Here is a 288,358-nt window from a genome sequence, read left to right as displayed (position 1 = left end):
CAACCTACACATTCATACTCAAAGTCAGAAGGTGAGTGTGTGTAAATGTTTTGCCGTTATGTTCTACAAATAATGTCTTCCAAATAATTCCCCAGACCAAGATGCACCAAGCACTTTTTGCTTAGAAGAGCAGTTGACACGTGAAAGAAGAAGATGACCCACAGGACACACAAATGCAGGGAAAACAGTTTCCTCAGGCCTTTGGTTACATCCTTCAAGGGAATTCTTGCTTACAACCCCACAAAGTGACCTGAAGAGACAAAAAAAAAAAAAAAGAAAAAAAATTCTAATACCCTTTCTTCTCCAAAATTATGATTCTAATGTTCAGATCATTCACTAACATATAGATTTAAAAGGACTTATCATGCTGATAAAATGTTTACTTTGTATGACTCCCACTGGACAACAAACTTATTCAAGAAGGGATTTTTATCTTGCATCCCAAATACCCTACACAGAATAGGTACTCAATAAACATTTGTTAAATGAATAAATAATTGCTTTCATCTGTCCTACCCCAAGGCAAAGACATCTTCCCCAGTGAAACAAGTAGTCTTACACAAGCTTTTGAAGACTACCGTTCTGGCAACTGAGGCTCTCCCACAGCAATTTTATCCATTTAAAACACCTAAATCACTGACCCTGTGCATACATGTGCCCATAAGTCTGAAAATGCTTAGGAGAAAACATTAAAGCAAGGGGGAGCAAGATTTCCTCGACTTACATGTGTGGATAACAATAAAACTTACCTCAAAGTGTAAGTGTGAGGATTAAATTAGGTAAGTACACACAAATCTCTCAGCACATGAACTACATAGTAAGTACTCAGTTGTCTCCTAACTAGTCATTTCCTGAAACAAGTTATTTTGTCTTATTATATCTTGTTAAAAAACACCTGGCTCATACCCCACCTCTAAACCTTTCCTCTATTTTACATTCAAGCCCTCTTGGCCAGGGCTTGTGAATCAAGGAGGGCTATGGCGTGATTTTTTCCTTATATCCAATTTCAGAACAGTATTTCAAATACTGGAAGCTTCTGGAAGATTGACTTTTTAATAAATAAACGTTATTGAAAATTAATTTGGGATATCAGTGTTAATTTATAATTGGAGGGGTGGTGGAGGGAGGTATAACTATTGTTAATTCCAGTATGCACAAAAGATTATAATGCATGCTATAAAAGAGGTGCAACTGAAGTACTAGGGGACCCAAAGGAGGTAGTGATATTTTATGGCTGGGGAGATCAGCAAAGACTACTTGAATGCTTAAAATAGCAACAAAAGAAGATATTCAGAGGGTGGCAGAGTAGTGAGGTCTTTTCAAAGAGCTCAAGGAAAGACCTAGAGAGTGAATTGTTATAGGATATGTGACAAACTAGTCAGGAGTTTGTGACAAAAGCAAAGAGTTCATTGTGATAAGGAACAGGGGGTATAGCTTGTGGTGTAGAACAAAGTTAGTAAAAAACCTCAAAGTTGAGAACTGATATTTCATCCACTGTTGGCAGAAGTAACTGATATTCCAATTCCCCTAACAGTGTAGTGTTGGCATTACCAAGTAGAGAGCTGATCTTCCATGATTCATCTGACAGAAATAGGCAGTGTTTTTATTCCCCTGAAAGATAAATACTGGTGATGTTGAACAGAGAGCTGATCTATTACCTCCCTGGCAGAAGCAAATAGTACTCTGATTCTCCTGCCAGGATAGTGTCATCTAGGTCAAATGGTAAATTACTCCACCACATTCATCTGATAGTGTGAGGTAGTGCTAGTAATCGTTATGATACACTCACACCCCATATAAACCTGACAGCAATGAGACTGAATACAGTAGAGAAAGTCAGGGCTAGCCAGCACTCTGGTTCCCTATACACCTAATGTCAGTGAAAACCAGTGAGTAGCTGAGCTTCCATCCTCATCCACAGTCAGTGAGACAGAACAAAGGGAAACATGATGGAACTAGATGGTACTCAACTTTCCCTAAACCCTTTGTGTCAATGGGGCCCAGAGTTCAGATAAGCCCCCACTCCCACTTTGAGCTCATAAGATGGTATGAGCCTGTAACTGATTTTCACCGTGAAGGTGTCAGCAAATTTGGGATGGGAGCTAAACTTCTGTACTGCCCATGTGCAATGAGGCAGTGTGAGTTAGTGCTGCATTTGTCCAAAGGTTGTGTCAGGGGAACCTAACAGAAGAAACTGGACATATATACAAAAGCAGCCCTTCAGCCACAAAACAATAAAAGGGTTCTCTAACAAATGAAAAGGTTACAGAGAACACACAGTCTCATGATATAAAATTAAAAAGTGACTAGGATGCAATGAAAAAAATCATACAAGGAACAAGGGAAATCACAACTTAAAAGAGAGTGCCCAAAACTGAGATAAAAAATTGATGTTGGAAATATTTGAAATAAATTTTAAAGCAACCATCATTAAAAAAAGATTCAATAAACCCAGGCATTGATGAATGTCTTTAAGTATCAAGAGTATTCTGGGAAATATGACCTCACTAACTAAAGAAGATGCCAGTAACCAACCCTGGAAAGATGGATTTGTGTGACCTCTCAGAGAATTCAAAATAGCTGTTTTAAAGAAGCTGAGTGAACTTCACTGAGAAGCAATTAAGAAATTTATAAGAGAAATATAACAAAGAGATTGAAATAATAAAAAATCAAACAAATCATAGAGGTGAAAAATATAATGGATGGAATTACAAATGCATTATGGTATTACAACAGTAGATTTGATCAAGAAGAAGAAATAATCAGTGAGCTCAAATACAAACAATTTAAAAATATGCAATCGGAGGTGACAAAAGAAGAATTAAAAGCAATGAAAAATACTTATTAAACCTATGGGATAGCCTCATGAGAACAAATGTAAGAGCCGTTGGCCTTAAAGAAGGCATAGAGAAATTGAAAGGGGTAGAAAGACTATTCCAGAAAATAATAATAAAAACATTCCAAATGTAGGAAAAGACACAAATATCCAGGTACAGGAAGATAAAAGGTCACCAAACAGATTCAACCTCCTACTGCTACTGTAAGGCATATTATAAACAAATACGAAAAAGATAAGGACAAAGATAACATTATAGAAACAGGGGGAGAAAAGCAAATAACATATAAAGGACCTCTGATACATCTAGCTGCAGGTTTCTCAACAAAACCTTTCAGGCCAGGAGGGAGTAGGATGACATATTCAAAGTGCTAAAGGAAAAAAACCTGCCAGCTAATACTACTGTACTCAGCAAAGCAATCCCTTAAAAAGCAAGGCGAGATAAAGACTTTCTCACACTAACAAAAGCTGAAGAAATTCATCGTCACCTGACCCATCCTACAAGATGTGCTGTAGTTCTTTAATCTTTAAAAAGGACACTGATATGCAGCAACAACAATAAAAAACATTTGAAGGTTAAAAAAACTCATTTGTAAATGTAAGTACACAAACAAATTCAGCATACTCTAATACTGTAATTGCAGTGTATAAACCACTCATACCTGTAGAATGAAGAAAAAAAAGACAAATCTATTAAAAATAATAGCAACTACAATTTGATTAAAAATAGGCAATATAAGATGTAAGGTGACATGAAAAAAGTAAAAATGGGGGTGGTTGGATTTAAAGTTTAGAGTTTTTTAGTTTATTTTTTTTTTCTTCTTTGTGATCAAAATTAAGTTGTCATCAGTTTAAAATAATTTGTTATAAGATTTTTTGTAAGCCTAATGGTTACCACAAATCAAAAACCTATAGTAGATACACAAAAAATAGAAAGCAAGGAATTAAAACATACTACCAAAGCAAGTCAACCACAAAGGACAACAAGAAAGGAAGCAAGGAATTACAAAACAACCAGAAAATAAGTAACAAAATGGAAGTAGTAAGCCCACTAATAGCTTGGAATATAAATAGACTAAATTATCTAATTAAAAGACACAGAGTGGTTGAATAAATATAAAAAAACTTAACTATATGCTGCCTACAGGAAACTCCCTTCACCTATAATGACACACATAGACTGAAAGGGAAAGTATGGGAAAAGATATTTCATGCAGATGGAAACCAAAAATGATAGATGTTAAATCAAAAACAGTTAAGAAAAGATAAAAAGGGCCACTATATAATGATAAATTGGTCAATAGAGCAGGAGAATATGAAAACTGTAAACATATATGGCCCAACAATGGAACGCCTGGATACATAAAGCAAGCATTAGCGGTCCTAGAAGGAGAGAAAGAATGCAATGCGATAATATTAGGGTGCCTCAATATACACTTTCAGCAATCAACAGATTTTACAGATAGAGAATCAACAAAGACATGCTGAAGTCAAAGTACACTCTAGACAAAATGGTCCTAACAGATTTTTTTTTTAAATTTCACCCAGCAGCTGCAGAATACATATTCTTCTCAACAGCACAATAGAACATTCTCTGTGAGGAACTATATGTTGGACCACAAAACAAGTGTAAATATTTTTTTATTGAAATCATTTCAAGTATTTTTTTCTGACCATAATAAAATAAAACTATAAATAAATAGCAGGAGAAACATTGAAAACCTTATAAATACACAGAATTAAACAAAATGTTTATAAACAACCAATGAGCCAATGAAGAAGTTTAAAGGGAAATTTAAAACTTCATTTCAAATGAAAATAGAAGCACAACATAGTGAATCATATGGGATACAACAAAAGTGGCTCTAAAAGGGAAGTATATAATGCAGGGTCCAACGTGAAGACCCTGACCCAGCAACGGATGAGAGATGTACACTGACACAGATATTTTGCCTTTCAGTGTGGCTAAGGGGCTTCTGCTCCTGAATCTGCAGCATCATCCCAATAAGCCCAGGAAGTTCACATTTATTTAGTACAGATTAAATGGCAAAGGTCTCAAGTAAACACCATTAGAGGGTAATTAACATTGCCAACCCCCTGAGTAGATAGCAATCATGTACCCATGTATAATCAAAGGTTGGTCTTAGGACTACATAAGTAAACAAGCTATTTGGATAAACTCCCCCACATTCCCTTGTTATTTGCTCTTTTGCTATCAACTCAAGGTAGAGGATTAGGCTGCTTTCAGCTACATCTTTTACTGAAGCTATGCAAATCTCCGGCCTTTCAAGAAAGTTTGTTTCTCTTTTCTACAATTTCCTCTTACAATGTTTCCCACCACCCTGATTAAACTCCTACATCTACCCCTTTTCTGTTTTTTGCCTTAGGCTCTATTGATTGAAGAGTGCAGATGTGTGCAGCAACAGGTCTCTCAGGCATGGCGGTTACTGCTCTTATTCTGGCTTTGCATCCTAGAATTAGTGAATAACATAAGACAAACATGAGTATAATCAGCAACATTTTTTTCCAATCAAGAGGTGACCCCCCCAGGACAGGGGTCTATCCAGGAGATGTTATCTTGCACACCCTTCCATATGGCTGTTTGTTGTATGGTGTGAAGGGATTCTAAAATTTTAGTTTTAAGTTGCTTTATGTCTGCTGTTAAATTGTTATGAAAGGTTCCCCAGAGGTGTTGTTTCACCTCATCCCAACTATTTGTTGATTGATTCCATAGAAGAGAAGTGACACAGATATGTTTATGCTCCCAGTTGCAGTTTAATTGCTGTAGGAATGCTAGCACAACTTTTCGCTCCCCCACATATTCCAAGGCAGTCTTGAGGGCTTACAGACGTGCTGCAAGAGAGGTTCATTAGACACATTTCTGGCCAAATTTTCTGCAAAAGCAGCTAGTTGTACTGATTCAGTAATAGGTGCTACAGCCACACTAGCAGTTGCTAGGATGACTATGGCTGAGACTATAAAGGCTAGAAGTATCCTATGCATCTTTTGGGTCTGACCTGGGACAGGTCTAAGGTGGCAAGGGCAGAGGAACCTTGCCAATCACATGTCAAATTGACTGGTAGGAATACCTCAGATTGTCTCCTCAATACCATGACACTAGTAATATTTAAATTAGATATATTGTAATTGGTAATACATGAGGCAAACCAAGCCTGTCTCTGCACCTGGGTCACAAATGTGGAACTTGGAGGTGTAATAGAAATATTGGTTGCCATAAGGAAATCATATGGATGGGTAGTGCAAATCAGGCACAGATCAGTGTTATTATGAATAAAGGTTATAGTATAGTTGTTATTGGAATTATGATATGTCCCATGCCAGGTGTCAAGGGAGGTGCTAAGATGTCCCAGGTGCCATAAAGTGTCTTGGGGTGGCATGGACTTTACCTGAGATCTGGAATGTCCTATCCCCTAATCAGCCCAAATCATAGGGGAATGGGAGAAGGCTGATACTGTTATTGATGCCATGATGGATGAGGATATCAGTAAGGCTGCCCTGCAAATGGCCATGGGGGCTCCAGTCCAAGATGTTATAATTGCCTAACTGGAGGCTACGGGCCTGTTCCCCATGACAGACCTCCCAGCTAAAGTGGAATCCATTACTTTCCCAGCTTTGTTCTTTAGCATGGGAAGGAATGTTTGGGAAAGTGGCATTGATTGCATTGCTCGGTTTGAGGTTACCTGCAGCTAAGGCTGTTAATGCATTTCTTTTGCCATGATGTAGCCATAATTGTGTTTGGGCAGGTACACAGTAAGGGTTAGAACTTTTATAACTTACACACAGTGGGAAGATAGCAGAGTGATATATAGTGTTACCTGGCACCTTAGTCCAACGTGTGCCATTAATGAGGGACCCTATTGGGGGTAAATCTGTCCCTCCTAGCCAAGCAGTTACATTATTAAAGGCTGGGAAGGGGGTGTCTGCCCAGGTGAAAATGTGAAAGAAAGGCAGATCTAAGATATCGTCCCAATAGAGTGTAGCAGGTACAGGTTGCAGACAAAGAGAGAGCACAAAAAGGATCAATACCCTATGTGAGTTTCTATGTACAACAGAGAGCATAGCAAGGAACAAATTATCTGGAGTAAATGTTGTCTTCGTCCAGAGCAGGATTCATTCAGCCTCCTGAGTTGTCTTCTTCAGCATCCCCCAGGTAACATCCAGGGCTTATGTGGCCTGAGGAAGCCACATCATCCAGGGTTGTGGGTCCTGTAGGGTTAGTTCCTTCATTTCTGGTATCGGGTTGGGTCCTAGCCAAGCAATGGTATGGCTTGATGTGTCATGCTGGAATCCAAAGAGGACCTGAGGGGGTGTGAACATGAGCATAGCCTCTTCCCCATGGTAACAATTCATTTGGAACACACCATACATTACTGTTTACATATTTACATAAAAGTGCAGGGTTTATGTCTTGAGAGGTTTTAGCAAAGTGCTTTTCTACAACTGGTTGAAATTTGTTATCTAAATTTTAAAAATTAAGGGTAATAAGCCTTGTGGTAGTAGTGTTGCAGGGTCCTTATTCATACTCCTCCCTTTTTTTTTTTTTTTTTTTTTGAGCATATTTTTAAGAGTGGAATGGGCACATTTTACTATGGCCTGTCCTTGGGGTTATATGGGATGCCTGTAGAGTGTTGGATGTTCCACGTGTGACAAAATTGTTGAAATTGTGAGCTGGCATCAGCTGGACCATTATTAGTTTTAATTTTTGTAGGCCACCCCATAAATGCAAAAGTTAAAAGAAGATATTTAATGGCATATCGAGTGAACCCTCCAGAACAGCGTGTGCTGTTCAGTAAGTTTTGGTATCAACAGATACATGTACATATCTTAGTTTTCCAAATCAGGGATGTGTGTAACATCTGTTTGCCATAACTGATTAAGTTCCAGTCCTCTAGCATTAACACCTATTGAAGGAGGGAACGTGACTGTGAGCTGGCAATCTGGGCATTGTAGAATAATTTGTTTAGCTAGTCTCTGGGTGAGTTGAAATTGTTTAGATAAGTTTCTCCAATTTTGGTGGGAAAATTCATGCAATTGGGTGACTTGGTCAAGCAGTGATGTCATAACCTGAAGCTCTGCTTGTTCATTGCCATAAGCCAATGGGCCAGGCAGTGAGCTGTGGACTCGAATGTGTGTAATAAAAATAGGATGTATACATTGATCTAGCAATTGCTGAAGTCGGAGAAAAAGAGCACACAGGGTGGGATCCAGTGTGGACTTAATTATGGCTGTTTCAAGGTTCTGCACTAAATAAACAGAGTAAGCCGAGTCACTAACACTATCGAGGGGCTGAGCGAAAAAAGTTTCCAAAGCGAATATTAAGGCCCCAACCTCAGCTCTCTGAGTGCTAGTGCCCTGTGGTCATCTGTCCTATTAACCCTGTAGTGAAGTGTTTGCTGGAAAGACAAATAATTGGATTGAATAGTCTGGGTTTATGCAATGTAGCTGCCTCTGACAGATGGCTTGTTCTATTTCTTCAATCTCTCTTTTGGCTATAGGAGTTAAATACCTGGGAGAATCCAGGGCTGAATTGTCCTTTAAGATATAAAACAGATTTTGCAATTTATCCATAGTAATGCCCAAGGTGCAGTGAAGCCAGTTAATATTGCTTAGTAATTTCTGATAATCATTTAAGGTATGTAAGTTGCTAGTATTTAGTTTAACCTTTTGAGGTTTTACTGACTGAGAAGTCAGCATGTACCCAAGATATTTCCAAGGAGAGGACATTTGTACTTTTTTAGATTCTATGATTAAACCTCTTAACTGTGTATTCTTTACGACAGAGGTATATATATTTAAAAGCTTTGGCTCCATTGGGGCAGCTAGTAAAATATTATCCATAAAGTGAATAACCTGGTAATCAGGAAACTTTTTTCTACTAGGGAGCAAAGTTTGATTTACATGATACTGACACACGGTAGGACTGTGTAGCATCCCTTGAGGAAGCACTTTCCAATGAAATCAGCAATTACAAAAGCTGACCTTTTATTATTGATAGTTGCTATTGTAAACACAAATTTTTCTCTGTCCTTCTCTGCTAGAGGAATGGTATAAAAACAGTCTTTTAAGTCAATAACTACTATAGGCCAATCTTGAGGAATTGCTGCAGGGGAGGGGAGGCCCTGTTGAAGGGGCCCCATAGGTTGCAAATTAGCATTAATAGCAGGTAAGTCATGCAAATGTCTCCATTTTCCAGACTTTTTGGGAATGATGAAAATGGGCGAATTCCAAAGGCTCTGTGATGGTTCTATATGGCCAGTTTTTACTTGCTCCTCAATTAGTTCATGGGCTCTCTGTAATTTCTCTCCCTTCAGAGGTTACTGTTTTACTTAATTTGGATTTGGAGAGAGTCACGTTAGGGGTAAGGTTGGAATAACAACAGTGGCCATTATCAGAAAGAGGTCTTTCAAATTCTTAAATTTTACTTAAATCTTAGCAGAGAATCATAATCTGGGATGTTGCTTGTGTACAAGGAACACATGAAATTTTGCCATGGGCTGCCCCCGGAGCCAGAGGGCAGTGATCCCGGGGTGGCAGCCGCATTGCATCATTGCATCACCTTTGTTTGTGCTGCTCCCTCCCTTCCCACCCACCACACTCCCTTTCCCCTCTGCTAATGGCCCCTCCTTAGCAGGCTAGCTCCCTCCCTCCTGGGCATACCTCCTCCCCTGCCTTAGCAGGCTAGCGGGGCCTGGCTCCCCAGTATGCTGCAGATCAAATTCTCAGGAGTACTTGCAGCTCCGGGTCTGGAGCTTCCCTGCTGCCAAGCCTTTCTATCTACCACCTGCTTGGCCACATAGCTCCAACCTCTAATGCCTTTTCTTATTTTTTTATAAACATTAAAAGAAATGTATTTATATACCTGATTGCCTTGTTGGTCTTGCATTACCAGGCAGGCTAAGGTCTCCCCTTCTAATACAGCTTGCTTAAGACAGGTTCCCATAGTTGTAGCGCATCTCTTGTCTTTTTTCCTAGTCATTGGAGGACGGGGCTCAGGCAACTCCATTTTCTCTTTGTTGTTTTTACCCCAGTGATAGCAGGGCTGAGGGACAGGGAGGTAGATGGTAAGGTAGGTGACAGTTCTTCCTCCTTTCCTTTTTTTTCACTCTTCTGTGTATAATGGGACCAAAGTCACACTTACTAGAGCCCATAGCGTTAGAGATGATACTGGGCTCCATTGCCCTTGCACATGATGTTAAGATTTCTCCCTACTTGTTCCCAGAGCTCTACTTCTAGCGTACCTTCTTCTGGGAATCATGGGTTATGGGATACCACAGCTTGCAGGGGTCCCTTAATTGAGCCTGTGAAACCAAGGCTCCACTAGCTTTAAGCAGCCGTGTCAATACTTTTATATACTGTTTCTATTGAGCTGATAACTGTTGACTCGTGATGAAACCTTAGCCTGAACAATTCCCCCTGGAACTTGGAAATCCCGAATGAGCACCAATGACTTACTGACTCACTAACTGCTCAGTCCTTTTCACCTTTGTTTTCAAGGGGCCTGTCACAATCCTTGGCAGCATTCCTCATGCGGGGCACCACCTGTGGTGGTCTGATCTGCAGACCCTGACCCAGCAATGGATGAGAGACATACAGTGACACAGATATTTTCGCTGTCAGTAAAGCTAAGGGGCTTCTGCTCCAGAATCTGCAGCATTGGCCAGATAAGCCAGCAAAGTTTGCATTTATTTAGTATAGATTAAATGACAAAGGTCTCAAGTAAACACCACTAGAGGGTAATTAACATTGTTGAGACCCCAAGTAGAGAGCAATCATGAACTCCTGGATAATCAAAGGTTGGTCTTAGGACCGCATGAGTAAACAAGCTATTTAGATAAAAACTCCCCCACATTCCCTTATTATTTGCTCTTTTGCTATTAACTCATGGTAAAGAGGATTAGGCTGCTTTCAGCCAAATCTTTTACTGAAGCTATGCAACCTCCCAGCCTTCCAAGAAGGTTTGCTTCACTTTTCTATAATTTCCTTTTACAATTTTTCCCACCACTCTGACTGAACTCCTACAATATACAAATAAATGCCTACAGAAAATGAGCAAAAAGATGTCAACAATCCAATGTTATACCTCAAGGAAATATAAAAACAAGAACAATCTAAACCAAAAACAAGTAGAACAAAATAAACAACAAATATCAGAGCATAAATAAATAAAATAGAAACTTAAAAATATACAAAAGATGAACAAAACAAAGAGCTGACTTTTTAAGACAGAATCAATAAACCTTTCCATAGATTAAGAAAGAAAGAGAAATCTCAGTCAGAAAGGTAAAAGAAGACATTATAACTGACAGCACAGAAATAGGATAAGTCACAACTATGAACTATGCCACAAAATTGAAAAATGTAGAAGAAATAGATAAATTCCAGGACACAGGCATCTTACTAAGATTGAATCTTGAAGAAATAGTAATCCTGAGCAGAACAATAATGAATAAGACAATAGCAGCAGTAACAAAAAGTTTCCCATCAAGGAAAAGCCCAGAACCTGATGGCTTCGTTGCTGAATTCTACCAAGCATTTAAAGAAGAACTACCGGCACTCCTACTCAAAGAATTTTCTTTTAAGGAAGAGAAGGGAATACTTCTAAATTAATTCTATGAGGTCAGCATTACCCTGATTCCTAAACCATAAAAGTACAATAATGAAAGGAAACTCTAGGCCAATATTCCTGATGAAGATAGATGCAAAAATCTTCAACAAAACACTAGAAACCAAATGCGACTACACATTAAAAAACTATTCAACATGATCAAACGGAATTTCACCTAAGGCATGCAAGGATGGATCGACATATGCAAATCATTAAGCATAATATATATTAACAGAATAGAGGACAAAACCATATGCTCTTTCAGTAAATGCTGAAAAAGCATTTGGTAAAAAAGCATTTTATCTACTTCCATTTATGATAAAAACTCAAGAAATTGGGTATAGAAGGAATGTACTTCAACAAAATAAAGAGCACATACAAAAAACCTACAGTTAACATTACACTGAATGAGAACAAGTTGAATGGGAAAAAGTTTCTCTGAGAACTGGAACAAGGATGTCTACTTTCACTAATTTTATTCAACATAGTACTAGAAGTTCTAGCTAAAGCATATATATATATGTATATAACATATATATGTCAAATGTTTTATATATATAATACCTTCTAAATGCCATCAAAAATTGTTAGAATAAATGAATTTAGTAAACTTGCAGGATACAAGGTCAACATTTAAAAATCAGTAGTGTCTCTATATGCCTATAGCAAACTGTCTGAAAAAGGAATCAAAAAAAGCAATTCTCTTGACAAAAGTTACAAAAAATATACCTAGGAATAAATTTAACCAAGGAGATAAAAGTTATCTACAATGAAAAATACAAAATATTGATGGAAAATTTTGAAGAGAATGTAAATAAATGGAAAGATATTTCTTGTTTATGAATTGGAAAAATTCGTGTTAAAGTCTTTGTATTACCCATAAGAATCTACAGGTTTGATGCAATCCTGATCAAAATACCAATGGCATTTTTTATAGAAATAGACAAAACAGACACAGATACTTCAAAATAGATATAGATAAAATAAAAATAGATACTTCAGATAGTTTGGCTATCAAGGGTCTTTTGGAAATGCCAAAAAAAAAAAAAAAAAAAAAAAAAAACCCTAGATAGCTGAAGCTATATTGATCAAAAAATAGCTAACCTAGAGGCAACACACTATTAGACTTTAAAATATATCACGAAGCACCAGGCGTGGTGGCCCACGCCTGTAATCCACTGGTGAAACCCCGTCTCTACTACAAATACAAAAATTAGCCGGGCGCAGTCGCAGGCGCCTGTAATCCCAGCTATTCGGGAGTCTGAGGCAGGAGAATTGCTTGAACCTGAGGGGTGGACGTTGCAGTGAGCCGAGTTCATTCCACTGCACTCCAGCCTGGGCGACAGAGTGAGATTCTCTCTCTAAATAAATAAATAAATAAATAAATAAATAAAATAAGATAAGATAAAATATACCACAAAGCCATAGTAACCACAAAAATATGTAACTGGCATAAAAATGCATAGACCAATTGAACAGAATGTAGAACCCAGAAATACATTGATGCATTTACAACCAATTTTCAACCAAGGCACCAAGAAAGCACATTGAGGAAAATAAACTTTGTAATAAGTGGTGCTGGAACAACTATATATCCACATGCAAAAGGATGAGACTATACACTGTTTCTCACGACATCAAACTATCAACTCTAAATAAATTAAAGACTTAAATATAAGTCCTTCAACTATGAAACTACTGGAAGAAAGCGCAGGGGAAGTACTTCATGAAACTGCACTGGGCAAAGAGTTTTTGAATAAGACGTAAAAAGTATAGGTAAGAAAAATAAAAACTAGGGAAATGGTATTTCAGTAAACCAGAAAGCTTCTGAACTGCAAAAGAAACAGGGTAAAGAGACAACCTACAGAATGGTAGAAGATATTTGTAAACTATGCATATGACAAGGGGTTAATATCCAGAATATATAAGAAACTAAAACAATTCAATAGCAGTTTAAAAAAGAAAACACACACACACATGCACACACACAGAGACACAACAAAACAATCCAATTAATAAATATGCAAAAGACCTGAATAGATATTTCTCAAAAGAAGACACACGGCCAGGCACAGTGGCTCACGCCTGTAATCCAGCACTTTGGGAGACCAAGCTGGGCGGTTCACAAAGTCAGGAGATCGAAACCATCCTGGCCAACATAGTGAAACCCTATCTCTACTAAAAATACAAAAAAAAAAAAAAAAAAGAATTAGCTGGGCGTGGTGTCATGAACTTGTAGTCCCAGGTACTCAGAAGGCTGAGGCAGGAGAATCACTTGAACCCGGGAGGCAGAGGTTGCAGTGGGCTGAGATCGCACCACTGCACTTCAGCCTGGGGGACAGAGAGAGATTCCATCTCAAAAAAAAAAGAAGACACACAAATGGCCAACAGATATATGGATAAATGCTCAACACCACTAATCATCAGGGAAATGCAAATCAAAACCAAAATGATATAATCTTCACTCGCTAATTAGAACAGCTATTATAAAAAAGACCAAAAGATATAATAAATGCTGGTGAGGATGTGGAGAAAGGGGAACTCTTATGCACTGTTGGAGGAATGTTAATTATTACAACCATTATGGAAAACAGCATGACATTTCCTCAAATAATTAAAAATACAGTTACTATATTCTCCACCAATTCCACTACTGGATATATATCTACAAAAAATAAAATTAGTATGTCAATTTGGAATCTAAAAATGTTGATTTCATAGAAGTAGAGAATACAATAATGGTTACTAGAGCCTGGGATGTAGAGAGCAGGCAGTCAGGTGTGAGACAAGAAGAATATCTATTACATGGTAGGGTGAGTATAGCAAATAAGAATGTCATGTATATTTCAAGATAGCTAGAAATGAATAATAGTTGAAGTGATGGATATGGTAGTTATCAAGATTTGATCATTATACAATGCATACCTACACTGGAAAATCACACTGTATCCCATAAATATGTACAATTATTTTGTTCCAATTATACATTTTAAAATTACTTCATGGAAAAGAAAAAAGCTTCAATACGTAATAATTATTTTGAAACAAATGGAAAAAATAGAAAATATTTGTAAAGAAATAGAATGAATAAAGAAAAGAACCATATGGAAATTCTTAGAACTGAAAAATCAAATAAAAATAAAAATCACCTGTGAAAATAGTCAATGTAAGACTAGACATGACAGAAGACAGAATCATCAAATTTAAGGACAGGAAAATAGAATTTATGTCGTATGAACAACAGAGAGAAAATAAACTGATAAAAATAATGAATATCTCAGAAACCTGTGAAACAATAATAAAAGAGTTAACATTTATAATTGCTTCAAATAAAGTAATATTCTTAAGTAAAATCTGTCAAAACATGTAAGGATCTCTGTCCTAACGATTTCAAATATTAATGGCAGAAATTAAAGAAGAGTTAAATAAAAGTAAATATATACCGTATGCATAGGTTGGAAGATCCAACATAGTAAATATGTCAACTCTCCTATTTGATCTATAGGTTTAATGTAACATTTATAAAAGTTTGAGTAAAGTTTTATAGACATACACAGTGTTCATCTTATATATATTTTTTCTTTTTTTGAGATGGAGTCTCGCACTGTTGCCCAGGCTGGGGTGCAGTGGTGGGATCTCGACTCACTGCAACCTCTGTCTCCCAGGTTCAAGCTATTCTCCTGCCTCAGCCTCCCGAGTAGCTGGGATTACAGGCGCCTGCCACCACCCCCGTCTGATTTTTTGTATTTTTAGTAGAGACGGGATTTCACTATGTTGGCCAGGCTGGTCTCAAACGCCTGACCTTATGATCCACCCACCTAGGCCTCCCAAAGTGCTGCATTTTAGATTTCTATGCAAATGCACAATATCTAGAATAGCTACAATAATTTTAAAAGGGGAGTATATGGCTGAAAAAATTGTTCTACCCAATGTTAAACCTTATTGCATAGCTACAGTAATCAAGAAAGTACATTGTTTGGAGAACAAAAGAGATAACCCAGAAATACACTCACACAAATATGTCCATCTGATTTTGACAGAGGTGCAAAAGCAATTCAAAGGAGAAAAGACAGTTTATTCAACAAATCGCAACAAATGGAGGAACTGGACATACGTAGGAAAAAATGAAAGTCCCACAAACTATCACAGTGTACCCCATAAATATGTACAATTATTATGTTTCAATTTGAAAATAAAACATTAAAAATATTAGATGTAAACTTCTTATAAAAATATTAACTCAAAATGGAAAACTGGCTAAAATGTGTATATATATTTATATATATGTATTTATATATGTATATATGTGTATATGTGTATATATGTATATATGGGTATATGTTATGTATATATGTATATAACGGAGTTTCACTCTTGTTACCCAGGCTGGAGTGCAGTGGTACGACTTTGTCTCACCACAACCTCCACCTTCCAGGTTCAAGCAATTTTTCTGTCTCAGCCTCCCAAGTAGCTGGGAATGAAGGCATGTGCCACCATGCCTGGCTTATTTTGTATTTTTAGTAGAGACAGGGTTTCTCCATGTTGGTCAGGCTGGTCTTGAACTCCCTACCCCAGGTTATCTGCCTGCCTAGGTCTCCCAAGGCTACAAAATTTTTACAAAAATTTTAAGAGAAAACATTACAGATTTTGTTCTAGATGAAGGGTTCTTATAATGAACACCAAAAGCAGAATTTTAAAAGAAATAATTAATAAATTCGGCAAATTTAACCTCATCAAAATAAAAACAAATTGCTCTGTGAGACACTCTTACGAGGATTAATAGCAAGCTTCAGAGAGGAAAGAATATTTGGAAAATATATACCCAATAGAAGCTTTGTTTTTTGGTTTGTTTTATTTTTGTTGTTGTTGTTGTTGCTTTTTTTGAGACAGTGTTTCACTCTGTCGCCCATGCTGGAGTGCTGTGCAGTGGGTAATCTCAGCTTACTGAAACCTCTGCCTCCTAGGTTCAAGAGATTCTCCTGCCTCAGCCTCCCGAGTAGCTGAGATTACAGGAGCCTGCCACCACACCCAGATACTTTTTGTATTATTAGTGGAGAAAAGGTTTCACTATGTTGGCCAGCCTGGTATCGAACTCCTGACCTTAGGTGATCCACTCAGTTCAGCCTCCCAAAGTTCTGGGATTACAGGCGTGAGCCACCATGCCCTGCCCCACAAAAGCTTTGTATCTCAAAAATACAAAGAACTTTAAAAATTCAATTGTAAAATAGTTAACAACACAATCAGAAAATGACAAAAGACATGATCAAACTGCCCACTAAGGAGGATATACAGATAGCAAATGAGTACACCAAGAGATCATAGTCATTAAATAATTGTAAATTAGGATCACAATGAGATATCACTATACATCTATTAAAATAGCTAAAATTTAAAAATAGTGGCAATATAAAACACCAGCCAGGATACCATAAAACTATTTCAATTGCTCCAACCAGGGTTTTATGGGCAAAACTCTGATCTCCCTGGGATGGATCCCTTGTGGAAAGGGGCAGCTGCAGTCCCTGCTGTTCAACTGACTTAGCCTTTCCTGCCTGTTCATTCTGGAGAGTCCCGGCAGTCTAGACAAGGGAGTTCCCTCTAGCATAGCACACCTGCTCCACCAAGGGGCAGCCAGACTGCTTCTTTAAGTGAGTTTCTGATCCTGTTCTTTGTGACTAGGTGAGAGCTACCAACAGTGGTCTCCAGACATCTCCTATAGGAACGTTTGAGCCGGCATCAGGTCAGTGCTTCTCTGGGATGGAGCTTCTAGAGGAATTAAAAGACTGTCATCTCTGCTATTTTGCAAACTTCACCGGTGATACCTCCAGGTGTGGGAGGAACCCAGGGGATTGTTGTTGGAGTGGACCCCCAGCAAACCACAGGAGCCTTATGAAAGAGGGGCCTGACTGTTAAAGAAAAACAAAGAGCAACAACAGCATCAACAAAAAATACCCCCAAAAAATCCCATTAAATGTCAGCAACCTGAAAGATCAAAGTAGATAACCACACAAAGATGAGAAAGAATCAATGCAAAAATGCTGAAAACTAAAAAAGCCAGAGGGCTTTTTCCCCTCCACATGATTGCAACACATCTTTATCAAGGGCACAGAACTGGGCTGAGACTGCGATGGCTGAACTGATAGAAGAAGGCTTCAGAAGGTGGGTAATAGCAAACTTTGCTGAGATAAAAGAGCGTGTTCTAACACAATGCAAAGAAGCTAAGAATCATGACAAAATATTACAGTAGCTTGATAACCAGAATAGCTACATTAAAGAGGAACTTAAATGACCTGATAGAGCTGAAAAACACAACACAAGAATTTCACATTGCAATCACAAGTATCAATAGCCAAATAGACCAAGCAGAGGAAAGAATCTCAGTGCTTGAAGACTATCTTTCAGAAAAAAGATAGACAAAAATAGAGAAAAAAGGATGAAAAGGAAAAAACAAAACCTTCTAAGAAATCTGGGATTATGTGAAAAGACTGAACCTATGACTGATTGTTCTACTTGAAGAGATGGGGGAAATGGAACCAAGTTGGAAAACATACTTCATGATATCCTCCAGGAGAACTTCCCCAACCTAACAGACAGGCTAACATTCAAATTCAGGAAATCCAGAGAACCCCAGTGAGATACTCCACAAAAAGATCAACCCAAGACATATAATCATCAGATTATTGAAGGTTAAAGTGAAAACAGAATGTTAATGGCAGTTAGACAGAAAGGCTAGGTCACCTACAAAGGGAAGCCCATCAGACTAACAGAAGACCTCTCAGCAAAAACCTTACAAGCCAGAAGAGATTGGAGTCCAATATTCGACATTCTTAAAGAAAAGAATTTCCAAAAGAGAATTTTATATCCGGCCAAACTAAATTTCATAAGCAAAGGAGAAGTGAGATCCTTTTCAGAAAAGCAAATGCTGAGGGAATTCATCACCACTAGGCCTGCCTTGCAAGAGCTCCTGAAGGAAGCACTAAATGTGGGGGGGTGGGGGGAACATTACCAGCCACTACAAAAAGACACTAAAGTACACAGACCAGTGACATATGAAGCAACTTCATAAACAAGTCTGCAAAACAAGAAGTTAGCATCATGATGACAGGATCAACGTCACACAACAATATTAACCTTAAATGTAAATGGACTAAATGTCCCAATTAAAGTCACAGAATAGCAAGCTGGATAAAGAGTCAAGACCCATCAGTATAGTATATTCAAGAGATCCATCTCACGTGCAAGTACACACATAGACTCAAAGTAAGAAATGGAGGAAAATTCATCAAGCAAATGGAAAACAGGGGGAAAAAAGCACGAATTGCAATCTTAGTTTCTGACAAAGCAGATTTTAAACCTACAAAGATCAAAAAGGACAGAGAAGGCAAGGGCATTACATAATAGTAAAGGGATCAATTCAACAAGAGGAGCTAACTATCCTAAATATATATGCACCCAGTACAGGGGCACCCACATCCATAAAGCAGGTTCTTAGAGAGCTATAAAGAGACTTAAACTCCCACACAATAACAGTGGGAGACTTAAACACCCCATTGCCAATATTAGGCAGATCATCAAAACAGAAAATTGACAAAGACAATCAGGACTCGAATTCAGGTCTGGATCAAGCAGACCTGATAGACATCTACAGAACTCTCCATTCATAGACAACAGAATATACCTTCTTCTCATCACAACATGGCATTTACTCTAAAATTGATCACAATTTTTAGAGTAAATGCAAAAGTAAAACACTCCTCGGCAAATGCAAAAGAACTGAAATCATAACAAAGAGTCCTTCAGACCACAACACAAACAAATTAGAAATCAAGATTAAGAAACTCACTCAAAACCACACAACTACATGGAAATTGACCAATCTGCTCCTTGATGACTTCTGGGTAAAAAATGAAATTAAGGCAGAAATCAAGAAGTTATTTGAAACTAATGAGAAAAAACAAAATGTACCAGAATTTCTGGGATGCAGCTACAGCAGCTAGAGCAGTGCAAGAGGGAAATTTATAGCACCAAATTCCCACATCGAAAAGCTAGAAAGATCTCAAATCAACAATCTAACATCACAACTAAAAGAACTAGAGAACTAGGAGGAAACAAACCCCAAAGCTATCAGAAAACAATAACCAAACTCAGAGAAGAACTGAATGAGATAGAGACATGAAACTTTTTTAAGGGATTTTTTAAAAATCAATAAATCCATGAGCTGTTTTTTTTTTTTTTTTTTTAATTCACAAAATAGACCACTGGCTAGATTAATAAAGAAGAAAAGAAAGAAGAATCAAATGGACACTATCAGAAACGATTAGGCTAATATCACCACTGACCCCACAGAAATAAAAGCAACCATCAGAGAATACTATAAACACCTCTATGCACATAAACTAGAAAATTTAGAAGAAATGGATAAATTCCTGGATGCATACACCCTCCAAAGGCTGAATCAGGAAGAAACTGAATCCCTGAATAGACGAGTAACGAGTTCCGAAATTGAGGCAGTAATAAATAGCATATTAACCAAAACAAAACAAAACACAGGACCAGATGGAATTACAGATGAATTGTACAAGAGGTACAAAGAGGAGCTGGTACCATTTTTTCTGAACCTATTCCAAACAACTGAAAAGGAGGGAGTCTTCCCTAACTCATTTTATGAGGCCAGTATCATCCTGATACCAAAACCTGGCAGAGATACAACAAAAAAAGGAAACTTCAGTCCAATGTTCCTGATAAACATCAATGCAAAAATTCTCAATAAAATACTGGCAAACCAAACCCAGCAGCATATCAAATAGCTGATACACCATCATCTATTTGGCTTCACCCCATAGACGCAAGGTTGGTTCAACATATGCAAATCAATAAACGTAATTCACCACATCGACAGAACTAAAGGCAAAATCTACATGATTATATCAATAGATTCAGAAAAAGCATTCCATAAAATTCAACATCCTTTCATGTTAAAAACTCTCAATAAACTGGTATTGAAGAAACATATTTCAAAATAATAAGAGCCATATATTACAAACCCACAACCAATATCATACTAAATGGGCAAAAGCTGGTAGCATTCCCCTTGAAAACTGACGTGAGACAAGGATGCCCTCTGTCACCACTCTTATTGAACATAGTATTGGAGTTTCTGGCCAGGGCAATTAGGCAAGAGAAAGAAATAAAGCATATTCAAATAGGAAGCGAGGAAGTCAAATTATCTTTGTTTACTGATGACATTACCCTATACCTAGAAAACCCCACAATTTCAGCCCCAAATCTTCTTAAACTGGTAAACAATGTCAGCAATGTCTCAGGATAGAAAATCAATGTGCAAAAAACACTAGCATTCCTATACACCAACAACAGGCAAGCGAGAGCCAAATCATGAATGAATCCCCATTAACAATTGCTACAAAAAGAATAAAATACCTAGGAATACAGCAAACAAGGGAAGTAAAGGACCTCTTCAAGGAAAGAGGTCCTTCAAGGAAAACTACAAAACATTGCTCAAGGAAATCAGAGAGGACACAAACAAATGGAAAACATTCTACAGTCTTGGATAGGAAGAATCAACATCTTAAAAATGGCCATACTGCTCTTCCACAGGAGGCCTACACACCTCCACTTGTGCTGCCGCCATGTCTCTAGTGATCCCTGAAAAGTTCCAGCATATTTTGCGAGTACTCAACACCAACATCGATGGGCGGTGGAAAATAGCCTTTGCCATCACTGCCATTAAGGGTGTAGACCGAAGACATGCTCATGTGGTGTTGTGGAAAGCAGACATTGACCTCACCAAGAGGGCGGGAGAACTCACTGAGGATGAGGTGGAATGTGTGATCACCATTACACAGAATCCAGACAGTACAAGATCCCAGACTGGTTCTTGAACAGACAGAAGGTTGTAAAGGATGGAAAATATAGCCAGGTCCTAGCCAATGGTCTGGACAACAAGCTCCGTGAAGACCTGGAGCGACTGAAGAAGATTCAGGCCCGTAGAGGGCTGTGCCACTTCTGGGGCCTTCGTGTCTGAAGTTAGCACACCAAGACCACGGCCACCGTGACTGCACCATGGGTGTGTCCAAGAAGAAATAAGTCTATAGGCCTTGTCTGTTAATAAACAGTTTATATACCAAAATAAAAAAAGCTATACTTCCCAAAGTAATTTATAGATTCAATGCTATTCTCATTAAACTACCAATGACATTCTTTACCGTATTAGAAAAAAACTATTTTAAAATTCATATATAACCACAAACAACCCACATAGCCAAGACAATCCTAAACAAAAAGAACAAAACTGGAGGCATCACACCACCTGACTTCGAACTATACTGCAAGGCTATAGTAAAAAAACAGCACAGTACTGGTACAAAAACAGACACATAAATCAATGGAACAGAATAGAGAATTCAGAAATAACGCTGCACACCTACAACCATCTGATCTTCAACAACCCTAGCAAAAACAAGCAATAGAGACAGGATTCCCTATTTATGTATTTATTTACTTTTCCACTTCATTGATAAAAATTTACTGCAGATTAGCACCTAAGAGTAATAACAACAGCAATAAAAAGTAATTTCAAAGAGTTACAATTTCTTCAGCGAAATAGATGGTTCACATCTTCCAGTCCTTTTGAAATAAGTTATTAATATTATTCCTTCCCCATTTCCATCTGAATGACTGCAGCAATACAGTTTTTAATTACTCAACATTTTAAAGCCTATAACAGTTAGGCTATGCATACCTCCATGTCCTAATCAGGCATTCATCGCTCACAGCAGGTCTCAATGTATTAGTACCAGCCTCTTCTTTTCTCCCAGTGTCAAGGTTACTTTTAAATACTAGTAAATGCGAAAAGAATTTTTAAGTGGCAAGGCATGGCCCATCAAAAGTCAACCCAAGGGCAGTTTTCAGCCCTGCCTCACCAGGGCATAGTTCAACTGGTGGATGAGTCAATTGATGCATTCACCCCGATAGCCAGGTGAGCCCATCTCCTTGTGGAAGCTCACTCTATGTTTAGTAGCATGATGTGCCACTGAGAGGTGGACAGGATGCAAGAACCATGAGATCTGGAAATGCCTCCTCGGGAAGGCAATTTCATGAAAGAGGTCTTCCAAGCAAATAACACCAAACTTCCCCAGGTGCCCCTCAATCACTGTGTTGTCTGTCAGAGGGATGAACTTAACCTTGACCTTGTCTTGTCCACATTTCAAAATGGGTTCCTGGACAGACTTCAGTTTTGGAAATCCCTAGATCACATAAGGTTCCACTATATGCAGAGATGGAGGTGACTGTAGCTGTAATGGGTAGCATAGGGAATCTTTGGGATGAAATTCTTTATATCAACCATGGTAGTTGTCACACTCATCTACACATATAATAAAATTGTAGAGTACTAAATACACATGCACATAAATGAGTTCATGTATAACTGGTGAAATGTGAATGTTTGATAGATTTTATCAATGTCAATTTTATATTTCAATACTGTGCTATAGTAATGCCTGATGTTACCATTGGGGAAAATTGTGTAAAAACTACACAGGATCTTTCTGTAACATTTCTTATAACTGCATGTGAATTCACAATTATCTCAAAATACAGTACAACTGTAATATGTAACAAAGTATGCATATATTTCTGAATAACAAATAAGGTGCTGAAAATTATATATAATTTGATAATATTTCTTGCTAAAGCAAATAATAAATGTTTTATGTACAGGAAAATTAATTATTCAACTTTTGGCAAGTAATTGAATCTCTCTGTGCTTCCATTTCATCAGACAAAAAATATACAGAATAATTAATCTGTAAAGTGACCTCTTTCTCTAAATTTCTATGAGTCAATGAAAATACACAGCTGGGAAAGAAAGGTAGAAAAAAATGGGTGTGAGATGTAATTAATCAATTAACTCATAAGTGGAAAATGTATATAGGGAGGAAACACAATTAGTTAAGTTGAGGGCAAAGTGACAGTGCATCTTAAAACCTGCAGATTGAAATTTTTGTTTTCACTGTTGGGTAATTCAGAACTGCAGAGATTTATGGAACTGTTTAATTGCTTGTAAAAATGTAATTTTCTTGTAGCCTTTGGGTAAAGTTGAATGTGAGAGCTCATGAGAAAAGTAAAATTGGGTGAATTGGTCATTTTTAATAATGTATTACACATCTAGGGAGACCTGTTCACCTAAATATTAAGTATTTATTTGGCCGGGTATGGTGTCTCATGCCTGTAATCATCTCAGCACTTTGGGAGGCCAAGGCGGGTGGATCACCTGAGGTCAGGAGTTCAAGATCAGCCTGGCCAACATGGTGAAGCCCCATCTCTGCTAAAAAACAAAAATTAGCTGGGTGTGGTGGTGCACACCTGTAATCCTAGCTACTCGGGAGGCTGAGGCATGAGAATCGTTTGAACCCAGGGGGCAGAGGCCACTGCACTCCAGCCTGGTAGACAGAGCAAGACTGTCTCAGAAAAAAAAAAAAAAAAAGATTTATTCTAACAGTGGATTGAAAATAGAGACCAGTAATTAAAAAACAACCAATTTTTTGTTAATTTATTGCTTTATATATTTAATTATCCATTTCTTTTCTTCTTTTGCAAAATAGATTTTAAGGCTACAAAGGGTTGCCTGAAATCAATGTGTAGAGAGAAAAACCTCATATATCATGGGGGTTAATCAACCAACACTAAAAGCCCTGGGATTTATTATTTGGTTCTTTTACTAAACTGTTGTATTACTCATACTTTCTGTGCCATAGTTTAGAATATATAAAAAAGGATAATGCTATGTACCTACTATTTTGCAGAAAATAATATGAAATTTCACTATGTTAAAAGTGATGTTTAACGGTTTAAGTGATATTTTACTTAAGGGAAAATATGATGTAAATATAGGATCACCTAAATTTTTAAAAATATGGAGGAACAGCAGATGAATTTTTAAAAATGACCTTGCAAACTAGAATTTCAAAGCTTATTCTACTGAATCACTAAGAGTAATGAATTTCACTGCTGCTTTTTTTTTTTAAAAAAAAAGTCTTTATTTATTGCAAAATTAGGTTCAACCACTATGAAACCATGAATATTCTATTTTCTATGTAATATATTGACAAAGCTATTACCATTCTAAAGTTTAATTTAACGTAAATTATAAAATGAAACTTTTATTTGTAATATAGTTTTTCTGAGGAAAAATATTTTGATAGCAACAGGTACTGTGGCAAATGAAAATTACCTTAGGGACTAGCCCTTGGAATTTTTTTCTTTCCTTGATACATACATTTTCTTTCATAAAAAAGAACAATAACACAATAGATCCACACCATAACTCTGCAAGCAGGTTAAAAAATCTTTTAAAATGAAGGCTTAGATTACTATGAGGTTAATAAAAAATAATTTCCTATTGATCTGTCAGTGAACGTTATTCTGGGCACAACTGAACTGACAACTTTCAAAATCATCACTGGGGAATTGTTTCCCAGTCCCATAGCTGAGATAAAAACTTTAGACCATGCACCCTTCTGGATGCTAGGTGTAGAAAGGGAGATACAAGCTTATTATTAGAAGCTTGAGCTATACATAAAAGTGTAAAGATGAACAAAATAACTAAATAAATAAATAAGAAATCACCCAGAATCTCATCACCCATACATGTTTTCCAGGATAAATGGCAATCACTTTATATTCCCATGTCATTTAGAGCTCTGTGTTAGAATTCCTCATATAGAAGCAAAATTATAACATCTGTATGTGCTTGGGAAAGGAACAGACTTAAAAAAAAAAAAAAAAGCAGTGGAAACTCATTATGTTTATTCAGTGGAATGCCACATTCAGTTTTCTCCAACAAATCTAAGACATACAAATAAAGTAAAATAAACAGGTATTTGCAGCTGTTTAAAGAGATTCAGAGTACTGGAATTCACACCTGCCCACAAAGACACACCCTTTATTCTCAAGAACTTTTGCAAATTTCTTGGGATACAGGCTGAAAATAAGGTCTGGTTTAGGGCCATACTGGAGTGGAACCAAAGATCACTCTTTGAGGCAGTAGGTCTCTAACTTTCAGTGGGCATTGGACATTTCTAGGAAGCTTGTAAAATAAGGAGATTTCTGGTGCCATCCCCAAAGACTCTGATTCAGGAGGTCTGTGGTAGGCTCTGTAAATATGCTTGTTTTACAAGCTCCTCAGACCTTACTCTGAGAATCACTGCTATAAAGCAAGTCACTTGAATCCATTTCCTTGTGCTTCTGATCCCAAGGGCTTTGTGTATATATGCTTTCCATGAGCTAGAAGACTAATATTCAACATGTGTCAATAATTTAATTTAACCATGTTTTAGTTGTTCTATGTACTTAGAAGGTCATTATCATTTCATAAGTCTTATGTGTAGTAATGCCAGGTAAAGAAAATTGCAACTTCAGCATTATCCTTTTGTGTGGGAAAATAATGTTCTCAACTCTCAATCAATTAGAATAATTCTCTTTATTACATGTAAAAATGTCATATCACATTATAAAGAATGTTTAAAATTATATTTTTGAAAAATTTATTACGATTTAACATATCATAAAGCATGTTGAAAATTACATTTTTAAACCAAAAGAGTTTAGGAACATCTAAATACGATGAAACTTAACAGGAAACATAATTTCTAATTCATCCTCCCTTTTAGAGCTGCCAAACCCATTATTACCACTTTACTGTGTCAGCATTTATTTATGTAAACTCCATATTTGCTCAATGAATCAAGCCTAAGATAGTAATCAGGCTTTTTCTGTCTGTGTCTGTACCAATGACAGCTACTGTATATTTTACATAGAGTGCTCATCTACCTTTATATCCCATGTCCTTACTTAAACAAGAGATTAGTCACATCAACTCTAACCCATACCCTCCACAATCTCAGTTTCTTCATCAATAGTATTAGCGGCAGAAAAAAAAAAAAAGAAATAAAGAAAGTCCAGACAGTGACAATGATATAGGATTTTGCTTAAAGAAGTTACTGTTGACCTTTATGAAAGCAGAAAACATATAAATCCATCTTTAAAATAGCTTAAAATTAGGAAATACATGCAATTTTATATATAAACATTTCATAATATGCATTTTAACACACAGATGGGATCAGTTACAATAAAATCTTCCTCTCGCCGGACTTGACAAAACATAAGAGAATTGTGTCAGTGTTCTGGACTGTGTTATAATTGCACATATATGACTCAGAAAGACAGTTTGGAGAAAACCGGACAAGTTGGGACAAAGCTAGATACGTCCCAAAGTTAAGAAGAATTGAGTTAACACTCAAACACCCATTCCACAATTCAAGCCTTGACAGCTTTTCCTGTCTTGCTGAAAAGTTAGATACCATCAACCCAATAAGAAATGTTAGCAGGGGGAGGTTGTAGATTAGGAAGAAAAAACTCTCATTCTCTCAACTCATTTCTTATATCACCTTTCCATCCATGCAAAATATGCCTTGTAAAGGTGCAGGTCAGCTACCTTGGCTACCTTTAGTTGCCTACATTGCCTTGTTCTAGAAATGTAGATCCCCAAGTGTTTGCTAGAATCACCTAATAGACCAGTCACAAATTCTGGCCTTGTCTCCAATAGGGAGCTGAACCTCTGAATGCAAATGAGAGCTCGCAACTAGGTGCAACGATTCAGCGCTGCCAATTTTATCTCTTTAGAATTAATTCTTTCAATGTAACAGTTAACAAGATCATATTACTTTCTTTTAAAATTATTTAACAAGTAGCATTTGTTATGGGGAACTCTCTTTCTTTGATTATTATTACCAGCCTAAAGTAATACAGATGTCCTCATTTATTTGCCCTTAAAACACAAGTCAAGACATTTTCTAAAATAAAGGGAGTAATAGGAAACTCTCTTCTTGCACCATATCAGAATGGTTACTTACTTATTCTGTTTTATTTTAAAAAGTAAAGTGGACAACTAAGAAAAATATGTTATAAGTATTGAGAAAGGAAGTTATTAATGCTTTTGTGAGGCATAATATCAATTTGAAGTTTAACATAGACAAGCATTCTTTTGAGTTTCTTGAATGCTCAGATTATGAACATGAAATGGCCAAATTTTATGAAACTCAATATTTCAGTGATCTGATATAGGTTCAGAGTGATTAGTAGATGATTAATAACAAAATGACTGTGTTTGTTTGCAAAAAGACCATATACTTCAATATTATAGAGGAAAGCCTATCATAGGAGAGTAGGTGGGAGATGTTACCCAGATATCTAAGAAGACAAAATGGGAAATCATTGTCATGTTTACAGTTGGCTCTCTAACAATGCCATGTAAGCCAAGACTTTTGTTTATACCAGAAGTCTAAAGAATGTATGATTTAAAAATCTAACAATGTCAAGAATATGGAAGAAATGTCAGAGGAAGAAAATCAGGAGGATTTTGTCCTTCAAGCATTAGCAGTAAATATCATAGGTGTAAAAATTTATAACATCATAATCATTTTCTTTTTAAAATCTATCTTGATTGTGTACTAATATGACAAATTGGGAAAATGCACTGTAGCTATACTTCATGATGAAATACGTGTGGAATTTCCAAGATTCTCTTTTATCATTGTTTAAAACAATGTACAGAGACAGTAAAGGTCCCTGTTCACACACCTTGAGTAATGTGGAGAGATTTTTAAAAGGTAAAGGCATTATAGCTGTGTCCTTAATATATTGTATAGGTTGCCCTTGATTTCTATTATTGGCTTTAAATAGCATGCTGCACTGTTTATCCTGTCATCCGTCTGCATCCTTTTGATGAACGCTAAAGGCTAAAATAATATGAGGAGGAAAAAAACAAACAAAATCAAACAAATAAATCCCTCTGCTTATATTTAAACCTTTCACAATGCTATACAAAGCCTGAAAGGAATTCAAAACTATTAAAAATAATTTTGGGGCCAGGCGTGGTGGTTCATGCCTGTAATCCTAGCACTTTGGGAGGCCCAGGTGGGCAGATCACGAGGTCAAGAGATCAAGACCATCCTGGCCAACATGGTGAAACCTTATGTGTACTAAAAATACAAAAATTAGCTGGGCATGGAGGCACAAACCTGTAGTCCCAGCTACTAAGGAGGCTGAGGCAGGAAAATCGCTTGAACCCGGGAGACGGAGGTTGCAGTGAGCTGAGATAGCACCACTGCACTCCAGGCTGACAACAGAGCAAGACTCCATCTCAAAATAAATAAATAAATAAAATAATAATAATAATTTTGACCCCAAAACAACCTCTTCAAAAATCAAGATGTGAAGGACATTTTCAGTATTTGAATTAAGAAATAATTCAGGCTAACAGAGTATGTGGGGAAATATTTTTTCCTTCTTGAAAATTCACTATTTTTTTTTCTTAAGAATATGTTCCAATAGTAGCCTAGATGTAATAGTTCTTACATTAACCCAAATTAAAACAGAATAAATTTATTTGAAAAGCTGTTTCTCCCACTATAGAATGAAAATCTAGAAAATTTTCATATCACATTTTGTATTATTTTGTCAAAAACATTGATATAAAAGCCAGTGTTCTATAATTTGCCTTTGCCAACAGTAGTGGGAATAAAGTTTTCTAAAATACACATGATTTGGTCTTTAAAAGATGCCAAAGATAAACAAAGCTGAAGTAGAACGGACATATTTTAATCAGTAATATACCATTGAAATAGGTAAAAAAGAGTCTAACATGAACCAAATTCAATATGATTTGTACACAGGTGACCTTGCATTTTTACAGAAAGCTGGACACTAAAGTGGTTTAAAAAAAAAAAAAAGATTTTAATCAGTGGTTGACTATTGCAATAGGGAACACTGCTCATCATGAACTGAAGTCAATTTCAGTTTACACAAAGGTAACTAGATATTTCAAACAGAGAATGAAGTAACAAAGAGGAAGGTGATTGGAGTTTCAGTAGAGCCAGGGAAGTAAAAAATTTACAAAAATCAGGGAGGTAGGGGTGGGGGGAGAGTTAATTTGAAAGCCACCTGGGTTTTCTAACCAGCACTTGTGGAAGTTAGGCTCCTACCCTTCCTTCCACAGAGACTGGGAGACAGGGATATCTTCAGGTATTGACTGAAACAAACAGTAAATTCTTCTTGCATCCTTGAGTTTTATTGGGTAAGCACTTTAAGAGAGGCTAGCGTCTTCCTAAGGATGTGGTTTTGAGCTGTTAGAAGCTACATTAGTGTTTGTTAAAGTCTTTATAAGTCAAGGTTGAGGCCTAGCAAGAAGAGGGCTCAGAGGAGCCTGGCTAGAGTTTAGTCAAGGAAAAAAATCCCTGTCAGAGTGCTTGTAGGTAAATATATATTTCAATTGAATAGCCTCAGCATCAGCAAGTATTTCAATTTGGTAAACTACTTCAAACAATTGGTATTCCTTTATTCCACAGCTCTTCTGGGAATTAAGCAGTGAACCAAATAGACAGAATCCGTACTCTCAAAAATTCATATTCTGATGAAAGGATAAACTAATGAACAAATTAATATAATATGATAAAATAAAATCAGGTTATAATAAGGACTAGAAAAAAATAAAGGAGATAACAGAATAAAGAAAGACATGACATGGGGTGGTCAGTATTACAAAAAATACTCATATGACGTTTAAAGTGATAGAGCCTGTCATGGGAAATTCTGGTAGAAATGTATCCCAGGCAATTGACACAGCGCATACAAAAGCTCTGAGGCATGTTTGAGTTTGACATTTTAAAGAACAGAAATACCTAAATAGCTAGAATAGATTGAGCAAAAGGGGGAACATTATGACATAGAGTCAACAGGCATTGAAGGGTCAGATGATAGAGAGCCTTGTAGGTTTGTTCCATGTGTATAAAATGAAACCAATCCTGCTCCTTAGTCAACACTGATAACAAGGAATTGTTATCTGAGTTGATGGACATGAGGAAGTCCCTCATTCCACATGGTGGCTTGATGTGAAACTTTGTCCAGCATTAAATCACAAAGAATCAATCCTCTTAGATTCTCTTTCTTAGGGAGGTGAACCCAGGTACCAGAGTACCAGTCACTGAGCTATATATGTATTACGAATCATAATGAGCTATTGTTGTGACCCTCATCCTCCAGGAAACTTAGTCTTAGAACTGCTGAAACCCAGGGTGACTAGATGGTTCCTCCTTGCTGCCTCAATTTTTTTTGTAACTTAACGATAAATTTTCCTCCCTGAAGGTAACCCTGGCATCCAAGTGTATTATTTGCAGTTTTAAATGATCTAATGCAGGCTACCATCTATGGTCTGTTAGTAGTCTATCCGTTGTTTGGTGTATATGCACTTTTCAGTTATTGAATTAGAATAAAAATTACTGGCTCAAAGATTATAGTTTCTTTAGGTTTGCATAACAATCATAGCACTTTGATTAGCCAGCTATGTAAGTCAGGCAGAACAGAGGCCTAGGGCAGACAGTCTATTTAAAGGCCCTTTATGTAACCAAGTAGACTATAAACAAATGCATAGGTAGTTAATTACCTTAGAAGTCTCTCTAGATGATGAACATCAAATGGCTCAAGTAACTGAAGTTATAATTGATGTGAAAGGATTTTGATATAGGCTAGGATAGCATTCTGAAAGTATTTAAAGGAAGATGTTAGCCACTAATATAGCCTTGTGTCTTTTAAATTTTTTTTGTTTGTTTTCAGAAATGTCTTTCTCAAAATGGTTTAACCATACGTAACATTTTTCCTCTATTAAGTGATGTTCATAGAAAAAAGAATATGTGTACCTGCAAGCTTTGCATTAGAGTTTGGCCCTTAATATTTCAAAGCGAATAACTCAACAGTAAAATAATTTTCTCTCCCTTATGACTCCAATTTTTGTCATCAGTTTTCCATGATTTCTCTCTGCAGGGAGGACTGTGCCTCATGTTTATAATGAAGTGCTTTTAAATCCCTTCTAACACAATGCACAGAAAAACAGTCGTATTACAAAGTGATAATCACTATTATGAGAAACAGTAAACAAACAACACATCCTTAATATACAATAGGATAATTTTGAAGTAAATCCTGGTATGTATATTCACTCAATATAAATACCATATAGCCATTAATATAACGTTGGAGAAGAGTTAATATTAACTTTGGAAACTGAAAACCAAGACAAGTTTGTGTGTATATTATAATCATAATTATGCAAAGAGGAAAATCTATTGGATATTTAAAATAAGGGAAGTCAGTACAATGGAGTTAAATTTAATAATGTCAGTCTGTGAGGAGAGCTATAGTTTCTCATTCTTCTATATTTACTTTTCTGATTTTACATAACTATTGCATATTACTTTTATAATGGAAAAAACAAAAACTTTAATCAAAACATAATATATCCAAGGTCACTTTTCTTCTTAAGCACAATAACTTTATGATCCCAGCCTCCAGGTCATATATTAGAGCAAGCTTGTCCAACCAGTGCCTGTGGGCACGGGCAGCATGCAGGCCAGGATGGCTCTGAAGGTGGCCCAACACAAATTTGTAAACTTTCTTAAAACATTATGCAATTGTTTTTGCAATTTGTTTTGGCTCACCAGTTATCGTTAGTGTTGGTGTATTTTATGTGTGGCCCAAGACAATCCTTAATCTTACAATGTAGCCCAGGGAAGCTAAAAGATTGGACATCCGTGTATAAGAGCATCCTAGTCATCATTTCTTGATTCCCTGGGATTATATATGAAGCTGTAGGAACCAGAAATCAGACAATATCCATGATACACACAAACACACACACAGCCCTTGGGAGTAATTATAACTTATTATGAGATTTTCTAAAAATTGAACAACAAAAAAAGAAACCTTATTAATTGAAAGTTCTTGTAGTTTTGTGCTTATATAATATAGGGTTTTATCAGACTGTATTTTGTTTCAGTTAAGTATAGGAATATATAGAGCTATGATAACAGATATAAGTAACCAATTTTTATCTCTTCCAGTCTAGCATATCTAGTAATTAAAAAGGTTATTCCCAGCTCATGCCTATAATCCCAGTACTTTGGAAGGCTGAGGCAGGCATATCACCTGAGGTCAGGAGTTTGACACCAGCCTGGCCAACATGGTGAAACCCCATCTCTACTAAAAATAGAAAACTTAGTCAGGCATGGTGGTGCACACTCAGGAGGCTGAGGCAGGAGTATTGCTTGAACCCAGGAGACAGAGGTTGCAGTGAGCCAAGATTGCACCACTGCACTCCAACCTGAGTGACAGAGTAAGAGTCCACCTCAAAAAAGAAAAAAGCCCCACAAAAAAGGTTATTCCCCATATACTCAGGAAGGGATCGGGTGTTTAAGCTTTCTCCATTTGTTTGAGTTAATTGATGGTCTAGGCAAATCACTCTTCATTCTTTGTGTAAATAAAATTTTTTATTACAACGTAATCACACATATATTTAGGTATTGTCTATGACTGCTTGCATGCTACAAGGGCAGGCAGAGTTGAGCAGTTGTTACAGAAACTGTATGGCTCAGAAAGTCTGAAATATTTACCAGATGAACTTTTGCAGAAAAAGTTCACCAATCCTTTCAGCCAATTGATCAGCAATATAGTAGGCACAAGTTACAAGTGAATATTGAGCACTTAAAATGTGGCTAGTTTGATAGGGAAATTGAGTTCTTATTTTTATTTAGGTTTAATTAATTTAAATTTAAATAGCCACATGTGACTAGGGCCTAGCTAGAAAATGCAGAGCTAGAGCGAGAAAGTGCAAAGCTAATAAATGAAAACATCGTTTTTTTGTAAAATAAGGAAGAAATGAATTAAGGGGCATGGAATAAAACTAAGGAAATATAGACATGATCTGTAATCTAGAAAATCAATGGGAAATAAAAACTTACTAGTGATAGCATAATATTTTATGAAGTGTATCCTTATCTTTATAGTTTGCTTTAATGTCTTTCTGAATTGAGAAAATAGGTTCCTGAAACTTATGAATGGTTTTGTGTTGCTGATAGCTCTTGCTAGTGAGTTTTTTGAAACTCAAAAATGTGTTAAGCAGATCCCTGTTTAAGATCATGCTAAATATAGAAAACAATAGAAAGCTTGAAAAGTTCTCAAGAACTACTAATGCTGACTGAATAAAGGAGGAGAGAGGAAGAGCGAGAGCAGGATCATTGGGAGGACAACATATCTTTAGGCTATACTTACCTTCTGGTCCTCTTTAAAAAGTGGCCAAGAAGCCCAAAAATTAAAGAAAGAAAATAAAGAAAAATGAAAGATCAGCCCTAGAAAATTATTTTTATACAACTACAGAGACCTCTTAAATAGATCGTTGCTTACATCCAGTGGTGTGCTGGTAAACTTGCTCTTTGGAGGGGGCAAAAACCTTAATTTGCAGTGTTTGCCAGTTTCCATGGTGTAAATACTCCCACCTTAGCCAATTTCAAGATACAGACAGTTTAACAGCCAAATTTCTGAATATTTAACTATCAGTTCTTGGCATGCTGCCAATCATTAGAATAGTTCAGATCTCAAGAGATACAGGGGTGTGTGTGTGTGTGTGTGTGAGAGAGAGAGAGCGAGAGACAGAGAGAGAGAGAAGGTACTTGCCTTCCATAACTAAAGTGCTTCATTGCTTCATTTCCCTAGGTCTCTGTTTATGCTCATGCTTGTATATTTGAACTCAGAAAGCAAGAAAATATAAGAAACAAAATTATAGTAAGGCATATTTAACATGTAGTGAATTTTCTCCCCTTTTAGCTTCGGAAGCCTAAAATCAAAAATTAGGATGACCTTTTGTCTCCTTAAAGTATTGACAAAATTGAGGCAAAGATTGTCTCCTTGACTAAACTTTAGACAGGTTCCTCTTCATCATGTCTTTTACTAAGCCTCATCCTTGGTCCTTGTCTTCAGCCTATTTGTCCAGTTTAACAATAATCCTACTAATTTTGTTTACTGAGAATTCCCCACCCTTGATATTTGATCACCCTCATTTCTGATCAAATTCCTCATTCCTCGCCTTGATATCTGATCACCTTGGCCTACAATCAGCAAGAATCCTGTTAAATTGGTTTAGCAAGAATTGCCTCCAATGTGAAGTCTCCTCTTGGTAATTCCATCTACTGAACCTGTCATTCTGCTCATTGATTACGTATTCCCTTTGCTTTATTCAGGTTCTTTGCTGTATTCAGAGTTGAACCCAATCTCTCACCTCTATTGTGATAGTCCTGATACTTACTTTAATAATCCTGAATCAAGTCTTCCTTACCGTTTTAACAAGTGTCAGAATAATTTTCAATAGTTATGGGGCTACAACTTAGCATCAAATGTGTCATTGGACCCCCAGACCTCTCACCCAAGACCCTAAGTGTACGCCATTGAAGCCTTTGTCTTCACTCCTTAGTTACTGATCAGAGATCCATTGGTGAGTCCAACTCTTGAGCCAGTGCTCTGGGTGACAGTCCACTGAAGCATGTTAAGGACAGATTTTGATTCCTAGCATTCTGAGTACATTCTCTAAAGCTCAATTAGATATCTTGAAAGGTACTTCCTAAGCTAGAAGTTCCTCCTGGCATTTAATTTTGAGTGGATATTCACTTACTTACCCGTGGCTCAGAATTTTTTTTTTCTTGGCTGCTTGTGAGGCCTCTTTGTTCTATTTGATCCTGCTTCTTCCTTAGGAAATTTTCTGTCAACTGAACCTCCCTTTGTTGAACCATGGGTAACTATATGCTCTACCACTATTGTGCTAACTACCCACTTTCCACCTTGCTGGCATGATTTTACTGAGAAAATTCGAACTCCATTGGCTTCTTAAGAAAACTTAAATCTATCCAAACTTGCTCATCTGTGACCTCTCCCTTCCGATAACTTCTGCTCCTTCCTCCTTCTTTTACCATCTTCCATCTTCCCTTCAGTTTCCTTGGATTCCTTGAAATGTCTTCCTTCACAACAGTCTACCTCCTCCACACCTCCATCCATCCCTGCCAGACTTTTCCCTTCCCATTCCAACTCCTAAATTCTCTATAGTCACTTGAACTGTGGGCCCCTCTTCCCCCATTAGGGGCTCTCAAGATATTTGGGGAACTTAAAACCAAATACATATCGGAACAAAAGAAAATCTTAAAAGTCTCCTCCATGAATATTGCTGAAAAGAAATATTGAGAAGGTAACTTTTTTTTTAATCACCAGCAATACAATTCAGATAAAAATATGAAGCAGAGAGAAGATGAGAACCAGCTATTTTAAATAAACCAATGAGTTTTATATTACTGTATTTATCAGACTCATGACCGAAATTTCAGAATAAAAGCTGCAGCATCTATTTGGACCTGTCTGTGTATGTTTGGATATGTATGTATGTTATGTACATGCAACACTTTTTATTTCCAAATAACATTACTAAATTATTTCCTAAAATCATATAAAGCTAGTCTTTTCTGATTGGCTTAGAGATAATCACATACGTAAATTAAACATTCCTTAAACTCCCAGAAATATAGAAACTAATCAAAATGTTTTTCAGGTATATGCAATTACATAAATATTGGTAAATAAGACTAGTTTGATATTATTGGTTTAACTAATATGGGTATGCCTTCTGAGTTATCAGCATCAACATAGGGGAAAAAATATCTTAGCTTTCTACCCTTTGAAGTTCTCAGGTAGGGCTCTAACAAGAGAAATATTGATAGATAAAAGCATACAAATGCATTTATTATTAGTTTTTTGTGACACGAAAGCCTTCGTGATGAAATGAAGACCTGAAGTAACAATTAAACCTGAGTGTTCTTGTGATAGGTTTGATGAAGAGTGGAAAGTTTTGGAAGAATGAGTTAAGACAAAGGGTATGAGCTAAGTGTAGTAAACTGAAAGGATCTTAACAAAGCTCATTCATTCAAATTCCTCTCACTGTCCCTCCATCTTCAGAGATAAGGATGCTCCTTTCCTCTGGGTATTGGGAGGGAACCTGTTATATAAATAGGTTATTATCTACATTAGTGGAGAAGGACCGAGGACTGTCAGAGATTCCTTCCTGACATTTCTCAGGTTCTTCTAGCTTAAAATAGTTAACATGCCAGTGTGCCATATTTTGTGGTAATGTCTTCTAAACCTACCAAGTATAATATGAACATATGTTTTGACTCTACTTTTTTTACTAGTGAAATAAGGTAATATTGTAACAGTGAAAAGGAAGTTTAGAACAACTAACCGCATTTCACTCCTAGCCTCTGCATGGTGATATCTTTTAAATTAATTAATTTTTCTTATGTCTGCATGCAGGGCAAACTAACTATGGAAGGAATTTAGTTTATAGTTCACCTTTAAATCAAGGACAATAATAATACCTTTTCCAATGATAACCTCCCAAGGAAATAAGAAAGTATGCATATACTAATAATGTTATGCTAAAGATTTATAGGAACATTTGTGACCTGAATTATTATGCCACTCAAAGTCAACACAAAAATAATAAAGAAGTTTCACAATCCTCTTAGACCCTTGCTGCTGCCCAGATGTCTGTGGTCATTGGTCAACTCTTGACCTCACCCCCCACTTTCTCCTCCCTCCTCAGAAGAGGAGCCTAACATTTATATTACCTTAAGATAGTTCTTTAGGATACAAATTCTGCCATCTTTTCAGTTTGCTGGCTCTGAATAAAGTTGTTTTCCTTGTGCAAATACCTTCTACCAACTTACTGGCTATCATGCAGTGAGTGTTACAAGAAGTGGACTTGGTTACTAGATGTTCAGGATTATAAAAATTATAGATTCAACCTAAGAACAGAAGTCCAAGTAAACAGCAGTAAAAAAAAATTAAAAAAAATAGCTGGGCACGGTGGCTTATGCCTGTAATTCCAGCACTTTGGGAGGCCAAGGCAGGCAGATCACCTGAGGTCAAGAGTTCGAGATCAGCCTGACCAACACGGAGAAACCCCATCTCTACTAAAAATACAGAATTAGCGGGGTGTGGTGGCACATGCCTGTAATCCCAGCTACTCAGGAGGCTGAGGCAGGAGAATCACTTGAACTGGGGAGGAGGAGGTTGTGGTGAGCCGAGACCTCATCTCAAAAAAAAAAAAAAAGTAAGATTTTTGGTTTTTACTTTTGATACATTTCTAACATGCATGTGCTGTAAAAGTAGTTAACAGGAAAATAATTTGAGATGATGACTAGTTTGTTTAATGTAATAATACATTTGCTTAAAAATAGTTTTCAAAAACTTTTTGGTAACTTGCAAACTTAAAGTTATGCTAAGTAACATTAATTAAATATTTAGATCAATTCTAAGTAAGATAAAATACAAAAGTATTTATAAGTTTAAGTTTGTATACTCTTGGCCTCTTATATTTATATAATACAAAAAAATTAAATATATTCAAGTCTGCTATTAAAATGTTCTTATTGTTGGCCAGGCGCAGTGGCTCATGCCTGTAATCCCAGCACTTCGGGAGACTGAGGTGGGCAGATCACAAGGTCAGGAGTTTGAGACCATCCTGGCCAACATAGTGAAACCCTGACTTTACTAAAATACAAGAAAAAAAAATTAGCTGGGCGTGGTGGTGCACACCTGCAGTCCCAGCTACTCGGAAGGCTGAGGCAGGGAGATTGCTTTAACCAGGGAGACGGAGGTTGCAGTGAGCCGAGATCACACCACTGCACTCCAGCCTGGTGACAGAGTGAGACCCTGTCTAAAGAAAAAAAAACAAGGATGGAAAGGACTTCAACAAAGAGGGAGTATCCAAGAGACTCATAGAAAGGACTATGACTAGTATTACAGGGTACAGGCTTCTGAAGGCATTGCTTAAATAACTTGGAAACCATATCACTTGACTGCATGAGGATTTCCAGAATTTTAGTAGAGAAGATGATGGGTTCATCAAACTGCTAACCGAAGATTTAGAAGAATAGGAAGTAATTACACCAGATTGGATGAATTTATAAAGAATGCTTATAATTTACTATGGCTTTTTGATTGGAAACTGGCTAGTTCTTTAATATAGATGTTCTGGATATAAGGAAACGGTTTCGCTTTTCTCTTGAATTATTTCTAATAATTAACAATTAGTAAATTATATATCTGTAAACAGAAATGCAACTTTTAATTTTCTCCCTGTCTGTTCTCTCCAGAATCTGGAAATTCTTACTGAGTGATCTCATTTTTATTGTAATATAATTATTTACATAAAGTAAATAAGAATATCTTTCACTTTTGAAGAGACTTAATTGGAATCATTCATTACATAACCAAGACTTTGATTAAAATGTCATATTTGATAAAGATTTACATAGAGTCAGATACGACGAGACAGTTTTAACAGACTAAGGTTGATTGCATGGAGACAGTCCTTACTAAGCTTTCTTGGGGAAACCAGCCTGGTATCTGGCTTACAGAGTTTCCAGCCTTACAATGAGTGAGAAAGGTCTTCTTGGCAGGCCTTTGAACCTTGAAATATTTGAGGGATCTCAAAAGGAGAGGACTCCACCTAGATCTAAAGGTTAAATCTGGCAGGTAAAATCTGGTGGTGTGTTCTCGGCTTGGCTTTCTAGCCTGGAGAGGATTTTCAAAGTCTAATCTGAGATTTCTTGTGAGAAGTTCCAGTAAAGGAGACTCAAAAAGACTTATGTCCTCAATTACCATTCTTGCCACCGTTATGTAAATAATCAAGCCAAATCTAATAATTTGAGACTTATTAACTAAAGAAGAATAAAAAAGACTGGGGGAAACATAAAGAGGGAAACTTCATGATTCAATGGAAAACTGTAACAAATCCTTGTAGGCTATTAGATTTGAGTCCTATTAATTGTCTTTGAGGTTTTTTTTTACTTACCTATAAACTGTACTGGATCTTTCAATCTTCCATATTTAATCAGTCCTTATCAACTTGTCAGTTCTTCTAATTTTCTCTAATACCTGGCTACAACCTTCAAAACTAATGTTTTCAATTTTTCTTCCGCTTTCCTGACTTGGAGTCAGTAAGAACCAAAATCTTACTGCTCAGATTGAGACTATCTAAAAAAGCCCTACTAGAAAAAGCTGGATGTTTCTATGCTCTGCTCTAGGGAAATAACCATGACTGTGACACTGATGTTTTTACCATCACCAGAGACATCAAAACTGCAGACCAGGAAATCCATCAGATGGTTCCTGCTGTACTCACTTTATCATCTAAAGGTCTAAAGATGCTTTAATCCCAATATCTAGAAATGTTTAACCAATATCAAGAAATCTTCTCAACTGACTGCTCTCTGGACTCAGAAACTGGGTTTATAGTCTGCTCCAACTATTAATCATTGTTATTTTATTTTTTTTCATATAAACTTTTCTCATTAAATACCAGGGGTGGGAAATTCTCAGAACTGAGGGTTCCTCCCAATTTTATACCATATAGGGTAACTTTCTAGCATTGCCATGGCATCTGTAAACTGTTGTGGGAGCACTAATGGGAGTGCCTTTTAGCATGCTAATGCATTATAATTAGCATATAATGAACAGTGAGAATGACCAGAGGTCACTTTCATCGTCATCTTGGTTTTGGTGGGTTTTGGCTGGCTTCTTTACCATAACCTGTTTTATCAGCAAGGTCTTTGTGACCTATACCTTGTGCCAACCTCCTATCCCATCCTGTGACTTAGAATGCCTAACCCCTGAGAATGCAGCCCAGTAGGTCTCAGCCTTATTATACCCAGCTCCTATTCAAGATGGAGTTACTCTGGTTCAAATACCTCTGACATAATATTATGTCTGAATATACATTAACAAGAATCGTTTTTGAGAATATGTACCTATATCAATACAGTTCTCTCTATATAGTAAACAAGTCATTAAACATGATTGCTGGCTTACCCTTTGCCTGTCATATGTGCTGTAAATATTTTGTGACTTTATTATTTGTTTTTTGACTCTTCTATGTTGCCAAAAGTATTAAATTTCTCAATTTAAAAGAAAACAAAAAACACTTATCTGAGGAAGAGAAGGAGAACAACAAACCTGGTCTCAAGGCCAGCAACTGTGATGTGGAAGGAAAAGATAACAGAAAAATAAAAATTACCCAAACCTTATAAAATATAAGATTGTGGGGGTCAGATAAATACTAGGGGAAAAAAAAAAGGAGAGAGGTAAGGGAGTAAAACTCCAAAGCAAACCCATGATAATACTACCTAATTTTCAAAACAATATAGCATTCACTATGTTCTACTATTTTTCTCATCATAATTTTATAATGGAGAATAGAAGAAACTTTAAATTGGCTGTATCAAGTTCTCTGATTGCTTACCAGGTTAAAACAATTATTTTCTTTTAGCCTGATCTCTTTTGATATATATGCAGTTCTATTGAAAACTTCAAATCCCACTCTGAATCTTTGCACTGTATGATGTCAGCCACCTAATCTTTCAGACTCTGCTCTTTCTCTTAAGTGATGCTATAAGTTCTATAAGTATTTGGTGCATTTCAACCAAAAACATGTTCAAAATCAGACCCTACTAATGTTGGAATTTTCATTCTCACAACTCCCTCTCCTAACTCAAATCAATCCCTTTCATATTCCAATTCCTGTTTTGTGTCAGGAAGGAGCTATTGATATTAACTCCTATCTGTACTTTCCTATACACAGAGGGAGAAGAAAAAAGAAAAAAAGCAAGTGAGGCGACAACTCCAATAACAAACATTCCCATGTCAACAACATTTTTTTTCACCTTTCCACTAATTGTACTTCTTTGGCTACAGGGTCCACTCTATGTATTAATTCTGGAAGTGTATCTGATAATATAAAGAACACTTACATTCCCCTTCAGAAATCCTCCAAAGAAAAGACTCTAATAACTTCTGAACTTAATGTGAAAACTTATATTTTAAAATGATACATTATAACAACTTTTGAATAAATATACTTCCTCTACATTTTTTGCCAACCTAGTATAACAAATAAAAAATTTAGTCTTACACATAGACCATTTAAAAATGTTCTTTAGTAACTAAAATAGCTGACATTTGTCTGGGACCAAGATAACTTTCTACCAGTTTACTCTCACCCTTTGGGATACTAGTATAAAAGGTCTTCCTATCTATCATGGTGGCTCATCCAGGCTGTTTCATCTCAGGAAACACCCCAGTGGCTGCTCTACTTAACAGTCTGCAGTTGCTGAGGAATTTTGCATTAATTACTTCAAAGGAGAGTTTCCATTGTTTCTACAGAGAAGGCACCAGAACAAGGAAGAGAAGAAAAAAACCTTAAAGCTTTACCCTGACATTTAGCAAATATCACCTCTCCCCTCACCCTTCATCTCTATTTGGAAATAATTCACTTTTTAGTTTATCTTTGCCAGTATCCTCAAAATACAAGCTATTTAGAAAATTTTGAATATAAGGCTTAACTGATTTGTTAGCTATCAGGTAAAACTTTGGTTGTCCTAATAACAGTTACCAATTTGCACCCGTAACAACTCAATTAGATTGCCAAGAAAGCCCTTATGAACAAATAAATTGTTTCTCTGAGGAAACATAAATTAGCCAGGCAGAAATTTTAGAGCTGAAGTTTCATTGAGTCCTAATTCTAAACTTCATGGAAGATATATGATGGTATTTGAAATGTTGACAAATGTTAATATTTCACATATATTGATATTAAAATATAATTTTAAAAAATTATTCAAACTCCAAATTGATTTTACTTTTCAATTATTCAAATTATTCACTCCTTTACTTTTGTTTAATGTGAATCCTCTTCTACTAACGTGAAAAGTTGAGAGGCACCTAGATATCTCACGACTGGCTTTTCCATATCATCCTTATTATGGAATTTTGGTTTTTCGCAAGAGATTATTTTTCTAAAGATCTTTTCAAAAATTATTGTGTGTAGAGTTATTTGAGATGTATTTAAAATATTTCATATGTACAGTTTCAAAGATTTTTACAATTTGAGAAATCATCACTACTGTCCGAAGAGTGGGCATACACACCAGCTCCAAAACTTTCCCCATAGCCCTTTGTAATCCCTTTCTGCAGCCTTGCACACAAACACTCCCCAAGAAACAATGAATGTAATTTATGTTATTATAGATTACTTTGAGTTTTCTAGATGTTTATATTAATGGAATTACATAATAGGTACTCCTTATTTTCAGGCTGCATTCATTCAGGATAGTTATTTTTATATTCATCCACATTATTGGCAATTAATTTCTCTTTTTCTTTCCTTTTTTTATTATACTTTTTATTTATTTATTTATTTATTTATTTATTTATTTTTTATTATTATTATACTTTAGGTTCTAGGGTACATGTGCATAACATGCAGGTTTGTTACATATGTATACTTGTGCCATGTTGCTGTGCTGCACCCATCAACTCGTCAGCACCCATCAACTCATCATTTACATGAGGTATAACCCCTAATGCAATCCCCCCCCCCTTCCCCCTCCCCATGATAGGCCCCGGTGTGTGATGTCCCCCTTCCCGAGTCCAAGTGATCTCATTGTTCACTTCCCCACCTATGAATGAGAACATGCTGTGTTTGGCTTTCTGTTCTTGTGGATAGTTTGCTAAGAATGATAGTTTCCCAGCTGCATCCATGTCCCTACAAAGGACACAAACTCTCCTTTTATGGCTGCATAGTATTCCATGGTGTATATGTGCCACATTTTCTTAATCCAGTCTGTCACTGATGGACATTTAAGTTGATTCCAAGTCTTTGCTATTAGAATAGTGCCGCATACGTGCATGTGTTCTTTATAGCAGCATAATTTATAATCCTTTGGGTATATACCCAGTAATGGGATGGCTGGGTCATATGGTACATCTAGTTCTAGGATCCTTGAGGAATCGCCATACTGTTTTCCATAATGGTTGAACTAGTTTACAATCCCCACCTCAACAGTGTAAAAGTGTTCCTATTTCTCCACATCCTCCCAGCACCTGTTGTTTTCGACTTTGAATGATCGCCATTCTAACTGGTGAGATGGTATCTCGTGGTTTTGATTTGTACTTGATGGCCAGTGATGATGAGCATTTTTCTTGTGTCTGTTGGCTGTATGAATGTATTCTTTTGAGAAGTTCGTTCATATCCTTTGCCCACTTTTTGATGGGGTTGTTTTATTTTTTCTGTAAATTTGTTTGAGTTCTTTGTAGGTTCTGGATATTAGCTCCTTTGTCAGATGAGTAGATTGCAAAAATTTCTTTTCTCCCATTCTGTAGGCTGCCTGTTCACTCTCATGGTAGTTTCTTTTCGCTGTGCAGAACCTCTTTAGTCTAATCAATTATATCCCATTTGTCAATTTTGGCTTTTTGCTGCCGTTGTTTTTGGTGTTTTAGACATGAAGTCTTTGCCCATACCTATGTCCTGAATGGTACTACCTAGGTTTTCCTTTAGGTATTTATGGTATTAGGGTCTAACATTTAAGTCTCTAATCCATCTTGAATTAATTTTCTTTGCATAAGGAGGAAGGAAAGCGATCCAGTTTCAGCTTTCTACTTATGGCTAGCCAATTTTCCAGCACCATTTATTAAATAGGAATCCTTTTCCCCATTTCTTGTTTCTCTCAGGTTTGTCAAAGATCAGATGGCTGTAGATGTGTGGTATTACTTTGAGGAATCTGTCTTGTTCCATTGGTCTATATCTCTGTTTTAAGTACCAGTACCATGCTGTTTGGTTACTGGAGCCTTGTAGTAGAGTTTGAAGTCAGGTAGCGTGATGCCTCCAGCTTTGATCTTTGACTTAGGATTGTCTTGAGATGGGCTCTTTTTGGTTCCATATGAACTTTAGAGCAGTTTTTTCCAATTCTGTGAGGAAACTCATTGGTAGCTTGATGGGGGATGGCACTGAATTCCATAAATAAATCTTTGGGCAGTATGGTCATTTTCACAATATTGATTCTTCTTCCTATCCATGAGCATGGTATGTTCTTCCATTTTACTTGTGTCCTCTTTTATTTCACTGAGCAGTGGTTTGTAGTTCTCCTTTTGAAGAGGTCCTTACATCCCTTGTAAGTTGGATCTCCTAGGTATTTTATCTTCTTGAAGCAATTGTGAATGGGAGTTCGTCCACATTTGCTCTCTGTTTGTCTGTTACTGGCGATATGGATGCTTGTGATTTTTTGCACATTAATTTTGTATCCTGAGATTTGCTGAAGTTGCTTATCAGCTTAAGGAGATTTTGGGCCAGAGACAATGGGTTTTCTAAATATACAATCATGTCATCTGCAAACAGGGACAATTTTGACTTTCTTTCTTTTCCTAACTGAATACTCTTACTTTTCTCCTGCCTGATTGCCCTGGCCAGAACTTCCAACACCATGTTGAATAGGAATGGTGAGAGGGCATCCCTGTCTTGTGCCAGTTTTCGAAGGAATTTTCCAGATTTCTTGGCCCATTCAGTATGATACGCTGTGGCTCTGTTGGGTAAATTTCAGCTCTTATTATTTTGAGGTACGCTCCATCAATACCTCAAATTTATTGAGTTGCTTTAGCATGAAGGGCTGCTGAATTTCTATCAAAGGCCTTTTCTTGCATCTATTGAGATAATCATGTGGTTCTTGTCTTTGGTTCTGCTTTATATGCTGGATTATGTTTATTGATTTTATGAATGAACCAGCCTTTGCATCCCAGGATGAAGCCCACTTGATCATGGTGGATAAGCTTTGATGTGCCGCTGAATCCGGTTTGCCAGCATTTTATTGAGGATTTTTGCATCGATAAATCATCAGGGATATTGGTCTAAAATTCCTCTTGCTTGTGTCTCTACCAGGCTTCTGTATCAGGATGATGTTGGCCTCATAAAATGAAAGTTAGGGAGGATTCCTCTTTTCTATTGATTGGAATAGTTTCAGAAGGAATGGTAGCAGCTCCTCCTTGTACCTCTGGTAGAATTCAGCTGTGAATCCATCTAGTCCTGGACTTTTTTTGGTTGGTAGGCTATTAATTATTGCCTCAATTTCAGAGCCTGCTATTGGTCTATTCAGGGATTCAACTTCTTCCTGGTTTAGTCTTGGAAGAGTGTAAGTGTCCAGGAAAATATCCATTTCTTCTAGATTTTCTAGTTTATTTGCGTAGAGGTGTTTATAGTATTCTCTGATGGTAGTTTGTATTTCTGTGGGGTCGGTGGTGGTTGGGGAAGTTCTCCTGGATGATATCCTGCAGAGTGTTTTCCAACTTACTTCCATTTTCCCCGTCACTTTCAGGCACACCAATCAGACCTAGATTTGGTCTTTTCACATAATCCCATACTTCTTGGAGGCTTTGTTCATTTCTTTTTACTCTTTTTTTCTCTACACTTCTCTTCTCATCTCATTTCATTCATTTGATCTTCAATTGCCAATACTCTTTCTTCCAGTTGATCGAGTCATTACTGATGCTTGTCCATTTGTCACGTAGTTCTTGTGTTATGGTTTTCATCTCTATCAATTCTTTTAAGATCTTTGCTGCATTGATTATTCTCGTTACCCATTCTTCCATTCTTTTTTCAAGGTTTTTAGTTTCTTTGCACTGGTTACATAGTTCCTCCTTTAACTCTGAGAAGTTTGATCGACTGAAGACTTCTTCTCCCAACTCATCAAAGTCATTCTCTGTCCACCTTTCTTCCATTGCTGACAATGAGCTGCGTTCCTTTGGAGGAGGAGATGCACTCTAATTTTTTGAATTTCCAGCTTTTCTGCCCTGCTGTTCCCCCATCTTTGTGGTTTTATCTGCCTTTGGTCTTTGATGATGGTGACATACTGATGGGGTTTTGGTGTGGGTGTCCTTTCTGTTTGTTAGTTTTCCTTCTAACAGTCAGGACCCTCAGCTGCAGGTCTGTTGGAGTTTGCTTGAAGTCCACTCCAGACGCTATTTGCCTGGGTATCAGCAGCAGAGGCTGCAGAAGATAGAATATTGCTGAACAGCGAGGGTTGCTATCTGATTCTTGCTCTGGAAGCTTCATCTCAGAGGTGTACCCTGCCGTGTCAGGTGTGAAGTGTCAGTCTGCACTTAGTGGGGGATGTCTTCCAGTTAGGCTACTCAGGGGTCAGGGACCCACTTGAGCAGGCAGTCTGTCCATTCTCAGATCTCAACCTCCATGCTGGGAGATCCACTCCTCTATTCAAAGCTGTCAGACAGGGGCATTTACCTCTGCCGAGGTTTCTGCTGCTTTTTGTTTAGCTATGCCCTGTCCCCAGAGGAGGAGTCTACAGAGGCAGGCCGGCCTCCTTGAGCTGTGGTGGGCTCCACCCAATTTGAGCTTCCTGGTGGCTTTGTTTACCTATTTAAGCCTCAGCAATAGCAGGCGCCCCTCCCCCAGCCTTGCTGTCACCTTGCAGGTAGATCTCAGACTGCTGTACTAGCAATGAGAGAGGCTCTGTGGGCATGGGATCCTCTTCGCCAAGTGTGGGATATAATCTGGTGTGCTGTTTTTAAGACCCTTGGTAAAGCACAGTATTAGGGTAGGAGTTACCCAATTTTCCACGTGTTGTGTGTCTCAATTTCCTTTGGCTAGGAAAACGAATTCTTTTCCCCCTTGTGCTTCCTAGGTGAGGCGATGCCTCGCCCTGCTTCAGCTCTTGCTGGTTGGGCTGCACCCACTGACCAGCACTGACTGTCCAACAAGCCCCAGTGAGATGAACCCGGTACCTCAGTTGAAAATGCAGAAATCACCCATCTTCTGTGTGGCTCATGCTGGGAGCTGGAAGCTGGAGCTGTTCCTTTTTGGCCATCTTTGGTGTGCCCCAATTTATTTCTCTTCATGTCTGAGTATTATTCCATCCTATGAATACACCACAATTTGTTCATCTATTCATCTCTTGATAGACAAATTAGTTTCCGTTTTTGGCTTTTATATACAAAAGTGCTATGAATATTCATGTACATGTCTTTGTATGGATAATATTTCACTTTTCTTTAGATCTATATCTAGGAGTAGAATAGCTGGATCAGATGTTAGCTATGTGTTTAAATTTATGAGAAATTGTGAAACTGTCAGAGGTGTTTGAACCAGAATGACTCCATCTTGATTAGGGGCTGGGTGAAATAAGGCTGAGACCTGCTGGGCTGCATTCCCAAGAGGTTAGGCATTCTAATCACAGAATGACATAGGAGGTCAGCACAAGATACAGGTCACTAAGACCCTGCTGATAAAACAATTTGCCATAAAGAAGCTGGCCAAAACCCATGAATATTTAGAAGGGGATGAATGTCTGGTCATCCTCAGTGCTCATTATATGCTAATTATCATGCATTAGCATGCTAAAAGACTTCCACTAGCACACAACAGTTCACAGATGTCATGGGAACACCAGGAAGTATCCCTATGTGGTGTAAAAGGGGGAGGAACCTTCAGTTCCGAGAATCATTCACACCTTTCTTGCATAACTCATGAATAATCCACCCCTTATTTAGTATATAATCAAGAAATAACTATAAGTATACTCAGTTGAGCAGCCCATGCTGCTGCTCTGCCTGTGTAGTAACCATTCTTTCATTTCTTTGCTTTCTTAATAAACTTGCTTTTATTTACTCTATAGATTCACCCCAAATTCTTTCTTGTGCAAGGTCCAAGAGCCTTCTCTTGAGATCAGGATCAGGACCTGTTTCTGGTAACAAAACTATTTTCCAAGAGGGTTGTACCATTTTGCATTCTGACTAGCAGTAAGAGTTCCAGTTTCTGCACACATCTTTAACAACACTTGGTATGGTCAGTCTTTTTCAATGTTAGCTATTGTAGTAAGTTTTCAGTGTTGTCATTGCAGTTGAATTTGCATTTTCACTATGCCTAATGATGTTGAACACCTTTTTAGGTGCTTGTTTGCCATTTATGTACTTTTCTTGGTTCAAATATTTACTGATTTTTATTAGGTTGTTTGTTTCCTTATTGTTAAGTTTTTTACTTTTCTTTGTATATTCTGGATACAAGTCCTTCATCAATTATATAATTTTCAAAGATCTTTTCTTAGTCTGTGACTTTTGTTTTAATTATCTTAATTGTGTCTTTCAAAAAGCAACAATTTTAAATTCTGATGAAGTCAAATATATTAATTTTTATTTTATATATTATATTTTTTTCTGTCAAATCAAAAATCTTTTTCTAACTCAATGTTGCAAAGATTATTTTTTCTTCTAAATTTTCTAGTTTTAGGATTTACATTTAGGTCTGTAATCTGTTTTAGAAGAATTTTTGTATATGGTATGAGGGTGGATCAAAGTTTATAGTATTTGCCAATGACAGGATCTCATCCTTTCTTATGGCTGAATAGTACTCTATAAGACCTAATATCTATAAGACCTACTATATGATAGCACAACAGGGTGACTATAGTCAATGATAATTTAATTGTACATTTTTAAACAACTAAAATAATATAATTGGATTGTTTGTAACACCAAGAATGAATGCTTGAGGGGATTGATACCTCATTTTCCATGATGTGAATACTATACATTGCATGCATGTATCAAAATATCTCATGTACACCATAAATACATATACCTACTATGTATCCACAAAAACTAAAATTTTTTAAAAGTTTATAATATTTACATAGAGATATCCAATTACTCCATCCTTATGTCTTTACAAAACTATGTTTCCTCCATTTAATGGTTAAATGCCTTTAATCCTGTGTAAAAATCAGTTGTCTCTATAGGTGTGGGTTCATTTCTAGACTTTTTGTTCCATGGATCTATTTCTCTGTAATTTGGCTAATCCCATACTGTTTTGATAACTGTAGCTTTATAATAATTATTGAAATTAAATAGGTTTAGCCTTCCAACTTTGTTCTTTTTCAAAATTTATTTAATTACTGTAGGGGCTTTACGTTTCCATGTAAATTGTATAATCAGTTTGTTGATTTCTATAAAAACACTTTAGAAATTTAACTTGGATTGCATTGAAGTTATACATAAGTTTAAAAACAAATTATACCTTAACAGTGTTAAAACATCTGATTCGCTTACAAAGTATATTTCTCAGTTTATTTCGGTCTTATTTCATTTATTTATCATGGTTTGGTAGTTTTTGGTTTTTTTGTTTGATTGATTGTTTGTTTGGTTTTTGAGATGGAGTCTTGCTCTTTTGCCCAGGCTGGAGTGCAGTGGCTTGATCTCGGCTCACTGCAAGCTCTGCCTCCCAGGTTCATGCCATTCTCCTGCCTCGGCCTCCCAAGTAGCTGGGACTACAGGCACCCGCCACCACGCCCGGCTAATTTTTTTTGTATTTTTAGTAGAGACGGGGTTTCACCATGTTAGCCAAGATTATCTTGATCTCCTGACCTCATGATCCACCTGCCTCAGCCTCCCAAAGTTCTGGGATTACAAGCTTGAGCCACCGGACCTGGCCCATGGTTTAGTAGTTTTAAATGTGTATGTCTCTCACATATTTTACCAGATTTACTTTTAAGTATTTTTATTTTTGATTCCATTATGAATAGTAATTTTTAAAATTTCAATATCCCATTTTCATTGTTAGTATACTCAAATACCAATGTATACAATGTATACCAATCTTGCACTCTGCAACCTTGCTAAACACACAAATTATTATATTCCTTTAGATTTTTAAAATATGTGATCATGTTGTCTGAGAAAAAAAGAGTTTTACTTCTTCCTTCCAAATATAAGTGCCTTTTATTTCCGTGTCTTGTTATATGCCACTGGCCAAATCTCTAATTTAATGCTGAATTGAAGTGCAAAGAGCAAATCTTTCTGTGTTTTTTCTAATCTTAAGGAGAACAATTGAGTCTTTCATGGTCAAGTATGATATTACTTGCATGTTTTTCTTAGATGCCCATCATTAGGTTAAGGAAGTTCCCATCAGGTTCAAGAACTTTCCTTCTGTTCCTAGTTTGCTGAGAATTTTCATGAAGAATGGATGATAAATTTTGCCATAATTTATTCAGGAACTATTCAGATGGTTATGTGTTTGTCTTTGTGTTATTAATATGCAGAATTACTTTAATCGGTTTTAAATGTGAATATAAACGTGCATGACTAGGATAAATACCAACTGATTGTGTTTTTTTATACTTTTAAAATATTGTTGCATACAATTTACTAATTTTTTATAATTTTACATTGGTGTTCTTATGGGATACTTATCTATAGTTTTTCTTTTTATTTTCCTTTCTTATAATGCCTTTGACTGATTTTGGTATCAGGGTTAAGGAAAGAAAATAACTTCTATCTGAGGAATGCAAATTATTTTAGTTAGCAGGTCCAGAGAGACATTAAATGCAACAGAAATCATGTTTCACTTTCCCCTTGAAGCTACGTATTTATTTCTTGAAAGTGCATGCTACTGTTACAAGTAGCTATAAAATTCACCTAATTCATGCAAGACATTGTAATCCACACCTTATAGTTTAGTAATACATAGCCAATCATTAATCAATGTTATTTCTGTAAACCACTAAGAATTCCTGAAAAACAATACTATATTAGCCCATTCCCTGTCACCCATTTTTTGTCTTTAAAAAGCCAAGTGTAACTGCTGTTAATCAGAGTGCACATTCGGCAACTTTAATATATGTTCTAGGGTTGCAATGCTCAAGTTTGGCCCAAATAGACTCTCTCCTTATATTAATTTTGCTTTGGTTTCTTCTTTTTAGGTTGACAGGGTGGTGCTTTTCTCATAAAATGGTTGGAGAAGTACTTCCTCTGATTCATTATTGGACAAGTTAAAGTAGAATTGGTATTAAATATTTGGTAAAATCCATCAGTGAGGAATTTGACTCAGTGTTTTCTTGGTAAGATTTTTCACTACAATTTTAATTAATTAAATAGCTGTAAGTTTATTCATATTATGTATTTTTTGAGCGAGTTTACTAGTTTCTGTATTTCAAATAATTTATCCATTTCATCTAAGTTGTCAAATTAATTGGCATAAGGTTGTTCATAGAATTGCCTTAATATCCTTAAAAAGTTACCATAGAGTATACATAACTTCTACTATTTTAACTGTCTCTAAATGAACAGTATAGTGGCACTAAGTACTTGCACGTCATCGTGCAACCATCACAACCATTCTTCTCAAGAAGAGTTTTATATTCCCAAACTGCAACCCTGCACCATTAATCAAAAACTTCCCATTTATCCCTCCCTTTAGACCTTGGGAACCACCTTTACACATTTTTATTCTGTGAATTTGACTACACTAGAAACCACATATGTGTAAAATAAAACACAAATTATCTTTTTGTGTCTGGTTTTTTTCACTTAGCATAACGTTTTCAAGTTTAATCCATATTGTAACATGTATCAAAACTCCATTTTCTTTTGAAGCCTGAATAATATTCATTGTATGTATATAGCACATTTTGTTTATCCATTTATCTGTCCATGGGTATTTGGATTTCTTCCACTTTTGGGCTATTATGAGTAATGCCGCTATGAACGCTGCTGTACAAATATCTATTTGAGTCTCTGTTTTTAATTATTAGAGACATGTATATACCTGGAAGTGGAATTTCTGGGCCATATGGTAATTCTATGTTTTTTTTTTTAAGAACCACCATATGGCTTTCTATAGTGGAGGTACATGCGTAGGTTTGTTCCATGGATATATTGTGCGATGTCAAGTTTTGGAGTATGATTGATCCCATCAATTTAGAATAAACTTGATTTAACAATTCCCCCCCTTTGGTCATTCTCTAAATTGTGGGAGATTGACAAAAACTTTAGTCATTGATTTCACTGTCACCACTGCAAAAGTATTTATTTCGTCTTGAAACCCACTAGGAAATAGCAGAGTAGTGTGTTTTGTAAGGTGAAAACAAGGATGTTATTATTATTATTATTATTTGTAAGTGTTAGAGTAGAGGGTACCTCCTTATGTTGGAAGGTACTGTTTACAGGAGAAAAAAATACAAAAACCTGGTCTTTTCTAGGATTTGCTTGTTTCCTTAAAGTCTTAGTTTGATTATGTTACATTTAGCAAGAGTGACTCTATTTTAGTTTGGTCTAGGTGTACAGTTCCAAGAAGTGTGGAGGGACTCTTCTCAGTTGTGAAATTATGAACCCAGCATTCAAGGTCCTGAAGTTTTGCTGCAATGTGGATGGCAAGGGAATCCTTCTTCTGATGTTTTCAGAAGATCCAATATTCAGGTTCTCAATTAAGAAGAGGTTTACTGTTCTCAGTGAGTGAACCATGAAAAGCTTTATTTATCTGGTGAAAATACACTGTGGCATAACACAATACTTTTGTAAAATTAGCCCTCTTGCATGAGAAAGCTCTTATAAAACCAGAAAACATGCATTGGAAATGATAATTGAATGAAATCCCTCTATAAATGTTTCCATGGGCCATCAGGTAACAGAATGTACCTGAAGCATTGTCTTCCCAGCAATATGGGTTTGACAAACCAAACATTGGTCAGAAACTATTTTAGCAATTGAGAAGTCACCAAACGAATATATATTTAATTTGGATCATTTTATTTTTTCCATGATTAGTCATGGAATGCATAACTTTTAATAACTAAAAGTTTAAGAACTCAAGAAGTACAAGGTGGCTGTCCCGGTTTTCCAAGAGTCCGTGCTTAACATTGGACTTATGTCCTCTTGAATACCAGTTGTTTCTTCAATTTAGGTGCATAGCACTGATAACTGATGGGTTATCACAGGTAATTTGAATTACACCATGGTGTTCAGTTTCAATATTGGCTGATTTAGCATGAAAATCTGGCAAAGTATTTTCTTGGTGTTCAATTAATTTTTGTACTACTTGGGTTGGCAGTTTTATAAATCAGTCTTTTCACCCAAGTTCCAGGAATTCTTACCCAGTCCAAATGATATGATTCTGAAGTTATCAGAAACATGTATTCAAGAGTGCTTTTCAGGGTCCTTTCCATCCTTTCATAAACCTCCTAAAAGACGCCATATTCTAGGATTCTGTATGCTTGTGAAGTTTTCAGAAACTGCATCAGCATTAAGCAATGAACTGTGAAAATGACTTTAAATAATTATAGTTAAAGACACAAATGACAAGGAAATTTGGTTATTTCTGTGGCCTACAATTACAACATAATAACCATAATCATGATTGATAGCATATACTCAAACATATTAGAATTGGATAAATCTCATATAATTTTACAACATATATTAATAACATTTACTGAAATACAGCCTGAAAAAGGTTAAACATTATTTCTTATTTTGACAATGCTTCTCTTGTAATTTAACATGTCAAATAATTCTGTTTACCTCTCTTTTGGATGCTTCATGGGCCCGCTGGAGCATCCCACAGTTAGAGGTCAAAAACTACTTAATTTTGAAGCTGAAATTTGATTTTGGGAAGCCTGTCAATTAGGTTAAAGATTTAAAACACTTAATATTATAGAATAGGATTCCACATCACCATAAGTTATTTATTTAGCCAAAATGATAATTTGAAAATTTTGAAAAGGCAAAAACCTTTACTCATTAATAGAGGGAAGACTTAGCTTTCCAAACAATATTTTGTCCTGTCTTTCCTTTTTTTCTGTAGTTTATTCAAAGGTGAACAAAATTCATTCATTATTCTTTAAAGTTACATGAAAATCTTGTTCAAGAGAGAAAGCCGAATTTTATCCTCACATTATTGCCATTTACTACTGGTTTTCTTCTGACCCAGTCAGATGTAAGGGGCCTCTAACCGGATCCAAGCCACTTAATTACCAGATCTAATTTGATTCTGGACCCAGTTCAGTTTCTGTCATGACTTCCAAATGCAGTTTGGATTAGAAATGGGCTCATAGAAACTTGGAGAGCTCAAACCACAAATCTGTGGAGCTTCTGAATCTGAGAGAGAACTTACCATGATAACCAACTGCTCCAAGAGAGCAATGGACATAATGGGCCTGGCAGGTACCTTGCTTGGTCACTCAGCACTCCTGGGTGTCATTGGAAGCTCTACTTTGGATCCCACTTCTGATGCCATCTGTTAAAACAAAAACAAACAAACAAACAAAAACTTCAGCTGAATTAAATGTAAAAGAGTTTAATTGAGCAATGAATGATTTGTGAATCAGGCAGCCTCCTGAGCCAGAGTAGGCTAAGAGACTGCAGCGCAGCTCCATGGTAAAAGAAGATTTATGGACAATAAAGAATCGTGATGTATAGAAAATGAAAGTGAGGTACAGAAACTGCTGGATTGGTTATAGCTAGGCTTTTGCCTTATTTGAATAAATTTCAAATATCTGGCCACATTTGACTGACCAAAACTTGACGATTGACGCAAAAGTAGGCTACGGTTTGTTTACACTTACATTAGGCTATAGGTCATGATATACAGAGAAACATTTAGCCCAAACTTAAAATATGTAAGGAGGCAGCTTTCGGCAAAACATAATCTAACAGGCCTCACATTTTTGCTTGGTATTGTCCTAGTAGAACCTCTCTGTTGGGGCTTTACACCTGTGAAAAGTGTCTCCCTGGGCCCACTTTTTTTTATACATTCTTTTTAATCTCAGTGGAGAACACCAAGCCTCTGATAGATGCAGGAGGCATATAAGGGGAGGGTCCCCAGAGAATCTCTGACCTCCCTGCGTACTGGGAGAATGGGGTGGAGCTACGGGAAGTTTGTGCTGTGTGTAGTGTGGGGAGGATCCTAGACTCTTCAGTTCCTGTGTGTTGCCTAGAATTAATCTGTGAGGTAGAGGGCCTGTTAGCAGGAGTCCCTCTTGCTTTGCTGGGAGTTTTGGTTTTTTTCCCTTCTTTTCCTTTTTTGCCCAATAAATTCTGTCCCCCTCACCCTTCAATGTGTCTGCATTCCTAATTCTTCCTGGTGATGTGACAAGAACCCACTTTTAGCTGAACTAAAGAGCAAAGTTCTACATCACCTCTACACCCTCATAGCTCTTGTATTCTTCTATCCAGCAGAATTAACACCACATATACACGAATGCTGCCAAGACTTAGACCTTGCATCCTTTGAAGAAATGACCCAAGTTGTTCCCGGAGTCATGTAAGTGAGGACTAAACTCTGATTTTTTTTTTTTTTTTTTTTAAATCTTGCCCAAACTCCTTTCTAAGTGGTCTGGGGAGTCATGCCCTACAAACCATAAATTCTCATCAGATGGGTTTTATTTAACCCTGTATATCATGATTTACTTTCCAATCTAACTCTGGCATACAAGAGAAAAAAATCAATATGTTTTATCCCCAAATATATTTTCTTGCCATACCCTGGAATTTCCCTGCAAAGTCTCTTGTGGGAAAAATTTACATTCTATAGAGAATCCCCTTCCCCTTTATTTTCCTTCCTTCCTTTCCCGATCCAGAAGATAATCAACTAAGAGCCAGGCACCCTTTTAAGTCCGATAAGAAACATTTTACAACCTGCTCTCTCTGAAGTCTGCTATCTGAGAGTTTCATCTGCACGATAAAACTTGGTCTCCACAATTCTTTATCTTAACCTGAACATTTTCTTTCATCCCAGGTCTTCAGATAAACTCAACCAATTGTCAACCAGAAAATGTTTAAATTTACCTATACCCTGGAAGCCCCTGCTTTGAGTTGTCCCACCTTTCTGAACCAAACCAATGTACTTCTTAAATGTACTTGATTGGTGTCTCATGCCTCCCTACAATATATAAAACCAAGCTGTATCCCAAACACCATGGACATTGTTCTCAGGACCTCCTGAGGGCTGTGTCATGGGCCATGGTCACTCATATTTGGCTCATAATAGATTTCTTCAAATATTTTACAGAGTTTGACTCTTTTTGTCAACATAAACCACAGCTGTTCCAGTTAGTGTGGCCAAAATGTGGGGAGCAGAGTTTCAAGGCAGCACAGGGCACTAGCATCTCAATTTGTTCCTTGAAACAGTTTGGTCCTACTAGACCTCTGGGTCTTTGATGGGAGATCCAGCATCAAAGATTTCTGAAATGACTCCTGGGCCTTTCCTTCATTGTTTTGAGCATTAACACTTGGGTTCCTTTTATCTTTGTTAATCTCTTTAGCAAGTGGTTGCAATGTCACAACCTTGGATTACTCTCTTGAAAATTCTTTTTCATTTTCTACCACATGTCCAGGCTTGGAATATGCCAAATCCTTGTAAATTATAACTTTAGGTTATGCCTTTGCTCCTAAATCTTTTTTTTTTTTTTTTTTTTTTTTTGAGACAGAGTCTCGCTCTGTGGCCCAGGCTGGAGTGCAGTGGCCGGATCTCAGCTCACTGCAAGCTCCGCCTCCCGGGTTCACGCCATTCTCCTGCCTCAGCCTCCCGAGTAGCTGGGACTACAGGCTCCCGCAACCTCGCCCGGCTAGTTTTTTGTATTTTTTAGTGGAGACGGGGTTTCACCGTGTCAGCCAGGATGGTCTCGATCTCCTGACCTCGTGATCCGCCTGTCTCGGCCTCCCAAAGTGCTGGGATTACAGGCTTGAGCCACCGCGCCCGGCCGCTCCTAAATCTTAACTATTTGAAGTTAAAAGTAAAAAAGCAGCTGTCTGAATGATTTTCTGCTTAGAAATTTGTTCTGCCAAATATTCATCACTCTTAAATTGGCCTTCCACCAAGTCCTAGGCCATGGATAATGCAGCCAAGTTCTTTGGTAAGGTATAAAAAGTGTGACTTTTGCTCTAGCATCCAATAATTTTTTCTTTATTTCCATTTGAGTCCTTGTCAAAATGGCTTTCACTGTCTATACTCCTAACAGCATTTTGGTCACAATCCCTCAATAATTATCTAAGAAGTCCCAGTTCATCTTCTAAGCCCCTAACAGAACCTCCATTACTGCTCTATTCACTGCAATATAGGATTTTTCCACCCTGCTCTTCCAAATTCATTCAGCTACTACATGTCACACAATCCAAAGCCACTTCCACATTTTCAGATATCTGTGTAGGTATACTCCGCTCCTCAGTACTCACTTTCGTAGTCCACTTTGTGTTGCTGTCACAGACTAGTTAGTTAGGGTGGGATATTTTATAAGAAAAAAAGGTTTATTTGGCTCACAATTCTGGTAGCTGAAAAGTCCAAGATTGTGCAGCTGCATCTTGGTCAGGGCCTCAGACTGCTTTCCTTCATGACAGAAAACAGAACAGGAGCAGATGTATGCAAAGGGATCACATGGTGAAAGAGCAAAGAATAGAATTAGGGAGCCATATTCTTTTAATTCCCATTCTTTTGGGAATTAAACCATTTCTGTGAGAGGAAGAACTTAACCCCACAGAAGGATATTGATCTATTCATGTGGAATCTGCCCCCATGACCCAAACTTCTCTCACTAGGTATCACTTCCCAACACTGCCATATTGGAGATCGAAATCCAGAATAATTGTTGGTGAGGGGAAACCATATGTAAACCATATCAATTCCTATGTACGTTTTTTTTTTTTCTTTTCCAATTGAGAATGGAATTGCTCTGGTAGCCTTTTTTTTGGATTCTTTATTGTTAATGTAAAGAAATTCCACTGACATTTGTTTAATGATTTTATAGCCTGCAACTCTGCTGATTTGGTAAACGAATTCTGACAGATATTATGTGTGTTCACAACCTTTAGAGTGTTCTAAAAATAAGATTTGTTATTCATTAAAAGAGATCATGTTACCTCTTTTTTTATATATAAGATGATTTGTTATGTCTAATTGCTCTTACTAGAATTTTCAAAGCTTTGTTAGAAGTGGCAAAAGCAAGCATCCTTGTCTTATTTCTGATCTTAAAGAAGAAACTTTTTTTATTTTACCATTAAGTATAATGTTACCTGTGGGGTTTTCCTATTTGAATTTTATTATTTGAGGTAGTTTTCTTCTATTCTTAGTTTGTTGAGTGCTTTTATCATGAAATGGTTTTGAATTTTGCCAAATGTTTTTCTACACTGATTGAGGTAATCACGTGTTTCTTTTCTCTTAACACTATCCATGTGGTATTGCCTTGAGTAATTTTTTATTGTTTAACAATTTTTGCATCCCAGAAATAAATCCCAATTAATCATGCTGCATGTATTTTCCGTATGCTGCTGAAATAGGTTTGTTAGTATTTTGTTGAGGATTTCTGTATCAACATTTATTAGGACTATTAGTCTGGAGTTTTTTTTATCTTGTAGTATTTTTATCTTACTTTGTTGTGAGAGCAATCCTGGCTTCCTAGAATGAGTTAGAAAATGTTCCCTTCTCTTCACGTTGTTGAAAGAGTTTGAGAAAGATTGATGTTATTTGTTTAAACATCAAATAGAATTGACCAGTAAAGACATCTGCCTCAAGAATTTCCTTGGTGGAACTTTTTTTTTTTTTTTTTTTTTTTTGAAACAGAGTCTCGCTCTGTCGCCCAGGCTGGAATGCAGTGGCACAATCTCAGCTCACTGCAATTTCTGGCTCCCGGGTTCATGCCATTCTCCTGTCTCAGCCTCCTGAATAGTTGGGACTACAGGCACCCGCCACCACGCCCAGCTACTTTTTTTGTATTTTTAATAGAGACGGGGTTTCACTGTGTTAGACAGGATGGTCTCGATCTCATGACCTCGTGATCTGTCCACCTCGGCCTCCCAAAGTGCTGGGATTACAGGCATGAGCCACTGCACCTGGCCCCTTGGTGGAGTTTTAAATAAATAATTCAATCTCTATTGGTTATAGGTCTATTAAGATTTCCGATTTTTTCTAAGTTAGCTAACATAATTTGTGTGCTTCTAGGAATTTGTCCATTTCATTTAGATTATCCAGTTTATTGCTGGACAATTCTTCATAGTAATACCTTATAATCCTTTATATTCCTGTAAAATTGGTTATAAAGTCTCCCCCTTCATCTATGATTCTAGTACTTTTATTCCTCTCCACATTTTCTTAATCTAGCTAAAGATCTGTCAATTTTGTTATCTTTTGGAAGAATGAACTTTTGGTTTCATTGATTTTTCTTTATTGATTTTTCATTCTTGATTTTAATTTCCTCTGCTTTAGTATTTATTATTTCCATCCTACTAGCTTTCAATTTAGTTTGTTTTATTTCTTATTTTCTTAACATTTACATTTGGGTTATAGATTGGAGATCTTTTTAATTTTTAAATGTGTTCACAGCTAAAAATTTTCTTTTTTTTTTTTAATTTATTTATTATTATTATACTTTAAGTTGTAGGGTACATGTGCATAGCGTGCAGGTTTTGTTACATGTATACTTGTGCCATGTTCGGTCTGCTGCCCATCAACTCGTCATTTTACATCAGGTATAACTCCAATGCAATCCCTCCCCTCACCTCCCATGATAGGCCCAGTTATTGTGATGTTCCCCTTCCTGAATCCAAGTGATCTCATTGTTCAGTTCCACCTATGAGTGAGAACATGCGGTGTTTTAGTTTCTGTTCTTGTGATAGTTTGCTAGAATGATGGTTTCAGCTGCATCCATGTCCCTACAAGGACACCAAACTCATCCTTTTATGGCTGCATGGCTGTATTCCATGGTGTATATGTGCCACATTTCTTAATCAATCTGTCACTGATGGACATTTGAATTTGATTCAAGTCGCCTATTGTGAATAGTGCTGCAATAGCTTATGCGTTGAGCATGTGTCAATGGCTTTATAGCAGCGCAATTTATAATCACTGGGTATATCCCCAGTAATGGGATGGCTGGGTCATATGGTACATCGGTTTCTAGATCCTTAGGAATGTATACTGTTTTCCATAATGGTTGAACTGGTTTACGTCCACCAACAGTGTAAAAGTGTTCCCCATTTCTCCACATCCTCTCCAGCACCTGTTGTTTCCTGACTTTTGAATTGATAAGCCATTCTAACTGGTGTGAGATGGTATCGTGTGGTTTTCTGATTTGCATTTCTCTGATGGCCAGTGATGATGAGCATTTTTCATGTCTGTTGGCTGTATGAATGTCTTCTTTTTGAGAAATGTCTGTTCACTTCTTGCCCACTTTTGATGGGGTTGTTTGTTTCTTCTGTAAATTTGTTTGAGTTCTTTGTAGGTTCTGGATATTAGCCCTTTGTCAGATGGAGTAGATTGCAAAATTTTCTCCCCATTCATGGAGTTGCCTGTTCACTCTCATGGTAGTTTCTTTTTGCTGTGCAGAAGCTCTTTAGTTTAATTAGATCCCATTTGTCAATTTTAGCTTTTGCTGCCGTTGCTTTTGGTGTTTTAGACATGAAGTCTTTGCCAATACCTATGTCCTGAATGGTACTACCTAGGTTTTCCTCTAGGATTTTTATGGTGATAGGTCTAGCATTTAAGTCTCTAATCATCTTGAATTAATTTCATTATGGGGAGTAAGGAAAGGATCAGTTTCAGCTTTCTACTTATGGCTATTGTTTTAACATTTATTAAATGGGAATCCTTTCCCCATTTCTTGTTTTCTGGGTTTGTCAAAGATCCAGATGGCTGTAGATGTGTGGTATTATTTCTGAGGGACTCTGTTCTGTTCCATTGGTCTATATCTGTTTTGGTACCAGTACCATGCTGTTTTGGATTACTGTAGCCTTGTAGTAGGTTTGAAGTCAGGTAGGCGTGATGCCTCCAGCTTTGTTCTTTGACTTAGAGTTGTCTTGGAGATCACGGGCTCTTTTTGGTTCCATATGAACTTTAAAGCAGTTTTCCAATTCTGTGCTCATTGGTAGCTTGATGGGGATGGCATTGAATCTATAAATTACCTTGGGCAGTATGGTCATTTTTCACGATGATTCTTCCTATCCATGAGCATGGTATGTTGCTGTTTGTTTGTGTCTCTTTTCACTGAGCAGTGGTTTGTAGTTCTCCTTGAAGAGGTCCTTTACATCCCAGTTGGATTCCTAGGTATTTGATTCTCTTTGAAGCAATTGTGTGAATGAGTTCATTTCATGATTTGGCTCTGTGTTTGTCTGTTATTGGTGTATAGAATGGCTGATTTTTGCACATTAATTTTGTATCCTGAGACTTTGCTGAAGTTGCTTATCAGCAAGGAGATTTGCAGGCTGAGACAATGGGTTTCTAAATATACAATCATGTCATCTGCAAACAGGGACAATTTGACTTCTTCTTTTCTAAATGAATACCCACAGTTTCTTTCTCTTGCTAATTGCCTAAGCCAAGACTTCCAACTTTATGTTGAATAGGAATGGTGAGAGAGGGCATCCTGTCTTATTAGCAGTTTTCAAGGGAATTTTTCAGTTTTTGCCCATTCAGTGATATTGGCTGTGGGTTTGTCATAAATGTCTTATTATTTTGAGGTGCGTTCCATCAATGCCAATTTATTGGCGTTTTAGCATGAAGAGCTGTTGAATTTTGTCAAAGGCCTTTTCTGCATCTATTGAGATAATCATGTGGTTCTTGTCTTTGGTTCTGTTTATATGCTGGATTATGTTTATTGATTTCTTGAATGTTAGACCAGCCTTGCATCCCAAGGATGAAGCCCACTTGATCATAATTGGATAAGCTTTTGATGTGTTGTTGAATCGGTGCCAGTATTTTATTGAGTTTTTTGCATCGATGTTCATCAGGGATATTGGTCTAAATTCTCTTTTTGTTTATTGTCTCTGCAGGCTTTGGTATCAGGATGATGTTGGCCTCAGAAAATGAGTTGGGAGGATTCCCTCTTTTCTATTGATTGGAATAGTTTCAGAAGGAATGGTACCAACTCCTCCTTATACCTCTGGTAGAGTCAGCTGTGATCCATCTGTGGTCCTGGACTTTTCATTGGTAGGCTATTAATTATTGCCTCAATTTCAGAGCCTACTATTGGTCTATTCAGGGTTCAACTTCTTCCTGGTTTAGTCTTGGAAGTGTAGTATCCAGGAAATTATCCATTTCTTCTAGATTTTCCAGTTTATTTGTGTAGGGTGTTTATAATTATTCTCTGATGGTAGTTTGTATTTCTGTGGGGTCGGTGGTGATAACCCCTTTATCATTTTAATAAGCGTCGATTTGATTCTTCTCTCTTTCTTTATTAGTCTTTAGTGGTCTGTCAATTTTGTTGATCTTTTCAAAAATAGCTCTAGTTCATTGATTTTTTGGGGTTTTGTGTCTCCTTCAGTTTACCTCTGATCTTAGTTATTTCTTGCCTTCTGCTAGCTTTGGAATGTGTTTGCTCTTACTTCTAGTTTCTTTTAATTCTTGATGTTAGAGTGTCAATTTTGATCTTTCCTGCTTCCCTTGTGGGCATTTGGTTGCTATAATTTCCCTCACACTACTTTAAATGTGTCCCAGAGATTCTGGTATGTTGTATCTTGTTCTCATTGGTTCAAGAACATCTTTATTTCTGCCTTCATTTCGTTATGTACCCAGTGGTCATTCAGAACAGGTTGTTCAGTTCCATGTGGTTGGCGGTTTTGATTGAGTTTCTTAGTCCTGAGTTCTAGTTTGATTGCATGGTGCAGAGGCAGTTTGTTATAATTTCTGTTCTTGTACATTTGCTGAGGAGTCTTTACTTCCAATTATATGGTCAATTTTGGAGTAAGTACGATGTGGTGCTGAGAAGAATGTATATTCTGTTGATTTGGGGTGGAGAGTTCTATAGATGTCTAATAGGTCTGCTTGCTTACTTGAGGGTGAGATCAATTCCTGGATAATCCTTGTTAGCTTTCTGTCTTGTTGAGTCACAATGTGAAGGTGACAGTGGAGTGTTGAAGTCTCCATTATTATTGTATGGAGTCTAAGTCTCTTTGTAAGTCCTCTAAGGACTTGCTATGAATCTGGGTGCTCCTGTGTGGGTGCATATATATTTAGGATAGTTAGCTTTTCTGTTGAATTGATCCTTTACCATTATGTAATGGAATGCTCTTTTTGATCTTTGATGGTTTAAAAGTCCTGTTTATCAGAGACTAGGATTACAGCCTACTTTTTTTGTTCTCCATTTGCTTGAGTAAATCTTCTCCATCCCTTTATTTTGAGCCCTATGTAGCCAATACCGTGTGAGATGGGTCTCCTGAATGCAGCAGACTGATGGGTCTTGACTCTTATCCAGTTTGCCAGTCTGTGTCTTTTAATTGGAGCATTTTAGTCCATTTACATTTCAGGTTAAGATTGTTATGTGAACTTGATCCTGCCATTATGATATTAACTGAATTTATTTTTGCTCGTTAGTTGATGCAGTTTCTTCTAACCTCGATGGTCTTTACATTTTGGCATGTTTTTGCAATGGCTGGTACCGGTTGTTCCTTTCCTGTTGAGTGCTTTGCTGGGGTCTCTTGTAAGGCAGGCCTGGTGGTGACAAAATCTCTAAGCTTTGCTTATCTGTAAAGGATTTTGCTTTCTCCCTTCACTTATGGAAACTTAGTTTGGCTGGATATGAAATTCTGGGTTGAAAATTCTTTTCTTTAAGAATGTTGAATATTGGCCCCACTCTCTTCTGGCTTGGAGGACTCTGCCGAGAGATCTGTAACGAGTCTGATGGCACCCCTTTGTGGGCAACCGACCTTCTCTCTATTACCCTTAAGATTTTTCCTTCATTTCAACTTTGGTGAATCTGGCAATTATGTTGATGTTGGGTTGGCTCTTCCTGGGAGATGCTTTGTAGGCGTTCTCTGTATTTCCTGGTTTGAATGTTGGCCTGCCCTACTGGGTTGGGAAGTTCTCTGGATGATGTCCTGAAGAGTGTTTTCCAACTTGGTTCATTTTCCCCTCACTTTCAGGCACCCCGATGGACGTAGATTTGGGTCTTTTTACATAATCCCAGCGCTTCTTGCAGGCTTTGTTCATTTCTTTTTCTTCTTTTTTCTTTTGGTTTCCTCTTCTGCTTCCTTTCCTTCATTTGATCTGTCAGCTGATACTCTTTCTTCCAGTTAGTTAATTCGGTTACTGAAGCATGCCTTTGTCGTATTTCGTGTCATGGTTTTCATCTCTTTCATTTAGTTTGGCGGCCTTCTCTGCATTACTCTACCCATCAATTCTTCCACTTTTTTTTCAAGATTTTAGTTTCTTTCGCGCTGGGTACATAATTCCTCCTTTAGCTCTGAAATTTGATGGACTGAAGCCTTCTTCTCTCATCTCGTCAAAGTGTTCTCCGTCCAGCTTTGATCCGTTGCTGGCGATGAGCTGCATTCCTTTGCGGGAGATGTGCTCTTATTTTTTGAATTTTCCAGCTTTTCTGCCCTGCTTTCCCCATCTTTGTGGTTTTATCTGCCTCTGGTCTTTGATGATGGTGATATTACTGATGGGGTTTTGGTGGCAAATTCTTCCTGTTTGATAGTTCTAACAGTCAGGACCCTCAGCTGTGGAGTCTGTTAGGTGAGGTCCTCCAGACCCCTGTTTGCCAGGTATCAGCAGGCAGAGGCTGCAGAAGATAGAGTATTTCTGTGAACCCAGCGAGTGTAGCTGTCTGATTCTTGCTTTGGAGGCTTCCTCTCAGGGGTGTACTCCACCCCTGTGAAAGTGTGGTCAGACTGCCCCTGGTGGGGGATGTCTCCCAGTAGGCTACTCGGGGATCAGGGGACCCTTGGCCAGTCTGTCCCTTCTCAGATCTCAACCTCCGTGTTGGGAGATCCACTGCTCTCTTCAAAGCTGTCAGACAGAGTCGTTTGCATCTGCAGAGGTTTCTGCTGCTTTTGTTGTTGTTGTTGTTGTGTAGCTGTGCCCTGTCCCCAGAGGTGGAGTCTGCAGAGACAGGCAGGTTTCCTTGAGCTGCTGAGCTCCCGCAGTTGGAGCTTCCCAGCAGCTACTTAAGCCTCAGCAATGGTGGGGCTCCCTCCCCCCAACCTAGCTGCTGCCTTGCGGTGGATCACAGACTGCTGTGCTAGCAATGAGGGAGGCTCCGTGGGCCGATGGGACCCCTCCCGACCAGGTGAGATATGATCTCCTGGTGTGCCTGTTTGCTTAAAGTGCAATATTGGGGTGGGAGTTACCCGATTTTCCAGGTGTTGTGTCTCAGTTCCCCTGGCTAGGAAAAGGATTCCCTTCCCCTTAGCTTCCCAGGTGGTGATCTCATGCCCCTGCTTCAGCTCTAGCTGGTGGGCTGCAGCAGCTGACCAGTACGTCGTCGGCACTCCCCAGTGGATGAACCCAGTACCTCAGTTGAGAAAATGCAGAAATCACTGGTCTTCTGTTTAGCTCGCTGGGAGTTGGGGCACAAGGGCTGTTCCTATTGGGCCGACCTAAAATTTTCTTCTGATACAGACTCACCCAATGCACCACAATGTAGCAGTGTCTTGTTCTGAGATATCACCTGAAGTTTTTTGTCTCAGGACCAAGAGAGTTAAGGATTGTGGACACAAAGTGTAAGGTTGGAGCAAAAGTTTAATAAGCTAAAGAAAAAAGCTCTCTGCTGCAGAGAGGACCCAGAAGAGGGTTGTCATTCTTACAGTTGAATGCAAAGACTTTTATAAGAAACCAATGAGGGTTGGGCATCTCATTTGCATAAGGTGCAAATTTCTGGTAGCTCCACCCCATCCTCCTAGTGCATATATAGGCCCTTAGCTTGAGTTACTCCATATTGCTTTTTTCCCATTACTGAGTATGTGTTAGGGGACAAAATTTTCCATTGTGGGCATGTCTGACCAAGTCACCTGTGTAGCCTTTCTTATCTGTGCAGCTGTGGACATGTCTTAGACAAGACTCCCTGTGCAAGTTATCTCATCTGTGCCTTCAGGCTGTTCTTTTGTTTGAAAGAATTCAACCAAAGACCCACCCTAACTGCCTTCCTAACTGGTTTCTTCCTTTCTCCTCTTTCATTAACACTTTTGCCTCTTTATCTTATATTTGTGGTGTCTTTTTAATTTTATCCATTTCAAGGTATTTTAAAATTTCCCTTGAAATTTCTTCTTTGGCACATTGCTAGTTTCAAAGTGTATTGCTTGATACCCTCATATTTGTGACTTTTCCACTTTTTCTTCTGCTATTGATTTCTAGTTTCATTACATTGTCATCAGGAAAGATAATTTGCATTATTTCAACATTTTAAAATATATTAAGACTTTTCATGTGGCCTAACATAATTTATCCTGAAGAATGTTTTATGTGCACTTGAGAAAAATATGTTTTCTGTAGTAAAGTGAAGCATTTTCTGTATGTTCTTTAGGTTTAATTGGTTCATAATGTTATTTAAGTCCTGCATTTTTTCATGGTTCTTCTTTCAGGTTTTTCTATCCATTATTGCAAGTGAGATGTTGGAGAGTCTTACTACTGTTGTAGAGCTCTCTACTTTGTCCTTTGAGTCTGTCTCTTTTTGCTTCATATATTTTTGGAGCTTTGATGTTTTGTGCATGTATATGTGTAATTGTTTTTTTTTTTTTTTCCCGAGACGGAGTCTCACTCTGTCACCCAGGCTGGAGTGCAGTGGCGTGATCTCGGCTCACTGCAAGCTCCGCCTCCCGAGTTCATGCCATTCTTCTGTCTCAGCCTCCTGAGTAGCTGGGACTACAGGCGCCCGCCACCACGCCCGGCTAATTTTTTGTGTGTTTTTAGTAGAGACGGGGTTTCACCGTGTTAGCCAGGATGGTCTCGATCTCCTGACCTCGTGATCCACCCGCCTCGGCCTCCCAAAGTGCTGGGATTACAGGCTTGAGCCACCGCGCCCGGCCATATGTCTAATAGTTTTACCACCAATATATAATGCTCTTATTAGTGTCCTATAACATATGCTGACTAAGTTTCTATTTGGTCAGACATTAGTGTAACCAATCCTGCTCTCCTTAGGTAACTATTTGCATGAAATATTCTTGTTCATTCTTTCACTTTTAACCTATGTATGCCCTTAGTACTAAAGTGAGTCTCATGTAGACAACAGATAGCTAGATCAAGTGTTTTTAAAAGCCCATTTATAATCTCTGAAACTTTTAAATATTTAATTGTTATATATTTGTACATATTTATGGGACACATGTAATATTCTGGTACACACATAAAGTGAGCAATGATCAAGTCAGGGTATTTAGAATATTATTTCACCTCAACTGTTTATCATTTCTATGTTTTGGAAACATTTCAAGTTTTTTTCTTACAACTATTTTAAGAGATACAATACGTTGCTGTTAATTATAGTTGTGCTAAGCTGCTATTGAACATTAAGATTTATTCCATCTATTTAGATTTATTCCATCTAAATAGATATCTAATGGGTATCTATTTACCCATTAACCAAACTCTTTACATATCCCCCTCAAACACAGCAATCCCAGCCTCTGGTAATAATCATTTCCTCTAACTCCCTGAGGTCAATTTTTGTAGCTCCCACATACGAGTGAGTATGTGTGATTTTTTTTTTCCTCTGCCTGGCTTATTTCACTTCACATAATGACTTCCAATTCAATCCATGTTGCTGCAAATGACAGAGTTTTATTCTTTGTTATGCACAAATAGTATTCCATAGTGTATATGTAGTATATTTTCTTTATCCATTTATCTGTGAATGGACACAGATTGATTTCTTATCTTTGTTGTTGTAAATAGTGCTACAATAATCATAGAAGTGATAATATCTCTTGATATACTGATTTATTTTCCTTTGGAAAACTACCCAGTAGTAGGATTGCTAGATCATATGGTAGCTCAATTTGTACTTGTTTGAGAAACATTCAAACTCTTTACCATATTGGCTGTACTAATTTACTTACCTACCAACAGTGCATAAGGATTCCCCTTTCTTGGGTCCGGCGCAGTGGCTCAAGCCTGTAATCCCAGCGCTTTGGGAGACTGAGGCGGGTGGATCACGAGGTCAAGAGATCCAGACCATCCTGGCTAACACGGTGAAATCCCATCTCTACTAAAAATACAAAATATTAACCAGGCTTTGTGGCGTGCACCTGTGGTACCAGCTCAGGAGGCTGAGGCAGCAGAATCGCTTGAACCCAGGAGGCGGAGGTTGCAGTGAGCCGAGATTGAGCCACTGCATTCTAGCCTGGGTGACAGAGTGAGACTCCATCAAAAAAAAAAAAAAAAAAAAAAAAAAAAAGAATTCCTCTTTCTCTGCATCTTTAGCAGCGTCTATTATTTTATTTTATTTTATTTTTATTTTTGAGACGGAGTCTCGCTCTATCACCCAGGCTGGAGTGCAGTGGTGCGATCTTGGCTCACTGCAAGCTCCGCCTCCCGGGTTCACGCCATTCTCCTGCCTCAGCCTCCCGAGTAGCCGGGACTACAGGCACCCACCACCATGCCCGGCTAATTTTTTTTTTTTTTTTGCATTTTTAGTAGAGACAGGGTTTCGCCATTCTAGCCAGGATTGTCGTGATCTCCTGACCTCGTGATTCACCCGCCTCAGCCTCCCAAAGTGCTGGGATTACAGGCATGAGCCACTGCGCCTGGCCTCGCAGCATCTGTTATTTTTGTTTTTATAGTAGCCATTATAATTGGGATAAGATGATATCTCATTCTGGTTTTGCTATGCATTTTTCTGTTGATTAGTGATGTTGAGAATTTTTCCAGTATCTGACAGATATTTGCATATCTTCTTTTGAGAATTGTCTATTTATTTTTTTGGCCACTTTCTAATGAGTTTATTTGATTTCTTGCTGTTGAGTTGTTTAAGTTCCTTGTGTATTCTGGATATTAGTCCCTTGTCAGATAAATAAATTGCAAACATTTTCTTCCACTTATCGGGTTATCTGTTAACTCTCTTGTTTTATTAGTTGTACAAAGTTTTTCAGTTTAGTTCAATTTTCTATTTGTATGTGTTGTTGCTGGTGCTTTTGCAGTCTAAGCTATAAAATCTTTGTGTGGATTCATGTTCTAGTGTGTTTTCCCAATGTTCTTTTTAGTAGTTTTATAATCATAAGTTTTATGTTTAAGTCTTTAATGCATTTTGAATAGTTTTATTTAACATAATGACAGATGGGGTCTGTCAGGCCTCTGAGCCCAAGCCAAGCCATCGCATCCCCGGTGACTTGCACGCATACACCCAGATGCCCTGAAGTAACTGAAGAATCACAAAAGAAGTGCAAATGCCCTGCCTTGCCTTAACTGATGACATTCCACCACAAAAGAAGTGAAAATGGCCGGTCCTTGCCTTAAGCGATGATATTATCTTGTGAAATTCCTTTTCCTGGCTCATCCTGGCTCAAAAAGTTCCCCCACTGAGCACCTTGTGACCCTCACTCCTGCCCGCCAGAGAACAACAAACCCCCTTTGACTGTAATTTTCCTTTACCTACCCAAATCCTATAAAATGGCCCCACCCTTATCTCCCTTCACTGACTTTCTTTTTGGACTCAGCCCGCCTGCACCTAGGTGAAATAAACAGCCATGTTGCTCACACAAAGCCTGTTTGGTAGTCTCTTCACACGGACACGCATGACGGGGTCTAGTTTCATTCTTCTGCATATGGACATCCAGTTTCTTCAGTACAGTTTATTGAAAAGGTTGTTCTTTCCTTAGTTTTGGTTCTTGGCACCTTCTTCAAAAGTTAGTTGGCTGTATATACATAGATGCATTTCTGGGTCATCTATTCTGATCCACTGGTCAGTGTGTCTGTTTTTATACCAATACCATGATGTTTAAGTATTATAACTGTTTTAGGTTGTGCTGCTATAAAGGAGTATCTGAGGCTGGATAGTTTCTAAAGCAAATAGGTTTATTTAGCAGAGTTCTGTGGGTTACACACTAAACATTGAGTCAGCATTTGCTTCTGTTAAGAGCCTCAGGCTGCTTCCACTCGAGGTGGAAAGCAAAAAAGAGCCAGTGTGTGGAAATCAAATGATGAGAAAGAAGGAAAGAGAGAGTGGGGGGAGGTGCCATGCTCTTTTTAACAAACAATTCTTGGGAGAACTCTTAATAAAGCAAGAACATTCTCATTACTGTGAGTATAAAACCAAATCCTTCATGAGGCATATACCCTCATTATCCAAACACCTTCAATTAGGCACCATCTCCAACATTTGGGATTAATTTTCAACCTGATATATGGATGGATCAAATATCCAAACCATAGAAATAGCCTTGTCATATATTTGAAGTCAGGCAGTGTGACATCTTCAGCTTTGCTCCTTTTGCTCAAGATTGCTTTGGCTATTCTAGCTCTTTTTTTATTACATATACATTTAAAAATTTTAAAATAAATTAAAAATTTTTTTTCTGTGACAAACGTCATTGGTATTTTGATGAGAATTGCATTGAATCTGAAGACTGCTTTAAGAAATATGGCTATTTAACAATATGACTTATTCTGATCCATGAGGATGGGATGGCTTTCTAATTGTTTGTGTTCTCTTTCATTTTTAAAATCACTGTTCCATAGTTTTTGCTGTAGAGGCATTTTACCTCCTTGAATAAATTTATTCCCGAGTACTATAAACAAACAAAAAAATTATTCAAAGCTCCCCATCCAACTGAATGGACCCCTTCTCTAAGCCAAAGTCTTTCTCAGGTAAACCTGAAACACTAGCCATAATGGGAATGGGTGGTCAGACATGCCTTATACTTTCCTCCCTTTTTGAATTTAGGCACAGCTGACCAGCATTAACATTAAAACAGAGATCTTAAGACCACCATAACAGACTCTGTAAGTCTGACAAGAAATATTTACAATCTATTGTCTCTGAAGCCTGCTACCTGGAGGCTTCATTTGCATAATAAGCTCTTTGGACTCCACCACTTCTTATCTTAACCAAGACATTACCTTCTACTGATTCTATGTTTTTAGATAAACTCTTTTAACCTATTGCCAATCAGAAAATCTTTGAATCCACCTATGACTTGGAAACCCCAACTTTGAGTAGTTCCACATTTGGGGACCAAACCAATGTATATCTTTATGTATTGATTGATGTCTTACGTCTCCATAAAATGTATAAAACCAAGCTGTAGCTTGACCACCTTGGGCACATATTTTCCTGAGGCTGTGTTATAAGCATGTCCTTAACCTTGGCAAAATAATTGTCTAAATTGATTGAGACTGGTCTTGGATGCTTTTTATTTTACAGTATGTATTTTGTAGCTATTGAAAATGGTATCATCTTCTTGATTTCCTTTTTATAGCTAGTTCATTATTGGTGTATAAAAACACTACTGTTTTTTATATGATGATTTTTATTCTGAAACTTTACTAAATTTATTAATCAGATCAAAGTGTTTTTTATGAAGTCTTTAGGTTTTTCTAAATATAACATTTTGTCATCTACAGAGAGGGACAGTTTAACCTCATCTTTTACAATTGGGAAGGCTTTTATTTCTCTTGCCTGACTGCTTGGGTATAATTGTAGTACTGTGTTGAATAGAATTGGTAAAGTGGGCCTTCTATACCGAGTTTGTTGGGAGTTTTTATCATGAAGGGATGGTTAATTCATTTAAATATTTTTTGTACCTATTGAGATGATTAAATGTTATTTGTCATTCATTCTGTTGAGGTAATTTACCATTTATTAATTTGTATCATAAACCATCCTTGCCCACCTGAAATAAATTTTATTTGATCATGATGTGTTATCTTTCTAATGTGCTGTTGAATTCCCTTTGCTTGTATTTTGTTGAGGATTTTTTTTCTATATTTATCAGAGATATTGGCCTATACTTTTTTTGTTTATATCTAGTTTTAGTATAAAAGTAATTCTGGCTTCATAGAATCAGTTATGGAGAAACTGCTAATATTTAACTTTTTTTTTTTTTTTTGAGACAGTCTCAGTCTGTCCCCAGGCTGGAGTGCAGTGGCGTGATCTCTGCTCACTGCAAACTCTGACTCCCCGGTTTATGCCATTCTCCTGCCTCAGCCTCCTGAATAGCTGGGACTACAGGCGTCTGCCACCATGCCCAGCTAATTTTCTGTATTTTTAGTAGAGATGGGGTTTCACCATGTTAGCCAGGATGGTCTCGATCTCCTGACCTCATGAACCACCTGCCTTGGCCTCCCAAAATGCTGGGATTACAGTTGTGAGCCACTGAGCCTGGCCAATATTTAACATTTTTTAATAATTTGAGGAAAATTGGTGAAATTGGTGTTAGTTTTTTTTTTTTTTTTTTTTTTTTTTGATGGAGTCTCCCTCTTGTGCTCTTGTCACCCAGGCTGGAGTGCAGTGGCATGATCTTGGCCCACTGCAACTTCTGCCTCCCGGGCTCAAGTGAGCGTCCTGAGTAGCTGGGATTGCAGGTGCCCACCACCACGCCTGGCTAATTTTTGTACTTTTTTTCTTTTCTTTTCTTTTTTTTAGTAGAGACTGGGTTTCGACATGTTGGCCAGGCTGATCTCGAACTCCTGACCTCAAGTGATCCACTCGCCTCAGCCTCTCAAAGTGTTAGTATTACAGGCATGAGTCACCATGCCTGACCATTTATTTTTTATGAGTGTGGTAGAATTTGGCATCAAAGCCATACAGTCCAGGGCTTTTCTTTGTTGAAAGTCTTTCTAATACTGATTCAAACTTGTGACTCACCATTTGTCTGTTCACATTTTCTATTTTTTCCTCATTCAGTCTTGTGGATTATATCACTCCAGGAATTTACACATTTTCTGTTTTTCTGTTTGTTATTATGTAGTTGTTCATAACAGTCTCCAGTGCTGACGAAAAGAGCCAAATTCTGTAAAACATTTAAACAGATTTATTCTGTTTCAAATGGCCCATGATATAGTCTTTAGGAGATCCTGAGAACGTGTGCCTAAGGCAGTTGGGGTGCAGTTTGATTTTATACATTTTAGGGAGACATGAAACTTTAATCAAATACATTTAAGAATGTATTTATTGGTATGTATTTATTGGTTAGGTCCAGAAAGGCAGGACAACTAAAAGTGGGGACTTCCATGTTATAGGTGGATTTAAACTTTTTCTCATTAGCCATTGGTTGAAAGAATTATCAATAGAAAGGAAAGTCTGGATTGCAATAAGATATTGTAGAGACCAAAATTTTAGCCTGCAGATAAAGCCTCCAGCTAGCAGGCTTCAGAGAGAATAGATTGTAAATGTTACTTATCAGACTTAAGATCTGTGTTGATATTAATGATGGAGAGGTATAATGAGGCAGGTCTGATCCCCACTTCCTGTCATGGCCTGAACCAGTGTTTCATGGTAGAGTGCCCTAGCCAAGGACGAAGACCATTTAGATGGTTGGGAGGGGGAGTTCAGAATTTTATTTTTGTTTACACTGATGATATTTCATATGTTGTGACATCAATTGTGATTTCTGGTTTTATTTGGGGATTTTCTCTTTCTTGGTTGGTGTAGGTAGTGATTTGTCAATTTGATTTATTATTTTTTTTTCCCAAAAAAGCAGCTATTCATTTCATTGAATCTTTATATTGTATTTTTAGTTTCTACCTTCAATTAGTCTGCTCTGATTTTTTCTTTCCTTCTACTAATGTGGGGTTGGGTCTGTTCTTTCTTTTCTAGCTCCTTGAGTTACATGATTAAATTGTTTATTTGAAATTATTCAATTTTTATGAAGTAGGCATTTCTTGCTATAAGCTTTTCTCTTAGCACTGGTTTTTCTGTATCCCTTAGGTTTGGTATGTTGTATTTGCATTGTTATTTGTTTCAAACATCTTTTTGATTTCTCTCTTAGTTTGTTCATTGACACAATAGTCATTCAGGAGTATAGTGTTTAATTTCCAAAGTTCTTGTTGTAATTGATTTCTAGTTTTAATTCATTGTCATCTGTAAAGATACCTTTTATGACTGAATTTAAAAATTTGTTGAGACATGTTTTTTGGCCTAATATATGTTCTATCTTGGAGAATGTTCCATGTGTCAAAATAAACAGCAACAGGTGCTGTCATTGAATAAAATATTCTCTAAATGTCAGTTAGGTCTACTTGGCCTAAAGTGTACTTTGAATGCAAAGCATTTTGTTAATTTTCTGTCTAATATGTCTAATGCTGAGAGTAGGGTGGTGAAGTCTCTGACTACTATTTGAGTCTCTATCTCTGCTTAGATATAGTAATATCTGCTTTATGGATCTTGCTGCTCTAGTGTTAGGTACATATATATATATAATTGTTATATACTCTTGTAAAATTGTATAAAGACTTTCTTTGTCTCTTTTTACTATTTTGACTTAAAGTCTGCTTTATTTAACATGAAGATAGCTACTACTGCATCCTTTTGGCTTCCATTTGTGTGGAATTTATTTTTCAATTCCTGTACTTTCAGTCTATATGTGTTTTTACAGGTGAAGTGCCTTTCCTATAAGTATCATATAGTTGGGATATATATATATATATATATATATTCAGCCAATATATATCTTTTAATTAAAATTAAATCAATTTAAATTCAAGGTTATTATTGATATAGGGGGACTTATTCCTGTCATTTTGTTAATTGTTTTGTTCTTTTGAATGTCTTTTTCTCTTAGTTTCTCTCTTGTTGTTTATGATTTTGGTTTGGTGGTTTTTGGTAAGTGCTAACATTTGAGTCCTTCCTTTTCTTTATTTGCATGTGCTCTACCAGTGTGTTTTATACTTCAGTGTGTTTTCATGATGATAGATATCCTTTTGCTGTCAGGTGTGGGATTTCATTAAGCATTTCATGTAGGGCCAGTGTAGTGGTAATGAATTCCCTTAATTTTTGCTTGTCTTGGAAGTAATTTATTTCTTCTGAATTTATGAAGGTTTATGAGCCTACTATTCTTGACTAGAAGATTTTATTTTTTCTTTTTCTTTCAGCACTTTAAATATGCCATCTCATTTGCTCTTGACCTGCATGGGTTTCTCCTGAAAAATTTACAGTGTATCTGATGAGGATTCCTTTATATGTGAGTAGATGCATTTATGTTGCTGTTTTTAGAAATCTCTATCTTTGACTTTTGACAGTTTGACTATAATGTGACTTGGAAAAAAACTTTTTGAGGTATATCTATTTGGGGATCTCTGAGCTTCCTATATATGGATGTATAAATCTCTTTCTAGACTTAAGAAGTTTTGAGGTATTATTTTGTTAAACAGACTTTCTATGCCTTTGCCTTTCTCGTCACCTGTGGAACACTCAAAATTTGAATATTTGATTACTTGATGGTGCTCCATATGTCAAATATGCTTTTTTAAAATTATTTTTATTTGTTTTTTTGTGTGTGTGCGTGTAATTTCAAAAGATCTGTCTTCAGGTTCTATAATTCATTCTTCTGGTTGATTTAGTCTAATTTTGAAGCCATCAAATGTATATTTTGCATTTACTGAATTCTTTAATTCCAGGGTTTCTGTTTACTTATTTTTAAATTTATAATATTTATCCCTTTGTTGAATTTTGCATTCATATCCTGAATTGATTTTCAATTTTTTGTATTGTTAATACGTCTTCTCTTGTATCTCACTGAGCTTTTAAATATCATTTTGAATTATTTTGACATTTCATAAATTTCTTTTTTTACTGAAACTTGTTATTCCAGAATTAATTCTCTCAAAAGTGTCAGGAGTTTAAATTTTTATTAGAGAGTTGAATCATTTGACATTTAAAGAAGTGTTAATTTGCTATTTGTTTCTTGTATGTCTTATGCTTTTTGCTTAATTTTCTATTGCAGCCTTCTTTTGTGTTAATAAAATTTTGTAGTGATGTCTTTTGATTCCTTTTTAATTTTTTAATAAATATTCTGTGTATATATTTATGTTTGTCATAGGGATTACATATAATATCTTAATGTTATAACAATCCTCTTAAATTAATATAAACTAATTACATACAAAAACTCTTCTCTTTTACAGCTCCTTACTCTTCCTGGTTTATGTTTTAGATGTCAACAAATTACATCCTTATTTATAGTGTACCTATCAATGCATTAATAATTTTCTGCATGTTTCTTTTAAATTTATACCAAAAAAGTGGGGTCCAACCCAAAATTACAATACTACATAGATAAATGGATATTAGTTATATATCCTATATATAGAGAGAGTTTATGAATATAATGTATATGTTATATATGTGTTTGTACATGCACATTTGCCCACGTATTTGCCTTTACAAAAGCTATATCCTCATATATATTTTAGTTACTGTCTAGCATCTTTTAATTAGAACCTGAAGAACTCTGTTTAGTATTTCTTGTAGGGCACCTCTAGTGGCTCTTTCTTGGTTTTGTTTGTTTGAAAATGTCTCATGTCATTCTCATTTTATATAGATTTCCTTCTCCAATTTTATTCATCAGTGTTTTATAGTTTTGAGTATACAAATATTTCACAGCTTTTGTAAAATTTATTCCTAATTATTTTATTTTTATGTTAATGTAAATGGTATTGTATTCTTTTTTTTCCCCCCTTGAGATGGAGTTTCGCTCTTGTTGCCCAGGCTGGAGTTCAATGGTGTGATCTTGGCTCACCATAACCTCTGCCTCTGGAGTAGCTGGGATTACAGGCATGCACCACCATGCCTGCTAATTTTGTATTTTTGGTAGAGACGGGGTTTCTCCATGATGACTAGGCTGGTCTTGAGCTCCTGACCTCAGATGACCGGCCCACCTTGGCCTGCCAAAGTGCTGGAATTACAGGTGTGAGCCACCGCACCTGGCTTAGAATTGTATTCTTAACTTCCTTTTCAGATTCTTAATCATCACTGTACGAAAATGCTACAGGCCAGGTGTGGTGGCTCACACCTGTAATCTGAGCACTTTGGGAGGCAGACGCAGGCAGTTCATGAGGTCAAGAGATCGAGACCATCTTGGCTAACATGGTGAAACCCCATCTCTACTAAAAATACAAAAATTAGCTGGGTGTGGTGGTGTGTGCCTATAGTCCCAGCTACTCGGGAGGCTAAGGCAGTAGAATCCCTTGAACCTGGGAGGTGGAGGTTGCAGTGAGCTGAGATCCTGCCACTGCATTCCAGCCTGGCAACAGAGTGAGACTCCAGTCTCAAAAAATAAAAAAAAAGCTACAGATTTTGCATGCTGATTTTGTATCCTGTAAATTTACTCAATCTGTTTATTATTTCCAATAGATTTTTGATGGAGCCTTTAGGATTTTCTCTCTATATAATCATGTCATCAGCAAACAAGGAAAATTTACCTTTGTCCTTACCAATTTTGATGCCTTTTATTCATTTATTTTGCCTAACTGCTCTGGCTAGTACTTCAAGTACTATTGTAAATAGAAGTACTGTAGAAGTGCTGATTAGACTTCCTTGTCCTGTTCCTGATTTTAAGAAAAACTCAACTTTTCATTATTGGGTATGATGTTAGCTGTGGGTTGTCATATATGGCTTTTATTGTGTTGAGTTACATTCATTCTGTACCTAATTTGTTGAGAAGTCTTATTACGAAAAGATGTAAAATTTTGTCAACATTCTGTACATGACTGCTAAGTCCATTTGGTCTAAAACAGTTCAAGTACAGTGGCTCCTTTTTCGTTTTGTGTTTCAGTAATCTACCTATTGTTACAAGTGTGATATTCAACTATCCTAAGATTATTGCGTTGCAATTTCTCTCTCCCTTCAGATCTACTAATATTTGCTTTTCATATTTATGTGCTGTGAAATCAGTTGCATCTATATTAAAAGTTGTTACATCACCTTGATTGACTTTTTATTTATATTGACCTTTTTACATTTTTACAGTTTTTTACTTAAAGCATATTTTGTCTGATATAAGTAGCTATCACTACTCTCTTTGGTTTCAAAGTCCATGGATTTTTTCATCACTTAACTTGCAGTCTATGTGTGCCCTTAAACCTCTTGTAAGCAACATATAATTGAGTGTTTTATTGTTTAATCCATTCAGGCCATGGGAAAATTTATTTATATTCAAGGTAATTATTGATAGTAAGAACTTACTGCTGCCATTCTATTCTTTTCTGGCTGTTTTGTAGATCCTTTGTTTCCTATTTCCTCTCTTAATGTCTTCCTTTGTGATTTGATGGTTTTCTATAATATTATGCTTTAATTCCTTTATCTTTTTCTTTTGTATGTCTAATATACGTTTTTGCTTTGTAGCTACCACAAAGGTGATGTAAAACATCTTATAACAGGATTAGCTATACTTATATCAGACCTTAGTATTGTCACTTGAATGATCCTTGTTGGCAAGACCTGTGGGAGATCTTCAGTGTCTGTGAGGGGTGTCAGTAAACTCATCTGTGGCTCTCTGCCCAATAACCAGGCTCTAGGGCTGGCCATCATGAAGGCTGTAGCCAATGATGTGTTTCAGGGCAGAAGTTAGTTGTAATCATGAGTGCTCCAGCACAGGCCACCTAGTGGTGAGGGCTGGGTTCAGAGGTATGAGTTGAGGCTGAGTAAGAGTGCACATGTGGCAGTGCTTGCTGTCAGTTTACACATGAATGATTGTACGGCCATCTGAGGTTCAGCAGTAAGATGAAGTCATCTGTGTATGCATGGGCAGCTTCAGGAATAAGCTGTAAGTGTGCGCAAATGTGCAGCTGCAGGAGCCAGCTGTGTGTGTAGGCAGTATTTTGGAGGCAGGAGACAAGAGGCATGGCAAGGTGCTTGTTCAAGCCCAACTGTGGGGCTGGGCTGGCAGTGTGCAACAGCCCAGCTTCAGTGGCCAGTCTTGGGTGTGCAAGATGGTGGGGCTAGAGCCTTCAGCAGGGGCCCTGGGACTATTTGTGGGCACAAGCACAGTAGCTGCACTGGGTCTCTGGGACAAAGCACCTGCAGAGGCAGCAGCTGGGGTGACTCCACAAAGGAAGTCATGGTTTAGTCTCCTGGAAAATGCCAATGGATACTGTAGTGAGTCACCTAGTTGGGTTAACTATTGTGAGAGCAGCTCAGGTGGTTCTACAGAGGGGAGAAGAGGGAAGAGAAAGAAAGAGAGAGAGAGAGCGAGAGAACATCATCTGGTCAGGTATCTGGTGACTGTCAGTGTTGCTTGATGAGTCCCTGGGCCCAGGTGTCTGCAGCAGCAGCAGCTGTGACTCTGGGTGACTCCAGGAATAGGGAGTGTCTAAGGTACATGGAGATTGTGAAGAAAAAATACTGCAGGGCCTTTGGTGGCAAAAACTACAGAGGGTTTTCTGCTTTCTTGTTGGCAGTTTTCCTCAGTGGTGAAAGCCACTAGGCTCCTCTGTAGAGCGAGTCAATGATGTTAGTAATCAAGAACATGCAGTAGTTCTGGGCAATGGAGTAGTTCTGCAGGGGCTACACGTCCACCAGGAGGGTTGTTGAGGTCCTCAGTGGAGATGTCTGCTAGAATCCTGTGCTGAGCAGACCACTAGGGTTTGCTCTGAGACTATTCACATGGCTGATACTGATTGAACCTGTCCCTTTTTCTCTGCCATCTCCAGGTGTCTCAGCCATACCAGTTCTCCCGCTGATCTGTGTAGAGTGAAACTAAAGCTGGTCATTTGGGCAACATTCCAAAAGCCTGAGGAAGCTGGTTGTATATCCTCCTCTTATTTTCCGTGCAAGGTGGGCAGGCATGCCAGAGAGGTCCCACTCCATGCTGAGAAGTGCCAGCTTGAGGAATGGGTTAATGCAGGTGAAATGATTCTTTTTATACTTTCTGTGTGATTCTTTTTCTGTGTGTGTGTGTGTGTGTATGTGTGTTTTCGTCACTGTATTTCAGAGGCTCCTAAGTGGACCCCTAAGCTCTTTCATTTAGTTTTATTCACAACAAATTGTTGCTCTTTGTGGGAACAGGAAGGCTTGATTGCAGACTCCACCATATGATGATGTAATTATTTTCATAAATTTTTAATTACAAAAAAGATATAATTTTTTGAACATAAACTCTGATATGCCATCTGCAATGGGAATATTTAGTCTTTGCCTTTAAGAGGCTTTCATGTATTCAATGATTGACATAAGTCAATAGGCAATTACAATACAAATGTGAGTATACAGTGCTATGCAAACACATGAAAGGGACATTTATCATATTCCAATGGATAAGAAAAGGCTTACCTTAAGAAATGACATCTAACCTGTGAGTAAATGGGAAATGAAGGAAAATCGTTCAGGCAGAAAGAGCACCATGTTTCAAGATCCCTAAGACCAAATGTGGTAAGACCATGGGGATTTCCAGGAATTGAAGTAGTTAAGGATTGTTTTGAGAAGTAAGACTAGATAAGTACCTCTTAATCAGATAATGAAAGGCCTTGGCTAGAATTTTAGAATTCGGAATTTATTCTGACAGTGATGGGAGCTCATTGATAGGTTTTAAACAATTAGACACAAATATTTATTGAGTGCATACAATATGTAAGTATTATAATAATTGCTGTGTGAGAATGCAAAGGAACTCTATTATCAAGTAAGTTAAAGACAAAAGAGAAACATAGAAAATAACAAGTAGGTGCTAAAATGTGTGTCTTCTTGCTAACCGTAAGTGCAAAAGAAGCTAAAAAAAAAAGAAAAAAACGTCATCACTGGGGCCAGTATCAGTCAAAATTTTATTTTTATTTTTATTTTGAGAGACGGAGTCTGGCTTTGTCACCCAGGCTGGAGTGCAGTGACGCGATCTCGGCTCACTGCAACCTCCCCCTCCCAGGGTCACACCATTCTCCTGCCTTAGCCTCTCGAGTAGCTGGGACTACAGGTGCCCACCAGCACGCCTGGCTAATTTTTTTTTTTTGTATTTTTAGTAGAAACAGGGTTTCACCGTGTTTGCCAGGATGGTCTCGATCTCCTGACCTTGTGATCTGCCCGCCTTGGCCTCCCAAAGTGCTGGGATTACAGGTGTGAGCGACCGCGCCTGGCCTAGTCAAAATTTTATAACTGTCTTTTTTTTTCTAGCCTAGTGTGTTGGGGTCCGCGTGTTTCCTAAACAAAGGAATGAACACACAAGACAACACAAGACAAGACAAACATGCCGGCCACCTCGAATGGCACTCTGCTTTATTTTATACAGTTGTTTGTGGAATGTTGCCAAGTCACAAGACACATTGTTGTTTTTCTGACCTTTCCCTTTCTGGATTTTCAAGATGTTTACACATAAACAAGCCCCCAGGGTCTGCTGTTTGCAGCTGGCTCCTTTGTCCTTCCTGTTTACAGGGAAGGAACGCCCTGCTTCGTTTGCAAGAGCAGGACTTATCAGAACGTCTCGTTTGCGAGCATGTAGTCCTCTACATTTCCCCTTTCCTTATTTACAAGTTTGAATTTCTTTTAAAACCATCATTACATGTTGGGCTCGCTGGGATTCGGTGTTCACCCTTTGGCACCATCTACAGCAGACTGTGAAAATGACAAAGGCAAGAACAACAATCAATACATTACTAGAAACAGAGGTCAGCAAAGTTTTTACAGGGCTCATAGGGTTCAAAGACGTCAAACTTCGTGCAATACCAGTCATCAAATCTGCACCAGTCAGGAACGGTAACTGATTGCGAAATGTTTCAGAAATGTTCTGTGTTAATTCGTGTATTTCTAGGGAAAGATTATTATGACCAATTAAAAGTCTCTTTATCTCAGTCCAATTATGTACAGTGCTGTTAAAAGGAACAGGAGTAATACAAAATTGGGTAGTATTCCAATCACATTTCAACAAAGCTCAAGTATTCAACACTGTTAGCTGATCTCCTATCCAAGAAACCACTTGTTCCAAGTTATCTACTCATTCAGTCAGATGAGCATCTATGTCTCGTTGTTGTTGCCACAACAAATGAGATTGTTCATGCCATTTTTTTGTATGAATTCTGCATTTTGTACACTCTGGGGTAGAGCTAGTCCAGCAACAGCGGCGTTGGAAGCAATCGCTACAAGTCCTATCACCATGGTCATGAGGATTCCAACCATCCTCCGACTGTGGTGGACAAGATCTTGCATAACCTTGTAAATTTGAGTAACCCCAGCAGATTCACTACAAGTACGTGTTAAGTTTACAGGTAGCCAGGTTTCTTTTCTGGCTCTTAGTATATATAAATCGGAATGAGACTCATTCCAATTATTATTCCACCAAGTAGTATTTATACAACTTAAGAATATACAATTGTTTGTACAGTTAACTACCCCTGTATAATTATCCCATTTAAAAATTCCTGTTAACAACAAATAAGGTTTTCTTACACATGCAATAACATATCTAGAACTATTTTGATGCAAAGATATATGGAAAGGGTTAGCAATATTAGTAGTAAGATTTAAGGACCTGTTTCCTGTGAAAGTGAACATTGGTTTACCAGCAGCTAGCAACTTCCAAATATGACTTTGTATTTGTGAGGTATTAGCCAAATGCAGCATTGGGGGTGATAAACCACCATCATGCCAAATAATAGTTTAATTGCCATCTGCAGCGATGCTGTGATTACCTTTATGCCAACGCAGGTTGACATGGCTGAATTTAGTCTGAAAATCTCCATGTACACTCCAATCTGCAACAAGGTATTTACGACTCTTCCCTTTTACTTCTAACAACAATCGTGGCCCACTACCTCTACATCTAGTCCACTCTAGTTGGGAAACACCTCCGGACACATCAGGCATGGGGCATAAAGATAATGTACTTGGCAGAGTTTCATTAAGTACTGCAGTATGATTATACTTAAAACTTTGAGCCACAATAATCATTGTAAAGGCAGAGATATGACTATGGTTATAGCGAACAGCCCAAGCCTCATGAGAAAGATGCAGACAATGTGGACTACCCCCAAGACATATAGGTAACCCTTCACCCCCAAATTGATATGAACTATTTACTGTGCTAGTGTTTAATTCAGGATCCTGGTTTAAAAAAGGCAATGGCATCCAAGCAGTATCATTAGTAAATACTGGGACTTCTCTGTCTCCCCAGGCCACACTTTGATATAAGGTTGGAAAAGGAATATAAGCCCAGTATGTAAATTCTCCAGCCGTTACCTGACAATTTACTACGGCCAGCATAGCCAGGAATAAAGTCAGTGGGGTTTTGGGCTGCCCAGCTTGTTGAACAACCCCTTCAGCTTCTTAACTTTTTCAGTTGTCCCATGTCAGGGGCTCCACACATCGAGTTCCGAAGGTGAATGTTCTCTGAGCGCTCAGATTTAGCTCCTGGAATTCCTTCAGGAACTCTTCGGATTGGCTCCTCTTCGCCATGGCACTGTTTCAACCGTCGAGATGGAAACCACTCGTCTCGGGCACCTGTACGGACAAGAGCATAGCCTCGGCCCCATTGTAAAACTTTTTCTTTTAAATATTTCCCTTGTAATGAAGGATAATACACCCACAGATTACTGTTTTGTGTCTTTTCTAAAGGCTGTTGAAAATGTTTCACCGCTGCAGACTGCTGTAATTGGCGCCAATGGTTGAGAAAATTTAAAGTAAAAAGGGCTTTCAGAATTTGATGTTTTGGGGGAATTGTGTCCGTCTCCTCCTTTTAGTTTTAAAAGTTGTAATTTTAAGGTAGCATTGGCTCTTTCAATAATTGCTTGACCTTGACTGTTAAATGGAATACCAGTGGAATGATGAATATGGTATAAAGAGAGGAAGGCAGCCAATTTGTGAGAGCAATAAGCAGGGGCATTATCAGTTTTTAATTCAGCAGGGACTCCCATAACTGCAAAGCAAGTAAGTAAATGAGTAATAACAGAGTCAGCCTTTTCAGAGGGTAATGGCGTAGCCCACTGGAAATGTGACCACATATCAATAGTATGATGAACATATTTTAAACGACCAAAGGAAGGAACATAGTTACATCCATTTGCCAAATGTGATTTTGTTGAATGCCTTGAGGATTAATACTTGGACTTAAAAAAGGTGCAATAATAGGAGCACAAGGTGGGCAGGCTCTGACAATAGCTCGGGCTTGTTGGCGTGTTATAGAAAATCGCCGTTGTAAAACTATTAGCATGATGTAGTTGGTGCTCATCCTGAGCCCGTTGGACACTGCCAATAAGTAAAGAATCAATCTCACTGTTGCCAAAAGATAAAGGTCCTGGCAAAGCTGAATGAGAATGAATATGAGTGATTAAAAAGGGGGGCAGTGTGGGAAGTAAGAGTTACAAATAATAAAGAAAATAATTTTTGTAAAGGAGTTTGAGGAAATAATGGTAAAGAAGTCTGAGAAATATATTTAGTTACATATACAGCATATTGGGAATCACTAACTATATTTACAAGGGGTTTGAGGCCAGTCTTGTAGAACAATAAGAATGGCAAAAAGTTCTCCTTGTTGTACTGATTTAAATGGATAGTGAGAAATTTTTGAATTGTCTGAAGTCCAGTATCCAGCCTTTCCATTGCTTGAAGCATCAGTAAAAAAGGTGGGACCTTTAACTGGAGTGTAACAGATAGGATTATATGGCAGTAAAGAATATTGTTGCAGAAAAGCAAATAATTTATTACTAGGATAATGCTGAGAAAAAGAACCAGTATACTCAGTGCAAGCCACTTGCCAACCCTCATGAATTTCCAACAGAGATTTAATGTATTGATTAGATAATCGGGTAATAATTTTTATAGGGTCAGCACCAAGCAACTGACGAGCTCGATGTCATCCTTTAATAATTAATGTAGCCAGTTTATCAATATATGGGTGAATTTTCTTAATGGCTTTATTAGCCAAAAATAGCCACTCCAGAATATTATTATTTTGGTGTAAAACGGCCGTTGGCGAATGGGGAGTATGAAAAAGACACAACGAAAGTGGAAGATTGGGTGCAATATAATCAAGGTGAGCTTCACTAATTCTATTTTCTACAAATGACAATTCTTCTTCTGCTACAGGGGATAAAGTCCCCATAGGTTGAATACAAGTATTTACAGCTCTAAGATCAGTTAATAAGTGCCTTTTTTTTTTTTTTTTTTTTCCGAGACAAACACAGGGGAATTCCATGCAGAAGTACTTGGTTCAATATGCTCCTCGGCCAATTGTTCCTTAACTAAATTCTTTAAAGCCTTAAGTTTTTCTTTAGATAATGGCCACTGTTCCACCCAAACAGGAGTTGTAGTTTTCCACTTTAATTGTAAAGCTTGAGGCTTGTGGACAGTGGCTAAGAGTTTAAAGGATTGTAGCCCATTTTGAACATCATATTTTTGGCAGCTGAAGAAATATGAGGAATGCTTAAAAAGGCACCAAATTATTGTAAAAGATTACAGCCCCAAAGGTTAATATTAATGGGAACAATATAAAAGAACACTTTTCCTTGTTGTCCTTCAAGGTCCTACACAGCTCAGGGGCTTGACACTTTGGTAGACTATAGAAGCAGTACCTAGGCCGGATAGAGTAACCGATACTTGTTTCTTTTTCCAATGATCAGACCATTGAGCCAAACATATAATAGATACATCCGCTCCTGTGTCAACTAATCCCTCAAAAAGTATCCCATTAATTTGCAATGAACATAAAGGTTTTTGATCAGAAACTAAAGTTTCCCAGAAAACAGTTTTCCCAGTACTACCGAAACCTCCTTGACGAGACACATCTCTAGGTAAGAAAGGAAAAAAAGGCAATAAAAGTAATTGTGCAATACATTCCCCTGCCTCTAGGCGCATAAATTGTGAGACTTGTACCATAATAAGGATTTTATCAGTAAAATCAGGATCAATAATTCCTGGGACCACCATTAACCCCCGCTTAGCGCTGCTGCTTCAACCTAGTAAAAGTCCTACATGTCCCTTTGGCAAAGGATCACACACTCCGGTAGCCAACTTATATATTCCTCCATTAGGAGATAAAGTATAAGGTTGGACAATAGCTAGGTCAGCAGTGGCACTCTGCTTAGTGGCAGCATAAAGCTGAGAAACTGGGGTAGGGTAAGATGTCTTTAAGGAGGACTCGAGGTCATTCCTTGATGTTGTAAGCCACTGCTCACTGGGTACTGGGGTAGGCCTGCATTGTAGTTGTTGGGGCCCCAAGCCTGCGGGCCCCAGCTCCTGTTTCCCGAGAGGCGTGACAATACGTTCCCACTTTTATCAGTTTCTGAATGGCATTCATTGGTCCAATGTTGACCCTTGCCCCATCGTTTACACATATCAGATGGTAACCTTTTTTCTTTTAGAGCAGAAGAGCCTAATTTTTTTGGCATTCCTTTTTAAAATGACCGGGTTTCCCACATAGATAGCATATACCTTGTTTAGAATCGCCTTTTAAAGCCTTAGAAAGTGCCCCAGCAAACAATTGAGCATCATAAATAGCTCCTCCAACACCTGCACAAGCCCAAATGTATTCATCTAAATCAGCTCCACTAGCTTTTAGAGGATGCAGCAATTTTTGGCACTCGGGATTAGCACTCTCAAAAGCCAGAGTATCCAAAAGAATTTAAGCAGCAGGGCCTGAACCTACAGTCTTTAATACAGCATCTTGAAGACGGGCTACAAAATCTAGATACGGCTCAGTGGCTCCTAGTAGGATCTTTACAAAAGATAAGGAAGTTTTACCTGCTATTTCAACCGTAGTCTACGCTTTTATAAACAAGGCTTTAATCTGAGTGAGAGCAATATCATCTAGGCCTGCCTGAGCATTAAGAGTGGCGTATTGTCCCGAACCCATAAGCTGCTCTTCAGTAGGTCCTGGGGGATTTCGGGTAGCATTTTTTTCTAGCTTGTACTCTTGCTTCCTCCCAGCACCAACTTTTTAATTGAAGCCATTGTGAACGATCAAGGACAGCCTGTCCCAACGTTCCCCAGTCAAAAGGAATCATCATATGTTCTAAAGAGAAGGAATCAAGAAGGCCAAGAACAAACAGCGACTGAGGTCCATAATTAGAAATTGCAGCTTTCATTTCTTTCAAAAATTTAAATTGTAGGTCTGTAAAAGTCACATTCTGGCCACCGTTTGGGAACTGAGCATTGGGGCCGAAAGCAGCCCGTGTTATTGGGAATAAATCTAATTCCTCAAAATCATCCTTTTCCTTAGATTCCTTCTGTTCTCCTACAGGAGGAAGAGGCACAGAGAAAACCTGACCTGACATAGGCAAAGAGGTTGGAGGTGGAGGCAAAGGGAAATCCTTTTCCAAAGGAGCAGAAGGGAAGGTAACAGGGAAGGCTCATGGCAGAGAGATAGGAGAAACAGGAGCAGAGGTACCTTGCAATTTTAACAACAGTTGTAACATCTCTAAAATGCGCTGCAAATCAGAATTTCCTTCAGATGAAGGAGGCATTAGCTCTTTTTCCAATTCCTTGTCCTCAACAACCGGGGCATAAATATGTTCCTCTCTAGGATCAGTCCTCTCTAAAGCTTCAGATGCCTCACCTCCTGTGGCAGTATCGCCATGCTCTGAGTCAGTTTCAAGTAACTCTAATGCCTGAGTAATGGAACTACAGAAAGTCCACAAAGTCAGAGGCATCGTTTGCCCTCGCTGATGAGCTCGATGCAGGACTTTAACCACTTGTAACCATTCCTTTCGATTTAACTGCACTTTCATTTGATGTTGAAACCAATAACAATGTTGTTCAACATGGGCAAACAATCGCTTCAAAGTCTTATGCTCCTTAACTAACTTCTACTCCTATAGACATCAACAGTCCCTGGAGTAACCACAAATATCCAGAGGCCAGAGAGGTGGAATTCCCCATAATTTTCCCGTGGGTCCCCCTTTCTTTATTTACCTGCCTGGGGTGTCCCCCCCCCCAGTTCCTTGCTCTCGTGGAGCCACGGACCCTGCTTGCTGCACCAGATGTTGGGGTCCGCATGTTTCCTAAACAAAGGAATGAACACACAAGACAACACAAGACAAGACAAACATGCCGGCCACCTCGAATGGTGCACTCTGCTTTATTTTATACAGTCGTTTGTGGAATGTTGCCAAGTCACAAGACACATTGTTGTTTTTCTGACCTTTCCCTGACTTTCTGGATTTTCAAGATGTTTACACATAAACAAGCCCCCAGGGTCTGCTGTTTGCAGCTGGCTCCTTTGTCCTTCCTGTTTACAGGGAAGGAACGCCCTGCTTCGTTTGCAAGAGCAGGACTTACTGGGAACACCTTGCTTCGTTTGCAAGAGCAGGACTTATCTGAACGTCTCGTTTGTGAGCACGTAGTCCTCTACACTAGTGAACTTTTTGGGAAACATTATTTTCATAGATTTTTAGGCTTACGGTCTGACAATCAGTCATCCACAGAGTCTTTCATGATTAGGTACTTCACCACAAGGTGGGAATCTCAAAGGCTTCTTTTATACAGCCAGAGGCTTGGCCTTGGGGCTCTCTTGGAAAAACAGTCATAATAATCTCTCATCATTTATGACTACTATGTGTATTTTTTACGCAGACTTTGGTATTTCATCCTTGTACTAGGTAGAAAATCTTAAATTTTTCCACTTGCCTTTATGTTTATTGGTAACAATCAGTATGATCTACTATACTAGTGTACTAAACTCACATTCCTGGGAGTCCATATTTTGAAGATCTTTTTTTCCTGTTCAAGTTCCACGGGATAAAACACAAATGTATGTCCTTCAATAAAATAATTTTACTTTAAGATATTTATATTGAAGTAAAACTTTTGCACAGGTGCAAAAAGAAATATATTCTAAAATGCTTATTGAATACTGTTTGTGGCAGCAAAAAATGACAAAAACTAAAGTAAAATGGATTAAATAATTATTTTCATAAAATGGAATATTTATACCTCAGTCAGAATTGAATAAAGTAGTTTGATCTGTTAGAATGAAAGGGAGAAAAGAACAGAACAGAAGCAGCTTAATGGCAACACAGATTTATTGAGAGAAAGACCTGTGGAGAGGGGGTACCAGCTAGTGCCAGAGCCCCCTTCCCACTTACAGGCTGGACCAGTTATAGGTCCGGGCAGGAGAGGTCTGGGATTTTTGTGAAAATGGGGTGGGGGCGGCGTGTTTGGCTGCTGATAATGAAGGAATTTAGTGCAGCCAGGGGTTAGGCCTGGGACCTCTCTGACAGGATGTTTCTCACAGCTCAGGCCCTGGTGGAATTTTCCACTCTGACCAGTTTGTAAAATGGTGGGGGTCTGCAAAATAGTGCAGCTTGGGCTAACATTCTTATTTCTTACTTTAGTATAAAAAGGAAAAAGGGCGTCGTTGATCATCTGGCTGCTTCCTGCTGGATAGGGGCGCCGTGATTAGGGCCTGGGTTTTGGAGCTTCCGAATGGCTTCCTTGTAGGCTCTGGTATTAGACGTAGCAAAGGTGAAGGATATTATCAATGTGTTTTTGCATGCTTGCCTGAATAAAACAATTCAGCCTTTGGGAAATGAAGCGGGATACAAGGTTAAATATGCATGACCCAATCATTAGTAACAGGAAGAGGAAGATCAGGGGTTCTAGGAAGGGGGCAACCCAGGGTATCCATCTTAGAAGGGATGATCCTTGCCACCAGGAGTAAGCGACGACGTCAAAGCTCTGCAGCCCTGTCACGAAACCTGTGAACTGCGATATGAACAATGCCAGATTCATTAACACAGAAACAGCGTTCTTCCTGGAGGTATATGCAGGTACCCCCTTTCTCAGCGGTTAGTAGGTCCAGGGCTCTCCAGTTTTGAAAGATGACTCCCACGAGGAAGTCTAATTGTTGTTGGAGACTGATAATGGAAGTGTGCATATCTTCTAGGGTGTTAGAAAGGGTTGTGAATAGCATTTGGTATGAGGTGATTGAGGTGGTTATGCCTGCTATTCCAGTGCCGAGTGCAGCAGTGATGCCTAATCCTGTTAGCAGGGTGATGAGGTGTAGAGCCCATTTATTTCTTATGGGTGAAAAGGAGATAGAGGCTTCTAAAGAAATTAGAATACTTTCGTTTGGGGGTAGGATGTTGATGGTTGGAGCTTGAAAGACCAGGGTGCAAGTTCCTTTTTCCTGGTAGGCAAAGATATCAGTTTGTATCATACAAAAAGAAGAGACGGGGTGGAGAGGCAGAAGTTGTAGGTGAAGGTAGGTAGCCATGAAAAGGTTTCGTTCTGCCAAATTGAGTAACTGCCAGTCAGAGTGGCACCTGTAAGGGCCTGATAGGGAACCTTGGCTGGGGAGTTGATGAAGGCTGTTTGGTTTTGGAGAGAGAAATTGTCTTTGTAACTGTTAGCCATTGCTGCCCTGGTGTGGTGGCTGTAAGGTACCAGTTGCAGGTGACGGAATTGTTAAATTTTTTTTCCGGGGGCACCTTTAAACTGGAGACATAGAGAGCAGAGTTGACGCGGGGAAGCCGGGAATTGGATGGTAGGAAAGAAGAGAGGATCCGGTGGTGAGGTGCAGGGATGTGTGCATGGTAAGTGAGCCAGAAAAGCATAACACCTTCTGCCAGGCAGGGGTGGACCTGATTTTGTAATTAGGGTGTAGAATTGATAGTCTACAGGGAGTGCAATGGTAAGAATAAGACCACATAGGGACTGAGGAACCTGTCCCACCATTGTGGCGTGGGCTGGATTAGGGTAGGTTCGGCTGAGACATAAGGTGGGTGGGGATATGAAGGAAGTTTGAGTAGAAATGGTATCCCCATATTGGTGGTTTAGATGACGTTGTGTTGGTTTGTATGGATGTAAGTCCAGAAACTATTAGGTGAAGGAGGGCAACAGCCCTACCTGAAACCATGCTGAGAGAGCTGAGTTTGGAGGAAAGGTGTTCAGTTGAGTTTCCAGGTTATGAACTGGCTTCAGGGATGAATCAGTCAAGAATGGTATGGCCGAGTAAAAAATGTGTAAGCTTATGTTGGTCTGTGTCCATGTAAGTAGGTTGGCTGGAAGAGCCGTGAATCACTGGGTGTGCGTAGAAAGACAAATCCAACAGTTAGAGGAGAGGGGAGATTATGACTGACTTAACAGGTGGTGTGTGAGGCTGACGAAGGGGGCCCAGCTGTCAGTGATTGGGGGTGGGGACTCAGAATATCCCATAAGCAGAGAAGGCAAAAGGAGAAAAAGGAGATTTGTGTAGGTGTGAAATCCTGGAAAGTGCCTTGCAGCCATAGCTCCTCGATTAGCATGAGGAATTGAGATGGATTATCTAAGGGAGTGGGGAAGGGGTACCAGGAGAGATCTGAGACAAGGTATGAAGTAAAAGATTTAAGATTGGAAGTGGAGAGTGTCATGGGCCAGTGCCTTTCAGATGGGTGACTTCTGGAATTCTTGTTAGGCACGGCGAGGTTGGTCCTGTGGGAAAGGAAGAATATTTCTGGGGTGAGGAGACTTCGGAGTGGGTCGGGTGCCTTTTTAAATTTGGAATGGTGTATACAATAGGGAAAGGATGTTAACTTTGCAGCAGCAGGGATGGTGAATATAACCTGACAGAGACCCTTCCATTTTGTTGGAGACGGGAGGAGAGGTCTGCTACCCAGACGCAGTCTCCTGGCTGTAAGGGTAAGAAAGTGAGTTGGGAAGAATCCTCAGGTTTGGGGAGGTGAGTGTCAGCATACTGTCGGACAAAGTGTTGAGTGAGGTGCAGTGCTGGCCAGGTGTCCTATAAGGGAGGGGATGGAGCAAAGTTCTGTAGGATGAAAGAATGTCCATATGTAAGTTCAAAAGGACTTAGATTTAGAGGTTTTTGGGGGAGGGTCCTGAGGCACATGAGGGCCAAGAGAAGAAGTGATATTCAGTTTTCATTTTGATCTCTAGGGAAAGTTTTGTTAACTGTTGTTTTAAGAGGGCATTTGCCTGTTCAAATTTACCCAATGATTAGGGGTGATGGAGACTATGAAAAACCTATATGATGTTTAAAGCCTTAGAAACCTGTTGAGTGACTTGGGAGATAAATGCTGGTCAATCATCCAATTGTATAGATGAGGGGAGGCTGAATCAAGGGATGATGTGTGTGATGAAGGTATAGGCCTTTTCAGAGGTAGTAAGAAAGGCTTCTATCCAGCTGAAGAGGTATCTACCATCGTGAGGAGATATCAGACTTTCTTTATGGGGTAGCATATGAGTGAAGTCAATTTGCTAATCCTGTCCTGGCAACTGGCCTTTGGGCCTGAAGGGAGGGAAAAGGAGGTGGTCTAAGGGTCCCTGAGGAGTAGTCTGACTGCAGGCAGAGCAACGTTTAGTGAGGCGGTCCAAGCTGACGGCCATTGTAAGGAAATGTACACAGGTTTTTAGAAATTGGGCAAGGGGCGATAAACCACATGGAATTGGTTATGGATGTGGGTGAGAACAGAAAGTTTTTGGGTCTTGGGTAGGATGAGTTTGTAGTCTAAGTAAAATCAGCTTTCCTTATGAATAGCCCTGGAGCCAGCAAGGCACCTTTTTCTTCTTGGGTTTATGCTAGGGAAAATGGGCAATAACAATGGTGTTCTAAGGGCTGCCTGCCAGGCTGCCGAATCTGCTAAAAAGTTTCCCTTAGTTATGGCATCTGTAGCCTTTTGGTGTCCCTTGCAATGGATAATGGCAGCCTCTAGTGGCAGTTTAGCTGCCTCCATCAGCTTGTGTATGAGTTTGCCATTTATTATGGCAGTTCTTTTGGTAGTTAGAAAATCCCTTTTCCGGCCAGATTACAGCGTGAGACTGTAGGATGTGGTATGCATATTTGGAATTAGTGTAAATGTTGACCCTCTTTCCCTTTGCTAGAGTGAGGGTCCTGGTTAGGGCAAGTAGTTGCGTTTGTTGTGAGGTGATATGGGGTGAGAAAGCATTGGATTCTAGCAGTTTGTTTTCGGCAATGATGGCATAGCCGGCTGCCAGATATGGTTCCTTAAAAGAGCTTCTGTCCATGAACCATGTGGGTTCCTTCCACAAAGGGGCTTCTGAAATGTGCTGGAAAGGGGAGAAGAGGGAGGCTAAGAGGTCCAGGCAAGAGTGGGAGATTCAGAATTGGAAGTACTTATAGGGAGGAGGGTGGTTGGGTTTAGAATTTTACATCTCTGGAAGGTGTTAGAGGGTTGTTGTAAGCTGGATGGCGGGAGGAAAAGAAGAGATCGATGGCTCATGAGGTCCCATAAGTTATGGGAAGATGCAATAGTAATGTGCTAGTAGAGGGTGAGTTTTTGTGCCTCTGAGGACAGCAATGTAACTGCACCCAGAACTTTCAAGCATGGAGGCCAGCCTTGGATGACAGAGTCCAGTTGTTTTCAGAAGTATGCAATGGCTTGTGGAGTATTGCCATAGGTTTGGCAGAGAAGTCCACGGGCAAGGCCTTGATTACAATGAACATACAGGGTAAAGAGTTTAGTGGGGTTGGGTAGTCCTAGTGCTGGGACATTAAAAGGACATCTTTCAGTTTTTACAAGTGGGAGTTAATGGGCAAGCTGAGTCCAAATGTTCTAGGATGGACCCACATGATGCCATGCAGAGTGGTTTGGTCAACAGGCCAAAGTTAATGATCCATAGTTGGAAGTACCCCACAAGGCCCAAAAAGGAAGGGTCCTTCTTGGTGTGGCGAAGGGGCATATCCTGTATTAGTTCCTTCCATTGGGATAGCATGGCTCAAGAATTAGGGGTTAGGGTGAGTCCAAGGTAAGTGACTTGGGTTTGGGCTACACAAACCTTTGTAGATAAAATCTGATATCCCTGGCCATGGAGGAAATTTAGAAGTTGGGTGATGTGTTGATGGATAGATCAAAGGAGGGACTACATAGAAAGAGGTCATCGATGTATTGAAGGAGGTTGCTAGGAGCAAGGGGAAGCTCAGTCAGATCCTCGGTGAGAGCCTGCTCAAATAGGAGGGGGCTATCCCAGAAACCCTGTGGGAGTACGAACTGTTAGGTAGAAGTGTGAGTATCTGGGTCTGACCAGGTGAAAGCAAGAAGACTTTGGGAAGCCAGATCCAAGGGAATAGTTAAAAAAAAAAAAAAAAAAAGTCCCTTAGATCCAATACAGAGAAGTGTGTGGTAGATGGGGGCATATGGGAGAGTAGAGTATAGGGGTTGTGGACCACTGGATAGGTTGGTACATCCACTTGGTAAATGACATGGAGATCCTGGACCAAGTGGCAAAATCTGTCTGTTTTTTTGACAGCCAAAACAAGGGTGTTGTGGGGAGAGCTAACAGGTTTGAGAATCTGAGCTTGTAAAAGCTTACAGATAACAGGATTGAGGCCCCTGAGGCTGGCTGGGCAAAGGGGATACTGAGGCTGATGAAGGAAAATGGAGGAGTCTTGGTAGGTTATTTTGACTGGGATGTGATGTGTGGCTATTGTGGGTTTAGAAACGTTCCACACTTCAGGATTGACAGAAGGTAACAGATGGATAGTGAAGATGAGGGGGAGGAGAGGGAAGCATCTGGGCAGCAGAGTAAAGTAAAAGGGGTAGAATTGGAGGAGGCTAGTTGTATGGAGGCCTGGAATTTACTCAGTATGTTCCACCCCAAGATAAGGGTAGGACACTAAGGGATAACTAGGAAGGAGTGGATGAAGGGGGTATTGAATAGGTTGCATAATAGAGGACCAATCTGTGCCTAGAGGGGATTCCATTGAGTCTCACAATAGAGATAGAAGAACTGAGGAGGGGTCGAGAATATTCTGATAAAACTGAGTAACTAGTTCCCAGATCTAAAAGGAAGAGTATGGGCTTACCAGAGACCGACAGCGTTACCCTGGGTTCTGAGGTGGTGAAGGCGGTGGGGGCAGCAGACCCTGGACCCCGTCAGTCTTCAGCAGCCAGGTCTAGAATGCTTGCCAGACTGGAACCTGGGTTGCAGGACCTGTTTGAGCAAGCAGGGTGAAGAGTCTTGTTGAGCGCAATCTGACTTCCACTGTCCTTTGATATCACAGAAGGGGCAAGGTTTTGAGGGCAGTATGAGATTGGGGCAGACTCTTGCCCAGGGACCCTGTTGGCTACACTTAAAACAGGCTCCTGATGGGGACTGTCATGAGGTTGAGGATTTTTGTATGCATTGGGGAATCCTGTTGTATGGCAGCTGCCAGTGTCTGGTATTTAGCCTGGTCTCTTTTAAACTTTGGGGTTTTATTTCTTCCTCTCTATTGTTAAAGACCTTGAAGACTACTGTGATTAAGTCTCTTTGGGAGGTTTGAGGGCCATCCTCCAGTCTTTGGAGTTTCTTTTGGATGTCGGGGGCTGACTGGGAAATGAAGCGTAAGTGGAGGTAGATTCTGTCCTCGACAGTGTCAGGGCTTAAGGTGGTATATTTAATCATGGCCTCTGAAAGGTGGAAGAAAAAAGAGCAGGGTTTTTGTCAGGGGCCTTGAGTGATTTCTTTATCTTTTCATACTTGATAGCCTTAAGGGCGGTTTTATTCTTGCCAGTTAGGAGGCATGTTATCATATGGCCTAGTTTCTGTCTGTCTGCAGAAGCCACCTGATAATCCCAATTGGGGTCAGCTCTGGGAATAGCTAGGGTTGCGATTGGGTTATAGGCAGCATCTTGTCAGTGGAGGGTGTCTGCGTGGGCCTGATCCAGATATGTTCCCTGTTCTCCAGGGTGAGGGAGGAGGAGAGGATGACATAAATGTCATGCTAGGTAAGGTTGTAAGATTGAGTGATATACAGAAATTCCTTGCGGAAGGATGTGGGATCTGTGGAAAAGGAGCAAAGTTTCTTTTCAATCTGAGAGACATCAGCTACGGAGAAGGGAACATGAACTCAGACTATGCCTTCAGTCTCCATAACTTCCCACAAGGGGAAGATGTTAGAGGGCCTCTGGGCCTGTGCCTGGTTTTCAGCAGCAGAAGGGGGCTGGGAATGAGATCAGTTATGGTGGGGAAAGGATAGAGATGAGAGATAGGAATAAGGGGGTGGTAGAGCCAAAGGGGAAGGAGGAGATGGTGGTGGGAGTGGGGCTGGGGGGCAGGTAGGGATTCGTCAGCTGGATAAAAATCGGAGGAGGAGGAGGAGGACTTGTCTGGAAGGGGAGGCATTTTGGCAGATTTCTTGTTTAAGAGCAGCAGCTGGTAAGATGAACAGGACTGACAGACGGAACTGGCAAAAGCCTGGATATAGGGCATCTCGGACCACTTGCCATTGTGCTGGAGGAAATTTTCTAAATCATGTTGAATTTGAAAGTCAAAAGTCCCATTTGGGCCAGCAGCCATCATTGTCCAACTTATACTGGGGTCAGGCCACATTACAAAGGAAAATAAGGCATTTAGTTTTAATGGAGTCTGCCAATCCCAGTGTTCAGAGGTTCCAGATGAGACATCTGACAGGGGTGTCTTGAGGGGATTTCGAGGAGCCCTGTCCCATGTGAGTGGCTGGGAGGGTGAAAAATGTGAAGTAGGGGAGTGGGTATCCCAATTACAACCATGAGAAGGGATCGAGAAGAGCCAGGGTGCCCCTCGCAGCTCTCCACGGTCCCCCAGAAACCAGAGTGGTCAGACTGTGAGCATTCTGAGGGTATCCCCTGACAAGGCAGGCCAGAGTCACCCAGTGGTGACCGGGGAATCCTCTTACCTGGCACTGGGGTTTTCTAGCTAACAGGTAGAAATATGAGAGGAATCCAGAGGGTGGAAAAGGAAACTCACCCACAATTGGAGGCCAGTGTTAGATGCAATGGGAGTGGTCCTTGCCAGAGCCACAGAGAGGAAAGAGGGGGAAGGAGAAAGTGGTAGGAGGATGGGGCCAAGAGAAAGGATTCCTCCATAGAAAGATAAAAATGGACAGGGCTTGGAACCAGAGGCCAATCAGGATTTGGGAATTAGCCCGACGCCAGCTGCCGCTGCCTCTTCCTTCCCAGGTTGCAAGGAAGTACCTCTCTGTTGTGGGATCCAGACCCCATCCCAGGTTTTGGCACCAAATGTTAGAACGAAAGGGAGAAAGGAATGGAGCAGAGGCGGCTCAAGGGCAACACAGGTTTATTGGGAGAAAGGCCTGCAGCTAGCATCAGAGCCCCAGTCCTTCTTACAGGTTGGGGCAGTTCTAGGCCTGGGCAGGAGAGGTTGGGGATGGTTGAGAAAATGGGGCGGGGGCGGTGTATTCGGCTGTTGATAAAGGAAGGAATTTACTGCAGTCAGGGTTAGACGTGGAACCTGACAGGATGAATTTACTGCCGTCAGGGTTTAGGCCTGGGACCTTTCCAACAGGATGTTTCTCACAGCTCAGGCCCCGGTGGAATTTTCCACTCTGATCGGAGTTGTAAAATGGTGGCGGTCTGCAAAATGGTGTGATGGGCTAACACGATCAACATGCATCAATTTCACAGACAAAATATTGGGTGGAACACCCCAGGATAATATACAAAATGAAACTGTTTTGGTAAATACTGTAAACTTCAAAACAACATAAATGTTATTTTTATATACTAAAATATGTACTAGGATCTTAATAATATACATGGAAAGATAAACATAAGAAGGAGAGGGAAATGGGATCACATTATAGCACAAAAAATGTTTTAATTTCATTTGTAATGAATTATTTGTTTAAAGAGAAGCTAAAGCAAGTATAAAAATGTTAGAATTTAATAGTTGGATGGTATGCATTTAGGAATTTATGTTAATCCCTTTACTATTGTGCCTGTTTGAAATATTTCATTATTGTTAAATATTATTTTGCAAAGATAAAAAGGTGTATTAATAAATTAATAGTGATATAAATACATAAATATAAATAATCAATTATAGTAAAATGTTAATCTTAGAAGGTTGGTTGTGAATATTTGGATGTTCAAAACCTAATTCTTTCAATATTTCTGAACGTTTAAATATTTTATAATAAAATGTTTGAGTAAAATAATAACGGATCAATTTCTGAAATGAAATGAGCAAATGATACAACAAAGTGAATATTTATTTCTAACAACCCAGCAGTTGTCTGTGTTATCTATAAATCAATGATAGGGTGAAATAAAACCTCTCGGATTGGAACAACAAATATGTGTGGTAAAATTTTGATACTAGCTTGCAATTCATTTAAATGAAAAAGAAACAAGGAAAATATTTATCCCAATGTTGCCAATACAAAGAAATAAAAATGAAAAATAATTAAAAGTTGGACAAGCACTAAAAGCAGTATTTCAAAAAGTCTATTTTAAATACAATATAGAAGATGAGTCTAAGAAATATACACATACTTTATTTTCCTCAAGATTAATGACTAGAGGTCTTTCCAACATGCCTAATCCATTTAGACGAGCAAAAATAGCGGTTCTTCTCTGAAAATTATACAACAAGGAACACAGCAGTTAAGCAGAAAAATGAAAAAAAAATTCTGAATCTGGGAAACAGAAGGAGGGCATGAAGTTCTCTTGGCTGGGACCAGCTAAATACTGGGTACAAATCCCCAGTATGGGAGAGCATGAGTGAATGCTTCTCTGCAGTCCACTTTTCCACTGGGGAATGGTGAAATCCAGGCCACAGGAGAGCACCTTAACTCCCTGAATCCCTAGCTCTATCTTGGGTAATGGCTGGGAGACTAAAACAAGGAACTGCTCTGGAAAGTGTTTCATGTACTTCCCCAGACTTGGGTACCTAAAGAAAAATGACTGTCTAGATTTTAGCTCTTAGTAAGCTCTGTGGGGTCAAGGGAGCTTGCAGCAGTGGCAGTCTTTGGCATTACAGAGATTTTCACTGGGGCATGGACAACTAGGGCTGAAACGGGAGGAGCTCCCACAGTCAGAACAGAGATAGGAGTGTAGTGTGGACTCCAGCTACTGGTACCAGAACTGAGTTTCTCTTCTAGGACCAGAGCAGGAGGAGAATTGCCTGGGAGGCATGGTATTGACCAAGTCAGTGACTTCTAATACTAGGGACTTTGTTGGAAAGTAGAAGCAAATTGCAGTGACTAGCCAAATATCCAAACTGCCTACCACAATTGGTACAGGAGAGTGAATGATGTCAGGTCTGGGGTGTGAGGGGGGAGCACATTTCACTTCTACTGGCTAAGAATGTGGCACTGGGACCACCCCTCCCTCTCTGGGCTGAGACCTTGATGAAGAAGCAGTTGCCCCTCACCCATGCATTTTTCCAGAGGCCTGAGTATCATCATGCCACCCCCAACAGGGCTGGTGCTTTAATCTACCATTGAGGAAAATAAGTGTAGGCTTCCCATGCCTGGTTCCACTTAGTTTCAATTCCAAACCAAGGCAGAACATGAGACTCATGCCCCTGAACATTCCATGGTATAATGCACCACTTGGGCCACTTGAGCAATTTTCTCAGATAAAGAGGTTGGGCATAAACACTTCTGCTACCACTTTAGCTGGCTCTAACCTGCAGGCACCAACTACTGGCATGCAGGTGAACCTGCACAGCCCATTACAATAACAGCCGACATAAGAACACAACACTCAGGAATGACAAAATGTTTTTATGACCACTGCTACCTGCATAAGCCATGCCACCCCAGCTGTTCAGTTCAGGAAATCATGAGCGCATTCACCCATTTAGTATACCTGGCATTTGAGAAAGATTACTGGCATTTGAGAAAGATCATATTAAGGGTATTTATAAGCAAGGAAATCATACGATCTTTGCCACTGCACACAGCCAAACAGCCTTACACAACATACACCAGAGTCACATCAAGAATAGCCTTCTCCATGAAAGTAAATTCGAAAATAATAAAAGACTGATACCCCAGATATGCAGAGATCAATGTAAAGATACAAGGATCATGAAAAATCAAGGTATTATGACACTTTCAAAGGATCACAATAATTCTCTAGCAATAGATTCTAACAAAAAATCCTCAAAATGCCAAATAAGTCAGAATATTGATTTTTAAAAAGCTCAATGAAATGCAAGAAAAAATCTGAAACCAATACAAAGAAATACAAAATCAATTCATAATATAAACAATCAACTTATCAAGAATATAAATATCTTTAAGAAATCATGCCAAATTGGGGGGCGGAGCAAGATGGCCGAATAGGAACAGCTCCAGTCTCCAACTCCCAGCGCGAGCGACACAGAAGACCGGTGATTTCTGCATTTTCAACTGAGGTACTGGGTTCATCTCACTGGGGAGTGCCCGACGATCGGTGCTGGTCAGCTGCTGCAGCCCGACCAGCGAGAGCTGAAGCAGGGCGAGGCATCGCCTCACCTGGGAAGCGCAAGGGGGAAGGGAATCCCTTTTCCTAGCCAGGGGAACTGAGACACACAACACCTGGAAAATCGGGTAACTCCCACCCCAATATTGCGCTTTAAGCAAACAGGCACACCAGGAGATCATATCCCACACCTGGCCGGGAGGGTCCCACGCCCACGGAGCCTCCCTCATTGCTAGCACAGCAGTCTGTGATCTACCGGCAAGGCAGCAGCGAGGCTGGGGGAGGGGCGCCCACCATTGCTGAGGCTTAAGTAGGTAAACAAAGCTGCTGGGAAGCTCCAACTGGGTGGAGCTCACAGCAGCTCAAGGAAACCTGCCTGTCTCTGTAGACTCCACCTCTGGGGACAGGGCACAGCTACACAACAACAACAACAACAAAAAAGCAGCAGAAACCTCTGCAGATGCAAACGACTCTGTCTGACAGCTTTGAAGAGAGCAGTGGATCTCCCAACACGGAGGTTGAGATCTGAGAAGGGACAGACTGCCTGCTCAAGTGGGTCCCTGACCCCTGAGTAGCCTAACTGGGAGACATCCCCCACTAGGGGCAGTCTGACACCCCACACCTCACAGGGTGGAGTACACCCTTGAGAGGAAGCTTCCAAAGCAAGAATCAGACAGCTACACTCGCTGTTCAGAAATATTCTATCTTCTGCAGCCTCTGCTGCTGATACCCAGGCAAACGGAGTCTGGAGTGGACCTCAAGCAATCTCCAACAGACCTACAGCTGAGGGTCCTGACTGTTAGAAGGAAAACTATCAAACAGGAAGGACACCTACACCAAAACCCCATCAGTACATCACCATCATCAAAGACCAGAGGCAGATAAAACCACAAAGATGGGGAAAAAGCAGGGTAGAAAAGCTGGAAATTCAAAAAATAAGAGCACATCTCCCCCGGCAAAGGAGCGCAGCTCATCGCCAGCAACGGATCAAAGCTGGACGGAGAATGACTTTGACGAGATGAGAGAAGAAGGCTTCAGTCCATCAAATTTCTCAGAGCTAAAGGAGGAATTACGTACCCAGCGCAAAGAAACTAAAAATCTTGAAAAAAAAGTGGAAGAATTGATGGGTAGAGTAATTAATGCAGAGAAGGTCATAAACGAAATGAAAGAGATGAAAACCATGACACGAGAAATACGTGACAAAGGCACAAGCTTCAGTAACCGACTCAATCAACTGGAAGAAAGAGTATCAGCGATTGAGGATCAAATGAAGGAAAGGAAGCGAGAAGAGAAACCAAAAGAAAAAAGAAGAAAAAGAAATGAACAAAGCCTGCAAGAAGTATGGGATTATGTAAAAAGACCAAATCTACGTCTGATTGGGGTGCCTGAAAGTGAGGGGGAAAATGGAACCAAGTTGGAAAACACTCTTCAGGATATCATCCAGGAGAACTTCCCCAACCTAGTAGGGCAGGCCAACATTCAAATCCAGGAAATACAGAGAACGCCACAAAGATACTCCTCGAGAAGAGCAACTCCAAGACACATAATTGCCAGATTCACCAAAGTTGAAATGAAGGAAAAAATCTTAAGGGCAGCCAGAGAGAAAGGTCGGGTTACCCACAAAGGGAAGCCCATCAGACTCACAGCAGATCTCTCGGCAGAAACTCTACAAGCCAGAAGAGAGTGGGGGCCAATATTCAACATTCTTAAAGAAAAGAATTTTCAACCCAGAATTTCATATCCAGCCAAACTAAGTTTCATAAGTGAAGGAGAAATAAAATCCTTTACAGATAAGCAAATGCTTAGAGATTTTGTCACCACCAGGCCTGCCTTACAAGAGACCCTGAAGGAAGCACTCAACATGGAAAGGAACAACCGGTACCAGCCATTGCAAAAACATGCCAAAATGTAAAGACCATCGAGGCTAGGAAGAAACTGCATCAACTAACGAGCAAAATAACCAGTTAATATCATAATGGCAGGATCAAGTTCACACATAACAATCTTAACCTGAAATGTAAATGGACTAAATGCTCCAATGAAAAGACACAGACTGGCAAACTGGATAAAGAGTCAAGACCCATCAGTCTGCTGTATTCAGGAGACCCATCTCACACGCAGAGACATACATAGGCTCAAAATAAAGGGATGGAGGAAGATTTACCAAGCAAATGGAGAACAAAAAAAAGCAGGGGTTGCAATCCTAGTCTCTGATAAAACAGACTTTAAACCATCAAAGATCAAAAGAGACAAAGAAGCCCATTACATAATGGTAAAGGGATCAATTCAACAGGAAAAGCTAACTATCCTAAATATATATGCACCCAATACAGGAGCACCCAGATTCATAAAGCAAGTCCTTAGAGACTTACAAAGAGACTTAGACTCCCATACAATAATAATGGGAGACTTCAACACTCCACTGTCAACATTAGACAGATCAACAAGACAGAAAGTTAACAAGGATATCCAGGAATTGATCTCATCTCTGCAGCAAGCAGACCTAATAGACATCTATAGAACTCTCCACCCCAAATCAACAGAATATACATTCTTCTCAGCACCACATCGTACTTACTCCAAAATTGACCATATAATTGGAAGTAAAGCACTCCTCAGCAAATGTACAAGAACAGAAATTATAACAAACTGTCTCTCAGACCACAGTGCAATCAAACTAGAACTCAGGACTAAGAAACTCAATCAAAACCGCTCAACTACATGGAAACTGAACAACCTGCTCCTGAATGACTACTGGGTACATAACGAAATGAAGGCAGAAATAAAGATGTTCTTTGAAACCAATGAGAACGAAGATACAACATACCAGAATCTCTGGGACACATTTAAAGCAGTGTGTAGAGGGAAATTTACAGCACTAAGTGCCCACAAGAGAAAGCAGGAAAGATCAAAAATTGACACTCTAACATCGCAATTAAAAGAACTAGAGAAGCAAGAGCAAACACATTCCAAAGCTAGCAGAAGGCAAGAAATAACTAAGATCAGAGCAGAACTGAAGGAGATAGAGACACAAAAAGCCCTCCAAAAAATCAATGAATCCAGGAGTTGGTTTTTTGAAAAGATCAACAAAATTGACAGACCACTAGCAAGACTAATAAAGAAGAAAAGAGAGAAGAATCAAATCGATGCAATTAAAAATGATAAAGGGGATATCACCACCGACCCCACAGAAATACAAACTACCATCAGAGAATACTATAAACACCTCTACACAAATAAACTGGAAAACCTAGAAGAAATGGATAATTTCCTGGACACTTACACTCTTCCAAGACTAAACCAGGAAGAAGTTGAATCCCTGAATAGACCAATAGTAGGCTCTGAAATTGAGGCAATAATTAATAGCCTACCAACCAAAAAAAGTCCAGGACCAGATGGATTCACAGCTGAATTCTACCAGAGGTATAAGGAGGAGTTGGTACCATTCCTTCTGAAACTATTCCAATCAATAGAAAAAGAGGGAATCCTCCCTAACTCATTTTATGAGGCCAACATCATCCTGATACCAAAGCCTGGCAGAGACACAACAAAAGAAGAGAATTTTAGACCAATATCCCTGATGAACATCGATGCAAAAATCCTCAATAAAATACTAGCAAACCGGATTCAACAACACATCAAAAAGCTTATCCATCATGATCAAGTGGGCTTCATCCCTGGGATGCAAGGCTGGTTCAACATTCGCAAATCAATAAACATAATCCAGCATATAAACAGAACCAAAGACAAGAACCACATGATTATCTCAATAGATGCAGAAAAGGCTTTTGACAAAATTCAACAGCCCTTCATGCTAAAAACGCTCAATAAATTCGGTAATGATGGAACGTACCTCAAAATAATAAGAGCTATTTATAACAATCCCACAGCCAATATCATACTGAATGGGCAAAAACTGGAAAAATTCCCTTTGAAAACTGGCACAAGACAGGGATGCCCTCTCTCACCACTCCTATTCAACATAGTGTTGGAAGTTCTGGCTAGGGCAATTAGGCAAGAGAAAGAAATCAGGGGTATTCATTTAGGAAAAGAAGAAGTCAAATTGTCCCTGTTTGCAGATGACATGATTGTATATTTAGAAAACCCCATTGTCTCAGCCCAAAATCTCCTTAAGCTGATAAGCAACTTCAGCAAAGTCTCAGGATACAAAATTAATGTGCAAAAATCAGAAGCATTCTTATACACCAATAACAGACAAACACAGAGCCAAATCATGAATGAACTTCCATTCACAATTGCTTCAAAGAGAATCAAATACCTAGGAATCCAACTTACAAGGGATGTAAAGGACCTCTTCAAGGAGAACTACAAACCACTGCTCAGTGAAATAAAAGAGGACACAAACAAATGGAAGAACATACCATGCTCATGGATAGGAAGAATCAATATCGTGAAAATGGCCATACTGCCCAAGGTAATTTATAGATTCAATGCCATCCCCATCAAGCTACCAATGAGTTTCTTCACAGAATTGGAAAAAACTGCTTTAAAGTTCATATGGAACCAAAAAAGAGCCCGCATCTCCAAGACAATCCTAAGTCAAAAGAACAAAGCTGGAGGCATCACGCTACCTGACTTCAAACTATACTACAAGGCTACAGTAACCAAAACAGCATGGTACTGGTACCAAAACAGAGATATAGACCAATGGAACAGAACAGAGTCCTCAGAAATAATACCACACATCTACAGCCATCTGATCTTTGACAAACCTGAGAAAAACAAGAAATGGGGAAAGGATTCCCTATTTAATAAATGGTGCTGGGAAAATTGGCTAGCCATAAGTAGAAAGCTGAAACTGGATCCTTTCCTTACTCCTTATACGAAAATTAATTCAAGATGGATTAGAGACTTAAATGTTAGACCTAATACCATAAAAATCCTAGAGGAAAACCTAGGTAGTACCATTCAGGACATAGGCATGGGCAAAGACTTCATGTCTAAAACACCAAAAGCAACGGCAGCAAAAGCTAAAATTGACAAATGGGATCTAATTAAACTAAAGAGCTTCTGCACAGCAAAAGAAACTACCATGAGAGTGAACAGGCAACCTACAGAATGGGAGAAAATTTTTGCAATCTACTCATCTGACAAAGGGCTAATATCCAGAACCTACAAAGAACTCCAACAAATTTACAAGAAAAAAACAAACAACCCCATCAAAAAGTGGGCAAAGGATATGAACAGACATTTCTCAAAAGAAGACATTCATACAGCCAACAGACATATGAAAAAATGCTCATCATCACTGGCCATCAGAGAAATGCAAATCAAAACCACAATGAGATACCATCTCACACCAGTTAGAATGGCGATCATTCAAAAGTCAGGAAACAACAGGTGCTGGAGAGGATGTGGAGAAATAGGAACACTTTTACACTGTTGGTGGGATTGTAAACTAGTTCAACCATTATGGAAAACAGTATGGCGATTCCTCAAGGATCTAGAACTAGATGTACCATATGACCCAGCCATCCCATTACTGGGGATATACCCAAAGGATTATAAATTATGCTGCTATAAAGACACATGCTCACGTATGTTTATTGCAGCACTATTCACAATAGGAAAGACTTGGAATCAACCCAAATGTCCATCAGTGACAGATTGGATTAAGAAAATGTGGCACATATACACCATGGAATACTATGCAGCCATAAAAAAGGATGAGTTTGCGTCCTTTGTAGGGACATGGATGCAGCTGGAAACCATCATTCTTAGCAAACTATCACAAGAACAGAAAACCAAACACCGCATGTTCTCACTCATAGGTGGGAACTGAACAATGAGATCACTTGGACTCAGGAAGGGGAACATCACACACCGGGGCCTATCATGGGGATGGGGGAGGGGGGAGGGATTGCATTGGGAGTTATACCTGATGTAAATGACGAGTTGATGTGTGCAGCAGACCAACATGGCACAAGTATACATATGTAACAAACCTGCACGTTATGCACATGTACCCTACAACTTAAAGTATAATAAGAATAAATAAATTAAAAAAAAAAAAAAAAGAAATCATGCCAAATTTTTCAACAATATACCAGAACAAGCAAAATAAAGAATCTCAGAACTTGAAGACTTGTGTGTTGAAATAGTCCATGAAGACAAAAACTTTTAAAAAGAATAAAACACAATGAGAAAGGCCTTCAAGACTCATAGGACTAAGAGCTACCAAACTTTCAAATTGTATTCCCAAAAAGGAATAAAATTTTTTTAAATGATAGAAAACCTATTTGAAGAAATAATTGATGAAAGCTTCCAGATTATGCAAAGAAATGTAGACATACACACACGGGGGGACCAACAATCTCTTGGAAAATACATTATAAAAAGGCATTCACTATAGCATACTCTCATCAGACTGTCTAAAAAAATGTGAAAAAAGAATTGTAAAATTATCAAGAGAAAAGTGTCTACTGACCCACAAGGAAACCCTATCAGACTAAGTGAAGACATACTAGCAGAAAACTTAAAAGTCAGAACAGAATGGGATAGTATTATCAAATGTTTAAGAGAAAGCTGCAATCAACAATTTTATATCCAGTTAGATTAAGCTTCAAAGAAGGAGAAATAATTTCCAGAGAAGCAAACGCTGAAGAAATTCATCACTACTGCACTAACTTACGAGAAATGTCCAAAGGAATCCTAAACATGGAAATTAAAAGTCAATATTCACCATCACGAAAACACCCAGAAAAACATACCTCACAGGTATTATAAAACCATGACACAAAAGATGAAGAGAAATAAATCAAATGGTGATTCAATAGAATATCACCAAAGACTAATAGAGAAAAATAATTTATAAAACAGCTGGATAATACTTTTATACATTTTTATTTTTTAACAATATGACAGTAACTAAATGTAACATATCATTATTAACCCTAAATATAAATGGGTTCAATGCTCCACTTAAAAGACACAGATTAACAAAATGGATTTAGAAAATCATGATCCAACCATATCAAGCTTACAAGAAACTCAGTTTACCTGTAAAGATACATTTAGACTGAAAGTAAGGTATGAAAAAATATTATGTGCAAATAGAAACAGAAAGCAGGAGTCACTATATTTATATCAGATAAAACAGTCTTTAAATCAGAAACAGTAAAAAAAGACAATCATATTACAAAAGATATGACCAAGTAATCAATTCAGTAAGAGGATATAACAATTCTAAATTTATATGCACCCAATACCAAAGCTCCCACATTCATAAATAAATATTAGTAGACCTAAAGAAAAGATATACAGCAATTCATTAATAATGGGGGACTTCAGTGTCCCACTTACCGCACTAGACCGATCAATGAGACAAAAACTATCAACAAGGAAACTTTGGATTTATGTTGAATTTTAGACCAAATGGACCTAACAAGCATTTATACAACATTCTACCCAACAACTGCAGAATATACATTCATTCTTCTCACTGCACATGGAACTTTCTCCAAGACAGGTTGTATGTTAGGCCACAAAACAAGTCTTAACACATTTTTAAAAACTGTAATCATATCAAGTATCTCCTCAGACTACAATGGAAAAAACAGAAATACTAAGAGGAAACACTGAAAATATACAAATGCACGGGAATTAAACAACACACTCCTGAATATTTAGGTCAATAAAGTTAAGACAGAAATTTAAGAAAATCTTTGAAATGAATAAAAATGGAAATATATACCAGAACTTCTGGGATATAGCAAAGCCAGTGCTATGAAGAAAGTTTATAGCAGTAAATGCCTACATCAACAAAGTAGAGCAATCAAAAAATAACAACCTAATGTCACACCTCAAGGAACCACCAAACCAAGAACAAACCCAAAATTAGCAGAAGAAAACAAACAAACAAACAAACAAATAAATAAATCAGGGCAGAACTAAATAAACTACATCAAAACCAAACCAATACAAAGGAATCAATAAAACAAAAAACTGGTTCTTCAAAACAAAACAAAAAGAAGTGATGAACATAACTGATAAACCACTAGCTAGATTAACTACTACAATTCATACCACACACATAAAAATGATCATCAGATACTATTTTGAACAACAAATGCTCACAAACTTAACAACCCAAAGACAATAGATACATTTTGGGACACAACTAACCTCACAAAAACTGTAAAAGAAATAAATAGAAATCCAGAACAGACCAACAATGAAGAAGGAGATTGTAACAGTAATTAAAAAAAAAAAAAAAAAAAAAAAAAAACCAAAGCAAAAAAATCCATACCCATACAGATTCACAACTGAATTCTACCAAACCTACAAAGAACAATTAATACCAATACTCCTGAAATTGTTCCAAAAATGTGAGGAGGAGAGAAGTTCCCTTACTTCAATCTATGAAGCCAGTATCATCCTGATATAAAAACCAAACAAGGACATAGAAAATAGAAATCAGAAAAAGTACAGACCAATGACACTGATGAACACTGAAGCAAAAATCCTCAACAAAATACTAGTGAACCAAATCCAACAGCACAGCTCAGAGATACTACACAATGATCAAGTGGGTTTTATAACATAGATGAAAGGATGGTTCAATATACACACATCAATATATGTGATACATTATATAAAAATAATTGAGAATAAAAATATGATCATCTCAATATACTCAAAGAAAAATTTTCATAAAATTTAGCATCCCTTCATGATAAAACGCTCAATAAACTATAAAAAGAACATAACTCAAAATGACAAAGACCATATACAAGAAATGCAAAACCAACATCATAGTCAATAGAGAAAAGTTGAAAGCTTTTCCTCTAAGAACTTAAATAAGTCAAGAATGCAACTTTCACCACTCATACTAAATATAGAACTAAAAGTCCTAGCCAGAGCATTCAGGAAAGAGAAAGAAATAACAGCCATCTAAGTTGGACAAGAGGAAGTAATATTATTGCTATTTGCAGATGTTATGCTTATATATCTATAAAATCCTAAAGATTCAAACAAAAATCTCCTAGACTTGACATATGAGTTCAATACAGATTTAGGATACAAAAGAAAGGTATAAAAATCAGTATCCTATTTATACAACAATAATCTTAGCTGAGAACCAACTCAAGAAGGAAATTCCATTCACAATATCTACAATAATACTCAGGAATATATTTAACCAAGAAGGTGAAAGAAAAACTGCAAAACACTGACAAAATAAATTATAGATAATACAAATGGAAAAACATCTCATGCTCATGAATTGGAAAAGTTAATATAGTTAAAATGACCATACTGACCCAAACAATCTAGAGATTAAATCCAATCATGTCAAAATATAAATGTTATTCTTTCACAGAATTAGTAAAACAATAGTGAAATTCACACAAAACCAGAAAAGTGTGTAAATGGCCAAAGCAATCCTAAGAAGTGAAAAGAACAAAGGTGGAGGCATCACATTACCTGACTTCAAATTATACTACAAGGCTATAGTAACCAAACAGCATGAAACTGGTATGAAAATGGACACATATGTTAATGGATCAGAATAGAGGACCCAGAAATAAAGCCACATGTCTACAGCCAACTGATCTCTGACAAAGTTGACAAGAACATACATTGAAGAATGACACTCTTTTCAATCAATGGTGGTGGAAGAATTAGATTGTCATATTTAGATGAATGAAATTGGAGTCCAATCTCTCACTATGTACAAAAATCAACTCAGGGTGGATTAAATACTTAAATATAACTGGGTGCACTGGTTCATGCCTGTAATCCTAGCACTTTGGGAGGCTGAGGCGGGAAGATTGCTTGAGTCCAGGAGTTTGAGACCAGCCTGGGCAACATGGCAAAACTCCATTTCTACAAAAAAGATACAAACATTAGCCAGGCATGTTGGTGCACACCTGTAGTCCCAGTTACTTGGGAGGCTGGGGTGGGAGGATTACATAAGCCCACGAGGTCAAGGTTGTAGTGAGCCAAAATTGCTGCACTCCAGCATGGGCAACAGACAAACTCTGTCTCAAAAAAAAAAAAAAAAAAAAAAAAAAGACTTTAATATGAGACATGAATGACACTATTAAATACTAGAAGGGAATCCAGGAAAACCTCTTCTGGATATTAGTTTAGGCAAATGATTAATGATTAAGAAATCAATAGGATGGGCAACAAAATCAGAAAGAGACAAATGGCACTTAAACTAAGAAGCTTCTGCACAGCTTTCCTTGCCCTGCCAGTGTGCAGGAATGCAGTATGACCCCCTCCACTCACCAAACACCATTGTAAATAGAGCCTTGGCAGACACAGAGCCAGCCAGTCCCACCCCTGCCAGTACCTTACTCTTGCACTAACACTCAACAGAAAACAGTGGATACTTCCCTGCCCTGAGCAGCCACTCCTGATTGTGGAGCACTAAGAAGGCACCCAGACTTGTGCCTGCCAGAAGCCCACCCTTGAGCCAGCACCATCTCCAGCATGACCACGTGCCCCATGAGCTAACATCTGAGCCAACAACATTGCCAGCATGACCACGGCCACCATCAGGGGCTGCCTGTACCTCCCTCCCACCCTGCATTGCCTTTACCACTGTGGTAAATATTTGCAGGGAGGCAGGCACCCTGGGACCAACTTACCACACTGCTGCAGCTGCTGCTACTGCTGCTGCTGGCATGTGTGAATGAGGAAGGATCTGGCTGTAAACATACTATAAAACGCTTTGGCTGACACTACCCATTGGAGTGTAGTGAAAAGCAGTCCAGGAGCACCTTGACCCTCATTATGCAGTAAATTCCTAAATTCAAGGAGGCAGGGAACAAAGTTGAGACCCAATACAAGTTCCCCACAGTTAGAGAATGTAGTCCAAAAGTTGGGAGGTAAGCGCTGGCCACCTAAAATCTTTCAGAAATGAAGCCAGTTGGCTGTAAGGACTAAGATCTGATTTTTTTCTTAATCTTATCCAAATTCCTATGTAAGGGATCTGAGGAATCATGCCCTACAAACTATAAATTATCATCTGATGGGTTTTATTTAACCCTACATATCGTGACTTACTTTCCAATCTGACTCTCGCATAACCTTATGTGACAAAGAAGAAAATCGCAATATTTTATCCCAAAATGCTTCTTTGTCATATTTTGAAATGGCCCTTCAAAGTCATCCTTTATGGGGGAAATTTGCATATGCAAAACCTCTCTAATAATACAGCTAGATCTTTTTCTTCCAGGCCCTCCCAATCCTGAAGATATTAACTGAGATTCTAGCACCTTTTAAAGATCTGAATAGGGAATATTTGTCATCTATTGTCTCTAAGGGCAGCCACTATGAGACTTCAGAAACCTTGGTCTCCATAATCTTTTATCTTAACCTGAACATTTCCTTTCTATTAATCCCAGATCTTCACACAAACTCGACCAATAGTAAACAAGAAAATGTTTAAATTTACCTATAGCCTGGAAGCCCCTTCTTCGAATTTTCCTGCCTTCCTCTACCAAACCAAAGTATTTCTCAAATGTATTTGACTGATGTTTCATGCCTCCCTAAAATGTATAAAACCAAGCTGCACCCCAACCACCTTGGACACATGCTCTCAGGACCTCCTGAGAGCTGTATCACAGGCCATGGTCACTCATATTAGGCTCAGGACAAATCTCTTCAAATATTTTATGGAGTTTGACTCTTTTAATCAACAGCTGCATCCAACTTATACCACAATCAAGCCTTCAAAGTAATTAGATAGGATAAAATAAAGAAAGCAACAGCAAAGATTGTAGGAAGATAAGCACAGAAAGAAGAGAAAGAATCAACCCAAGAATCCTGACAACTCAAAAAGCCCGAGTACCTTCTGTCCTCCAAATGACCACATCACCTCTCCTGCAAGAGTCCTGAACCAGGTTGAGATGGCTGAAAGGACAAAAATATAATTCAGAATATGAATAGGAATGAAGATCATTGAGCTACAGGAGTACACTGAAACCCAATCCAAGGAAGCTAAAGATCATGATAAAACAATTCAGAAGTTGACAGACAAAATAGCCAGTATAGGAAATAACATTACTGTCCTGATAGAGATGAAAAACACACTATGAGAACTTCACAATGCAATCATAAGTATCAGTGGCAGAATAGACCAACTGGAAAGAAAGAATCTCAGAGCATGAAGCCTATCCTTTTGGAATAAGACAGGCAAACAAGAACATACAAATATAGAATGCAAAGGAATGAGCAAAACCTTTGGGAAGTATGGGATTATGTAAAGAGACCAAATCTACGATGCAATGAAAGAGATAGTGAGAATGGAATCACTTGGAAAACATATTTCAGGATATCATCCATAAGAACTTCCTCAACCTAGATAGAAAGGTGACCATTGAAATTCAGGAAATGCAGAGAACCAGTTAGATACTTTACAAGGAGATCATCCCCAAGAAACATAATCATCGAATTCTCCAAGGTCAAAAAAAAAAAAAAATGTTAATGGCAGCTAGAGAGAAAGATCAGGTCACCTACAAAAAGAAGTCCATTAGACTAACAGCAGACCTCTCAGCAGAAACCCTACAAACTAGAAGAGATTGAGGACCAATATTCAACATTCTTAAAAAAAATTCCAAACCCAGAATTTCATATCCATCCAAACTATGCTTCATAAGCGATGGAGAAATAAAATCCTTTTCAGACAAGAAAATGCAGAGGGAGTTTGTTATCAGCAGACCTGCCTTATAAGAGCTCCTGAAGGAAGCACTAAATGTGGAAAAGAAAAACAGTTACCAGTCACTAAAAAAATGACACTGATGTAAAAACACACCAGTGACACTATAAGCAACAACATAAATAAGTCTGCAAAATAACCAGCTAATATTATGATGACAGAATCAAATCCACACATCAATACTAACTTTGAATGTAAATATGCTAAATGCCCCAATTAAAAGTCACAGAGTGGCAAGGTAAATAAAGAAACAAGACCTAAGACTATGCTGTCTTCAAGAGGCCCAGGAAGTAAGACACAGGAAGACAGATACCTCATGTTCTCACTTATAAGTAGGAGATAAATGACATGTAAACACGGACTTAGAGTGTAGAATAATACACAATGTAGACTCAAGGATGGGGATTTGGAAGATGAAACATTAATTAATGGATAAAATGTACATTATTCTGGTGATGGATATACTAAAAGCCCTGACTTCACCACTATACAGTATATCCATGTAACATTATTACACTGGTACCCCATAAGTTTATACAAATAAAATAAAATGAATACAGTCATACAGCCTACTGGTATGCATGTACAATGTGAAATATATTAGAGTATATTTTTCTATTTTCTATTATTGATATGTAACATAAATTTTACTATTTTAAAATGTGAACTTTAGCAGTTTTCAGTATATTCACAATGTTGTGCAACTATTACCACAATCTAATTAGAGAATATTTCCATACTCCCATGTTCATTAACGTATACTCTCAATAATCTTCATCTCTAAGTCATTGGCAAACATTTATCTACTTTCTGGCTCCATGAAATTGCCTACTCTTGACATCCTTTTTCTTCCAAGGAGCATCTTTTCAACATTCATCCATTTTGGAGCACATATCAGTAATTAATTTAATTTTATGGCCCAATATATTATTGTTCTGCTATACCACATTTTGTTTGACCATTGATAGACATTTTTTTTGTGTACAAGATTTTGTTTGAACATATGGTTTCAATTCTTATGGTTATAGAGTTAGGATTAGAATTGATAGGTCACATTGGCATCCTACAGATAATTATTTTATAAACTGTGAAAGTATTTTCCATAGCGGCTGCACTATTTTACATTCCCTCTTTCAATATATGAGGATTCAAATTTTGCCAAATCACCAATGCCATTTATTTCCTTATTAAAATATTTCTAGCCATCCCAGTGGATATAAGAGCATCTTATTTGTTTGCATTTCCCTATATGATTAATGATGTTGAACATATTTTTGTGTATTAATTTGTCATATATATATGTGTCTTCTTTGGAGAAGTATCTATTCAAATAATTTGGTTGTTCTTTAATTGACCAAATTATTTTTATTTTTCTCTTTTTATTGTTATCTTAAGTGTTCATTATATGTTATGTTCACTAGACTCTAATCAGATATATTGATGGTTTGAAAATATTTTCTCTAATTCTGTAGATTGTCTCTTCATGATAGTGTCCTTCAATGTACAAAATAAATTTTGAAGTCAAAGTTATCTATTTTGTCATTTCTTGCTTGATCTTTGTGTCATACTTTAAAAAGGTGCCTAGGGTACATGGGCACAACGTGAAGGTTTGTTACATATGTATCCATGTGTCATGTTGGTGTGCTGCAACCATTAACTCATCATTTACATTAGGTATATCTTCTAATGCTATTCCTCCCCCCTCCCCCCACCCCACAACAGGCCCCGGTGTGTGGTATTCCCCTTCCTGTATCCAAGTGTTCTCATTGTTTAATTCCCACCTATGAGTGACATAAAGTATAATTTAAAAAAACAGAAAAAAAATATATTTTTTTCCATACTACCTCCACCTTAAAAAAAAAAGTTAATGTAAGTTATTTTGCTTTTGGGAATCTTTTATAAATTTTTATAAATGGAAATACAAACAGTTTGATGTGTATCATTGTTCATCAAAACACTATGATAGGAAAATTTTCAAAAATTTATAAATGCCCAATAATAGGGAAATGATTAAATAAGTTATATTAAGAGGAACGACTAGTATACTGTCATTAAAATAATATTTTAAAATAATATTTAATGGTAGGACAAAATGATTACTGCATAATTGAAAGTAACATAGAGAGTTTAGAAAAAAAGGTGCCTAATCAAATGTCATTAAAATTTTCATTTTTTATCTAAAAATTTTATACTTTTATCTCTCCCATTCAAGTCTTTGATCTACTTTTAGTTAATTTCTATACATTTGAAATATGAGTGCAACTCCATTATTTTTTATGTGCATATCCATTTGATCCAGGACCATTTGTTGAAAAGGCTATTCCTTCCCCATTAAATGGTCCTGGCACTCCTTTCTAAGATCAATTGAACATTAATGCATGGGTTAATTTCTGGACTCCGAATTCTATTATATTACCTTATATAGGTCTACCCTTATGACAGTAGCACTTTGTATTAACTACTATAGCTTTGTAGTAATTTGTGAAAACAGGAAGTGTGGTTCTCCAAATTTCCTCTGCTCTGTCTAGATTGTTTTGGCAATACTGAGCCCCAATTTTCCAATTTTATGATCAGCTTCCATGTTTCTGCAAAGAAAAGACTGTTGTGGTTTTGAAAGGGATTTCAGAGAAACTTAGAGGAAAATACAAACTTTTTTTCCCTCTATGCTCATCTGACACAGCACAGAACACTGCACATCTACTAATATGCGAGGATTATTTCCCTACACACCAAGCAATTCTTCAGTGGACACCTACTGGGTATTCTATTATTCAATTCAATTCTGAGAGTATTGAGTTGGGCTAGATAGTGTCAGATCTTGTGAGATAGCACAAGATCATATCTCACAAGATCTAGTGTGCTAAATCTTGTGAGATGGAGCCCTCACAGGTTGAGGCCTCCATCTCACAGGAATCTCCCTGCTTCAACCTGTACTTCTGAGTGTCCAGCTATGTATCAGAATTCCCATAGCTCCCAACTTAGCTTTAATTGGGCAGGACAGCTTGTGGAACTCAGGAAACATGTACATTTACTAATATAGTATTTTTTTTTAATGGAATGGATTTTTACTTTTTGGAATTTTTTAAAATTATACTTTAAATTCTAGGGTACATGTGCACAATGTGCAGGTTTGTTACATATGTATACATGTGCCATGTTGGTGTGCTGCACCCATTAACTCGTCATTTACATTAGGTATATCTCCTAATGCTATCCCTCCCCCCGCCCCCACCCTATGACAGGCCACAGTGTGTGATGTTCCCTTTCCTGTGTCCAAGTATTCTCATTATTCAATTCCACCTATGAGTGAGAACATGTGGTGTTTGGTTTTTTGTCCTTGCGATAGTTTGCTGAGAATGATGGTTTCCAGCTTCATCCATGTCCCCACAAAGGAAATGAACTCATCTCTTTTTATGGCTGCATAGTATTCCATGGTGTATATGTGTCACATTTTCTTAAACCAGTCTATCATTGATGGACATTTGGGCTGGTTCCAAGTCTTTGCTATTGTGAATAGTGACACAATAAACATACATGTGCATGTGGGTTTATAGCAGCATGATTTATAATCCTTTGGGTATATACCCAGTAATGCGATGGCTGGGTCAAATGGTATTTCTAGTTCTAGATCCTTGAGGAATCGCCACACTGTCTTCCACAATGGTTGAACTAGTTTACGGTCCCATCAACAGTGTAAAAGTGTTCCTATTTCTCCACATCCTCTGCAGCACTGGTTACTTCCTGACTTTTTAATGATTGCCATTCTAACTGGTGTGAGATGGTATCTCATTGTGGTTTTGATTTGCATTTCTCTGATGTCTAGTGATGATGACCATTTTTTCATGTGCCTGTTGGCTGCATAAATGTCTTCTTTTGAGAAGTGTCTGTTCAAATCCTTCACCCACATTTTGATGGGGTTGTTTTATTCTTGTAAATTTGTTTGAGTTCTTTGTAGAATCTGGATATTAGCCCTTTGTCAGATGAGTAGATTACAAAACTTTTCTCCCATTCTGTAGGTTGCCTGTTCACTCTGATGGTAGTTTTTTTTGCCATGCAGAAGCTCTTTAGTTTAATTAGATCCTACTTGTCAATTTTGGCTTTTGTTGCCATTGCTTTTGGTGTTTTAGACATGAAGTCCTTGCCCATGCCTATGTCCTGAATGGTATTGCCTAGTTTTCTTCTAGGGTTTCTATGGTTTTAGGTCTAACATTTAAGTCTCTAATACACCTTGAATTAATTTTTGTATAAGGTGTAAGGAAGGGATCCAGATTCAGTTTTCTACACATGGCTAGCCAGTTGTCCCAGCACCATTTATTAAATAGGAAATCCTTTCTCCATTTCTGGTTTTTGTCAGGTTTGTCACAGATCAGATGGCTGTAGATGTGTGGTATTATTTCTGAGGACTCTGTTCTGTTCCATTGGTCTGTATCTCTGTTTTGCTACCAGTACCATGCTGTTTTGGTTACTGTAGACTTGTAGTACAGTTCGAAGTCAGGTAGCATGATGCCTCCAGCTTTCTTCTTTTGGCTTAGGATTGTCTTCGCAATGTGGGCTCTTTTTTGGTTCCATATGAACTTTAAAATAGTTTTTTCCAATTCTGTGAAGAAAGTCATTGGTAGCTTGATAGGGATGGTATTGAATCTATAAATTACTTTGGGCAGTATTGCCATTTTCACGATTTTGATTCTTCCTATCCATGAGCATGGAATGTTCTTCCATTGAGCAGTGGTTTGTAGTTCTTGTTGAAGAGGTCCTTCACATCCCTTGTAAGTTGGATTCCTAGGTGTTTTATTCTCTTTGTAGCCATTGTGAATGAGAGTTCACTCATGATTTGGCTCCCTGTTTGTCTGTTATTGGTGTATACGAATGCTTGTGAATTTTGCACATTGATTTTGTATCCTGAGAGTTTGCTAAAGTTGCCTATCAGCTTAACGGGATTTTGAGCTGAGACGATGGGGTTTTCTAAATATACAATCATGTCATCTGCAAACAGGGACAATTTGACTTCTTCTTTTCCTAATTGAATACCCTTTATTTCTTTCTCCTGCCTAACTGCCTGGCCAGATCTTCCAACACTATGTTGAATAGAAGTGGTGAGAGGGGTCATCCCTGTCCTGTGCCAGTTTTCAAAGTGAATGTTTCCAGTTTTTGCCCATTCAGTATGATACTGGCTGTGGGTTTGTCATAAATAGCTCTTATTATTTTGAGATATGTCCCATAAATACTTAGTTTACTGAGAGTTTTTAGCATGAAGGGCTGTTGAATTTTGTGAAAGGCCTTTTTTGCATCTATTGAGATAATCATGTGTTTTTTGTCTTTGGTTCTGTTTATACGATGGATTATGTTTATTGATTTGTGTATGTTGAACCAGCCTTGCATCCCAGGGATGAAGCCAACTTGATCGTAGTGAATAAGCTTTTTGATGTGCTGCTGGATCGGGTTTGCCAGTATTTTATTGAGGATTTTTGCATCGATATTCATCAGGGTTATTAGTCTAAAATTCTCTTTTTTGTGTGTGTCTCTGCCAGGCTTTGGTATCAGGATGATACTGCCATCATAAAATGAGTTAGGGAGGATTCTCTCTTTTTCTATTGATTGGAATATTTTCAGAAGGAATGGTATCAGTTCCTCTTTGTACCTCTGGTATAATTTGCCTATGAATCCATCTGGTCCTGGACTTTTTCTGTTGGTAGGCTATTAATTATTGCCTCAATTTCAGGGCCTGTTATTGGTCTATTCAGGGATTCAACTTCTTCCTGGCTTAGTCTTGGGACGCTGTATGTGTCCAGGAATTTATCCATTTCTTCTAGATTTTCTAGTTTATTTGCATAGAGGTGTTTATAGTATTCTCTGATGGTAGTTTGTATTTCTGTGGGATGGGCTGTGATATCCCCTTTTTCAATTTTTATCGCATCTATTTGATTCTTCTCTTTTCTTCTTTATTAGTCGTGCTAGTGGTCTATTAATTTTGGTGATTTTTCAAAAAACCAGCTCCTGGATTCATTGATTTTTTGAAGGGGTTTTTGTGTCTCTATCTCCTTCAGTTCTGCTCTGATCTTAGTTATTTCTTGTTTTCTGCTAGCTTTTGAATTTGTTTGCTCTTGCTTCTCTAGTTCTTTTAATTGTGATGTTAGGGTGTCAATTTTAGATCTTTCCTGCTTTCTCTTGTGGGCATTTAGTGCTGTAAGCTTCCCTCTACATACTGTTTTAAATGTGTCCCAGAGATTCTGGTAGGTTGTGTCCTCGTTCTCATTGGTTTCAAAGAACGTCCTTATTTCTGCCTTCATTTCATTATGTACCCAGTAGTCATTCAGGAGCAGGTTGTTCGGTTTCCATGTAGTTGAGTGGTTTTGAGTGAGTTTCTTAATGCTGAGTTCTAGTTTGATTGCACTGTGGTCTGAGAGACAGGTTGTTATAATTTCTGTTCTTTTGCATTTGCTGAGGAGTTCTTTACTTCCAATTATGTGGTCAATTTTGGAATAAGTGTGATGTGGTACCAAGAAGAATGTATACTCTGTTGATTTGGGGTGGAGAGTTCTGTAGATGTCTATTAGGTCTGCTTGGTGCAGAGCTGAGTTCAATTCCTGCACATCCTTGTTAACTTTCTGTCTTAGTGATCTCTCTAATGTTGACAGTGGAGTTTTAAAGTCTCCCATTGTTACTGTGTGGGAGTCTTGGTCTCTTTGCAGGTCTCTAAGGACTTGCTTTATGAACTTGAGAGCCCTGTATTGGGTGCATATATATTTATGATAGCTCTTCTTGTTGAATTGATTCCTTTACCATTTTGTAATGGCCTTCTTTGTCTCTTTTGATCTTGGTTGGTTTAGAGTCTGTTTCATTAGAGACTAGGATTGCAACCCCTTCCTTTTTTGTTTTCTATTTGCTTGGTAGATCTTCCTCCATCCCTTTATTTTAAGCCTATGTGCGTCTCTGCACGTGAGATGGGTCTCGTGAATACAGCACACTGATTGGTCTTGACTCTTTATCCAATTTGCCAGTCTGTGTCTTTTAATTGGAGCATTTAGCCCATTTACATTTAAGTTTAATATTGTTATATGTGAATTTGATTCTGTCATTATGATGTTAGCTGGTTATTTTGCTCATTAGTTAATGCAGTTTCTTCCTAGCATCAACAGTCTTTACAATTTGGCATGTTTTTGCAGTGGCTGGTACCGGTTGTTCCTTTCCATGTTTAGTGCTTCTTTTAGGAGCTCTTGCAGGGCAGGCCTGGTGGTGACAAAATCTCTCAGCATTTGCTTGTCTGTAAAGGATTTTATTTCTTCTTCTCTTACGAAGTGTAGTTTGGCTGGATATGAAATTCTAGACAGAAAATTGTTTTATTTAGGAATGTTGAATAGTAGCCCCCATTCTCTTCTGTCTTGTAGAGTTTCTGCTGAGAGATCAGCTGTTATTCTGATGGGCTTCCCTTTGTGGGTAACCCGACCTTTCTCTATGGCTGCCCTCCACACTTTTTCCTTCATTTCAACTTTGGTGAATCTGACAATTATGTGTTTTGGAGTTGCTCTTCTCAAGAAGTATCTTTGTGGCGTTCTCTGTTTTTCTTGAATTTGAATGTTGGCCTGTCTTTCTACATTGGGGAAGTTTTCCTGCATAATATCTTGCAGAGTGTTTTCCAACTTGGTTCCATTCTCCCTGTCACTTTCAGGTACACCAATCAGACGTAGATTTGGTCTTTTCACATAGTACCATATTTCTTGGAGGTTTGTTCATTTCTTTTTACTCTTTTTTCTCTAAACTTCTCTTCTTGCTTCATTTCATTCATTTGATCTTCCATCACTGATACCATTTCTTCCAGTTGATTGTATCAGCTAGTGAACCTTGTGCATGCATCATGTAATTCTTTTGCCATGGTTTTCAGCTCCATCAGATCATTTAAGGTCTCCTGTATGCTGTTCATTCTAGTTAGACATTTGTCTAATATTTTTTCAAGGTTTTTACCTTCTTTTCGATGGGTTTGAACATCCTCCTTTAGCTCAGAGAAGTTTGTTATTACCGATTGTCTGAAGCCTTCCTCTTGTCAAATCATTCTCCGTCCAGCTTTGTTCCATTGCTGGTGAGGAGCTGCATTCCTTTGGAGGAGAAGAGGCACTCTGATATTTAGAATTTTCAGCTTTTCTGCTCTGGTTTCTCCCCATCTTTGTGGTTTTATCTACCTTTGGTCTTTGATAATGGTGACTCACAGATGGTTGGTGTGGATGTCCTTTCTGCTTGTTAATTGTCCTTCTAACAGTCAGGACCCTCAGCTGCAGGTCTGTCAGGGTTTGCTGGAGGTTCACTCAGACCCTGTTTGCCTGAGTATCACCAGCAGAGGCTGCAGAACAGCAAATATTGCAGAATGGCAAATGTTGCTGCCTGATCCTTCCTCTGGAAGCTTCATCTAAGTGGGGCACCCAGCTGTACGAGTTGTCAGCCCCTACTGGGAAGTGTCTCCCAGTTAGGCTACTCGGGGGTCAGGGACCACTTGAGGAAGCATTCTCTCCATTCTCGGATCTCAAACTCCATGCTGGGAGAACCACTACTCTCTTCAAAGGTGTCAGACAGGGATGTTTAAGTCTGCAGAAGTTTCTGCTGCCTTTTGTTCAGCTATGCCCTACCCCCAGAGGTAAAGTCTATAGAGGTAGGCAGGCCTCCTTGAGCTGTGGTGGGCTCCACCCAGTTTGAGCTTCCAGGCTGCTTTGTTTACCTACTCAAGCCTCAGCAATGGTGGACGCCCCTCCCCCAGCCTTGCTGCCACCTTGCAGTTCAATTTCAGACTGCCATGCTAGCAGTGAGCGAGGCTCCATGGGCATGGGACCCTCCAAGCTAGGTGCAGGAAATAATCTCCTGGTGTGCTGTTTGCTAAGACCATTGGAAAAGTGCAGTATTAGGGTGGGAGTGTCCCAATTTTCCAGGTACCGTCTGTCACGGCTTCCCTTGGCTAGGAAAGGGAATTCTTCGACCCTTTGTGCTTCCCGGGTAAGGCAATGCCCTTCCCTGCTTTGGCTCATACTCCATGGGCTGCATCCATTGTCTGAAAAGCCCCAGTGAGATGAACCTGGTACCTAAGTTTGAAATGCAGAAATCACCCATCATCTGCGTCACTTATGCTGGGAGCTGTAGACTGGAGCTGTTCCTATTTGGCCATCTTTAGAATTGTGTCCACCAATTTAGTATTAAGAGAACCAAGAAGATCCAAGATAGCCAAAAAATGCAGCCAGAAAGAGCATTTCTCACCAAGAGACCAGACCATTAAGAAGACCAGCACACTCTGAACAGATCTTCAGAAGGAATGCACTGAGTGTGTACAGAGGCAGGATGCAGATCATGAGCTGAGGGAAAAGGAAGCTGGAAACCCTGCACAGGGCTGGCAAGCAACAGGACTCATTCATGATCCCATTGGCTCCTAGGGAACTGGTATGTTAAGTAGCCAAGAAGTGGCCCAATCTCACCAAAGACATCCAGAATCCAAACTGCCAGAGACCTCATGACTCCCATGGACACTTGAGCTGGCAAGGAGAGCTGCTTGGAGAGGTGGCAGGGACAGGACTCCAGTCTGTGTGAAGCTCAGAGAATTTGACACAGGAAGGGCTGCACAGCCAGTGATGCCCATCTCCCAAGGTTTGGCATGCTCCTCTAGGAGGCAAGACACATGAATGTCTTGCCTGTGGCATTGGGCAAATTTGATCTGAGAATCCCCCTGTCTGCCAACCTCTTCCAAGATCACTTCTTGGCTGTCTTCAATGGCAGAACAGTCTTGGACACCCGACTTGGGTTCATCCCAGTCACTGCTGCCATAGCTTCTTCACTGGCAGACTCTACCTGTAGACAGCTTCAGCAGAAGGGTTTCTGCCAACATATACCCACCCAAAGCATCCCCCCACCACTTTGCAAGCACACTCACCTGCAGCTTCCCTCTACTACTTTGTTGGTGTACACTCACCTGCAGACACCAACCCCTACTTTGCATTGCTGGTGTGCACACAAGTCTGAAACTTACAACCTTTCTGCCATGGGTGCATGTACATGTGCACTTCACAGCCACAACCCTGACACCACCAGAGCATGTGCATGGACCCCATTGCACTGCTGCTGCCACAAATACAAACACATATGAGGAGTCTGCCACATCACCACCATGACAAGCATGCATGCATTGACTCTACTGCACTCCTGCTGGTGAATGCACGTTCATGGATCCCAATGCATTGCTATCTCCAGTACAAGTATGCACACACAAACCCTAACATCCCACCACCGTTGGCAAGTGCATGTGAATGCAGACACCAGTGCCACTGCTACAATGAAGTGCTTTTGCTGGCACTCCCTATGAGAATGCTGTTGCCAGCAGATTGAGAGAAACTTAGATGCAGTTGGTTCTTACCTTCAAAGGGCCAGAGAACAATGCCTTGTGCCTAGATCCAGGCCTCCAGAGTTACAGCACATTGCCCAGGAGTGCTGAGCTGATCCTTGGCCCCCTACAGTCATCTAGCGAAACAAAGCCAGTCATCTAGCGAAACAAAGCCAGTCAACTGAGCTCAACTTACAACATAGTCAAATCCACAAGGGCATCAAAGAAAGTAAAATGCCTATCCAAAGGACAGAAACTTCAAAGATTAAAAAGAAGATTAGCCCACCCACATGAGAAAAACAAACAAACAAACAAAAAAAACCCCCCAAAAACAGCACAGTAACTCAGGTATCTCAAAAACTAGCAGGTCTTCTTATCTCCAAATGACTGTACTATCTTTCCAGCAATTGTTCTTAATGCTGAAACTGCTGGAATGATAAACATATTATTCAGTATCTGAATAGCAATGAAGATTAATGAGATTCTGGAATAGCTGAAACACAATCCAAAACATCTAGTGAATCCAATAAAGCAACACAAGAGCAGAAATATAAAATAGTCACTTTAGTAAAACCAAACTATCTAATAGAGATGAAAAACTCACTATGGGAATTTCATAATACAATTGGGATTATTAAAAAATAGACCAAGCTGAGAAGAGTATCAGAGCTCAAAGACGTGCTTTGAATCAATTCAATGAGGTAAAACTAAAAAAGAAAAAATAATGAAGAATGAACAAAACCTAGAAGAAATATGGGATTATGTAAAGAGACCAAACTGACAACTCATTGGCATCCCTGAGAGAGAGGAAGAGATCAAGCAACTTCAAAAACATATTAGAGGATACTGTGCACAAAAATACCTGAACCTCACTAGAGAGGTCAACATTAAATTCAGAAAATGAAGAGAACCCCTGCAAGACACTATGAAAGATGACAATCCCTAAGATACACAGTCATCACATTCTCCAAAATCAATGTTAAAAAATATTCAAGGCAGGTAGAGAGATGGGCAGGTCACCAAAAAGGGAATCCCATTGTATAAGTCTATTTTCACACTGTTACAAAGAACTGCCCGAGACTGGGTAATTTATTTAAAAAAAGAAGTTTAATTGGCTCTCAGTTCAGTATGGCTGAAGAAGCCTCAGAAAGCTTAAAATCATGGCAGGAGGTGAAGGCAAAGCAAGGTACCATCTTCACAAGGCGACAGCAAGGAGAAGTGCCGAGAAAAGAGGAAGAGCCCCTTTTAAAAGCATCAGATCGGGCCGGGCGCGGTGGCTCAAGCCTGTAATCCCAGCACTTTGGGAGGCCGAGACGGGCGGATCACGAGTTCAGGAGATCGAGACCATCCTGGCTAACACAGTGAAACCCCGTCTCTACTAAAAAATACAAAAAAAACTAGCCGGGCGAGGTGGCGGGCGCCTGTAGTCCCAGCTACTCAGGAGGCTGAGGCAGGAGAATGGCGTAAATCCGGGAGGCGGAGCTTGCAGTGAGCCGAGATCCGGCCACTGCACTCCAACCTGGGCGACAGAGCGAGACTCCGCCTCAAAAAAAAAAACAAAACAAAACAAAAAAAAAACAAACAAACAAACAAAAAAAAAACAAAAGCATCAGATCTCATGAGAACTCACTATCATGAGAACAGCATGGGGGAAACTGCCCCCATGATTCAATTACCTCCACCTGGTCTATTCCTTAACACTTGGGGTTTTGGGTATTATGGGGATTACAATTCAAGATGAGATTTGGGTGGAGACACAAAGCCTAACTGTATCACCCATCAAGCTAATAGCAGACTTTTCAACAGAAATGCTACAAGCCAGAAAATATTGGGGACCTATATTCAGAATTCTTAAAGAAAAGAAATTCCAACCAAGAATTTCATATCCAGCCAAACAATGCTTCATAAGTTAAGGAGAAATAATACCCTTTTCAGACAAGCACGTACTAAGGAAATTCAGACAAGCATGTGCTAAGGAAATTCACTATCATCAGATCTGCTGGGTAAGGGATCTTTAAGAGAGTTCTAAACATGGTCATAAAAAATCACACCTGCTAAAACAAAAGCACACTTAAGCATATAGCCCACAAACACTATAAAGCAACTACACAATCAAGTCTGCATAAGAACCAGCTAAAATCATGACAGAATCCAATCAGTATATATCAATGTTGATCTTTAATATAAACAGGTTAAACATCCCACATAAAAGACACAGAGTGGCAAGTTGGCAAAGAAGCAAAACTCAACTATATGCTGTCTTCAAGAGACACATCTCACATACAATGATATTCATAGGCTCAAAGTAAATGGATAGAAAGAAATATACCAAGCAAATGAAAAACAAAACCCAGCAGAGGCTGCTATTCTAATTGCAAACAAACAGACTTGAAACCAATAATGATCAAAAAAGATAATAAATCAACAGAAACAAAAATTGGTTCTTTGACAGAATAAAGAAGATTGATAGATCACTAACTAGATGAATAAAGAAAAGAGATACAAATAAGCACAGTCAGAAATGACAAAGGGGCCACTATGAGAGGTGAAAAACTCACTCATTCTAAAAATACTCCGTAAGCTAATAAAAAAAGCAAATGAAAAATGCAAATGTTTCACACTTAAGCAATTGTAGTATTGTCAAAGCTTATTGAATGGAGATTCAAAAATTTATTGGGGAGCTTGTTCCAGGATTTATTCTTTCTGACCCAAGGTTCTCCATTCTAACAAACATTTAAACACTATAAACTCATTTTCTCTATTTCTGTCTTCTGGAGAAAAGAAAAATGCCAGTCAGTTACCAGAAGACAATTTAACTGTCTATAGACAGCTGAGCCTTATTTTCCTTTATAACAACACTCCATGGTAGATAATAATCAAATGCATTATTCAATCTTTTTCTGTCTTGGAGTCTCAATCTCATCTACAGCCTTCCATGGTCTGAAATATAAGTAAATGACTTCTGGGGTAAATATCTTTGAGAAATGCTATTTAAAAATCTTGCAAATTTACAGGTTAGCAGTAGTCAAAATTGGGTACTTAGGATTTATCATCACTCAAGCTATTTAGTTGGTATTACATTTAAAAGTTATTGATTCTGCCTACAACCAGAATCAGCAGAGCCTGCCATTCCATTTGCATTGCTTCTATGGCCAATTACTGCAACCACAGGCCAATCCCATTGCAATTTTTCCCTTTTCTAAGCAAGAAAAGAAATCCCAACAAATTGAGTTGCTTTTACATGGTTAAAAAGTCTGGCTCCAGTTAAATACATTATTATGGAACTTATTGAATAAAGGCAAGTTATCTCCCAGCTCACAGATTTGACCTTGACCTGCCTCACCTCTCACAATATAAAATGATTTAAGCTTTTTCACATAAAGGCAGCCATACAATTTTCTATTTATGCCAACTATTTATGCCAACTATTATGTTAAAAACATTTAATTTCATTTAATATATTTTTAACTTGTCTAAATTTTCTAAACATTTTTAGATCTTTCCTACCTCATGAAGAACAAAAGTAGGCACACGAGTATGATAATCCTTTGATCCTTGTATGGAATGGTCACATATAAAGGAGACTATTATTGTAGTGGAACATCTATATCAATGCTGTTACTATTAAAGCATTTTAGCAGTAAAAAAAAAAAAAAAGAAAGAAAGAAAATGGAAATTAAAATCTCTCAATAAATGTTCAAATGGCCTGAAGTTTTGATTATGCTCCCGGGGTTATGGATTTAAAAACCAAACTTTGGTCAGAAACCATATTAACCTTTTAGAACAGTCACTATACCAATAATTTTAAGATATAATTTGGATCATTTCATTTCTTCTATGATTGAGTCACGGACTGCAGAACTTTTAAAGGAAGCTTTACAGATTCTGAAAGGACCAGGCAGCTGTTTAGGCTCTGCATGATTAGATGCTTAAAACTGGATTTAAATCCTCTAAAATATCAGTTTTGCTTCTCCAGTTCAAGATAATAGCACTGTACATTAAATGGGTTATCATTGGTAATTTGACGTGGACCACTGAGTTTATTGAAATTGCAGATCTCAACAATCTCAGTACTGTCTGATTTAGCATGAACATCTGGAAAACTATTTTCTTGGAATTCAATTAATTTTTGTCCTTTTGTGGTTAGCAGTTTTATATACCAGTTAATCTCTTTATTAGAGTTCTCGTAATTATTACTCAGCTCAATCGATACTAAAGTTATTAGAATCCCATAATCAAGAGTGCCTGTCAGGGTCCTTTCCATCCTTTTCAGGAGCTTCATTGAAGACACAGCACTTTAGGATTTTACTTGCTTGTAAAGAGCTTTCAGAAAACATATCAGAATTAAGCAATTATCTGTAAACAATACTTAATATGGTCATGGTTAAACGCAGAATTGACGAGAACATCGTGTTATTTCTGTGGTCCACAATAATTTAACATAATAACCATCATTATGACTGATAACCTATACTGAGACATATCAGAATTTTAGGAATATCATAAAATTTTGTAATGCATATAATAGCATATCTATAAAGCTATAACTTGGAGATTAAACATTATGTCTTTTTTTGGCAATGCTTCCCATATATTTTAACATATCAAAAAAGGTCATTTGTTATTTCTCTTTTGGAAGCTGCAGTGGCTTTTGGTAACATCCCAAAGTTAAAGATAAAAAATACTTAATTTTAGAATTTATTATTTTATTTTGGAAAGTTTGTCAAATACCAGGTATTTAGGACACCTAATATTAAATTAACAGTTTAAAACACAAATCAAGATGATATCACAGATTACTGTAAAATAATATTCATTTAGTGAAAGCAATAATAAAATGGTTTATAAGAAGCAAAATCCTTTATTCTTTGATAGAGAAGACACTCAGTTTTCCAATAAAAATTCTATAAAAGCATGAAACAGAATCTGCCTCTCCTCTCCTTTTTTTCTTTACTGCAGTTTACTTTAAAAGTGAAAAAAAAGTCTTTTACTATCTCATAAATATTACATGAATGTCTTGTTTAAATGAGAAAACAAAATTTTACGTTTATATTAGTGTATTATCAATACTAAAGATAGTTTTGACAAATTGTCATAAACAGATCCATCTATTTTCAGTTAGGTTTTGACAACAGAAGATAAGATTTCCATAAACATTTTACAACCTCTTACAAATTAATTTTTTTTATTCTTCAACTTTTTAGATTCCTTTAGTTTCATCTATATTATTTTTCTCCATTTTGAAACATTTAAATAACCTTTAAACTAGACAATATTACTTTTCTTTTAGGAAAAGCCATATCCTCAAACCTTTTTTGTAAACTTCCTCATGAAAAACACATCTTACTTTTCTAAAACTCTCTGCATATAGAATTATTTCTTATATTGAGTAATTTTAATTACATATGGTAATCAAAATTTTGACTCTATACCCAATCTCCAGTGAAAAACTTAGGAAGGAAGTAATTTTGAACTATTTTATATCAGTATTTATAGATGAAAACAATTTCATAAATTTTTAGAAAGATATGTTTCTTCAATTTTTTAATTAACAGGTATAAATATATTTACCTTTTCTATACCATCTAAAAATTAGATGCCAAAGTATATGAACTGCAACTGAAACATATGTTTAATAATTAATATTTCAGTATTTTTACTTACCCAAAATTGACTCAGTTTATGATTACGTATTATTTAATTTAACATGAGTTTAAGATTTTTGAAGTGATTTGAAATTACTAAAAAGAATTTTGAAATGATGACACACATACACTTCCTAACATCTTCCCCAGTTGTCCTGGTTCCCAAGAAATTACTTGGCACTCAAGAACAGGGATGAAGTACAGGGCCTGTCTTGGCTCTAAATTTACATATCAATATATCAAAATACAGAGCTGAGGACAGAGGACAGGTCTGTGAAGAGGATGCCTGGATAATCCAATCCCTCCAAGTATGGGCAGGGAGAAATCTGGGCCATATAGCATGGGGCCATACTGTTCTTGGCTCTGCCTTGCAGTTGATAGCCCAGGTGCGCTTCACCATGGACACCTGTGCAGATCCCAAATTCAGAGGCTCAAACCAAAGACATACACTCATAGTAAGATGTGTGCAAGGCTTTGGGGGAACTCAGGAGCCAGGCTTTACAGCTTTAGCTCACAGACAAATCAAGCAATCATAAAAAATTTACAAAAGCAAAAATTTTACAACCTTAAAACATGTAGCAAAGACAGCATAAATCTGTCCAACCCAGTAGACGCAGGCAAAAAAAGTCTGAAATATGTTTATTAATGACAATCCTGGAAATATTCCTATTTTATTTTACCAGCAATTTAAAAACTAGCATTAGGGCCGGGTGCAGTGGCTCATGCCTGTAATCTCAGCACTTTGGGAGGCCGAGGCGGGTGGATCATGAGGTCAGGAGATTGAGACCATCCTGGCTAACATGGTGAAACCGTGTCTCTACTAAAAATACAAAAAAAAAATTAGCTGGGTGTGGTGGCAGGCACCTGTAGTCCCAGCTACTCGGGAGGCTGAGGCAGGTGAATGGCAGGAACCCGGGAGGCAGAGCTTGCAGTGAGCCGAGATCGCACCACTGCACTCCAGCATGGGTGACAGAGTGAGACTCTCTGTCAAAAAATAAAAATAATAAAAATAAACAAATAAATAAATAAATTAAAACGAGCTTTATTTACCAAATATTTTATCACATAACACATAGAGACATACAGAAATGCAGACATACAAGAAACTATTTTGTAGCTTTCACTATGATTTTTCATTTGTGAGCTTCCAAATAGTTTTTATTTTCCCTATTCAGAGTATAGATCTTCCAATCAACTGCTGCATTGCCCTAAGCAACTGTTACTATGCAATCCTAAATCTGCACTTTAAAAGGGATGACTCTTAGGTTAAATGATGTAGATAATTTATACCTCAAAAGCGCAGAGCTAAGACTTAAAACTTAAATACTGTACCATCATTTGCTCAGCACCTCCTCCCCTAAAAAAGAGGTTTTAGGTATAGGTCCTCTCAAGAAAAAAATAGCCAGTAAAAGAACCTTAAACAAAATTAAGACCTATTATGTAAATTTAAACCAATGACAAGAAGTTTTAGTGACTCAATCTTTCCTCCAAGTGAACAGAGTCAGATACTCCTGCAAATAGAAATTACAAAATAGCTAGCTAAATGCCAGACAGGTGTATTTGGGAGGGGAACTTAGTTCAACAGATGCTCTTTTAAATTTATCTGCTGTTTCTTAGATAAATTTACTGAGTTTGGGGTGAAGTCCATTAAGGAATAGGGCAAAGAAAGCATTGTCTATGCCTGGATTCACCATGGATAGCTCTGAAAAAGAAACAAGTCTATTTTACCTGAAGACCTGCTTTTTATAAACACCTCATTGGGCTTTATTTTCACATTCAAGGCAGAAAAGTCACTAAGCCAAAAGGTTAAGGGATTTGGTTTTTTCTTATCCACTGGGCACTTAAGCTTTTTTATTTCTTTTTGTAAAGAGCCTTTTAAAAGACAGTAAAAATATTGAAATCTCTTTAGAACCTTACGCACATCAATAAGCATTCCTGAGTTAGTCTAATTGAAGTACTTCATTTTTAAACATGCTTCTTAAAGTGCAGTGCTGTTTTCTTGGAAAGTTCCACTGTAGTTTTAAATTATCTTAAGTAAGCTTTTGTCATTTTTGTAAGCATTTGCTGCTTCCAGGGCCTAATATTTATATAAATAAATGTAGGCATAGCCAGAAGGTGGAGTACTAATTTCTTCAAAAATTAAAAATGCCATTTTTTGTGTGGACTCTTGGCTTTGATTCTCAGATATTTTTCATCAATTTAGCCAATGATTTTTCCCTACCTAAGCTCACAAGGAAAAGAAGCAAAAGGAATAGAACACAAAAATCCCAGTTAATTTCTGAAAGCCAGAGTTTGCAACCCCTGCAGTATTGCCATTTACTGCCAGTTTCTCTCTGATCCAGTCAGATATCCAAGGCCTCTAACTGGATCCTATCCAGTTAATTTTCAAATCCAATCTGACCTTGAACCCAGGCCATTAGTATCTTTCTCAACTTTTGAACCCAGTCCAGATAAAAAAATGTGCCAAACAATCTTGTATAGCTCAAACACAAATGCATGGAGCTTCATAATCTAAGAGAAAACTTATCCATGATCCCTAGCAGCTGTGAGAGAGTAAAGGACACAATGGGCCTAGTGGGTACCTCACTTACTTGGTCACTTAATGCTCCTAAGGATCACTGGAAGCTTTAATTTTGATCCCACATCTAATACCATCTGTTAAAAGAGAGAGAGAGAGAAATTAGATTTAACAGAGTTTAATTGATCAAAAATCAGTTAATGAATCAGGCAGTTCTCCTAAACCAGAAGAGATTTAGTGTGACTCTGGGGATGCTGTATGGTCAGAAAAAAAGAAAGTGACATACAGAAAATGGTAGTGAGATACAATAATAGCTGAATTGGTTACAGCTCAGGGTTTGCCTTATTGAACATGGTTTGAACATTTGGACAACTGTGACTAAAACTTTGTGATTGGCACAAGAGGTTATGATCTATTTATAACTCCAGTTAGGTTACAGTTCACTATGTACAAAGAAACCCTTAGGCCAAAGTTAAAATATGTAAGGTGACAGCTTTAGTCTAAATCTAATTTAACAAAATGTTGAATCAACTTTGCATTCCATAGATTAATAGAATGATAGATTATTAGATTAATCCCACTTGATAACGGGGCATAATATTTTTATATGTGACTTGATTTTGTCTGATAGTATTTTGTTGAGTATTTTTGCATATATATTCATAATGGATACTGAAGATTTCTTTTCTTCTTACTTCATTGTCCGGCATTGGCATTGTGACAATACTGGCCCCATAGTATACGCTAAGAATTATTCCCTTTAATTCTATCTTTTAGAATAGTTTGAGGGGTAGTGCCATTCATCGTTTAAACATTAGGTAACATTTTTGAGTGATTACATCTAATTTGGGCTTTTCTTTGTTGGAAGATTTTAAGATACCGAAAAACGTCTTTACGCCTTACAGATATATTCATAATTTCTATTTCTTCTTGAGTAATTTACAGCAGTTTCTGTCATTCTAGGAATTTTTCCATTTCATCTATGTTTTTCAATTTGTTATACAATTGTTCACAGTATTTTTAATAACACATTTTATTCCTTTATCGTTAATAGTAAAATCCCCTTTTGCCAAGGGTCTCAGTGTGCATGCTGGGGCATTGAATTCAACCCTCAGTCAGATGATCTGCACCTGTTTCTTAGTCTTCACTTTCTGTTTACCTAGATCCTCAAAGTCAGCCAGAAGTCATACATTTGTGCCTGTTCAGATCTCTCTTTAGCATGCACACATTTCTATGCATGCATTTGTCTTTTTAGTATCCCCGAAATTGGTTGAACCATTTCAAAGCCCATATGCATTTTTCACTCCTCATCTTTTCCTCTTAAGTTTGCTAGACAATCTATTGTTGGCCTAATATCCATCATCTCAGGCAGGAGCAACTAAAACAATTGTATTTAAATGTTTTTGAGTCATGTCCACAGAAAAACCACAGAAAGTGGTTTTTAATACCGAGTCTTACATCAGGCAAAATAATGACTAGATTTTCAAGTTGGGTGTTCCAGGGACAACAAAAGATGTTAAATAGTGACTATTCTTCGGGAATGTGACTTTGAAAGATGTATACCACTGGCATGCTCTCTTTAGTATCAATAAGGTGAACTGTTATATTTTCCACGGGTTCAGACAAGCTGGAATATAGGGAATAGTATCACTTCTAGCTAAAATGGATAAAGCTCCCTATTCTTAATAATATTCAGCCATTTTTCTCCATTTTATTCCCTAGGTTTCTATACACATTTGATTAATTTGCATAGTTCCAACAGTGTTGATTTTGAGTTTTTCTTTTTTTTTTCCTTGTTTTTTTCCCTGAAAGTCCCTAGTCTACCATTTTACTGACAAAAATTGTATTCGATTTTTAAAAATCTTTAGCTGCAGGCAGGGTGCAGTGGCTCATTCCTGTAATCCCAGCACTGTGGGAGGCCGAGGTGAGGGGATCACCTGAGGTTGTGAGTTTGAGACCAGCCTGACCAACATGGAGAAACCTTGTCTTTACTAAAAATACAAAATTAGCCAGGTGTGGTGGCTCATGCCTGTAATCGCAGCTACTCGGGATGCTGAGGCGGGAGAATCACTTGAACCCAGGAGGCGGAGGTGGTGGTGAGCTGAGATCACGCCATTGCACTCCAGCCTGGGCAATAAGGGCAACACTCCGTCTCAAAAAAAAAAAAAAAAAAAAAAAAAAAAAAAAATCTTTAGTTGCATAAATGACTATACTTCTGCTGTTTTACTGACTTTTCATAAATGTTTTTGTGGTAACTGTTTTTTACCTTGCACCAAAAAAAAAAAAAAAAAAAAGGAAAAGAGTGATGCACCTCCGTGCACTTTCCTCCCAGTGTGCAGGCCAGTCAGATGTTCTCTGAGAACCCCTTTATACTCAGCTGTGTCACTCCCCCCTGTAAGGAAGTACATCTAACAGACATTAGAATAAAGATAAGGGTAAGAATGAAGACCAATCTTAACTTCTTCCTGCTGACAGAGGGCGTTGTTTTGGGGAAAACTGCAGTCAGAGCTCCCTTAAAGGCCTATCTAAGGGTTCCTAGCAAAACGGACTATTCTCTGAGGCTCCAGTTGCATGACCATTTGTAGTTTGATGGCCTAAAGCCAAGAAAAGACAAACCGGGTTATTAAAAAACACATATCGAAATGAAACAAGGGGAGGGGCAAGGACAGCTTAAAAATCCCAAGGCCTTTTACCAGTGGGCATAGGGAGAGGAAGACTGAAATCATGATTGGTAAAACAAACAAACAAACAAACAAACAAAACCTTTACTCTTTTGCTGGCATGTTGGCCTTCTGGGTTCCCTTCCCTTGAGCCCAACCCTAAGCCAACCAGTTTAAGGTTTGGGAAATTAACTCTTTCCAGTTTGGAGGATGCATCTGAGGGTAGCATTCCATAGTATGGAGACACAGTTACCTATCAGTGAAGAGAGGACAGAGGAGGAGAATAGAAAAAATGAGGAGCTTTTCAAAGGAGTCCCAGATATCAGGATGCATTTGGAAGGGGTACAGACTCAAGATGAATGGCTACCCATCAAGAAAGAGGGGAGCAGGCATTCCTGGTTCCCTTTTCTTCCTAGCAGATACCCAGAATACATTAGGGAGAGAAGGAAGAGCATCCTCTTTCCCTTTTCTGTCCTTGCATCCCCAAGTTCTGGGAATCTTGGCAGGTGCCACCCATTGGTGCCAAAATGACTTGCACCCATGAAACAGGGAGGGCCTAGAGAATAGAAATTATCTCCTCTCATCTATGTTTCTAAGCCAACTACTGATAGTAGCTTTGATGTTCCCTGGACCTCATTTATGCCATGGATACTAGCATGACTTTTATCCATGAAACAAGAAGCTTGGCTTGATTGGCAGGAATTAGCAATGTTTGCCTGTGCTGCATATATTAGCTTCTGTTGTCACCTGTCTCTGGATCCCTTAGGTCGTTTTCTTCTTAAGGCTTTGACCTGAAGCTTGAAATTGAGTTTGGGAGAAAAATGTGTCTTGGGGGCGTTGCATGGACTCCTATCATAAACTGAATACTAAGGTGAGGCTGTAGAAATGAGTCCTCCTTCAACAAGGGAGACAAAAAGATGTCTTGTGACATGACCAGATAACCGGTGGCTATAGCTATGCTTGGTAAATTTTGGGTGCAGGGTGCTTGTATTGGGTTAGCTCCCTTCGTCTTACTTTCCCAAAAAGGAAACCTCTAATTGGTGGGCATCCTATTTATTCCCATCACCTGGCAGGATTTGCAGGATAATTGCTCAGAACTTGAGTACTGATCCAGATTTTTACATTACCCATCCCTCTTGTTATTTCTGAGATGCAGCCAGAGATTGCTGATTGGTTCACAGGAACAAGCAGAGTTAGTCTAAAATGTAGGCGAAAACGTAAAAACAACTAGTGAGTTTAGAATTTAATGACAAAAGTATGGTAAGTTTTGAAACATAATTTCTTTACATCTAGTTCTAATTTTTGTTAAAAAAATCAAATCATGATAGGGCTAAGTGGTTTGCAAAATAGACTTTAGTCTTACATTTGGCCTGATTACTTGCATAAAGGGAAGCAAGAATAACTATTTCTACATAGGACCTTTAGATTGGCTTTGAAGAAACTGTTCCACAAGAAGTCTCAGATAAGACATATACATATATGTATATATACACACACACATATATATATATATGCTTTTAGTTTTTATTATACTTTAAGTTCTAGGGTACATGTGCACAATGTACAGGTTTGTTACATATGTATACATGTGCCATGTTGGTGTGCTGCACCCATTCACTTGTCATTTACAGTAGGTATATCTCCTAATGCTATCCCTCCCCCCACCCCCCACTCCATGACAGGCCCTGGTGTGTGAAGTTCCCCTTCCTGTGTCCAAGTGTTCTCATTGTTCAATTCCCACCTATGAGTGAGAACATGAAGTGTTTGGCTTTCTGTTCTTGCAATAGTTCGCTGAGAATGATGGTTTCCAGCTGCCTCCATGTCCCTACAAAGGACATGAACTCATTCTTTTTTATGGATGCGTAGTATTCTATGGTGTATATGCGCCACATTTTCTTAATCCAGTCTGTCATTGATGGACATTTGGGTTGGTTCCAAGTCTTTGCTATTGTGAATAGTGCCACAATAAACATATGTGTGCATGTGTCTTTATACCAGCATGATTTAAAATCCTTTGGGTATATACCCAGTAATGGGATGGCTGGGTCAAATGGTATTTCTAGTTCTAGATCCTTGAGGAATTGCCACACTGTCTTCCACAATGGTTGAACTAGTTTATAATCCCACCAACAGTGTAAAAGTGTTCCTATTTCTCCACATCCTCTCCAGCATCTGTTGTTTCCTCGATATTTAATGATTGCCAATCTAACTGGTGTGAGATGGTATCTCATTGTGGTTTTGATTTGCATTTCTCTGATGGTTAGTGATGATGAGCATTTTTTCGTGTATCTGTTGGCTGCATAAATGTCTTCTTTTGAGAAGTGTCTGTTCAAATCCTTAACCCACATTTTGATGGGGTTTTTTTCTTGTAAATTTGTTTGAGTTCTTTCTAGGTTCTGGATATTAGCCCTTTGTCACCTGAGTAGATTGCAAAACTTTTCTCCCATTCTGTAGGTTGCCTGTTCACTCTGATGGTAGTTTCTTTGGCTATGCAGAAGCTGTGTAGTTTAATTAGATCCCATTTGTCTATTTTGGCTTTTGTTGCCATTGCTTTTGGTGTTTTAGACATGAAGTCCTTGCCCATGCGTAAGTCCTGAATGGTACTGCCTATTTTTCTTCTAGGGTTTTTATGGTTTTAGGTCTAACATTTAAGTCCCTAATCCATCTTGAATTAATTTTTGTATAAGGTGTAAGGAAGGGATCCAGTTTCAGCTCTCTACATATGGCTAGCCAGTTGTCCCAGCACCATCTATTAAATAGGGAAACCTTTCCCCATTTCTTTTGTCAGGTTTGTCAAAGATCAGATGGTTGCAGATGTGTGGTATTATTTCTGAGGACTCTGTTCTATTCCATTGGTCTGTATCACTGTTTTGCTACCAGTACCATGCTGTTTTGGTTACTGTAGAGTTTGAAGGTAGCATGATGTCTCCAGCTTTGTTCTTTTCGCTTAGGATTGTCTTGGCAATGTGGGCTCTTTTTTGGTTCCATATGAACTTTAAAGTAGTTTTTTCCAATTCTGTGAAGAAAGTCATTGGTAGCTTAATGGGGATGTCATTGATCTATAAATTACCTTGGGCAGTATGGCCATTTTCATGATTTTGATTCTTCCTATCCATGAGCATGGAATGTTCTTCCAGTGAGCAATGGTTTGTAGTTCTCCTTGAAGAGGTCCTTCACATCCCTTGTAAGTTGGATTCCTAGGTATTTTATTCTCTTTGAAGCAATTGTGAATGGGAGTTCATTCATGATTTGGTTCCCTGTTTGTCTCTTTTTTGGTATATAGGAATGCTTGTGAATTTTTCACATTGATTTTGTATCCTGAGAGTTTGCTAAAGTTGTTTATCAGCTTAAAGAGATTTTGAGCTGAGACGATGGGGTTTTTAAAATATACAATCATGTCATCTGCAAACAGGGACAATTTGACTTCCTCTTTTCCTAATTGAATACCCTTTATTTCTTTACCCTGCCTAATTGACCTGGCCAGAACATCCAATGCTATGTTGAATAGGAGTGGTGAGAGAGGGCACCCCTGTCCTGTGCCAGTTTTCAAAGTGAATGCTTCCAGTTTTTGCCCATTCAGTATGATACTGGCTGTGGGTTTGTCATAAATAGATCTTATTATTTTGAGATATGTCCCATTAATACCTAGTTTATTGAGAGTTTTTAGCATAAAGGGCTGTTGAACTTTGTCAAAGACCATTTTTGCATTTATTGAGATAATCATGTGTTTTTTGTCTTTGGTTCTGTTTATATGATGGATTACGTTTATTGATTTGCATATGTTGAACCAGCCTTGCATCCCAGGGATGAAGCCCACTGGATCAAGGCGGATAAGCTTTTTGATGTGCTGCTGGATCGGGTTTGCCAGTATTTTATTGAGGATTTTTGCATCGATGTTCATCAGGGATATTGGTCTAAAATTCTGTCCTTTTTTTTTTTTTTTTTTTTTTGTATCTCTGTCAGGCTTTGGTATCAGGATGATATTGGCCTCATAAAATGAGTTAGGGAGGATTCCTTCTTTTTCTATTGATTGGAATAGTTTCAGAAGGAATGGTACCAGCTCCTCTTTGTACCTCTGTTAGAATTTGACTATGAATCCATGCGGTCCTGGACTTTTTTGGCTGGTAGGCTATTAATTATTGCCTCAATGTCAGGACCTGTTATTGGTCTATTCAGGGATTCAACTTCTTCCTGGTTTAGTCCTGGGAGGGTGTATGTGTCCAGGAATTTATCCATTTCTTCTAGATTTTCTAGTTTATTTACATAGAGGTGTTTATAGTATTCTCTGATGGCAGTATTTCTGTGGGATGGGTGGTGATATCCCATTTCATTTTTTATGGCGTCTATTTGATTCTTCTCTCTTTTCTTCTTTGTTAATTGTGCTAGTGGTTTATCAATTTTGTTGGTCTTTCCAAAAAATCAGCTCCTGTATTCATTGATTTTTTGAAGGATTTTTTGTGTCTCTATCTCCTTCAGTTCTGCTCTGATCTTAGCCATTTCTTGCCTTCTGTTAGCTTTTGAATATGTTTGCTCTTGCTTCTCCAGTTCATTTAATTGTGATGTTAGGGTGTCAATTTTAGATCTTTTCTGCTTTCTCTTGTGGGCATTTAGTGCTGTAAATTTCCCTCTGCACACTGCTTTAAATGTGTCCCAGAGATTCTGATAGGTTGTGTCTTTGTTCTCATTGGTTTCAAAGAACATCTTTATTTCTGCCTTAATTTTGTTATGTACTCAGTAGTCATTCAGGAGCAGGTTGTTCAGTTTTCATGTAGTTGAACGGTTTTGAGTAGTTTCTTTTTTTTTTTTAATTTATTTATTTATTTATTTATTTATTTATTTATTTATTTATTTTTTTTTGTGAGACGGAGTCTCGCTCTGTCGCCCAGGCTGGAGTGCAGTGGCCGGATCTCAGCTCACTGCAAGCTCCGCCTCCCGGGTTCCCGCCATTCTCCTGCCTCAGCCTCCCAAGTAGCTGGGACTACAGGCGCCCACAACCGCGCCCGGCTAATTTTTTTTTTGTATTTTTAGTAGAGACGAGGTTTCACCGTGGTCTCGATCTCCTAACCTTGTGATCCGCCCGCCTCGGCCTCCCAAAGTGCTGGGATTACAGGCGTGAGCCACCGCGCCCGGCATTTTTTATTATTATTATACTTTAAGTTCTAGGGTACATGTGCATAACGTGCAGGTTTGTTACATATGTATACTTGTGCCATGTTGCTGTGCTGCACCCATCAACTCGTCAGCACCCATCAACTCGTCATTTACATCAGGTATAACTCCCAATGCAATCCCTCCCCCCTCCCCCCTCCCCATGATAGGCCCCGGTGTGTGATGTTCCCCTTCCTGAGTCCAAGTGATCTCATTGTTCAGTTCCCACCTATGAGTGAGAACATGCGGTGTTTGGTTTTCTGTTCTTGTGATAGTTTGCTAAGAATGATGGTTTCCAGCTGCATCCATGTCCCTACAAAGGACACAAACTCTTCCTTTTTTATGGCTGCATAGTATTCCATGGTGTATATGTGCCACATTTTCTTAATCCAGTCTGTCACTGATGGACATTTGGGTTGATTCCAAGTCTTTGCTATTGTGAATAGTGCTGCAATAGACATACGTGTGCATGTGTCTTTATAGCAGCATGATTTATAATCTTTTGGGTATATCCCCAGTAATGGGATGGCTGGGTCATATGGTACATCTAGTTCTAGACCCTTGAGGAATCACCATACTGTCTAAAACACCAAAAGCAACGGCAGCAAAAGCCAAAATTGACAAATGGGATCTCATTAAACTAAAGAGCTTCTGCACAGCAAAAGAAACTACCATCAGAGTGAACAGGCAACCTACAGAATGGGAGAACATTTTTGCAATCTACTCATCTGACAAAGGGCTAATATCCAGAACCTACAAAGAACTCAAACAAATTTACAAGAAAAAAACAAACAACCCCATGAAAAAGTGGGCAAAGGATATGAAAAGACATTTCTCAAAAGAAGATATTCATACAGCCAACAGACACATGAAAAAATGCTCATCATCACTGGCCATCAGATAAATGCAAATCAAAACCACAATGAGATACCATCTCACACCAGTTAGAATGGCAATCATTAAAAAGTCAGGAAACAACAGGTGCTGGAGAGGATGTGCAGAAATAGGAACACTTACACTGTTGGTGGGATTGTAAACTAGTTCAACCATTATGAGTAGTTTCTTAAACCTGAGTTCTAGTTTCATTGCATTGTGGTCTGAGAGACAGTTTGTTATAGTTTCTGTTCTTTTACATTTGGTGAGGAGTGCTTTACTTCCAACTATGTAGTCAATTTTGGAAAAAGTGTGATGTGGTGCTGAGATGAATGTATATTCTGTTGATTTGGGGTGCAGAGTTCTGTAGATGTCTATTAGGTCTGCTTGGTGCAGAGATGAGTTCAATTCCTGAGATATCCTTGTTAACTTTCTGTCTCGTTGATGTGTCTAATGCTGACAGTGGAGTGTTAAAGTCTCCCATTATTATTGCATGGGAGTCTAAGACTCCTTGTAAGTCTCTAAGGACTTGCTTTATGACTCTGGGTGCTCCTGTATTGGGTGTATATATGTTTAGGAGAGTTAGCTCTTCTTGTTGTATGGATTCCTTTACCATTATGTAATGGTCTTGTCCCTTTTGATCTTGGTTGGTTTAGAGTCTGTTTTATCAGAGACTAGGATTGCAACCCCTGTCTTTTTTTGTTTTCCATTTGCTTGGTAGATGTTCCTCCATCCCTTTATTTTGAGCCTATGTGTGTCTCTGCATGTGAGATGGGTCTCCTGAATACAGCACACTGATGGGTCTTGACTCTTTATCCAATTTGCCCGTCTGTGTCTTTTAATTGGAGCATTTAGTACATTTACATTTAAGGTTAATATTGTCATGTGTGAATTTGATCCTGTCATTACGACGTTAGCTGGTTATTTTGCTCATCAGTTGATGCAGTTTCTTCCTAGCATCAATGGACTTTATAATTTGGCATGTTTTTGCAGTGGCTGGTACCAGTTGTTCCTTTCCATGTTTAGTGCTTCCTTCAGGAGCTCTTGTAGGGCAGGTCTGGTGGTGACAAAATCTCTAAGCATTTGCTTTTCTGTAAAGGATTTTATTTCTCCTTCACTTATGAAACTTAGTTTGGCTGGATATGAAGTTCTGGGTTGAAAATTCATTTCTTTAAGAATGTTGAATATTGTCCCCCACCCTCTTCTGGCTTGTAGAGTTTGTACTGAGACATCAGCTGTTAGTTTGATGAGCTTCCCATTGTGGGTAACCCGACCTTTCTCTCTCTGGCTGCTCTTTACATTTTTTCCTTCATTTCAACTTTGGTGAATCTGACAATTATGTGTCTTGGAGTTGTTCTTCTTGAGGATTATCTTTGTGGCATTCTCTGTTTTTCCTGAATTTGAATGTTGGCCTGCCTTGCCAGGTTGGGGGATTTCCCCTGGATAATATCCTGCAGATTGTTTTCCCCATCACTTTCAGGTACACCAATCAGACTTAGATTTGGTCTTTTCACATAGTCCCATATTTCTTGGAGGCTTTGTTGATTTCTTTTCACTCTTTTTTCTCTAAACTTCTCTTCTTGCTTCATTTCATTCATTTGATCTTTAATCACTGATACCCTTTCTTCCAGGCAATCGACTCTGTTACTGAAGCTGTGCATTCGTCACGTAGTTCTCGTGCCATCATTTTCAGCTCTATCAGTTCATTTAAGGACTTGTCTACATTGGTTATTCAATTAGCCATTCATCTAATCTTTTTTCAAGGTTTTTAGCTTCTTTGTGATGGGTTTGAACATCCTCCTTTAGCTCGGAGAAGTTTGATCGTCTGAAGCCTTCTTCTCTCAATGCATTAAAGTCATTCCCCATCCAGCTTTTTTCCATTGCTGGCAAGGAGCTGCGTTCCTTTGGACGGAGAGAGGCACTCTGATTTTTAGAATTTTCGTCTTTTCTGCTCTGTTTTTTCCCCCATCTTTGTGGCTTTATCTACCTTTGGTCTTTGATGATGGTGATGTACAGATGGGGTTTTGGTGTAGATGTCCTTTCTGTTTGTTAGTTTTCCTTCTAACAGTCAGGACCCTCAGCTGCAGATCTGTTGGCATTTGCTGGAGGTCCACTCCAGAGGTTGTTTTCCTGGGTATCAGCAGCAGAGGCTGCAGAAGAGTGAATACTACTGAACAGCAAATGTTGCTGCCTGATCATTCCTCCAGAAGCTTCATCTCAGAGGGTTATCCATCTGTGTGAGTTGTCAGTCTACCCCCAGTGGGGGCTGCCAACTAGTTAGGCTACTCAGGGGTCAGGGACCCACTTGAGAAGGCAGTCTGTGTGTTCTCAGATCTTAAACTCCATGCTGGGAGAACCACTACTCTCTTCAAAGCTGTCAGACAGGGACACTTAAATCTGCAGAAGTTTCTGTTGCCTTTTGTTTGGCTATGCCCTACCCTCAGAGGTGTAGTCTACAGAGGCAGGCAGGCCTCCTTGTGCTGCGATGGGCTCCACCCAGTTCAAGCTTCCTAGCCACTTTGTTTACCTACTCAAGCCTCAGCAATGGAGGGCACCCCTCCCTCAGCCTCACTGCCACCTTGCAAGTAGATCTCAGACTGCTGTGCTAGCAATGAGGGAGGCTCCGTGTGTGTGGGACACTCTGAGCCAGGCGCAGGATACAATCTCCTGGTGTGCCATTTGCTAAGACCCTTGGAAAAGTGCAGTATTAGGGTGGGAGTGACCCGATTTTCCAGGTGCTGTGTGTCAGGGTTTCCCTTGGCTAGGAAAGGGAATTTCCTTACCCCTTGTGCTTCCTGGGTGAGGTGATGCCTCGCCCTGCTTCAGCTCTCACTCAGTGGGCTGCACCCACTGTCCTGCACCCACTATCCGACACGCCCCAGTGAGATGAATCTGGTACCTCAGTTGGAAATGCAGAAATCACCTGTCTTCTGCATCACTCATGCTGGGAGCTGTAGCCTAGAGCTGTTCCTATTCAGCCATCTTGGATCCGCCCCAATAAGACCTTTTAAAGCCAAGCCCAACCATATGTTTGTATCCTCAAGTACCTGTGAGTGGATAATCCTCACCTCCTAATTTCCCAAGATAAACTTGGAGCTGCTAGGCCTGTTAGAAAGTGACATTTGTTACTGACCACAGGTCAGGAAGCCTGTACAGGGAATGTGTAGGCAAGGGCATGAGGCCAGTTTCTCCCACAGGGCTTTTACCCACTCTGCAAGTCGAGATTGACTCCTTAAAGGGAAGCATATGATTCCAATTAAAGCCTTGGTAAAATAACCAGTTTCTTCAATTGTGTGCTGTTGCAAAAGAAAAATGGATTCTTACTGCACTGATGCAAACAACTCTATTACCATAAGTTAAGAATACTCACAGATAATTTCCAAATTATAGAAGAATCAGGCAGAGAAAAACAAACATGCTCTAAATTTTGTTCACAGGAGTATACCTTATTCTATTATTAAAGGTCATATATAGTTCAAAATAATTTTCCCCAACTCTTAAAAACTAAACAAGGATCAGCAATATTCAAAGCAAAAGTTAAAAATGTTTGGTTCAGCTTCCTGAGTTCAGTCTACTTAGTTAAATCTTATTTTGCTTGATATCCGTGAACATTTCAGGTCTTAACGAGTGCTCTACATTTTCCTTTATTCCAATGTCACAATCTCCAAAGATATCAGAAACCAGTATTTGAGAGCACCTGTCAATCTTGTCACTTATTATAAACCATCTTTTGAAAAGGATTAAAACAAGACAATTGTCTGTGTATAACAAAATATCCAGGGTAATTACAGTTAGAAACACAATTGACAAAGTAGTTTGGTTGTATCAGTGGTTTACAATAACTTAACAACGTTAATTATGGTTGATAGCAGATACTTAGACATTAGAATTTTAGAAATTCCATACAATTTTGGAACATATATTAGTATTATTCACCAAAATATAACAGAAAGGAGATTGAACGCCATTTTGCCATTCCTATGTACCTAAACATGTTAAATAATCCTGTTTACCCCTCTTTTCTGAACACTCCAGTGGCCTTTCTGGAGCCTCCAAAAAGCCAAGTGTCAGGAAAGACAGTTTTGAAACTGAAGTTTGATTTTGGGAAGCCTGTTAAATATGTTAGAGGATTAAAACACTTGATGTTATGAAATAAAATTACAAATTACAATAAATAATTTATTTTGCAAAAATGACTTGGAAATTTTAAATAAGCAAATAACCTTTTGTTTTAATGCTCAATTTACATAAAATCCATATAATACTGTTTTGAATTTATTCAATATGCTCACACAGAATTTTGCAACATTAATTTTTATAATCCTTCCATCACTTGTTTGAACTTTTAGCTTTTTTCTTTCTAATTCAAAACAATTCTTCGACCCTAGGCAAAAAATTTACATTTGTATGCCTTCTTATAATCTTTAACTAAAGAATACATCTTACTGTTCTTACAAACCTTGCATATAAATCTATTTCCAGTACTCTTAATTACATGTCATAATGGTAAGTCCTAGCAATTTTTATCTGTAATCTAAAACCTGGTAAGTTGTTTTAATTGTCTGCTAGGTGCAGTCAAGGTTTTACTCCTTCCAGCATAATTAAGAGCATAGTTAGTTCCATATGTACCCAGGCCTTACCAACTGTGAAGCAGGCAAATTAAATAGTTCTTAAAACCCAAAGGGAAGTTTATAACCTGAAAATATTTAGGAAGTCTAGTACCTAACCTGCATAATTTAGTCCATCTATTTATATTTGGATGGCATCTGCTTTTTACCAATAATATTTAAGGTTGTTTTTATTTCTCAAAGACTAAAGTCACGTGAACTGAAAGGTACTACAGCTTTTACCTTCCCTTTAAGAAATATTTGATATAAGTGCTTGCCTTCCTTTAGGCCTAATTAGAGCTCTTTTATAGAAATTACACACACAACACATCTATAACTACATAAACAGGCATGAGAAAACCCAACCCTCCACAAGATCCTTTTACACAACCAAAACTTTACAGAGAATATAAGCAGTGATTCTTATCATTCCTAGCCTAGTAAAACATCTTCCAGGAGGAAAAAAAAAAACAACACTTATTTAAAAGTTAACTGCTGACAATGTGGAGAAGAAAAAAGGATGCCTGTGGGAAGAACCTCCTATTCTTATGCAACCGGTTCCTCCACCAGGAAGAAAAGCTTAACTGTTGTGGGATGGAGTTAGATTCCCTGGCTAGGAGATGGGGAGACTTTATAGGCATGTCGCAGGGAATGCCAGCAGCCACCTGGAGTGCTTTGGGCCATGTGTCCCAGCCCCGTCAAGGAGGGGATGGTGGTGAAGAGACACTGCTTGACTGTCTGTCGTGAAAAAGGAAGGAAATATCCATGGAAAGGCCCCTGACCCCTTGGAGCAACGGGGTGGGTGGCAGTTTGCCTTACCCTCAGACGTCTGAGGATGAAAAGGCTTAGAAATGAGAGGGAAAGAGATTTCTTGGTTTGCATCTCCCCTTCTCAAGCCCCACATTGGGCACCAAAGCTGTCCTAGAGCTTTCTCTTTGGTTCAGCTAAAAGCTGGGTCCTTGTCACATGACCATGAGAGATTAGGCTGGAAGACACTTTGAAAAGTGAGAAAAATGAAATTTATTGGGCAAAAAGAGAAACAGGAACTTTCAGCAGAGTGAGATTCCTGCTAGTATATGCTTCCCTCTTTGCAGATTGAATCCCAGGTTCCCCCCAGGAAGAGGAGGGGCCAGGCTCCTCCCTGCTGCAAATGGTGCAAACTTCCTGAGGCTCCAACCCAGTGTGCATTCCTTCCAGTGCACAGGGCGGTCAAAGGTTCTCTGGGGACCCTTTTATACTTGCCTGTCTCAATTTAACATAAGAAAAATATTATAATTTAAATTCTTTGCATTTCCTAAGTTTTTAGATTGTTTTCCTCAGTGATTCTTATTTTCAGGTTCAAGAAATTAAATATACTTTAAAATTGTTTGAGTCTTTGTTGCAGACAAGATTGCATGGACTCCTTTCTTGCCACTTCTCTCCCAAATGTATAGTGAGAAACTTTTGCATTAACATGAGCAACAACAGCAAAAACAAAAACAAAACAAAAACAAAAACCAAAAACCTCTGAGAGGTGTAAAGAGGAAGGTGAACTGGTTAGGGACCCAAGTACTGAAATTGCAACACAATTGGGTGTTTTAGAACCTCCAACCAAAAGAAGGTGACTGAAGACTAGCATTTTCTGACATCTCAATAAGCAATAGAAGGGTGCAATCTGAGGAGGCTCAACTCTCCACCCGATAAAGCAAATTACCAGCTGACAACAATAGTAATAGCAATAGGAATGGCAAAAAAAAAAAAAAAAAAAAAAAAATAATTAAAAAAAAAAAGCCATGAAAACCACCACTGAGAACAAGTAGTCAGTGGAAGTGTTCTCTCCACCTGGGACTGAAACTCCCTCCCTCTCTAATATGCACCTGGTAGACAGGTGTTATCAGCAAAAAGGACCCTGCCACAACAAGTAACCTGGACTGAAAAGCCTCTTGTTGTCACAGGCAAGAGATTCCCTTTTCACATCAAGAGAAAGTTGGCAACAAGGCTGATTTGGAAAAGGGAATACTGGGCCTATAAGTGGCCTAGTGTAGAAAATCTCTTCGTCCCCCCAAACCAGAGACTCTTTTCCTCCACCTAGAGATACCTGACAGCCTGAACTGTAGTAGCAAACCAATTTTTATAGAAGTATGCCAGAATCTGTATGATACACCTTAACAGAATCATATACTGGTAAAATTAAAGATCTAAATGAAATTAGATGACCAGGTGTTTCCTATCACAATATCCCAAATGTCTATAATAAAATTGAATATTACCCATCACACCAAATAGCAGAAAAATAACAACTTGAATGACAAAAAACAATCAACACACTCCAACACTGAGAGAAATTGGATGCTAGAATTAATTGACAAGGACTTTAAATCAGCCTTTATAAAAATGTCTTAAAAAGCAATTACAAGTTATTTTGCGAGAACAAAAAATTAAAATACTTCAGCAAATAAATAGATGTTAAAAAGAATCAAATGTAAACTATGGAACTGAAAAATACAATAAGAGAAATAAAAATAAACTTTATTGGACAGACAAAAAGGAAGAGGGAGAATGATAAAAGATAGAAACAGTGATCTTGAAGAAAGATCAACAAAGTAGATTTTTTTTTTTTTTTTGAGACAGGGTATTACTCTGTTGCCCAGGCTGAAATGTCATGGTGCAATCTCAGCTCACTGCCAACCTTTGCCTCTCAGCTTCAAGTGATCCTCTCACCTTTGCCCCCCAAGATGCTAGTACTACAGGCATGAGCCACCATGTCTGGCTATTTTTTGTAGAGGCAGAATTTCACAATGTTGCCCAGGCTGGTCTTGAATTCCTGAGGTTAAGTGACCCACCCACCTCAGACTTCCAACATACTAGGGTTACAGGCATGAGCCACCACACCTGGCCACATATGTAAAATCTTAAAAACAGAGGCCAAGGTGGGTGGATCACTTGAGGTCAGCAGTTCGAGACCAGCCTGGCCAACATGGTGAAACCCCGTCTCTACTAAAAATACAAAAATTAGCCAGGAGTGGTTGCGGGCATCTGTGATCCCAGCTACTTGGCAGGCTGAGGCAGGAGAATTGCTTGAACCTGGGAGGCAGCGGTTGCAGTGAGCCAAAATCACGCCACTGCACTTCAGCTGGGTGATAAGAGTGAAACTCTGTCTCAAAAAACACAAAAGGAAAAACAAAACAAAACACACACACACACATGCACGCACACATGTGCGCATGCATGCACACACACACACACACACACACACACACCCAGAAACAAATATAATAAAAAGAGAAACTCAAGGACCTCTGGGGAATTAACAAAGACACAACATTTAAACCATCAGTGGCCCAAAAAGAGAGGAAAAACATTGGGGTTGAAAAAGTATTGAAAGAAATAATGGTTGAAAACTCCACAACTTAGAGAAGACACAAACTTACAGATACAAGAAAGCAAGAGAACCCTACAGAAGTTAAAGTAAGCTGAAGGAAATCCTCACAAAAACATACCATAATTAAACTCCTAAAAAGTAAAGGCAAAAAAAAAAAATCTTCAAAATAATTCAAAAAAGTGATAGAACTATGAAATGGTAAACCTGTAAAAATGTAGAAAATCTGAACAAAGCATTTTTTTCTACACTAATTTTTAAAAGGTTTTCTATCATCAAGCTGAGTAAGTCCACATGAACATTAAGTAAGAAACAGCATACAAGAAAAAATCTAAGCATAAAAGTGCTTTCCAAACTTTCAAAATCCTTGGATTCTCTACCTTAAAATTTTATTCAGATTTTGTTCCAAAACAATAAAAATGGCTTGAATGTTGACTCTATAAATGTTTACAACCTCTGAAAACTGTTTTAAAAGCCTGAAATAACAATGACTTAACCCTTACAGAATAGCCATGGATTTTGAACAGACATTCAATGTTTACTATGTAACAGTTCCTTTCCCCGTCACCCTTTTATTGCAACAAATAAACAGTTTCCTTCTGGTTTTAGCAGAATGCATGCATTATCTCTTTCCACAATGAAACTAACATAGTTACATAAAGATTACAGATGCACATAAATCAACAACTCATGCATAATCTTAAAAACTCTAAATTTCAACACAACAATCAAGATATGAAATATCATGTAAGGTCCTGTCTTATCTCTCTAGCCAAGTAGTGTTACTTTAATAAATTTTGAATTTATTTATGGGCACATTTTTAGTTATTTTCCAGGAAAACATTCTTAACATGGACAAACTTGAATACTGCAATATGCTTCGATGCTAATTTTTAAATAATCAGTATACTCTTCTAAAATTGAAAGGTCTTACAAATAGGTCCCTTTATCCTTCATCAATACTGAGTTTTTAAATATCAGATTAGAGGTAGAGGTAATTAGCCAAACTGCCGTTTTTTTCAGTACCTTAGAGATATGATGGGCTTAGTTTCAGACCATTACAATAAAGGGAATATCACAATAAAGTGAGTTACACAAGGTTTCCCAGTGCATATAAACATTATGTTTACATTATACCATAGTATATTAAGAGTGCAAAAGCATTATATCTAAAAAACAATGTATACACTGTAATTTAAAAATACTTTGTTGCTAATGATTAAGCCTTCTTTTTGCTGGTGGAGAGTCTTACACTGATGTTGATGGCTGTTGACTGATCAGCATGGTGGCTATTGAAAATTAGAGTGTCTGTGAGGAGGAAATTAAAGAAAGAAAAATAAAATTAAAAAGAAAAATAAATAAGCTTTCCTGCATTAGGCTAACTTATCCCAGGGGTGGCAACAGGCACAGTCCAGACCTGAGAAAAGCCTCAATAAACACTATCTGAGAAGCTAAGACACAACAGAATGTGCTCTAGAGACTCCCAGCATTCCCTCAACATAAGGAAGAAAAAAAACCAAATTTTCCTTTCTCTTATAGTATGAGTTTATAGATTCCTGATATCTGTCACTATTAACTTTAAGTATTCTGTTTTATCTAAGCAGTACAATGAATGTCATGAGCCGTCCGAGCAGGCCTGAGCTACAGCCATCTGGGCATCATAATGAAGGTTATAAGATAAGCCAGTGCAAGGCTCTTTTGAGCAATCCTAGATAACAGCTATCTAGGCTGCATAGCAATAGTCATGTGTAATCCTGAGTTATGCAGTTATCACAATTTAATTAACTGCCTTTGTTCTGCCTCTGTATCCTTGCTTTTGTGCCAGTAAACTTTGAGCCACTGTAAGCTTATTTCAGTCTAGCCCACCCCCTTTTTGAAGTGTGTGTAAAGATCATGTGCTGTCTTTGTTCTAAGGCCCAGTCCCAAGATGTTAATCCCGTAGGTCTGAGTGCACTCCATAAATCCTCCTGCTTTACCCTGAGGTCTCTCTAGTCCTTCTGATTCCCACAATATCTGTGGCAATTTCTCAAAATAAGACACCAATAAAATTTGCCACATCAACTGACTCTTCCTTTCATGAAATGTATCTCCATAGAAAGCGATGTTTGATAGCATTGTACCCACAGCAGAACTTTTTTCAAAATTGGAGTCAGTCCTCTCAAAACCTGCCCCTGCTTTATCGACCAAGTTTATGTAATATTCTAAATCATTTGTTGTCACCTCAACAATGTCTGCAGAATCTCCGCCAGAAGTAAATTCCGAATCAAGAAACCACTTTATGTGCTCATCCATAAGAAACAATTTCTCATTCATCAAAGTTTTATCATGAGATTGCAGTAATTCAGTCACATCTTCAGGCTCCACTTCTAATTACAGTAACCTTGCTATTGCTACTACATCTTCAGTTACTTCTTGCACTGAAGTCTGGAACTCCTCAAAATCATCTATGAGGGTTGAAATCAGCATCTTCCAAACTCCTCTTAATGTTGATATTTTGATCTCCTCCCTTGAATCAAGAATGTCCTTAATGGGCTGGGTGTGGTGGCTCACATCTGTAATCCTAGCAGTTTGGGAGGCCGAGGAAGGTGGATCACCTGAGGTCGGGGGTTCATATGTTCTTCTCGACATATGAAAAGGCTCAGGCAACCACACAATAATAGTGGAAGACTTAAATAGCCCACTGGCAATATTAGACAGATCATTGAGGCAGAAAATTTACAAAGAAATACTGGACTTTTACTCAATATATGACCTATTGAACCCAACAGACATCAACAAATACTGCAGCCACTAAATGCAAATTACACATTTTTCTCAACTGCACACAGAAGATATTCTATAATCAGCCACAGAGCACATCTCAATAAATTAAAAAAGTGAAATCATACCAAATACTTTCAGACTACAGTGAAAAAAAATAAAAAGAAAGCAATACCAAGATCCTGCAAAACTACATAAGTACATAGAAATTTAAAAAATTCTAAATTAAGGTAAAAATTAAAAATTATTTGAAATGACTGAAAATGGAGACACAGTATACCAAAATGGTTGGAATGTAGCTAAAGCAGAGTGAAGAGGAAAGTTAATAGTGCTAAATACAAACATCAAGAAGTTAGAAAGGTCTCATGAACAATCTAGTATCACACCTAGAGGAACTTAAAAGGAAAAAACAAACAAAACTACCCCAAAGCTAACATAAAGAAGAAATAACTATAATCTGACAAGAACAGAATGAAATCAAGGTGTAAAAAGCTATACAAAAAATCAATAAAAACAATATTTGGTTCTTTGAAAGAGTAAGTAAGATTGATAGACTGCTAGCTAGATTAACAAAAAATAAATTAATAAATAAAACATCCAAATAAGCACAATCAGGAATGACAAAGATGACACTCTAATCCCACAGAAATGTAAAAGATCCTTAGAGACTATTATGAACACCTAAATGCACACAAACTAAAATATCTTGAGGAAATGGATAAAAATTCCTCAAAACAAACAACCTCCCAAAAATGAACCAGGAAGAAAGTGAAAACCTGAAGAGACCAATAATGGGTTCCAAAATTGAATCAGAAAAACAATCAAACAAACAAACAAAACAATGAGAACAACAAAAGAAACAGGTGCCAATGAAAGAAAGGTCTGGAACAGATGGATTCACAGCAGAGTTCTAGCAGACATACAAAGAACTGTTATCAGTTTTTCTGAAACGATTCCAAAAAATTGAGGAGGAGGAACTCCTCCTTAGCTCTTTCTATGAATCTAGCATCATCCTGATACCAAAATTTTGTGAAGACACAGAGAAAAATAAAAACTATAAGCCAACATTCTCGATGAACATAGATGCAAAAATTCTCAATAAAATGCTAACAAAATGTTAACCAAATCCTTCAGCACATCAAAAAGTTAATTCACTGTGATCAAGTAGGCTTTATTCCTGGGATGCAATGTTGGTTCAACATATGCCAATCAATAAATGTGATTCAACACATAAATGGAATTAAATACAAAAACCATATGATCATCTCAATAGATGTAGAAAAAGCATTCAATAAACTCCAACATTCTTTGTGATAAAAGCCCTTAATAAATAAAGAAACACATCTGAAAATTATAAGAGCCATATAGGACAAACCCACAGCCAATATTATACTAAATGGGCAAAAGCTGAATTCATATCCCTTGAGAGCTGGAACAAGATAAAACTGGGATAAGATGCTTACTCCCACCACTCCTATTCAACATAGTACTGGAAGTCCTTGACAGAGCAATCAAGCGAGAGAAAGAAATAAAAGGCATCGAAATAGGAAAATAAGTTAAACTCTCTCTCTTTGCTGACAATATGTTTATATACCTAGAAAACCCTAAAGACTCTGAACTACAAAATGACTTCAGTGGAGTATCAGGACACAAAATTAAAGCATAAAAATCAGTACCATTACTATGCACTAACAGTACTCTAGCTGAAAGTCAATTCAAGAATGTCAATTCAATCACATTTACAACAGCCACAAAGAAAATGAAATACCTGGAGGGCGGGGGGGTGTTCCAAGATGGCCGAATAGGAATAGCTCTGGTCTGCAGCCCCCAGTGTGACCAACGCAGAAGATGGGTGATTTCTGCATTTCCAGTTGAGGTACCAGGTTCATCACACTGGGACTGGTTGGACTGTGGGTGTATCACACGGAGGGCAAGCTATAGCAGGGAGGGGCATCGCCTCAACTGGGAAGCACAAGAGGTGATGGGATTTCCCTTTCCTAGCCAAGGGGAGCCATGACAGACTATTTGGAAAAACGGGACACTCCCCACCCAAATACTACACTTTTCCCAAGGTATTAGCAATCAGCAGACAAGGTGATTCTCTCCCATGCCTGGCTCAGCAGGTCCCATGCCCATGGAACCTTGCTCACTGCTAGCACAGCAGTCTGAGATCGATCTGCAAGATGGCAGCCTGGCTGGGGGAGGGGCGTCCGCCATTGCTGAGGCTTGAGTAGGTACAGAGCAGCTGGGAAGATCACACTGGGTGGAGCCTACCAAAGCTCAACAAGGCCTACTGCCTCTAGACTCCACCTCTGTGGGCAGGGCATAGCTGAAGAAAAGGCAGCAGACAACTTCAGCGACTTAAATGTCCCTGTCTGACAGCTCTGAAGAGAGCAATGTTCTCCCAGCATGGTGTTTGAGCTCTGAGAATGGACAGATTGCCTCCAAGAGTGGGTTCCTGACCCTCGTGTAGCCTAACTGGGAGACACATCCCAGTAGGGGCTGATGGACACCTCACATAGGCAGCTGCCCCTCTGGGACAAAGCTTCCAGAGGAAGGATCTGGCAGCCATATTTGCTGTTCTGCAGCCTCTGCTGGTGGGTGATACCCAGACAAACAGAGTCTGGAGTGGAACTCCAGCAAATTCCAACAGACCTGCAGCTGAGGGAACTGATTGTTAGAAGGAAAGCTAAGAAACAGAAAGGAATAGCATCAACATCAACAAAAAGGTCATTTATACAAAAACCCCATCTGTAGGTCACCAACATCAAAGACCAAAGGTAGATAAAACCACAAAGATAGGGAGAAACCAGAGCAGAAAAGCTGAAAACTCTAAAAATCAGAGTGCCTCTTCTCCTCTAAAGGATCACAGCTCCTTGTCAGCAACGGAACAAAGCTGGATGGAGAATGACTTTGATGAGTTGACAGAATTAGGATTCAGAAAGTCGGTAATAACAAAATTCTCCAAGCTAAAGGAGGATGTTCCAACCCATCGCAAGGAAGCTAAAAACCTTGAAAAAAGATTAGACAAATGTCTAACTAGAATAAACAGTGTAGAGAAGACCTTAAATAACCTGATGGAGCTGGAAACCATGGCATGAGTATTTCGTGATGCATGCACAAGCTTCAACAGCCAATTCGATCAAGTGGAAGAAAGGGTATCAATGATTGAAGATCAAATTAATAAAATAAAGTGAGAAGACAAGGTTAGAGAAAAAAGAGTAAAAAGCAATGAACAAAGTCACCAAGAAATATGAGACTATGTGAAAAGAACAAATCTACGTTTGATTGGTGTACCTGAAAGTAATGGGGAGAATAGAACCAAGTTGGAAAACACTGTGTAGGATACTATCCAGGAGAACTTCCCCAACCTAGCAAGACGGGCTAACATTCAAATTCAGGAAATACAGAGAACAACACAAAGATACTCCTCGAGAAGAGCAACCCCAAGACACATAATTGTCAGATTCGCCAAGGTTGAAATGAAGGAAAAAGTGTTAAGGGCAGCCAGAGAGAAAGGTCAGGTTATCCACAAAGGGAAGCCCATCAGACTGACAGGAGATCTCTCAGCAGAAACCCTACAAGCCAGAAGAGAGTGGGGGCCAATATTCAACATTCTTAAAGAAAAGAATTTTCTATCTAGAATTTCATATCCAGCCAAAGTAAGCTTCAAAAGTGAAGGAGAAATAAAACAATTTACAGAGAAGCAAATGCTGAGGGATTTTGTCACAACCAGGCCTGCCTTACAAGAGCTCTTGAAGGAAGCACTAAACATGGAAAGAAACAACCAGTACCAGTCACTGCAAAAACATGCCAAATTGTAAAGACCATCGATGCTGTGAAGAATCTGCACCAATTAACAGGCAAAATAACCAGTGAAAATCATAATGACAGGATCAAATTCACACATAACAATACTAACCTTAAATATTAATAAGGTAAATGCCCCAATTAAAAGACACAGACTGGCAAGTTGGATAAAGAGTCAAGACCCATCAGGGTGCTGTATTAAGGAGACGTATCTCACATTGAAAGATGCACATAGGCTCAAAATAAAGGGATGGAGGAAGATCTACCAAGCAAATGGAAAACAAACAAGCAAAAAACAAACAAACAAACAAACAAAAAAAAAACCGGGGTTGTAATCCTAGTCTCTGATTAAACAGACTCTAAACGAACAACGATCAAAGGAGACAAAGAAGGCCATTACATAATGGTAAAGGAATCAATTCAACAAGAAGAGCTAACTATCCTAAATATATATGCATCCAATACAGGAGCACCCCGATTCATAAAGCAAGTACTTAGAGACCTACAAAGTGACTTAGACTCCCACACAATAATAATGGGAGACTTTAACACCCCACAGTTAATATTAGACAGATCAAGGCAGAAGGTTAATAAGGATATGCAGAACCTGTACTCACCTCTGCAACAAGCAGACCTAATAGACATCTACAAAACCCTCCACACCAAATCAACAGAATATACATTCTTTTCAGCACCACATTGCACTTATTCCAAAATTGACCACATAGTTCGAAGTAAAGCACTCCTCAGAACATACCAGAATCTCTGGGACACATTTAAAGCGGTGTGTAGAGGGAAATTTACAGCACTAAATGCCCACAAGAGAAAGCAGGAAAGATCTAAAATCGACAACCCTAACATCACAATTAAAAGAACTAGAGAAGCAAGAGCAAACAAATTCAAAAGCTAGCAGAAGGCAAGAAATAAGTAAGATCAGAGCAGAACTGAAGAGACAGAGACACAAAAACTCCTTAAAAAAATCAATGAATCCAGGAGTTGGTTTTTTGAAAAGGCCAACAAAATTGATATACAGTAGGAAGACTAATAAAGAAGAAATGACAGAAGAATCAAATAGATGCAATAAAAAATTATAAAGGGGATATCACCACTGATCCCACAGAAACATGAACTACCATCAGGGAATACCATAAACACCTCTATGCAAATAAACTAGAAAATCTAGAAGAAATGGATAAATTCCTGGACACATACACTCTCCCAAGACTAAACCAGGAAGAAGTTGAATCTCTAAATAGACCAATAACAGGCTCTAAAATTGAGGCAGTAAATAATAGTCTACCAACCAAAAAAAGTCCAGGACCCCATGGGTTCACAGCAGAATTCTACAAGATGTGCAAAGAGGAGTTGGTACCATTCCTTCTAAAACTCTTCCAATCAATAGAAAAAGAGGCAGTCCTCCCTAACTCATTTTATGAGGCTGTTTTCATCCTGATAACAAAATCTGGCAGAGACACAACAAAAAAGAGATTTTTATACCAATATCCCTGATGAACATCGATGTGAAAATCCTCAATAAAATACTGGCAAACTGAATCCAGCAGCACATCAAAAAGCTTATCTACCATGATCAAGTCAGCTTCATCCCTGGGATGCAAGGCTGGTTCAACAAATGCAAATAAATAAATGTAATCCATCACATAAACATAACCAATGGAAAAAAAAAACCACATGATTATCTCAATAGATGCAGAAAAGACCTTTGACAAAATTCAACAGCTGTTTATGCCAAAAACTCTCAATAAACTAGGTATTGATGGAACATATCTCAAAATAATAAGAGCTATTTATGACAAACCCACAGCCAATATCATACTGAAAGGGAAAAAATTAGAAGCATTGCTTTTGAAAACCGGCACAAGACAAGAATGCCCTCTCTCACCACTCCTATTCAACATAATGTTGGAAGCCCTGGCCAGGGCAATCAGGCAAGGGAAGAAATAGACGGTATTCAATTAGGAAATAAAGAAGTCAATTTGTCCCTGTTTGCATATGACATGATTGTATATTTAGAAAACCTCATCGTTGCAGCCCAAAATCTCCTTAAGCTGATAAGCAACTTCAGCAAAGTGTCAGGATACAAAACCAATGTGCAAAAATCACAAGCATTCCTATACACCATTAACAGACAGAGAGCCAAATCATGTGTGAACTCCCATTTACAATTGCTACAAAGAGAATAAAATACCTAGGAATCCAACTTACAAGGATGTGAAGAACCTCTTCAAGGAGAACTACAAACCACTGCTCAATGAAATAAAAGAGGACACAAACGAATGGAAGAATATTCCATGCCCATGGATAGGAAGAATCAATTATCATGAGAATGGCCATACTGCCCAAAGCAATTTATAGATGCAATGTCATCCCCATCAAGCTACCAATGACTTTCTTTACAGAATTGGAAAAAACTACTTTAAATTAAATATGGATCCAAAAAAGAGCTCCATTGCCAAGACCATCCTAAGGAAAAAGAACAAAGCTGGAGTCATTATGCTACTGGACTTCAAACTATACTATAAGGCTACAGTAACTAAAACAGCATGGTATTGGTACCAAAACAGATATATAGACCCATGGAACAGAACAGAGGCCTCAGAAATAATGCCACACATATACAACCATCTGATCTTTGACAAACCTAACAAAAATAAGAGATGGGGAGAGGATTCCCTATTTAATAAATGATGCTGGGAAAACTGGCTACCCATATGCAGAAAGCTAAAACTGAATCCCTTCCTTACAGCTTATACAAAAATTAATTCAAGATGGATTAAAGACTTAAATGTTAGACTTAAAACCATAAAAACCCTAGAAGAAAACCTAGGCAATACCATTCAGGACATAAATATGGACAAGGACTTCATGACTAAAACACCAAAAGCAATGGCAACAAAAGCCAAAATAGACAAATGGGATCTAGTTAAACTAAAGAGCTTCTGCACAGGAAAAGAAACTACCATCGGAGTGAACAGGCAACCTACACAATGGGAGAAAACTTTTGCAATCTACTCATCTGACAAAGGGCTAATATCCAGAATCTACAAAGAACTCAGACAAACTTACAAGAAAAAAACAAACAACCCATCAAAAATTGGGCAAAGGATATGAACAGACACTTTTCAAAAGAAGGCATTTATACAGCCAACAGACACATGAAAAAATGCTCATCATTACTCACCATCAGAGAAATGCAAATCAAAACCACAATGAGATACCATCTCACGCCAGTTAGAATGATAATCATTAAAATGTCAGGAAACAACAGAGGCTGGAGAGGATGTGGAGAAATAGTAATGCTTTTACACTGTTGGTGGGAATGTAAATTGGTTCAACCATTGTAGAGGACAGTGTGGAGATTCCTCAAGGATCTAGATCTAGAAATACCATTTGACCCAGCCATCCCATTACTGAGTGTATACCCAACGGATTATAAATTATGCTACTATAAAGACACAAGCACTCATATGTTTATTGTGGCATTACTCACAATAGCAAAGACTTGGAAGCAACCCAAATGTCCATCGATGATAGACAGGATTAAGAAAATGTGGCACATATACACTATGGAATACTATGCAGCCATAAAAAAGGATGAGTTCATATCCTTTGTAGGGACATGGATGAAGCTGGAAACCATCATTCTCAGCAAACTATCACAAGGACAGAAAACCAAACACTGCATGTTCTCACTCATAGGTTGGAATTGAAAAATGAGATCACTTGGACACAGGGCAGGAAACATCACACACTGGGGCCTGTCGGGGGTGGGAGGTGGTGCGGGGGGAGGGATAGCATTAGGAAAAATACCTAATGTAAATGACGAGTTGATGGGTGCAGCAAAGCAACATGGCACATATATACCTATGTATCAAAAATGTACATTGTGCTCATGTACCCTAGAATGGAAAGTATAATAGAAAAAATAAAAAGAATTATTTCTAAAAATCCAAACAAATAACAAAACAAGAAATACCTAGGAATACAGCTAACCAAGGAGGTGAACAATTGCTACAAAAAGAATTACAAAACACTGCTGAAAGAAATTAGAGATGATATAAATAAATAAACATTCCATGCTCATGTTCAGAAGATTTAATATTGTTAAAATGGCCATAGCACCTAAAGCAATTGACAGATTCAATGCTATTCCTATTAAACTACCAATATCATTTTTCACAGAATTAGAACAAAAGACTTCTAAAGTTCATATGGAACCAAAAAAAGAATCTGGATAACCAAAGCAACTGTAAGCAAAAAAAAAAAAAAAAGCTGGAGGCAGCACTTTCTCTGACTTCAAACTGTACTACAAGGCTACAGTAATGAAAACAGCATTGTACAAGTACAAAAAAACAAAAACAAAAAAGACACATATACCAAGGGAAGAGAAAATGGAACCCAGAAGTAAAGGTGCACACCTACCACCATCTAATCTTCAATAAACTTAAGGAAAACAAGCAATAGGAAAAAGACTCCCTATTCAATAAATTGTGCTGTGAGAACTGGGTATCCATATGCAGAAGAATGAGACTGGACCATTACCTGCCACCATATACAAAAATTAGCTTGAGAAGGATTAAGGACTTAAATGTAAGACCTCAATCTATGAAAATTCTGAAAGAAAACCTAGAAAATGCCCTTCTTGATATTGGCCTTGGCAACAAATTTATGGCTAAGTCTTCAAAATAAATTGCAACAAAAATAAAAATTGATTAAATAAGACAATTAATCTAAAGAGCTTCCACATAGCAAAAGAAACTATCAAGGAAGTAAACAGACAACTTATAGAAGGGGAGAAAATATTCACAAACTATGCAGCCAACAAAGGTCTAATATGCAGAATCTATAAGGAATTTAAACAAATCAATAAGCAAAAAACCACTCCATTTAAAATTGGGCAAAGGACATGAACAGACACTTCTGAAAAGAAGACATGCAAGTGGCCAACAAACATATGAAAATATGTCATCATTAATCATAAGAGAATTGCAAATCAAACCATAATTATATGCCATCTCAAACCAGTCAGAATTTCTTTTGTGGAAAACTAAAAACATAATATGTTGGCAAGGCTGTGGAGAAAGGGGGACACATACCTTTTTGGTGTGAATGTAAATTAATTTTGCCATTGAGTAAAGCATTTTGGAGATTTCTCAAACAACCAAGATTTGAACTACCATTCCACTCAGCAATTGCATTACTGGGTATATAACCAAAGGAAAATAAATCATTTTACCCAAAGGATGCATGCACCTGTATGTTCATCACAGCTCTGTCCACAATAGCAGAAATACTATTCAACCCAGGTGCTCATCAATGGTGGATTGTATAAGGAAAACCTAATACTACACCACGAAATACTACACAGTCATAAAAAAGAATGAAATCATTTCCTTTGCAGCAACATGGATGCAACTGGAGGCCACTATCCTAAGCAAACTAATGCAGAAACAGAAAACTAGGTACCACGTGTTATTACTTACAAGTGAGAGTTAAACACTGGGTACACATGAACATAAAGATGGGAACAATAAACACTGGGGACTACTAGGGTGTGAGAGAAGGGGGAGGGGGAGGGCTGAACAACTGACTTTTGGGTAGTATGCTCTACCTTGGTGACGGGTTCAGTCATATCCCAAACCTCAGCATCACACAATAAACCTTTGTAATAAACCTGCACATGTTCCCACTGGTTCTAAAATAAAAGTTGAAAAAAATGATAATTATCCTCCTTTTTGTATTAAGATTATGTTGATTTCAAATGACAGGAAACCCAATCACAAGTGAGCTAAGTAAAAAGATTTTTTTTTTTTTTTTAGACAGAGTCTTGCTCTGTTGCCCAGGCTGGAGTGCAGTGGCACAATCTGAGCTCACTGCAACCTCTACCTCCCAAGGTCAAGTAGTTCTCATGCCTCAACCTCCCAAGTTGTTGGGAGTACAGGCACATGCTACCATGTCTGGCTAATTTTTGTATTTTTAGTTGAGACAGGGTTTCACCACGTTGGCCAGGCTGGCCTTGAACTCCTGACCTCAAGTGATCCACCTGCCTCAGCCTCCCAAAGTGCTGGGATTGCAGGCATGAGCCCCCTTGCCCGGCCAAAAAGATCGAATTTTGTCTCCCCTAACTGCAAAGTCCCAGGGAAGACTTGCCTCTGGCATGGCTTGATCAAAGAGATAAAGTGATTACACTTAAACCAAATTGAGAATAAGATTAGTAGTTACAGTACAAGTTTGAAATTTTGTCTCACGTATATGAGGTCTTGGGTCTCCAATGATTTGCCCTTTACTCACATAGGGAACTCTGGACATTCTTATTGTTCCGTGGAATCTTATCTGCAGGCCGAAGTCAGTTAATTATTACCTTCTATGGTTCACATCTTGTTTACTGCAAATATCTCACAAATCTATCTTATCATGCCCTCTTTACAAATTGGGATTGGCAGAAATGTGGATAAATATCCTCATTCTGAGAGAACACACTATGGCTGTCCAGTTGAACAAATGATCCTTGTAGCCAATTTGAACAAGGTGCCATCTCTCTGAGGTATGCTAACGTTCTGATATAATAATATTTTTGGATAAGAAAGTTTTCAAATCAAGCTGACATTTTTTTTTTTTTTTTTTTTTTTTGGAGACAGAGTTTCACTCTTGTTGCCCAGGCTGGAGTGCAATGGCATGACCTCAGCTCACCATAACCTCTGCCTAAGGGGTTCAAGTGATTCTCCTGCCTCGGCCTCCCGAGTAGCTGGGATTACTGGCAAGTGCCACCACGCCTAGCTAATTTTTATATTTTTAGTAGAGACGGGGTTTCTCCATGGTGGTCAGGCTGGTTTCGAACTCTCCACCTCAGGTGAATCGCCTGCCTTGGCCTCCCAAAGTGCTGGGATTACAGGTGTGAGCCACCACGCCCAGCCTGGATTTGCTTTTTTGTTTGTTTGTTTGTTTTTTTTTTTGAGAATAAAATTTTGACAATTGGAAAAAGAATTTCCAATATATGCTAAAACTTGCAGAGGAAACAGATATGGTTGTGGTGCAAGCAGTATCCATGGATCCAGACTCCTGTATCATCCTTATCAAACTTCCCCAGTCACTCAGATTCTTTTCTGAATTCTATGATGAGCACTGCACTCAAGAGGAGCACTGTGTTAATTAGCAATGGATCTTAATTGTAGGAGCAGTCAGAAAGCACCTTATTTGTGGCTATGAGACAGACAAACAGACTGTCCACTAACTGATGAAAGTGGTGAGGAGAAAAATGAAATCAGATATATAGTTTATCACTTTATAATGTATGATTTAGTTACAGTGGCATAACTTCAGCTAACAGCGTAAAAATAAATGTTTTTCTCCAGTTTGCCCTAGATTCAATAATTAGAATACATTTAACAATTGTACCTTTAATGAAAAACATTGCATTTTTTGCCTTTATATTTAGCCAAACTAGAGATATTTCATTTCCAGTTGACACTGACAGAACAAGGTTAATAAATTACATTAATAGGACAAAGATATAAAATTCTTAGAGGATTATGAAATACCACAGAAAATTGAATATTAATTTGAAATGTTATTTGATATGGTGTTTTGATGTCATCACAGCAGTTGCGTGGCATTTAGAATCTGTGCATCTGGGGGAGGGAGACTGCACTGATTGTGGAACTTCCCATTGGAACTCAGTGCTGCCCTGTCCCAGCAGAAAGCAACACCAGGCAGAACTCACATTGTGTCCACAGAGAAAGCAATTAGAGCAGCTCTAGAAATCATGAATCCCAGCAGTAGGAAACTGAGTTCCAGCAAGCCTCTCACCATGGGATAAAATCCTCTTGAACCCTAAATAAACTGGAAAGGCAGTTTAGGCAATAATAATTGCGATTCTTGGGCAAGTCCTGGTTCTGTGCTTGGCTCAGAGCCAGTGGACTTGAGGGGAATATGACCTAGTGAGACACCACTTGAGTTGCCAAGGGAGTGCTTGTTCCACCCCTTCCCTAATCCCAGGAAGCACAAATAGCAACTCCAGGAGAAACTCCTTCCCTCTGCTTGAGGGGAGAGTAAAGATGACTTTGTTTTGCAACTTGGATACCACCTCAGCCACAGTAGGACAGGGCACCAAGTAGAGTCCTGAAGCACCTGTCTCAGGCCAAAGGGGAGTCCGCTGCCCTGAATGGAGAATTATAGGCCTGGCAGCATTCATCACAAGCTGAAGGCAGAGCCTTTGGGCCTTTTTGGTGCCAGTTCAGCTGCAGTAGAAAGAGCACTGGCTAAATTCCTAAGATTTCTGACTGTAGAACCTGGCTCCTCAATGGCATCTCTGGACCCGACTGGGGCTGCGGGAAACTTGCCATCCTAAATGGAAAGACACAAACCTGGCTGGCTTTGCCACCTTCTGATTGCAGAGGCCTAGGACCTTGTGCGAACAAGGCAGTGGTTACCCGAGGCCTTGAACGAGACCAAGTACCATGCTGGCTTCAGGTCTGACCCATCACAGTCCCAGTGGAAGAGAACACAAGTCCATGCTTAGTAATCCAGAGAATTATTCCGAATCTTATCTAAGACTACGGAGGCAATACCTCTTCAAGTCTATAAGAGCCACAGCTTAACTGGGCTTGTGGTGTCTCCTAATGTAGATACGGCTGCAGAAAACAAAAACTTAGATAACAACACCCAAGTCCCTTTGAATACCTGAAAAGCCTTCCCAAGAAGGATGGGTACGAACAAGCCCAGACTGTAAAGACTACAATAAATACTTAACTCTTTAATGTCCAGACACGGATGAACATCCAAAAAAACCATCCAGGAAAACACGACCTCACCAAATGAACTAAATAAAAGACCAGGAACTAATCCTGGAGAGACAGAGATAGGTTACCTTTCAGACGGAGATTTCAAAATAGCTGTTTTGAAGATTCTCTACTAAATCCAAAATAACATAGAGAAGAAATTAAGAATCCTAATAGATAAATTTAAGAGAGATTAAAATAATTAAAAAGAATTAAGAATTTTGAGTTGAAAAAATGCAATTGACATACTGAAGAATACATCAGAGTCTCTCACCAGCAGAACTGATCAAGGAGAAAGAAAAATTTAGTGAGCTTCAAGATAGGCTACTTGAAAATATAGTCAGGGGAGACAAAAAAAGAATGAAGCACACCTATAAGATCTATAAAATAGCCTCAAAAAAGCATTTCTAAGAGTTACTGGCCTTAAAGAGGTCATAGAGAAAGAGATAGGGGGTAGAAAGTTTACAGAAATAGATAATAAGAGATAACTTCCCCAAACTAGAGAAAGATATCAATATACAAGTGCAAAAAGGTTATAGGACACCAAGCAGATTTAATGCAAAGAAGACTACATCAAGACATTTAATAATCAAACTCCCAAAAGTCAAGGATAAAAAAAATGATTCTAAAAGCAGCAAGATAAAAGAAACAAGTAATATACAAAAACAAGTAATGTACAATGCAGCTCCAATAAGTCTGGCAGTAGACTTTTCAGTGGAAACCTTATAGGCCAAAAGAGAGTGGCATGCCATATATAATGTGCCGAAGAAAAACAAACAAACAAAAAACTCTTTTTATCCAAAAGTATTTTATCCACCAAGAATATCCATGAAATATGAAGGAGAAATACTGTCCCAGCCATAGAAAGTAGAAGGATTTCATTAACACCAAGCTTGTCCTACAAGAAATGCTAAAGAGTTTTTCATTCTGAAAGAGAACAAAATTATGAGCAATCAGAAATCACCTGACAGTGTAAAAAAATCACTGGCAATAGTAAGTACACAGGAAAATAAAGAATATTGTAATACTGTAATTATGGTATGTAAGCTACTTACATCTTAGTAGAAAGACTAAAAATTCAAAAGTAATAAACAACAACTTTTCAAGAGAGGCAGTACAGCAAAATATAAATGGAAACAACAGAAAGTTAACAAGTGAAAGAAAAAGGTTAAAGGGTAGAGTTTTTATTAATTTTATTTTTGCTTGTTTGCTTGTTTGTTTATGCAATCAGTGTTGAGTTGTCATCAGTTTAAAGTAACAGTTTATAAGACACTATTACCACGAGGTAACCTCAAATTTAAAAACATATGATACATTAAAAAATAGAGCAAGAAATTAAAATAAATCACAAAAGAAAATCACCTTCACTAAAGAAAGACAGGAAGGAAGGAAAGAAGGTAAAGAAGACCACAAAACAACCAGAAAACAAATAACAAAATGGCAAGGGTAAGTCCTTACTTGTCAACAACAATGTTGAATGTTAATGTGCTCACCTCTCCAATCAAAATACATAAAGTGGCTAAATGGATAAATAAACAAGACCCAACAATTCCTTGCCTACAAGAAACACACTTTACATATAAACAACACACAGAGACTGAAAATAAAGGGATGAAAAAATATTCCACGGCAATGGAAACCGAAAAAGAGCACAAATCGCCATACTTATATCAGACCAAAAAAAAAAAAAAAAAAACTATAAGAGACAAAGAAGGTCACTTTACAATGAGAAAAGGGTCAATTAATTCAGTAAGAGGATATAAGAAGTATAAATATACATGCACCCAACACAGGAGCACCTGCTTATATAAAGAAAATGTTATTACGCCTAGAGATAGACTCTAATACAATAGCTGGAGATTTCAACAGCTTATTTTCAGCATTCTGTCATAAAGACAGAAAATCAAAAAACATTGGGCTTAATCTGCACTACAGACTAAATAGACATAATAGATATTTATAGAACATTGGATTCATGGGTACAGAAAGCACATTCTTCTCCTTAGCACATGTATCATTCTCACGGAGAGAACACACGTTAGGTTGCAAAACAATTCTTAAAGTATTAAAAAAAATTGAAATTATATCAAGTATCTTCTCTGACCAACATGAAATAAAACCAGAAATCAATACCAAGAGGAATTTTGGAAACTATAAAAACACATGGAAATTAAACAATATGTTCCTGAAAGACTGGTGGGTCAATGAAGAAATCAAGAAGAAAAATGAACAATGTCTTGAAACCAGTGATAATGATAACACAAGACATCAAAACTTATGGGATACAGTGAAAACAGTACAAAGAAGAAAATATATAGATATAAGTGCCTATACCAAAAAAGTAGAAAAATTGTAAATAACCTAATGAGGTGTCTTAAGGAACTAGGAAAGCAAGAACAATGAAAACTCAAAATTAGTAGAAGAAAAAAAAGGAAATAATAAGGATCAAAGCAGAAACATAATTGAAATTAATAAAAGATCAATCAAATGAAAATTTGGTTTCTAGAAAAGATAAACAAAATTGACAAACCTTTACCCAGACCCAGAAAAAAGAGAGAGAAGGTCCAAATAAATAAAATCAGTGATGAAAAAAAGACATTAAAATTGATACTGCAGAAATCAAAGAATTATTAGAGGTCCCTCTGAGCAACTATATACCAATAAATTGGAAAACCCAGAAGAAATGGATAAATTCCAAAATGCTTATAACCTACCAATACTGAACCATGAAGAAATCCAAAATGTGAGCCGATCACTAAGAAGTAACAAGATAGAAGCCAAAATAAATAGTCTCTCAGCAAAGAAAAGACCAGGACCTGATGGCTTCACTGCTCAATTTTACCAAGCACTTAAAGAGTTAATACCAATCTTACTCAAACTGTTCTGAAACAATGAGAGTGAATACTTCCAAACTTTCTATGAGACCAGTATTACCCTGCTATCAAAAACAGAAAAAGACACATCAAAGAAAGAAAACCACAGGCCAATATATGATAAACATTAATGCAAAAATCCTCGACAAAATACTAGCACATCAAATTCAGCAACATATTAAAAACAATATTCATCATGACCAAGTGAGATTCATCCCAGGGCTGGAAGGATAGATCCACATATGTTAGTCAATCATTGTGTTACATCATATGAACAGAATAAAGGAAAACTATGATCATTTCAACTGATGCACAAAAAACATTTGACAACATTCAACACGCCTTCATGCTAAAAACTCTCAAAAAATAGGCATAGAAGGAACATACCTCAAGACAATAAAAGCCTTAAATGACAGACTGATAGCTATTATCATGCTGCATGGGGAAAAACTGAAAGCCTTTCCTCTAAAATCTCGAACATGAGGATGCCAAATTTTACCACTCTTATTCAACATAATATTGAAAGTCCTAACTAGAACAATCAGAAAAAAGAAAGAGCTAAAGGGTATCCAAGTTGAAAAGAAATAAATCAAATCATCCTCCTTTGCAAATAATATGATCTTGCATTTGGCAAAACCTAAAGACTAGACAGAAAATTGTTGGAACTAATAAACAAATTCAGTAAAGTTCCAGAATACAACATCAACATACAAAAATCAGTAACATCTCCTATTGCAAACAGTGAACAATGTGAAAAAGAAACCAAGAAAGTAATCCCATGTGCAACAGCAACAAATAAAATTTAAAACATTGAAATAAACTTAACTGAAGAAGCGAAAGATCTCTACAATGTAAACTATAAAACTTTGATGAAAGAAGTGAAGAGTATACAGAAAAGGAAATACATTCAATGTTCATGGATTGAAAGAATCAATATTGTTAAAAAGTCTACACTACCAGAAGCCATTTATATATTCAATGTAATCTCTATCAAAATACCAATGACATTATTCACAGAAATAGAAAAACAACCCTAAAATTTATATGTAACCACCAAAAACCCAGAATATTAAAAACTGTTTTGAGCAAAAAGAACAAAACTGAAGGAATCACATTACCTGACTTCAAATTATACTACGGAGCCATAGTAACCAAAACAGCGTGGTAATGACATAAGAACAGACGCATAAATTAATGGAAGAGAACACAGGACCTGGAAACAAATCCAGACATCTGCAGTGAACTCATTTTCAACAAAGGTGCCAAGAACACATGTTATGGAAAGAACAGTCTGTTCAGTAAACGTCACTGGCAAAACCGTGCACCCATATGCAGAAGAATGAAACTTGATTCCTATCTCTCACCATATGCAAAATTCAAATGAATATGTATTAAATACTTAAATCTAAGACCTCATACTATGAAACTACTGAAAGAAAACCTTGGAGAAACTATCCAGTATATTGGAATAGGCAAAGATTTCTTGAGTAATACCCTATAAGCACAGGCAACCAAACCAAAAATGGACAAATGGGATCATGTTAAAATTAAAAAGCTTGGCCGGGCGCGGTGACTCAAGCCTGTAATCCCAGCATTTTGGGAGGCTGAGGCGGGCGGATCTGGAGATGGAGACCATCCTGGCTAACACTGTGAAACCCCGTCTCTACTAAAAATACGAAAAAATTAGCCTGGCGTGGTGGCGGGCGCCTGTAGTCCCAGCTACTGGGGAGGCTGAGGCAGGAGAACGGTGTGAACCTGGGAGGTGGAGATTGCAGCGAGCCAAGATTGCGCCACTGCACTCCAGCCTGGGAGACAGAGTGAGACTCCGTCTCAAAAAAAAAAAAAAAAACAAAAAACAAAAAATTAAAAAGCTTCTGCAGAGCAAAGGAAACAATGAGGAAAGTGAAGAGATAATCCAGGTTGGGGAAAAAAAATATATTTGTGATCTCTCCCCCTGACAAGGGATTAATAATTAAAATATCTAAGGTGCTCAAACAGCTCTATTGGGAAAAATCTAATAATCTCATTAAAAAATGGGCAAAAGATCTGAATTTTTCAAAAGAAGTCATAGAAATGGTAAGGAGGTATATGAAAAGTTACTCATCATAAATGCTTATCAGAGAAATGCAAATCAAAACTACAATGAGATATTATCTTACACCAGTTAAAATATGGCTTGTAGCCAAAAGACAGGTAATAACAAATGCTGGTGAGGATGTGGAGAAGAGGAAACCCTCGTACATTGCTGGTGGGAATATAAATTGGTACAGTACTGTGGAGAACAATTTGGAGTTTTCTCAAAATACTAAAAATAAAGCTACCATATGATTCATCAATCCTGTTGTAAGGTATATACCCAAAAGAATGGGAATCAGTATATTGAAAAAAATACCTGCACTCTCATGCTTATTGTACCATTATTCACAATAGCCAAGATTTAAAAGCAATCTACATGTCCATCAACAGATGAATATATAAAGAAAATGTGGTAAATATACACAATGGAGCACTACTGAGCCATAAAAAGATTGAGATTCTGTCCTTTGCAATAACTTAGGTGGAACTGGACATCATTATGTTAAGTGAAATAAGCCAGGCAGAGAAAGACAAACTTCTTATGTTCTCACTTACTGTAGGAGCTAAAAATTAAACAATTGAACTCACGGAGATAGAGAGTAAAATAATGGTTACCACAGAATAGTGCAGTGGGAAAGTTAATGGCTACAAAAATAAAGCTAGATAAAACGAGTAAGAACTAGTATTGGATGTCACAACATGGTAACTACGGTCTACAATAATTTCTTATACAATGACTTGCTTCACAGAATTGGAAAAAACTACTTAAAAGTTCGTATGGAACCAAAAAAGAGCCCACATTGCCAAGACAGTCCTAAGCCAAAAGAACAAAGCTGGATGCATCATGCTACCTGACTTCAAACTATACTACAAGGCTACAGTAAACAAAACAGCATGGTACTGGTACCAAAACAGAGATATAGACCATTGGAACAGAACAGAGCCCTCAGAAATAATACCACACATCTACAGACATCTGATCTTTGACAAACCTGACAGAAACAAGAAATGGGGAAAGGATTCCCTATTTAATAAATGGTGCTGGGAAAATTGGCTAGCCATAAGTAGAAAGCTGAAACTGGATCCCTTCTTTACACCTTATACAAAAATTAATTCAAGATGGATGAGAGACTTAAATGTTAGACCTAATACCATAAAAACCCTAGAAGAAAACCTAGGCAATACCATTCAGGACATAGGTATGGGCAAGGACTTCATGTCTAAAACACCAAAAGCAACAGCAACAAAAGCCAAAATTGACAAATGGGATCTAATTAAACTAAAGAGCTTCTGCACAGCAAAAGAAACTACCATCAGAGTGAACAGGCAACCTACAGAATGGGAGAAAATTTTTGCAATCTGCTCATCTGACAAAGGGCTAATATCCAGAACCTACAAAGAACTCACACAAATTTACAAGAAAAAAACAAACAACCCCATCAAAAAGTGGGCAAGGGATATGAACAGACACTTCTCAAAAGAAGACATTTATGCAGCCAACAGACACATGAAAAAATCCTCATCATCACTCTCCATCAGAGAAATGCAAATCAAAACCACAATGAGATACCATCTCACACCAGTTAGAATGGCAATCATTAAAAAGTCAGGAAACAACAGGTATTGGAGAGGATGTGGAGAAACAGGAACACTTTTACACTGCTGGTGGGACTGTAAACTAGTTCAACTGTTGTGGAAGACAGTGTGGTAATTCCTCAAGGATCTAGAACTAGAAATACCATTTGACCCAGCCATCCCATTACTGGGTATATACCCAAAGGATTATAAATCATGCTGCTATAAAGACACATGCACATGTATGTTTATTGTGGCACTATTCACAATAGCAAAGAGTAGGAACCAACCCAAATGTCCATTAATGACACACTAGATTAAGAAAATGTGGCACATATACACCATGGAATACTATGCAGCCATAAAAAAGGATGAGTTCATGTCCTTTGCAGGGACATGGATGCAGCTTGAAACCATCATTCTCAGCAAACTATCGCAAGAACAGAAAACCAAACACCACATGTTCTCACTTATAGGTGGGAATTGAACAATGAGAATACTTGGACACAGGAAGTGGAACATCACACACCGGGGCCTGTCATGGAGTAGGGGGAGTGGGGAGGGATAGTATTAGGAGATATACCTAATGTAAATGACGAGTTAATGGGTGCAGCACACCAACATGGCACATGTATACATATGTAACAAACCTGCCACGTGGAACTATAAGTCCAATTAAACTTCTTTCTTTTGTAAAAAATAAAAATAAAAATAAAAGATTATAATTGGATTGTTTGTAACACAAAGAAAATATAAATGCTTAAATGATTCATATCCCATTTACCCTACTGTGATTATTAGGCAGTGTTTGCTTGTATCAAAATATCTCATGTTCTGCAGAAATACATTCTCCTACTAAGTACACACAAACATAAAAGAATTAAAAAATATAAAAGAAAAATAACAGTAAATAAAAAAACGGGACAAGGACCTGAAGAGACATTTCTCAAATGAAGAAGTATAAATGGCCAAGTTGCATATGGAAAAAATGTTCTAAATCACTAGTCCTCAGAGAAGTGCAAATTAAAACCACAATGACATATGACCTCACATTTTTTTAGAATGTCTTTTATCAAAAAGGTAAAAGAATTGTTGACAAGGATGTGGAGAAAAAAGAACCCCTGCACACTGTTGGTGGAGATGTAAATTAGTACAGCTGTTATGGAAATCAATATGGAGGTTTCTCAATAAATTTAAAATAAAACTACTTTATGATCCAGAAGTCTCGCTTCTAGGTATATCCAAAGGAAATGAAATAAATATTTCAAAAGGATGCCTGTACTCCCATGATCATTGCAGTATTATTCATAATAGCCAAGAGATGGAATCAATCTAAGTATCTATTGATGAATGAAGAATATATTATATATATTAGAATGTATTTTATATTTATACACACACACACAGAGTGAAATACTATTCAGTCTTAAAAAGAGGGAAATTTTGTCTTTTGCGATAACATGAATCAACCTAGATAACATTAGGTAAAGTGAAATAAGGTAGGCACAGAAAGACAAATACTGCATTATCTTATTTGTATCCAAAAGAGTTGAGTGCATATAGGTAGTGAGTAGAATGATGGTTACCTGAGACTTGGAGTGGTTACTGGGACTGGGTGTTGGGGGAATTTTTTTCAAAGGATACAAGATTTCAACTAGATAGGGAGAATAAGTTTAAGAGATCTATTATATAAAGTGGTTAATATAGCTTTAATGTTTTGAAAATTGTTAAAACAGTAGATTTACAGTGTTCTCACAAAAAAAGTAGGATATATATATATATGCATGGTCAATTGAGCCATTCCACTATGTACACATATTTCAAGAATTCATGTTGTATACTATAAATATATTCAATTTTTACTTGTCAGTGAAAAAATAAAAACTTCATAAATTTATCTGCTGTTATGGAGGTAACGGTCTTAGAAAATTTTAAAAGAAGAAATTGGGTAAAATTTTTTTGCTGTAGCTGAAAGAGCATGGCTTGAGATATAAAGAGTTGGGAGAAGTACTCTCAATTAGTGAAGAGAAAATGTGAGGTAACTAATGTTTATTTCCATCTTTTACCGAATACTTTAAACAAGGATGCACTTCCAATTACATAATAACTAAATTTGTTATTTACATAATAACAAAATTTAAAAATTTGTAAAAATTTACATTATTACATAAAAGCTAAATAGATAATAGCTAAATTTGTTGTACCAAAATGTGTTTTATAATTCACCTTTTGAGGAACTTTATTCTTATCTATATCCAGGATATACTGTGAGGTATCCTCAAAAATAAGTTTTTAAAAATTATTATTATTATTACTATTTGAGACAGAGTCTCGCTCTGTGGCTCAGGTTGGAGTGCCGTGGTGGGATCTCAGCTCACTGCAACCTCTGTCTCCCAGGTTCAAGCAATTATCCTGCCTCAGCGTCCCGAGTAGCTGAGACTACAGGTGCCCGCCACCTCGCCCGGCTAATTTTTGTATTTTTAGTAGAGACGGGGTTTCTCCATATTGGCCAGGCTGGTCTTGAGCTCCTGACTTTGTGATCCACCCGCCTCAGCCTCCCAAAGTGCTGGGATTACAGGCATGAGTCTGGCCTAAAAATTACGCCCGGCCTAAAAATTATTTTTTTTAAAAAATGCAGCTACTTTAACATCCTTACTCTTTATTCTCATATTTTCCTCTTTCTCTATCACAATTTATTACATATATTGACACAATGTTAAAGTTTTTTTATTCTCCTTTCTTTCTTAACTTAGTGCCTTTTTGTAAAGACAAATTGAAGTTGGAGAGAGAGTAAGACTCTTCAGATTAGATAACAGTATTACAGTATTCACACAACTTAGGTTTAGATACATTTTATTACACATAAACTGTTATGCTTGTATTTTTGATTAATTTTAAAATGTAGTAAAAAGTAATAAAAATCACTGATAATCTTTACATATTCAAGATATTTAAGATTGAAAATATTTAGAAGAATAAATTTTGTTTTCAAAGTGATTAAATAAGCCTAAAAATAAAATATTTTCCAGAAGTTTTGAAGAATTATATTTATATTTGTAAAATATTTTAATAGTAAGCTATAGTTAGATAATATATTTCTACAGTAAAGCCACTTTCAAAGAATATCTCAGAGACTCTGGGATAATTTAAATAGTAACTAAAAGGGCTATGTATTACTTTTCTATGGCTGCTCTAACAATTTATCACAAACTCAGTGACTTAAACAATGCATATTTATTCTCCTACAGTTTTGAAGGTTAGAAGTCTGAAATCAGCTTCACTAGAGGGAAATCAAAATGTAGGCAGAACCACACTTTCCCTAGAGGCTTTAGGGGATAAAAGACATTGCCTTTGCAGCTTCTAGAGCTACATTCCTTGCATTCCTTAGCTAGTCACCCCTTCCTTTGTCTTCAAAGCAAGTAAAATAACATCTTGCCTCACTGGTAAGACGCTGTCTTCTGTCTCAAATCTGCCTCTGCCTTCTTCTTATAAGGATACTTATAATTTCATTCAAGGCCCACCCAGATAATTCAGAATAATCTCACGAAATCAAGATCCTTTAATTAATCACATCTGTAAGGTCTCAGTTACCTTATAGGGTAACATGCACGGGATTCCAGGGATTAGGTCCTGGATATCTTTGGAAGCCATTATTTGTCCTACCACAAGATAAAATCAATTTCTGAAACTCATGTAAAATCTGTTGTAAAATATGTTGAAGGCAGATGTAAGTGATTATTTTAGTAGTCTTATAAAATTTTACTTTTTATTTATTTTTATTTTTTTATTTTCTGAAAGAATTTAATAGCTTTAATGAATTATACATTGAAAATACTGTGGTTTAGGATGAGTGTAGATCTTCAATTATTTAACAGGTCAAGTAAAGTGACAGACATTTTAATTTCTATATAACTCTGAGAAAGTCCTCCAGCTTCCTGATTACAATACAGAAAAATTATAGAACTTGATATAAGCAGCCATATTATTGAGAAGCTTCAAATCTTAAAGGATGTTTTCAGAAATCTTCAACTAAGAATTGATTATGGAAATTGGTGGTTTAAAGAAAGTCTATGGTGAAATTTTAGTTGGATGAATCATTATTTTTTGTTAATAATTGCCTTATTTATTGTAGTTTACTTTTATCATGAATTATTCTGAGGGGAAATAATTGAGTTTACCTTGTTGATATAGGTGTGCATCTACATATAATTACTGACTTTAAAAATACATTTCTGAATCAAATCTGAATAGAGCAGTAAGATAAATAATGTATAATAGAGAGAAGCAGAGAAAGATGAGAAAGACTTGACATGTCACCAATATTGGTGTTATTTTGGGACATGTAATATTTACTATAAATACACTGTTTCTAGTCTACACTAAAACCAATGATCAAAAGGCATATTTCCAAATCAAAATCAATTAAGAGCTTGGTTTCAAAATAAGGCTTCCGGCCCAGCAAAGTACAAAGAAGCAACACTTAAGGCAAATATGTGCAACAATTCACTCATCAAATTTGCAATGCTCTTTTATGCTCCCAAGATGAAAGGATTTCAAAAAACACTCTTCACTCATCCTCTCCTCCATCCTCAATGACATTTCCTCTGGTCAGAACCAATACACATGTTAATATTTGTGGTAGTGAATGCATCCACATTTATAGTAACTTTCTTCTGTCAGAGAGGCATTAAATAATTTCCAATTGACATCACTAAACTGATATATGAAGGGGTTTCTCTAGAAGTGACAACATTGGTAAAATTTCTAGATATATCTTATAAAATATAAAAACTTGAGCTCAATTTTTGCTTATTGCTTCTAAGAAATTATTTAAGTCATTATCAGTTAAATAATCCCGGACACATCAGTAACTTAAACATGTCTTGTGTAACACTTCACAGTTTGCGAGTTATTTCTTTATATTCTTTATCTTAATAATCTATTATTTGTTAACTGTCCATACAAATACTATACAAATAAGAAAGTTAAAACTGTAAGGAAAAGAGATGAAAAAATACCAAGACAGAAAAATACCAAGAAATACCAGTCACTTGGGGACAAAATGTTTGCTATAAATCATCTAAGTTAACTGGAACTCAGCTAGCTTGTTCATTCATTCATCCAACAAATATTTACTGAGGTAGTTGCCAAACAGCCAGCTCATTTATTTTTGTATCCACAGAACCTAACATAGGCCTGGGTCATATTAGGTGCTAAATAAATATTTCTGGAGAGGCTTCTAGCATGTACTGAAGTAAATGATGAAAAGTCACAACTGTATTATTTTTCTTTTCTTTTCTCATTTTCATTTTTTTTTTTTAGACAGTGTCGCTCTGTCGCCAGGCTGGAGTGCAGTGGCATGATCTCGGCTTACTGCAACCTCCACCTCCCGGGTTGAAGCAATTCTCCTGCCTCAGCCTCCCAAGTAGCTGGGAACACAGGCGTGCACCACCACGCCCAGCTAGTTTTTGTATTTTTGGTAGAGATGGGGTTTCATCATGTTGGCCAGGATGGTCTCCACCTCTTGACCTTGTGATCCGCCAGCCTCAGTCTCCCAAAGTGCTGGGATTACAGGCGTGAGCCACTATGCCCAGCTATTTTTCTTATTAATCATCACCATTATTATAAATCATGTTCTCTGCCATCAGAAAATTTATTTCTATTTGTAAATAATGGACAAATATAAAATAAAATTTTATTTTAAACACTAATAATTGCAATCTGCCTATTTTTTTGTGTATAAAAATATTCTTTTCTCCTGAAATTTGCATTTGAAAGATACCTTTTTTGTTTTAGAGGGAGGGGCGAGTCTTACTCCATCACCCAAGCTGGAGATCAGTGGCACCATCTCGGCTCCTTGCAACTTCCGCCTACCGGGTTCAAGTGATTCTCCTGCCTCAGACTCCCACATAGCTGGGGTTACAGGCACATGCCACCACACCTGGCTAATTTTTGTATTTTTAGTAGAGATGGGGTTTCACTCCGTTGGCCAGACTGGTCTTGAAGTCCTGACCTCAGGTAATTCACCAGCCTCAGCCTCCCAAAGTGCTGAGATTACAGGTGTGAGCCACCACACCCAGCCTGAAAGATACTTTTATATATGTTAAAATACACAGCTAATTATTCTGTGAATATTTAAAATTAAATTGTGACTACCAGTTTTAAAAACAAGATGGAAAAAGCTGAAATTATGCATCACATACAAGAAATGAATCCTTACTCTCACAGACCTTCCATAACTGATGTCAGGCTCTTACTTTAGTTTTTTTTTTCTTCCCCTTGATAATTTTCTCTAATCTCCTTTACTATTTAAATTTTCTCAAAACCTGCTTCACTCTAATGCCATTATTCCTGTAGATGTTTGTCCTCTGACTACCTCTCCATTATTACTTCCTTTCCTAATTTTTTCATACCTTGCTTTATCCTCATGGAAAACATGTAAATCATTTCAACAAACAATGATTGGGCTGTAACTTTATGCAACTGCCTATCCTAGGAACTTCTTAGGCATAGTAAGGAATAAGAAATAGCCCTTAAAGAGCTCATGCTGTCTCAGAAAGGGAATAAGACAGGTGGAGTCAAAGACTAGAGCAAGCTCTATATAATGCAGGCAAACTCTGGAAGACGTATGATCCTATTGGGAGGATTATGTTTAATTCAATGTTCATAATCAAATAATTTGTCAGGAGTGGGAATGGAGAGAAATAAAACACAGTAACACCAAGTGTCACTATTCTTTGCATGAACCCTGCCCACCATCTGATCATCAATATGCTTCTGCCTACAGAAGAAAAGTGAGCACTTTTGTAGAAGAATATGAGCCCTTTCAAATTATCAGACTCAGAGAGGCATTCAAGTAAGACAACAATCACACCCTACTCCCCACTTTTGAGTCATTTATTCATCTATTAAAACTGCTTGGTAGCTATGAAGTAGCTATGAATTAACCTAATAATGTGGCACTGGAGACTATATCCCATACCCTATAGCTTAGCAATGTATAGCCAATCACTAATCAATGTTATTTCTGTAAACCAATGAGAATTCCTGACAAACAACTTTGTATCAGCCAACTCCATGCGCCTCTTCTTTGCCTTTAGAAACCTGCTTGTAACAAAGGCCCAATGGAGCTCCTATCCTAGGTTACTTGGCTCTGAGTTTTCCCAGCAGCTGCCCTTACTTTGTCTGAAATAAACTTTCAATCATATTTTGTCCTTCACTCTCCTTCTTTTAGGGTGACATATCTGGTGCTGTGAGCAGGATTCAGAGCAACACACCCCCTGACCATCTGACATTCCTCCTTGACTCAGCATTTGGTCAGCTCTGAACCTCTTGATTTATTTGGACTCTTTGAGAAATTATTGAATGTGAAGTGTTGAGGCCTACTGAAATCTGGTCCTTCCCACTTTTTGGTTGAAGGTTTAGACTCTGCTTGAGGTGTTTTTTTCCAAACCTCACTTTCCAAACCTCAAAATTGAGGTTTTCTATCTTTACACTAAAGGTCAGATATCTGGGTTACAAGAAAAACATAAACAAAACTGACTCTTCTGCCTCTGACTCATGACACGAGGTCTGGGTCACAGTCAGGCAAAGATCTCCCCAGAGAACTTCAGCCTTTTCTACCTCTATCCCACAGAAGTAAGGTCTGGGTCAAGGTATTGGAAACTAGGCACTGGTAGTTTCATTTTAATAGTATGCTTTTTAATATTGCAGCTGTCGCTTAGAAATTCAGACCTACCTTTTCATTTGTGACAAAGTCCTGTTAGTTCCTAATGGAAAAATGCAGAGGATGAGTTCTCTTGCCCCAAAGAAAAGAGGTGATTTGCTTCCTTTGGCCCATTTGGGTGCTGCAGGTGACTGGAGACTACACCAAAGTGTCAGGGTCATTAACCATGATGCAACATGAAGTAGCCTCATGGGGCCCTCTCCCCCAGAAGAACATCTTTATGAACTCCCTTTTCTGCTCTTCCATTAGGACATAATATGAGGAGCTGGTCCCCTATATGTTGAGTACCCTGCTGCCACCCGGCAGTTAGAAACAGTCTAGGATACATAAGAGAGCTATTCTTTTTTTTTTTTTTTAATACTTTAAGTTCTAGGGTACATGTGCATAACGTGCAGGTTTGTTACATATGTATACTTGTGCCATGTTGCTGTGCTGCACCCATCAACTCATCATCACCCATCGACTCGTCATTTACATCAGGTATAACTCCCAATGCAATCCCTCCCCACTCCCTCCTCCCCATAATAGGCCCCGGTGTGTGATGTTCCCCTTCCCGAGTCTAAGTGATCTCATTGTTCAGTTCCCACCTATGAGTGAGAACATGCGGTGTTTGGTTTTCTGTTCTTGCGATAGTTTGCTGAGAATGATGGTTTCCAGCTGCATCCATGTCCCTACAAAGGACACAAATTCATCCTTTTTTATGGCTGCATAGTATTCCATGGTGTGTATGTGCCACATTTTCTTAATCCAGTCTGTCACTGATGGACATTTGGGTTGATTCCAAGTCTTTGCTATTGTGAATAGGGCCACAATGAACATACATGTGCATGTGTCTTTATAGCAGCATGATTTATAATCCTTCGGGTATATACCCAGTAATAGGATGGCTGGGTCATATGGTACTTCTAGTTCTAGATCCTTGAGGAATCGTCATGATGGATTAGAGACTTAAATGTTAGACCTAATACCATAAAAACTCTAGAAGAAAACCTAGGCAATACCATTCAGGACATAGGTATGGGCAAGGACTTCATGTCTAAAACACCAAAAGCAACAGCAACAAAAGCCAAAATTGACAAATGGGATCTAATTAAACTAAAGAGCTTCTGCACAGCAAAAGAAACTACCATCAGAGTGAACAGGCAACCTACAGAATGGGAGAAAATTTTTGCAATCTGCTCATCTGACAAAGGGCTAATATCCAGAACCTACAAAGAACTCACACAAATTTACAAGAAAAAAACAAAAACCGCATCAAAAAGTGGGCAAGGGATATGAACAGACATTTCTTAAAAGAAGACATGCATATAGCCAACAGACACATGAAAAAATGCTCGTCATCACTGGCCATCAGAGAAATGCAAATCAAAACCACAATGAGATACCATCTCACACCAGTTAGAATGGCAATCATTAAAAAGTCAGGAAACAACACGTGCTGGAGAGGATGTGGAGAAATAGGAACACTTTTACACTGCTGGTGGGATTGTAACCTAGTTCAACCATTATGGAAAACATAAGAGAGCTATTCTTGACTCTTGGGTGACATCTAGAGGAGTGATGTTCATAAGAAGCATACTTCAAACACAAAACATATTCATGACCTTGTTCACTTTTGAAAAGCTCCTAAATTATGGGAAATCAAGCTTCAAACTCTGAATCCTCTTTTAAGAAACAACTGCCATTAGAAACACGTTTTCAATTTCAACTCTAACTTTTCCTTCTTCTCCCACCCCTGCATCTTCATCTTTTCCTTTATCCGAACCTTCCTGTTCTGCTTTACTTCTTCTTCTGTACTTCTTCTAGCACCAGCACCTGAGGAAACTTTCCATGTCTCTGATCCCCTCCCTGAAACTTCTATTCTGGCAGCCTTTTTCAAAGTGTGATATACAGGAAGAGGTGGGTCTAACACCCCTTGGGCAAAAACTGAATTTAAGAGTGTTATCAAAGGCTTCCTTGACCTGTTCCAAGATTCTATATGGTTTGCGAAAGAATTTGAACTGACACTTTGAACTTATGAGCCTGGATATTCTGACCTATATCAATTAATTCATATGTTGGTGTCAGAAGGCAAGGCCATTGGGTGGTTAAAAAAGGCAAACTGAAATAATCCTTTAGAGGATTTTCAAAAACAAACTGAAGCAGACCATGAAGGGGCCTGCATTTTATCCAAGTCTCTCCATGATGCCATTCCCCAGGTCTTTCCTTTAAAAAAAAATGTATATTGGAGGGGAGTTAAGCAATGTACTCAAAAGGCCAGATGAATGTGTAGTTATTTGGAATGGTAATGAGATAAGCTTTAAACAATATTCTAAAATGGTTGACACTAGCCTTCAAGATTACCAGAACAATTTTCTCATAAACTCTACTTTCTTCAATTGCTTAAATGAGGACTTGGTTACCTTAGTTAAAAGACACTAGCTTCTTAACTGGATGAATATACAAACCCATGAATTAGTAAGCTTTCAGACCAAAATGAATCAGAAAAAAAGACAGAACTAATGGCTTAAAGATTATTAATTTGCACCTCAACAACTGGCTAGTCAAACCAGGCCTTTTAAGAAAAGACAAATGCCTCCTTCTAATGATAAAAGAGGTGTCTGCTTCTATTCCAAAAAGCCTGGCCACTTTGGAAAGGATTGTAGAAAACATAAATAATAGCAGGAACAACAAAAGCACAGGATGCCATAAGATGAACAGGGTTGCTCTGAGGATCAAAATGGGATTTTCCCATTAGGAGAAGTGGAAATGTTCATAAATGGAGAACAGATATGCACCCTCATAGTCACTTTATGTCCTCAACCCTACACCCCTTAAATCGTCCCCTTCCTCAGAGTAATAAACTATACGAACTGTAGGGGTATCTAATCAACCTATGACTGTATATAAGTCCAAACCCTTAGAATTCCATGAAGGCTCATTGAGTAACCTTCATTCCTTTCTGCATGGTCCCTTGGCTCCTATACACCTCTCAGAGAGATATTTTTTGGAACTTCGCAATACATACATTCCCCTCTCTCAGAAAGGGGAAATGTTAAATTTAGAGTAGAAGGAGCTAATGGAACAATTACAGAATGAGAATTAAACCACTGAGATTATAAAACAGATCTGACATTTTTTTTTTTTCTAAACCAAGAATAGGAAATGACACTAATGATTTATTGCAAACTTTGCTGGACCACTTATGGTCCCAATCTTCCATTAACATTAAGATATATTCAACTACCGGCCAGGCGCGGTGGCTCATGCCTGTAATCCCAGCACTTTGGGAGGCCGAGGAGGGCTGATAACGAGGTCAGGAGATCGAGTCCATTCTGGCTAACACGGTAAAACCCCATCTCTATTAAAAATACAAAAAGTTAGCCAGGCGTGGTGGCGGGCGCCTGTAGTCCCAGCTACTCGGGAGGCTGAGGCAGGAGAATGGCATGAACCCGGGAGGCGCAGCTTGCAGTGAGCCAAGATCGCGTCACTGCACTCCAGCCTAGGCAAAAGAGTAAGACTCCGTCTCAAAAACAAAAACAAAAGAAAAAAAGAAAAGAAAAAAGTATATATTCAATACCCCCATTAAAGTGAAAGTAAATCTGCTTAAGATTTACCCAATATCAGACAATACCCAGTAGGGTCCGAAGCAATGAAAGGAACCAGACCTATAATAAGGTCTAATTATTCCTTGCACCAGCCCATATAACATTCTGACCCTTTCCATAGGAAGCTGAACAGGAAGGGCCGGCATTTCCTGTAAGATTTGAGAGCTGTCAACAACGCTGTGGTCCCAAGACATCCGATGGTACAAAACCCCCATATTCTTTTGGCAGCAGTCCCTCCTGAAAGTGAGAAATTTACTGTGGCTGATTTATGCAGTGCTTTTTTTTTTTTTTTTTTTTTTTTTAAAGCATTCCAGTAGAGCCAGAGAGTCAATATTTATTTGCCTTTACTTATGACAACTGCCAGTATTCCCAGATCATTATGCCCCAAGATTATACTGAGAGCCCTACCAATTTTTTTCAATTATTGAAATCTGACTTGGCCAATGTATATTTCTCAGAGGGATCTATGCTTGTCCAATATATGGATAATCTTTTCCTTTGCTCTCTAAATATGCAAGCTTCTAAGGGTGATAGCATGAATTTCTTAAAATAATTGGCATCCAAGGGACATAAAGTTTCTAAAAGCAACTCCAATTTTGCCAGACACAGGTAAAATACTTAGGATATTTTATTTCTAAGGAAGGATTGTTCATAAACCCAGACAGGATTAAATTCCTTGCTGAGATGTCTCCTTTCCTTCCCTCTACCTAGCATGGAATGAGATTACCAGGGAATGTGCTTTCCCAATGAGAGCACAAAAAAATTCCACTTAGATTGCCTAATAACTGTGCTGATGTTAACACTGAAGCCCAGATACCTCCTTACTCTATCAGTTGCAATCTCGACACTGGGACTTTGAAAGAACTATCCAGGAATGAGCTTTTCCAGCAGTGAGGGACATCTTGACACACAGATTTTGATCATCAATGTTTTCAAGAAGAAAGATTTTTTTATCAAAAAAGGGAAACGAGTAAAGAAAAGAACTTCTATCTAAGGAATGTGAGGCCTTTCAAATTATCAGGCCCAGAAAGGCATTCAAATGAAGTAACAATCACATCTTACTTCCCCCCACTTTGAGCTATGTATTTAGCTAGAAAAACTGCAAACTTTTGCCACAAGTAGCTACAAATTAACCTAATAATGCTACACTGGACACGATATCCAACACCCTATACCATAAAAATATATAGCCAATTAATAATCAATGTAATTTCTGTAAACCAGTGAAAATTCCTGACAAACAACTTTGTGACAGCCCACTGGCTGTCCTTTTTTGCCTTTAAAAACCTGCTTGTAACAAAGGCCAAATGGAGCTCATATCCAGGGTTACTTGGGTCTGAGTCTTCCAGGCAGCTTTCCTTACTTTGGCTCAGGTAAACTCTTTCAATCATATTTTGTGCTTCAGCCTCTTCTTTCGGGATTGACACCATGCAGATGTTTCTGAGACACAGAAACAATGTCTCATAGAATCTCATATCTCTGAAGGTTTGTTCCATTTTTTACTTACTTCAGTAAAATTTTCAGAAAGGTTTTGGAGAAAATAATTGAGGAGTTTCACTGGAAAACAATGCTTTCCCCAGAGAGCACAAAATAACATCCAGCAACATCTGGAAGTTTTGGCTATATCTCAATGAGCTTTACTTTGGCATGGCCTCAAGGAAAAACAAATAAAAAGCATTGCTGAGACAACTGCTTAAGCTCAGAGCATTCCAAATGGCAGAGCAAGCCATGATCTGGCCTCTGTGGAATGATATCTGAAAGGAAGAGAATGATGTGTGTGAGCTCAAGGTGGACTGTCAGCATAATAGCATAGATACACTATCAAGTAAAGTGTGCCAAAGATCCATTCCGATAAAAGCATTCGCTATTGCCTCAATACACCTCAATGCAAACATCCATGCCTCTTTGTATCAGTAGCAGAGGTAGAATTTCCTTTCTACTTTTCCCACTTTTGTTTAAGACACAGTAATTCCATGTCTTTAGGCCTGGATTTGATTCCTTCCTCTTCTTCAACTCTCATATCCAGTAAAGTATATTGGAAATTCCTGATTTAAAATACTTTGACTTGTGCTCCCTCTCTTGTGGCCAAAATTCCACTTAGATTGCCTAATAACTGTGCTGATGTTAACACTGAAGCCCAGATACCTCCTTATTCTATCAGTTGCAATCACTGACAAGCCTGTCTGCAACTACAGTGACTCAGCTAACTACTATAGAAATGGGAGAGCAAGAGATCAGGGAAGAAGATATTGTCTTGGAAACTGCCTCTCTCCAAATATGTATATATGTATAAAATTGCAAATAACAATTCAAGCAGAAATCTCTAATTATGAATTCAGTCCAAAGATTCTTGAACAATGAATTGCTCCAAGGCATTGTCATTCCCAGTTTCACTGAATTCATATTTAAGTATTCTGAGTTGATATAGCTCATACAGAATATTTCTCTGAAAGAAACATAAGCAGCTTTTTCACACTAATTAATTTTATATATTTAATAATCATCTGTAAATGAATATAGATGTTTTATTTAATTTTTATTTTTTATTATCAATTTTTATGTTTCATTGTGTTAAATGGGTTTCTAGGAATTTTATGTCAAAATATTACTTAGTCCTTCAGGAAATAAGCATCTGAGTTAAGGATTGACTTGAAATCATTGTCAAAGAAATAACTGAGGCTTAAATTAGGAGACACCTCTAGTATAAAGAAGCCTGGAATGAGCCATGAGATCTGGATTCTAGTTTCTTCTGTGAGGCTAAAAACTGTGTGATCCTGGCCATGTTCCTCAACAGTTTTGGACCTCAATTTTTCTAAGCATGAAATGAGCATTTAGATTGTATTATTTTTAAAGTTCAGGTGGAGTTTTTCTCTTTTCTACATTCCTCAGTACTTATTTATTACATGCATTAGCATTCAATTTATTGCTGTCTCTAAGTGCTTACACTTCCCAACTAGAATATAAATTCCCTGAGGCAGAAGATCTGTACTTCCAGAACACCCTCAGTGTTTAGCAGTATTGGACATATAGTATGTATGGCATGCAGTCACCCAAGATAAGTAAATTTAACTGGGTTGGCTTAACTTCACAGCTACTGCTTCTCTAGTTTTGTCCTCAGCTTTGCACTGTAAAACAAAACAAAACAAGATAAAACAAAAAAAAAACCACTTTCTGTGTTTTAGTTCAAGCTATTGTGATCAAACCCCAAATGTATTCATGTATACCCTATCCACAAAGCTAATTTACAAACTGGAATCTCAGTTTATTCTTTTAACATGACCATTGTAAGTTCCACGGGAACATTTTTGGCTAATTATATACAACGGGATGCTTCCTTAAAACGGTTGGCACAACAGTATATCTGAATATCAGAGAGCAGCACTAAGCAATAGGGGCTGCTAGAGCAACAGGAAAGAACTTAACAAAAATTGTTTTGCTGAGAGAAGGTAGTTATCAGAGAACATATAAAAATTACTTTTCCTCTATGGAAATCAAAGAAATGTAAGATGAAAAAAGAATAGTATATCCTGTTTTAGCTTGTTTTGCTAAGTATAGATGAAGACATACACAGGAGAATTCAGTACAACTTAGACTCTTTGACAGTTGAGAATAACAATGAATTTGACAATGTTTTCTAGACCAAGTATATATTTTTATACTGATGAAGAAATTTTCCAAATCATATTATGCAATAATTTAAAAACAATTGCCCTGATTATTTGCAAACATGGTCATATTAACCTCAGCACATGCCCATTTGAGGGACATTCCCTAATTTAAAAAGAGAAAAAAGCCAAACAAATGTAATTTGAATTGACTATAAAAATATCTAGAGAGAAACAGCAGCTACATTAATATTAATTCTAAATTTAGAACAAACTAAACATTCAATCCAGATTTCATTAGTGGTGAGTGGCTTTTAATCTGAATACTACTTTTGGGTATCTATATCATAAATGTCTTCAGGAACATTTCATCAGTGCCTCAAGTCCAAAAAGATCAAGCTGCTTTCTTTCTTTTTGTGAAAAACTGCACTACAAAACAGTATATAGAAAATTTGGTATAGTTGCCAATAGCTTGAAAGACTTTAAAGATAAAACTAAGGGGACAAAGAGTCTTTTAAAAACAGTATCAACCATTCTGGACAGTCAAGAAAAAAAGGCGGTGTTTTTTATGTATGCAAGACAAGGGTAAGAAAAGAACCTTTTCAAAACAGCAGGACCTTACCTGGGAGCAAAGGAAAGCATATAATATTAGATAGGAACTTTTGCTCATGCTAACACTTTTCAGTCGCTTTCTGTGGGGGCACAGAAGCTTTCTTCTTCCATTTGCCTGTCTCTACAGTCTCTTTCCAACACAACTCATTTTCTAGCAAATTTCAGCTGAATTTTCTTCCATACCTGAAATAATTAAAGACACTGACCTTATAACTTAATATATGGTAACTAAAGACATGGATATTGACATTGGCAAATCCTGCAATGATTCTGCTCTAAGTTGATTTAAGCAATAAATTGTGGCTCCCATGATGACCTTCATTACTCCATCATGTTATTCCATAAGATCCATGTAACTCAGAATGATGGAATGAAGAGAAGAAAGGATAGGAAAAAATACATTGCAATACTAGATATTTTTGCTTTGTTCGCCATCAGCCTTAGTGCTGTCACTAGTCTTTAATTAAGAATAATAAGAGAAACGTTCTTAAGTCTGCATTACTCTCACTTAGTAAGAGTGCTCATGATAAGAACCTAAAAAGTTTACCCTGTAAAATATGTTATGCTACTACATTGGTCTCTTCTCAACAATATTTTCTTTCTACCTCATGAAATACTATGAATGATGTATGGTCAAATTTCACTTTGTTTAATGGGAATCTTCCTCATATCATCGGATTCCTTTCTAAATCCTCTTTAAGGTGCATATGCTTCCATTACATATCAGGAAACAACTGCCAATTCTAGCTCAAAGGAATCCATTTAGAGTTATGTGAAAACAAAATGTATGAAGATTAAGTTTCCTCTGTATTAAATCTTGAGTGAACAAAAGCAAATATACTCTATTTTGCTAACACTCGCCACCCTAAGTTCCAGACTCCCAAAGAAGAGATAGAGAATTTTAGAAGGAAACACACCATCACACACTTTTAATCCTAAATGTTGGCACAATATGTGCAGAACAAGGAGAATGTGTATCCAAAACCTCTAGCCCCTGGGTCATCTGTTTCCCTGCATGAGAGGGCAAGGGCCCCACCAGTTGGAGTACAGCAGCCACATGCCACTGCAATCAGGACATAAGGCTCTGTTAAAGTGACTGCCCCCATTTTAACTGAAGCACAGTGGCAGCTTACATTCTATCGTTTAGGAAGAGATGTGGATCCAGGGAAGGAGGGAGTCAATCACTTTTACATATTTTAGGTGCTCATGCTAACAGTAAATTCAAGTACTTTAAAACATTCATATTTTACCTACAGGCAAGCATGCCTACCATCTGCTGTTACTGGGTAATCTCAAAAAAAGCTTCTTAGCAAAAATTGGCATTCCATATGTATGTTTAACTCTTACCAATACACAATTACACATACATTTTAAACATTTCATTAACAATTATAACGATCAGGACTTCTAAAACGACCTCAAGAAATTAGTCGCAGGGGAAAACAAAACAGAGGTTTTGGACAGGGGCAAACTACCCTTTTTAAGGGATGTTTCCTAGTGCCCAGAGAGATAGTAAACAATGTTTTCTATAAAATATCAATCTTTTACAATTTCAACTGCAAGTATTTTCTGATAACTCAGGGATATGTTGCTTATTCCTATAAATCAACCAATAAAATATTTTTATTCAATTTACTGAGTCTGAGATATGATATAATGGAGACTGTGCCAATACAATGTCAAGGGGACAGTTGGAGCCTCAGACAGAAAGTTAAGTGAACTAACCACAGGAGGATCCAGTTGGCTTATTGAAAGCAGGATGTCTTCAACATCTCCTTCAGCTCCCCTGGAAAGACAAATTAGAGCAGGGAGAAAATGCAGGGAGCCCAAGTTTAAAACATTTTGTCGTATAACTTCAGTCAGTGATATTTGCATAAGGTAAGAAAACATAGTCAAATTTTCTACACTTCTAAACAATAAAATCTCATTAATTCAGAGTCTAGTATGAAATCAGCTTGGGAATAATTTCACTTTAACTAGAGTTTACCTTTTCTATTCTGAAGGTGTACACAGAGGATTTTATAAAATTGAGTTCCTTGGGCTCTAGGCTTGATTTCACTGTGTTATATTGAGAAAGTCACTTAGCTTCTCCGGTCATCTTTTTTCACATCCACAAAATTAGTGGAGTAAAATTAGATAGTAATTTTATGGGACTTTGAAGTTTTAATAATCTGTGATGCTCAGACCAGTTTTTCCTAGACCAAATCACAAGAATGCTCATAAAATCCTTTGGTTGCCTAGAGTTTTGTTGGTAGGCCAGGCTTTAATTTAAAAGTTTAATCTACTTAATAATTTAAGCAATTAAAGTGCATGAACATGTAGGGCTTGGAGCAGGAATACCTGCACTCTCTGACACTCTCACCTCTGTGACCATAGCTGAGAAACGAAAATTAAACAACAAAGAAAATCTGTGAAATCAAATAGCTCCTGCGTTCAGACTCACAAAATGTACTCAAAAGAGAGTTCTTAGACTAGTCATAAAAACTGGAGTTAATCACCCTTAACAACTTCTACTAATTAGGTAATAGCTGCCTGAAACACAGAGCTGTGTTAAGAAGAAATTTTGAGGTCTTAAGTCGACTCTATGAGAATAGAAACTATGATCAATTGGCATTGTTTGCCATGGACAAGAGCAGACCTATGGTAGCAAATGTACTCTATATCTTTACATGGAACTTAGTCTTAATTCACACATAATTCTAGCAAGTTTAATGATTTAATTTGTTAGTATATAGCAGAATAGAAAACATAATTTAGAAAGTTGGGAGAGGGGTTACCAAAGTGGGCTCACTAAAAGCTGTGAAAGGTTGCAGCACAAAGCAAGGATACAAACATGATCACTTTTTTTCCTTTAAGTTCCAGGATACATGTGCAGAATGTGCAAGTTTATTATACAAGTTATGTGTGTCATGGTGGTTTGCTGCACTTATCAACTGGTCATCTAGGTTTTAAGCCCCACATGCATTAGCTATTAGTCCTAATGGTCTCCCTCCCCTCAGCCACCACCCTCCTTACAGGCCCCAGTGTGTGTTGTTCCCCTTCTTGTGTCCATGTGTTCTCAGTTTTCAACTTCCACTTATGAGTGAGAACATGAGGTGTTTGTTTTTTTGTTCCTGTGTTAGTTTGCTGAGGGCGATAGCTCCCAACTTCATCCACGTTCCTGCAAAGGACATGATCTCATTCCTTTTTATGGCTGCATAGTATTCAATGGTTTATATGTACCACATTTTCTTTATCCAGTCTATCATTGATGAACATTTGGATTGGTTCCATGTCTTTGCTATTTTAAATAGTGCTTCAATAAACATACATGTGCAAAACATGATAATTATTATAGTCACAGATCAAAGTCACAGAATTGCAACAAATTAGGGAGCATTATGTAAATCACATTGGTCCTACAAACCATAGTAATCTAGGCCTAAAAATGTCAGTCTATTACAGTTCAGTTTGATAAGTGATACATATACTGGAGACCCAAAGCATGTATCAGGACAAAGGTACAGTTATTTTCACTATGCCCTGATAAATAAAATCCAAACTCCTGAACCTGATATATTAGGCCTAATTCATCCTCTTCTCCACATGCCTTTAATCTAAAATCCACCTATATAGATGCCTTGTTGTTTACAAAATATGGCATTCTTTCTCTCAACCCAGGGCTTTTCAAATATTGTTTCTTCTGCCTGTGACATCCTCATTTTAGTTACTAAATCTTAGCTATCCTTCACAACCCAGCTCCAATGGTTGACACCTCTAAGATACATTTCCTGGCACTATTCTGTCACTTCACCACACCCCAGGATACCACACTTCATCCAAGTGTAAGATTATACCTCTTGCCCTCGGCTTCCCTGGCAACCTGTTCAAACCTCAATTGTAGCATCTATAACCTGATACTGGATGTCTGCTCTTTCTATGTTATTAGCTTATTCAGATTACTCATCTTTCTCTGCAGTGCCTAGCCAGCCCAAGATGCTGTATTTCTTAAGTAAATTAAAATTTAAAATATCCACAAGGCTTAGAGATTTTCAAGATTTTCTAATATTTAGAAATTTGCCAATATATAAATGACCTGCTATTCAGAGCTTAGCCTGCTGGCATGTTCAGGATGACTCAGTGAAACTTCCACTAGGTAGTATTTTGCTAAAAGTTTGCTCTAGTCACTCAAGACTGTTAAAACTTCCTGTACTACAAAGCATTATAAGATGCACTTGTTGTACTAATCTGAGCATTTCACGGTTGTTCTAAATTGCTGAATTATAACTTAAAGGCAAAATGCATAAATGCTTTTTCATTTGTTGAGTCCAAAAATACTTACTGAGTATCTGTCATGAGTCAGACACTATGCTTGGCCCTAAAGATAGAGTGATCAGAAAGATGGCCATCCATCCTGTCCTTGTAAAGATTACCAAGTATCTGCTTTCTCTGTGTACTGAAAAGAATTAACAAAATAATTCTTGCAATGTAATATAAAATAGCAAAAAAAAAAAAAAAAAAAAAAAAAAAAAAAAAAACCCACAAAAAACAAACAAACAAAAAAACCAAAAACAACAACCCTCCAAATACAGTAATGGCAGTATTCTGAATTTAAATAGCTCATTGCCTTCGATAGAATACTATAAATACCCAAAGAACAAGACTATCAGGTGCGTATTACTGTTCCAATTCTGTAGACAATGAAATTGAGGTCTTGAAATGTTAAATAACCTGGCAATCATCATAAAGCTGGAAGATGGTGGAGACTGGACTCAAACTCGGAATTACGTGGGTTCAAGGCCTATTTATGTTCCCAATTCTCATGGCCCATTAATAGTTACATGGAAAAAACACTGGGCCATGTATATGTATAATGTAACATAAAATTTGTAAAGGTGTTTTAAACTTTAATTTCTTATCGATACATAATATTTGTACATATTTACGAGGTACATGTGATATTTTCTTATATGTATATAATGTGTAATGATCAAGTCAAGGTATTTGAGGTATTCATCACCTCATTTATTATCTATATGTATTGGGAAAATTTCCAGTCCTGTCTCCTAGCTATTTTGAAATATACAATACATTGTTGTTAACTATAGTCACACTACTTTACTAAATTGATCTTAAGAAGGTAGAGATTAGAATGATAGATACCAAAGGCTAGGAAGTACGTATGAGTGAGGGGACAGTGAAGAGACATAGAAATATATAATTAGGGCCGTTTCCGGTGGAGCTGTCGCCTAGCCCCTATCGCAGAGTGGAGCGGGGCTGGGAGCAAAGCGCTGAGGGAGCTCGGTACGCCGCCACCTCGCACCCGCAGCGTCGCGCCCGCCGCTGCCCGTCCCCAGAGAACCATGGAGTCTGGCAGTACTGCCGCCAGCGAGGAGGCACGCAGCCTTCAAGAATGTGAACTCTACGTCCAGAAGCATAACATTCAAGCACTGCTCAAAGATTCTATTGTGCAGTTGTGCACTGCTCGACCTGAGAGACCCATGGTATTCCTCAGGGAATACTTTTAGAGGTTGGAGAAGGAGGCAAAACAGATTCAGAATCTGCAGAAAGCAGGCACTCGTACAGACTCAAGGGAAGATGAGATCTCTCCTCCTCCACCCAACCCAGTGGTTAAAGGTCGGAGGCGTCGAGGGCTATTAGCGCTGAGGTCTACACGGAGGAAGATGCCACATCATATGTTAGAAAGGTTATACCAAAAGATTATAAGACGATGACTGCTTTAGCCAAAGCCATTGAGAAGAATGTGCTGTTTTCACATCTTGATGATAATGAGAGAAGTGATATTTTTGATGCCACGTTTTCGGTCTCCTTTATCGCAGGAGAGACTGTGATTCAGCAAGGTGATGAAGGGGATAACTTCTATGTGATTGATCAAGGAGAGACGGATGTCTATGTCAACAATGAATGGGCAACTAGTGTTGGGGAAGGAGGGAGCTTTGGAGAACTTGCTTTGATTTATGGAACACCTAGAACAGCCACTGTCAAAGCAAAGACAAATGTGAAATTGTGGGGCATCGACCAAGACAGCTATAGAAGAATCCTCATGGGAAGCACACTGAGAAAGCGGAAGATGTATGAGGAACTCCTCAGTAAAGTCTCTATTCTAGAGTCTCTGGACAAGTGGGAACGTCTTACGGTAGCTGATGCATTGGAACCAGTGCAGTTTGAAGATGGGCAGAAGATTGTGGTGCAGGGAGAACCAGGGGAGGAGTTCTTCATTATTTTAGAGGGGTCAGCTGCTGTGCTACAACGTCACTCAGAAAATGAAGAGTTTGTTGAAGTGGGAAGATTGGGGCCTTCTGATTATTTTGGTGAAATTGCACTACTGATGAATCGTCCTCGCGCTGCCACAGTCGTTGCTCGTGGCCCCTTGAAGTGCGTTAAGCTGGACTGACCTAGATTTGAATGTGTTCTTGGCCCATGCTCAGACATCCTCAAATGAAACATCCAGCAGTACAACAGTTTTGTGTCACTGTCTGTCTGAAATCTGCCTCCTGTGCCTCCCTTTTCTCCTCTCCCCAATCCATGCTTCACTCATGCAGACTGCTTTATTTTCCCTACTTGCAGTGCCAAGTGGCCACTGGCATCGCAGCTTCCTGTCTGTTTATATATTGAAAGTTGCTTTTATTGCACTATTTTCAATTTGGAGCATTAACTGAATGCTCATACACAGTTAAATAAATAGAAAGAGTTCTATGGAGACTTTGCTGTTACTGCTTCTCTTTGTGCAGTGTTAGTATTCACCCTGGGCAGTGAGTGCCATGCTTTTTGGTGAGGGCAGATCCCAGCACCTATTGAATTACCGTAGAGTAATGATGTAACAGTGCAAGATTTTTTTTTTTAAGTGACGTAATTTTCCAGTTCTAAGCATATTTAGACTGTGGCCATATATGCTGTATTTCTTTGTAGAATAAATGGTTTCTCATCAAGCTCTAAAGATTAGGGAAAATGGATATAGAAAATCTTAGTATAGTAGAAAGACATCTGCCTGTGATTAAACTAGTTTAAGGGTGGAAAAATGCCCATTTTTGCTAATTATCAATGAGATATGATTGGTTCAATTTTTTTTTCCAGAATTTTTGTTTGCCAAGCTAATCTGCCTGGTTTTATTTATATGTTGTTATTAATGTTTCTTCTCCAATTCTGAAATACTTTTAAGTGTGGCTATCTATACCTGCCTTTTAAGTTTGAAACTAACTCATAGACTGCAAATATTGGTTAGTATTTAACTACATCTGCCTCGGCTCACAAATTTCGATTAAGATCTTTATCCAGCTAGTGCCAAATAATTGATCAGATGCTGAATTGAGAATAAGAATTTGAGGTCTGCAATCTTGGTTGTTAATTTAGAACTTTTGGTTAAAGTATGTCCTTCAGCTGACTCCAGTATAATTTCCTCTGCTTATTAAACTGATTCCAGGAGATTGGATTTGCTATGACTAGATACAGATGGAGCAAACGTCCTAACCGAGAAAAGAGGTGATGCTGCTAAAGGGAGAAATGGCAGGCGGACAAAGCTCAGTGTCGGGAATTTTCCCTGTGAGATTCACTGGGGCATGAGATTTTGGAAGAAGTTTTTTACTTTGGTTTAGTCTTTTTTTCCTTTTTATTTCAGAATTTCTGGTGGGTTGATGGTAGGGTGTAATGTGTCTGTGTTGTTTCAAATTTGTCTAAAAGGCTATCCTGCTGAAAGTCCTGCTTTCCTATCTAGCATTTATTTCTCTGGCAAACTTTTCTTTCTTTCTTTCCTTTCGTTTTTAAAGTAAACTTGTGTATTGAGTCTTAACTCTATTTCAGTATCAGTATTTTCCAGCCTTACGTGTTACATTATTCCAATGATACCCAACAGTTTATTTTTATTATTTTTTTAAACAAACTTTCACAGTTCTGTAATGTAGGCACTTTTATTTTTGTTGTGATTTATATATAAGGTAAAGTAGGGTTATATTTGGGAGTGACTGAAAGCATTTTTCCATCTGTGTGCAACTAACTGACTCTGAATATTCATCCCCTCTCCTGCCCTTTCCTAGGTAATTTAAATTGGTCATGGTAGATTTTTTTCATACATTTGAAAAACTTTTAGGTTGTTACTAAGTATGAAGTATAAATCTGGGGAAGAGGCTTTATGTACATTTTAGGGTGGGTAAGAAAGCCACCATGTTACAAATTTTTTAATTTCCAAAATAATCTATATTAAATTAGGGTTTTCTGATCTGTACTTTGTGTTTAGCTACCTTTTTATATTTAAAAAATTAAAAATGAAAATTATGTTCTTACAAGCTTAAAGCTTGATTTGATCTTTGTTTAAATGCCAAAATGTACTTAAATGAGTTACTTAAAATGCCATAAAATTGCAGTTTCATGTATGTATATAATCATGCTCATGTATATTTAGACACATATAATGCTTTCTAAGTGAGTTTTACTCTTAAATCATTTGGCTTGCTGTTTACTCCCTTCTGTAGTTTTTAATTAAAAAATTTAAAGATAAGTCTAATTAAACAATGATCACATCTAAAGCTTTATCTTTGTGTATATGAGAAATCAGAATTGGCGTAATTTGTCTTAGTTGATATTCAAGGCTTTTAAAAGTCATTATTCCTGGGCTTGGTAAGTGAATTTATGAGATTTACTGCTCTAGAAAGTATAGATGGCCAAAGGACCGTTTTGTATTGCTTCCTGATTACCAGTCTGATTATACCATGTGTGCTAATATACTGTTTTTTATTATAGATTGTCTTAATGGTAGGTCAAGTAATAAAAAGAGATGAAATAATTTAAATTCTTAAAAGAAATATATAATTAGATCTTTGTAAAGATTTATAGGTCGTTGATAATTTCCTTAGAACTTGGTTTAATCTTTATTAATTTATACGTAAAAGATTATAAATAATTAATTTGCTAGAGATACATATTTGCTAAGGCATACAGCTGTTTATACAATTTTTATAAATACATATCTAACAACAGAAAAGAAGGCGGCACAAAATGGCAAAATAAAAGGCTCCACTGATCATCCCTGCTGCAAGGACACCAACTTAACAACCATCTACACACACACAAAAACACCTTCATAGAAAATAGAATTCAAGTGTGTACTCAGAGTACCTGGTGTTAACTTCATATTGCTGAAAGATGCACTGAAGATAGAAAAAACAGCCCTGAATCACTGACGCCCACCCTCCCCTACCCCCCAGCAGCAGCTGCATGGTGCAGAGAGCTTCTTGGGGTCAGGGAGAAAGAACACAGCAATTGTGAGGCATTGAACTCAGTGCTGTCCTTTAGAGCAAAAAGGAAAATTGGAACAAACTCAGCTGATGCCCGCACATGCAGGGAGCATTTAAATCAGCCCTAGCCAAAGGGAAATCACCAATCCTAGTGATCAGAACTTGAGTTCCCACAAACCTCTCCACCAAGGCCCACAGTGCTCTATGTCTCCAAGTAAACTTGAAGGGCATTGTAGGCCATAAGGACTGAAAGTCTTAGGAGAGAGCTATTGCTGAACCTGGCCCAAAGACAGGGGAATGGGGTCGCTCATGAAATACTGAGACACCAGCTGGGGCAGCCAATGGAGTGCATCACTCCTCCCCTACCCCAGGCTGCACAGCTCATGGCTCCAAAAGACCTTTTCCTCCTGTTTGAGGAGAGGAGAGGGATGAGTAGGAAGGGCTTTGTTTTGCATCTTGGCACCAGCTCAGCCACAGCAGGATAGGGTACCAATAAGAGCAGAGTCCCCCGTTCCAGGCTGTAGCTCCCAGATGACATTTCTGGGTCAGAAGAGATCCTGCTGTCTTGAAGGAAAACACTCAGTTCTGGCAGCAATCATCACCTGCTAACTGAAGGGCCCTTGGGCTCTAAATAATCAGCAGTGATACCCAGGTACTATGTTGAGGACCTTGGGTGAGCCTCTGATACTTGCTGGCTTTGGGAGGGACTCAGCACATAACCAGCTGTGGTGGCTATGGGGCAAAATCCCTTCTGCTAGAGAAAAGCAGGGAGAAAAAGGGACTTATTTTTGCACCTTAGGTACCAGCATAGCCACAGGGGTTTAGAGCACCAAGTGGGCTCTTGGGGTCCCTGATTCGAGAACATTGCTCCTAGATGGCATTTATGGATCTGTCTTGGACCAGAGGGGAGCCCACTGCTCTGAATGGTGAGTCCCAGGCCAGGTAGAAATCACCACAAGCTAACTTCCTTAACGGAAGATCAGAGGTATTCTGGCAGTACTCCTTGTGGCCTAAGAATGATAGCTACCAAGTGAGGCTCCTCTGCCTTTGGAAAGAGAAAGAGAGTGGGAAGTACTGCATCTTGTGGTTTGAGTCCCAGCTCAGCCTCAGTACTATAGAACATCAGGTAGACTTTGAAGTTTTTTGACTCTGGTCACTGACTCCCAGATGGCACCTCTGGACCTACCCAGGGCCTGGGCGACCTTGCTTCCCTGAAGGAAAGGAAACATCATAAAGCTGGAAGATGGTGGAGACTGGACTCAAACCCAGAATTATGTCTGCCTGGCTGCTTTGCCACCCACTGACTGTAGAACCCCAGGGCCTTGAAAGAACATAGTCAGTAGCCAGGGAGTGGTTACAGCAGGCTTTGGGTGACACCCAGTGCTGTGCTGGCTTGAGGTCTGAGTAAGCACAGTCATGGTGGTGGTGGCAACCGGGCTGCTTGTGTCACATCAGCCCCAGCTTTAGGTGGCTAAGAATGAAGAGATAATCTGTATGTTTGGGAGAAAGTAGAAGAAGGGAACAAGAGTCTCTGTCTGGTAATCCAGAGAATTCTCCCAGGTCTTGTCCAAAACCATCAAGGCAGTATCTCTACAAGTCTGCAAGAACTACAGAAGACTGGGCTTTGGATGCCTACTACAGCAGAAACAGCTTACATCACAGTATCCAAGCTTTTTTCAAATATCTGGAAAGCCTTCCCAAGAAGGATGGCTACAGATAAATCCAAATGGTGAAGACTACAATAAATACCTAACTCCTCAACACCCAGACAATGAAGAACATCTAGTAGTATCACCAACATCCAGGCAAACATGACTTCACCAAGTAAACTAAATAGAGCACCAGGGACCAGTGCTGGAAAAACAAGAGAAATGTGACCTTTTAGACAAAGAAATCAAAATAGCTGTGTTGAAGAAACTCAAAGAAATTCAAGACAGCACAAAGAAGAAATTCAGAATTCTAACATATACACTTAACAAAGAGAATGAAATAATTTAAAAGAATCAAGCAAATATTCTGGAGCTGAAAAATGCAATTGGTATACTGAAGACTGCATCAGAGTCCTTTAATAGCAGAATGGATCAAGGAGAAGAAAGAATTAGGGAGGTTGAAGACAGATTATTTGAAAATACACAGAGGATAAAAAATAAAAAGAATAAAAAACAAAGTACACATACAGAATCCAGAATACAGCCTCAAAAGGGCACACGTAAGAGGTATTGGCCTTAAAGAGAAGGTAGAGAAAGAGAGGAGGGTAGGAATAGTATTCAAAGGGATAACAACAAGAAACTTCAAAAACATAGGGAAAGATAGCAATATTCAAGTGCAAGAAAGTTATAGAACACGAAGCAGATATTACACAAAACAGACTACCTCAAGGTATTTAATAATCCAACTCCCAAATGCCAAGGATGAAGAAAGGTTCCTAAAAGCAGCAAGAGAAAAGAAACAAAAAACATACAATGAAGTTCCAATACATCTGGCAGCCCACCTTTCAGTGGAAAACTCTTATAGGCCAGAAGAGAGTGGCATGACATATTTAAAATGCTAAAGAAAAAAACTTTTATCCCAGAACAGTATACCTGGCAAAAATATCCTTCAAACATAAAGAAGAAATGAAGACTTTCCCAGACAAACAAAAGTTGAGGGATTTCATCAACATCAGTCCTTTCCTACAATAAATGCTAAAGGGAGTACTTCAATCAGAAGGAAAAAAAAATTAAATGAGCAAACAGAAATAACCTGATGGTATAAAACTCACTGGTAATAGCAAGTACACAGAAAAATACAGAATCCTATAACACTGTAACTGGTATGTAAGCTACTCATCCTAAGTAGAAAGATTAAACAATGAACCAATAAAAAATAATAAGTACAATAACTTTTCCAAACATAGTGAGTACAACAAGAAACAAATAGAAACAATAAAAAGTTTAAAAACTAAGGGAATGGGATTAAAGTGCAGAGTTTTTATTAGCACCTTTTCTGTTTGCTTATTTACGCAAATACGGTTAAGTTGTTATCAGGTTAAAATAATGGGTTATAAGATAGTATTTGCAAGCTTCATGGTAACCTCAAACCAGAAATTCTACAGTGGAAACACAAAAAACAAAAAGCAAGAAAACTAAATCATATCACCAGAGAAAATCACCTTCACTAAAGAAAGACAGGAAGGAAAGAAAGAGGAAGAAGACCACAAAACAACAAGAAAATAACAACAAAATGACATGAGTAGATCCTTACTTATCAATAATAACATTGTACAGGAATGTTCTAAACCCTCCAATCAAAAGTCATAAACTGGCAGAATGGGTAAAAAAAGAAGACCCATTATTCTTTTGCCCATAACAAACAAACTTTACATATAAATACAAAATTAAACTGAAAATAAAAAGATAGAAATAGATATTCCATGCTGATAGAAACCAAAAAAGAGCAGGAGTCACTATACTTATATCAGACAAAAGAGATTTCAAGACAAACCTACAGGAAGAGACAAAGAAGTTCACTATATAATGATAAAGGGGTCATTTCAGCAAGAGGAAATTACAATTTTAAATATATATGCACCCAACACTGGAGTATCCAGATATCTAAAACAAATGTTATTAGAGCTAAAGAGATAGGCCCCAATACAAAAACAGCTGAATACATCAACACCCTACTTTCAGCATTGTACAGATACTCCAGACAGAAAAATCAACAACGAAACACTGGACTTAATCTGTACTATAGATCAAATGGATCTAACACATATTTACAGAACATTTCATCTAAGAGCTGCAGAATATACATAGATCATTCAGAAAGACAGACCATATGATAGGTCAAAAAACAAGTCCTAAAACATTAAAAAAAAATTGATATAATATCAAGCATCTTTTCTGAAAACAATGGAATAAAACTACAAATTAATAACAAGGAATTTTGGAAATGATAAAAATACATGGAAGCTAAACAATATGCTCCTGAATGACCAGTGAGTCAATGAAGAAATTAAAAGGAAATTGAAAAATTTCTTCAAATAAATGACAATGGAAACATAACATATCAACACCTCTGGGATACAGCAGCAAAAACAGTACTCAGAGTGATTTTTATAGCTATTAAGTGCCTATAGCAAAGAAGAGGAAAAATTTCAAGTAAACAATCTAACAATACATCTTTAAAAAACCAGAAAAGCAAGAGGAAACAAGCCAAAAATTAGTAGAATAAAAGAACTAATAAAGACTAGAGCAAAAAATAAATAAATAAAATTGAAATTTAAAAAATCAATGCAGCTGGGCATGGTGGCTCACGCCTGTAATCCCAGCACTTTGGGAGGCCAAGGTGGGTGGATCACTTGAGGTCAGGAGTTCGAGACCAGCCTGACCACCACGGAGAAACCCCATCTATACGAAAAATATGAAATTAGCTTGGCGTTGTGGTGTATGCCTGGAATCCTAGCTACTGAGGAGGCTGAAACAGGAGAATTGTTGAACTCGGGAGGCAGAGGTTGCTGTGAGCTAAGATCGCGCCATTCCACTCCAGCCTGGGCAAACAGAGTGAAACTCCATCTCAAAAAGAGAAAAGAAAAAAAAAATCAATAAAAAAAAAAAAAAAACCCGGAGGGGGCGGAGCAAGATGGCCAAATAGGAACAGCTCCAGTCTCCAATTCCCAGCGCAAGCAACACAGAAGACAGGTGATTTCTGCATTTTCAACTGAGGTACTGGGTTTATCTCACTAGGGAGTGCCTGACAATCAGTGCTGGTCAGCTGCTGCAGCCCAACCAGCCAGAGCTGAAGCAGGGCGAGGCATCCCCTCACCTGGGAAGCACAAGGGGGAATGGAATCCCTTTTCCTAGCCAGGGGAACTGAGACACACAACACCTGGAAAATTGGGTAACTCCCACCCCAATACCGCGCTCTACCAAGGATCTTAGCAAACTGGCACATCAGGAGACTATATCCCACACCTGGCCGGGAGGGTCCCACGCCCACGGAGCCTCCCTCATTGCTAGCACAGCAGTCTGCTATCTAAGGGCAAGGCAGCAGCGAGGCTGGGGGAGGGGTGCCCGCAATTGCTGAGGCTTAAGTAGATAAAGAAAGCGGCTGGGAAGCTCGAACTGGGTGGAGCTCACAGCAGCTCAAGGAGGCCTGCCTGTCTCTGAAGACTTCACCTCTGGGGACAGGGCACAGCTAAACAACAACAACAAAGAGCAGCTGAAACATCTGCAGATACAAACGACTATGTGTGACAGCTTTGAAGAGAGCAGTGGATCTCCCAACACGGAGGTTGAGATCTGAGAATGGACAGACTGCCTGCTCAAGTGGGTCCCTGACCCCTGAGTAGCCTAAATGGGAGACATCCTCCACTAGGGGCAGACCGATACTCTACACCTCACACGGTGGAGTACACCCCAGAGAGGAAGCTTCCAAAGCAAGAATCAGACAGGTACACTCGCTGTTCAGCAATATTCTATCTTCTGCAGCCTCTGCTGCTGATACCCAGGCAAACAGGGTCTGGAGTGGACCTCAAGCAATCTCCAACAGACCTCTCAGCTGAGGGTCTGGAGTGTTAGGAAGGAAAACTAACAAACAGGAAGGACACCACCAAAACCCCATCAGTACATCACCATCAAAGACCAGAGGCAGATACAAACCACAAAGATGGGGAAAAAAGCAGGCAGAAAAGCTGAAATCAAAAATAAGAGCCAAAGATCACCCCTGCAAAGGAGAGCCGCAGGCCTATGGCCAGCAACGGATCGTGCTGGACGGAGAATGACTTTGACGAGATGAGAGAAGAAGGCTTCAGTCCATCAAACTTCTCAGAGCTAAAGGAGGAATTTACCCAGCCAGCAAAACTAAAAATCTTGAGAAAACACTGGAAGAATTTTCGATAATTAGAATAATTAATGCAGAGAAGGCCATAAACGAAAGGACAGATGAAACCATGACAAGAGAAATGCATCAAATGCACAAGTTTCAGTAAACCGGCCCCGGACAACTGGAAGAAAGAGTATCAGCGATTGAGGATCAAATGAATGAAATGAAGCAGAAGAGAAACCAAAAGAAAAAAGAAGAAAAGAAATGAACGAAGCCTGCAAGAAGTATGGGATTATGTAAAAGACCAAATCTACGTTTGATTGGGGGTGCCTGAAAGTGAGGGGAATGGAACCAAGTTGGAAAACACTCTTCAGGATATCATCCAGGAGAACTTCCCCAACCTAGTAGGGCAGGCCAACATTCAAATCCAGGAAAACAGCCAGAGAACGCCACAAAGATACCCTCGAGAAGAGCAACTCCAAGACACACATAATTGCCAGACTCACCAAAGTTGAAATGAAGGAAAACTGTTAAGGGCAGCCAGAGAGAAAGGCCAGGTTACCCACAAAAGGAACCTTATCAGGACTAACAGCAGATCTCTCGGTGAAACTCTACAAGCCAGAAGAGTGGGGGCCAATATTCAAATTTTAAAGAAAAGAATTTTCAACCAGAATTTCATCCAGCCAAACTAAGTTTCATAAGTGAAAGAGAAATAAAATCCCTTTACAGATAAGCAAATGCTTTAGAGATTTTGTCACCACCAGGCCTGCCTTTACAAGAGACCCGAAGGAAGCACCCAACATGGAAAGAACAACCGGTACCAGCCATTGCAAAACATGCCAAAATGTAAAGACTATCGAGGCTAGGAAGAACTGCATCAACTAACGAGCAAAAATAACCGGTTAATATCATAATGGCAGGAACAAATCTCATGCAACAATATTAACCTTTAAATGTAAAATGGACTAAATGGTCCAATTAAAGACACACAGACTGAAAACTGGATAAAGAGTCAAGACCCATCAGTTTACGTATTCAGGAGACCCATCTCACATGCAGAGATACACATAGACTCAAAATAAAGGGATAGAGGAAGATCTACCAAGCAAAATGAAAACAAAAAAGCAGGGTTGCAATCCTAGTCTCTGATAAAACAGACTTTAAAACCATCAAAGATCAAAAGAGACAAAGAAGGCCATTACATAATGGTAAAGGGATCAATTCAACAGGAAGAGCTAACTATCCTAAATATATATGCACCCAATACAGGAGCAATCTAGATTCATAAAGCAAGTCCTTAAAGACTTACAAAGAGACTTAGGACTCCCCATACACAATAATGGGAGACTTCAACACCCCACTGTCAACATTAGACAGATCAACGAGACAGAAAGTTACCAAGGATATCCAGGAATTGGAACTCATCTCTGCAGCAAGCAGACCCTAATAGACATCTATACAGAACTCTCCACCCCAAATCAACAGAATATACATTCTACTCAGCACCACATCACACCTATTCCAAAAATTGACCACATAATTGGAAGTAAAGCACCCTGTAAAATGTACAAGAACAGAAATTATAACAAACTGTCTTCAGACCACAGCAATCAAACTAGAACTCCAGCATCTGTCTCCACTCAAACCACTAACCATGGAACCGAACAACCTGATCCCGAATGCACTGGGTACATAATGAAATGAAGGCAGAAATAAAATGTTCTTGAAACGAATGAGAACAAAGATACAACATACCAGAATCTCTGGGACACATTTAAAGCAGTGTGTAGAGGGAAATTCATAGCACTAAATGCCCACAAGAGAAAGCTGGAAGATCTAAAATTGACACTCTAACATCACAATTAAAAGAACTAGAGAAGCAAGAGCAAACACATTCAAAAGCTAGCAGAAGGCAAGAAATAACTAAGATCACAGCAGAATTGAAGGAGATAGAGACACAAAGAAACCTCCAAAAAATCAACGATTCCAGGAGTTGGCTTTTTGAAAAGATCAACAAAATTGATGGACTGCTAGCACGACTAATAAAGAAGAAAAGAGAGAAGAATCAAATACACGCAATAAAAAGTGATAAAGGGGATATCACCACTGACCCCACAGAAATACAAACTACCATCAGAGAATACTATAAACACCTCTACGCAAAGAAACTAGAAAATCTAGAAGAAATGGATAATTTCCTGGACACTTACACTCTCCCAAGACTAAACCAGGAAGAAGTTGAATAGACCAATAGACCAATAGCAGGCTCTGAAATTGAGGCAATAATTAAGAGCCTACCAACCAAAAAAAGTCCAGCACCAGATGGATTCACAGCTGAATTCTACCAGAGGTACAAGGAGGAGCTGGTACCATTCCTTCTGAAACTATTCCAATCAATAGAAAAAGAGGGAATCCTTCCTAACTCATCTTATGAGGCCAACATCATCCTGATACCAAAGCCTAGCAAAGACACAACAAAAAAAGAGAATTTTAGACCAATATCCCTGATGAACATCGATGCAAAAATCCTCAATAAAATACCCGCAAACTGAATCCAGCAGCACGTCAAAAAGGTGCCCTCTCTCATCACTCCTATTCAACATAGTGTTGGAAGTTCTGGCTAGGGCAATCAGGCAAGAGAAAGAAATCAAGGGTATTCAGTTAGGAAAAGAAGAAGTCAAATTGTCCCTCTTTGCAGATGACATGATTGTATATTTAGAAAACCCCATTGTCTCAGCCCAAAATCTCCTTAAGCTGATAAGAAACTTCAGCAAAGTCTCAGGATACAAAATTAATGTGCAAAAATCACAAGTATTCTTATACACCAGTAACAGACAAACAGAGAGCCAAATCATAAACGAACTTCCATTCACAATTGCTTCAAAGAGAATGAAATACCTAGGAATCCAACTTACTAGGGATGTAAAGGACCTCTTCAAGGAGAACTACAAACCACTGCTCAGTGAAACAAAAGAGAACACAAACAAATGGAAGAACATACCATGCTCATGGATACGAAGAATCAATATCGTGAAAATGGCGATACTGCTCAAGGTCATTTATAGATTCAATGCCATCCCCATCAAGCTATCAATGAGTTTCTTCACAGAATTGGAAAAAACTGCTTTAAAGTTCATATGGAACCAAAAAAGAGCCGGCATTGCCAAGAGAATCCTAAGTCAAAAGAACAAAGCTGGAGGCATCATGCTACCTGACTTCAAACTATACTACAAGGCTACAGTAACCAAAACAGCATCGTACTGGTACCAAAACAGAGATATAGACCAATGGAACGGAAAGAGTCCTCAGAAATAATACCACACATCTACAGCCATCTGATCTTTGACAAACTCAGAAAAACAAGAAACGGGGAAAGGATTCCCTATTTAATAAATGGTGGTGGGAAAATTGGCTATCCATAAGTAGAAAGCTGAAACTGGAACCTTTCTTTACTCCTTGTATGAAAATTAATTCAAGATGGATTAGAGACTTAAATGTTAGAACTAATACCATAAAAACCCAAGAGGAAAACCTAGGTAATACCATTCAGGACATAGGCATGGGCAAGGACTTCATGTCTAAAACACCAAAAGCAAGGACAACAAAAGCCAAAATTGACAAATGGGATCTAATTAAACTAAAGAGGTTCTGCACAGCAAAAGAAACTACGATCAGAGTGAACAGGCAACCTACAGAATGGGAGAAAATTTTTGCAATCTACTCATCAGATAAAGGGCTAATATCCAGAACCTACAAAGAACTCAAACAAATTTACAAGAAAAAAACAAACAACCCCATCAAAAAGTGGGCAAAGGATATTAACAGACATTTCACAAAAGAGGACATTCATACAGCCAACAGACACATGAAAAAATGCTCATCATCACTGGCCATCAGAGAAATGCAAATCAAAACCACAATGAGATACCATCTCACACCAGTTAGAATGGCAATCATTAAAAAGTCAGGAAACAACAGGTGCCAGAGAGGATGTGGAGAAATAGGAACACTTTTACACTGTTGGTGGGATTGTAAACTAGTTCAACCATTGTGGAAAACAGTATGGTGATTCCTCAAGGATCTAGAACTGTGGAAGTACCATATGACCCAGCTATCCCATTACTGGGTATATACCCATAAAGGATTATAAATCATGCTGCCATAATGACACATGCACATGTATGTTTATTGTGGCACTATTCACAATAGCAAAGACTGGAATCAACCCAACGTCCATCAGTGACAGACTGGATTAAGAAAATGTGGCAATACATACACCATGGAATACTATGCAGCCATCAAAAAGGATGAGTTTGTGTCCCTTGTAGGGACATGGATGCAGCTGGAAACCATCATTCTCAGCAAACTATTGCAAGAACAGAAAACCAAACACCGCATAATTCTCACTCATAGGTGGGAACCCAACAATGAGATCAATACTTGACTCGAAGGGGAACACTAACACCAGGGCCTATCATGGGAGGGGAGGGGAGGCATTGTGATTGGTGAAGTTATACCTGATGTAAAATGACGAGTTGATGGCGCTGACGAAGTTGATGGGTGCAGAATCAACGTATACCGCGTGTCATATGTAACAACCTGCACGCTATGCACATTTACCCTAGAACTTTGGGTATAATAATAAAAATAAAATAGCAAAAAAAAAAAAAAGAAAAAAAGATTGAGATCCTGTCATTTGCAAGAACATGGGTAAAAGTTGAGATCATTATATTAAGTGAAGTAAGCCAGGCACAGAAAGACACACATTGCATTTTCTCACTTGTTTGTGGGATATAAAAATCAAAACAGTTGAACTCATAGGCACAGAAAGTAGAAGGATGGTTACCAGAGGCTAGGAAGGATAGTGGGAGGATTTGGGGGAGGTGGGGATGGTTAATGAGTACAAAAATTACTTAGAATGCATAAAACCTATTACTTGATAGCACAGCAGAGTGAGTATAGTTAATAATAACTTAATTGTACATTTAAAAATAAAGAGTATGATTTGATTATTTGTAATTCAAAGGATAAATGCTTAACGGGATGAATACCCTTTTCTCCTTGATGTTCTTGTATCACATTGTATGCTTGTATCAAAATATCTCATGTACCCCATATTTATATACACTATGTAGCCACAAATATTAAAAATAAAAATAAAAACTTAAGGGGAGGGGCCATGATATCCAAATAGAAACAGCTCTGGTCTGCACCTCCCAGCAAGACGAACGCAAAAGGAGAATGATTTCTGCATTTCCAGCTGAGGTACCCGGTTCATCTCATTGGGACTGACTAGGTGATTAGTGCGACCCACAGAGACCAAGGAAAAGCAGGGTGGGGCATTGCTTCAACTGGGAGCTACACGGGGCAAAGGGACCTCCCTCCCCTGGCCAAGAAAAGTGGTGAGGGACTGTGCTACCTGTCAGGGTACCACGATTTTCCCACAGATTTTTGCAATCCATGGATCAGAAGATTTCCTCATGGGCCTAGACCACATGGGCCTTGGGTCTCAAGAACAAAACTGGGCAGAAAAATGATAGCCACTCCCGTCAGGGGCTGTTAGGCACTGAGCTGCAGGAGTTTTTAAAACTTCAGCAGTGCCTGGAACTCAAGTGAGGCACGAGAACCATCCACTCCTGCGGAAAGGGGGCTGAGACAAATGGTTTTGCTCAGCATGTCCCACTCCTATGGAACCTTGCAAGCTAAGACCCACTGGCTTGAAATCCCCACTGCCTTCGCAGCAGTCTAGAGTCTGCTTAAGAAGACCAAGTTCCTGAGGGGAGGAATGACCACCATTACTGTGGCTCTAGCTGGTGGTTTCCCCCTGCCAGTGTTAAGGAGACTGGGAGGTTTGGACTGAGCAGTATTCCCCACAGTGCAGCACAGCAGCTGTGGCAGATCATGGTCAGACTGCTTCTTTAGGTGAGACCTGGATCACCCCTCCTCATTGGGCAAGGCCTCCCTGCAGGAATTCCAGCAGCTCCAGTTAGGGGCTTCGAGACAGACCCTCATCTCCCTGAGACAGAGCACATGGGAGGAGGGATGGCCGTGGTCTCAGGTTCAGCGGACCAAATCTTTCCTGACTGCTGGCTCTGAAGATACCAGCTGATCGCGACAAGGGGGATTCCCACAGCCCAGCACATCAGCTTTGCCATAAAGGACAGTAAGATTGCCTCCTTAAGCAGGTCTCTGATCCCATGCCTCTTAACTTGGTGAGACCTCCCAACAGAGGTTGCCAGACACCTCAGACAGGAGAGTTCTGGCTGGCATCAGGTCAGTGCCCCTCTGGAATGAAGCTTCCAGAGGAAAAAGCAGGCAGCAATCTTTGCTGTTTTGCAGCCTCCACTGGTGATATCCAGGCAAACAGGCTCTGGAGTGGACCGCCAGCAAACTGCAGCAGAAGTGCAGAAGAGGGACCTGTTAGAATCAAAACAAACAGAAAGCAACAACAACAACAACAGCAAAGATCCACAAAAACCCCAATCCAAAGGTCAACAGCCTCAAAGATCAAAGGTAGATAAATTCACGAAGATGAGAAAAAAAAAGAAAAAACCGTAAAAACCCAGAAAACTTCAAAAGCCAGAATGCCTCTTCTCCTCCAAATGACTGCAACAGTTCTCCAAAAAGGGCACAGAACAAGACTGAAGCTGAGATGGATGAAATGACAGAAGTAGGCTTCAGAAAGTGGATAATAATGAATTTTTCTGAGCTAAAGAATTATGTTCTAGTCCAATGAAAAGAAGCTAAGAACCGTAATAAAAGATTATAGGAGCTGTTATCTAGAATAACCATTTTCGAGAGGAACATAAATGACCTGATGGAGCTGAAGAACATAGGATGAGAACTTCATGATGCAAATACAAGTATCAATAGCTGAACTGACCAAGCAGAAGAGAGATCAGAGCTTGAAGACTGTCTTGCTGAGATAAGGCAGGCAGACAAGATTAGAGAAAAAAGAATGAAAAGGAACAACCAACACCTCCGAGAACTATGGAAATATGTGAAAAGACTGAACCTATGACTGACTGGAGTACCTGAAAGAGATGGGGAGAATGGAACCAAGTTGGAAAATACTCTTTAGGAGATCATCCAGGAGAGCTTCCCCAGGACTGTCAAGAAAGGTCAACATTCAAATTCAGGAAATCCAGAGAACTCCAGTAAGATACTCCATGAAAAGATCTACCACAAACCATAATAATGAGATTCTCCAAGGTTGAAATAAAGAAAAAAACGTTAAGGGCAGTCAGAGAGAAAGGCCAGGTCACCTACAAAGGGAAGCCCATCAGACAAATAGTGGACCTCTCAGTGGAAACCAGAAAAGCCAAAAGAGATTGAAGGCCAATATTCAACATTCTTAAAGAAAAGAAATTCCAAACAAGAATTTCATATCCAGCCAAACTAAGCTTCATAGGACAAGAAGAAATAAAATCTTTTTTCATACAAGCAAATGCTGAGGGATTTTGTCACTGCCAGGCCCACCTTGCAAGAGCTGCAGAAGAAAGCACTAAACATGGATAGGAAAAACTGTTACCATCCACTATAAAAACAAACTGAAGTAAACAGACCAAGGACACTATGAAGAAACCTCATTAACAAGTCTGCAAAATTAGCCAGCCAGCAACATCACTACAGGATTAAATTCATATATAACAATATTACCCTTAAGTGAAAATGGGCTAAATGTCCCAGCTAAAAGACACAGAATGGCAAGTTGGACACAAAAACAAGACCCATTGGTGTGCTGTATTCAAGAGACACATCTCACATGCAAAGACACACATAGACTCAAAAATAAAGTGATGGAGGAAAATTTACCAAGCAATTGGAAAGCAGAAAAAAGTAGGGGTTACAATCCTAATTTATGATAAAAATACATGTTAAATGAACAAAGATCAAAAAAGTCAGAGAAGGGCATTACATAATTGTAAAGGGTCAAGAAAAACTATCCCAAATATATACAAACCCAATACAGGAGCACCCAGGTTCATAAAACTAGTTCTTAAAGACCTACAAAGAGACTTAGACCTACACACAATAAAAGTGGGAGAGTTTAATACCCCGCTGTCAGTATTAGATCATCAAGACAGAAAATTAACAAAGATATTCAGGACTTAAACTGAGCTCTAGACCAAGTGCACCTGATATATGTCTACAGAAGTCCCCAACCCAAAACAACAGAAGATACATATATATATATATATATATATTTGGTGCCACATGGCACTTACTCTAAAACTGATCACATAACTGGAAGTAAAACACTCTTCAGAAAATGCAAAAGAATTGAAATAATAACAGTCTCTCAGACCACAGTGCAATCAAATTAGAATTCAAGATTAAGAATCCCACTCAAAACCACACAACTACATGGAAATCGAACAACCTGCTCCAGAATGGCATCGGAGTAAATAATGAAATTAAAGCAGAAATAAAGACATTATTTGAAACCAATGAGAACAAAGAGATAATGTACCAGAATCTCTGGGATGCAGCTAAAGCAGTGTTAAGAGGGAAATTTATAGCACTCAATGCCCACATCAAAAAGCTAGAAAGATCTCAAATCGACAACCTAACATCACAGCTAACAGAACTAGAGAACCAAAAGCAAATAAATTCCAGAGGTAGCAGAAGACAAGAAATAAACAAGATCAGAGGGGAACTGAAGGCGATGGAGACAAGAAAAACCCTTCAAAAAAACAAATCCAAAAGCTGGTTCTTTGAAAAAAAAATCAATAAAATAGAACACTAGTTAGATTAATGAAGAAAAAAAGAGAGAAGGTTAAAATAAACATAATAAAAAAGATAAGGGAGATACCACCACTGACCCCACAGAATACAAACAATGATCAGAGAATACTATAAACATTTATATGGAAATAAACTGGAAAATCTAGAAGAAATGGACAAATTCCTGGACACAGACACCCTCTCAAGACTGAACCAGAAAGAAGCTGAATCCCTGAATGAACCAATAACAAGTTCTGAAATTGAGGCAGTAATAAATAGCCTACCAACAAAGGAAAGCCCAGGTCCAGATGGATTTACAGCTGAATTATACCAGAGGCACAAAGGGGATCTAGTACCATTTCTTCTGAAACTGTTCCAAACAACTGAAAAGGAGGGACTCCTCCCTAACTCATTTTATGAGGCCAACATCATCCTGATACCAAAATCTGGCAGAGATAGAATAAAAAAAGGAAAACTTCAGGCCAATATCCCTGATTAACACTGATGCAAAAATCCTCGATAAAATACTGGTAAACTAAGACAAGCAGCACATCAAAAAGATTATCCACCGTGATCAAGTTGGCTTCATCCCCAGGATGCAAGGCTGGTTCAACATATGCAAATCAATAAAAGTAATTAATCGCATAAACAGAACTTAAAAAAAAAAAAACAACACAGGACTCTCTCAATAGATGCAGAAAACATCCCTAATAAAGTTCAACATCTCTTCATGTTAAAAACTCTCAATAAACTAGGTATTTATGCAACATACCTCAAAATAATAAGAGCCATTTATGACAAACCCACAGTCGATATCATACTGAATGTGCAAAAGCTGTAAGCATTCCCCTTGAAAACTGGCACAAAACAAGGATGCACTCTGTAACCACTCCTATTCGGAATAGTGTTGGATGTTCTGGGCAGGGCAATAAGGCAAGAGAAATAAATAAAGGCTATTCAAATGGAAGAGAGGAAGTAAAAATGTCTTTTTTTTTTTTTTCAGATGACATAATCCTATATCTAGAATACCCCATCGACTCAGTCCAAAGCTTCTTAAGCTGATAAGTAACTTCAGCAAAGTCTCAGGATACAAAAATAAATGTGCAGAAATCACAAGCATTTCTATACACCAATTGCAGACAAACAGAGGACCAAATCATGAATGAACTCCCATTCACAATTGCCACAAAGAGAATAAAATACCTAAAAATACAGGTAGCAAGGGAAGTGAAGGACCTCTTCAAGGGGAACTCAAGCCACTGCTCAAGGAAATCAGAGAGGAAACAAGCAGATGGAAAATATTCCATACTCATGGATAAAAAGAATATTGTGAAAATGGCCATACTGCGCAAAGTGTATATACATGCAATGCTATTCTCATTAAATTACCATTGACATCCTTCAAAGAATTAGAAAATTCTATTTAAAATTCATATGGAACCAAAAAATAGCTTGTATAAGCAGGACTATCCTAAGGGAAAAGAGCAGTGTTAAAGGGGAAATTTATAGCACTAAATGCCCACATCAAAAAACTAGAAAGATCTCCAATTGACAGTCTAACATCACAACTAAAGGAACTAGAAAACCAAGAGCAAACAAACCCCAAAGCTAACAGAAGACAAGAAATAAGCAAGATCAGAGAGGAACTGAAGAAGATAGAGACATGAAAATCGCTTCAAAAAAATCAACAAATCCAGAAGTTGTCTTTTGAAAAAAAAATGCCAATAAACTAGAAAATCGAGAAAAAAATGGACAAATTCCTGGACACATACACCCCCACAAGACTAAACCAGGAAGATGTTGAATCCTTGAATAGATCAATAACAAGTTCTGAAATTGAGGCAGTAATAAATAGCCTGCTAACTAGAAAAAGACCAGGAACAGATGGATTTACAGCTGAATTATATCAGAGTTACAAAGAGGAGCGGTACCATTTCTTCTGAAACTATTCCAAATAATTAAAAAGGAGTCTCTCCTCCCTAACTCATTTTATGAGGCCAGCATCATCCTGATACTAAAACCTGGCAGCGATACAACACAAAAAACTTCAGGCCAATATCCCTGCTGAACATTGATGCAAAAACTCTCAATAAAATACTGACAAACCAAATCCAGCAGCACATCAAAAAGCTTATCCACCATGATCAAGTTGGCTTCATCCCCGGGATACAAGGATGGATCAGCAAACACAAATCAATAAAGGTTATTCATCACATACTCAGAACTAAAGACAAAAACCACATGATTATCTCAATAGACACAAAAAAAGCCCTTTGATGAAATTCAACATCCCTTCATGTTAAAAACTCTCAATAAACTAGGTACTTATGCAACATACCTCAAAATAATAAGAGCCATTTATGATAAACCCACAGCCAATATCATACTGAATGGCTGGAAACATTCCCCTTGAAAACAGACACAAGACAAGGATGTCCTCCGTCACCACCATTTTTCAACATAGTGTTGGAAGTTCTGGCTAGGGCAATCAGGCAACAGAAGGAAATAAAGGGAATTCAAATGAGAAGACAGAAAGTCAAATTGTCTTTGCAGGGGACATGATTCTATATCTAGAAAATCCCATCGTATTGACCCCAAAAGCTTCTTAAGCTGATAAGCAACTTCAGCAAAGTCTCAGGATACAAAATCAATGTGCAAAAATCATAAGCATTCATATAAACAACAGACAAGCAAAGATCCAAATCAGGAATGAACTCCCATTCATAATTTCTACAAAGAGAATCAAATACCTAGGAGTAACACTATCAAGGGAAGTGAAGGACCTCTTCAAGGAGAACTACAAATCACTGCTCAAGAAAATCAGAGAGAAGACTAACAAATGAAAAATCATTCCATGCTCATGGATAGGAACAATCAACACCATGAAAATGGCCATACTGCCCAAAGTAATTTATAGATGCAATGTTATTATTATTAAACTATCATTGACATTCTTCCCAGAATTAGAAGAAATTACTTTAAAATTTAAATGGAACCAAATAAGAGCCTATGTAGCCAAGACAATCATTAGCAAAAAGAACAAAGCTGGAGACATCTTGCTACCTGAATTCAAACTATACTACAAGGCTACACAGTAAACAAAACAGTATGGTAATAGTACAAAAACAGATGCTTATGAATGATGGAACAGAATAGAGACAAATAAGACTGCACATCTACAACCATCTGATCTTGTAGCCCTGACAAAACAAACAGCGGAGAAATAATTCCCTATTTAAAAAATGGTGCTGGGAGAACTGGGTAGCCATAGGCAGAATAGAGAAATTGGATCCCTTCCTTACACCTCATACAAAAATTAACTCAAGATGGGTTAAAGACTTAAATGTAGAACACCAAACTATAAAAGCTAGAGAAGAAAATCAAGGCAATACCATTCTTAGAGGCTTCAAGAGCCAAAGGGGCAAAGATTTCATGATGTAAATGCCAAAAGCAATTGCCACACCAAAGCCAAATTGACAAATGGGATCAATTAGACTAAAGAGATTCTGCACAGCAAAAGAAAGTATCATCAGGGTGAAAAGGCAACCTACAGAATGGAAGCCAAATTTTGCAAGCTATCCATGGACAAAGGTCTAGCATCAGAATCTACAAAGGAACTTAAACAAATTTACGAAAACAAACAAACAACCCATTAAAAACTGGGCAAAGGATATGAACAGACACTTCTCAAGCAAGGCATTCCTCTGAACAACAAACATATATATATATATATATATATATATATATATATATATATATATATATATATATTTATTACTATACTTTAAGTTCACAAGGGTACATGTGCATAACATGCAGGTTTTGTTACATGCATACTTGTGCCATGTTTGCTGTGCTGTACCCATAACCGTCAGCACTTACATCAACTCATCATTTACATCAAGTATAATTCCCATTTACGATCCCTCCCCTTCCCACTCACCATCATAGGCCCGGTGTGTGAGGACACGCCCAGTGGTAGTCTCATTGTTCAGTTCCACCTATAGGTGAGAACATGCAGTGTTGGCTTTCTGTTCTTTGCAATAGTTTGGGAATGATGGTTTCAGCTGCATCCCTTATCCTATAAAAGGATCTGAGAACTCATCCTTTTTATGGTTGCATAGTATTCCATGGTGCATATGAGCCACATTTTGTAATCCAGTCTGTCACTGATGCGGACATTTGGGTTGATTCAAGTCTTTTAACTATTGTGAATAGTGCCACAATGAACACACTTGTGCATGTGTCATTATAGCAGCATGGTATAATCCTTTGGGTATATACCGGTAAATGGGATGGCTGGGTCATATGGTACTTCTGGATTAGATCCTTGAGGAATCACATTACTGTTTTCCATAGCGGCTGAACTAGTTTACAATCCCAACAACAGTGTAAAAGTGTTCCTATTTCCACATCCTCTCCAGCACCTGTTTCCTGACTTTTTAATGATTGCCATTCAACTGGTGTGATGGTATCTGTTATTAGTTTGATTTGCATTTTCTCTGATGACGTTTATGACGAGAATTTTTTTCATGTGTCTGTTGGCTGTATGCATGTCTTCTTTTGAGAAATGTCTGTTTCTTATCACTTACCCACTTTTTTGATGGGGTTGTTTGTTTTTCTTTAAATTTGTTTGAGTTCTGTGTAGGTTCTGGATTGGCCTTGTCAGATGAGTAAGATTGCAAAATTTTACCATTCTGTAGGGTTTTGTTCCACTCTGATGGTAGTTTCTTTTTTGCTGTGCAGAAGCTCCTTTAGTTTAATTAGATCCCATTTGTCAATTTTGGCTTTTGGCGCGCCGTTGCTTTTGGTGTTTTAGACATGAAGTCCTTGCCCGTACTATGTCCTGAATTACGTACCTAGGTTTTCCTCTAGGGTTTTATGGTATTAGTTCTAACATTACAAGTCTCTCATCCATCTTGAATTAATTTTTGTATGAGAGGAGTAAGGAAAGGATCCAGTTTCCAGCACTTATGGATAACATTTTCCCAACACCATTTATTAAATAGAATTTTCCCATTTCTTACATTTTCTCAGGTTTGTCAAGATCAAATGCGTGCTGGAGTGTGGTATTATTTCTGAGGACTCTGTTCTGTTCCATTGGTCTATATCTCTGTGTTGGTAGCAGTACCATGCTGTTTTGGTTACTGTAAGCGTTGTAGTATGGTTTGAAGTCAGGTGGCATGATGACTCCAGCTTTGTGGATTTGACTTAGGGTTCTGGCAATGTATGGGCTCTTTTTGGTTTCCATATGAACTTTAAAGCAGTTTTTCCAATTCTGTGAAGAAACTCATTGATAGCTTGATGGGGATGGCATTGAATCTGTAAATTACCTTGGGCGTGCTTGGCCATTTTAATGATATTGATTCTTCTATCATGAGCATGGTATGTTCTTCCATTTGTTTGTGTCTTCTTTTATTTCACTGAGCAGTGGCTTGTAGTTCTCCTTGAAGAGGTCCTTTACATCTCTTGTAAGTTTGGATTCCTAGGTATTTTATTCTCTTTGGAAGCAATTTGTGAATGGGAAGTTCATTCATGATTTGGCTCTCTGTTTTATTTCAATATTACTGGTGTATCAGATGCTGCTTGTGATTTTGCATTAATTTTGTATGCAGGACTTTGCTGAAGGTGCTTATCAGCTTAAGGAGATTTTGGGCTGAGATGATGGGGTTTCTAAATATACAATCATGTCATCTACCAACTAGGAACAATTTGACTTCTTCTTTTTTCCTAACTGAATACACTTTATTTCTTTCTCTTGCTGATTGCCCCTAGCCAAGGGCTGTACTATGTTGAATAGAGGTGGTGAGAGGGCATCCCTGTCTTGTGCCCAGTTTTTCAAAGGGAATGCTTCCAGTTTTCCCATTCAGTATGATATTGGCTGTGGGTTTGTCATAAATAGCTCTTATGATTTTTGAGATCGTTCCATGATACGAATTTGTGAGAGTTTAGTATGGGGCTGGAATTTTGTCAGAGGCCTTTTTCTGCATCTATATTGAAAGGATAATCCTTCTTTGGTTCTTGTCTTTAGTTCTGTTTATATGCTGGATTGTGTTTATGGATTTGTGTATGTTGAACCAGCCTTGCATCCAGGGATGAAGCCCACTTGATCATGGTGGACAGCTTTTTGATGTGCTGCTGGATTCAGTTTGCCAGTATTTTATTGAGGATTTTTGCATCGATGTTCATCAGGGATAATGGTCACAAAATTCTCTCTTTTTATTAATGTCTCTGCCAGATTTTGGTATCAGGATGATGTTGGCCTCATAAGATGAGTTGGAGGAGGATTCCCTCACCTAATGATTGGGAAATAGTTTCCAAGAAGGAATGGTACCAGCTCATCCTTGTACCTCTAGTTAGGAATTCAGCTATGAATCCAATCTGGTCCTGGAATTTTTTTTTTTTTTTTTTTTGGTTAGTAGGCTCTGGTATTGCCTCAATTTCAGAGCCTGCTATTGGTCTATTCAGGGGATTCAACTTGCTTCCTGGTTTTAGTCTTGGGAGAGTGTAAGTGTCAGGAAATTATTAATTTATTCTAGATTTTCTAGCTTATTTATTTGTGTAGAAGTATTTATAGTATTCTCTGATGGTGGTTTTCTTTCTGTGGGGTCAGTGGTCATATCCCTTTATCATTTTTTATTAGATCAATTTGATTCTTCTCTCTTTTCTTCCTTTATTAGTCTGGCTAGCAGTCTATCAAGTTTGTTGAAGATCTTTTCCAAAGCCGCTCCTGGATTCATTGATTTTTGGAAGGTTTTTGTGTCTCTATCTCCTTCAATTCTGCTCTGATCTTAGTTATTTCTTGCCTTCTGCTAGCTTTGGGATGTGTTTGCTCTTGCTTCTCTAGTTCTTTTAATTGTGATGTTAAGAGTGTCAATTTTAGTCTCCTGCTTTCCCTTGTGGGCATGTAGTGCTATAAATTTTCCCTCTACACACTGCTTTAAATGTGTCCCAGAGATTCTGGTATGTTATATCTTTGTTCTCATTAGTTTCAAAGAATATCTTTATTTCTGCCTTCATTTCATTATGTACCCAGTAGTCATTCAGGGAGCAAGTTGTTCAGTTTCCATGTAGTTAAGTGGCTTTGAGTTTCTGAGTCCTGGTTCTAGCTTTGATTGCTGTGGTCCTGAGAAACAGTTTGTTATAATTTCTGTTCTTGTACATTGCTGAGGTGCACTTCCAATAATGTGGGTTATTTTGATAGAGTCGCGATGTGGTGCAGAGTAGAATGTATATTCTGTTGATTTGGGGTGGAGAGTTCTGTAGATGTGTCTATTAGGTCTGCTTGCTTGCCAGAGATGAGTTCAATTCCTGTGGATATCTCGTTAACTTTCTGTGTAAGTTGTTCTGTCTAATGTTGACAGTGGGGTGTTGAGAATCTCCATTTATTATTGTATGGGAGTCTAAGTCTGCTATGAGTCTCTAAGGACTTGCTTTATGAATCTGGGTGCTCCTGTGTTGGGTGCATATATATTTCTGATAGTTAGCTCTTCCTGTTAGATTGATTCCTTTACCATTATGCAATAGCCTTGTCTCTTTTGGTGCTTTGATGGTTTTAAAAGTCCTGACTTTATCAGAGACTAGGATTGCAACCCCTGCTTTTTTTGTTCTCCACTTGCTTGGTAGATCTTCCTCCATCCCTTTGTTTAGAGCGCTATGTGTGTCTCTGCATGTGAGATGGTCTCCTGAATACAACAAACGGTGGAGTATTGACTCTTTATCCAGTTTGCCAGTGGTGTCTTTAATTGGACCATTTAGTCCAGTAACATTTAAGGTTAATAATTGTCATGTGAATTTGATCCTGTCATTCGGCGTTAGCTGGTTATTTGCTCATCAGTTGTTCCTGCAGTTTCTTCCACCTCGATGGTCTTTACATTTTTGGCATGTTTTGCAATGGCTGGTACGGTTGTTCCTTTCCATGTTGAGTGCTTCCTTCAGGGTCTCTTGTAGGAGGCAGGCCTGGTGGTGACAAAATCTCTAAGCATTTGCTTATCTGTAAAGGATTTTATTTCTCCTTCAGTTATGAAATGTAGTTTGGCTGGATATGAAATTCTGGGTTGAAAATTCTTTTCTTTAAGAATGTTGAATATTGGCCCCCACTCTCTTCTGGCTTGGAGAGTTTCTGCTGAGTGATCTGCTGTTAGTCTGATGGCTTCCCTTTGTGGGTAACCCGACCTTTCTCTCTGGCTGCACTTAACAGTTTTTCCTTCATTTCAACTTTGGTGAATCTGACAATTATGTGTCTTGGAGTTGCTCTTCTAAGAATTACATCCTTGTGGCGTTCTGTGTATTTTCCTGAATTTGAATGTTGGCCTGCCTTACTAGGTTGGGGAAGTTCTCCTGGATGATATCCTGAAGAGTGTTTTCCATCTTGGTTCTATTCTCCCCTTCACTTTCAGGCACCCCAATCAGACGCAGATTTGCTCTTTTCACATAATCCCACAACCACTTCTTGAAGGCTTTTGTTCATTCTTTTCCTCTTTTTGCTTTAGACTCCTCTTCTCAACTTCATTTCATTCATTTGAACCTCAATCACTGATACTCTTTCTTCCAGTTGATCAGTGGGTTACTGAAGCTTCTGCATTTGTCCGCATTATTTCTCGTGTCATGGTTTTCAGTTAGTTTATGGCCTTCTCTGCATTGATTTTTTTTCTAGTTATCCATTCTTGCATTCTTTTTTTTTTTTTTTTTTTAAATTTATTTATTATTATTATACTTTAATTTGTAGGGTACATGTGCATAACATGCAGGTTTCTTTCATATGTATACTTGTGGCATGTTGGTCTGCTGCACCCATCAACTCGTCATTTACATCAGGTATAACTCCCAATGCAATCCCTCCCCCCTCCCCCTCCCATGATAGGCCCGATTGTGTGATGTTCCCCTTCCTGAGTCCAAGTGATCTCATTGTTCCAGTTCCACCTATGGTGAGAACATGCGATTGTTTGGTTTTCTGTTCTTGTGATAGTTTGCTAGAATGATGGTTTCCACCGCATCCATGTCCTAGGGTATAAACTCATCCTTTTTATGGCTGCATAGTATTCCATGGTGTATATGTGCCACATTTTTCTGTAATCAATCTGTCACTGATGGACATTTGGGTTGATTCAAGTCTTTGCTATTGTGAATAGTGCTGCAATAAACATCGTGTGCATGTGTCTTTATAGCGGCATGGTTGCCTAATCCTTTGGATATATCCCAGTAATGGGATGGCTGGGTCATATGGGTACATCTAGTTCTAGATCTTGAGGAATCGCCATACTGTCTTCCATAATGGTTGAACTAGTTTACAATCCCACCAACAGTGTAAGTGTTCCTATTTCTCCACATCCTCTCCAGCACCTGTTGTTTTCCTGACTTTTTAATGATTGCCATTCTAACTGGTGTGAGATGGTATCTCATTGTGGTTTTGATTTGCATTTCTCTGATGTCCAGTGATGATGAGCATTTTTTTTCATATGTCTGTTGGCTGTATGAATGTCTTCTTTTTAGAAATGTCTGTTCATATCCTTTGCCTACTTTTTGATGGGGTTGTTTGTTTTTTTTTTTTTCTTGTAAATTTGTTTGAGTTCTTTGTAGATTCTGGATATTAGCCCTTTGTCAGATGAGTAGATTGCAAAATTTCTCCCGTTCTGTAGGCTGCCTGTTCACTCTGATGGTAGTTTCTTTTGCTGTGCAGAAGCTCTTTTGGATTTAATTAGATCCCATTTGTCAATTTTAGCTTTTTGCTGCGTTGCTTTTGGTGTTTTAGACATGAAGTCTTTGCTTATGCCTATGTCCTGAATGGGTACTACCACTGGTTTCACTCAAGGGTTTTATGGTGGGTCTAACATTTAAGTCTCTAATCCATCTTGAATTAATTTTTCATGTAAGGAGTAAGGAAAGGATCAGTTTCAGCTTTCTACTTATGGCTAGTAATTCCCACCACCATTTATTAAATAGGAATCCTTTCCCCATTTCTTGTTTTTCTCAGGTTTGTCCAAAGATCAGATGGCTGTAGATGTGTGGTATTATTTCTAGGGACTCTGTTCTGTTCCATTGGTCTATATCTGTATTGGTACCAGTACCCATGCTGTTTGGTTACTGTAGCCTTGTAGTAGAGTTTGAAGTCAGATTCGTGATGCCTCCAGCTTTGTTCTTTTGACTTAGGATTCTCTTGGAGATCGCGGTTTCTTTTTGGTTCCATATGAACTTTAAAGCAGTTTTCCAATTCTGTGAAGAAACTCATTGGTAGCTTGATGGGGATGGCATTGAATCTATAAATTACCTTGGGCAGTATGGCCATTTTCCACGATATTGATTCTTCCTATCCATGAGCAGGTATGTTCTTCCATTTGTTTGTGTCCTCTTTTATTTCACTGAGCAGTGGCTTGTAGTTCTCCTTGAAGGGTCCTTTACATCCTTGTAAGTTGGATTCCTAGGTATTTTTATTCACTTTGAAGCAATTGTGAATGGAAGTTCATTCATGATTTGGCTCTGTGTTTGTCTGTTATTGTGGTGTATAAGAATGCTTGTGATTTTGCACATTAATTTTGTATCCTGAGACTTTGCTGAAGTTGCTTATCAGCTTAAGGAGATTTTGGGCTGAGACAATGGGGTTTTCTAAATATGCAATCATGTCATCTGCAAACAGGGACAATTTGACTTCTTCTTTTTCCCTAACTGAATACCCTGATTTCTTTCTCTTGCCTAATTGCCTAGCCAGAACTTCCAACACTATGTTGAATGGGGTGGTGAGAGAGGGGCATCCGCAATCTTGTGCCAGTTTTCTGGGGAATTTTTTCCAGTTTTGGCCATTCGGTATGATAGTGGCTGTGGGTTGGTCATAAATAGCTCTTGTATTTTGAAGTGCGTTCCATCAATACCCGAATTTATTGGCGTTTTTAGCATGAAGGCTGTTGAATTTTTGTCAAAAGCCTTTTCTGCATCTATTGAGATAATCATGTGGTTCTTGTCTTTGGTTCTGTTTATATGCAGGTTATGTTTATTGATTTGCGAATGTTGAACCAGCCTTGCATCCCTGGGGAACAAACCCCACTTGATCATGGTGGATAAGCTTTTTGATGTGTTGTTGAATCCGGTTTGCCAGTATTTTGTGAGGATTTTTGCATCGTGTTCGTGAGGATGTGGTCTAAAATTCTCTTTTGTTGTGTCTCTGCCAGGCTTTGGTATCCAGGATGATGTTGGCCTCATAAAATGAGTTAGGGGAGGATTCCCTGCTTTTTCTATTGACTGGAATAGTTTCAGAAGGAATGGTACCAACTCCTCCTTATACCTCTGGTAGAATTCAGCTGTGAATCCATCTGGTCCTGGACTTTTTTTTGGTTGGTGGTATAGTGTGCCTCAATTTCAGAGCCTACTATTGGGTCTATTCAGGGATTCAACTTCTTCCTGGTTTAGTCTTGGAAAGAGTGTAAGTGTCAGGAAATTATCCATTTCTTCTAGGTTTTCCAGTTTATTTGTGTAGAGAGTGTTTATAGTATTCTCTGATGGTAGTTTGTATTTCTGTGGGGTCGGTGGTGATATCCCCTATCATTTTAATTAGCGTCGATTTGATTCTTCTCTCTTTTCTTCTTTATTAGTCTTGTTGGCGGTCTGTCAATTTTGTTGATCTTTTCAAAAACCAACTCCTGGATTCATTGATTTTTGGAGGGTTTTTGTGTCTCTCTATCTCCTTCAGATCTGCTCTGATCTTAGTTATTTCTTGCCTTCTGCTAGCTTTGGAATGTGTTTGCTCTTGCTTCTCTAGTTCTTTTAATTGAGATGTTAGAGTGTCAATTTTGATCTTTCCTGCTTTCTCTTGTGGGCGCAGTGCTATAATTTCCCTCTACACACTGCTTTAAATGTGTCCCAGAGATTCTGGTATGTTGTATCTTTGTTCTCATTGGTTTCAAAGAACATCTTTATTTCTGCCTTCATTTCGTTATGTACCCAGTAGTCACATTCAGGAGCAGGTTGTTTCGGTTTCCATGTAGTTGAGCAGTTTTGATTGAGTTTCTGAGTCCTGAGTTCTAGTTTGATTGCACTGTGGTCTGAGACAGTTTGTTATAATTTCTGTTCTTGTACATTTGCTGAGGAGTGCTTTACTTCCAATTATGTGGTCAATTTTTGGGTAAGTGCGATGTGATGCTGAAGAATGTATATTCTGTTGATTTGAATTGGAGAGTTCTCTAGATGTCTATTAGGTCTGCTTGCTGCAGAGATGAGTTCAATTCCTGGATATCCTTGTTAACTTTCTGTCTTGTTGGTCTGTCTAATGTTGACGGTGGAGTGTTGAAGTCTCCCATTATTATTATTGTATGGAGTCTAAGTCTCTTGTAAGTCTCAGGACTTGCTTTATGAATCTAGATTGTGCTCCTGTATTGGGTGCATATATATTTAGGATAGTTAGCTCTTCCCTGTTGAATTGATCCCTTTACCATTCTGGAATGGCCTTCTTTGTCTCTTTTGATCTTTGATGGTTTTAAAGTCTGTTTTATCAGAGACTAGGATTGCAACCCCTGCTTTTTGTTCTCCATTTGCTTGGTAAATCTTCCTCCATCCCTTTATTTTGAGCCTATGTATGTCTCTGCGTGTGAGATGGGTCTCCTGAATACAGCAGACTGATGGGTCTTGACTCTTTATCAGTTTGCCAGTCTGTGTCTTTTCATTGGAGCATTTAGTCCATTTATATTTAAGGTTAAGATTGTTATGTGTGAACTTGATCACTGCCATTATGATATTAACTGGTTATTTTGCTCGTTAGTTGATGCAGTTTCTTCCTAGCCTCGATGGTCTTTACATTTTGGCATGTTTTGCAATGGCTGGTACGGTTGTTCCTTTCCATGTTTAGATTACTTCCTTCAGGGTCTCTTGTAAGGCAGGCCTGGTGGTGACAAAATCTCTAAGCATTTGCTTATCTATAAAGGATTTTATTTCTCCTTTGCTTATGAAACTTAGTTTGGCTGGATATGAAATTCTGGGTTGAAAATTCTTTTCTTTAGATGTTGAATATTGGCCCCACTCTCTTCTGTGGAGAGTTTCTGCGAGAGAGATCTGCTGTGAGAGTCTGATGGGCTTCCCTTTGTGGAGTAACCCGACCTTTCTCTCTGTAGCTGCCCTTAAGATTTTTCCTTCATTTCAACTTTGGTGAATCTGGCAATTATGTGTCTTGGAGTTGCTCTTCTCGGTATCTTTGTGGCGTTCTCTGTATTTCCTGGTTGAATGTTGGCCTGCCCTACTACAGGTTAGGAAGTTCTCCTGGATGATATCCTGAAGAGTGTTTTCAACTTGGTTCCATTCCCCCCTCACTTTCAGGCACCCCAATCCAGACATAGATTTGGTCTTTTTTACATAATCCATGTACTTCTTGCAGGCTTTTGTTCATTTTCTTTTCTTCTTTTTTTCTTTTGGTTTCTCTTCTGCGCTTCCTTTCATTCATTTGATCCTCAATGTTGATACTCTTTCTTCCAGTTGATCCCGAGTGGGTTACTGAAGCTTGTGCATTTGTCCGTATTTCTCGTGTCATGGTTTCATCTCTTTCATTTCGTTTATGACCTTCTCTGCATTAATTACTCTAGCCGTCCAATTCTTCCACTTTTTTTTCCAAGATTTTTAGTTTCTTTTCGTGGGTATGTAATTCCTCCTTTAGCTCTGAGAAATTTGATGGACAGAAGCCTTCTTCTCTCATCTGCGTCAAAGTCATTCTCCGTCCAGCTTTGATCCGTTGCTGGCCGATGAGCTCGCTCCTTTGCGGGGAGATGTGCTCTTATTTTTGAATTTCCAGCTTTTCTGCCTGCTTTTTCCCCATCTTTGTGGTTTTTCTCTGCCTCTGGTCTTTGATGATGGTGATGTACTGATGGGGTTTTGGTGTAGTGTCCTTCCTGTTTGATAGTTTTTCCTTCTAACAGTCAGGACCCTCAGCTGTGGAGTCTGTTGGAGATTGCTTGGCCCTCAGACCCTGTTTGCCTGGAGTGTCAGCAGCAGGAGGCTGCAGAAGATAGAATATTTCTGAACAGCGGGGTGTACCTGTCTGATTCTTGCTTGGAGCTTCCTCTCCGAGGGGTGTACTCCCACCCACACCTGTGAGGGTGTGGGGTGTCAGACTGCCCCTATTGGGGATGTGTCTCCCGGATTAGGCTACTCAGGGGTCAGGGACCCGCCCAGGCAGGCAGTGTCCCTTCTCAGATCTCAACCTCCGTGTTGGGAGATCCACTGTACTCTCTTCAAAGCTGTCCAGACAGAGTGGATTTCGTCTGCAGAGGTTTCTGCTGCTTTGTTGTTGTTGTTGTTGTTGTTGTGTGGCTGTGCCCTGTCCCCCAGGGTGGGTCTACAGAGACAGGCAGGTTTCCCTTGAGCTGCTGTGAGGCTCCACCCAGTTAGAGCTTCCCAGCAGCTTTGTTTCTACTTAAGCCTCAGCAATGGTGGAGCTTCCACCAGCCTGGCTGCTGCCTTGCCCGGTAGATCACAGACTGCTGTGCTGGCAATGAGGGGGAGGCTCACGTGAGTGATGGACCCTCCCACGACCCAGGTGTGGGATCTACGATCTCCTGGTGTGCCTGTTTGCTTAAAAGCGCCCAATATTGGGGTGGGATTTACCGATTTTCCAGGTGTTGTGTGTCTCAGTTCCCCTGGCTAGGAAAAGGGATTCCCTTCCCTCTTGCACTTCCCAGGTAGTGATGCCTGCTTCTTCAGTTCTAAGCTGGTCGGGCTGCAGCAGCTGACCAGCACCGATCGTCCGGCACTCCCCAGTGAGATGAACCCAGTACCTCAGTTGAAAATGCAGAAATCACCCGGTCTTCTGTGTGCGGCTGGCTGGGAGTTGGAGACTGGAGCTGTTCTATTGACCATCTTGCTCGCCCCCTCTTGCCATTCTTTTTTTAAAGACTTTTAGTTTCTTTGCACTCGCTATGTAATTCCTCCTTTAGCTTTGAAGTTTGATGGACTGAAACCTTCTTCTCTCAACTTCGTCAAAGTCATTCTCCATCCAGCTTTGATCCGTTGCTGGCAATGTGTTCCTTTGGAGGGCGAATCTCTTATTTTTAATTTCAGTTTTTCTGCCCTGCTCTTCCCCATCTTTGTCGTTTTATCTGTGCTTTGGGGTCTTTGGCGATGGTGGCATTACTGATGGGGTTTTTGGTCAATAAGGTGTCCTTCCTGTTTGTTAGTTTTCCTTCTAACCTCAGGACCCTCAACTATGGAGTCTGTTGGAGATTGCTTGAGGGTCCACTCCAGACCCTGTTTGCCTGGGTATCAGCAGCGAGGCTGCAGAAGATAAAATATTGCTGAACAGCAGTGCTTGTCTGATTCTTGCTCTGGAAGCTTCGTCAGCGGTGTACCTGCCATGTGAGGTGTGGGGTCTCCGGTCACCCGCCCCTAGTGGGGGATGTCTCCCAGTTAGGCTACTCGGGGTCAGAGACCCACTTGAGCAGGCAGTCTGTCTGTTCTCAGATCTCTACCTCCCGTGTTGGAGATCCACTGCTCTCTTCAAAGCTGTCAGACAGAGTCGTTTGTGTCTGCAGAGGTTTCAGCTGCTTTTTGTTTTGTTGTTTATCTGTGCCCTGTCCCCAGAGATGGAGTCTGCAGAGAGACAGGCAGACCTCCTTGAGCTGCTGTGGGCTCCACCCGGTTCGAGCTTCCCAGTGGCTTTGCTTACCTACTTAAGCCTCACCAGCAGCAGCCACCCCTCCCAGCCTCGCTGCTGCCTTGCCATTAGATAGCAGACTGCTGTGTGCCTTTGCTGTGGGGGAGGCTCCGTGGGCGTGGGACCCTCCCAGCCAGGTGTGGGATATAATCTCCTGATGTGCCGTTTGCTACAAGACCCTTGTGGTAAGAGCAGTATTGGGAGTGGGAGTTACCCGATTTTTCAGGTGTTGTGTGTCTCAGTTCCCTGGCTAGGAAAAGGATTCCCTTTACCTTATTGCTTCCCAGGTGAGGCAATGCCTTGCCCTACTTCAGCTTTAGCTGAGGTGGGGCTGCAGCAGCTGACCAGCACTGATTGGCTCTCGCGCCTAGTGGTTGAACTGGTACCTCAGTTGAAAATGCAGAAATCACCAGTCTTCTGTGTCAGTTGTGCTGGGAGTTGGAGACTGGAGCTGTTCCTATTCGTCCATCTTGCCACAAACATATATTTTTTAAAAATCTTAACATCACGGATCATTAGAGAAATGTAAATCAAAATCACAATGAGTTACCATCTCACCTCAGTGTAAATGGTGTTTATTGAAAAGCCAAGAAACAACAATTGCTGGTGAGGTTGCAGTGAAATGGGAATGCTTTTCATTGTTGGTGAGGATGTAAATTAATTCAACCATTGTGGAAGACGGTGTGGCAATTCCTCAAAGATCTAGAACTGGAAATACCATTTGACCCAGCAATTCCATTACTGGGTACATACCCAAAGGAATATAAATCATTCTATTGCATAGATATATGCACATGTATGCTCACTGCAGCACTTTTCACAATATCAAAGACATGGAATCAACTCAAATGTCCATCAATGATAGACTGAATAAAGAAAATGTGGTACATACACATCATGGAATAGTATGTTATGCAGCCATTATAAGGAACAAGAACGTGTCCTTTGCAGGGACATGGATGGAGCTGGAAGCCATTATCCTCTGCATACTAACGCCAGAACAGAATATCGAATACCACATGTTCTTACTTATAAGTGGGAGCCGAACAATGAGAACACATGGACACAGGAGGGGAACAACACAAACTGAAGCCTGCCAGAGGGTGGGGTGGGGGAGGAAGAGCATTCGGAAAAATAGCTAATGCATGCTGGACCTAATACCTAGGTGATGGATTGATATGTGCAGCAAACCACCATGGCACATGTTTTACCTATGTACCAAACCTGCACATCCTGTACATGTACCCCGGAATTAAAAACAAAAATGAAACATTAATCCACCACAATTAAGTAGGCTTTATCCCTGGAATGCATGATTGGATGAACATATGTAAATCAATAAATGCTTTTCACTGCATAAACAGAACTAAAAACAAAAACAACATGATTATCTCAATAGATACAGAAAAAGCTTTCAATAAAATCCAACATCCTTCATGTTAAAAACCCTCAATAATAAACAAAAAAAGGCATTGAAGAAAAATGTTTCAAAATAATAAGAGCCATCTATGAAAAACTCACAGTCAAAGTCATAATGAATGGGCAAAAGCTGGATACATTCCCCTTGAGAACTAGAAAAAGGCAAGGATGCCCTCTCTCACCACTCATACTTAACACAGTACTGGAAGTCCTAGGCAGAGCAATCAGTCAAGAGAAAGAAATAGAAGGCATCCAAATAGGAATAGAGGGAGTCAAACTAACCCTGTTAGCAAACACTATGATTCTATTCCTAGAAATCTTTATAGTTTGTGGCCCAAAGCTCCTTGATCTGATACACAAGGTTAGCAAAGTTTCACGGTACAAAAACAATGTGCAAAAATCAGTAGAATTCCTACACATTGACAACATCTAAGCAGAGAGCCAAATCAAGAATGTAATTCCATTCACAATAGCCACAAAAAGAATAAAATATCTAGAAATTCCACTAACCAAGTTGGCAAAAGACTTCTAAGATGAGAATTACAAAACACTACTCAAAGAAATAAGAGATGTCAAAAAAAAAAAAAAATGGAAAAACATTCCATGCTCATGAAAAGGAATAATCAATATTGTCAAAATGGCCATAGTGTCCAATCTAATTTACAGAGTCAACGTTTTCACTGTCAAACTACTAATGACATTGTTCACAGAATTAAATCAAAGTATTTTAAAATACACATGGAACAACAACAACAAAAAAAAGAGCTTGAATGGCCAAGGCAATCCTAAGCAAAAAGAACAAGGCTGGCGGCATCACACTACTTGACTTCAAAGTATACTACAAGGCTACAGTAATGAAAACATCATGGCACTAGTACAAAAACAGACACATAGATCAATGGAACAGAATAGAGAGCCCCAAAATGTTGCCATGTGCCTACAATTATCTGATCTTTGAGAAAATACACAAGCATGAGAAATGTGGAAAGAACTCCATATTCAATAAATGTTGCTGGGAAAACTGTGTAGCCACATGCAGAAGATTTAAACTGGACCCCTTAACTCAAGATGGATTAAAAACCTAAATGTATCGCCGAATACTAGAAAAACGACGAAAGATAACCTAGGAAGTACCATTCTGGACGTCCTCAACATAGCACCTAGCAAAGCCTTCATGACAAAGGCGCCAAAAGCAATTGCAACAAAGACAAAAAATGGTAAGATACCTAATTAAGTTAAAGAGTTTGTACACAGCAAAATAAACTATCAACATAGTAAATAACCTACAGACTAGGAGAAAATATTTGCAAAGTATACATTCCAGCATGTATATCCAGCATCTATAACAACATACAGCATCTATAAGAAACTTAAACAAATTTACAAAAAAAACCCCAACTTTAATAAACTGGGTAAAGTACATGAACAGACACTTTACAAAAGAAGATATTCATGTGGCTAACAAGCTATGGAAAAAATGCTCAATATCACTAATCATTAGGAAAATGCAAATCAAAACCACAAATAGACACCAGTCAGAATGGCTATCATTAAATGTCAAAAAATAGAAGATGCTGGTAAGGTTGTGGATAAAAGGGAACACTTATTCACTCCACTACTGGGAATGTAAACTAGTTCAGCCAGTGTGGAAAGCAGTTTGGCAATTTCTCAAAGAACTTAAAACAGAATCAGCATTTGACCCAGCAATCACCATTATTGGGTATATTTCCCCCAAAAGTATAATTCACCGTACCAGAAAGACACATGCATGCATATGTTCACTGCAGCACTATTCACAATGGCAAAGACATGGAATCAACCTAAATGCCCATTAGTAGTAGACCGGATAAAGAAAATGTGGTATATGTACACCACGGAATACTATGCAGCCATATAAAAGAATGAGATCATATCCTTTGCAGGAACATGGATGGATCTGAAGGCTGTTTCCCTAAGCAAGGTACCACAGGAACAAGAAACCAAATATCACATGCTCTCACTTATAAGTAGGAGCTAATCACTGAGTAGAGATGGATACAAAGGAGGTAATAATAGACATTGGGGCCTACTTGTGGGTGGATGGTGAGAGGAGGGTAAGGATTGAAAAGCTACCTATTGGGTACTATGTTTATTACCTGGGTGACCAAATCATTTGTACGTCAAACCCCTGTGACATGCAATTTACTTATATAGCAAAGCTGCACATGTGCTCTCAAACCTAAAGTAAAATTTAAAAATATGTTCTTCTTTCTCATAAATGCATGATGAAGAATGTTCAGATGAAGAAAATTGTACATTTTCCCAAAAGGGTAGGCCATATATATGTTCAGAAAATCTGTGGGTGGATTAGCCAAAATTAACCAGATTAACAATGTGAATCTGGTGAGTAGTATCCCATGATAAGCATATTCATTGGTGACTGGGATAACCTGTTAAGAATATTCTTTGTATTATTCCTTTTGGCTTTTCTGTAAATTTGAAATACTTCAAAACAAAACAAATTTAAAAAACAAGGTCCCTGCTCTTAACATTGTGTTTCTTGAGTAATTATTCTTTTCCTCAAACTCCATTAAATAGATATTAATAGACAGGAATAGTTGTAGTTCAGAGATAAATAGGAGATAAAAACATCTGTATATTTTGAAAAATGGCTGAATTATCATATCAATTTTACTGATCTGAATAATGATTACTAATTACTCAATAATAATTATGATATCATGTTGAACCAGTCTATGAAATTTATAGTCAAAATTCATTTGATTTCTGTTTTTCTAACATACAGTTCCTTTTGAAATAATACATTGTAAAATTCTCTGGAATGATTTTTATTATTCATATATTCATGTATATTAAGGCATACGTACTTACAAGATTATGTTTCAAAATTATTATAATGTGGCAAAATCATTGCAGTATATTGTGTTAATGTTCCCAATTATTTGTTACTTCTCCCCATAAGAGGATTATAGATTCTTGCGCTGTGGATGTCAAGCTTGATATTGACGTATGTCATGTTTATGTTTTAAGAGGCATTGCATGAGTCCATCATTCTTCTTTTCATTCTACAAATAGTTTGTCTCAGATTGGGGGGCTCCTCCAAACTAGACCCTGGAACAAAAATGATATAGGGAACACCTCCAGAGCTAACAAGTAATGTGTAAAAGAAGCAAATCTTTGTTGTTGTAAGTCACTGAGCTTTTAGGGCTGTTTGTCCTCAAAGCACAAAATAACAAAAACTAATAATACCATAATATTAATCATGGTAACACCTGTTTTAGAATATATTTAGAAACTATACATTACATTTATGTTGAGAACTGAAAGAAATTCCAGACTGTTCAAGTTTAGATTTAAAATTAAAATTCTCTGCTTGATGTATGGGGCCTGAGGGGGATTGTAAAGTCACATTTCAGGTTCAGATCACTAGGAAAAGACTTTTTACCAAACTACACTTTTTAAAAATTATACTTTAAGTTCTGGGATACATGTGCAGATCCAGGTTTGTTACATAGGTATGCATGTGCCATGGTGGTTTGTTGCACCCATAAACCTGTCATCTGCATTAGGTATTTCTCCTAATACTATACCTTCCCTAACCCCCAACTCCCTGACAGCCCCTGTGTGTGATGTTCCCCTCCCTGTGTCCATGTGTTCCCATTGTTAAACTCCCACTTATGAGTGAGAATATGCAGTGTTTGGTCTTCTGTTTCTGTATTAGCTTGCTGACAATGATGGTTTCCAGCTTCATCAATGTCCCTGCAAAGGACATGAACTCATCCTTTTTAATGTCTGTATAGTATGCCATGGTGTATATGTGCCACGTTTTCTTCATCCAGTCTATCATTGATGGGCATTTGGGTTGATTCCAAGTCTTTGCTATTGTGAATAGTGCTGCAATAGACATACATATGCATGTGTCTTTATAGGAGAATGATATATAATCCTTTGGTTATATACCCAGTAACGCGATTGCTAGGTCAAATGGTATTTCTGGTTCTAGATCCTTGAGGAATCACCACACTGTCTTCCACAGTGGTTGAACTAATTTACACTCCCACCAACAGTGTAAAAGTGTTTCTATTTCTCCACATACTCTCCAGCATCTGTTTTTTCCTGACTTTTTAATGATCGCCATTCCAAATGGCGTGAGAGAGTATCTCATTGTGGTTTTGATTTGCATTTCTCTGATGACCAGTGAGGATGAGCTTTTTTTCATATGTTTATTGGTTGCATAAATGTCTTCTTTTGAGAAGTATCTGTTCATACCTTTTGCCCACTTTTTGATGGGTTTGTTTTTTTCTTGTAAATTTGTTTAAGTTCCTTGTAGATTCTGTATGTTAGCCCTTTGTCAGATGGATAGATTGCAAAACTTTTCTGCCAGTCTGTAGGTTGCCTGTTCACTCTGATGATATCTTCTGTGCAGAAGCTCTTTAGTTTAATTAGATCCCATTTGTCAATTCTGGGTTTTGATGCCATTGCTTTTGGTGTTTTAGTCATGAAGTATTTGCCCATGCTATGTCCTGAATGGTATTGCCTAGGTTTTCTGGGGTTTTCATGGTTTTAGGTCTTACGTTTAAGTCTTTAATCCTTCTTGAGTTTATTTTTGTATAAGGTGTAAGGAAGGTGTCCAGTTTCAGTTTTCTGTATATGGCTAGCCAGTTTTCCCAACACCATTCATTAAATTGAGAACCCTTTCCCCATTGCTTTTGTCAGGTTTGTCAAGATCAGATAGTTGCAGATGAGTGATGTTATTTCTGAGGCCTCTGTTCTTTTCCATTCATCTATGTATCTGTTTTGGTACCAGTACCATGCTGTTTTGGTTACTGTAGCCTTGTAGTATATTTTGAAGTCAAGTAGTGTGATGCCTCCAGCTTTGTTCTTTTTGTTTGGGATTGTCTTGTCTATACAGGCTCCTTTTTTGGTTTCCTATGAAATTTAAAGTAGGTTTTTCTAATTCTGTGAAGAAAGTCATTGGTAGCTTGATGGGGATAGCATAGAATCTATAAATTACTTTGAGCAGTATGGCCATTTTCATGATATTGATTTTTCCTATCCATGAGCATGCAATGTTTTTCCATTTGTTTGTGTCCTCTCTTAGTTCCTTGAGCAGTGGTTCATAGTTCTCCTTTAAGAGGTCCTTCACACCCCTTCTAAGTTGTATTCCTAGATATTTTACTCCCTTTGTAGCAATTGTGAATGGGAGTTCACTCATAATTTGTCTCCCTGTTTATTATTGGTGTATAGGAATGCCTGTGATTTTTGTACACTGATTTTGTATCCTGAGAATTTGCTGAAGTTGCTTATCAGCTTAAGGAGATTTGGGCTGAGATGATGGGGTTTTCTAAATATACAATCATGTCATCTGCAAACAGAGACAATTTGACTTCCTCTCTTCCTATTTGAATACCCTTTATTTCTTTCTCTTGCCTGATTGCCCTGGCCAGAACTTCCAATACTAGGTTGAATAGGTGAGAGAGGGGATCCTTGTCTAGTACCAGTTTTCAAAGGGAATGCTTCCAGCTTTTGCCCATTCACTATGATATTGGCTGTGGGTTTGACACAAATAGCTGTTATTATTTTGAGATACGTTCCATCAATACCTAGTTTATCGAGAGTTTTTAGCATGAAGAATGTTAATACTTCTTGAAGGCCTGTTCTGCGTCTGTTGAGATAATCATGTGGTTATTGTCATTTGTTCTGTTTATGTGATTAAGTTTATTGATTTGCATATGTTGGACCAGCCTTGCGTCCTAGGGATGAAGCCAACCTGCTCGTGGTGGATAAGCTTTTTGATGTGCTGTTGGATTCAGTTTGCCAGTATTTTATTAAGAATTTCGCATTGATGTTCATCACGGATATTGACCTGAAATTTTCTTTTTTTGTTGTGTCTCTGCCAGGTTTTGGTATTAGGATGATGCTGGCCTCATAAAATGAGTTCATGAGGAGTCCCTCTTTTTCTATTGCCTGGAATAGTTTCAGAAGGAATGGTACCAGCTCCTCTTTTTACCTCTGCTAGAATTCACCTGTAATTCCATCTGGTCCTGGGTTGTTTTTTGGGTGGTAGGCTGTTAATTACTGCCTGAATTTCAGAACTTGATTTGGTGTATTCAGGGATTCAACTTCTTCCTGGTTTAGTGTTGGGAGGGTGTAGGTATACAGGAATTTATCAATTTCTTCTAGATTTTCTAGTTTATTTGCATAGAGTTGTTTAGAGTATTCTCTGATGGTACAAACTACACTTTTGAGGTATATGCTTGTGAGGTATATGGGAGTTATCAACTTGAGGGAAACAGAATATAGGGAGCTCAAATTTCACAATGAATTATTTGAAAAGACTTTTAAAAATCTATTCTGTGGGACATATGTAACTTATAAATTGTCCTAATTCCCTATAACTGGAAATGAATTTTGTTTTTCCACTTTAATGTGAAAGACTAATTTTTATGACATCCTTTATCAAATCTTACTTTGAGACAAATGGAATTAAAAGGTTATTATGATAGCAATATGTTGCTATGTTAATAGTATGCTTGTACCATTATGAACAGGCCTAATAGCTATGAAGACTGACAAAAATGTGCTGGCTACAAGGACTTCACAATTTGTAAAGGTAGCCTGGACAAAAATACAGTTTTACACTTTATTCTTTCATTGTTAAGTTTCATGGTACATGCCTATAATAAGATGCTAAAAGAACAAAACTTACTTAGAAGGAAATTTAGTGAGTACATTTACATACTCTTAAAAAATGTCTTGCCCAACTTTTAAAAATTGTATTTTAAATACAAAATAATACGTAGTATAAAAATCAAATCATACCTACATATACAAGGGGAAAATGTGAAAGTCTCATTTCAACTTCCTCTGATATGAATCCTATCCCTCAGAGGCAACCACTTTTAAACGTTTGGAACACATTTATCTATCTGTCTGCAAATACACAAATAAATAAGCTTTTTCCTACTTGAGTGCTATCATTTGGTTCTATGATTTGCTTTCTTTACTAGTCGATATAACAGACATCTTTCCATGTCACTACACTAGTACTACTCCTCCCTCATTCTCTTGCAACATTGTATAGTATTGCAGTGGGAATACCTCAACAATGTATTTGACCATTTCCTGTTGATGGGCACTTAGGCTATGTCAAACATTTTAGCTTCTACCAACCATGCTGCAATGAACATTCTTATACATTATTAATGTAGAATATTATAAAAATGTCCCTAAAAAAGGATGAGTTCATGTCCTTTGTAGGGACATGGATGCAGCTGGAAACCATCATTCTCAGCAAACTATCGCACGAACAGAAAACCAAACACCGCATGTTCTCACTCATAGGTGGGAATTGAACAATGAGATCACCTGGACACAGGAAGGGGAACATCACACACTGGGGCCTATTGTGGGGAGGGGGGAGGGGAAGGGATAGCATTAGGAGATATACCTAATGTAAATGACGAGTTAATGGGTACAGCACACCAACATGGCACATGTGTACCTATGTAACAAACCTGCACGTTGTGCACATGTACCCTAGAACTTAAAGTATAATTTAAAAAAAATCTATCTCCCAGAAGTAATGACTGTTAAATCCTCAATGAGGTCCAGATAATTTGGTTTCCTTGCTTGAAAGGGACAAATATGCAGAGATGCCTTCATGAGCACTATTAAGTAGCATATTTATGATGATGATGATGGTGATGATGATGGTAATGAGGATGATAATGGTAACTAATATTTACGGAATACCCACGTCTGGTACTTTGCATTTATAAACTTATTTACTTGTCACAAAAAAGCCTGTGAGGTTGGCACTGCCATATTTCCTCAATTCTAAGATTCACATCTTTTGAGATTTTTGGATTGGGGTGCTGAACTGGTAAGTATAATGCAAATATTCCAAAATTCGGAAAAAAATCTAAAATCCAAACACTTCTTGTCCCAAGCATTTCAGATAAGGGATCTTCAACCTCTATTTACTGGTTGTGGCAGCATACAGTATTGCTCTCATTTCATAAATGAGGAAACTGAGATTCAGAGAACTTAAGATTCAGAGAACTATTCAACAACAGACATTTAGTAAATGACAATAATGGGACACTCACCCAGGGAATCTGACTTGAGTTTGTACTTTTAACTCCTTTTCCTGAAGTGCATGAAGTTATAATAAGAAGGTAGAACAAATGTTGAGTACCAATCCCCCATGCATACACCACACACATCAAAATGTAACACTGATTATAAATACCTGGATGATTTACAGATGGTTTTTAGTTTTATTCTTCTGCAATTTTCCAGTTTTCTACATTGAATTAGTTTTTCAACATATTGTAGGAAGTCTTGAACTCACACAAAACTAGAGAGAATAATATTCATGAACTCCCCCATATACCCATTACTGAGCTTCAACAATTATTAATTCATCTATTCCTGGACCCATTAGCCAACACTTATTATTTCCAAGCAAATTCCATGCTTCATATTATACCATATGTAAATATTTCTGAATTAATCTCTAAAGACAATTATTTTAAAAACCATGATCCTATTACCTCAGGTAAAATTTAATAATTATTTAATATCATAACATATCCAGTGTTCAGATATTCCCAATTGTCTCATTTTTTAATCTTTCAATATTGAGAAAATTTGTCTTAGGTGAAAATTACAAAAAATTTGTAAAAAAGTGCAGAACTTTCTTGAATACTCTTTTCTGCTTCTAATATTATCTGTGGGATCATAATTTAAAATACTATTTAAATCAGGAAATTAACATTGAAACAGTACTATTAACTGATCTACAAATCTTATTAGAATTTCAGCAGTTTTCCCACTGATTTCCTTTCTATGGTTCAATTGCAAACCGGGATCCCATATTGCTTTCAGCTGTCATACCTCCTTAGTCTCCTCCAGTCAATGACAGCCCCTCAGTCTTTCTATATCTTTCATGACCTTGACACTCTAAAGTAGTATGGTATGCCAAGTAGTTATTTTCACAATGTCTTTGTAAAAATAAATAAACAGTGGTGTTGCCTCATGAGTTAATTTTGGCAAGAACACCATGGAGGTGATGTTATTTCCTTCTCGGTGCATAGTATCAGAAGGCGCACAAGGTTCACATGTCTTTTATTGGTGACTGGTGACGATGACTTTAATAATTTGGTTTAAAGTGGTTTCTGCCAGGTTTCTCCATTGTAAAGTTACTATATTTTCCTTGCAATTAATACGTATCTTGTGGGTAGACAGTCTGAGATTACACAGATACCCTATGTCTCATCTTTCCACCCACTAATTTTAGCATCCATTGATGATTCTTGTCTGTAAAAAATGTTGTGGTTTGTGCTTAATGGTAGCTATTTCCATCACTTTTGTGCATTTTTTTTTTTTTTTGAGACGGAGTCTCGCTCTGTCACCCAGGCTGGAGTGCAGTGGCATGATCTTGGCTCACTGCAAGCTCCGCCTCCCGGGTTCACGCCATTCTCCTGCCTCAGCCTCCCAAGTAGCTGGGACTACAGGCGCCCACCGCCACACCCGGCTAATTTTTTGTGTTTTTAGTAGAGACGGGTTTCACCGTGTTAGCCAGGATGGTCTCGATCTCCTGACCTCGTGATCCACCCACCTCGGCCTCCCAAAGTGCTGGGATTACAGGCGTGAGCCACTGCGCCTGGCCACTTTTGTACATTTTAATTGAAATTCATCTGCAAGAAGAGCTGTTTCCCAAATCTTAACTTTATTATTCATTTATTTATTTGTATGACTATAGATTTATGGGTATCTATTATATTATAATCCAAGACTATTACTATTTACTTTTTTGTTCAAATTATCACAGATTTGTTGACTGGGAGCTCCTTCAAGCTTTGTCCCTGTCTTTTCAACATGCCCCCATCATTTATTGATCCTTCCTCACGTTTTGGCAACATAAGATGTTTCTGGCTACTCTTGTTTTGTTCCCTGCCCCAGGCTTGAAATCAACTGTGACTCCAAAAAGCCCTAATTATTTTTATTGTAAAAAAAATTTAGAAACCACAATCCAGGCATTAAGTATGATCACAGCTAATGTTTTGTCATTGTTTCTAGGTCCTCTCAGTTAACAAAGCTAGGAAATATATGTATGTATACACCCACACAAATATCCACATCTACATTTATTTCTGTATCTATCCTTATGTGTGCACATGTGTATATATTAATATATACATATTTACATATTGATAATGTTCTTACATTTATATTTATATATACATATATACAACATATACATACATACACACATTTATACTGATATCTCTGATTCTAATTCACATAGTTCATTTCAGCCTTCTCCCTTTCCCTTGTTTGTAACTCCTTTTATGAAACCTCTTATTACTCACAACATTTGTTCAGTCCTAATATACCCATTAAGTAATTATAAAATTGTTAACACACACCATTGTAAAAAACAACTTTCTTCACTAGAGTACAACTGCTGTGTACATTTATTTTTGTCTTTAGCCTTACAGTATGCATTTTTAATAGTACTTTCCATAGTTACTTAGGTTAGCTTACTTTTTTCTTCCCCACTCCCTTCAGTGTGGTCATATTACTCATTTGTAATATAGCTAGGTTCACTTGTAATGAATTGCATTGAACTTTTGTTTCTTGCAAAATCATGGTTAATTTTAATTATTTATTTTTGGAGGGTATGTGAAACAGTCTCATGGCTCTAAGTGTTACGGCTACACAAAAAAGTATATTCACAGAACTGTTGCTCCCCCTCATTTCTACCATCCCCTTCTCATTCTCTCATTCTTTGCATCCCATACACACTAACTACTGGTAGCCTCTCATTAAGTCTCTGGCTTCCTGTATTTCTTTTGCACAATTAAGCAGATATATATGTATATTTTACACCTCCTTCATCACATGAAGGGTAACATATTACAGATATTCTTTTGCCTTTAACACTTTTAATTTATGATATATTCCAGAAATTACTCCATATTAGCTCATAATGATCTTCCATTTTCTTTTTTACAGCTTCATGCTACCACACTGTACGAATGTGTCACAGTGTATATGGGTATTTATGTTGTTTTCAACATTTTGCAAATATAAATAATGTTGCATATTCACTGTGTATATTCACTGTTGTATTGTATTGTTGAAAGTATATCTACAGGGAAAACTTCTAGAAATGGGATTGGTAAGCCAAACGATAAAGCCGTATCATTTGTTAGGTATAGATAGGATACATGTAAAAATAAATGTAGATGTGGATATTTGCATGGGTGTATACATGCATATATTTCCTAGTTTTGTTCTCTGAGAGGACCTAGAAGCAATGTTTTCAAAAGCATTATACTAGCTTGCATTGGTACCAGCAATGTCTTATCTGTCTTTAACAATATGCTTGCTTAAATCAGGATCAAGATAAGCTCTATACATTGCAAGTGGTTGATATGTTTCTTAATTCTTTTTTAATCTGTAGGTGTTCTGGACTACTCCAATTCCTGTCTGTCTTTTTTTTATTTAAATGTATTTGTTTTAAAAACCCGTATCTGCATTGCAGAGTTTCCCACAGGCTGGATTTTTCTGACTGCATTCAATGATGTCATTTGTCATGTAATTCTGTGCTTTGCATTTCCCATAAATTATTAAATTTAGAGGCTTGATCAGATTTGAGTGAACTTTTCTGGCAAAAATATTTCATAGAAGGTATTGTGTACCTTACTAAAAGGCACCTTGTGACTGGCAACCTAAAAATTTTTTAAATAGTTTATTATGTACCTTAAAGATGTATTTTTAAGATGAGGAAAGAAATGAAGAAAAACATTTCGTATGTGTGCCACCACATATACGCTACTTCAGAAATAATTTATTTCATCTGGTAATAAAATTGACATATATTCATCTCAAAAAATGGTGAGTAGAACAGTAGATGCTGCTAGACAACAATTAGGATGGCTTCCTGGCTCATAAGGATTACCTACTGGTTATGTCTACGTTATTTAACCTGCCTTCACAGCCACCTGTGACTCAAGCTAGGCAATCAGAATCTCTTCACTAGAAATTTAAAACTTGGAGACACAAAGAGAGAAATCATGTTAATAGCAGCACTTTAGAAAGAAAATGTAGAAAATTATTGCTGCTAACATGCTTAAACAAAGAAGGGCCCTATTCCTGCTTAGGTATTCACTCCTTTGATTCTGAGAGCTAATTAGAACTTCCTCTACCTGACACCAAATCTGCCACTACCTTGATCTTGGACTTCCCAACCTCCAGAACTGTGAAAAATAAATTTCTGTTCCTTATAAGTCATTCAGTTTGTGGTATTTAATTATAGCAGCCCAAACAAACTAAGACATCAACAAAACAGAACCTTAGCAACTACAATGATACCAATCATTGATCAGAGGTGAAATAATTTACCCAAGATGCTATGGGATAGTAATGGGAATCAGATCACCTAACACCCACTAAAAGATTGTACACAATAGTTCCTTCATTATCTTAGTTCTGTGGTATCCTGTAATTTTGGAAATATATCTTCTCTGATGCTAACATGGAAGGTAAAGTAAGGGCTCAGAAAACTAAACAATATATGTAGTAAACTAGATAAGCTTCTTCTAATACCACAACTCACTGCACAAAACAATAAAGCCCATAAATAACATCATTGGGTACAGGCTATTTCTTGCCTGTACTTTTTCAAAAGATCTCTATGCTAGCTATTGAACAGATAGTTGCACTCCCAGGTTTATTGCAGCACTATTTATAATACCAAAGATATGTAATCAACCTAGGTGCTCATCAGTGGATGAATGGATATAGAAAATATGGCATATATACACAATGAAATATTATTGAACCACAAAAAATAATAGAATCCTGTCATTTACAATAGCATATCTGGAACTGGAGGAAATTATGCTAAGTGAAATAAGCCAGGCAAACAGAGACAAATGTCACATGTTCTCACTCACATATGGAAACTAAAATATTCACCTTATGGAGGTAATGAATAGAATGGTGGTTACCAAAGGCTGGGAATTTTAGTTGGGTAGGTGGAGATAAAGACAGGTGGTTAATGGGAACAAAAATAAAGTTAGATAGAAGGAAGATCTAGTCTAGTGTTCAGTAGTACAATTGGGCCATTATAATTAACAACAATTTATTGTACATTTCAAAATAAGCAGAAGAATAGATTGGAATGCTCCTAATACAAAGAAATAATAGTTGATTGAGGTGATGGGTATCCCAGTTACCCAGATTTGATCATTATTCAATTCATGCTTGTATCAAAATAACACATTTACCTCATGAACACATACAACTATTATGTATACATAAAATTAAAAAATTAAAAATATGTATGCTAGTTATGCTTTTCAGTTTAGGCCAAAGTCATCTCTTTTATGACAGGAAGATGGGAAAGGAGTGCAATCATTGAAAGTTAATTTATTTCAAACTCTTTACACAGCTTCTTCATTCATGCCTCACAATATCCTGAGAATTAGGTAGCCATTATTCCCATTTTACAACTGATAAAATAGAAGTATTGCTAGGTCTGGCATAGTGGCTCACACCTGTCATACAGCACTTTAGGAGGCCAAGGCAGGTGGATCACCTGAGCTCAGAATTTTGAGATCAGTCTTGGCAACATGGTGAAACCCCGTCTCAACAAAAACATACAAAAATTAGTCAGGCATGGTGGCAGGTGCCTGTAGTCCCAGCTACTCAGGAGGCTGAAGTGAGAGGACTGCTTGAGTCCGGGAGGCAGAGGTTGAAGTGAGCAGAGATTGTGCCACTGCACTTCAGCCTGGGTGACAGAGTGAGACGTTGTCTCAAAAAAAAAGTGAAATAACTTTTCCAAAGTAATCCATCATTTAATTCATAGAGCAAGGAAATGCATTACAATGTCCATTAACATAAATACATGTACTAAAAACTGAAATAACCAAAGTGGTCATTCATAAAATGGAAAAATAAATTGTGGTAGAGGTATACATTAGAAACAATACAGTAGGGAAAATAAATTAACTGTTAAAAGTTATCAACATAAAGCTCACAACCATATTTTGACTAAAAACAAGTTAAGAAGAATATATACAGTATACCATTTATATTAGACTTTAAAGGAAGTAAAATAATACTATATATTTCTGAGATATAAATGTACATGTGGTAAAAAAATTAAAAAATTATTCATAAAAAAATAAACACCAAATTCATGATTGGAGTAATGAAATTAAGGAAGGTTACACAGAAGATCTCAGCTGTATTGATCAAATTTTTACTTGTTAAACTGAGCTAAGGCAACAATGGTATTGGTTGAATTTTTCTTTACAATCTTGTGTATTGCTTAATATGTAATACCTTAAAAAAGAAAGTAAATGGTATTTGGAGTATAAAAATTAATGTTGAAATAAATGTACATGGATCTTTAAGAAAAAAAGAAAGAGAGAAAGTTGGGGAAGGAGGTTGAGAAGGAAAGCAGAAGAGGGGAGGAAAAACAAATGCTACAATTCCACTACCCAGAGATTTTCATTGCTAGTTGTTTTATTCATAATTTCTTACAGTATTTTTTCTGTTCATGTAGAAGTATGTGTTCACATATATTGTAAAGAAACATTTGATAATATTATGACTACTACTAGAAAACCTATTTTGTAACTTATTTCGCAGGCACCAAATCAGTGCCATTTAAAAGGGCTGTATTCTATCCAATCATATTGTTATACCACAATTTATTTTACCAGTTCACTATTGATGAGCACTTAGATTATTTCCAAAGTGTGCTATTACAAAGAATGCTGCAATTAACACATTATATATGTATGTGCATGCATGTGTGTATTTTCAGTAGTAACTGTTGAAAAAAATTTCCTGAGGGTAGAATTTCTAGGTCAAAGACTAAGAAGTTTTCAATTTTGTTACATATGCCAAATAGCCCAACAATAAATGATTATACTAATTTACACACTTAACAATACTGTAATTGAGTGCCAGTGTCCCCAAACTCTGCACAATACAGGGCATAAACAATCTTTTTATTCCGTTGTCAATCATAATCTGCTATTCCGTTCTTTCATGTGCATTTATTAGTGAAGCTGTCACTTTTTAAACGTTTACTCACCATACTTGAATAACTTCTTCTGATTTTTTGCCATTTGGTTAATGTTTTTGAAGTTTTAATTATTATGGATACATAATAGTTGTGCATATTTTATGGGGTGCATGCGATATTTTGATTATAACATACAATGTGTAATAATCAAATCAGAGTAGTTGTTATATCCATCACCTCAAGCATTTATCATTTCTTTGTGTTAGAATCATCTCAATTTCGGTTTTTAGTTATTTTGAAATATATAATAAATTATTGTTAACTATAGTCGTCCTATTATGTTACCAAACACGAAATCACAAATACCAGGAAAGTTAAGAGAGAATTGGATCAGGCGCCAAAATGTTTACATTCGAATTAAGGCTCTGGAGGAATAAAAATGCGTAACCAGGAAAAGAAAGAACAAGAATAATGGGGACATAGAGGGCGAGAGAGAAGGAGAAAAACGAGAAGAAAAAGCCATGTAAGGAAACAGAATTTGAGCCTCAGGGTCCCCTTCCCCCTCTGTCCTGTTCCAGACACCTATTCTCATTCCCGCACTCCCACCCCTGCACCCCTGGCGTCCTGCTAGCTGGTCTGGCTTCCTTCCCTCTGGAAAAAGGCAAATTATTCAATAAAGGGAGGATGAGTCCTAGCTCATCCCCACTTCTTGTCTCCTGCCAGGTATTCAAATACAACTTACCACGCAGTCACCGCCATCCAACTGCATGTCACTCTCCACTTCGCCACGGTCTGAACTCTTGGCCACAAGATCTAAGCCTTCCGGATGCCCCAGCCAGTTCAGGCTGCCGGTCTCTTGTCCTTAAGCCTTTGCCGAGGCAGTCCGCTTACCTGATGCCAGCACACCAGGCCCCCCACCACCCACTGGAAGCACAGGCCCCAGCTCAGGTCAGGTTCCGGCACCTAGAGGCCGCAGGTTCTCACGTGACTTAGTTTCCCAGGCAATAGCGCTTTTCTCCCGGATGTAGCAGTCAGCTGAAAAGGACAGAGTGCTTCTTAAAGTTAACCCTCAAACCACCATGGTCAGTGAATGCAGAATAAGCCCGCTGAGAGTTTCATCTATTTCTATGACATTATGCTGGAAATTATAAAGAAAAGGGATGAAAGAAACTGGAGACTTTTCACCACCAACAACACACAGATCTGTATTATTAGGATTCTTAAAATGAGTATGCATTGTTTTTATAATTAAACTAACAAAAGGAAAATAAATAATGATGACTAATTAAAGAGAGATTATGTATACAACAAAACCGTATGATTACAACAGCACCTTATGTAGCTTTGAAAATAGGTAATGCTTCATGAGAGACGTTATAGCAGTGTGCAAATATCAATTCAGACTTTAACAAGAAGAATACACACACCAAAAGAGATTTTTTAAAACAAAATCTATGCCGTATGTGCTCTATGATTGTCACAGGGCTGAGGAGAACCTGATATTCTGCTATGCATTCCTGTCAGAAAGACAGAGCATGTTGCAGCCATGTCAAAACCAACCAAGGTCAAGAATTTCTTGTGACCAATCATAAAGTCCCTGAAGCAAAAAACAGAGAAACCCATGCCGATAAGAAATAAAGAGACTCAGACCCTGCAGAAAGATTAAGAATAGCGATCGAAGACGTTAACTTGGTTGGAATCTGGCTCTGCCCTTTACAAAGTTATGCGACCTTTTTCATCTGTTAATTGCTTGTTGTAAAGATTAAATTAAGCAAGTCAATGTGTATAAGGCATTTAAAACAATGTCTGGCAATGAGAAGATCTGTTTGATAAATAAATACAATATGGGACACAGACATTGCAGCATAGCAATCCCTCAATCAGGAATCCTAGGTCTCCAAGAACACTGGTGATACTAATTTAGCTGTACAAGAAGGAGGTGTCCTGTGTGGCTGACATAATATTTCAGGGTTTGGAGAGAAACATTCCTACATTTCTTATTTAAGAAAACAACACACCAAGGTTGTTTTGAAAGGCAAAGTGGACTCTGACTCTGGATCCACGCAGCCTAGATTTGGATCCTAGCTCTGCTATCTATTATCTGCGTTATTAGCTCAAGTTATTTAAGCCTTCTGTGCCTCAGTTTCCCCATAGGTAAAATAGAGATAATGGTACTAATTTCATAGGTTTGTTGTGAGAAAGTAACATATTAAATAAACTTACAACAATGACTGGCACATAAGTACTACATAAATATTGATTGAAACTAGTAATAAGAGACAAAAAATATTGGAGAATTAAAAGGTAAACCCACACGAAACTACTGTCTCAGTCTAAAGTAAGTAAAATACATGACCACTGCTTGAGACTTCATCAAGGTATTTCAAATAAAAAAATCTTGTCCAATGATGATGTTGTGAAGCTGATAAGATTGTAATGTCCTTGGAAAACAAGGGTAAGCCCCTCAGAAATCTAGAACAAGTATGCTTACAACATAAAGTGTAATCCAGCCTAACTAAGATAGGGAAATGATAACCTGAGCTACTAGAGTTGGAGCTGGGGCCAGTGAACTACAACTCAAGGGCCAAAGCTTGTCTACTGTCTGTTTTTGTTTGATCAGAGAGCAAATAATTATTTTTACATATGTAAGTGGTTAAAAAAATTAAGAAACAAATATTTCATGACATGTATAAATTATATAAAACTTAAATTTCAATTTTCAAAAATAAAGTTTCATTGGAACACAAACACACTCATTGATATATGTTACATTTACACACTCTATGGCTACATTTACACTACAATGACAGGGTTCAGTACTTAAATTAGACATTCGAGCAACAACATAAAAGGATTTTAGGTCTCTGTTACCATGGAATCATCACACCAACCATAGATGAATTATCCTCAGACTGTCACATATTATTTTGAGTATTTTTATGGCAGTCTAATTAATCTGTATTCTGACCTGTACAGAGTACAGGCAAGTTTACACAATTGATTTGGCTTTCTAGATGAATGGGTTTAGATGATATTTATTTAAAACTTTGCAAGATTCTGCTCAAACCAATTCAGCCCAAATTCATAAACTACAAATCAGTCATTTTAAAAATCATTTTCGTGAGTTTTGTTCCAAAAGTGATAAAAATGACTAATCACCTAAAATACCCTAGAATTACTAAATTATTCTCTACCTCATGTTGTTTTATATACAAGATTAATTTGCAAAACCTTAGCCATCAAAATTTTCAGTGAGAAACACATCTAATATTAACATAATGAAAAAATTACCACTGTTAAGTTTAACAATTTGTAAAACAATCCCAAGTTTGTTTAAACCTATAATGGTTTCTGCAAAGAAAGGCCCCAAGGCAGTCACTAAGGCATGTAGTAGGTGTTAACTAAGGACTTGACCCACCTGATTTCTTGGCGGTGTAATCATTTCTACAATAAGTAGGTACCATGTAGGGTGAGGTGGTCCTAAAGCAGAATATTTGCCTATTATACCTAGATAGCTATCCATGTGTGACTGATAACCAGATGGTCGAGGGAAGATAATTATCACCCTTCTGAAAGACGTATGAAAGATTCACTAAGCTAGTAATCAGATAAAAATTAAAACCAGAAAAAAGTAATGTATCCACATACTTCATTTTTTAGCTAGATCTAACAAAAGAATTGGGATTGTAATAGTTTTGTAGATTTAATTTTTTTTTAATTTTACTTTAAGTTATGGGATACGTGTGCAGAATGTGCAGGTTTGTTACATAGGTATACATGTGCCATGGTGGTTTGCTGAACCTATCAACCTATCATCTAGGTTTTAAGCCCCACATGCGTTAGGTATTTGTCCTAATGCTCTCCCTTCCATTTGCCCCCACCCCCTGGCAGGCCCTGGTGTGTGATGTTCCCTTCCCTGTGTCCATGTGTTCTCATTGTTCAACTCCCACTTATGAGTGAGAACATGCGGTGTTTGGTTTTCTGTTCCCGTGTTAGTTTGCTGGGAATGATGGCTTCCAGCTTCATCAGTGTTCCTGCAAAGGACATGAACTCATCCTTTTATGGCTACATAGTATTCTGTGGTGTATATGTGCCACATTTTATTTATCCAGTCTATCATTGATGAGCATTTGGGTTGGTTCCAAGTCTTTGCTATGGTAAATAGTGCTACAATAAATATATGTATACCTGTGTCTTTATAGTAGAATGGATTATATACCCAGTAATGGGATTGCTGGGTCGAATGGTGTTTCTGGTTCTAGATTCTTGAGGAATCCCCACACTGTCTTCCACAATGGTTGAACTAATTTACACTCCCACTAACAGTGTAAAAGTGTTTCTATTTCTCCACATGCTCTCCAGCATCTGTTGTTTCCTGACTTTTTAATGATCACCATTCTAACTGGCATGAGATGGTATCTCATTGTGGTTTTGATTTGCATTTCTCTAATGACCGGTTACGATGAGCTTTTTTTTCATATGTTTGTTGGCTGCATAAATGCCTTCTTTTGAGAACTGTCTGTTCATATCCTTTGCCTACTTTTTGATGGGGTTGTTTGTTTTTTTCTTGTAAATTTGTTTAAGTTCTTTGTCGATTGTGGATATTAGCCCTTTGTTAGATGGATAGATTGCAAAAATTTTCTCCTATTCTATAGGTTGCCTGTTCACTCTGATGATAGTTTCTTTTCCTGTGCAGAAGCTCTTTGGTTTAATTATATCCCATTTGTCAATTTTGACTTCTGTTGCTATTGCTTTTGGTGTTTTAGTTATAACTCTTTTCCTATGCCTATGTTCTGAATGGTATTGCCTAGGTTTTCTTCTAGGGTTTTTATGGTTTTAGGTTTTATGTTTAAGTCTTTAAGCCATCTTGAGTTTGTTTTCATATAAGTTGTAAGGAAGGGACCCAGTTTCAGTTTTCTGCACATAGCTAATCAGTTTTCCCAGCACCATTTATTAAATAGGGAATCCTTTTCCCATTGCTTATTTTTGTTAGGTTTGTCAAAGATCAGATGGTTGTAGATCCACATACTACATATTTTTTAAGACAAAAGTTATTAAAAACCTCTACTGTAGAAGAATCACATCAGCAAAATGGTAGACTAGCTTTAAGTTTGTATCTGCCTGCAAAATCACTGAAAAATAATTAGGAACTGTCAGAACCAACTTTGTAAAAACTCTGGGAAATAGTCAAAGTTTTACAGCCACCAAGTAAATGCTGAAGTAAAAATGATAAAAATCAAAGTGACAGGAAGATTTGTGGCATTTTTACTTGCTCTTTCCACCTTCTTCCGTGGCACAGTAGCAGTCTTGAAGAGGGAAGTCCACATGCCCAGACTAAGACCCTGATCCCTGGTTCCAGAAGGAGCAGTAAATACTTTGTTTGAAAACTATTTTGTTCTAACTTGTCTGGAGGCTACTTAAGGATTAAAACAAGGTGTTCATCTTTGCCTTTACTAACCTGGAACTCAGGCCAGAAAAGCAGTGGGCAATGCTTAAAACACCACCAACTGGACCCAAAGGCTCCTGAAACAAAGATTATAGTTGAGACATGCACTATATCATCTACAGCCTGAAAACAAAACCTAGGAAGAGTTTCTTTGTAAAATATTTGAAAACAATAACATCTACGAGTAATTTAAAAGACTATGCTCATGTCCCAGGCAAGAGACATATGCAGAAAACACCAGAGAAGCTTTCACACTGGGCTGATCCCTGGGCTAAGTGCAAACCTGGCTAAGTGTTAAAGAAGTGCCCAGGCACAGAGCTAATCTACAAAGATTGGTGGTGGGGGTTTGTTTGTTTTTTTAGCTCCTCACATTCAAGGAGAACTCTATCATTACACTAGCTGAACCCAAGCAAAGAAACAGAGACTTCAGTGACTGCACAAATCAAGGAATATAGTCCTTACAAAAAAAAAAAATCAGAAAATCACCAATCAAATGACGACCACAATCTTCAACAATCAGAAAAATAGCAAACCCTAGGAAAGGGAGGAATCTGATTTGCAGAGATACAACATTATAATATTCAAGTGACCAGTTTTAAACAAGAAAAGACAAGGCATACAAAGGAACAGCAAAGTTTGGCCCATTCGAGGGAACATCATAAATTGAGAGAATTTATCTTTGAGGCAGCCAACATAGATCTACTAGAAAAAATTTTAAAATAATTCTCTTAAATATGCATAAAAAACTAAATAAAAACATGGAAAAATAACTACATTAAATTAGAGAAATAATGTATGACCCAAATGAGAATATCAATGATGTGATAGATACTATAAAAACAAATAAAAATTGTGAAACAGAAAAACAAGAAAAGTTATTAAAAGTAGATTTAAATGAACAGAATCAGTGAACCTAAAATAGGACAACTGAAATTGAGTTTGAGGAGCAGACAGAAAAAAATGAAGAAAAGTGAATAGAACCTAAGAGGCTTGCAGGATGCCATCAAGCAGATCATCATATGCATTATGAGAATCATAATAAGAGAAGAGGGAGATAGGGTAAAATAATATTTGAAGAAATAGCCAAAAGCTTGCCAAATTTGATGAAAGACATGAATCTATGAATTCACGAACCTCAAAAAATCCAAATTAGATAAACTCAAATAAAAACCACGAGACATATTATAATCAAACATGTAAAGTCAATAACAGAAAGGAACAAAATAGAAGAGACTCATCATGTAAATGGATCTTAAATAAGATAATCAGCTCATTTCTCTGCAGAAATCTGGAAGCTAAGAAGACAGTGGAATGATATATTTAATGTGCTGAAAGAAAAGCAAATGGTCAACTAAGTATTCTATGTTCAGTAAAACTATCCTTCAAAAAATTAGAGAAATTAAGACATTTCCAGAAAAACTAAAGCTAGACTGGTTCATTACCGTTGCATTTGCCCTACGTAAAATGCTGATGAGAGTCCTTCAGATTGAAATGAAAGAACTCTAGATAATAAATCAAATTCATATGAAAACATAAAATTTTCTAGTAAAGACAAATATATGAGCAAATATAAAAGCCAATATTGTATTTTTGCTTTGTAACTTCAGTTTTAAATTTTTAAACTTTTTTTCTACAGAATTTTAAGGACAGATGGATATACAATAAAAATAAATGTATGTTATTGGGTGCATAATGTATAAAGATATAATTTATAGCAATCACAACATAAAAAAGGGGTAGAATGGAAATTTTAGGAACGTAGTTTGTATATTCTCTGGAAATTCAGTGAGTGACAATTTGAACTAGATTGTTATAAATTTAGGATGTTAAATGTCATTTATATGCCAACCACAAAATTGTTAGATTTAAAAATTATATGCAGAAGAATGAGAAGAAAATCAAAATAGTTTACTACAAAAAACAAGTAAACACAACAGAAGTCAATAATGGAAAAATAAAGACCAAAAAAATGTATAAGACAAACTTAGACCCAATATCTAATGTGGATATAAGTTCTTTCTTATTAGTAACTACTTTAAATGGAAATTAATTAAAATTTTCAATCAAAAGGCAGACAAAGGCAAAATGGGTTTACGTTTAAAAATGATCAAACTATATCCTCTCTACAAGAAACTCACTTTAGATCCAAGGACACATTTAAGTTGAAAGGAAAAAGATAGAAAAATACATGCCTTTCAAGCAGTAACAAAACCAGATCTGTGGTTACTATGTTAATGTTAGACAAAACAGAATTCAAGTGAAAAATTGTTATGTGAGGAAAAGAAGGACAATATACATTCATAAAGTGGTCAATTCATGAAGGTATAACAACTATAATCATACAAGAACTAAATAACACACTCCCAAAGTATATGACACCCTCACATTGACAGAATTGCAGGTACAAATAGACAGTTGTACAGTAAGAAATTAATAGCGAAAGAAGATTTGAACAGCAGTATAAATCAACTAGCCCTAAAAGACATACGCAGAGTTTAGTAAAACTCCAAAACAGCTGCACACACATTCCTCTCAAGTGCACAAGAAGAATTCTCCAGGAAGAACCATATGTTAGGCCAAAAAATAAATACCATTAAGTTTTGAAATGTTGAAGTCACACAAAGTGTGTTTATCAACAACAGTGAAAATTTACAAATTTGTGGAGATTAAACAATACACCCTTAGATTATCCAAGTATTAAAAGAGAAATAACCAGAGTAATTTACATATACATAGAAATGAATTAAAATGAAAACATAACATACCAAAACTTTAGGGATGTGACCAAAGTAGTGCTCAGAGGAACTTTTGTACTTAAAATAACTACATTAAGAAAGAAGAAAAATGTCATGTTAACAATCTAACTTTACACCTTGAGGCACTAAAAGTAGGGAGGCTTAGTAGTGAGAAAACTTGAGGTCAGGAGATTGAGACCAGCCTGGCCAACATGGTGAAACCCTCGTCTCTACCAAAAATACAAAAATTAGCCAGGCATAGTGGTGGGCACCTGTAATCCCAGGTACTCAGAAGGCTGAGGCAGGAAAATTGCTTGAACCTGGGAGGTGGAGGTTGCGGTGAACCATTGCACTCCAGCCTGGGAAACAAGGTGAGACTCCATCTAAAAAAAAAAAAAAAAAAAAAAAAAAAAGATCAGAGCTAATCGTTAGTTCTTTAAAAAGATCAAAATTGACAACACATTATAGACCATAGAAAGATAAAATTGATTATATGGGAAAACTAAAAACAATTGTATGCCAACAAATCAGATAATGTAGATAAAATTGACAAATTCCTGGAAAACCACAAGTTGCTGAATCTGACTCAAGAAGTATGGAATTTGAATATACCTGTAAGACATAGAGATTGAATCAGTACTCAAAACTTTTCCATAAAGAAAAACCGAGTTTATGATTGCATCTCTGGTGAATTCTACCAAACACTTAAATAATTAATAGAAAATCTTTACAAAATTGGCCAAAATTTAGAAGAGAAGGGAAGACTTCTGTATTACACATATACCAAAACAAATCAGACATTACATGAAATGTTCAAATGTATATCCCACCTAAATACAGATGCACAAATCCTCAGCTTAATGCTTACAAACTGAGTCCAACAGCATATTAAATGCCAAATGAAATTCTTCTTAGGAAGGTAAGGTTGGCCTAACATCTGATAATCAATTAATGTAATGCATCTTATCAGTAGAATAACAAGAAACCCAAATGTGCCTCAATGGATGTAGGCAAAACTTTTAATAATATCCAAACTCTTTCATTACAAAATTAGCCAACATAGTAGAAATAAAAAGGACTACTATCATCCTGCTAAATGACGCATACAAAGAACCCATGGCTAACATCATAACTAATGATAAAAAATTGAATGTTTTTCTCTGAATTCAGGAACAGGACAAGGATGTCTGCTTTCCTTATTTCTACTTTACATTGTACTAGCATCTCTAATAAGATAAATTTGTAGAAATATGAAATAAAAGGCATGTAAAATGGAAAGGAAGAAATAAAACTATATCTCCCCTAATTTATAATGACATGATCTGTTATGCAGAAAATCATAAAAAATTGACTAAAGAGCTCTTAGATATGATAAATGCGTTTTTCAATGTTGCTGGATGTAAGTTCAATACAAAATATTCCATTGTATGTCTATACAGTTGCAATGAACAATCCAGAAATGGAATTAAGGAAAGCAATTCCATTTACAATACAACCAAAATAAGTAAAATACTTAGGAATAAATTTAACAAAAGAACTGAAAAACTAATCATCTGGAAACCACAAAATAACGTTTACAGGAATAAAAATATCTAAACAAATGAAAAGACATTTTATATTCATTTATTGAAAAATGAAAAGACATTTTATATTCGTTTATTGAAAGAATTAATATTTCCAATGTGGTGATTCACCCTAAAAGGATATAGACACTGGACACAATCCCTAACAAAATTTCACATTGCTTCTTTGCAGAAATTGGCAAGCTGATTCTAAAATTTATATCAAATTGTAAGGATCCCAAAATAGCAAACATAAGCTTAATAAAGAACAAAGTTTGAGTACGTACCCAATATGCTGATTTCAAAACTATTTCAAAGCTACAGTAACAAAGACAAGATGTAATTTAAGTAAATGGAATAGAATTGAGTGTCCAACTATAAGCCTTCACATTTCAATTTATATCTAAATGCTCTGAAAACAATTTAGTGGGGGGAAAAGAGTTTTTATAAAATGGTGATAGAGAAACTAGATATCTATATGCAAATGAATGAAGTTAAGCTCTTACCTCATACAATATATATGCTTTTAGTAAAAATGGAACATGGACATGTATATAAGGATTAAAACTATAAAACTCTTAAATTATCAAAGTTGTATATTTTGGGTCTTTGATTAAGGAATGGGTTTATAGACAAGGTGCTAAAAGCCAATAAAAGAGAAACTCTAAAGACAATTAGATATATCTGATTTCACAAAAATTAATAACTTGTGTCCATCAAAGGGAATTATCACAAAAGTAAAATGGCACACCACATAATGAAAGAAAACATTTGCAAATTATATATGTATGTATGTGTATATATATTTATTTGTGTTTGTATATATAATATGTTATATGTGGACTTGTGTCAGGAATATATAAAAATGGTTAGAACTCAATGATTAAAATATAAACTACCAAATACTTAAATGTGCAGAAATCCAAATAGATATATCTCCAAAGAAGATATAAAAATGTTCAAAAGCAAAAGAAAACATCTCAAAATCTTTATATAACAAAGAAATACAAATGAAAATCACAATGTGATACCACTTTACACTCATTAGGACGGCTATAATAAAAAAGAAATATAATACCCAGTGATAAGATAGATGGGAAGAAAGTAGAACCCACTTGGACTGCTGGTAGCAATGTAAAATGTTACGGTCAGTTTAGACAACTGTTGGGCAGTTCTTTAAAAATTTAAACATATTGTTTCAGTATCTCCTTAAATTTCACCCTTGGGTATATACCCAATAAGTATGAAATCGTATGTTCCCACAAAAACTTGTACACAAATATTAATATCAGGATTATTTATGGTGGCCAAAAAATGTCCATCAACTGACGAATGCATAAATAAAATGTAGTAAAACAATAATATTCGGTAACCAGGAAAGATGAATTTATTACTGATACAACTTGGTTGAACCTTAAAAACCTTACGTTAAATCAAGGAAGGAAATAACAAATACACATGGTGTATGATTCTACCTGTATAAAATATCTAGAAAAACCAAATATGTAGACAGATAAATGATATTAGTCGTTGCCTAGGGCTTGATTGGTGGTAAGTGTGCGAGTGTTGAAGGAGAAATAGAGTGTGACTCTGAGTGGATGTAAGGTTTCTTATATGAGAAACTAAAATATTATAAAATCAGGCTACAGTATTGATTGTACAATCCTGTGATTGTACTTACTACAAAATGATATTGTATAGTTTAAATAGATTAATTTACAATATATGACATATCTCAATGAAGCTGTCATGAAAAAATTATTGCAAAATATTTTCAAAATGTTGAGGGAATTTTATAATATGTGGGCATCCTGCCCTTTAGAAAGAATGTTCTCTGTAAGTAGTAACCACCTGTTACAAACACTGGATGCAATAATATTTTCAAGCATAAGGCATATTTATTTTAAGAATCATATAAAAATTTTTGGAAGCATATCTGTAAAACATGTTTATAACATCTGTATAGCTTGAAATTAATAATAAAATAATCATGAACATTTTCAAAGTAGACAATTTTGCCAAACTATATTCTGCAATATATACAAATGATAATATATACTTGAGTTTATTCTGGAAATGCAACTTTGTTTTAACATTGGAAATTCAAACGTTGTGATTTACCACTTTAACAGGCTAAAAAAGAAAAAGCACATGATTACTTCAATATGCCAAAAATTTACGTGACAAAATTTACTACATATTCACAGAAAAATTTTCACCAAAGAAAGAATAGAGAAAAAATTACAAATATTGAGGGGTATCTACCAAAATCCCATGGAAAACATGATAATTAATGTGGAAGACTGAGTGTTTTTTCACTAAGGTTAGGATCAAGCTAGGAAGTCTTTTCTCATCACTTCTATTAAATATTTCACTTGACTTTCTAGATGGTTCAATCAAACAATAAAAGAAAGAAAAAAATAAGAGAAAGACGTGAGAGAGGAAAAGACCAGAAAGATAGGAGAATAGGCACATATGTAAGAAAGAAAGAAGTATAACTGTTCCATTTGCAGATGTTATTATTATTACCAAGAAAATACCCATGAACCTCTGAAATGAACACTATAATTTACAGAATGAACAATGTTGCATATTATAAATTCAGTATATATAAATTATTTATATTCTTAGGTACTACCAGCAAACCACTGGAAAACAAAATGACAAAATAATTCAACTTGCGGTAGCACTCATCTGTGGGAAGACTTGCTTGATGAAAAATTGCTACAAGCTTTCAATTTGTAAAGAGTGCAATATCTGCAAAGTGCATTAAAATTAGGTATGCTGGCACGTGTATCTCAAATCATTACTTGTGCATCTCAAATGCACACAAATTTATTTTGTAGAAGGAGAATAGTATGAGAAATTCACACCAATAAATTATATATCCTAGATAACATAGACAAATTCCTAGAAATGCAAACTACCACAATTGATTCAGGAAGATCTTTTTAAAAATCTGAACACATCTATAAACAGTTAAAAAAAATGGAAAAACAATTTAAAAACTTCCAATGGAAAATGATGCAGAAACTGATGGGAATATGCTATTAAACAACCTAAAAAAGAATTATAATAGGTTGAGTCTAGCAACCTATGAAAGAATTACACATTATAACCAAGTGGAAATTATCTAGGGGTAAAGATAGTTCAACATACAAAATTCAACGAATATAATGCACCACATTAATAACAGAAAAGCAAAAAATGACAATTTCAATTGATGCAGAAAATGTATATGACAAAGTCCAATAATCTTTCATGAAAAAACACCCAAAAGTTAAAAATAGAAGGAAATTTCTTGAAACTGATTTTGAGCATTCACAAAACATCAAGAGCTAATTATGCTTAATTGTAAAAATGGATAATGTGTACAACCAAGAACAGAATGGAGATGACAGCCTTTACCACTGCTACTCACCATTGTGATAGAAGTTCTAGCCAGAACAATTAAGGAAGAAAAAATAAATAAAATGCATTAAAATTGGAAAAAAGCAGCTAAACTATTTGCAGATAACATGATCTTATATGTAGAAAATACAAAGGAATTCATAGACTATTAAAGCTAAAAACAAATTCTGCAAAGGTGCAGGATACAAGATCATCATATAAAAAATCAGGAAGTATTTCTATAAACTAGCAATTACCAGTCCGAAAAGGAAATTAAGAAAACTATTTCACCTAATATAATCAATAAAATGCTTATGAGTAAATTTAATCAAGGAGGCAAAGACTTTTACAATGAAAACTACAAAAGATTACTAGAGAAGTTAAAGAAAACATAAATAGATTAAAAGATATCCCATGTTCATAACTTGGAAGCAATATTATTAAGATGTCAGTACTACTTACAGTATACAGATATCTTCGAATTCAATGTAATTTCTATCAAAATCTCAATGATGTTTTATTGCAGAAATAGAAAATTTCATCCTAAAATTAATATCAAAACTTAAGGAACCCAGATAGCCAAAACAATATTGAAAAACAAAAACCAATTTGGAGGACTTCTACTTCTTCAAAAACACTATAAAACTTCAGTAATCAAAACGTATAGACGTACAAATATAAAGACAGACATATAGACCAATGAAATATAATGAAAAGCCCAGATATAAACCCTTGAATATATTGTCAAGTGATTTTCAACATGGATGCCAAGACAATTTAATGGGCAAAGCACAGCCTTTTCAACTGTCATTTTGGTATTGGACCAACTGGATATACACATGCAAAATAATAAATTAGAATGCCTAAACTACACCTGCTTGGGCTTGAATATTTGTCCCCTGTGAAACTCACAGTTGAATCTTATTCCTAAATGTAATAATGTTGGGGAGTGGTGTCATCGAAAAGTGATTGGGTCATGAGGCCTCTGCCTTCATGAATGGATTAATCCATTCATGGATTAATCAATTAATGGGTTATTGCAGAAGTGGGTTAGTTATCACAAGAATGGGTCTAATATAAAATCCAGTTTGCTTCTCAGTGCACCTCTCTTGTCCTATAATGGCTTCCACCATGTTATCAGACAGCATGAGGTCTTCAACAGTGGACCAGCAGATGCGGCCAATCTTGGACTCCTCAGCCTCCAGAACTGTGAGTCAAAATAAACCTTTTTAAACATAAATTCCCGTGTCTTAGGTATTCTGTTATAGCTACAGAAAATTGATTAGAACAGAAAATTGGTACCAGGATATGGGGCTGTTGCTAATAAAAAATATGGCATAAAGAAATGTGGTTCATATACACCATGCAATATTATGCAATCATAAAAAGGAATAAGATCATGTCCATTGCAGGGACATAGATGAAGCTGAAAGTCATTATTACCAGGAAACTAATGCACGAACAGAAAACCAAACACCACATGATCTCGCTTATAAATGGGAGCTGAACAACGAAACACTTGACAACAGGGAGGGGAACAACACCCATTGGGACCTGTCAGGGGGTGGGGTGAGCAGAAGGAGAGCATTAAGAAAAATAGCTAATGCATTCTGGGCTCAAAAGCTAGGTGATGGGTTGACAGGTGCAGCAAATCACCATGGAACACGTTTACCTATGTAACAAACCTGCGTATCCTGCAACAGACTTGAAAATAAAAATAAATATCTGAAGATGTGAAAAGAGCTTTCGAACTAGATAATGGGCAGAAACCCAAAGAGTTTGAAGGAACAGGTTAGAAAAAGCCTGGGTTGCCATAAATAGAACATTAAAGATAATTTTAGTACAAGTTCACGATATGAGAGACTGGAGAAAGTCTGAATCTTCATAGAAATTACTTATACTGTTGGTGGGACTGTAAACTAGTTCAACCATTGTGGAAGACAGTGTGGTGACTCCTCAAGGATCTAGAACTAGAAATACCTTTTGACCCAGCCATCCCATTACTGGGTATATACCCAAAGGATTATAAATCATGCTGCTATAAAGACACATGCACACGTATGTTGATTGCAGCACTATTCACAATAGCAAAGACTTGGAACCAACCCACATGTCCATCAGTGACATACTGGATTAAGAAAATGTGGCACATATACACCATGGAATACTATGCAGTCATAAAAAAGGATGAGTTCATGTCCTTTGTAGGGACATGGATGAAGCTGGAAACCATAATTCTGAGCAAACTATCGCAAGGACAGAAAACACAAACACCGTGTGTTCTCACTCATAGGTGGGAATTGAACAATGAGAATACTTGGACACAGGGTGGGGAACATCACACACCAGGGCCTGTTGTGGGGTGGGGAGAGGGATAGCATTAGGAGATATACCTAATGTAAATGATGAGTTAACGGGTGCAGCACACCAACATGGCACATGTACACATATGTAACAAACCTGCATGTTGTGCGCAAGTACCCTGGGAGATAAATACAAACTAAAAAATAAAAAGAAGAAGTTACTTAAATGGTCATAACCAGAATGCTGATAGAAATGTGGACAGTAGAGTCCATTCTGAGGAGGTCTCAGATGAAAGTGAGGCACAAGGTACTGGAAACTGGAATAAAGGCTGTCCTTGTTATATAGTGACAAACAACTTGTAGGAATTTTGTCTGTGTTTACGGACTTTGTGGAAGGCTGATATTAAGGATGAACTAGGATATCTGACAGAAGAAATGTCTAAGCAGTAAAGTATTCAGCCTGTTGCATGCTGACTGTTGGCCACTTACAATGAGATGTTGGAGCAAAGGAATTGTTTATGGACAGAATTAATAATTGAAATGGATGCAGAACAGAAAGATTTGAAAAATTCATAGCCTGGCCATGTAAACAGCAAAACAGTATGTATATGAGAACAAAACAAGGGTGTGGCTGAGTGACTGGTTACTGAAGAGATTAGCATGAATAGAAGGGAGCTAGTTGCTAATCGTCAAGACAACAAGACAATGGCCCTGAAGGCATTCTAGAGATCTTTGAGGATGCCCATTTTATCCTAGACCCAGAGTTCTATGAGGGAAGAATGCTTTTTCTGAGGTGGTTCCAGGGCACTCTTCAATCTCCATCTCTGTTGCCCAGGGATGACTCAGGACTCTACTTCATGCATCCTGGCATAGCACTCTTCAGCAACTCTTGCTGTGGTTCAAGTGGCCTCAGGTGTAGCTCAACTTGCTGCTCTGAAAGATACAATCCATAAACCTTTTTGGCACTATGGTATGGCACAAGTGGGCCCAAATGTATCTCGAGAGGGTGCAAGCAGTAACCTTAGGCTATGTCCACATGGTGCTAACATTTCAGATGTGCAGAATGCAAGAGCTGTGGGGTCATGATAGCCTGTACCTAGATTTCAGAGGATGTACTTAAAAGCCAGGGGGCCCAGGGAGAGACTTATCTCAAAGCAGAGCCACCACTCAGGCCTCCCACAAGGGCAAGGCTGAACAAAAAAGTGGTGTCAGAGCCAGAGACACCCTCAATATCCCAGAACTGTGGAGCCACTGGAAGCATGCAAAACCATTCTGGGAGAGCTGAAGTGTGGGATGAGCTCAGAAAAGCCATAGAGGTAAGGTTGCTCAATGTCTTGAGTTTCAACTTTCTCATATGTGTGGGCTGTGAACAAGCACACAGAACCCAGTGATCCTGTCCCCTTCCCTCTGTCCTCCCCCTCAATGCCCTCCTCCCTATGCTGTCACCACTGTTGCTGCCAGTGCCTGCAGGGAGGCTGGCAGCCCCAGACACACTAGTGACCCACCCCAACTGAGAAGTGTGCACCTCAGCATGCTGTTGATGGTGCTGGCACATGCAAATGAGAACAGATTTTGCCTCCACCACCCGAAGAAACACTTTGGCTGGCACCACCATTTGGAGTGTTGTGACCAGCAGCCCAGGAACATATTGACCCATCGGGTGCATCAGGTTTCTAAACCTGAGGGGACAGATTCCAAAGCTGGGGGCCTGGTATTTTTCCCTCAGAGTTAGAGCATACAGCTCAGGATTGCTGACCTGAATCTTGGGCCCCTCCAAATATATCACAAATGAAGGCCATTGGCTGAATCTAACTTATACCACAATCAAACCTGCAACCACATCAAAGAAGATAAAACTATGAAAGAAAACCCATCCAAAGGACAGTAACTTCAAGGACTGATGGAACATCATCCAACAAAGATGAGAAAGAACCAGTGCAAGGTCTCTGGCTACTCAAAAATCCAGAATGTCTTATAACCTCCAGACAACCACACTAGTTCCCCAGCAATGATTCTTAACCAGGCTGAGATGGCTGAAATGACAGAAATGGAATTCAGAATATGAATAGGAATAAAGATCATTGATATTGGAGAGAAAGTCAAAACTCAATCAAATAATTCTAAGAAACACAGTAATACAACACAGGAAATAAAAGATGAAATTATCATTTTAAGAAAGAAGCAAACTGAGCTAATAGAGCTGAAAAACTCATTTCGAGAATTTCAGAACACAACCACAACTATTAACAGCAGAATTGACCAAGGTGAGGAAAGAATCTCAGAGCTTGAAGACTTGCTTTTCAAAGTAACCCAGACAAAAATACAGAAAAACAATAAAAAAGAATGAACAAAATATCTAAGAAACATGGGCTTATGTAGAGACTAAATTACGACTCATTGGCATCCTTTAAAGATAAGGAGAAAACAGTAAGCAATTTGAAAAACATATTTCAGAACACTATCCATTAACATTTCTCCAGCCTCATGAGAGATGCTAACATTCAAATTCAGAAACCCCTATGAAATACTACACAAGAAGATCATCCCCAAGACATATAATCATCAAATTGTTCAAGGTTGAAATGAAAGAAAAAATGTTAAAGGCAACTAGAGAGAAGGGGGCAGGTGACATACAAAGGGAATCCCATCAGGTTAACAGCACACATTTCAGCTAAAAAAAAAAAAAAAAAAAAAAAAAACAACCTACAAGACGAGAGAATGAGACCTATATTCAACATTCCTAAAGAAAAGATTTTTCAACCAAGAACTTCATATTCAACCAAACTAAGCTTCACAAGCAAAGGAGAAATAGGATCATTTTCAGACAAGCACATGCTATGGGAAGTTGTTACCATAAGACCTGTCTTATAAGAGGTCCTTAAGGGAATGCCACACATAAAAAGAAAACATCATTACCAGCCACCACACAAACACACTTAAGTACACAGACCAGTGAGACTATAAAGCAAACACACAGACAAGTCTAGATAATAAACAGTTAAGGACAGTGAGAAATCATATCTATACTAAATTTGGTTTTAGTTTTTCATCAAATTTTATTTTAAGTTCCAGGTACATGTGCAGGATGTGTACATTTATTACATAGTTAAAAGTCTGCCATGGTGATTTGCTGCACTGATCAACCCATCACCTAAGTATTAAGCCTAGCATCCATCAGCTTTTCTTCTTGATGCTCTCCATCTTCCTGCCCCCACCAAGAGTCCCCAGTGTGTGTTGTTCCCCCCGTGTGTCCATGTGTTCTCATCATTCAGTTCCCACTTATAAGTGAGAACATGTGGTGTATGGTTTTCTGTTCCTGAGTTAGTTTGCTGAAAATAATGACTTCCAGCTCCATCCGTGTCCCTGCAAAGGGCATGATTTTGTTCCTTTTTATGGCTGCATAGTATTTCATGGTAAATATGTGGCACATTTTCTTTATCCAGTCTATCACTGATGGGCATTTGGGTTGATTCCATGTCTTTGCTACTGTGAATAGCACTGCAATGAACATACATGTGCATGTATCTTTATAATAGAATAATTTATATTCCTTTGGGTATATACCCATAATGGGATTGCTGGGTCAAATGGTATTTCTGTACTAACTTTGAATGTAAATGGGCTGAATGCTCCAATTAAAAGGCATAGGGTGGCAAGATGACATAGATTACTTTTTCCACTGAATTAGTAAGAGTTATTTAAAATAAAATATACTCATAAAATTTATATTTGCATGTTCTAACTTATAAGTGGAAGTTAAACATCAAGAACATATGGACACAAAAAAGGGAACAACAGACACTGAAACCAACTTGAGGGTGGAGGGTGGAGGAGAGTGATGATCAAAAATTATCTATAGGCATATTACCTGGGTGATGAAACAATCTGGACACCAAACACCTGTGACACACAATTTACCAGTATAATAAACCTGCACATATACCCTTGAACCTAAAATAAAAGTTAAAAAAAGTTGGGACTACTGTTTTTTAAACAAATGTTCATAGGAACAGTATTCACAATTGCCAAAAGGCAGAAAAAACCCAAATGTCAGACAATAAATAAATGGATAAATAAAATGTTGTGTATACATACAATGGAATATTAGTCATAAAATGAATGAAGTAGATACATACTACAATATAGACAAACTGCTAAAACATTTTTACATGAAAGAAGATAGAAACAAAATGTCATATATTGTATAATTCCATATATATATAATTTGCAGAATAGGTAAATTTCTAGAGTCAGAAAGCAAACTGATGACTCTCAGGAGATGGGAATAAAGGGAAATAGGATGTTCCCACTTAATGGGAATTGTGTTTCCTTTGGGAAGATGAAAATATTTTGGAACTAGATAGAGGTGGTTGTTGTACAAAAATGTGAACATACTAAATATCACTGAATTGTACACTTTAAAATGGTGAATTTTCTTGAGTTTCCCCTAAGCAAAAAAAATAATAATTTACTCACCAAAAAATCATTAAAGAAGGAGTTGAGATTCTAATAAACATTTTAGCTACTTCTACTTCTTATGTATCTTCTAAGATGATAAATTTCTGGGGCTCATGTTTATTTTCAAGTTATTTCATTAAGGTGCCCAGGCTATTCCAGAAATTATGTGATCCCAATGAGCTAATTAGGTAGAGCTAATTAGCTTAATTAAGATAATGGAGTGGAAATCCTTTTTTTTATTATTTTATTTTATTTTTATTATTATACTTTAAGTTCTAGGGTACATGTGCATAACGTGCGGGTTTGTTACATATGTCTACTTGTGCCATGTTGGCGTGCTGCACCCATCAACTCGTCAGCACCCATCAACTCGTCATTTACATCAGGTATAACTCCCAATGCAATCCCTCCCCCCTCCCCCCTCCCCATGATAGGCCCTGGTGTGTGATGTTCCCCTTCCCGAGTCCAAGTGATCTCATTGTTCAGTTCCCACCTATGAGTGAGAACATGCGGTGTTTGGTTTTCTGTTCATGCGATAGTTTGCTGAGAATGATGGTTTCCAGCTGCATCCATGTCCCTACAAAGGACACAAACTCATCCTTTTTGATGGCTGCATAGTATTCCATGGTGTATATGTGCCACATTTTCTTAATCCAGTATGTCACTGATGGACATGTGGGTTGGTTCCAAGTCTTTGCTATTGTGAATAGTGCCACAATAAACATACGTGTGCATGTGTCTTCATAGCAGCATGATTTATAATCCTTTGGGTATATACCCAGTAATGGGATGGCTGGGTCATATGGTATTTCTAGTTCTAGATCCTTGAGGAATCGCCATACTGTTTTCCATAATGGTTGAACTAGTTTACAATCCCACCAACAGTGTAAAAGTGTTCCTATTTCTCCACATCCTCTCCAGCACCTGTTGTTTCCTGACTTTTGAATGATTGCCATTCTAACTGGTGTGAGATGGTATCTCATTGTGGTTTTGATTTGCATTTCTCTGATGGCCAGTGATGATGAGCATTTTTTCATGTATCTGTTGGCTGTATGAATGTCTTCTTTTGAGAAATGTCTGTTCATATCCTTTGCCCACTTTTTGATGGGGTTGTTTGTTTTTTTCTTGTAAATTTGTTTGAGTTCTTTGTAGGTTCTGGATATTAGCCCTTTGTCAGATGAGTAGATTGCAAAAATTTTCTCCCATTCTGTAGGTTGCCTGTTTACTCTGATCGTAGTTTCTTTTGCTCTGCAGAAGCTCTTTAGTTTAATTAGATCCCATTTGTCAATTTTTGCTTTTGTTGCCATTGCTTTTGGTGTTTTAGACATGAAGCCCTTGCCCATGCCTATGTCCTGAATGGTATTACCTAGGTTTTCTTCTAGTGTTTTTATGGTATTAGGTGTCACATTTAAGTCTCTAATCCATCTTGAATTAATTTTCGTATAATGAGTAAGGAAAGGATCCAGTTACAAAGCTGGAGGCATCATGCTACCTGACTTCAAACTATACTACAAGGCTACAGTAACCAAAACAGCATGGTACTGGTACCAAAACAGAGATATAGATCAATGGAACAGAACAGAGTCCTCAGAAATAATACCACACATCTACAGCCATCTGATCTTTGACAAACCTCAGAAAAATAAGAAATGGGGAAAGGATTCCCTATTTAATAAATGGTGCTGGGAAAAGTGGCTAGCCATAAGTAGAAAGCTGAAATCCTTTTTTTTTGCACTAAGAGGCCCAACTCTGTAAATCACATTGATCAGGTGACCTACAAGTCTGCATGGTATAGAGAAAAGAGGTTGAAATTTTTGAAGGTAGAAGGAAAGAGAGAAAAAGTAAGGAAATTGCACTTATTTAATTAAATACTTTAGGTACAACACCTCATTTAAGTCCCCCAACAACCTTCTGAGATAAGGTGCATTTTACCTATTCTAAACATATAGAAATTGAGATGCTAAAAGGTTGAGCAATTTCCATAATTAGAATGTGTCAGGAAATGATTCAAATCCAAGTGTGTCACATTTTGTAGCCTGTTTTATTTCTACTACGCAACTCCTCTTCTTGGATTTTGACATATGTTTATGCCTGTAGTCCAAGAGGAAAGGAATAAAAACATTTTTGTGTGAGTGTTCTTTATTTCCAAGTAACTGTCCATCAAGTTGAGCCATGTTTAGCAACTCATTTATACATTTATCCATGAATTGTTTTTCACTTATTTTTATGTTTTATTTCTTTGCTTTTCTTCTTACCTCTCCAAAAAGTATCAGCTACATAATAGTTGAGTGCATCTATTCCAGTGTGCAGGGGTGTCATGGTTCTTATGAAGAGAATGGTTGTTTCTGGGCAGGGATTGAAACACATTTACTCAAGTTATTCTTATTTGTTGGTTTGCTTGGATCACAAAACCACAGTGTAAAAGCCACATCAAACTTTGCTTTCTTGTTCCCTGTACTCCCTCTCTCCATCACACACACACACACACACACACACACACACACACACACACACCTGTAAGTAATAACAGTGTTAGTTCTCTTTATCTCCAATCATACTCAATGGGAGTTTCTGAAACATCTTCTTTACTTCTAGACTCCTCCTGGCCAGAATAGATTACTCAAAGGTCTCCTTGGTAATTCATATTAAATTTTCAGAGTTCAGCTTAGACCATGGCCTTTCCCAGGAACCCCATGATATTACTACCATGTGCTCTTACAGCATCCAATTTTACTTGTTATTCACTACATTGTATTTGGCTTTTTGGTCCCTCCAATGAACTGTAAGAAAATGTAATATATTATATCAGGTTCATCACTATCTCCCCAGGACATAGCACAAAAAGCATTTGACTTGTTTTTTTTTTGGTTGAGTTAATAACTGAATGGATTTTATTCAAAATTGTATACATATATTTTAATGATTGTGTAACATTTCATCTTGTTGTGATGTATGTATGAGGTGAGAGTAATTTTCCATTTTTCTTCAAATGGCTAACTGATTCTCCCACCATGAGTTATGCAGCATCCCTTTCCACCCCCATTAATAATAAAGGGAAAATCCTGGTCCTTTGACTTAGACGCCTGGTTTTTATAATCATGCAAATTATAAGGCTTCCAAGGCACCATAGTATAGGAAAAACAGGATGACTATGTTGCAGCCCAGCCATTCTCACAGGTGAGGGAGTGGAGCCAGAAATCAGTAGCTCTCCTGGTGATTCCAGTGTGTGGCCTGGTTTTTAAATGTCCTATTATACTGTATTGCATAGCATTTACAATATCTGACAATATATTACGGAATTAATCTTCATTGAATATCTTTGCTAACAAATGTAAAACTCATGGGGACAGAATTGTCTCTCTGGTTAATTTATATATCTTCAAACATCTAGGACAATAACTGGCACACAGTAGATTCTCAATAAATACTTATTGACTAAAAATAAATTCAAATCTCATTAGAAAATGTATTAGTGTGAAAATGAACAAAAATATGAGTAAATATTTTTCCACAAGATATACACAAGTAGCCAATAAACATACAAAAACATATGAAAACATAAGAAAAGATTATCAATATCATTACTCATTAGGGAAATGCAAATCAAAACCACAGTAAGATATCACCTATACACTTGGATGGCTATAATTTAAAAGATAGATATTAACAAGTGTTGCTGTGGATGTGGAGAAATTAGAATCATCATACACTGCTGATACAAATAAATGTAAATCAGTGCAGCTTCCTTGCAAGACAGTATGACAGTTCTTCCAAAAGATAAACACAGAGCTATTTAATTCAGGAATTGCAGTCCTTTGTATTTAACCCAGAGAAATGAAAACACACATCCATACAAACAGTTGTACATAAAAGTCCTCAGTAGCATTATTCATAACAGCCAAAAAGTGAAAATAGCACAAATGTCCATTACCTGACAAACAAAAGAACAAAATATGTTATATCATATAATGGGATATTATTTGGCAAAAAGAAATACAATATTTGTAAATGCTAGATGCTACAACTTGTATGAATCTTAAAATCAAAAGTCAGACAGAAAAGGCTACATATTGCATAATTCTACTTATGTTAAATGTCCAGAAGAGTCACATTCATGGAGACAGAAAGTAAATTCGTGGTTGCCTATGCTTCATAATGGGGTGAAAATTGGGGGGTGAATGCTAAGGGGGTTCAAAGTATATTCTTCTTTTTATAGTCATTTCAAGAAGTTTAATGAAATTCCAAGACAAAGTGTGTTGAATTTCTACACATATACAATATGCACATGTGAGTTTACAAATTTTAACTAATAAGTCATTTCACCTCAGAGACCAAAAAAACATGATCAAAAAGAAACTGTGAGTAACAACCCATAATGTAGTTCACCACAATGGGACTCACCCTTTTCTCAGCCTAGAGTTAGTAATATTACAATAAAAATAACTATGTTCTTCTATATTTTTCTGTTAAAATAATCTCATAAATGTACAATGCTATTATTAGCTTCAAAGATATATAAATTTTATTTTTCAACAAATAAAATGATTAATTTAAAAGCACACAATGTCATGATGAAAAATACAAACATTTTAATAGCAAGGACTTGATCAGTTAAGAATTCGTTTTCTTGTTAAACATTCTAAAGCCAAGTAAAATAGTCACTCTTACATCTATAATATTAGACTAAGGAATAGGTTACATATAGGTCTAAAACACTTTGGTTTGTATTTTTTAAAAAGAAGGCTTTTATAAATAAAAAAGAGGCACAATTCACATAGGAAAAAGAGGAACATGAGAAAATGAAATTATTTTCACACAGATTCACATGCATGTGAGATGTGGCGCTGGGTCCTTGTTATCCTCTTCACCACAGTGGAGCCAGCCAACCTTGAAGGGTGCCACTGCTCTCACTGGGTCCCAGCCTGGGACCCTACCTGTGTGGAGCAGCCTGGGACACAGCCTATGCTTATTTGAGACACCAGTGCTGACTCCAACCTCTGAAGAGCTCCTCTTCAACCTCATCCATAGAACTATACTTCTATCAAGTTTTGTTTTATACACAAAAACATATATATCAACATCTATAGCTACACAGTGATTCTACTAAACTAGAAATTCTGCTACCCTAAAGTATGACTTTCTTGTAGAATTCATTTGGTCATTAAAAAAACACACAAAGAGGATGAAGAGATGATTGAGGAGCCAGAGATTATTGTTCCCTGGAAAGTCCATGGAGGAAAGTTTTAAATAAGCAGTAACAAAAAAGAAGGGGGAAGGTGAAAGGGAGAAGGAAACAATTGACTTGAAGGCAACGTAAACAGGAATATCTATTTGGATCGCGGTGTGGAGTGTGCTTTCTGCTCCCTTGAGAAGTCACAGAAAACTACCAAGGATGGATGCGGTCAAGCCAATTTCTACTTACCAAGTTCTTCTTTATAAACTGAGAGAAACTATTTAAACAATAATAATCAATCCACTGCCCCTCAACCCAGCGAACGACTGACTCTCTTACAGGGAGGCAAGACCACCACTCTCAAGGCTAAGTGAGCCCTTTTTGCTGGCTCTCAAGCTTCCTGGGAGTCCTGGGTGTCTGAGTATGGGGCTGTGGTGACAGCAGGGCAGAGGTAGAGGTAGTCACAGCAACAGTGACCCAATGTAATGAGGGAGTGGTAGTTCCAGGAGACATTCGTTTGGAGATTGGTTGAAAGAAGGCTAGAGAGAGCAAAGGCAGAACCCTTTTTCTGATACAACATACATTTTGAATTTTAAAAAAGTCAATTTTTATATGTCTTAATAATATGGGAAGCATCCAGCTACGGTGACAAAAAATTCATTTGGTTAATTCATGTGAAGGAAAAAAAATACAAATAGGAAAGTGAGAGTATGATTAGGTGGGGTGAGATAAAAATATTTTATAACATATTTATTTACAAAAAAATTGTCATAAGAGCACACTGTCAATGCAGTTCACAGGGACAAAGCAAATGCGTGATTTACTTTTTAAAAAGTTTCCTAGTTCCAGGAGTTTTGCATTTTTCAAGGTCTTATCTGCTAAAGGAATGCCCTTTAGGTCAGAGCAGGTTCTCTGCAGTTTGGTTGTGGCACAAGAGAAAACACAAAATAAACCAAAACCCTTAGGTAAACTGGCATTACCTTAAGGGTAAGTCTGTTCCTGCGTAACAATGGGGCCCATTCCCATCTCTGAAGCAACTCTTTTGTTACAAACATGTCTGTTTACAGCTAACCTCAACGGACCATGCTAAGCTACCTCTCAGTCTCTGCCTCATTTTCCTGCTCACCAACACTGACCATCTATGAAAGGAAGCTAAGGTTCCCCTCCCACCGAACCAGGCTTTGAGTCTAAGTTTGACAATGAGTAAAACATAAGCATAGCCTATTACATTGATTTTGTTTTAAAGGAGAAAATGAACAAATGACAGCAGATATATGAAAAACCTTGACAGTGACCATGGGAATAGAGTTAGCACAAGGGCAGGGCACTGGCAGGGAGAAGGCTTGCTGGCCCTGTGTTGACCAAGGCTCCATCTGCAATGATGGTTGGCAGGGGATGGAGGTGGGGGATGTGGACTGCATTTCCATGTGCTGGAAGGGCAAGTAAAGCAAATACCCACCCATGCAGTAAGGCACACCAGCAAAGTGATGTGGGGAGTTGCCATGGACTCAGGGGAAACAGCAGTATGGGGAGAGTAGGTGTGGGTTGTTGTACAGCCATAGGGGCCGCCTCGCTGGAGCTCTCTACTGGTTACTAATGGTCTGCTGGCGCAGAAGGTGTGGTGTGGGCCCCCAGGGTACCTGAGACTGTCCTGTGAGAAGGTATTGCCAGGCTGGAATCCCGGGAAAGGCCAGAAAACCAAGGGATGCTCAGGTCGGACCAGCCAGGACCAGCCCTGTCTGATGTGCATGACCACCTCGCAAAGATCAAGTCTGACAGTTCCCCTAGGGCTAAAGTTTTTTTTGTTTGTTTGTTTGTTTTTGTTTTTGTTTTTGTTTTTTTGTTTTTTGTTTTTTTTTGAGATGGATTCTCGCTGTGTCGCCCAGGCTGGAGTGCAATGGCAGGATCTCGGCTAACTGCAAGCTCCGTCTCCCAGGTTCATGCCATTCTCCTGCTTCAGCTTCCCGAGTAGCTGGGACTACAGACGCCTGCCACCACACCTGGCTAATTTTTGTGTATTTTTAGTAGAGACGGGGTTTCACCGTGTTAGCCAGTATGGATTCGATCTCCAGATCTCGTGACCCGCCCGCCTCGGCCTCCCAAAGTGCTGGGATTACAGGTGTGAGCCACTGCGCCAGGCCGAGCTAAAGCCTTTTATGGGAGCGAGTAGAGATTAGAGGGATTGCCCTCCATGGCCATGCTCCACTACAGACATTCCCACACCAAACCCGCTGGGCTCCATCCACATCAGTTGGCTTGCTGCCCCTCCACTTCTTTAAAGTAGCAAGTCTCCCTGCCATCTCAAGTATCCATGGTAATTGAGGGGTTCCCTCCTTCTGTGGATCCAGAGGCCTGTGGCAAGAGCAGGTTGCTCCTTGCTAGTTCAACTCACCTGTTTCCCCAAAGCTGTTGTGGTTCGACATTGAATCTCAGTGTGTGGTGGCCTATGCAGGGTTCCCAGCTTTCTTCTCCTTCAGCCCGGCTTCTGTGCCTTCCCTCCATCCTCTCTTGGTATGTTCCCTCTGAAGATCTGTTAAAAGCACGCCATTCATGTTTTTAACAGACTACATCACCTCTCAGTCCCTCCGTGGGAGCTGTTCTACCTGTTTGTGTCTAGTTGGCCACGTGACCCTCCCCTCTGATTACATTCTTTTTTATGACTAAATAGTTTAGTATTTCATTTGGCATATATACTATATTTTCTTTATCTAATTCTTCATACAGGAGACATAGGTTGATCTTTGCTATTGTGAATAGTGCCAATATAAGCATACACCTGCAGGTAACTTTTTCACATAATGATTTATTTTCCTTTGGGTAGATACACAGTAGTGGGGTTGCTGAATCAAATTGTAGTTGTATTTTTAGTTCTTTGAAAAATCAACAAATTGTTTTCCAAAGAGTTTATACTGATTTGCATTGCCCCAACAGTATATAAGCATTTCCTTTTATCCACATATTTGCCAACATTTGCTATTTTTGACTTTTTAATAAAAGTCATACTGACTATGATAAAATGATATCTTTTGTGATTTTGAATTGCATGTCTCTGATGGTTAGTGACATTGAGCATTTTTTCATACACCTGTTGGCCATTTCTATGTCTTCTTTTGGAAAATGTCTATTATTTGCCCACTTTTTAATGAAATTTTTTGGAAGTTTTGATTGAGTTGTTTGAATTCATTGTATATTCTATCAGAAAAACATCCCATGCTCATAGATAGGAAAAATTAATATTGTTAAAATGACAATAGTGCCTAAAGCAATCTACAGATTCAATGTAATATCTATCAAAATACCAACATCATTTTTCACAGAATTAGAAAAACCAATTTTAAAATTCATACGTAACCAAAAAAGGACCCAAATAAAGAAATTCTAAGCAAAAAGAACACAGCTAGTGGCATCACATTATCTGACTTCAAATTATGCTACAAGGCTATAGTACCCAAAACAGCATGGTACTGGAATTAAAACAGACAGATAGATAATGGAACAGAATAGAAAACCCAGAAATAAGGCCACTCATATTTACAGACAACTGATCTTTGACAAAGTCGATAAGAATATACACTGGGAAAAGGACACGCCTTTCAATAAATTGGTGTTGGAAAATTGGAAAATTGGACTGCCACATGCAGAAGTATAAAAGTGGACCCCTGTCTCTAAAAATATACAAAAATCAACTCAAGATGAATTAAAGACTTAAATGGAGTACTAGCATAAAAGCTAAGGAAAACTCATTTGTACCATGGTCTAGGCAACAAATTTATGACTAAGACCTCAAAAGCAAGCTGATAAAAACAAAAATAGTCAAATGAGCCTTTATTAAAATAGAAATTTTCAGCTTAGCAAAATGAATAATTAACAGAGTGAACAGACTATCTGCAGAATGGGAGAAAATATTTGAAAACATGCATCATGGGCTTTTTGTACTTCATCTCTGTAGATATTCATTGCAGACACATTCATTCATAATTACCCAAGAACTTTATTATTGAAAGCCTCCTGTTTTATTTAAACAATTTCTTCTTTTAGAATATCTTGCCATAGTTGTGCGCCTCTCTTCCCTTCCAAACTTTGGAAATATCTGCTACCTCAAGTCTAGGACAGACTTCTGGTTGTAACCTACTCCTTTGTTGTTTTAAAAACTAAAATAATATGATTACTTTCTCCTAAGACTCCTCATACTTGCATTTCATTCAGACATTTTTTCATTTTGGTCAGCATTACTTTGAAAATCATTCCTATTATTATTGCTACCTCTACCTTCTGATAAATGAGTTGAAACTTCTCAGCTGGACCATAGCTGAATTCATTTTCTATTCTCCAAATTTTCTTATATGTCTCACATGTTGCTCTTTGCAACACCTGCATTTATCACTTTTTTGTCCCATATTCTACAATATTTAAGCAAGTTTAAAAGATGCTTTTAAATAGATGCAGTGAAAGAATAGACATATTTCTGCTGTTACAGGAACATAATTTATTTACACTTATTGAGATTTTTCTTACTCTTTTTCACCTGCAATATCTGGAGTACATGTTCTAATACATTCTTCTCTATATTTCTAACTAATATTTTGATTTATTCACTCATTATTAATTCTCTTCATCTAATGCAAGCTCCATACTGTCACTAGAAATGTATTACAAGAACCCAAATCTGTTAAAATTACACTTAAAAAAAAACAACCATCAAAGATCAAAAGAGACAAAGAAGGCCATTACATAATGGTAAAGGGATCAATTCATCAGGAAGAGCTAACTATCCTAAATATTTATGCACCCAATACAGGAGCACCCAGATTCATAAAGCAAGTACTTAGAGACTTACAAAGAGACTTAGACTCCCATACAATAGTAATGGGAGACTTTAACACCCCACTGTCAACATTAGAAAGATCAATGAGACAGAAAGTTAACAAGGATATCCAGGAATTGAACTCAACTCTGCACCATGCGGAACTAATAGACATCTACAGAACTCTCCACCCCAAATCAACAGAATATACATTCTTCTCAGCACCACATCGCACTTGTTCCAAAATTGACCACATAGTTGGAAGGAAAGCACTCCTCAGCAGATGTAAAAGAACAGGAAGTATAACAAACTGTTTCTCAGACCACAGCGCAATAAAACTAGAACTCAGGATTAAGAAACTCAATCCAAACCGCTCAACTACATGGAAACTGAATAACCTGCTCTGAACGACTACTGGGTACATAACGAAACGAAGGCAGAAATAAAGATGTTCCTTGAAACCAATGAGAACAAAGATACAACGTGCCAGAATCTCTGGGACACATTTAAAGCAGCATGTAGAGGGAAATTTATAGCACTAAATGCACACAAGAGAAAGCAGGAAAGATCTAAAATTGACACCCTAACATCACAATTAAAAGAACTAGAAAAGAAAGAGCAAACACATTCAAAAGCTACCAGAAGGCAAGAAATAACTATGATCAGAGCAGAACTGAAGGAGATAGAGACACAAAGAAACCCTCCAAAAAATCAATGAATCCAGGAGCTGGTTTTTTGAAAAGATCAACAAAATTGATAGACCACTAGAAAGACTAATAAAGAAGAAAAGAGAGAAGAATCAAATTGACGCAATAAAAAATGATAAAGGGGATATCACCACCGACACCACAGGAATACAAACTACCATGAGAGAATACTATAAACACCTCTACACAAATAAACTAGAAAATGTAGAAGAAATGGATAATTTCCTGGACACTTACACTCTCCCAGGACTAAGCCAGGAAGAAGTTGAATCCCTGAATAGACCAATAGCAGGCTCTGAAATTGAGGCAATGATTAATAGCCTACCAACCAAAAATAAGTCCAGGACCAGCTGGAGTCACAGCCTAATTCTACCAGAGGTACCAGGAGGAGCTGGTAGCATTCCTTCTGAAACTGTTCCAATCAATAGAAAAAGAGGGAATCCTCCCTAACTCATTTTATGAGGCCAACATCATCCTGATACCAATGCCTGGCAGAGACACAACAAAAAAAGAGAATTTTAGACCAATATCCCTGATGAATATAGATGCAAAAATCCTCAGTAAAATACTGACAAACCGGATCCAGCAGCACATCAAAAAGCTTATCCACCATGATCAAGTGGGCTTCATCCGTGGGATGCAAGGCTGGTTCAACATACGCAAATCAATAAACATAATCCAGCATATAAACAGAACCAAAGACAAAAACCACATGATTATCTCAATAGATGCAGAAAAGGTCTTTGACAAAATTCAACAGCCCTTCATGCTAAAAATTCTCAATAAATTCGGTATTGATGGAACGTGTCTCAAAATAATAAGAGCTATTTATGACAAACCCACAGCCAATATCATACTGAATGGGCAAAAACTGGAAGCATTCCCTTTGAAAACTGGCACAAGACAGGGATGCCCTCTCTCACCACTTCTATTCAACATAGTGTTGGAAGTTCTTGCTAGGGCAATCAGGCAAGAGAAAGAAATCAAGGGTAATCAGTTAGGAAAAGAAGAAGTCAAATTGTCCCTCTTTGCAGATGACATGATTATATATTTAAAAAACCCCATTTTCTCAGCCTAAAATCTTGCTAAGCTGTTAAGCAACTTCAGTAAAGTCTCAGGATACAAAATCAATGTGCAAAAATCACAAGCATTCCTATACACCAGTAACAGACAAACAGAGAGCCAAATCACGAATGAACTCCCATTCACAATTGCTTCAAAGAGAATAAAATACCTAGGAATCCAACTTACAAGGGATGCAAAGGACCTCTTCAAGGAGAACTACAAACCACTGCTCAGTGAAATAAAAGAGGACACAAAAAAATGGAAGAACATACCATGTTCATGGATAGGAAGAATCGATATTGTGAAAATGGCAATACTGCTCAAGGTAATTTATAGATTCAATGCCATCCCCATCAAGCTACCAGTGAGTTTCTTCACAGAATTGGAAAAAACTGCTTTAAAGTTCATATGGAACCGAAAAAGAGCCTACATTGCCAAGACACTCCTAAGCCAAAAGAACAAAGCTGGAGGCATCACGCTACCTGACTTCAAACTATACTACAAGGCTACAGTAACCAAAACAGCATGGTACTGGTACCAACACAGAGATATAGACCAATGGAACAGAACAGAGGCCTCAGAAATAATACCACACATCTACAGCCATCTGAACTTTGACAAACCTGACAAAAACAAGAAATGGGGAAAGGATTCCCTATTTAATAAATGGTGCTGGGAAAATTGGCTAGCCATAAGTAGAAAGCTGAAACTGGATCCTTTCCTTACTCCTTATACAAACTTAATTCAAGATGGATTAGAGACTTAAATGTTAGACCTATAACCATAAAAACACTAGAAGAAAACCTAGGTAATACCATTCAGGACATAGGCATGGGCAAGGACTTCATGTCTAAAACACCAAAAGCAATGACAACAAAAGCCAAAATTGACAAGTGGGATCTAATTAAACTAAAGAGCTTCTGCAAAGCAAAAGAAACTACCATCAGAGTGAACAGGCAACCTACAGAATGGGAGAAAATTTTTGCAATCTACTCATCTGACAAAGGGCTAATATCCAGAACCTACAAAGAACTGAAACAAATTTACCAAAAAAAAAAAAATAAAAAAAAAAAAAAAAAAAAAACCCATCAAAAAGTGGGAAAAAGATATGAACAGACAGTTCTCAAAAGAAGACATTCATACAGCAAAGAGACACATGCAAAAATGCTCATCATCACTCACCATCAGAGAAATGCAAATCAAAACCACCGTGAGATACCATCTCACACCAGTTAGAATGACAATCATTAAAAAATCAGGAAAACCACAGATGCTGGAGAGGATGTGGAGAAATAGGAACACTTTTACACTGTTGGTGAGACTGTAAACTAGTTCAACCACTGTGGAAAACAGTGTGGCGATTCCTCAAGGATCTAGAACTAGAAGTACCATTTGACCCAGCCATCTCATTACTGGACATATACCCAAAGGATTATAAATCATGCTGCTGTAAAGACACATGCACATGTATGTTTATTGCAGCACTATTCACAATAGCAAAGACTTGGAATCAACCCGAATGTCCATCAGTGAAAGACTGGATTAAGAAAATGTGGCACATATATACCATGGAATACTATGCAGCCATCAAAAAGGATGAGTTCATGTCCTTTGTAGGGACATGGATGCAACTGGAAACCATCATTCTCAGCAAACTATCACAAGAAGAGAAAACCAAACACCGCATGTTCTCACTCATAGGTGGGAACTGAACAATGAGATCACTTGGACACAGGAAGGGGAACATCACACACCAGATCCTATTGTGGGGAGGGGGTAATGGGGAGGGATAGCATTTTGAGATATACCTAATGTAAATGACAAGTTAATGGGTGCATCACACCAATATGGCACATGTATACATATGTAACAAACCTGCACATTGTACACATGTACCCTAGAACTTAAAGTATAACAAAAAAAAAATCACTCAGCAACAGCCTATCACACACAGGATAAAATTCAAAAAGTGTTCCATGGTTATACAATGATTTGTGATCTTTTATTTTATGTGAAAAATTGTTGAACTTTATTCCATCCTGACTTTTACAAGAAGACCAGAAGAAAGATTGCTACAAATCCAGCTTAAGCAAAGCACAGGTAACAGTCAATAGTTTTCTTTCTCTGGTTGTCCTTCCCCTATGTCTAGATATCAGCCTTTTCTTACTTTAAGGAACATTTAATTTTACTGACAAAATTATAATTATATATGTAGATATACATATATATTTAAGTACATTGTGATGGTTTAATATATGAGTGCAATGTGACATAATTTAGTCAAGTGATTTAACATATCCATTGCATCACTTACTTGACTATTTTTCTAGGGAGAACATTTGTAATTTACTCTTACTATTTTGAAATGCACAATACATTATTATTAATTACTGTCACCATGCTGTACAATAGGTCCTAAAAATTCATTTTTTTCTTCTAACTGAAGTTTTGTATCTTTTAACTAACATCTCCCCATGACTCAACACTGCTCCTGACTTTGGCAACCATCATTCTACTTGCTACTTCTGTGAGTTCAACTTTTTTAGATTCCACATATAAGTGAGATTATGCGCTTTTGTCTTTCTGAGTCTGGTTTATTTCCTTTAGCATAATTTTCTTCAAGTTTATTCTTCAAATTCATCCATGTTGTCATAAAGACAGAATTTTCTTCTGTTCTAGGATGCATAGTATTCCATTGTGCATAAATAAAACATTTTTTGGTCCCTTCATCTGTTGATGGACAGTTAGGTTGCTTCCATATCTTACTGTGAATAAAGCTGTCATAAACTGAAAGTGTAGATATCTTTTAGACATGGCCATTTCATTTTTTGATATATACACAGTAGTGAAATTGCTGGAGCATACAACAGTTCTATTTTTATTTTTTTTTAAAACCTCCATAATGACTGTACTAATTTACATTTCCACCAACAGTATGCAAGTGCTCCCTTTCCTCCCCATGTTGATTGAGATTAGTTATTTTTCATTTTTTTGGTAATAGCCATTTATACAGGTGTGACATAATATCTCATTGTGATTTTAAACTGCATTTCTCTAATAGTTATGTTGAGCATTTTTATATATATCTATTGGGTATTTGTATGTATTCTTTTGATAAATGTCTATTCAAATAATTCAGTGGCTAGAAAACAAATAACATGAATCAAAAAGGCATTAGCATTATTGATCTGATGGTAGGCATCCCAGAAGTCAGCCAAATTGAAAAACATGGGGTTGGCAACATGAGACCCCTCTTTTATTATTTATTTATTTATTTAACTTTTAGATTCTGGGGTACATGTGTAAGTTTGTTACATAGGAAAACTTATGTCTTAGGGGTTTGTTGTACAGATTATTTTACCATCCAGGAATTAAGTCTAGTACCACTTAGTTATTTTTCCTGATCCTCTCCCTCCTCCCACCTTTCACCCTCCAAATAGGCTCCAATGTTTATTGTTCCTCTTTTTGCATCCATGTGTTCTCATCATTTAGTTCCCACTTATAAATGAGAACATGTGGTATTTGATTTTATTTTCCTGCATTAGTTTACTAAAGATAATGGCCTCCAGCTCCATTCATGTTCCTGCAAAGAACACTTTCTCAGTCTTTTTATGGCTGTATAGTATTAGATGATGTATATCTACCACATTTTAAAAATCCAGTCTATCATTGATGGGCATTTAGGTTGATCCCATGTGATTACTATTGGGAATAATGTTGCAATGAACATACACGTGTGTGCATATGTATAATAGAAAAATTTATTTACCCTTGGGTGTACACCCTGTAATAGGATTGCTGGGTTAAATGGTAGTTTTGTCTTTAGGTCTTTGAGGAATCACCACGCTGCTTTCCACAATCATCTAACTGATTTACACCCTCAGCAACAGTGTATAAGCATTACTTTTTCTCCACAACCTTGCCAGGGTCTGTTAGTTTTTGACATTATAATATTAGTAACAGCCGGCCAGGCGCAGTGGCTCATGCCTGTAATCCCAGCACTTCGGGCGGCCAAGGTAGGCGGATCACCTGAGGTTGGCAGTTAGAGACCAACATGACCAACATGGAGAAAACCTGTCTCTACTAAAAATACAAAATTAGCAGGGCGTGGTGGCGAATACCTGTAATTCCAGCTACTCAAGAGGCTGAGGAAAGAGAATCACTTGAACCTGGGAGTCAGAGGTTGCTGTGAGCCAAGACCTTGCCATTGCACTCCAGCCTGGACAACAAGAGCGAAATTCCATCTCAAATAATAATAATAATAATAGTAATAGCCATTGTAACTGCTGTGAGTCAGTATCTCATTGTAGTTTTGATTTGCATGTCTCTAATAATCACTGATGCTGAGCTTTTTTTCCACCTTTGTCAGCCACATGTACGTCTACTTTTGAAAAGTGTTCATTCGTGTTATTAACTCAGTTTTTAATGGGATTGTTTGCTTTTTTCTTGTAGGTTTGTTTAAGTTCCTTACAGATGCTGTAAGGAACTTAAATATTATGTATTATTTAAATATTATACTTTTGTCAGATGCATAGTTTACAAATATTTTCTCCCATTCTATAGGTTGTCTGTTTAATCTCTTGCTAATTTCTTTTGCTGTTCTTTTGACATCTTTGTCATAAAATTTTTGCCCATTCCTATGTTCAGAATGATATTGCCTAGGTTGACTTCCAGGGTTTTTATAGTTTGGGGTTTTACATTTGTCTTTAATCTGTCTTGACTTTTGTATATGGTGTAAGGAAGGGATTTAGTTTTTATCTTCTGCATATGACTAGCCAGTTATCCCAGCACTATTTATTGAATAGGGAGTTCTTTCCCCATTACTTGTTTTTGTCAGGTTTGTTGGAGATCAGATGGTTGTAGGTATATAGCCTTACTTCTGGGCTCTCTAATCTGTTTCATTGGTCTACGTGTCTGTTTTTGTACAAATGCCATACTGTTTTGGTTTCTGTAGCCCTATGGTATAGTTTGAAGTCAAGTAGCAAGATGCCTTCTTCTTTGTTCTTTTTGCTTAGGATTGCATGGCTATTTTTCTTTTTCTATATGAATTGTAAATAGTTTTTATCTAGTTCTGTGAAAAAGTCATTGGTAGTTTGACAGAAATAGTATTGAATCTGTAAATTACTTTGGGCATTATGGCCATTTTAACAATATTAATTCTTTATTAGAGCAGTGTTTTGTAGTTCTCCTTTTAGAGGTCTTCTGCCTCCCTGGCTAGCATATTCCTAGATATTTTATTATTTTTGCCCCAAATGCCAACTTTTACCAGTTTTATTCAGCATATTTCTGGAGTTCCTAGCCAGAGCAATTAGACAAGAGAAATAAATAAAGGGCACCTATTTAGAATAATGGCTTTCAGTTTAATCCATATACTAAGGGACCAGACTCCACCACTATGGAATATATACATGTAAGATATTTGCACTTGTACCGCATTTTATGTATATATATATATATAAAACATATATATAAAACATATACACACATATGTATACATGTTGACACATGTGCATATATATATATGTGTGTGTGTATATGTGTGTGTGTGTGTGTGTGTGTGTGTATAAAACAAATATATTATCATACCCCAGGTCGAATGACTTCTTTCAAATAGACAAATTATAATGAACGTTGGTGAGGATGTGAAGAAGAGGGAACATTCACCCAGTGTTGCTGGCAATTTAAATTACTATGGTCACTATGGAGGAGAGTATGGAAATGCCTCAAAAGCTAAAACTAGAACTATCATATTCTCTATATATCTATATCTATATAGAGAAAGAGAGACTATACATATATATAATTAAATGACAAATTATTCTTGTTTGCAAATTATATAATCTTATATTTAGAAAAACTAAAAATCTACCAAAAATTAGAACTGAGAAATCCAGTAAAGTTGCAGGACACACAATCAACACAAAACGTATCATTTATTTTTACAAACAGCATACAACCTGAAAAAGAAACCAAGAAAGCAATCTCATTTGCAATAACAACTAACATTAATTATCTGAACATAAAATTAGTCAAGAAAGTTATATATCGACATGATAAAAAATAAAACACTGATGAAAGAAATGTAAAAGAAGAGAAAAAGTAGAAATACATTCCATGTTCATAGATTGAAATAATCAATACTTTTTAAATGTCCATACTACCTAAAGCAATCCTTGCACTGAATACAATCCCTAACAAAATACCAAATACCTTCTTCACAGAAATAAAACAAACAATCCTAAAATTCATAGGTGAACACAAAAGATCTAGAATTGCCAAAGCAATCCTGAGAAAAAAAGAATAAACCTGGAGGCATCACATTACCTGAATTCAAATTATACTATAAAACTACAGTAACCAAAACAGCATAGTACTGGCATAAAAGCAGACATACAGACCAATGGAACAGAATAGAGAACACAGAAATAAGTCCACGCATTTACAGTCAATTCACATTTGACGAAGACACCAAGACCATACATTAGGAAAGGACAGTCTGTTAAATAAACGGTGCTGGAAAAACTTGACATGCATATACATAATAATGAAATTAGAACTCTCTCTCTCAGAATATACAAAAATCAAGTAAAAATAGATTGAAGACTATGGTGTAAGACCAGAAACTAAAAAACTATGAGAAACAAATATTGTGGAACTCTTTCTAGATATTGGTTTAGGCAAAGATTTCTTGAGTAAAACCTGAAAAGCACGGGTAACAAAAGCAAAAAAATGGACAACAGGATTACATCAAGCTAAAAATACTCTGCACAGCGAAGGAAACAATCAACAAAGTGAAGAGAAAACCTACAGAATGGGAAACAATTTTTGCAAAGTCTTCAACTAATAGGGAATTAATAAATAGAATATAAAAGAACTCAATTTAATAACAAAAAGCCACAATTAATCTGATTTAAAAATGGACAAAAGATCTAAATGACATTTCTCAAAAGAAGACATACAAGTTGCCAACAAGTATGTGAAAAAATGTTCAAAAGCATTAATCTTCAGAAAAATGTAAATTATCGTCACAATGAGATAGCATCACTATCTGGGTTAAATGACTTTTATCAGAAAGAGAAATTCTAACAAATGTTGTTGAGGATGAGAAGAAGAGCGAACACTCATTTTATGTTGGTGGCAATTTAAATTAATATGGTTACTGTGAAGGAGAGTATGGAAGAGTCTCAAAAAAGTAAAAATAGAGCTATTATATGATTCATGAATCCTACTGCTGGATCTATGTTCAGAAGAAAGAAAACCACTATATCGAAAACATGTCTACACTCAAATGTTTATTATAGCACTATTCACAATAGCCAAGATATGGAATCAACCTAAGTTTCTATGATTGAATGAATGAATAAAAAAAATCTGAAATACATACACAGTGAAACATTATACAGTCATAAAGAATGAAATCCTATTATTTGCAAGGGTATGGCTGGAATTGAAGAATATTATGTTCAATGAAATAAGCCAAACACAGGAAAAAAATCACGCTTTTACTCACATGTGGAAGCTAAAAATTTGATCTCATAAAGGTAGAGACTAGAAGGATGGTTACCGGAAGTTGGGCAAAGTAGTGGGAAGGAAGAATATAGAGATTTGGCTTAATGGGTACAAAAATACAGTTAGATAGAAAAAATAAGATCTAATGATTTGTACTAGAATTGGACAGCTAAAATTAACAACCATTTATTGTACATTTCAAAATAGCTAGAGAAGGAGATTTGAAATGTTTCCACCACCAAAGAAAAGTAAATGTTTGAGGTGATGGATATTTTATTTGCTTGATTTGATAATTACATATTGTACACTTATATCAAAATATCACATGTATTGCATAAATATCTACAATTATTATGTATCTATAAAAATTAAAATAAAAAGTTTTAAGTGAAACTTGCAAGCATGTCAAAATCAAAGAGAATAATGTTTTCTTTTTGTTTTTTATGAAAGGATTCTAGTTTGTAAAACAAATTTTAATTTTTGATTCTTGTGGATACATAATGTATATGCATAACATATTTTGATACAGTCATACAATATGTAATAATCACATCAGGATAAATGGTGTATACATCACCTCAAATATTTATACTTTTTCTGTGTTGCAAACAATCCAATTATACTCTTTTAGGCATTTGAAAATGTAAGATAAATTATTGTATACTGTAGTCACCCAGTTGTGCTATCAAATACTAGATCTTATAATTCAACCTAACTATATTTTTCACATATTAACAATTCCTTTTTCCCACCTAGTACCCTTCCCAGCCTCTGCTTATCATTCTTCTAGATCTTCATGAGTTCAACTATTTTCATTTTTGGCTCCCACAAATAAGTGAGAACAAACAAGTAATGTTTGTCTTTTCGTGCCTGGAATATTTCACTTAATATAATGACCTCCAGTTCAATCCACGTTGTTGCAAATAACGGGATCTCATTCATTTTTATGGCTGCGTAGAAATCCATTGTGTATATGTATCATTTTTTCTTTCTTTGTTTTTAAACTTTTCTTTTAAGCTCGGGGTACATGTAAAGGTTTCTTATATAGGTAAACTTGTGTTACAGGGGTTTGATGTATATATTATTTTATCCCTCTGGTTTTAAGCCTGCTACCCAATCGTTATTATATTATATTATATTATATTATATTATATTATTATATTATTTTCTACTCCTATCCTTTCTCCCATTCTCTACCATATGATAAGCTCCAGTGTCCGTTACTCCCCTCTTTGTTTCCATGTGATCTCATTATTTAGTTCTTACTTATAAGTGAAAACATGCCTTATTTGGTTTTCTGTTCTTGGATTAGTTTGCTAAGAATAATGAACTCTCCATCCATGTTCCTTCCAAAAATATTATATCCTTATGTTTTATGGCTGCATAGTAGTCCATGGTGCAAACGTATCACATTTTTTTTTTATCCATTCTTTCATTGATAAGCATTTAGGTTGATTTCATGTCTTTGCCGTTGTGAATAGTGCTGTAATAAACATACAAATGCATTTGTCTTTATGTTAGAATGATTCATGTTCAGTTGGGTATATATCAAGTAATGGGATTGCTGGTCCAAATGGTAGTTCTGTTTCTAGGTTTTAGAGGAATCACGACACTGTTTTCCACAATAGTTGAACTAATTTACACTTCCACCAACAACATAAGTGTTCCTTTCTCTCCAAAACCCTTCCAGCACCTGTTATTTATTTATTTTTTTTACTTTTTAAAAATAACCATTGTGAGTTGTGTCAGATGAAATCTCATTGTGGTTTTGATTTGAACTTCTGTAATGATCAGTGATGTTGAGCCTTTTCTTCATATGCTTATTGGCTGCGTGCATGTCTATGCCTTTTTTCAAAAAGTGTCTATCCAAGTCTATGTTTACTTTTTTAATGAGGTGGTTTACTTCTTACTGGCAAATTTCTTTAAGTTTCTTATAGATGTTGGATATTAGACCTTTGTCAGATACATAGCTTGCAAATATTTTCTCTTACTGTGTAGGTTGTCTATCTGTTTATAGTTTCTTCTGCTGTGCAGAAGTGCTTTAGTTTAATTAGATCCCATGTCAATTATTGTTTTTGTTACAATTGTTTTTGCTTTATTTGTCATGAAACACTTGCCCATTCCTATGTCCAGAATGGTATTACCTAGGTTGTCTTTCAGGGTTTTGATAGTTTTTGGTTTTATATTTAAGTCTGTAATCCATCTTGAGTTCAGTCTTGTATATGGTATAAGGAAGGGATCCAGTTTCAAACTTCTGCATATGGCTAGCCTGTTATCCTAGCACTGGTTAGGATAGGGATTTATTGACTAGGGAGTTATTTCCCCATTGCTTGTTTTTGTCAGTCTTGTCAAAGATCAGATGGTGGCCTTATTTCTGGTTTCTCTGTTCTTTTCCATTGGTCTATGTCTATTTTTGTACCACTACCATGCAGGTTTGGTTACTGTAACCCTGTAGTATAGTTTTAATTCAGGTAGTGTGATGCCTTTTCCTTTGTTCTTTTTGCTTAGACTTTGCATGTGTATTTGGGCTTGTTTTGTTTTATATGAATTTTAAAATAGTTTTCATCTAATTCTATGAAAAATGGCTTTGATAGTTTCATAGGAATAGCATCCAATCTATAAATTGGGCAGCATAATCATTTTAATGATATTGATTCTTTCTGTTATACAAATGAACATAACATGTTTTTCCATTTGTTTGTTGATATGGTTTGTCTCTGTGTCCCCACCCAAATTTCATCTCAAATTTTAATCCCCACAGGTTGAGGGAGGGACCCGGTGGGAAGTGATTGAATCTTGGGGGAGGTTTTCCCCATGGTGTTCTCGTGATAGTGAGTCACTTTCACCTTTTCATGTCATCTTTATAGCAATATAAAGAAGTTCTCATGAGAACTCATGGTTTTAAAAGTGGCAGTTTCCCCTGTGCCCTCTCTCTCTCCTGTTGCTGTGTGAAAAGAAGGTGCTTGCTTTTCCTTTACCTTCTGCCATGTTTGTAAGTTTCCAGAGGCCTCCCAGACATGTGAAACTGTGAGTCAATTAAACCTCTTTCTTTATAAATGACTCAGTCTCAGGTGGTATCTTTATGGCAGTCTGTGAACAAACTAATAGAGAATATTTGCATTGGGTTAGTGGGTTATTGCTATAAAGATGACATGAAAAGGTGAAAGTGACTTTGGAACTGGGTAATGGGCAGAGGTGGGAAAAATTTGGAGGTCTCATAAGAAGACCAGAAAGATATGGGAAAGTGTGGAACTTCCTGGAGACATGTTGAATGGTTTTGACCAAAATGCTGATACTGATATGAACAGTGAAGTCCAAGTTGAGGTGGTCTCAGATGGAGATGAAGAACTTCTTTGGAACTGGAGCAAAGTTCACTCTTGCTATGCAAAGAGACTGGTGGCATTTTGCCCCTGCCCTAGAGATCTCCGGATTTTTGAACTTGAGAGAGATGATTTAGGGTACCTGGTGAAAGAAATTTTTAAGCAGCAAAGCAGTCAAGAAGTGACCTGGTTGATTCTGAAAACATTCAGTCATATGTGTTCATAAAACGATTATCAGAAACTGAAACTTTTATTTGAAAGGGGAAAACAGCATAAAAATTTGGAAAACTTGCAGCCTGACCATGAGGTAGAAGAGAAATACCCATTTTTTGAAAGAAATTCAAGCTGACTGCAGAAAATTGCGTAAGTAACAAGGAGCCAAATGTTAATCACCAACACAATGGGGAAAATGTCTCCAGGGCATTTCAGAGATCTTCATGGCAGCCCCTGCCATCACAGGCCCAGAGGCCTAGGAGAAAAAAAAAGTTCTTCATGGGCTGGGCCCAGGGCCCCACTGCTTTGTGCAGCCTCAGAACTTGGTGCTCTGCATCCCATCAGCAGCTCTAGCCATGGCTAAAAGGGGACAACATACAGCTCAAGCTATTGATTCAGAGAGTGTAAGCCTCAAGGCTTGGTGGCTTCCATGTGCTGTGGGACCTGTGGTGTGGGTGTGCAGAGACAACAGTTCAGATTTGGGAACCTCTGCCTAGATTTCAGAGGATATATGGAAACACCTGGATGTTCAGGCAGAAATCTGATTCAGAGGTGGAGCCCTCATGAAGAACTTCTGCTAGGACAATACAGAGGGTAACTGTGAGGTAGAAATCCCCACACAGAATCCCCACTGGGGCGCTGGCTAGTGGACCTGTGAGAAGAGGGCCACCATCTTCCAGACCCCAGAATGATACATCCACCAATATCTTGCACCACGCATCTGGAAATGCCACAAGCACTCAAAGACAGCCCATGAAAGCAACTGTGGGGTCTATACCCTGCATAGCCACAAAGGTGGAGCTACCCAAGACCTTAGGAACCCACCCCTTGCATCAGTATGCCCTGGATGTGACACATACAGTCGTATGAGATTATTTTGGACCTTTAAGATTTAATGAATTTCCTGCCAAATTTCAGACTTACATGGGGCCTGTGGCCCCTTTGTTTTTGTCATTTTCTCCCATTTGGAATGGGAATATTTACCCAATACCTGTGACCCCAATGTTCTTGAAAGTAATCAACTTGTTTTTTATTTTGCAGGCTCATAGGCGTAAAGGACATACCTTGTCTCAGATGAGATTTGGGCTAGGACATTTGAGTTAATGCTAGAATGAATTAAGGCTTTGGGAGACTGTAGGGAAGGCATGATTGGCTTTGAAATGTGAAAAGAACATGAGATTTGAGAGGGAGGGGCCATGGGTGGAATGATACAGTTTGATGATTATAAAAAAGTCAGGAAACAATAGATGCTGGTGAGGTTGCAGAGAAATAGGAATGCTTTTACACTGTTGGTGGGAATGTAAATTAGTTCAATCATTGTGGAAGAGAATGTGGGAATTCCTCAAATATTGAAAACCAGAAATACTAGTTGACCCAGCAATCATATTACAGGGTATATACCCAAAACAATATAAGTCATTTTATTATTAAAATACATGCATGTGTGTGTTCATTGCAGCACTATTCACAATAGCAAAGACATGGAATCAATCCAAATGACCATTAGTAATAGACTGGATAAAGAAAACGTGCTACATATACATGATACAATACTAGGCAGCCATAAAAAGAAACATTATCATGTCCTTTGCAGAGGCATGGAAGAAGCTGGAAGTCATTATCTTCAGCAAACTAATGAAGGAACAGAAAACCAAGCACCACATGTTCTTACTTATGATTGGGAGCTGAACAATGAGAACACATGGACACAGGGAGAGGAGCAACATTTACTAGGGTCTGCTGTGGGGGGAGGGGAGCATGAGGATGGAGAGCATCAGGAAGGATAGCTAATGGATGTTGGGCTTAATACCTAGGTGATGGGTTGATCTATGCAGCAACCACCATGGCAGCCTTTTGCCTATCAGGGAAAAGAGATGATGCATGCTGGGCTTAATATCAAGGTGATGGATTGATAGGTGCAGCAAACCTCCATGGCACTCATTTACCTATGTAACAAACCTGTACATCCAGCACATGTACCCCAAAGCTTAATTAAAATAAATAATAACAATAAAAAATTTTCATAGCATTTTTATACAGCAACAGGGTTCAATCTCAGAGCCAAATCAAGAATTCACTCTCATTTAAAATAGCTACCAAAAAATCTAGGAATACATTTAACCAAGGATGTGAAAGATCTCTACAAGAAGAACTGAAAACACTGCAGAAAGAAATCATAAATGACACAAACACATAAAAAAATTATATGTTCATAAATTAGAAAATTCAATATTTTTAAAATAGCCTTTCTTCCCAAATCAATCTACAGGTACAATGCTATGTGTATAAAATTATCAATGTAATTTTTCACAGAATTAGAATAAACTGATTCTAAAATTTATATGGAACCATAAAAATGTGAGCCTGAATAGCCAAAGCAATCCTAGGCAAAAACAAAAACAAACAAGAACCGTAGGCAGTGTTATTGCATTACCTGGCTTCTAACTGCACCACCAGGACACACTAGCTCAAACAGCATTTTATTAGTTACAAAAGCAGACACTTAGACAATAGAACAGGAAAGAGTACCCAGAAACAGAGCCATACATCTATAGTTATCTAATCATTAATAAAGTCAACAAAAGTAAGCAATGGGGAAAGAACTCCTTATTCAATAAGTGGTGCTGAGATAGCTGACTAGCCATATGCTGAAGAATCAAACTAGATAATTTTCTTTCACCATATACAAAAATTAATGCAATACGGATTAAAGATTTAAATGTAATACCTCAAACTATAAGAGTACTTGATAAAAATTTAGGAAAGAACACTTTGCACATCAATCTTAGGAAATAAATTATGACCAAGTCTGTAAAAGCAAATGCAACAAAAACAAACATTGACAAGTGTGACCTAATTAAACTAGAGAGCATATACACTCTGAAAAATAAAACTATCAACAGTGAAAACAGACAGCCTAAAGTATGGGAGAAAATATTTGCAAACTATGCAGCCAACACGGGTCCAATGTCAAGAATCTATCAGAAATTTAACTAATTAAGCAAGTAAAAACAAATAACCTTATTAAAAAGTGGGAAAAACACAGAAACAGACATGTTGCAAAAGAGGTAAAACCAATCAATAAACTTGGAAAAATGTTCAGCATCACTAATCCTCAGAGAAATGAAAATCAAGACCACAATGAGATACCATCTCACGCCAGTCAGAATGACTACTATTATAAAATAATAATAATAAACAGGTTTTGGCAAAGTTGCAGTGAAAAGGGAACAATATATAATGCTTGTGAAAATTTAAATTATTTCAGCCATTGTGGAAATCAATTTGGAGATTTCTGAAATGACTTAGAACTACTATTTGTCCCAACAATAACATTACTGGGTATACATATCCAAAAGAAAATAAATTATTTTACCAAAAAGACATATGCTCTTGTATGTTCACTGTAACTGCAGCACTACTCAAAATGGCAAAGACATGGAATCAATCAGAGTGTCCATCAGTGGTGAACTTGATAAAGAAAACGTGATCAGACATACCATGTAATACTATGCACCCATAAACACAAATGAAAGTATGTTATTTGCAGCCACATAGATCCAGTTGCAGGCCATTATTTTAAGCAAACGGATGCAGAAACAGAAAATCAAATACCATATGTTCTCACTTATAAGTTGGAGCTAAATGTTGGATGTTCATGAACATAAATATAGTAACAATAGACACTGGGAACTAACAAAAAGGGGAGCTAGTGAGAGAGGCAAGGATTTAAAAAGTAACCATTGAGTACTATGCTCACTACCTAGGTGACAGGATCAATTCTATCCTAACCTCAGCATTATGTGATATACTCATATAACAAACCTGCAGATAAACCTCCTAACTAAAATCAAAATTGGAATTATAAGAAATTTAAAACGTTCCAGGCCCAAATGTCTTTATTCTTGTATTTTACCTAACATTTAAAGAAAGTATAATATTAATTATTCAAAAATGTTTCAAAAACTAATAGAATGGTAACAGATAATAGTATTATTTCATTTGAAGGGGCATGTATTACCATGATATCAAAACCAAATACATCATCAAATCAAAAATAGAAACAAAAATACTCCAATAAATCTCCAGCAGTGATAAATATAGACATAAAAATTATAAATAAAACATTAGAAATTTCAGAAAGTTAACAAGGATATCCAGGAATTGAACTCATCTCTGCACCAAGCAGACCTAATGGACATCTACAGAACTCTCCACCCCAAAGCAACAGAATATACATTCTTCTCAGCACCACATCACACTTATTCCAAAATTGACCACATAGTTGGAAGTAAAGCACTCCTTGGCAAATGTGAAAGAACAGAAATTATGACAAACTGTCTCTCAGACCACAGTGCAATCAAACTAGAACTCAGGATTAAGAAACTCAATCAAAACCACTCAACTACATGCAAACTGAACAACCTGCTCCTGAATGACTACTGGGTACACAACGAAATGAAGGCAGAAATAAAGATGTTCTTTGAAACCAATTAGAACAAAGATACAACATACCAGAATCTCTGGGACACATTTAAAGCAACGTGTAGAGGGAAATTTATGGTACTAAATGCCCACAAGAGAAAGCAGGAAAGATCTAAAATTGACACCCTAACATCACAATTAAAAGAACTAGAGAAGTAAGAGCAAACACATTCAAAAGCTAGCAGAAGGCAAGAAACAACTAAGATCAGAGCAGAACTGAAGGAGATAGAGACACAAAAAACCCTTCAAAAAAATCAATGAATCCAGGAACTGGTTTTTTGAAAAGATAAAATTGATAGATCACTAGCAAGAC

The 288,358-nt window shown here is 37.8% G+C and overlaps 1 long non-coding RNA gene and 2 pseudogenes across 4 annotated transcripts; 2 read left to right on the top strand and 1 right to left on the bottom strand.

The window, feature by feature from the left end:
* Positions 1–21,062: 21,062 nt before the first annotated feature.
* On the top strand, positions 21,063–21,581 carry LOC101006979 (annotated as a pseudogene).
* Positions 21,582–88,632: 67,051 nt separating this feature from the next.
* LOC103880757 lies at positions 88,633–241,911 on the bottom strand. Of its 3 annotated transcripts, XR_002519451.2 has the most exons (5): positions 241,618–241,911; positions 186,746–186,806; positions 131,029–131,092; positions 94,389–94,516; positions 88,633–91,039 (listed from the first exon to the last, which is right to left on the bottom strand). It is a non-coding gene; the product is annotated as an uncharacterized LOC103880757 (long non-coding RNA). The 3 variants fall into 3 exon arrangements; XR_004180709.1 differs by lacking the exon at positions 131,029–131,092; XR_002519452.2 differs by lacking the exon at positions 186,746–186,806.
* Positions 190,244–193,802, top strand: LOC101008030 (annotated as a pseudogene). Its single transcript, XR_001898605.3, has one exon. The product of XR_001898605.3 is annotated as a cAMP-dependent protein kinase type I-alpha regulatory subunit pseudogene (transcript).
* Positions 241,912–288,358: the final 46,447 nt, after the last annotated feature.

This window comes from Papio anubis, chromosome X (genome assembly GCF_008728515.1).
Source record: "Papio anubis isolate 15944 chromosome X, Panubis1.0, whole genome shotgun sequence".
NCBI lineage: Eukaryota > Metazoa > Chordata > Mammalia > Primates > Cercopithecidae > Papio > Papio anubis.
Note: the sequence above shows the minus strand (reverse complement) of the source record. Positions and strands in the feature narration are given on the sequence as shown.